The sequence below is a fragment of the Ciconia boyciana genome, chromosome 2 (genome assembly GCF_034638445.1).
Source record: "Ciconia boyciana chromosome 2, ASM3463844v1, whole genome shotgun sequence".
NCBI lineage: Eukaryota > Metazoa > Chordata > Aves > Ciconiiformes > Ciconiidae > Ciconia > Ciconia boyciana.
The window spans coordinates 47,502,733-47,753,051 of record NC_132935.1 but is presented as its reverse complement, the minus strand read 5'-3'; the positions used below and the strand labels follow the sequence as shown (position 1 = coordinate 47,753,051).

The 250,319-nt window shown below is 40.6% G+C and overlaps 1 protein-coding gene across 4 annotated transcripts; it reads right to left on the bottom strand.

Annotated features, from left to right (window-relative positions):
* Nucleotides 1–48,168: 48,168 nt before the first annotated feature.
* NOL4 (nucleolar protein 4) lies at nucleotides 48,169–244,787 on the bottom strand. Of its 4 annotated transcripts, XM_072851279.1 has the most exons (12): nucleotides 244,521–244,787; nucleotides 209,221–209,370; nucleotides 197,944–198,055; nucleotides 197,321–197,433; nucleotides 193,182–193,314; nucleotides 129,446–129,729; nucleotides 95,227–95,406; nucleotides 94,286–94,477; nucleotides 82,093–82,206; nucleotides 58,774–58,954; nucleotides 54,629–54,709; nucleotides 48,169–48,362 (listed from the first exon to the last, which is right to left on the bottom strand). In XM_072851279.1, exons 1-12 carry the CDS (start codon nucleotides 244,785–244,787, stop codon nucleotides 48,169–48,171), a joined length of 2,001 nt encoding a protein of 666 aa, XP_072707380.1. The 4 variants fall into 4 exon arrangements, with proteins under 4 accessions (XP_072707380.1, XP_072707381.1, XP_072707382.1 ...); XM_072851280.1 differs by lacking the exon at nucleotides 54,629–54,709; XM_072851281.1 differs by lacking the exons at nucleotides 54,629–54,709; nucleotides 94,286–94,477.
* Between the last annotated feature and the right edge of the window lie 5,532 nt (nucleotides 244,788–250,319).

Sequence of the window (250,319 nt, the reverse complement as noted above, 5' to 3'; positions counted from 1 at the left end):
TGTCCTTTTCCTTCTTTTTTCTTTTTAAAAACTGTAAAATATTACTGCACATTTTTATTCGATCTTAAATAAATATTTGGCTTTTCTCTGGTGTTTACTAAGAACCTTATTAGTATTAGTAAATTAAGCCTTGTGTTTTCTTTTAAGTCCGTGTGGCCTCCTTAGGTCAGCCCAGACTTACGTATCAGTTCAGCCAGCAGATGGCATCGGGAGAAAACACGCTGCTGTGCTCTCTTGGCACAGAGAAAACCAGCCACGAATACACAGGGTTTCTGGGTTTGCCTTTCTTCAGTGCGGAGCTTTAGTTGCAGTGAAAACAAGCCCTCCTTCCCCCCCAGTCCTGGAACTTGGCTTTCAATAGAACTGATGCCCTGAAGCTCACATCATCCTTTCCTGCACTTGGCACTCCCTGAGTTGTGCAGTCTATGGAAGTGAAGTACTGATGCACCGGAAAAAATTCATCCCCAGGCCAGAGCCAGGGCATTGTTTTTTCCCTGCTGTTTCCTTTGCCACTCGTGGATGAAGAGAGACAGCAACACAGCTCTTTGTATCGAGGCGCTTCACAAATAAATATGAAGGTATTATCACTGCTTGGTGTGCAGAGGGTGTGCTGTTATCAGGCCTGGCCTTTGTCAGATGGCGTGGCTTGCAATTGAAGGACCACCAAATAGCAATACCTTTGTGCACCACCACCTTGGAGACAGCTTTCCATGATAAGGAAGGTAGACGGAGTCACAGGCACTGATACCTGCTGGTACCTGCTTGTGGAGACAGAGTACATTATTAGTACGGCTGTTTTTTATGGAAACTGAGCTAGACATAAGTATAAAGCAGCATTTGTTGAGATGATTCAGACTCCTGGACACTGGTACTCTACAAATACACAACAGACACTGATGAGAGGAGTTTGTTATATCTCAGTTAAAGGACAACCGTTTACTTTTAAGTACTGAAAGTTCATGCTCCCAGCATGGGAGGTGCCTATCGACTCACCAGCAGTGATGAAGTCAACAGTTGTTTCATATATCCATTGGGGAAAAATACCTGGATTGTACTTTTTGGAAGCTGCTGACACCCTGGATAAATGTGAATTTCTGTGTACAGGTTACCCTTCTGAAGCCCTTCTGTTCTGTGTCCTTTGTCTTGGTCTCGTAGAGCTTAGTTCAGCCTTTGGAGTCTTATCTCCATGTCTTTCCAACAAACAGCTGAGAGCTTTCTTCCAATATCTCTGAGCATCCTCATGCATCTACCACCACGGCAGAGGACAATTTGAGGTCCCAGACAGAAAAAGCACATCTGAAAATAAGCTGAATATATTGGATAATTGACTTCTATTAATAGGAAATACTGTTATGTTGAGTAAATAAATGACTGTTGATATTAATATAAAGGAGGAGATACTTTTTTTTTTCCAAATATTGGGCCTTGCTGTAAAGAGTCTCATTTGCTTCTGATTCTATCCCAGCTGCTCAGATCAATCCTGCAAATCCCTTTTTTGTGCCCCCTGATTGTGAACTCTCAGCCCAACATCCATCATGCAGAATCTTTACTACTGATGTGTACATTTCTGGCTTTTAAAGGAGCAAATCTGGGCGATGGTGGAGAGGCTTGTATGCAGTGCCTCATCCTTCACTTATTTACTTATGCATTTTGCAGCATGGTATGGAGTCTTTAGGGAAAAGAATAAAATTATCTTGAAAATACAATAATCCTAACGTGTGTTCCTTGACTTCTTTTAGGTTATTGAGTGGAAAAGTCCAAGCCTCAGATTTTTTAATGTGTGAGCAGGAGCTGACCCATAGCAGCCAGAGTAGACCATAGTCCTGGGTTCCATCCAGAAGTGAGCATTTACAGTTCAACAAGTCCAAATAAATGATCTCAGAGTATTAGGAAAACACAGCCAACACAGATAGTCTGTCACTGAAAAGAAGCATGGGTATGGAGAGAGTCAGCATAAGACTAGTGAAAAAGAAGTTTAGTTATGTTTTAGGAACAAGTGATGCTGACAATTGTTTTAAAATTTCAGTATCTGTATAGAATTGCAAATATTAAGAACATCTTTTGTAGCTCTACATTGGGAGATAAATTTAAATATTTAAGGAAAAACAGATCCACAACTAGTTGATAGTATAAAATTACAAAACTTGATGGCTAGGTTCTTAAAAATGGATGTTTGAAGGTATTTTACAATATTTCTGGTTAGGAAATTTAAAAGTTCCTGTATGCTCAGCATTTTTCAAGTTAAGGGTCTTTGTTTTGGTTTCCTAAAATAGGAATTTCAGAGCCTTACTTTAGTTTCCTGATTCTAAAAGTCTTTGCTTGCATTGCCAGGCAAGTCTGATTTATGTTCTTCGCTGTGTAGGACGGTTCAAAAAGTTATCTAGAAATACATTCAGTGTCACCTATTTCTGTTAAGTATGTCATGCTACCTAGAACAGAATTAATCTGGGTGGGGAAAATCTGCATTTGTCTTTTCGGTTCCTTTAAAATCAAATGAAAGGGCAGTGAAAACAGCCATGCATTTCAAGGGACTTTGTAGAGTATTACTGGACTTGAGGAACAGACCTTCTCCATTCTGCTCCTTTGAAATTTTCAGAGAAATAATATCAAGATCTTTATGAAGTGAGTAGGTGACAGTAAAGAGGAATGATATGTACACCAGTGCCAATGGTACTTGAATATTTAATAAAAAAGGATTTATAGACACTTAGGAAGAAAATGAAATTATGCTTGGGAGGAGTAGAAAGAAATACGTGTGAGGTGTCAGTCACAAGGGGTTCTCTCTGACACCTGATCGCGATATGGTTAAAAAAAAGATTATACTTAAGGACTACCGAAGGAGAGTAAGGCATTAGGAAAGTGGACCATGAAGTATGTTTAAATCAGGATTAAATATTAGGGTATTTCTGGTGCTGCAAAAAGAAGGCTGGTTTTATTCATATAGAATCTGAAAAATAGGATTGCAGAAATCTGAAGGCCAGCTTGTCCCTGCTGTCCCACAGCAAGCTCGGACTGCTGCTGACAGCGGTGTGCCTCACCCACTCTGCAGGGCCTCCGCTCACGGAGACAGTTTGTTTCAGCACTCCGCTGTTCTTACAATTAGAGAGCTTATCCTAACGTTTAACCCAAATCTTCCTTGCTGCTGTTTAAGCCCATTCAGTCTTATCTACGCTTCACAGACTTTGAAAATAACTTTTTCCTTTCCTCTTTCCAGCAGTCTATTAGATAGTTAGGCTGTTAATTTGTCTCTCTTGGTTTTCCATTGTTTAAGCTGAACAATCCTAATATTCAGCCTTTCCTTATAGGTCATGTTTTCCAACCTCTTATCATTTTCATTGATCTTCTGTGGACTCTCTCCAGTTAGTTCAAATCCTTTTTGCTGTTCAGTTCCCGAGAGTGATTGTTACCTCAGCTGAGGCCGAGCAGAGAGGTAGGACTGGTTTGCATGCCTTAGAGGCTAAAATTCTGCTCCTGTGTCCCAGAACAGTGTTTGGTTTGTCCATGGCCTGTTTGACTTGGGCTCGGGCTGGTCCCAGTAACGCCTGCATCCTTCCCAGTAAAACTGCTTCCAGCTGCTTCTTCCCCATTCCGTATTTGAACACTTCCTTATTTCTAAGCGTAGAATATTCTGTTTGTCAGTGCTTAGTGCTATCCTAAGCTTTTAAATCATAACTTGAGGTTATTAAGATCACCTTAAATACCGATCTTATCCACCAACAAGCTAACAGTATTTCCCAGGTAGGTATCATCTGCAAATTCAGAAAAACAGGACCACAGTATCATAGGGTAGTTCCTGTTGGAAGGGCCCTCAGTAGGTCATTGAGCCCAGCCTCCCATTCAGAACTCGCTGCCCCATCACCCAGCTCATCAACTAAAATGATGGAAGGAACTGGAGCTGTGCCAGATCTGACTCTGCTATGGTTGCTGCTACGACTGTGTGAGAACGGTTTTCCACCCACTTTTGACTAACTGAGTAACAGTTTTGTCTAGACCATATTTTTCCAGTTTACTTATGAAAATGTCGTGGAAGTAGTGCTAAAAGCTTTACTGAAACCGAGACGTGACATCTACTGCTCCTCAGTCCATAGTGCCTGTTACTCTGTCATGGAAGGAAGCTAGACTGGTTTTGTTACCTTGCTGTAAAATAACTCCCGAAACACACAGAGTATGTTTAGAGAGGAGACATTGCTTTATTCTGTGCAGGGTGCAAGGTGGAATATTTCCACAAATCGAGCACACCTATTGCAATTCTTTTTCAGTATTTGTACATAAAAGTTAACACACCACGCCTATCTAATACATAATCATCAGACTAACTAATCATCCTCTTCTTCCATTGGTCTGAATTTTCTCCGCTTCGAATTAAAGTCACAGTATGATTTTAATTCACTCCGCATGCCCACAAGGTGGGGGGGGGTAGTCCTTTCGTCCCCCCGTTGGGTCGGTGGTTGCGATCTCCCCCTGCCGCCTTTACCTTTCCCCTAGTTACTGTTATTCCTGTTGTTTTCATGGTTGTTGTGGTGTCCCTTTATCTTCACGGCTCTCCCGGTAAGAGGATGTTCCCGTTATTGGTCTTTGAAGGGTTACAGCTTCGCATTCTTTTAGGACAAACAGGCTTGTTAGTAAAATATGCAGTGCCTGTACCATCTTATCTAACTTAGGCATTATGTATTACCTTGAAGATTCTACAATTCTCACAGTCTCGTATGCTAGTTTCTATTTCTAACTGTCTATGATTCTCACACTCTAGCATGATAATTTCTGTTCTGTGACTCTTCTTAACTACTAATAACTCTTATACTATTTCTATTTTATTCTAAAATAGTCTAAAATACATACTAATATACTAAAATATTCTAAAATGCATACTCATTATACATGATTCAAGGTGACAGTTTGACCCAGCTTCTTCTTGACAAATTCGTGTTGACTGTAGCTGGTTTACTTTTTATCTGTGAGGGTGCTTATAAACCATTAACTTGTGCTAGCATTTTTCCAGACAGTGGAATAAAGCTGATGATACTAATTCCTTCCACTCCTCCTTTTCCCTCTTTTGAAATATAAGCAGTTATGATGTTTATCCTTCCCCAGTCTTCCTTGCATCACCCGTTTTCACGAGTTCTGGGAGATAACTCCTGACGGCCCTGTGACTGAATCAGCTGCCCCTTCAAGTGCCTTCCAATCATGTCCGTTACGCCCAAGTCATTTTAAAACATATAGCTCATACAAGTGCTCTCTAACCTATTCCAGGCTGAGATTGTACCCTTTTGTCTCTGGTACCAGTCGTGTTAATTAGCTGATTATAGTCAACCTTTTTAGGGATGGCTTTCCCTCTCCAGTAAGTAGCTGACCAACTGCCACCTTGGTGTTCCTCTTACTGCTGATGTATTTCAAGAGTGACTTTTTTGTTGTTTTTAATGTCCTTTGCTGGTCGAATCTTATTTTGTGCTTGGCCTTTCTGATTTCACCCTTGCATGCTTGTACTATAGGTTGCCATTTTCTGTGTACTACCTTTCCTGGAGGAAAGAAGTGCTCACGAAGAGAAAGTGTTATTAAAAGTTGTCCTCTGGCTATAGATATCCCGTCTCTGCAGTAAAATTGACTTGCTTCTTCAAAACGTTGGTTGAACTGAAAAAGAAACACAGTCCATAAGGTCATTTTAAACTAAATATTAAAATGCCTATCAACCATTATCAAGAAGTTCTAAAAACTAAAAAATCAAATGGATTTCAAGATCTTCAAGATCAATAATATACAATATACAAGAGCTGAACTATGGTATTAAGATCATAAGGACGTATTATGAAGAAAACTACTTTGACACAGCATGCTTTTGTCAAGCTACAGCTAGAGCTGGAACAAAAAGAGGGCTATGTGCTGAATATCAGAGAATGAGCTGAAAAACTAACTATATTGTAAACCAATGAAGTAATTAATAATGAGCATAATGTCTGTACAGTTTAAAAATGGAGAACCTAATAGATTAAATCCATTTTATACATTTTACAAAATATAAATTTCAGAGGACTACTTCACCTGTCATAAACAGTGAATTAACATTAGCTTCACTTTGTTCACTTGCTACGCATTTTGCAGAATTTAGTATCTTTTCCCTGATTTTCTGTGGCTATACAGCTTGTAGTTATTTGCCCCAGTGTTAGAAAGTGTAAATGGGTGCTGGTTCACAATTATAGTATTTTAGATCAATTTCATGTTTGTTTTATCTGCATAAAGGTCTATGTCACTTATCAAGGAGCAAGAAACTATTTCCTCTAACCTTAATATATGGTTTTGAGCCACCTCGTGCAAAAGCATTACAAGTGCACGAAGTACAAACTCTTATTTGGGACACGCTTGTATTCAAAGCACGTACAGAGAAAAGAAAGAAACCCAGTTGGCATTATTTATGTTTTGATTTTTTTGCTTAGAATAGATTGAGATTTGTTTGGAACTGACATGCATATGCAGAAGGACCCCAAATTTGAACATCTAACCAAAGTGCAGCAAAACCCACACTGCGGCTGCTGCTATCAGCCTGGTGCAGTAATGGCCCCTGTCACTTCGCCAAGAAGTGGCTATTGCAGAAAATAAATAAATTCTCTATCATTCTGCCAAGCAGGACAGGTCTCAGCTTTGGCAGATGCAGGACTGTAGGAGAAATAAATGCTATTCAGACATTTAGAAAAGTAAACACTCCTTGTTTGTGCCTCAGAAATAATCCTTCTGCTGCTTGATACAAAAAGTTATTAAAGAGTATGGGGTTTATACATGTGGATTTTCTTATACTGAAGATCGATGGCATAGAGAAGTAGGTTTATTACTGCTTAAATGATAGGGTTTTATTAATAATATACTTGGGTTTACATAGTAAGCTTTTCTTATATTTTTAAATTATTACTATTTAGTTGTCTGCCTGCTTACACCCTCAAAGTTATTAACATACTTTATATTCATCCCCCTACTGAAAAGTGCATGAATTCACAGTATTCACACTGAAGTAACTGGGAACGCAGCTGCATTACACAGCACAAGCACATGAACCATCCCAAAGTACGTGGGTGCTACTAATCACCATTACTTCTTAATTACATATGCATTTGGGTATGTCATGCATATAAGTTACAGCCTAGTTACAGAGCATATCTGCCAAAGTCCTCTTTTTCTGCTGAGAAGTTTTACCCTAGTAGATAGGAGGACCTTGCCCAAAATTTCTTGCTATCCAGCAGGTCATACTGGCTCTTTCTAAGCTACTGAGTTACCTGTGCCTGGGAATGCTTGTGAGCTCTCAGGCCAATTGGCAGAGCCAGCCTCAGGACTTTACGGGAACTTACGGGTGCTTCTTGGCGCAGGCCAGAACCTCAGCAGAGGATATTCCTATAGTGTATTAGTAGGCATGATCATGTTTAAATGCTGGCAGCGGTCCTGGACACGTCTTAATTTACAATCATAGATGTAGCCAAGGTGTCTGTCAAGATGTATAGGATTTATTTCCTGTACATGAGTTGCATAGGTGATGCAAGTGAAGGCACAAGCATACAAGGAGTTTGAGATGCATCACTTTTACGGGCACACCTCGGTCATCAGTAAATTTGACAGATCCTGGGCATATCAGGCTCGCTGCATCTGCACTACAGACACACTTTTAGCCTGAAAACCTCAGGCAGTAATATGGTAACCCTAAGAGTGGGGCTGAGTCTGTGCAAATAATTTTTTTAGCCTTTTGACCTTAAGGATGTACACTTCCTTCTATCATTTGCTACTGTGCTTTGTTGAAAAGATGTAAGATTAACATAGCTGCAGATTTTAGTCATGATCTCCTTATTGTTGTGTTTCCCAGTAGTTTTTCTTATTCAGCAGCTTAGCATGCTTATGTTCTCAAAAGGGAAATACAGATGTGGCTTGCTTATGCTCTTGGCCTCAGCATTATACATCTATCACTTGAACTTTATTCCAGTATAATTTAGTTCTTTTCTTCTCTTCTCTCTAAACATGCCATGTTAGTCAACTGTACTTCTGAAAGCCAGTATTTACTTCACAGAAGGTAGAAAGAAAAATGGAGAGCTCTAATAGAGAAAAGAATTCCTTTCTCCAGTATTTATGAAACATTTTGAAATTTTCATTGTCTTCTGCAAAATCTCAGTATTGAATTTTTCCCCAGGTAAGAACTTTCATAGTGTAGACACTCTCACTTTTTCATTATCTCTCCTCTGCCTCACAAATGTAACCTTTCTGCAGTTCCTCTTCTAACCCTCTCATTGTATCTCCTTCATATATACTTTCCTTCTCATTTTATTGCTCTTACTTGTTTGGTGGTGCTGTGTCTCCTGCATCTGCTGCCTTTGCTCTAATTCTTTTGGTTCCTCAGAGTTTAATTGCTCAACACTTGTTGGCTGCCAACATTTTAGGGAAGCAGGGGGTGTTTGCTCTTTGAGACAAGTCCTCATTTCCCAATGATGTTCATCTCCAAAGGATAATAGAGACCCAGTTTGATGTGTTTAAGATGAACAGTGATTCTTTTATACATCTACAAGTCCAAGGATCTGCATGGGAGAATCCCATGGGATACAACCTTGGAGAAAAGAAGGGTTCAGGAGAGCTGGCTGATTTTCAAGGATTACTTACTCTGAGCTCAAGAATGGTCCATCCCTACAAATAAGAAATCAAGCAAAGCCAGCAGGAGGTCTGCATGGATGAACAAGGAGCTCCTCTGTGAATAGGAACAGGGTCTAATAATTTTTTTCTAATTCCCTCTTTCTAACATAAGGACTATTCTTTTCTCATATGTTTATTTTGGACTTTTCACTGTATTCTGGTCTCTGAATAGGACTCCTCACTATATGACAGTACATTACATAAAAAACATATACCAGCTTTGTTTGATTTCTGTTTCTGCAATTTTGTGTCCTCAGAGCTGTCAGATAGAAAAATACATAGAAAAATTGGGGAAAAAATTCCTTCTAACACTAAACTAAAACTTTATTATGATAAAAAAAATAGTATTATTCTTTTAGTTTTTAGTTATTATTATTTATAAGTAGTAATAGTACTAATTATTAATTATTATTGTCTTCTTTTCCTTCTGTTTTTCACTATTTAGCTTTTGAATATCCTTCTTCTGCTTACTTCTCAGTTACAAACTGGGAAAAAACCCAAAACTGTTTATGCAGTCTCACAAGTCCTAGCATAATACTTCTTATTCTTGGCTTATGTGAGCTGTGTGAAAGCATGGTCCCACCACTTTCTGCTGAAAGAACATTCAGGGAAGAATGAAAAAGGAAGCTTCCATTGATGAACATCGTGTTCATACCATCTCTGACTTTCCTTGGGACTCTGTTATTCAAGTTATATATGGCAATGGAGTTGCTGTTAACTGATCTATCAATCTTGGTGACCAACATTTACATCTAAATTACTGGTTCCAGTGCTGCTCAACACAAACCCTGTGTACATCCCAATTCCATACTAGAGTCATGCATCAGCCTCACCTGTGATTTTTTCATTGAAAGGAAATCTTGGCTTGCAAAAGAGTGAAAACTACCACTTTGGCCTCGAAAACACCTGATGAGGACATTGATGAGCAGGATTCCAAGGTGTGCTTGGTATGCTTAAGAGCATATGGATAGAGCCCAGGTGACATTTCTGGTAAAAATAATCAGTTTGAACACAGTGTATACTATATCCAAGAGAAGTAAGCCTGAATAATGCTTGTAAAAAATGTGTTTGCATAGGATTTCATTGGTAAAAGCAAAAATCGATCCACAGTTCAGAGATCTGTAAATTCCAATAAAACTTGCTCTAAAGTAACAAAAAGGCAGAGAACTTTAAGACTGTATTAAATTAGCCATGTAGTTGTAATTGCTAATAAATCTAAATCTGCCTTTCCTAAAACACAGTGCTGAATAAGGCAAGAATCCTCAATAATTTCTTCCTCTTTTGGATGCCTTGACATTGCTTTGGGAGAGGTGACTGGACTCAAGGAAGTTATTTAAGTGGAGATGCAGATATATAAAGCAATCTTTTGTTTAGCTAATCACCTGTTTTTCTGTAGTCCATGCTAAGGAATCTAACTTTGGCTTCTCAAGTCTGTTAAGACATTTGGAATCAGGATTTCAGGATAAAAATAACTTGTTGAAATCAGAAGTTATCCTCATGGAGTTCTGGCCTTGTCAAGAAATATCCAAAAGGTGAGAGGTGTTCTATTAGACTATTAGATTTTTATACGTTCTTTTTCATTATATTAATGATCTATACATACTTAAAATAGCTAGTTTAATAGGAAAAAGTGGGCAGGTTATTCTGGGAAGAAAATGCTAATTCGTTACATTTTGTTTGAAATATTTGCCTGGCTACATTTCCCCATTATTTAACTTTAAATGGATATTGCACTTTGATACATAATTAACCCTATTTTTAATTTATCCTTTCTGAGAATCATACTGAACTTTCAAAAATATAACTTGACTTTCAGGAAACTATGGTTTCACCACTGTTTGTGTACCTACACTATGAAAAGTCTATGAAAAGTAATTTATATTTTCTCCATGAAAACTGAGTAACAGCATATCAAATTAACACAGCAAATATTGGTCCAAGGTAAAATTCACAAACACAAAGGCTGAGTTAAAAATGTATTACCCTTCCATGTGTAATCATCAAATTTAATAGACTGAGTTTAACATATTAGTGTGTCTTTTGTTGGCAATAGATAATCCTGTTTAGATTTAAATTGGAATGTAGAGTTTGTATTACGTCTTTCTTTGGCTTTTGTGCATCTGCTACTAAAGCCCACCAATTCAGGTGTCCGTAACTAATGAATAACATTGAAAACTTGGTAAGAAATTGCCAAATAACTGTAGAATGATTTAAAAACTAGAAAATCTGAAGATAAAAGACTCAAAGGTTCATAGTATCTAAATACTGAAGGTAGTTAAAGAAGTGATTTGAATATGGATTATTAATAGCTTACTCTATTTGTTGAAGTTCTAACAAAATCTATAGGTTGGAAGCTAAACTGAGCAATTTAAAATATATGTTTTTAACAATGACAGGAAACTGATAAACAGTAAAGAAGTCCTGAAGCGTCAAGAGTTGTGGTGGATTCTCCATCATCGATTGTAAATTTGTAAGTCAAGCTTAACAGGATATTTCACAAGATCTTTTCTATTTCAACAACTACAACTGAAAAGACACAGGTGTCACAGGCAAAACAGTCTCAAATGGGGGAAATTTTGTTTGATTTGATTTAATGCCAATTAACACCATCTTCTGATTCAGGTATTGGGGAGGGGGGGCATAAATGAGAAAACAAACACTTAAGTAACCCACTTTCCTTCCTCTTTCCCAGGCTCATCTTAATGCAAACATCTCTGCTCTCCTCTTATTAGTGTCATCTTGCCTTGTTTTTGCAGTGGATTACACTCAGTCCCTCTTTATTCATTCCGTGAGCCCACGGGCAGGTCCTGTGCCTAATGGTTTCTTTCTGCTGCTCCTTGCTCATTTTTCCCCTGCTCCAGTGAGGGCCACCCATGGCCAGGGTCCCTCAGGGGTGCCCCTGCCCTGGCATGGGTCACCCCAGGCTGCAATCCCTTGAGGCTGTCCCCACTCTGACATGGGCCACCTCTATGCCCCAAAATGTCTCCTTGCCTGTGGCTCCTCCATGCATCTGCCCAAGAGCATCTCCCTATGTCTCCCCTGCCCTTTGCGGCTGCTGCTTTTTCTGAAATACATTTGAGCAGAGGCACTACGTGCTCTTTCGACGTTGAAGTTTTGGCAGGCAATGGGTTGCTCTCACCAGTTTCAGAGCTGGCTGGATGTAGCTGTTACCTGCTCAGGGCAACTCATGACCTTCTCCCATGCAGCCCCCAGCTACCCAAATGCTGCCAGTTATGCTCAATACAACAGGTATTAGATTACCTTTTATTTTTCATATGTCAGCATAGCTCAGGACCACAGGCTTTGTAAGCAAACGGTTGTCCTGCCTGTCCCTAAAGCGAGGCAGAGCAGATGCTGTTTTCAGGGTTCCCAAACAGCCCGTGTTATGACTTATTCTGCCAAATGCTTCCTGGTACCACAGAATAAAGTCCTGTTCAGAAGCACTATGTCCTTCTGATCTTATGAGAAATATTTTCAGCTACTTTGTCAGCTTGTTCTATAATGACAAGAAAGCACACCCCATTATGTCGGAAGAAAAGGATGTAAAAATGTGTATTTTCTCTGAAACTAAAGGCAACCTTTCCATTTGACTTCAATCATTCCCTATTTGGCCTGATCTCAGTAATTCAGAAACTCTTTGCTCAGTCTTTAAATCTTCACTGTTAAAGTCACCCACTTAAAAAAAGCTCCCATTTCAGCAAGGCAGTTATGGCAGTATATAACTATAAACACATGCATTTAAGTCAATCCTTTTTTATCAGAAAGGCCCTTCTAAAGTAGAAATTAGATTCTCTAAGATTCTCTGAAATAAGCTCTTTTTTGAAACTCAAATGTTGCTACCCCTTTGCAATCAACACTCCTGTTGAGTACCATTAGGTGTCAAGATTTGGCCTTGAAACCTAATCTTTTACTGGATGTTAACAAACAGAACTATGAGAGCACTCTGAATACAGGAGAATAAAACTTACCAGTGACATTTGTTACTGATGATGTGGGGACCTGATAGATGATTTAATTTGAGAGTGTAAATTCAATTCCTGACCCACATGTCACTACGCAGAAGGTTTATGTAATTATCATTAGTGTGTTGTTATTTATCCATGAGTAGATCCTGCTGACTTTTTATTACTCGCTGCTAATGTTGTCATTAAAAATGCATGCCAATTAACATAATTTTAAAAGGAGGCATGAAAAAATATCTGATTTTGCTTTCAATTTCAATTATTTCTTTGATTTATTTTTCTTTCTTTTCAGCATTTGCAAAATAACAGTCTGGATAGACAATGGATAGGAAAATAGTAGCCAAGTCCAGTAATTCTCTTACCTTTATAGGTAAAGGTGGGAAGCTTCTCATTTTGTGCTAGGCAAATCACGTGCTGTCACCACTCTTCAGCCAGTCAGTTCTTTTTATTTAAAAAAAACCCAAACCCTAGCACAGATGGCATATCTTGTTGCAGCATTACAGTTTCAGGCGCTTCATGAATCACTTGAGGAGGTAAAACAGCATCTGTCAATTTTATTATATTGGATTTATTGAAACCAGGGAATTAGTAGCATGTAAGTATGTATTAGTCTCTACTTGGCACTTTATTGCAGTACTCAGTTATCCAAGATGGCAAATTCAAATGTGTTTACTAAAACCTTTGGATATATTTGTTTTTCCTGCTTCACTTGACTGAGGAGCCTTAACGATCACAATTTTACGAGCCTCTGTTTCTTGTGATGGCAAAAGCCCTGACATTTCTTTTTAGATCAGCTTTTCAGAGCCTTATACAGAGCATAGGTTTCGTGTAAGCTTCAAGATGAAAATGGGAAGTGGGGAGTGATCTTAGCAGGGAGCTGACTGCCACTAATTTTAGCACTAGAAAATGCTCACTCTACTCAGGAGAAACCCCTTCCCTGGAACTGCTGCTGTGTCTCCTGTTCTGCCAGGAGGACTCAGTCCCAAGGGGCTCCCAGATGTCGGAGAGAGTTAAGGACCAAATGTCAGAAATGTTGAAATGAACCCGTGGCTGGTGATTGGGTCTCTCAGGCGAGACAGTAGGTTGCTTAAGTCTAAGTTTCTTGCTGAAGGACCGTGTCTATACACAGCTCTTTCAGTAATAATATTCACTTGCACTTAACATATATAGCACCTTTTGTTAATGCTATCTTCTATTTTTTGCCTTCGTTTTTGAGCAGATGGGAAATCAGACCAAGCAAGGTTGCAGGTTTTTTTTTCCAAAACGCACACTCTTGATTCATTAACAAGAATATAAATTAAATTTGAGAGTAAACATTTTGATACTCTTTTCTTTGATTCTTTTGATTATCTGTATACTTACAAACAATCAGTTTGTAGCAAGTTTGTGATTATTGATTTGAACGGAGTAAAACAGCGAACTCTTCTAATGCTGAGACGTGCACCTTGTAAAAGGTACTCTGCCAGATCCAGCAAACAGTGCTCCACCAAAATGTGATCTTTTATCTGGCCAGTTAGATCTTGTAACGGCAATTTCTGATATTGCCATCTGGTGAAGTACAAGTCACGTTACAGCTTTGATTGCTGTTCCATTTCTCTGGTACCACATTGTGTATTGTAAATGAAGAGAGACTTGGAAGTTGGATCTTACATTCATAAACTCTTCAGTCTTTGGTCTTTTATTTCTTCGAAGGGTCCATGCCAGCAGTCCCATCTGAAGAACCTTCCAGCATTTCCATTTTCTTTCCTGGTTTCAATAGTGAAGCTGTCCCAGAACTGAAGCCATAGCAATCTCTGCACTGATGGGGAGCAAGATCCTGAAACGTGACCTCAGCCATGTGGAGCAGAAGTGAAACATGATATTGATGGAGGTCACTTGAGCAATGGGGGAAAGAAAATGCTGCCACGGTGAATATTTTTTGTTTGTTTGTATGCATGCTGAGCTCTTGAATGACTTTATAGGGAAGATTTGTCATGTATTTCAGTGCAAAAAGACATGCAGTGTTGGAAATTGGCTTTTAGAAGTGTCACTGGAAAAGGAACATTCTGCTCATTAAGTGGATTCATAAGAAGTTTCTCCTCTAAATGGAAGCTCCTGTACTGTTCTGTTTTCCTGCTTTGTCCCTTTCTCTCTCTCGTTTTTTTGTCTTTCTTTTATTTTTTTTTAATATGTATTCTGCTGGCAGGACTTAGTAGCAGATCAAATGACGTTTACTAGCACTAGACCCATAATGTTTGCTGAAGCACAGTGACATTAGCCGAAGGTGTATCATGTACTATAGTACACTATCTGATACTAAAAGTTTTAGTTCTTTTGATAGCAGCACACTGAGGGCTTTGAATTGTTATTCTCCTCAGTACAAGGAAGGCTAAGACAAAGGTGGTGATGAGGTGGAAAATGTTCCATTACTGCGGTAGCAGAATACCAAAAGATGGTGGTCTGTGTCTGGCGCGTTCACACTGAGGCGTTCAGGGGAAAAGGAAGTCTGTCTGCCAGCCAGGATTTAAGGGCAGGATGCTGAGAAGTTGAATCAGGAGAGAGACCTGAAATAAGGTGAGGACTGTCAAAGGTTCAATAATTTTTGACATTCCTTTTATGTTATTTCTGATGATGGGGACCAAATGACTTCAAAAAATCATATTGATTATAATTTAATTTGGTATATTTATCTTGGAATGCAAAGCATTTATCAGAAGTGGAACAATGATACATATATTGTGATCAATCAAATGCTAATTATAACTGTGGTAGCTTCCTATTTCAGAGCTCAAAAACTCCGTAGCCTGTATGAAATACATTCACTGATAGAGAAGTCTGGGAGTTTTAGTGGTTCATCTTGTGCTTTGTTTTAATTCACAGCTTTAAATAAAGATCAGATACAGTAGCTTCATAAGAGAGCTCTATGGGAGTAGGTTAATGTGTTAATTTACAAAATTATCCATGAATAATTTAGAACAAACATTAGATTCAGAGAAGTGGAGCTTTATCTTCTAATAATAAAATGAACAAAAAATTAAGAAACAGGTAAGTTTATTTCTTGAACCAGTGAAGCAATTTTCATCTGATGGATTAGTCCTATTTAATCAGAGCAGTGAGCAGCTGGATAAATCCTAGCTAGAAGAATATTAGGTCATTTGTTAGCCCTTCAGCCAATTACAGCTGCAGCTGCTCTATGGTATCTTTTTCTTCTCATCATTGTGCTTCATTTTTTTTCCTTGAAAACACTAGAAGATGAGCCCTCAATAGATAAAAATGTAGGGCACGGAGATCTTACAGCATCAGGGTGCTGGTGGATAAAATATGGTCCCTCTCATCACCAGCAGAGAGTGTCAGTGAAACTTGTTTGTGGAACTGGAGAGCTGCAGGACCAGGGTCTAGTCCTGACTTGACAAGAAGACAGCTGAAGTGCCTTTTTCTCTTCTGCTGAAGGAACTCCTTTTTCTTTTTTTTTTTTTAAAACAAACTACTTAGTTCTTTGACTTTTTAAATTGTTTTCATTCAAGCTGTCATTATAATGGTAATGTTTGTACCGAGCAGTTTGATTTTGGTTTTTTATGGGTTTTTCTTTGTTAAAAAGCAAGCAAACCCAGGTGGGAAAATAGCTGGAAAATCTTGCCAGGGGTTTTGTGGTGGTACCAAAAGGGAGGCAGAAAACTCTAGAGGAGTTTGTGAATATTATCCTGATTTTTTAAATTTTATTTTGTTCCCCAGGACTAGGAAAAAAGCTATTCTTCCTACAGCTCCTAGTGACTGTCCTGTGATTCATAATGTGTTTCATTACCGAATAGGTTTTAGTGACCCCCTGTAGAAAGGATTTAATTTTATCTATTTTATTATCTCTAGAGCTTGAGATTTTTGCCCCCTCCCTCCCCTCCCTGCAGTTAATTGATAGTAGCTTAGTTAAAAGATAATTATGTTGGATCTTTTTACGTATAACTAAACATTGGCTGTTTGTTCTGCCACATCCCTCCTTGGACCACCTTGTGAATATAGAGATTGGGGCTTGCCAAGGCAGCAGAGAAAGGATGAAGTGATGTGAGGGCCATGATAGCCAACTCTAGGCTGCCAGTGTAACAGGCAAGGATATAAACTGGTGGAAAAATATCTTTTGGGTGTTTTGTTCAGCCCTGGTTACTGAGACAAGAACATCAAAGCCTTGCAAAGGGTGAGGCGTGAGTCACTGAACAGCACAGGCACTGAAAGCAGTGCTGTGGATGTTCAGAAATGCATGTGTGTGTTTAAGGAGCATTGGGGTCTACTAGTTAACTCAGCCACATTTTTCCTGTGTATTGGGGAAATCACTACGCCCCGGTTGACCATAAATAAGGAAGGGATCACATACCTCTCTCTTTCTCTCCTTGGGTGGTCAAAGGACAAAGGCACCAGACAGCGGCAGGCGTCCGAGGATGAAAGAGCAAGGGTGGTGGTACAAGTGGTCCTCAGAGTGAGGGCAAGTGGGATCTTCCTGGGTCTTCAGAGCTTGCTTGTTTGAACTGGAACCTGACACTTGCCCAAAGTGAGAAGCACTCTTATGGATAGCGTGCATGAAAACCAGCATGTGCAGCATGAGAAGCCAAATATAACATGAAGTTGTACAAATTTATGATTCAAGACTTGCTGCTCCAGCTGGATGAGCATAAATCTATGGGGCCTGATGGGATTCATCCCAGGGTACTGAAAGAGCTGGCTGATGTCATGGCAGGACCTCTCTCCATTATTTTTCAGCAGTTTTGGGAGTCTGGAGAGGTCCCAGTTGACTGGAAGCTGGCAAATGTTGTCCCAATTTTCAAGAAGGGTAAGAAGGAAGACCCTGGTAATTACAGGCCTGTCAGTCTCTCTTCAGTGCCTGGTAAAATTATGGAGAAGGTTATTCTGGGAGCTCTTGAAAAGCGCTTGAGAGACAACGCAGTCATTGGTCATAGCCAGCACAGGTTCACAAGGGGAAAGTCCTGCTTGACCAACTTACTTTCCTTTTATGATAAGGCCACCCACCTAGTTGACCAAGGGAAGCCAGCAGATGTGGTGGTTTTGGATTTTAGCAAAGCTTTTGATACTGTCTCTCACAGTATCCTTCTGGATAAACTGTCCAGCACACAGCTAGACAAGTCTATAATATGTTGGGTGAGCAATTGGCTGATGGGTTGGGCTCAAAGGGTTATAGTAAATGGGGTTACATCAGGCTGGCAGCCAGTCACCAGTGGGGCTCCCCAGGGCCCAATTTTAGGGGCAGTGGTCTTTAATGTTTTTATAAATGATCTGGACGCAGGAATCCAATGTCCATTAAGTAAGTTTGCTGATGATACTAAACTAGGAGGAGCTGTGGACTCTCTCGAGGGTAGAGAGGCCTTACAGAGAGATCTGGATAGACTCAAGAGCTGGGCAATCACCAACCATATGAAACTTAAAAAGAGCAAGTGCCAGATTCTCTGCCTGGGAAGGGGTAATCCTGGTTATACATACAAACTGGGGGACAAGAGGCTGGAGAACAGCCCCATGGAAAGAGGTCTGGGAGTTTGGGTTGATGGCAAATTGAATATGAGTCAACAGTGTGCCCTGGCAGCCAAAAGGGCCAACCGTGTCCTTGGGTGCACCAAGCACAGCATAGCCAGCCGGTTGAGGGTGGTGATTGTCCCACTCTGCACTGCACTGGTGCAGCCCCACCTCGAGTACTGTGCGCAGTTCTGGGCACCGCAGTATAAGAAGGACATCAGACTATTAGAGTGTGTCCAGAGGAGGGTGACCAAGGTGGTGAAAGGCCTCAAGGGCAAGACTTAGGAGGAGCAGCTGAGGTCACTTGGTTTGTTCAGCCTGGAGAAGAGAAGGCTGAGGGGTGACCTTATCGCAGTCTGCAACTTCCTTAGGGGGGCAGCCGAGGGGGAGGTGCTGATCTCCTCTCCCTGGTGACAAGCGATAGGACACGAGGAAATGGAACGAAGCTGTGTCAGGGGAAGTTCAGATTGGACATTAGGAAAAGGTTCTTCACTGAGAGGGTGGTCTGTCTCTGGAACAGGCTCCCCAGGGAAGTGGTCATGGCACCAAGCCTGTCAGAGTTCAAGGAGCGTCTGGATGACGCTCTTAGTCAGATGGTTCAGTTTTAGGTAGTCCTCTGAGGAACAGGGAGTTGGACTTGATGATCCTTATGGGTCCTTCCAACTTGAGATATTCTATGATTCTATGAGTCTGTGAAATATTTAAACCATGCCGTGTAAGCTAAGTTTTGTTTTCTAATCAGTTGTGCAAGGTAGGTGGGAGTCTGCTTCTTCAGTGTGCTGTAGAGGAAAGAGAGAGGTATTTTGGTACCCAGAGCATCCCTTTGTCCAAGGCACTGTTCTTTCTTGGACTTCTAGCTGCAGCTACAGCTGCTCCTCCCGGGCAGCCCTGGCTTGGTTAGCCATGGTTTGTACCCTCTCGCTGCCCCTCCTGTGGCTTGTGGGGAGCTACTGGTGTTGGCACAAGAATGGACTATAGCTTTGTAGCAGCCAGCAGAAGTTGGAGTTTATGGGATATTTAGGTGGCAAATTATACCTTGCATTTTATTGACTAGTTCTGTCTAGTACACCAGCTTTGTGCTACGGTGCATCCCCCGGGTTACTCCACATGGTAATAATAGTGTATGCTCTATCTTGTACATGTTAATTTTAAATTATGTTTACACAGTGCATGAATGTGAATCAATTGAAGCTTGACATTCCTATTTCAGGGTAGAAATAGCTAGTCAATATGAGCTGATATTATTGATTGGGCTGTTTGCATGTCTGTTATGCAAACCGTACAGGTAGTGAATATCAATATACAAAAGTCTGCTGAAATGTTTTATAGTCAAAAGCATGGAGAGTTCGCTGAACATGGAAGGCAGTCTCCCATGTTGGAAAGCAGCTGCCAATATTTTGGTACAATAGATTCATCTGTAATCTAAAGTATATGTAAAAAATGAAATGTGAAATACTCTGTCTTAAAGGGAAAACAGGAACATATGTTTCGCAGTACACTTCTGACATGTGGTGTCTCACACTCCAAAGCAACTTTTTTTTTTTTTTTTTTTTAAACATCGGATGCAGAGCTGGTGTTACAGCTATGGAGTTTCCCGGCAGAAGCAGAGGCATGGTGGAGTCTCTCTTCTAGCTGTACTCCACTGTCTTGCACTGCTACCTCCTCTGACTTTGGCAGACCTTCTCCTGCCCTGTCCTCAGTGGTCTGAGATCCCAAGCTGTTGCTCTGGTTCTTGCCTTTAAAACTTGTTCTAATCAGGTACGTGTTCCAAGGAGACAATTAGGATTGAATAGCAATTAGGAATGGATAATATGTCATTATTACATCAGGATTACTAAGCATTCACACCACCTTAATTACAATATTTGTAGGAGAAGAGACCAAATCTATGGCTGGTAGGGGAAAATTAAGATTAGTCATAAATCAATTGTTAGCTTTATAACATGGTCCCTGCAGCAGTTGTGGGGTACAGCTGGGCCATCTTGGGAGCAGAGCAGGGATGGAGCTGTGGCTCTGGAAGCTGTCATATGGCTCCATGCTCCCCGAGACATGACGTAGAAGGATTAGTCGGTGCTTCCTTACTAACAGCAGATTGACTGTGCTGACTGGTGCGCCGGGGATGACTGCAGCACAGGCACCAAGTCTATCGTTTGTAACAAATAAACCCCTCTGTTTTGCTTCTCTTATTCCCCCAGTCTGTGAATATGTCTACACATGCCCCGAGCAGACATGAGCTTACGTCACTAATGCTATAGCCTTACTGGAAGCTACATAGCCGTGTTAATGTGTCGCCAACCTACAGCAACAAAAAAATTTTGATTCTCAGAAAGGCTTATTTGCTTGGGCCCAGCTTTACGCAAGCACGGCTGTCTAGCTTTCATTCAAAGCTTGCTTGCTTCTAGCTAACTCCAAGTGTGGGCAGAATGAGATAATGACAGTACAGAAAACGCCATGCAGACATAACCGAGTTCCTCGTGGTTTTTAAAAACATGATGTTCTTTTAACACTTCGATTTGAGAGTGAGTGATTAAGTTAAAAGGAAGCAAACAGATGAATCAACTCTCCCTGTTTAGCATGGGATTCCTCCTAGAAAAGCTGCTTGGTTTATATTTTAGGGTTCCTCATATGAAATCAGTCATCCACGTGCTGTCATTTTTTCTGAATCTGAGATGGCATTTTATGGTCTTGAGATGAACTTCCCATTGCTTGCAAACAGAGAGGCTAATACAGTTCCAGGCACAGGGTACCAGGAGACTGATTTTTTTTGTCTTGATGGCAGTATGGGAAGAATAATAATGAAGTGCTATACACACACTAAGCTACATAGTGGCAGTAGCTCAGTTCACACTGGAAAATAAGAACTACCTGCTTGGGAACAAAAAGCTTTTGCCTCCATCCACAAGGGGATGGAACCTTGCCCCTGTGAAGCATAGCTGGGGATGCTGACGTAAGGGCTACCAGCATTCATTTTTGTCTCTCATTAAATAAATGAAGTTAGAAATGCAGAATTGTGGTTTGAATATCTAAATTCATAGACATGAATACTAATATTGTTCCACGTTGCCTACCTTTGTTATTAATCCTTTCTGGAAGATTAAGGAACAGACATTTTGATTTTTATGCAATGTGCTATGATGAACCTGAAGAATATTGAAGAAATTTTGAATTCTCCCTTGGCACTACTTCACCTAACTGAATCCCAATGATTTTATATTTAAAACCTGAACTCCACTTTCTTTTCTAATTTGAATCTGTCTCATGAATACTATTCGTTTGACCTATGGTATGACTTTCTGGAAAGATAATATTGTAGAATAATTAAATATAAACACCTTTGCTTTATCAGGCTTATCAACATATTGGAGGGGGAGTTTTTTATCTTTCTTGAAGAAAAAGGAATTACTGTTTTTAAAGTTGGATAGTTTTCTCAAGTTTAGGGGTAAGTTTATTGTTTTTAGACTGAGGTGGTATTCCAGTTAGTGGCAGTGGCAGATAGTGATTAGTTACCCTATACCAAATGCATTCCTTTGTTTACCACAGCCAAACTCTTTTTATCTGCATGTAAAAGCAATTTCATCTGAAGTGGCTGCACTTGAAAGGCATTGGCTGCTTCAACAAAATACTTCCTATGGGCTTGATGGTGATGGTCCATATTACCTTCAGGATCAACTCATTAGATAGCCCACAGTAATTACAGTAGTCTGGGGTATTTTCACTTTCCAAGAGGTAGCCCTCTGAATATTTAGGTGACATTTCATTAGAAAATGGTGTTAAGTTTTGAGCCACAACTTTCTCAAAGCACTGAAACAATAAGGAAGTTGCTAGTAACATTTTTCTAACACTTCTCTTTCTTTCTCTTTCTCTTTCTCTTTCTCTTTCTCTTTCTCTTTCTCTTTCTCTTTCTCTTTCTCTTTCTCTTTCTCTTTCCCTTTCCCTTTCCCTTTCCCTTTCCCTTTCCCTTTCCCTTTCTTTCTCTTTCTCTTTCTCTTTCTCTTTCTCTTTCTCTTTCTCTTTCTCCTTCTCCTTCGCTTTCTTTTTGTGACCTGAGTTTGTAGGTGACAATTTGGAAGACTATATTTTTGTGTTTCAAGTCATTCTGCATTTATCATGCAGTGTGGTGTCACCCAAGAATCTAACATTAGACAGAAAAAAGGTGGCCAATGGCCTTTGGTGTAAAAAAAATGGCAATTAGTAGGTTAAATTCAGTCTTGTATGCATCTGTTCCTTCGCTGGACCAACAGGAACATTCTATAAAGTGTTTAACTTACTTGGATGGTAATCTCTTTGGGAAAGTTATTATAATAAGACATGCAGTATTACTACATATAAATTCACAGGAGGAGCCTCTTATTTTTTGTTATTGGATTTAAAAAAAAGAGGTATACGAATGTATATCAATTAATGCTCCTATACTTTGCAGGAGATTCAGAGTTGCTGTTATATAATGATTAGATTAGAGGAGAGGAAAACTGTATTTGCACCAAACCTGCTGCTTGGATATTCAAGGAAGATGAGCTACGTTCTTCAAACTGGCAGTTCCCCAAGAGTCAGTACTCAGAGCTCTGAACAGAAGAAACAGTCTTGGATTTTGCATGGTGTATTCATGTATTTAACTCATCTCTGTCATGTTTATCTCATGCAGATTGCGTTGAAGGCAGTTGCTGCTCACGTATGCGTTGCTTTTTTCCCCCATTATGTATGCAGGGTGTGCATGAGCAGAGTTTTGGAGCACAGGTGGGAATGACACAGCCATGTGTTGCAAGTATATTCACAGATTATGGAGCCAAGAGGGTGGACTGCAACAGTCTAATCTGACTTCTTATATAATGCTGTTCTGTATGTGCATATAATAGTTTGAGGCAAACATCCCATTTTGATTTAAATTTTTTTTTCTGTAGCTATGTTAATCAGTAGTCCTCGATACTGAGGGCCTTGTTTCTTCTGCAATAATAAACAGCTTATTTGTTGAAGCAGGGGGTTGCTGGTGGGGCATTGAATTTTGAAAAATGCCCACTCCGTCAGTGACTGGATTCCTCTCCAGGCCCATGCATCTGTCATTGACCACTTGCTCCTTGTAGTCTGTGCAGTTGAAAGTCTTTCCTTCAAAATTCTTGCCATTTTGTTCCCATTTTCTTCATCTCTCTTGTAACAGGCCTCTTCTTACATTTTACTTACTGTCACACTGTGTTTCACCCTCTGAGCTGACGATCCAGTCTTTGTTCCTCCAATGATTTGGCTTCTGCTTCTAATTTTCATCTGTAATTCTGTTTCCTCTCCCTCTGTTCTTTGTGTCCAACCTCTATTTCCCCCCCAGCCTTAGTTTTGTACATCAAAGGAGGAAAAAATTGTCTTTCATATGTGTGTTTCTTTAAGTAGTGCACAGCTTTGGCCATTTTCATGTGGCTCCCTCTTTCAGTGATGTAGCTTAGTCACTGTTTTCTTGCCATCATTTCTAGTTCCTCTTCTGTAATGACTTTTCTTGCATTTGCAGATAAGTAGTTTAGGATCCAGCCCTGCAGATGATCCTGAAGGTAATATGGACCATCAACATCAAGCCCATAGGAAGTATTTTGTTGAAGCAGCCAATGCCTTTCAAGTGCAGCCGCTCCAGATGACATTGTTTTTACATGCCGATGAAAAGAGCTTTGGTTAGCTGCCTCACTGGTGAATTCTTCCTCTAGCAAATCTGGGAGGGCAGACTGCTCCATCTAGCTTTGTCATCACTCTTTCTCTCCTGCTTTCCATATTCCTGAATCTACTGACTTAAATATTTCCCCAACCTGTTTCTGCTTTTCAGCAGTACCTGGTTTTTCCCCACTTGCTAAGATGGACACCAGCCTGGTTCTCAGAGTCCAGTAGGCAAACCTTGTCCTGGAGCTCTCCTTCAGCTCCAGTTCTCGTGGGTGTTGTGCAATCCGTATTTTGAAAGAAATTACTTCACTTTTCTTGATTTTTAAAATTTTCTTTCTTTCTCTGTGCTAATGCAGGAGAGACAGGCCTATTCAGCACCATGAGTTGATAAACTTCTATTGCTTTGACTTGCTACAGGTTGTGGAGAGCTTAAAACATTCAATATTTCTACTACAAAACACTCAAAACAAGCAGCAATGTGTGTCAAAAAAAGGGGCTTTTCTTGTGACTGTTCTTTCTTGCCTCCTAACCAATACAGAGCATGAATCTTGTCGGACAGTTGTTTCTCCCCTAGAAGGAGTTAAGAAAATATCCTGCACTCTGGATATGTTTGTGGAAGAGTTATCCTGAAACCTTTCTGGTATGAGGGAGCTGGGCCAGCCACTAGAAGGCAACGTGATTCCACGAACAGCCAAAGGTAATATCCCCTTGGAGCTACTTAAGCTGAGATCTGCGCTTCTGCTCAATAAAATCACTTTTGTCACTTGTGTGTGTGATTAGTAGGGGATCTGTTAAAAATACAGCATTTTACTTGGGCAGTGATTCCAGCACCATGGCATTTGAAAGGCAGAGCATAAGAAGAAACAATGGTCACCGCTGGCACGCAGGCATTTCAGTCTTGTGCTTTAACAGCATTTACTGTATTTATCAGCTATGTTTGCAAAGCAGGCTGATGGCAATTTATTGGAAAATAGTTAAATGCAAATAATAGTCTCTTGATAATCATTACTGGTTTCTTAGCTCTGTATGACTGTGTGAAGGGGATTTGCTGTGCCAGCTTGCTTTTGTGGACTGTTAGTAGTAAGTAACTTGTCCCTGTCAGGAAATTAAAGCTGCCAAAGCATAGTTAATATATTCCTATGTCTGGGTGGATATGCAACTACAAAATACATGCAGCAGTCCTGTTTCACCTTTTCCCTTCCATCTCTCTTGTAGCTGAGAGACCCAACAGATGGTCCTTTCTGTGTCTGTGTGTTAAAATGTAGTGTAAAAGCTGCCGCTAAGTATTTTCTGCCTTTTAATTTTCAATAAAACATGTAAATGGAGGAAATCTGCTATACGGATCAAAAGAACAGAGCCCAATTAGCATGGTGCTCTGCTCTCGGAGTGCTGCCCCAAACTAGGTCCCATACAGCTTTTAAATGGACATCTTGGTCTTTTGTCACCTGTTTTTGGGGCGGGTTATTTTGTTGGCTTTTTTTCCTAGCATTACCCTGGAATTCCGCTCTCTTTGCTGTAATCACTTTGTCTTTTACAATGGCTTTTGTCTTACACGTGAATAACAAGGGCTTTTGCATTTATTCCTTTTTACTCATTTGTGCTTCATGTGCAGGCTCTTCAGGCACCTGCCACTGGCTGGAGGCTGGAAGAGATGCCACGGTGTCCCAAGAGCACGTCTTGTTCAACAGCGTGAAGGGGAAGGAAAATAAAAAAACAGAGGGGAAGCATCCTGGCAGCAGGTAAGTAATTCCTCCTCCCCGCCATTCCTCCTGGTTTGGTAAGTTTGTGGATCCAGGCAAGTGTGTTTACTGTAGAATCTAACAAGATGCCAAGATTTAATTCAACCTGATAGAAAGGGGAATGATAAAATAATCATTTATGGCTTTGAGAGTACAACCTCACCTGTTACAAGTCAGGATACATAGTTCTCTTGTCTTTGCTGGCTATACCTAACAAAAATCTGGCTTTTTGCACAGCTTCACTCCCTGCAGAATAAAAGGCCCTGTCCTGTACCAAGCCTTTGGATCCTCAGAAACAACTCAGAATTGTTCTGTACTATATCAGAGCGCTCTACAAGGGACAGGCACTTGGCTATCGTGCCATAGTCATTTTTTCTCATTACCATTTTGCCTGTATGTCTGGGAGGTTGTGTGTGTGTGGAGACGAGAATCATCCATAAAACAGAAATCTAATTAGGGAGATTTTCACGTCTCCCGGCTCAGTAAAATACTCCCAAGGGAAGGGCAGGGCAAACCTCCGCAGCCGAAGGACAAATCAATACTGATAGACTCCCACTAATCCCCGCGGCTGTTGTTTGGGGGGAAGGCAGGGTTACCTGTGTGCCCGCTGGCTGGCTGGGAGCCAGGTCAGGATTTTGCTCAGGCAGGTGCAGAACCTGTTGTTTATTTAACAAGGTTGGCGGCAGCTGCTGCTACCGCTTCGGAGCAATTAAAGAATGTGTTGTTCCGTAGGAGGTTGCCAGGTGCTGGCTGTCCTATATGCTATGACAAGCAGGGCAAAATTTCATGTAAACACCTGCCAGCATCCCAGGCAAACCTGTACTAACGGGCTATTATGTACCTGCCATTAAGCCATTTGTGGGTTTAGCTGACAGCAACATGTGCACGCCAGCTATCGCAGCAAGGGCTTGAAGAGATAAGATATGCCAGTGTTTCCTTACCTCCAACAGATGCAAGGTCAGAATGTTTGAGAAACACCAACAACCGCTTCAGACTTTACCCTCTCAAACACGCAGGGCCCAGTCTGTAAGTGGGGTGAACTGGTGCTGCGCTGCTGATGGCAGGAGAAAGGTATGATGCACGTGGTGGAGCTCTAACATGGACCAGGCCTGCCAACCACAGCCTAATTTTTCAGCACGGGGTTGTTTTTCCCCTGCGAACCTGGGTTTTCAGTGGGCTTTCTTGCCTCCACATACATGGCAGACAGGCTTGTAGGTTAGCCACTTAACTGATTTGCAATTGTAGATGATCTCTGCTCCGTTAACTGAGATTGGTACAATTAGTGTCATTAGTCACAAACTTCCCCCTGAAAAGAACAGATGCTGCGACTGAAAAAATCAGATCCTCGAAATATTTAAAAGCATATCTTAGGATGATTAATGCACTTCTGAGAATGCATATGATGAACAGTGCTTCTGGTACTTCAGTGTATGAGACACCCAGATATTCTGCTGCCATCACCCTCTGAGAGAGTAACTCAGGGAAAGAGGCCAGAAAGAGTTACAGGCTGTTCCTTCTTTGAGGTGACTCAGCCAGAGATCAGTAGTAGTCTCTCAGAGCTCCTCTACACAACGTATGTGGCTAATAGCCCTCAAGGGACCATCAACCCGCCAGAAATGGCTGGATCACAACAGCGATGTGGCCCCTGCCCTCCCACCCTCGGCGCAGGAGAGATGCTGGAGGAGTGGGAGGGAGGCTGGGCGCTGGCAGCACTGGGCGCCGGGTCTGCAGGGAAGCCTCCCGCACTGGGAGGCTTCTCCGGCTGGGAAGAGGGTCCTGCAGCTTACAGAAATACAACAAGTAATACCAATCGTGACATGAGGAGGGGGGACCAATACGTAGGAGGCTTTTCAATTCATTGCCGTACATCAGACCGTAAGAGTTTATTTTTTGTGTGTGCTAAAGCACGTAAATGGGTGTTCTGCTTTGTGACGTTCGAGACGGTCACTGGACTGCTGTTCTGAATTGTGTTCTGTTTTGAAAAGAAAACCAAAAAACTTACTCAGGCTGTGGCAACAGTTGCTTACATCGCTGACCTTACTGAATTAAAGAGTTCAGCAAACGGGACAGTGCTGCAGCGCAACAATCTGCCTTGGTTCCTGCAAACCCCATCCAAGCACTTCTGTTTGTGACTCTGTGTACGCTCTGTGACCGCTTCTCAGGTTTAGGCAGGTGGACTGTGTGCGCATGCCTGTTAGTACGGGTCGTTGTGCATTTTGGATTGTTCAACTGAACAATAGAAATTCACAAACTGAAAAGATAAAGTTAGAGATTCCTTTAGTTTTGCAACAAGAGAATCCCAATACTATTAGCAGATGAGTACCCCAGGAGTAACTTAGCCACATTCCTTCATGGGGAAGGGAATGACTCTTATCCGGACTCATTGTCTGTGTACCGTTTGCAACAGCAATTATTACATATGCATTTTTCTTCCTTATTGAAAGGAAAACCTGCAGTCTCTTGCCCCCTGCAGTTTTTACTGAATACTGTACATAAATGATTTATTTCTTTCTTTCGAAAGGGCTTTGCTCTGCACGGCATCTGTCATCTTGGGATTTCCCCCTCCCCCTCTTGCAGAAATGTAGCTGGGAGCTGTTTGACTCAATCTGAGCACAACTCAAAGTCGGTTGTATTAATTCCATCAAGCTTCGTTTACGCTTTAACATTCTCTTTCATCTGGTGAGGACCTTCATTAATATGCACCATTTGTGATTAAGGTAGCACTTACAGGACCATCACAGGATAATGTGCAGATAACTGCACCTCAGAAATACTGCCCTGTCATTCGTCCATGAAATTCAGCTTTCTAGAGTTTTTCTAAAAAATACTTAATAAAAAAGACTTTTTGAATTACTTTTTTTATTTTTGATCAAGAAAAACCATGCTAACAATCGCCCTCTAACATATGACCTCTTCATTCGCTGTGGCAGGAAGATGGGCAAAGGAACAAGATTTCAACTGAAAGACAAGGAAACAAAAATTAAGATGGATCAAATAAGCTAATCTATAAAAAGTCAGTAAGTCAGTGGGATAGTAAGGTCCATTGCTGGTAGCTCTTCTTAAGGGGAGAGATAACCGTGTTACACTAATTACCACATAGTAGTAACTGTTAGCAAATGCTGTGAATTGTGACTTTTTTATTTTTATTTTTTAAACAAAGCTCAAAGTAGCATTCTGAAATAGAGCCATCAGGTGAACTTCTGTGTAAAGGTCAAGAAAATGCAGTTGCTGGCATGAGATAAAAGACAAAAATAAAATGGGTAACAGGACACAGAAACTTTGGAAGTAGATGATGTATCAAAGCGAAGAACAACAGAGGTCGATAAAGAAGAAGATTAAAGTAGAATAGGAGAAGTAATCAGAGGAGGTCTCAAGTGAAAGCTGTTGGAGGGTAAACTACATATCGCAGAGAAGGAAGTCTTTGAATCATTAAATACATCTAGTGTAGTCATGCCTTTTCTGATGGTCAAAACTGCGCCCGCTGAAGTGAGTACAAAGATTTCAACAGATGCAGAACTGAGGCTACAAAGAGCCCCAGCAGCATCACCACTGGAAATGGCAAGTGTCACCTGCTGGGGCTTTGCTAATCACAAAGAAGAGCTGGCAAACTGTTACCAACACAAAGCACACGCAGCTCAGCCGTGTGTGGCTCACGGGAACCCCCTTTTTCAGGCATGCCATTGCCAGAGGACCCAGAGCCAACCACAGGGTGCTGGGACTCCTGTGGGGAGATGAGGAGGTATGTAGGGCAGTTCATCGCAAGCATGCGAAGTGCTTTGGTGTATGATCATGTCTGGCTGTCTTGCAGAGAGAGACATCAAAAAGAATGGGAAGATAGGAGGCTTATCAGCACTTCAAAGTGGAAGGTGGTGCTAATATGCCTGCACTGAGGTTGAAAGCACGATCACTTGTTTAGTGAGCAGAATACAGAGAACCTAACGTTATTTCGGCCTAAAGTAATATTTATTTCAGTTGTTTAGTGATACAGGAGGCCAGAGCAAAGATCAGGGCTAGGATGTGGGAACACATTGTGAGAACAGAGTTTTCAGGAATGTGGTGGCATCAATTACAGTTGAACCAAGAAACCAAGGAATAAGGAGCTTCATATGCAGAGAAGCACCATTGTATACAGGACTTTTTTTTTCTGCCCACTGTGCCTATAAAAGGATAACTCTGGCTTTACAGAATGGCCCATCCCCTCTGCTGGAGGGTGGATGGCTGCAGGGGTGGAAGGAAGCAGTGGCTCAGGCCTCTCAAGAAAGTTTAGACCTAGACCTTCACCTGTTCAGCAGAGGTGTTAAAACATGTTGAGCAGATAGACAAGTTCCAGGATACTGACCTGGAGGAGAGAGAACAACCCAAAAATGACTAAGAGGATGAGATTATCTGTAAGCAACAGTCAAAAGTGGGGTTCAACTGGGACCTTGCAAGTCCATGCTGAGCTACAGTTTAAATGCCTTCTCCTGCATGTGGACAGGCACGTGGAGCTTGGCCTCTCTCACTGCTGCTGGTGAGAGATGGGCTGATGTGCTTCATGCTGCGTGTGTCCATAATGATGCACTGACCTGGAGACTATTTACAGGGGCACAGCCTTTGTGCCTGAGAGGTTAGGAGAAAGGAGGGAAAGCAAAACAGATATGGCATAAGAAGTAGCAAAGCAAGATGTTGAAAGTTAGGGAAGAACCAAAGGTAAGGTGGGAGCTATGGCTGCAGTTCCTCTTCTCAGACTGTATGGGCCACTTGGAACTGGGAATTACTTTCCTTGCTCTTAACTCCAAATGTCCTTGTTTGTGTAAAGTATCACTTATGGGGCAATTCCACCATTTTTGTAAAGATGGTGTAATTTGCGTATCACATTTGCATTATGTTACTTATTTGCAGACCAATCCCATGTAGTTTCTCCTCCTGCATTTAAAAATTTCAGATATGTTATAGCTGTAAGCAAATATTGAACATTTAGTAACTACTAGCTTTGCTAAAAACACCATTTAATCATGGGACCACATGCTATTTGTTCATGACAGGCATATTAGTAAATGCTTGAAGTATGTGCAGAAATAGTAGACGGCATCAGGAAAAGTTTTCAGAATGAAAACCAGGTACTGGTTTTAGGGTCTTCAAAAAGAGTGTGTTGGCAGGGGATAATGGTTGGTGTTGAGGAAGAGGAGGATCGCTATGATATCATTAGGCCCTCTGCTTCAGAAGCTGCTGGCTGGGGGCAGTGAGGGGGCAGAGAAAGAAGCAGGTTTAAGGAATTTCTTCCCACAGAAAAAGGGAGCTTCAGTCTTGAAGGGGAACCAGGGAGTGGAGTAGGGTAAGGAAGACTTATTTCTGCTTATGAGGATGATGACCAGCCCAAAGAGGGGAAATGAAGATACTGTCACAGATTTCTGTGTGTGGAGGGAGTGTACCGCTAGCTTGAGGGGTGGAAGGGCTTCCAAGGAGCAATAGATAGTAGGTGGGACTTGATCAAGAATTGTATATTCATGGTTGTAGAAGAACTGTATATCCTGAATTTATTAAAATTGTTCTTTGTTTTAATCTTGCAGCACTGCTGAAAGCAGTATCCACTCCTGGGGTTGCTTTCTGCCTCAGAAAAGAGAGCAGGCTGTTGAACAGAAAAGACGTGGTTATCTCAGGTGGGACTGGGAAGCTTCTCCATGAATCACTCCGTTTCCCACGTGGAACTGGGACACATGATAGCAAAGGACGCTCTGCTGAGAAATGTAGAGATATACCTCCTCTCTTCCTATCGACTTCTTCCTCTGTCATCAACCTTCCCCTCCCCTGTCCTCTTTGCCAGTTACTCTATTGCCTGTTTTACTGCCTCTATTGTCGCTGTCTCAGGTCTCACACACGAAGCCTGATCTTCAGTATTGTAAGAAGGGATTGGGGTAACAAGGGGTTTGAAGAAGCAAAATACAAGCCAGAGAAAAAAATACGCAATTGAAGAAGGAGTGCCATATTGGTTGTCTTGTGTAGTGTTCTTGTTCAATGAAATTAACTGTACATTCCCATAATTAATTCCTTTTTCTTGAAGTTACATCAATTAGCATATAACACAGATAAAGCGAAAAGGCAGTGGTTGGTATTTTGCCTTCAGCAGCTGGCACTGCAATATGTTAAGCCATCAAATTGTCTATGTGCTCCAGATCATTTCTCCCTTTGAAAAAAAAGTGCCCACCATTAAGGCACTAGCAAAGAAAAATGAGTTTAAGGCAAAGGGGCAGTGCTTCAAATGTACATTTTATGCTGCTAAAGAGATCCACAGTACTGTGACCAAAATCCCATTAAATGGAACACTTTCTATTTAAATCTTCCCATGGCATGTTTCTGGTATTACTGTACCAGGGAGGCACATAACTGTCAGGCTTAAAGACTGCTCTTCTTTCCTTCCTTGAATGGCTCTGCGGACTCAGGCTGTCACTTCCAGTTCGGGATCTCAGGCTAAGTGCCAAACTTCTGGGCTGAACAACGCCTTACCTCTGACTGCCGCTGAACCCCTTAACTTGCGCACCTTACCCAGCAAGACATTAGCAACTTCGTGCTCAGGTCAGAAAACCCAAGACCTTACAAAGGAAACTGCGATGCCATTGCCCCTTCCCCCTGCCTCCGGGGGCCAGCAGCTTTGCTGCGTCCCTCGTGGGCTGAGCTCCAGCACCGTGTTATTGGCAGATGCATTGCCTGTCCTTCCCTGCTGCCAGAAAGGCCTCTGCAGCGTTCACCTGGCCAACACCGAGTGGCCAGCAATAACTCAAATGAGAAGGTTTTGGTTGCTGCTTTTGCAGTCACCCTTTGGGCATTTGCGACATGCTGTGGCTTCTGACCTGCACAGACAAGAGTTTCTCACCACGCAGGGCAGCAAACACAATTAAAGTCTGCATTCACCCACTACTGGCATCTGACATTATCTGAAATACCACACTTAGCTTTCTTTCAAGGGCTAATCACAGCATCTTGCAGACACTTAACCTGGCTTACATTAAACGCTGCTTGTTAAATGCTTTTAATAATCCCAAGTGCAGCGTACTCAGAGTGGAGTGCAGGAGTTGGTTCAGAGGAGCAGAGAAACACTTGCTTAACTGAATCTTAATAGATTGTCACCCCAAGCTCCCCAATTATTGATGATGTTACAAACAAAGAGAAAGAAGGCATGTAAATGATAAACTAAAGTCTAGGAGTCTTACTTTGTCCACTGAGAGGCTAAAATATTCCTCCTTTTTTAACTTTCTGTATAGGAAGAACAGCTTTTTTGCTCCCAGTTCAAGTGTTTTGACGCAATCATCATTTCTACAATGTGGGCAGATATAGCACTGTTTTCATATTTACTTAGTTTGTAAAGTATGTAGAAAACTCATTAGATTTGGGATTCCTCCTAGAAAAAACTAGCGGTAGCCAGTAGCTCAACCAGAGTTGTTGTTTTAGTTAGGAATATTTTTCATTTCTGCATGTTGGCTTTGGTTTTTTCATGTCTTGTACTTGGATATTGAACTTTAATTTTTGTCATGGCTTGATCAGTTGTCTTAGCCTTGGTTTTGGTTTTCTTGCTTCATCCCAGCACGTTGGCAATACTGCGAAAGGGAATAACTTTCAGGTAACCATTCAGTGTCTATCTAAAGTGATTTTACTCCCTTCTTGCAGTTTACAGTGTACCTCACAGTTACTGGCAACAGTGGTAACCTCCTTGAAGGTCTTGGGAAGGACACAAAAACCTGAATCATCAGGTAAGTACTAGCTCCAAGGGGGCTGATCTCCCCATCAGTCCTTAATCACATCGGGCAATGCAGAAGTCTGACTTAATGTTCTTCTCTTCTGTGGGTGAACAGGACTCTAGCATCCTTCCTAGTGCTTGCTACATGAGAAGTTAAGATCGGCTAAAATCCCCCAACACCCACAATCCCAAATAGGCTAAGAGAAATAATACATTTAAAGGGAAGATCATGTTAAAATATTGTCTCTGTCAGGTAACTGAGCCCATACGTTGTTGCAAATATGTCTTAATAATTTTCCTGGCCAATATTACTATTTATCAAAGCTCTCTTTTGTTTAAGCAAGGGCTTGCTGCCTCACAGCCTGTCTGCTTGGTCCTGCAGTGCAGCCATTATGCTGAATTTATGACACAACAGTAATTACTGTGCCAAACCCAACCAGCTGCTGTTTAAAAAAGAACCCCCCCAAAATCCAAGAAACAAAACCACTGGATTGTGCCTAACAATTCCGAATTAGATGGTAGAGGACAGGGAAGCTTTATTCAAGCACTAATGTTCACCAAACTAGCAGGGACACTGGAAATGAATGGCAGAGTAAGTAGCACGTTGAATAAATGTCTCCTCCAAGTTTGCCTCATTGTAAGAGCCCTTCTCAGTGTACAGTGTTGCCACAGTGTAAGGCGCACAGAGAGCCAAATGCTCACTTAGAGTGAACAAAAGCCTGTCTCCTGCTGTTGCTTAATGCTGTAACTTTTATTAGCAGCAAGTGACAGCAGTTTACCCTCCCTTCCTTTTTCTAGATGATTACATTCTTAAGCCGATTGACTGTGTTGACTAAAGGCAGCTGTTGATCCATACTCTTTCCTCTTACACACACAATGGCACACGAAGAAAAGAAACGCCAGATTTTGTGTGTTCAGGATAAGCTTAAGATTTTGATTGCCTGAACAGAGGTGAAAAATTGGTTGCTGTATCAGGAGGCTGGGATCCCTAAGGGCACAGTTTCCACATGCCTAGCAAAAGCCGGTGGGGCTGCTCTGACTTTGGGAGCCCAGAGCTGAGCCTCCCTCCTAAGGTCCTCTTCCCTTCCCTCTCGCCCCAGACATGGGGGGAAGCATGAGGAAGGGGAGCCCAGTAATAGTAAGTATTTGGTTGGATTTGGGCCACTAAGTCACTAACCTTATAAAGGAGAACCCTACCAAGAAGCGGGAGGATTAGTGAATCAAATATAAATGCAGCCTGTAGTCTTTACACACAGTTAAATGTAGATGTGTAAATGGAATTTGTTTTCTTTTTCTTGTGCATAGTGGCTGTTAACACCTAGATCTGGTTCCACCTCCAAGTCCAGGCAGGTGCTTTGCTCCAGCCTCAGAGGACCCTCAGGACATCCGAAGTGGCAGCTGTCTCTTTTGCTAAGGCTTAGGGATGCAATGCCAGTGCATGGGGATGTGGATGGTGTTGAACGTTCAGTTCACTGACCTTGCAAGCCATCCTTTGAGCTTGTCGATAGCACTACTATAGGGGATGGCATTGGGAAAGGATTCCTCATAACCGCAAAATAGCTGAGAAACTGGTTCTTGGAGAGGTACTCCCTTTTAAGTAACTAACTTGTCTGTTTGAATTGGCACAAAATTTTACCCAGGAGGAAAGATGACAGTGGAAGTGGCATTGCAGCTATAATTACCCAATTAAGCTTTTTTCAAGGAAAAATATGTCTTAGATATCACCTTATCTGGTGTAAATTAATGGGAAAAAAACAGTCTCTTTCTGCAAAGATTTAGGAGACAAATTTCCTGGCTCAGCCTCTGTTGGCTGCAATGCACAGTAAATACATCAGTTAAAGGTCTCAGGAGAGATCTAACAAGAAGGCTCCTGCCACTGTCTTATCTCAGGTGAGAGGCAATTTGCTGTTGAAAGGAACATCCAAGAGCAAGTCCTCATTTGCAAAAAGAAAATACAAGTGAAGAAAGTGTGTGTGGGGGGTTTTTGTTGTGCAAAAACCAACGTGGCTGCAGTAAAAAGGGATCTAACCACAAAATTCAGATCTACACTTTCCTCCCTGACAAAACTGCAGGGTATCTGCTTAGGAGCCTCTCTAGCTAATATGAAAACACACACTGAAAAATTGTTCCAGGTGAAATCCAACTGAATGGAGCCAAAATACAATCACAGCTTTTAAAGGGATTGTCATGTGGGAAAAAATATTTTGACATCTCGGACTGGAGTTTTCAAAAATGGTTAAAGCAAAAGGTACTTTTCCTACTGGGAAACTGTGCCATCTGTTTTACTGCTTTGGAAGCTGCAATAGGAAAAAGTTCCTTTTGTTGTGCTCCCTCTTCCTAGAAGGAAAGACCAAACAACAAATGAGAAATGCTGGCATCCTTACTGTCTTTTGCTCCTCTCTCTCTACATATACCTAAGCTCCCATTCATACTTGTGTGACATAAGATTATTTATGCAGCTGAAGTATTGCCCAGATACACCGCTTGTGAACTGCTGGAAAAGCTGCTTGATTCTGCCTTGTGCAGTGTGAAAATGGATTTATGCACAGTGGAAGAACTTAACAGGGATGACAATTTGATAACTGACATTGTTACGGTAATTTAATAAGAGGAGAAAACCTGGACTAGATCTCAAAAGCTTGAGTAGACATAGATAATAGCTCACTGGTAAACCATATCCTGCGGAAAGAAAGTGCTGCCAGTATGCTGTCAAATAGGGAAATTCTATTCAATAATGAAACAAGACACATTAGGGAAGCAGGTGGCTTTCAAGGTGGTAACAGTAGTGTAGGTGTGGGCCTACTTGGAATCAAATGGTTGAAAGGGTCCGAGTCCAATGGAGGTAGCACTGAGGAATAGGAAGATGCTCTGGTTTTGTGAACATGCCAAAAAGTTGCTTTAGAAACATTTTGGAAAATTCTGCACCATCGATAGAGTGGTATGGTAAAATATGGTATTTTAATTGCAAGCCACCAGTGTCTGATTATAGTTCATACAAATCTGTTTTCTGTATTTGTTCATATGGGTATTTTTGCCCCAACAAAGGATAGATGATATAAGGTGAGAAAGTCTGTAAGTCAAAAAAAAACCAAGAAAAAAACCCAAACCCTGACAATGACAACCATACAAAAGGGCTTAAAGCTCAATTCTACTGCTTCTCTTCACAACACCTTCAATTTATCCCTAGTGTCGTCAGAATAGTCCATCAACTGGTACCTTACCTCAATTAAAAAAAATTCAAGCTTGCCTACAGCAGCCTGTGTAGAATATGTCTGTTAAAGCTGCTTCTCAGTGATGAGCTATTGCTTTCTAAAAACCCAGGCTAAACCAGCAGCTATACTTTTCAGGTAGGGATGGTGTCTTTTACATGATGGCTCTGCTCTCTTAACTGGGACAAACTAGAAATGAATTATAGGTTCAGCTGAAGCTAAAACCCAGAATGAAGTGGCTTGTCTGGACTCCAGAGCACAGGAGCTGAGCATGCAATACTTAGCTGGGCCACGCCAATCTGGGATGCACCTGCCCCTTGCAGACACTGTTGTGTTTAACACTCCACCTCCCTTTCCTCCTCACCCCTTTCCAAGCCGCAGTGATTGTGCTGCCCGTGTGAATGTACATACATCAGTAATCACATCAATGTGAAGCAAAAATCCCAATGTAGACAGAAACATCTGTTTCATCATTCAGAAAGAGCTGCATCTATTTATTTTGGTTATCTCTACCAGTAGGTGTCATGATACAGCAACCTGTGAAAATTCTTGGTGTAGCAGGAGATAAAGTGGTTAAATAAACAGTAATAATTATGGAATTTTACTTAAATTATTGGATGTCAGTGGTTAAAAGGGTGGTTAATTTTGCTAGATGCTACCACCCAGACATTAAACTCCTTGTTTTGGGTGTGCTGCAAAGAAAAACCTCTGTCACTACTCAATTATTTTTTTTTTTTTAATGCCTAATATACCTGTTTCCCTTGTTCCAGGAACAGTACCTGCCCTTCAGTGGGACACACTAATAATGGGGTGGGTAAGTGACTGAGGAGTGACATCCTCTCAAGAAATTCATGATAACCTCTCCTTTGAAGAAAGAGATTCAAAATGAATGCCACACACATTTGCTACATCTAAGAGCAGTCCACTTAGCTGTTTTTGTCACACATCAAAGCACACTCGCAGCCATGTCCATTTTTGTGATTATCCTGATTTCATCCTTCTGGGAAAAAAAAAAAAAAAAAGCTGTCTGGTGTGGGAAATTAAGTAAAAGTAATGGTAATATGTCAGGTGGCTGGGCTAACTCGGATCATCCCCGTTCAGTACTGTTGTTGCGCCCCAATGGAGTTGCAGTTATAAACGTAAAAACTTCACAGCAAAGTATGACTATAACTGCATGTCACACTTTCTCCCTGCTCTTCCCTCCTGCTAGGAGGATGATGAAACATAAAAATACTTTAAACAAACTTGAAAGGATGTCCTACTAACAGCCCCATTCCAGAGTAGAGTAAATGACCAGAGAGCAGGGAAAATGTTTTGGCACAGGCAATCCTGTATTCATGGACATGAGCTGCTGCAAGTTACAGGATGACACATGCTTTCTTTCACCTTCACCGTACCAAGCCTGCAGAGCAGCCTGCACTCTCAGCTCTCACGGACGTCCATGCAAGGCGAGGGTACAAATGCCACATAGGGTGTTTAGTTTTCAAGCCTTTGCCTGTACAGACATGTTGCAATTTAAGAAGAATAAAGCAGCAGTGTTTTTAAGTTTGATCCGACTGCCGGCCTGATGACTTCTCCTGAATATGTCTCATGCTCCCATTGAAAGCACCTGTTAAAATGTTTTGAGTTTGGGTTTTTTATTTTTTCTTTTTATTTTTTTATTTACCTTAGCCCTTAAAGATTGTGGTTGCAAAGAAAAACCCCGCCACGTTACATGAAAGGGCCTGTTACTGTTCAGTGAGGGAAGAAAAACTGGAGCATAACATCTTATTAGAAATGTATAAGCCCTCCTTTGTGTACCCTTGGTTCATGTTCTCAGCAAAGTTCTTGCTCTAAGCTCCAGGGATCATGTAAATCCATTCTAGGTATTTTTCGTTATTTTTGCAACCCATATTTTGGAGCTACTACTGTGTTTTTAAGGCATTTGTATTTACAACTGAATTTCTAGATTCTTAGAGTTAATATGAGAAAATAGATGGAGTCTTATTAAATGGATTCCTCAGGACAGATGGAAGCAAAATTATTTAAGAATATGCATTTCCTCTTAGTGAAAAACCCCAACCCTACGAATTCAGTAAAGGAGCCAAACAAGAGTGAGAACAAATACAACATGAGGTGCAGAAGGCACCATGGAAGTGTACAGGGTTAACCACGAGGAGCCCATGAGTGACCTCTAGTCAGGGAAGACTTGACTGAGCTCTTTTAACTCAAACTCACCAACTACCCCCACAAAAACCCTTCCGCGCCTCTGACTTGGAGGGTCTGATCACCCAAGTCTTACTTGAGTGTTGGATGTAACACAACACTGCAATAAGCGCTGCCGTCTGCAGAACAGAATCAAAACTGCTTAACTGTTAATAAAACTCCTCTAGTTTGACAAGTGTGGGTTTTAGACAGCACACCTCCACCATGTCGTATTGTTATTCTTGAAGGAAATGAGACAAGATCACTACATTATTTTGGTATCTCAAAATACTACCCAAAATGTTACTTTGGGGGGAAGTTCAGTCTCTGTTGAATTCCTACCATAAATACACTTACTTCAAATACACTCTGAGTAAAGAGAAGGCAGTGACACAGGAGCCAGTATTGGAAATACTTACCTTAAATCCTGTTTCCTAATTACCCAAGTGTTTCTCAAACATAGAGAAAAGCAGCTACCCTCTTCTGGGGACCTTTCTGGGGACGATTTTTCAAAACTGCTGCTACTCAGCAGCTTGCAAAAACACAGGTCTGGGTGTTTGGTGCCGGACTGGGACAGTTTTTTACTTATCTCTACTGTGGCCTCAGTTTCAAAGTGCTATTCTCGCATAAACCAAAAGTGAAATATTCACAAGAAGAAGCTACCACAGTGTACCTGCTTGTCACAAATAACAACCACTTCAGCGTGGTTTACCATTTATTAGTGTTCATGCAGAGTCTATTACTTGGGAACTAAATTTTACAAGTGAACATTAGCAAATTAGCTAGCAGGTTTCAGTGGATGAACATAGGGTCTCTGGCACCGAAACCAAATTCTTACCCTTTTTTGAATCAGAGGAGAATCAGTCAGCGATGAAAGAGCTTTCTACCTTCATCTTAGAGCTGTCAGCTTTCTAGAAAGCAACATATAGTTGGAGTATTTGGTATGGGCCTCCCAGCTCAGCTGTGATCACTGGAAGGACTATTATAATGAGAGACGTGTAATCAACTCTGCACTTCATCCAGGTAAATGATGTGATTGTTTTAACTGAATATCTTTCTTACTGTTTTAGTTGCAGTTATGACTGAAATTCCACTTCGTCATAAGGGCATCCTGTTCGTGAGGTTTTCCAAAGCCTGAACTGAGTAAAGCTATGGCTTAGGTGAATGCTTCTAATTTTTGTAAAGGTTTTCTAAGCTCTTAGCCTGAGAGCTGCTCTCGGTTTAACAAGCGCCATCTCTTTTCCCATTCAAGAGAGGCCCCAATAGCTGTTATTCACAGCCTGGGACAGGATCTGCATCGTTTGAACTGTAGGTAAGTCTTTCTAATAGTTCACGAATATAAATTTAGTGAACAAAATGTTGACAAGTAAACTGTGCCCACTCAAAGTGTGTCCAGTTGAGTCTTGACTCAGGTGACTTAAGACAAACAGATCTGGATCTGCAGAGTCCTTTCAGGGCTTGGTGCTCATCAGGGCACCTAATGCCTACTGCTTTCTTTCATTGTATTGTGTCATTCACACTGTATTACCATAACAATGACATCCTCTTATTGGTGGGGAGCAATAGAAGGCTAATAAAAAATCAGTATCCCTGTTAGTATTCTCATTCTCCCTTACAGAAGAAAAGAAGAAAGTTGCCTTTTATAGTGTCTAGGACGGGCAGATGGCCCTTTTTAAGCAAGGAAGATTCATTTTCACTTCTTTACATCATACAAATGTACCATCTAGCATGATGTACAGAGTGACAGCTAATAACCACATTTCTCTCTCAATTTCTTAACAATGGAATTCTCTTTGAAGTTCTAAAATATCAGTATGAAGTTCCAGTGACAGTGATATAGGAAACTGTGCTGCTGGAAGGTTTGCTGAAATACTACTGAAACATCCCCAAAGTGCCCACAGTACCTGAGCTACAGCATTTCATGGAGATTTTCCACAAACTCTTCAGTCCAGAAATACTGGGAATGCAATGACCAGCCAAAAGGTCATCAGGAATGAGAGCTTTTCTATAGCATCATACAGAAATCATAACAGCATACTCCTACACATACTGTAGTAATGGTCAAGACATTGATACCTTCTGGGGTGCCATCCAGAGGGACCTTGACAGGCTGGAGAACTGGGCCAATGTGAACCTCATGAAGTTCACCAAGGCCAAGTGCAAGGTCCTGCACATGGGTCAGGGCAATCCCCAATACCAGTACAGACTGGAGGGTGAATAGATTGAGAGCAGAGAAGGACCTGGGGGGTACTGGTGGATGAAAAATTGGATGTGAGTCGGCAATGTGCACTTGCAGCCCAGAAAGCCAACCCTATCTTTGGCTGCCTAAAAAGAAGCATGGCCAGCAGGTCGAGGGAGGTGATTCTGCCCCTCTACTCTGCTCTCAAGAGACCCCACCTGGAGTACTGCGTCCAGCTCTGGAGTCCCCAGTAAAAGACAGACACGGACCTGTTAGAGTGGGCCCAGAGGTGGGTCACAAAAATGATCAGAGGGCTGGAACACCTCTCCTGTGAAGAAAGGCTGAGAGAGTTGGGGTTGTTCAGCCTGGAGAAGAGAAGGCTCCAGGGAGACCTTATTGTGGCCTTTCAGTATATAAGACAGACAGAAAGAGACTTTTTACCAAGGCCTGTAGTAACAGGACAAGGGGCAATGGTTTTAAACTGAAAGAAGGTAGATTTAGATTGGATATAAGGAAGAAATTTTTTACGATGAGGGTAGTGAGACACTGGAGCCCCAAGAAGTTGTGGATTCCCCATCATTGGAAGTGTTCAGGGCCAGGTTGGATGGGGCTTTGAGCAACCTGATCTAGTGGAAGGTGTCCCTGACCATGGCAGGGCGGCCGGGCTAGATGATCTTTAAAGGTTCCTTCCAATCCAAACCATTCTATGATTCTACCAGGAACTAAATGATTTGGTGTTTAAACCACTAAACTTTAGTCAATAACCACGTGGTAGTTTTTTAATTCAGCATGGTTTCAAGCCCTTCATCAGAAATATTTGTAAGTTAACAGAGTGACAAAGAACTTGGCAGGGAGAATAGACAGGGGTGTGCCGCCTTCTTTGACACTGTAGTCCAAAGAAGAGGGTGGACTTCCACACTAGGGATTTTCCCACACAGCGGAAGAAATCTGGACTCCCTATACTGTAAACAAACACTATTAATAATATTTTTTAAAAAAGAGCAATCATATGATTTTGTACTTTAGCACTGAGACTATTAAAGTTTTCCGAATGTGGACCTCAACTCTATGCTGGATATTAAAGATTTATATTAAATCTATAATTTTCTTTTCTGTTTGTCTTTATAGTTTAATGTTTGTATTGAAAAGAAAAAAACAAGATTGGACAGAGACATTAAAAAACATTAGCCTGTGCCTCTAATTATTAGAGAACAGATCTGCAAGTTAAGCATGCCTTGTAGCTTGTGATTTTCAAATATCAGGGGCAGCAAATGAAGGCCAATAAGGCTGCCTGCTGGCTAGGGCAGTAAGAGCTTTTTTCCGCTAGAAGCTGTTCCTCCACATAGCAAATCCTTCCCTCCCTGCTACAGAATATGAGAGGAAATAAATAGGTCAAGCATGTGCTGCTAAAGCACTCTGAGTCTGCAACCACAAATAGAATTAATTTAAACCAGTTAAATAGAGACATGTTTGAAAAATTAATAATACTTATCCTTTGTATTTTTGCAGGTTTTCCTAGTGCTTTTCCTGCTATGAATGCTTCACCATGTTGTGACTGAATGTAAAATAGAAACCAGCACCAAGAACTGATTAGCAACCCTACAATAACAAAACAGCAGCCTTGCAGGAAAAAGGGAAAAAAATTATCTGATTTAAGTTTCCAGGGGAGCATTAGGAAAAACTTCAATTAAAATTATTTTCTAAAAACCTTGAAAATTCAGCAACCCTGTTTCTTTTTAATTAGATACCATGATCCACCCCCCTGCTAAGTCAACGGTTGCCTAGGCTCTCAGGGAAAACGAGGACAATCCTATCTATGTGCAATTGCTAGACTGGATCCTTCTCCCAACTGTCCTTACACCATAATTTTATAGTTGGCTTACCACAGCAAAGGTGGACTTACAAAACAAATTATATATATACAGTCACAATAATTAGAACTCTTTTCCATTGTGTTTCCAGACATTATTAGAAAAGGGAACAAAAAAATTTGCATAAAATGTCTTTCTCCACGCTCAGAGAAATTAACTGAATTAGATGGCACAACATAAAGTTTCTATTCATAAAGCAGTTATTAATTTTACAGCCTTTCCAGCTCCTTTGTGCTCCTTTTTTCAGCGGTGAAAAAGAGATATAAGCAGGTTATTTGGGTTAGAGTAAAAAAACTATTTCTGCACCCTCTTCCCCAACATTTGATCCAGTCCTGAGGACAGCTTAGCAGAAAAAGAGAATCCAATTTTTGGACTTTACGTACTGCACTTGGCACATCTGGAGTGCACTTTACTGGGACAGGACATTGGAAAGGAGTCAGCAGACCTGGCTCAGGCATTCACAGATTGCATGGCCCCAAGCAACTCATTTTCCTTTTGTGCCTGATATTTTTTTAATTATATACCATACCATAGGACGTCATTCTCAGCAATAAAACATGGGGTGGGCTGGAGTGGGGTGTGTGTCCAAAGTAGCCATTGCTCGGGGACTGGCTGGGCATCAGTCTGCTGGTGGGAGGTGGTGAGTCATTGCCTTTGCATCACTTTTTTTCTTTTTTTTTTCTTCACTTATTAAACTTGACCCACTTTTTTTCCCCGCTTTAGCCCTTCCGATTCTTTCCCTGTCCCGCTGTGGAGAGTGATTGAGTGACAGGGTGGGGGCTTCTCTGCCAGCCACGGACAAGCCACCGCAGCCTCAAACTGTTGTACGCCATGGACGTGCATTTAGAAAGCATTGCTATATGCTTGCTCTATTCTTCTGGTCTGCTATATCAGCTACATGTTTATCTGTTTTATTTATTATCAGAGCCAGGATACAGGGTATGTGAACAATTCGTCTTGCCCGTTACAGCCATTTTCTAGTCTTGCATACTTACTCCAGTAACCATCTGTGTGGCATTGCTCGATTTCTGCCATTATTTCACAATTCATTTTCATGTGCTGGTAACTGTTTCTCAATAGTGGTTGGAGTCAGGGCTAGATCCTGACTCCAGGATCTACTGAGATCAGCTTTTCTTTATAAAGAACAACATATGTCTTCCTTACGAATACCTCACAAGCTGCTCAAAGCCAAATTCAGGCAAGTTTTAACAGATTTATGGGAAGTTTCTAGCACAGTGCTAGGAACTTGAGAGAAATGAAATTGCTTCTTGTTTCAATCCAGTTTTACCAACAAAAATTACCTCCACTTACACTAATCAGCAGGGACTCAGGTCGTTACAGCAAGAATATCCAATCCCTTCAGTATAACTCTTTTCCATTTAGTTTTGTAGCTATGGTCATGTACATGTTCATCTGCTTTTCCTAATTCAGAAAATTCATTCTCCATATGGGATGGGCAGCTTTTGAACTGTCAAATACTTGCTTACCTATGCATTGATTTTCTGTAGCTTTTGATACTCATCATGGCCGATATTGTGGTGTTCTCCTTTGATGACAGGGAGCAAGGTGCCAATCTGGAAGAAAACATTTGACCCCAGATCTCTTTTCATGTATTCTGACTCTGGTTTCCCAGCTAACATTGAAAGCAGTAAACAAATCTGGCTAGTTGTTAAGCTGGCCGGATCATCCACTCCCACAACCTAAGCTTGTATCTAAAGCTGCTACCCACAGTTCCTTGCCCTATCAATGAAAACCATCCTGGAAATCAGGGCGAGAAGAGAGAAGAATGGATAAATGACTTGTCTTCCCAGTGCGGATGTAAGCCTAAAGAGACTTAAGCTGCTGAGACCATGGCCAAGTTTGGTACCTACTCTGGATGGGAATTTAGGGACATTATAGGACATTCTCCCACCATCCCTCCCTTTCCAGCAACCCCCTGAAGACTGAAGGTCATACAGGACTACTCCCAAGGATAGTTGGGAAGATGTGAGGCTGTCTCAAGGAAGACCAGCACCTGCCAGTCTGCACTGATGAGGTTCTGTAGTGAGACATCCGTCAACCAGAAGCACTGGTATAATAAAGATACTGGATATAAGGATAACGCTTTTCTGAAGGCAGCCTTAAGCAGGCATACTCAGGGGACATGCCCACGCTGGAAGGGACTGGCCTTATCCGAACAGCAATATTTAGGCAGAGGTGATCAGGCATTGATTATAGAAGATGTGGATAAGAGAAGTTATTTCTAGATACCTGACTCAGTCTACGGCTGGAGCAAGATCTTCTCCACCTGCACCTTTACTTCCTTAGGAGATTCAAAGCAGGCAGACACTAGGTGGCTCTGAGACTTATAATGGATCCAAGAGCGCAAATTTAATTGTGGTGCATGGATCTAGATTTGCACACACAAAACTGGACTGAGATTTATGGTCTCGCCTTCACAGGATGGGTCTGAATTTCAGTACCCTCTTGGAAGAAGAGGCCATTAAAACTATAGTTGAATCTATGATTGTTCCAAAGAAGAGATGAATAAACCCAATACTTAGAGGTGGAAACAGCTATAGAGTAAAAACCCCATCAGTCTCCTGGAATTTGGCACAGATAAACCACTTGAGGACTGAAAGCTAAGTATCTGTATGAGCCTTTAGAGAAGGACATCAATTGCTCCTATAATTTAAGACGGCCCTAAAGCTTTCAGAGAAGGCAGCCAGAAGACAAGGATGTGTGTGCTGTAGAAGACATACTTGGAGAACGACCAAAGTAGGCTGGGGGTGGAGCAGGCAAAAGGGGAGACTAGCCGTAGGCCTTGAAGGTCTTATGGTGACCCCCAACTTTCCTACTTCTCCCTCAAGAAAAGGAGTAACTGGGGGAGAGCAAAGAGGAGTCAGAGGGTAGAACACTGAAGTAAATCTCTTACCTCCTCATCCTCTAGCCTCTTGTCCTTATCTGGATTTAGCAAGACAGCTTGAAAAGCAGTGAGGCTTCCCAGCTGAGAAGCATTCCTGGCTGGCAAACAGCCTCTTAGACAAACTGCTGGTTGCTGCTTAGTTGGCAGTTTGAGGCACACTGCCCTGCAAAATGGCACTAAGGAAACTTTGAAAGCTAGGCATAGTTGTCACTCTTCTTCTCTGTGGAAAATGTATGCCAGAGCTTTTCTTTGGATGAGGACAAGGTAGTAACCTGGCACAAGGTACCTGCTTCATCCCCTCCTGGCATGCAAGAGAAAGAAGAAGCTGTAGACATTTGAAAGTGGAAGAGAAGAAAGAGGCACTTGGTTCCTAAATAGACTTTTGGATGTCTGGTGAGACAAAAGCTGGGGGAACCACACAGCTATGGTACAGACAAGCTATAGGTTTTCACAGGCATGGTGAGAAGATGTTAGGAGCAAATGCATCTCTCAAGTGATGGGTAGCAACTAGTAAGAATTTGCAACAATATTCTCATATCCAAGAATAAGTGCCTTTAAAAAGATACCCAATACTTTTTTAAGAATAAATGTAGAGTGGCAAAATGGTGTTGCCTCCAGCCAACTTAAAATTATGAAATGCTAGCGACTCGTATTTCATGATTTATGGCCCACCCGCTTCTACTCTTATTGATGAAATTATTCATTAAAACAAAGCTCCAGCTAGATCAGCCTACTGGATTTACTCAATAATTTTGAGAAATGAGGTTTGGGTGTCTGCAGGAATTGGACTGGATGTCCCTTGTTCCTGTTTAAAGAGAATAATATTTATAGCTTTAAATGCTATGTCAATTTAAATGTTATAATGTTTCACAATCATGTATTTAAACACAGAAATCTGTTTATTTACCCAAACAAAACAGAGGAAATGATTCCAGCCCTCAGGTTTTGAATTCTCGTTTAAATACGTGAACATCAGTCCACAACTTAGAGATGTTTGTGTATCTATGTACCTCCAAAATACTCATATTTCATAGGCTTTTTCACATTAATATTCACCAACAGTATCACAAAAGTTCTTTTTCTTTTACATAACTGTAAGCAACAGTAATTCTAGAAACACTAGAGAAAAAAAAGCATAGCAATGTCCACAGTTACAAGAAAAAGTGCACATTACCTGGTCACAATCACAGTCATTACTTGGAAAACTATATGTAACAAGTAGATATAAAATATCACTGATGCCTTAAACTCATTGTCAAAAATGGAATTACATAAAATTTTGTACATGAAATAAGGCAAATTTAGGAATGCACAAGAAACTTGTTATTCAACAAAAGCTAAACAACAGAACAGATAGTACAGTAAGCATAAACTAAAGTACTTTCTTCTATATACTTAAAAATAAGCCTGCCATAGTGCACAAAGAAAACACCATTAATGTGTAATCAATATTATAAAATAAGAAATAGAGGGGTTGGGAAGAGTGGGGGAGGGGAGACAAGAGTTTTATTATAGTTGCAGCTGCATCCATTTACAGTTTTGTACAGGTTTTAGCTAGGCCTGGGAATTATACAAATCATACCAGAAGTGTCAATGACCTTCCTCCGTAAGAATTTTGTTTAAATTAAGGAAAACAAAATAAATACACACAAGAGTGCAAATTTTCAGATTGTCACTTGCAACCTCTTAACATTCATCATCTACATCCAATCACAACTAGAGGGACTTGTATAGGACAGCAGCAGTGATCATGGAGTTAGATGAGCTCACCGTAAGAAATCAATTAATCTTTTTTTTTTTTTCTCGATGATATGTCTTTTTTAAAAAACCCTCAACTCTTTATTAATTGCTAATAAAGCTGCAATATATTACAGAATGGAGTTGAGAATGGCATGAATGCAGGAAATGCATGCTTCCTTTGGAAGGTGTTCCATAGATGACAATTTACAGTACACGGGGGAAGAATTATCCAGCATCAAGAGTTACTCGTTGTAGAAAGACTATGAAGTTGGGGAGAAGGGCAGAGTCAGGGGTTCAAGAAAGGAAGGGGGGACTTACAATAGCTCCTCAAAACATTTTCAGGACCAGTGAAAAAGTTTACCAAAGTAAAAATGAAAAATCTTGAATGAAAACAAAAATCTTTTGTTTTGTTTTTTATAAAAATTACATTTTTTTAAAATACAAGATCCTTTTAATTGCAATGGTGCCCTGTAGCAACAGGACATTTGGCAACGTTTTGCCATATACTGCAGCTTTAAGTCCAATGAGTCAGTATCACATTCCACTAATATTGCACTTGGATCTTGAACCATTTTTTTTTTAAACCATCACAGCATCTTCTGTTTCCTCCACTTGTTAGAACGAGTTAATTTCTAGCCACTTTTTCGATATTTATGCTGACACACTAAAACAAAAGCAATAGGCTGGACACAGTAAAGTACCTCGGAAATACCAGAGGTCGAAGTTCACTTGAAGCACCTTAACACATCACTTTATGGATCAAGAACAGTGTGGCATTATGGTAATTAACTCTCCTAAAAGACTGTGCAGTAACTGAAGTGTGTGCTCTGGGAAATCAAAATGTCATTAGTGGAAATTCTGAGATAAGACCAGGCCAGTGTGAAGGTCACATGACTCAGTTCTGCTGCAAAATAAGGTTTTCCAGTTCGTCTGCAGAACGTAATAAAAATGCAGCTGATTCTCGATACCCTGCCACAAGCTGCCTCACTGCATTTATTTCAGTTGGACTCAGCTGGGGTCTAGAGCTTGAACTACTGGAGGATCCAGAGCTGGTTGCTAACTGCCTCTTCATACTGAGATCTGTTGGACCTGCAGATAACAAAGGAAAAGAAAAGAAGCTTCAGATCCGCTGCCAGAGACATTTCACAGGTTTGTAGCTACAAATGCAGAGTAGCAAAATCTGCTCTCAGCTGAGTGCCAGGGAGAAGTAGCAGAAACAAGCAATAACTGTTCAGTTACCAGTTGCCTTGACAGGAACCACAGCGATTTATATTTAGAGATGACAGACACCCTTTAAGTTCTACCTACGTAACACGAGGGGCAAGTCCACTGCCAGCAGAAAATTAGCCTCTGGGGGGTATCCCAACAGTGTAAGCCACTTGCACCCCAACACACTGCCCTGGGATCTGACGCTGGTGAGCAGGCAGAAGGTTCATCTCCTGTGCCTCCCCCAGCTCCAGCTGCCACCATAGCCTTCATGGCAATCTGCACACTTGCAGTTTTTATCACAAAATATCAAACTTATGTCCTCTAGATATCTATTTTCATGTTTTATGCTTCAATGAGCATGTGGCCAGATTGGGAATCCCTTACAGACGTAGATAAATGGTCATTCACTTGACTAGCCCTGACGCCATGTGATCACTTATATAAATAGCTGGTCATGAATGAGATTAGGCTGGTGACAATCTGGCTGCTACAGTGAGGAGTACACTATCCTCTGTGGGGGCTGCATACAGCTGGCAATATATCGCAAGGATCTTGTAAGGCCTGAACACTGACAAGAGAATCTGCAGCAATCACCATGTTGCATTGGCAGCTTATACCAATATGCTTAGCACTTTTGATGAAAGAATATGCTCAAGACCACATATGCTGCATGCAGAAGACAGCACTCCTGAGGGCAGTCTCCAGGTTACCATGATCGGCAAAACCATCTGCCAGCATGAAGTTCGGCTTTGTGTGGAATTTCCCTGGTCGTTTGACCATAATTATTAAACAGCTAAGATGTATGGTGCTTTGATGAGACGTTTGTGTTTTCCACTTAACACAATACATCTTTTTCTTCCTGGAGTGTAAATTTGGACAGATAGAATTGGACTGAGGACTTTTTAAACATAGAAGGATACAGATGGCAAGTATACCTATCAAGCAGTTTATTATGTGCAAATCTGGAAAAATACTGCTGATTCATTTTGACAGTGTAGCAAATCTAAACTTCTAGCAGGCAGAAGATCAGACTAGCTTGATCTCAATAGTCTCCTGGAAATTGGGATCAAGTTATTCAAAGCAATGTATCTTGCTTTCCTATGAGAAAAATGTCACTGTTCAATTTCATCTGGACAATGTATGTCAATGCCAAGGCTTTCTCAGCATTGGCTCCCTGGATGGACCTTGCTTCCTAAAAAGACTGGAATAATTTTAAAATTTAGCATATCGAACTGTAGAATACAGAACACACCAATTCATACTCTGCAGGTTGTCCTAAATAATCCCACCAGAATCACAAGATTCAAGAACAGACTTGCTATCTTAACCACTACTGGAAAGAGATGTACTGATTTCCAGAAGCTGAAGATCTGGTCATAAACCTTACTTATTTTTCTTTCTTTTATGTTTATGCAGAGATATGGCTGAGACCACAAAGAATGTGGAGATTGCCATGTCCCCGCACTCACTGAAGTTAATGAAAATCTCCCCTTGAGTGAATGAAAGCAGAGCTGGGACTATGAAAAGAAACTGCTCAAACAGAAAGGGTCCTATTAGATCTTATTTCCTACTACGCAACTACTTAGCCTTACAACTGTATTATCCAGTTTTACACCAGCATAAATGAACTGACTTTTAAATGACTTCTAGTGTACAAAGGATAAATAAAAGGACAATTAGCTCAGTGAATTTGTTTCAGTGTGACCGCACGCTGCAGGGAAACGATCACAGTGTGAAGAAGCTCAGAGGATATTTCTAAGTAAAATCTTAACCCAGCACAGAGAAGAAGGGTATACAAATCATAAAGCCAGCTGGACTGAATGGTTGTAAGAAGCCATTAAAGACTTCTATATTTATTGAGGCAGTAGTGAAAGAGCTACCACTGACATATTGAGGGCATTGTGCTCCATATGAACCTACTTTAACTTTTATGTTCTTTCCTTGACTCTTATTCATGTCACAGCCAAAAGCACACACACAATATATGGCAGAACAGAGCTTCTGCAGCAGAGCACGTCTTTTTCGGAAACAAAACTGAAGGGCTTTTCTCATTGGCAATCCAGATTTTTAAGTGACTGAATAGGGTATTAAGTTTATTTCACTCATAAGTAGAAAATACATAGAAATGTGCTTGCTTACATCTCTGAGGTTTTCCTTACAAAAATTGATGACACAAAGTAAAAGCACTGCTCTGAAAGGAAAACTAGGAGAAGACCAGATGTCCAGCATGCATAAATCAGTGTAACTCCTCACAAGTCTATAGGGTCACAGTGATTTACACAAACTGAAGATCTGGCCCTGTATTCCTACATGTCCGGATTAACTATCATGAGGAAAGTTTTTTAACTCTTCAGAATACCTATCTTTGAGTCCCTGAAGGTCCTGGAAATAAAGCTTTGTGCAAGTGCAAATCTGCAGTCTGCATCAGGAACCATCAGGACCCAGAACTCCTCTTGGTCTGGGAGTCTTCTGTTGTATACAGAGTTCTTGTATACAAAGAAAATAAGAAATCTCAGATTTTAACTTACCCCAGCTACTTCAAACTACTTGATTTTTTTTATTTCTATATACCAGGAAAATAGGATTTTACTTCACTCCCCAACTCCTGCCTTGTACTTAACAAGTCACAGTGCTGTCCTCCTTTCCCTTAAAGAAAAGCCCCCTAAGCAAAAAAGCAAAGAAATCCACACAGACAGAAAAGTGTTCATGGCTATGGTTTCAGGACAGTGAGTATACCCGTGCCTTTTCAGGAAGGGAAGCTGCATGTGCTGGCAGAGAGCTGAACAGAAAGAGAACAAGCCACGCTTGATGTGGGGATAAGGATTTTATTTCTTTTAATTATATGACCCCTACACCTCACCTCCAAAGCTTGCCTGTGACAGCCCAAGCTTTATATCTGGGAGAATGCCTCACTCAGAGACTAGCCCCAGGATGTATTATACTGGTCTCAGCTTTTAATAGCTATGATAGACAGTCACTGGCAGTATTACTGATTCTTAAAGGTTGTCCAGGCTGCTATATGCTAAAAATGCTATAACTTATCTGTAGCTTCATCAGTCATACCTGGTTGTTCAGAAAATAAGGAATAAATGCATCTTATTCTTATAGCGTAGATTTTTCCTGTGTAATTTTATGCAAATCAGCTATTGAAACACGGGAACCTAAATCTTACTCGCAAATATCCACCACATTTCTTTAACCAGGAAAATAAATCACAGATATTCTGAAGGCTTAAAATAGCTGGTGAAGGTGGACACTTCATGTACCTCTATCTCCAGAAGCCATCACTACAGATGACTAAATCTGGAGAAAGCTGAACAGCTTCACCACCATTTCTTTTAATAACTATCCTTACTTTAAATAGAACTATTTCCCTAGTAGACTTAACATTACTTATTAAGCTGCCAGTCTTCACAGGAACAAGGAAGTGTATCCTTATACGGAGGGAAATCTGAATATTTTTGCAATGAATTTTTGCAGTGTCAGATTCCTCCAAGGTGTTACTGCACATTTTAGCATACTGCTTCCTATCCTGGAGTACTTCAAGACAATTAAAAATCTTGATTGCAAGCATTATCAGGTTCCACAATATCTGTGTGTGCAAGCAAAGATTAAGCATATATTGCAGAGATGAAGACAGGATACTTATTTTTATTTATTGATTTCTCTTAGTGCCTACTATTATAACTCACAATTGTCACCTCCCATGTTTTTATAACAGCACAACATTCTCTTAAGCAGTGGGTTAAACAAATTGCTGAGACAGATCCTTTCTTTTCTACTGTTTCAGAAGACTGAAGCATTGTTCCTCTGTCTCTTGCCAAGGCCACCTGATTGACACTTTAACACAGGAATATTTTTGATTTACCACCTCAGTCCAGTTACAGAGACCTAACTTCCCCTGTGACGTGAAATTGTTCTTGTTGGAACCACATCAAGCTGAATATGAGGACTCTGAAAACCCACTCTTCATGTGCTAGACAATCATTTATCAAATTAGCTGCTAGGAATATCTGCCATTAAATACACTATGGGACAAATGGCTTTTCTGTAAATTGCAAGACTTAAATGGAACTAGTTATTGCCTCATGCACTACTCATTAGCAAGATGATTTATATCAAATTCCACAATATGGGTCAGATGTAGATGTGCTGTTATTGATTGCTTAGACACTATCAACTGTCTCAGCAAAAATCCCTTAAGAATTGTATGCTGTCACTGGGTAGCTACCAATCTTATAATTAACAGCTACTGAAAGAATAATAAATGTGTCAATGACTCTCAAAATGGTTATCACTATTGCAGATAATAATTTAGAATAACAAAAATAATTTTAAAAAGCTCTATGTGCTTATGCATCTATGCCTCTACATTTTCACTAGTAGTTAAGCAACCTTTTTCATCCATGAAGATGTAAAAAGCAGTGGCACTTACTTATAGAAAAATACATTTGCCCATGCTTTGAAATCTCTCTTGTGTATCTTTTCTATTGCACCTATTCTCCTCTCCGTTTTTTTCCCCACGAGTGGCTTTAGAAGTATGTACTAGATTCTCATATACTCCAATAAAACTACATAGAAACAACTATCAAAGTATGCTACTTTTTCCAAATCAGATGTATTTATTATTGCAAGAATGTTTTATTGTGATATTATGCATCTGTCAATGTTTCTTTTCCTCCTGCCTTCAAACAGAGAGCAGATGTGCCTAAAACTATTGTTTCAAGTACCAGGAGATCTCAGATCAAGAAAACAGGGACTAATGAATTGGACCTTTTAAGCTTCTTTCTCCCTTCTACACCTTTCCCTCTGGAAAACATACCTTCAGCTAGTTTAGACAGCAGAAAAAACTGCTGTGTTGCCTGAGGAAAGAGATGTGAAAATGCGTATAGCCACTGAATGTCATGCATTTTTGACAATCAGCAAACACACTGGTTTGTGATGAAATGATTATGTGAGGTCCTCCAGTAACGTTTCTTATCTGCCATAGGAGATTAATTACGTGGCATACACCTGTCTTGCCTTAATGGCTGTCTCCTGAGCTTTGTGGAAAGGTAGAGAAGTAGGATACTGCCCAATATATCCACAGACATTCCATCTCCATTCCTATGGTGGGAGCAGACTAACACTTGCATATGCCATGTATCCAATAATTTGAAGAGGAGGAGGAAGGGGGAAGAGGAATGCGGGGAGGATCCTAATATAGAATTCAGACAGCATTTCCCAGCAAGAAGTTCCCACCTTTGCCACAACATAGGTCAAACCATTTAACTTCTTCCAACCCCACATTTTGCGTTTTTTAAATGGGACTAACCACACTCTCCCAGGTTCCTAACTATTACTCTTGTTCTGTGTCTCTTCATGCCCCAGGCTCCAGCTGTGTTAGAGACAAGCTGTTTTGTCTTTCCTCTCTCTCCCCACTTCGATGTCATCAGGGTAGCACTGAGAACACAGGAGACTGTGCAAGAGTAGAGGTATAAAGAAGAGCTGGAGAGAGCAACCACAGCAAAAATCCCATTCAACCCCTACATCATGGCCAGCCATGCTGTGGGTAACCCAGTCAGCACTTTAAGAATTAGCTACATACTGCATATTCTCAGCTGGACTTTTTTTTTCCTAGTTTATTGTCAAGAAGCCTCTACTGATCATGCAAATGCCAAGATTTTACAGAAGGTTACAACTTCACCAAATTTGAAGGTGCGGAAATGAGGCATCCTCCCTATTGTCACATGCAAAAGTGGACAAGAGTGCTCAGCCCTCCTCTCCCTGCCCGAGGGCAGCACGGCCATGCTGATTGCTGGGGCTCAGCAGCATCCGCTCTGGGAGCTTCCCCCAGCTACTCCATCATCTTCAGCAGGGCTGCACTGCCTGAAGGACCAGGAGGCAGAAGGCTGATTTGCATGTGGGTAAGAGGCCTGGCTAAAGTGGGGAACAGCTGGGAGAGCACAGCCCTTCTGGGCCTCTGGAAGGGAGCAGCAGGGAGAGGTGAGCGGTGTGGTGGGAGTTCGGCAGCTACCGGCTGGACCATGGGGCCGTTGGTCATGGTCTGCAGGCCCGCCTGTGGGAGAGGAGGCTGAAACAGAAGCCTGCCAAGGTTCAGGGTTTGCTTGCAGTGTGAACATATTCAGACTCGGCGGGAGACTCACCTGAGCTGGAAGGGGACTGGACGTTTGTGGTGCCTGGGATGCAGTGCTGAGTTGTGGCTGTGGTGGAGGTAGGCTGCAGATCTGTGTAGAGAAACAGAGACACAACAGCTGCTTTGTCTTACCATGACACGAGGGCATGTTCTGCATGGCCAGTCTGCCATCGAGTCTGAAACACCCTCTCTTTTTACACATACAAAGGGAAATGACTGACATTTCTGCCTAGAAAACCAGGCAACTATGCAGAAGAAACAGCCCCAAATCACCTCCAGGAAACCCAGCAATGGCAGCAGAAACACTCTCTACATCTCCTAAGGAGAATGGACTTCAGGAAAGGAAGTGGCTGTGGAGAGCAAGGCTCCGACAAGCCCGTCCTGGCTTCAGAGAGTGCTGACAGCTGACAGTCATCGGCAGAGGGCGGACGGTGACCCACTGGACAGAAACACGTGGGGAGACGGGGCGATCCCACTCTGTCAGGAGAGGCTCAGGCAGCATGCAGGGACTTCAACAGCTTCTGGCGGCAGCAAGAGATTTTGCTCCCAACAGAGCAGCCTGTTTCCTGTCCTCACCCTCCTGCCCTCAAGCTGGGCATCCCTCCAAGCTCAGTCCAGGTGTGATGGAGCAGGGCCAGCTGAAGCCTTTGTGGCTGGCTGGGAGCTGGCAAGCAAATTTCGTTTACTCCCACTGGACTACCCCACCTTGGAGATTCTCCATTCAGTTCTGTAGCAGGAAGTGCATTAGCCTTAAAAAAGAGAGCCGTGGAAATCCACCCTTCTCAAAGAGCAGTTTAACATCTACAACAATCAAGGACAACGTGCCCAAAGGCTTCTCCCCAGCCCATGTGCAGGCTGACAGAGGCTCTGTCAACCCACAGATTGCTTGGTGATGGGGTGAAGCTTTCCAGCCGAGCTGGCTTGACCTAAAAGGTTTAAAAGCAGGAGAAAAAGAGACCTTGGTGCTGTAAGCCCAAGTCTTTTCCTGCTGTGCTTTTTTCCTGCCCACTATAAAGCAGGGTCACTGTACAAGCTGTTGCGTTCTGCTTGCTCATATGGAGCAGTTGCATGAAGGCTCACCCCATACAGTTGTGTAAGGAGCTAATTATGGTTCTGTAATTAGCCATGTGGAAGGACAGGCTGGGGAGGGAAGCACTGCAACAGCAGCCACAGAGAGGTCCCTGAGCCAGAGCCACCAAACAGTTGGGTGAGCAGATAGCTAAGTCTGTAAGATGGGATCAGAGTAGGGATGAACTTTATAGGGGAGGAAATAACCAAATTAAATGAGTCACAGCATACAAAACACATGCATCAGTTGGACTACTAGACAGGAGAGCTAATTGGACATAGTCATGATATTACTGTGGGGGAAGGTCCAGAAATAAGTGTTCAAGCAGTGAGTTCAAGCAAGTAGCTTTTGCAACTTCTCCTTTTTTCTGTTTTAGCAGATACACAAAAACAGACCGTATCTGTTTCTACATATATCCTGACTGAGGTTTATATTTATTTTTACACTAGGAGAACATCTGTAAATGTGACAAGAACATTTGATGGGTTACTTAATTGAAAATGAAATGCATTCTTAAATTACTTCTTAGGTCCTGAGAACAATTTGCAAGCAAATATCCTGTTCTCCTGAGGGGGAACTCATTAACCATCATAACAGCCTTGCATACGTTTGGAACAAGAGTCCTTGAAACAGAATAATGACTGCAAACAACTGTCCTGTGAGGTCTGTCAGGAGGGCAATGGTTACCCCTCTCAACTGCAACTCCTTCCATTCCTCTTAGTCTACAAATGAAAAAGCAAATATCCATGGACATTTCAGAGAGGACTGACAGATCCCAAAGAACTTGCCTCCAAGTCCTCCCATTTCTCCTGTAGGGAAACCAGCTAATGGAGCCAGAGCACTTTACCCTCAACAGCCAAGAGATAATTAGGCTACTGATTCCTTTTGTGTCAATGAAACTAAGAAATTGATGGAGTTGCCTTTCCACAACTTTCCTAATGATCTTCCTGAAATGGCAGGGTCACAAATCAGCAGCCAGTGAGATTGTTAGCATCAACAACTGGTTTCCAAGTGCTGGCACACAGACTTTTGGTTCATGGAGCTTACGTGCTTTGGATCCAGTAGGATCCCTGTGGAGAAGATGGACACCTTTGCACAACGCTCCAACTATGCACAACCATCTGGGAGAGGTACAATGGTCTTCCAAAGTAAGATGACATACAGACAAAATTTTCCTGTGCAAGTAAGGAAAGGCAAGGAAGAAGAAATATTTGAGCCTATGTCAGTATGCAAACTGTAAGCATTCACTGGTCCCTTCACCCCAGCGATGCTACACAGGGAAATGCAGTGCACTGCACAGTTCCCTAGCTGCATGAGCTGTGTAGCATCTGGTAGTTCCTGAATAACCACTGTTTGTCCTGCAAAACCCATCTTGAGCTTTAATCGTGAAAAAACACTGGAGTCCTCTACGTTAAAGGTACAAAGAAAATGTTGCTTCGAATCAGAAAGCAACACTAATTTATGATGTTGAATTTGTACCTCATTTTTTAAAATTGCATGCTGAAGTGACATAGAATACTTTTGCCTAAATCCCACAATTCACTGAAAAATTAGAGTTATGAAAATGTATCCTATTACAAGAGGTTTGAAGGGAAGAACAAGTACAGAAAACAGTTGTGATTCCTCACAGTTTAAGATTATGTAAAATAGGACAATTCTGATGGCTTCTGCTGACAAATAACACATGGGGAGTTTAATCCTACTCTTAGTTGGGTGAAAGAGCAAATGCCAACTGTTTTCAGTGGGAACTGGCTCAGATTTTCTCTGGCCACAATGTAAAAGACAATTTTAAAGTTCTTGTGCATTTTCCCAAGAAACCAGATTTCCACAGCCTGTCTTAATCTTATGAAAATATTTGATCAGAGACCATATTCAGTACCTCAGATGTGTTTTTCATGCATATGGAAACAATTGTAATCATCATTCACTCCTTAAGTCAAAGACTTTTGACAACTAAAATATTATCTTTTTAAAGCCTTTTGAAAACTTAATGCAAATCATTCACAGACCTTTGCGGATTTTGGGGGTGGGGAGTGAGGAAGCAGACATGACTGAGGGTCACCAGGACACCACATACCAATAACTCCTTGCAGGCTGCAGCCCTGATAGCGTTTTGAAAATTGCTTAGCATGTTGAATATAGAGGCTGTAGCTGAACAATTACCATCTCGCCTAAGTCAGCCCATGTACCTGAAGCAGCACTCTCCTCAGCCAGAGAGGGATCAGCCAGGACAAAACCCAGGGATTTCTCTGTCTTCTGAGACATTTTTTAAATACCGTTCTTGGAGGCAAAAGACCCTCAGGCTTCCAGAGTAATCACTTTTCTCTGGCAGACAGACAATACCCTTGTTATCAGAATGGGCTAACCTTTTCCTTTGCTCTGAATTTGTACGAAATCAATATGGGGGACTATTTCAAACAAATAATACCATTCGCTTACATTTGTTTGTTACAAAAGCTTGCTAATGTAAGAAGAAAGGAATGCTGTCTAAAAAAATGACACCACTGTTTTTTTCAGAGGGGCATACAACCTCATGGTGACACATAATTACATGCATCATTTTTAGTTTAGAGTATAGATGGATATGCTGATTTCTCACTTAACACTTGGTATGTCAGATCCTTATCTGCAGTAAATTAAAGTAGCTAGAGAGACCATGTGAGAAATGTAGGTCAATTAATTTGTGTTATAAAATACGGAGTTCAGTGTTTTCAAACTCCAGCCACAAAGATACTAATGGCCTCATTTTGTGATCAGTATGAGAGAGGACAATAATGACAGGGTAGGTCCTCAAAAAGTCATGCAAATCAACTGAAGATCTAACCTGCCATTTTTTTACTCAGCTTTGTTACAGACTTCAGGTTCAGTCTCGCCCTGTTGTGAATTAGTCCCTTGAAACTGAAAGGAGACTAGCATGCAGTGAGCAGATATTTTGCCCAGCAGTAGCTGTTTGCAGGACTGTTTTCCTGCTCATTATCTGATAATAGCCTACGGATATTGAACCCCTTGGACTAGCTTTCTGTACAGGATGGGAAACGTACACATGAGCACATATACACAGAGGCACATTTTGTAAGGAAACTCACCACTGCTAGAAGCATCGTTGAGATTTAGCAGCCCACCTCCGAGCCCTCTGTAACTATGGTAACTGTAGGTCCCATTGCCATTGATGTACAACACCTCCTGTGTGCTGGAAACAGCTGATGTTGAGTAAGTGACCTGGGCTGGCTCCTGCTTGTACTGCTTGTCAGCTGGAGCAGCCTCGTCCTGCAAAAACACGGAAAGGTTTTGAATTATTGTTACACTTTACCTTGCGCGAGAGGGTCTCTTCCATTGTTAAGACTCCACATCTATTGCTTTCAGAAAAGTATAATGCATGTTAAACAAGCACAGATGTGTTTCTGATTGACCAAATATCAGCTGGAAAGAAACAATGGAAATAAGCAAGAATACAGGTTTCCTACAAATCTGAGAATATTAATTTATCTGTGCTCCACAAGCCAACCATACTGTTTCTCAAAGGAGAAGATGCATCCTCTCACCCTGAAGAGCTCACAGTCTCCTGCAAAACCCAGCTCTGTCCAGAAATAGCATGGGAAAGGACAGAAAAAAAGCCGTTACTTTCTGACCACAGGAGTGACTCTTCTGAGCCAGAGAATCATATCTTTCTCGATAAGACAAACCAATACAGAATGCACCAACGACTTCTTTTGATGTATCAGCCTCAGAAATGACAGAAGGAATAGAGGAATGGAGTAAAACAGCATTTCCCATGTTTGCAGAGGGCTGAGTGAGTGTCCATCCACACAAGGGCCAAGTGGTTAAAGATGCCTCTACAAACGTGACTTGAAAGCATTTGTTATCTGTGTATGAGCAGTGACTGTTTGCACACCATGAGTTCCCCTCAATGTTCCCTGTTTGCCTCTTAGATGCTTGCATAATATTTAACAGGATTTAGCACAATGGCCCTCCAATTTTCCCCTAAAGGAGATCATGTTTCAGGTGAAAGTGTATTTTTCCCCATCTGCACTTACCGTAGCTACTGCTTAGAGCACCTCACTTCCACTCATGATCACAGAATGTCCCTGTGGCAACTTTAGTAATGACACAGGTGAAAAAAGAAAAGCATTAAGAGAAGATTTAATGTGTTTTAGTAGTTGGAAACAAGGAAAACTATCAGTGTGTGACTGCTCAGCCCACCACAGGGACCTGAGTGCCAGAGTTTCTGATTTAGTCTGCAAATGTCTTTGAACTTTTTCTTTGTTTCTTTTAAGTTGTAGACTTTTTTTTATGGGCCTGATTTTACACTCTTATCTAATGAAAATATATTTCAGTGATTTCAAATAAAATGGATCTATGGAAGATCACTACTTAAAGAAACAGAGGTGAGAATGTTTGCAGACCTTTCCAGAGTAGTTAATTGAAAAATGATCTGTTAGAATGATCTCCTCTGTGTGTAAGATTTTGTCCGTTTTATGCCTCTCTCTTCTGCAGAACCCTTTTATGGTTGCTAAATATACCAAACTTATTAAGAATGCCATAAAATATCTCAAACCTTTTTTACAGTGTTTACTTAAAAATAAGAATGTATATACCAGCACAGAGAGATCAACTAGTTCAAATAGTGTCCAGTCTCTGTGTTGAAGCAAAAAGGGTTCTAAAGCAGCTTTCCCGTTTGCATTAGGAGCAGTCGTCGGTTCCACCTCTCAAATAAGACACTACCAACTTTTCTGAGATGAAGATATCCCTGTCTTGTAGATATTTATTGATGAATGAGACTTGGGCACAACTGAGATGACTCAGGAGAAGGTATATATATTATTAACAGAAATTTTAATATTTAATACAGAACACTGAATGATCAGATAATTAATTCCATAAACAATCACAATGGGGCCTTCTTGGGCACTAATATGAGCTGAGGCAAAGCTCTGGATTTTTAAGAGAGTTGGCCAAACTGGTCTCCTATGCATTTTCTTAAGTAATAATAGGCTTAAACAAAGGGCCAAAATTGCAATGTATTTTTGCCTTGAATCCAACTTTAATATCATTTACCTTCTATCTCCAAAGGTCATCGCTGTCTCTTATAAGAGAAAATGTATTATTTTCTCTGAGAAAATATTCATAAGCTATACAGTAAAGTTCTATCTTGGCAACAAAGCTTAACGCATCGTCCAAATCTTTAACGCTCTCAAGGCTGAGATGTTCTGTATCCTTATGTCTAAAACTGGATGATACTTCCTGCCATAGACTCACTCAGAGCCTCACTTTATTCTCATGAAGATCAGTAAGGGATCCTCTGCAAATTTATCAAGGACTGGACTGTTTTCAAGGGGTGCAGTGCAAAGGGGACTAACTCCTATAGCTGAGCAGAGTACCTCAGGGCCTGTCTCCTTATGCTGACTGTCTGGAACCCACAAATTTGTTGTCCCTGAATTTACACATCCTCCAGAGCCCCACTAGTCAGTGCACTGAAAACCTAACAGTGAGTTGCTTGCAGAGATGATGCACTGAGCTTCTAGCAGAGCACAGCGAGCAGAGCCTGGCCGGAGGGCACAGCAAGGGCGCTCGGTGCACCTTGATGCATACCAGCCCACGTGTTAGAGCACATGGCCAAGAAGTGGGAGACCCGAGTTCTGGCTCCTTGTTGCAATACACGGTGAAGAGGCGGAAAATTTGGGATGCGAGGCCTTTGCTAGCTGTGGTGAGGAGGCGACCTGAACTCAGAGCTGCCATCTCCTAGCAACCAGGCTCAAAGCAAAACTGCAGTGGGAGTCCTAGCTGGAGCTGTGCCACTGTGTGGAAAGAAATGCACAATTCATAGGGCTACAAAGATAGCAAACAAAAAGGGAGCATGACTCAGTTCCGTTTCAGAGAAGTGCTGCCCTGGGAGGCTTCCAGCCCTGCTCCCTTCCAGCTACGCCCTAACACAAAACTCACAAGCTGCTCTGAGGTTGGGACTCCAAGGCTGGGGCTGCAATGACAAAGGGGGATCTTTGTATCGGACTGATCGCAGCCCTGTGCAACACCGTGGCATGCCACGGGCTGGGGCTTGAGGTGGAGCCCAGGCGTGTCCTGGTGGGGAACGCACTCCTCGGAGGGGTGAAAGGGGTTGAGGAGGATGCTGAGCCCAGGACTTCTGGTTCTGTGTACGAGCTCTAATCTCTCGGCCACTATACAAAAGGTGGCTTCCTCTAAATATTACATATAGTTTTAAGGAGCAGATCAATCAGCTGTACCTAAATGATGAATAAGTTGCCATACATTTCAGGTCTGAAATCTGGGCCTCATCTACGTGCTTAGCGCAGTGCTTCAGGACGACTAAATGCAGCAGCAGGGCAGGATTTTTGGCGAGCATTTTCTGAGCAGGCTCAGGTGTCAGCCCTACTGGTACGATTATGGACCATTAGCCTGGTCCCAGGGGGTTAGGTGTTACCTCTCATACACTCCCCTGGGATTTAAGCATTTTTCAGAAATGTTTTGTACTTCAAAAGGCAAAACTGTGTCCTTTTTCCTTGCAGCCACACCCAGGATAAAGAAGCCAGACTCTCTTTTTCTTGGGGAGAGAGAACATGAATATCATATTCACTTTCGTAAACCTGAGATTTATTCTGCACAGATTCATTCTCTTCTTTCTTTTCATCTTAACTGCCTTTGCTTTTAAACTAATGTAGAAATTAAACAAACATAGTGTTGTTCCAGAACTGAGATTTTTTTACTCTGTGTTAGTCATTCAGCACTTCTTGTTTTCCCCATGTTTACAGTGGAAAGGCTTAATAATTTATTTAAAATGTTATTTTTAAAAGTTTTTTGATTTAATAATAATCAGTAACAATTAACTAACCATTTATTAATATGTTTGACCTAACTACCTGAAACACACAGTGTTGTAATTCATAACAAATTTATAAAACCTGTGAAGTACTAACTAACCATTTTAAAACTGTTTATAATTTACCTTTAATAAGCAGTATGAACAAGATGTGGATAAAACATCTGTCCATCCAGAATTTGACTTATACCATCTTCATTTTGTATATGGCAATGGAAATAAGTCATTCTTCTAACAATATTTCTCTTCTGAATTTATTTTGGAGGAGAAGTAATTCAAGCATATCATAATTTGAACATATCATCTGGAAAATGATGGAAATCACAGAAATGGCAAAATACCTTTTAGGTACAAAAGCATGCTAAAATAAGAAGTTATCTGTTCACTTGAAAAAGTGGAAGCATGAAGTACATACTGTGATCCTCAACTTGGTATATATCAGAGATATCTATGTCTCAGTTTTATGTCCAGGTCTGTACTAGGAGAACACAATTTTTTCCTTAAAAGAGCAGATAGATGCAATTTATTTTATTTTCTTTTTAATCATGGAAGCAATTAAGTAACCCTGTAAGGACAGTACATACTAAGAAAAGATTTCATGAACTATTGCATAACATGTATATTGAAGAAACCCTGCTCTGCTCTGACTCATATTCTGAGCGGCTAATGAATAGTTTAAAAGGAAATACCATTCACAGCAACACAGATGCTAGTGCAGAATGTCACGACTGTGGTGCAAAGAGTGAGGCTCACCAGCAGTGTCCCAGCCTCCTGTTCCCCATGCCAGCAGAGGCACAGCATACACATTTCTTTCCAAAAAGTCTGTCCTTCATGGAAGCAACTCTAACAATGCCATTGCTCCTTTCTGTTCCCCATCTCCTTCATGGCCACCAAAATAATACAAAAAAGTCATAGCCTGTTAAAATAAAAAGGCCTGGCAAATCTGTGCTACATTGAGTTTTGATCCCATATATACACAAGTGTCAGAAATTCTGTGTATTCCCATTAAGAGAGAGGAGTACTACTGCCTTGGCTCCACTGTTAGCAATAGGCATTGCTACCATGTAAATGTAAATCCCAAAAGGGAGTGTGTATGCAGAACAACTCACATGGACAATGCTAGCTGACCATAAAGCTAACAAAACTTCTGCAACATAAATATAAATGGTAATGTTCCATAAATGGCAAAGATGGCGACATGCATTTAACTATTGCTTTCATGAAATGTAGTGTGTACCAGACTGACAAATTAATAACGCTGAGAATGCCAGCTTTTAACTGCCCCTATGTCAAGGTGATTTTTTCCCACTCAGTTAGAAAAGAGACAAAAAGGCAAACACATTTTTGCCTCATGATTCTTGAGACTTTCTTTTTTAATATGTTAAACTGAAAAATGTAGATTGCTTGTTGTTCTTGTTAATAAACACTTCTCTTACAATACCACTTTGAGGTTAGGAAAACTCAAATGCAGATTAGCCTTCAAACAGATAGGCAAGCCAGGGACCCAATATTTGCATATGGTCTTCCATTTTTTCAGCAAAGGAAAAAAAATTCATTCACATGAAAAAACAGAACATGCTTTCATGTGCTTTCAATTTTTTTCTAGCCTCAATAGCTTGTAGTATGGCGTTAGAAGAAAGGAGATAATGCTTCATATATTTTTCCCATTTGGAACCCACCAATTTATTTCTATGATTTTTGAATTAAAAGTAAAATAAATAGAAACACATGATAAAACCATGTAGCACTTTTCAAAGCATACCCAATTAATCCTCACAATACTCCTGTTAGATAGGACTTTTATCACTGCTTTTCAGATGGTGAGATTCTGGCAACAAAGGCAACCTTAAGGTAGCATTACCTAATATGTAAAGTGCTTGAGTTCTGCAACCGTAACAACATAACAGGCTTCTCTTTGTCTAACTTAATTTTTAAAATAATGGGAAGAAACTCAGAAGTTCCATCATGGGGCACCCTGTTGAATCTGCAGAGGGCTGCGGGGCCGGGATCTCTCTGCCCATCTCAGCTCTTGCACAGAGAAGAGGCTGCCGGGGTAAGTGACCATCACTGTCTGCATGGAGCAAGGTGTTTAAAGGAGGATGAGCCACAGGATTCCTGGATCCCATTGCAGGGCCCAGAAGATGGCCCTTCTTAGACACCTAGAGATCACTGCCTTTTCCCTGCCCGTGACCTCATCATGTATACCTTGTGCTCCGTCTCTTCAAACTTATTTCACAGTTTCTTCGAAATTCCTGACTCTTCAGCCCATCTTCCTTGCTTCTCCAGTTTCATCTTCTACCCTCCATCTCAGTTGAGTCTTCTTGCCTAGCAATTCCTAGTCTCTCCTTTCCAAACAAGTCTCTTGATGCCCGATACCTGAGCAGCTTCAGCAACTCAAGCCCTTTTGTTTCCTAATTTGTATTTAATCAGTGTCACATTCACTGATGGTCCCATCTGAGATTTTCTCTCCCTTCTCAGACTCCTGTCTCCTAATCCCCAAAATCCTGTCCCACAGGGAGCAAAGCCAGGTTCCACAATTAGCCAGGGCAGCTCCTGTTTTAAATCCACATTACTTTTGCTAGTAATATCTGATCCTCTTTCACCACTAGTTCTTTAATTCATCCTGACCAGTTTCCTTCACATCGCCAGCCTCAGCTACTCACTTCCTCATCCAGTCCCATCTCATAATCTCACTTTCCCTTCATCCTTTGTTATCTTTGCTCCTGCCATGGTTCGCAGCCCCAACATTCTTCCCCTCCTTTCTGCATTGAGATCAGGTTCCTAGTCACACCCACTGAAATTTGAATAATGTGGGAATTTAGCAACTAAAATGTTTTGACTGTGTAAGCATGTGCATCCAGTGTCACATCCTTGGCAAAAATGACACCACTATATTGTCAAGACCAAACACAGAGCCTTTTTTTTTTTAAGGAATGGTCAATACATTTAAGGATCAAAATACCCTTAAAGGACAAAATTTTCCTCATTCTTGAAAACGGCTGAAGTTTTCTCTGAAAGACTTCAACAGTTGGAAGACATACAGAACAGTAAATGTAATGCTTGAGGGCTGAAGGTCATGAAGTTATCACCAAACTGCATACCTAGTATTATAATGGGAAGTGTCAGGTAATCTTGATAAGTGATGATACTACCAACTGCTTGGATGACACACATTGTTCTGACAGAACACTGGATCTTTTATTAGCTTTAATTACATTAAATTAATTCTCTAGTGTTTGACCCAGCTTTTAATTTTATGACCAATATCCTGGAAGCCTAGACAGCTAAACATTATTTTGGCACATCACAGTAGGCTAAATTTTCCTTTAACACTGCAATAAGGCTGTTGACTCAGTGTGCTTAGCAATGGTGGAACGGTATTTCTGCAAATGATGGATGTGAGTTTTCACTTCAGTTTTGGTTTCCATTGCACATTCTTTCTCCCCTTTCCAGTTGCTAAGGTTTGTGTTGGAATTACTACTCACTAAATAAAACCTGTTCAAGACTAGGGAGGCCTGAACAAAATGAAATAGGTCTGCATAATTCACTGAGTTTGAAATCCAAATGAAGCTTCAAAGTAGTCCTTTGCATTGGCTGACCTTCATATTGAAAGTACTGAATATTTATAGTCCTTTAAAAGGACAACATCTTTCATTATTGTAGGAAGTGCACTTACAGCTGTGATCTAAGCATGGAGGCAAGGTAAGGTTTGTAGAAAAAGGTAATACCTTTTCCTAGACCAGGAGAAGAACTTAGGTGCCCAAAAGCTGATCTAATAAAAGATACTACATTCCCCAGAAAGCCTTATTTCTCTTACAACGCAATGAGCAAAAGCCAGCTTTTCAGCTGAAGTCAGCAGAGTTTCAGTACTCACAATGAGAAAAGCCAAGCATTTGCTACATGTTCCCTGATGCATTTGTGCACAGAGAAGTTAATTCGTTTGACCTGTTTGCCATGCTGCATTGTGCTTTCATACCTCAAAACTATTTTGAATAAAGTTCTACAAAATTCCCAGTCCCTATATTGAGGGATAATTAATCCAAAATTAACATCTACCTGAGATTTCAACTCATCACACCAGGCTCATAGCTGAAACCTGAAAATTGAATTCCTAGAATCTGTATCATCTGTTTAGGAAAATATTTAAAACATACCACAGATATATTTTATTTGAGGGGCAAAGTTATTCTCTGATAACTTTCCAAGACAGATATCTATATTTTATATATATATATATATATACTTGGGTATTTCTCTGCCTCTCAGGCTAGTCACAGTATTCTTTAAAATGATGCATCCATTGACAGTCCCATAACCTGTTGTCCAAAATCATCAGGACAGATAGATTTAAAGAATAATTGCATCTCTGGACAGATTCCTTCCCCTTTAAGTTTAGCTGTCCTTCATAAACAGCATTCCAGGTCTTCATCAGAGGATAAGGCACTAGAATTATGGATGAGGTCTACGCACCACCAGCAGAAAGACCCCTGAGGTTTTCCCCAGAACTACTAATTTGAGCAAACTGGCTAAAATAAAACATGAAGTCAAGTTCAAATAATCAGAGAACTCATGACCAATATTCTTTAGATTGGGAAGTGTTTTGATAATTCAAGGGTGGACTTAGCAGTGAAATCAAGAGGGCCATAATTACTGTCCTCGGGCATGCACACTATTTCTCCTCTTGTAAGGAACAGCTGGGGGACTGCACAGCTTTCTATTTCCCACCCTCTGTAACCAGATCTAGACCATGTTTTTCTCTATCACTGTCACTGCATTATTTTATTTACTTTTACTTACTTAAATATGTAAAAAAATGAGAAAGCCTGTTCTTGTGTGACATACTACTCAATCTGCAGCTCAGTTGGAGCTGGGTATTCCAGCTAAGCTGAACATTCATGCTTTAGCTGTGAGTCTATCACCCCATCACTACATGGAGATACATCAATTTCAGCTTAGAGTTTTCCAGCTCCTGAGCAGAGGCAGCTGCCCGGGTAAGCAGCCATCACCATCTGCACAGAGCAGGGCGTTTAAAGGAAGATGAGCCATGGGATTCTTGGTTCCCATTGCAGGGTCTGAACAGTGTCCCCTTCTTTAACACCCAGAGATTGCTGCCTTTCCCTTGTCTGTGACCCAGTAGTGCATACCCTGTATCCCACCCTCCTTGCTTCTGTCTATTATCTCACCATTACATGGAGAGCACATCTGTCTCAGCATAGAATTTTCTGGCATAGATGTAACATTATATGAAAAAGTGCTCCTAGCATGCAGATGCAACTGTATTGAACATGTTACTGCCAGAATCATGATTTTGCTATGAAGTCCAGTATCAAAATGGTTTTCATATTTTAGATAAAAATGATAAATACAATTTTTTAGATGGTGAGGAAATATTGATGTAGTCTAATTGAGCTAAATCAGGTGTAATACAGAATCCAGTTAGGCATCTAAACTCCCTGTAAGGCCAATGCTGATGTGGGAACTTGAAGAGTGTAGTGTCTATCAAAATGTTAAGTTAGCTGCCAAAAGTTCGAGGACCTCCAGACTGTCCTCCTGACACAGGGTATAGAGCCAAGAAAAGAAAGCACCATGCTTCAGATTAGAAGGGCAGTAAGTTCCTTTTGCTTTCAGGTTATTAACACTGAAATGAACTGCCAGCATCAGTGCTGTCACCAGGCATCAAAAATGACACGAGCCAGTGTTCAACAAGGAATGAAAGCACAAGACTGACACAGAAAAAGAAGATCAAAGGTGCTATTGTGTAGAAGAGAGAAAAATGAACCTCAGAATTCTGCATTTCTGATAGAATGACACATTATTTATAGACTGGAATGGGTATGTTAACCTTAAATAAAAGGTTAGTGTTTTCACATTGCAGTGTTTGAGCCTTGCTTTTTCACTACTGCCACTTCACCTGCAGAACAGAAACTTTTTTGGAAGAGGTACTCAGATGGCTGTTGCAAGGAGTTGTCAGAGAATCACTTTTGTTGGAGCAATAGCAAAGCAGAGGGATCATTTTTCATAGCGTGTCAGCTTTAGCCAGTTCATTATCCACTGTGATAGCAGAAGAGCAACATGAGGTCACCAGTGCTGCTGGCTGAGCATGGATGAGCTATTCCTACAGTTTAGATAACTGTGATGCAAAGTCACTGGGGAAAGAGAAACTGGGTTCTTCTAAAGGACCATGTCTCTCTGTCCAAATGGAAAAGGATAGCATTTATCTTTTTCTGTGGTGTTTGAGATAAACTTACTGTTCTTTAGTGAAGTTCTAGATAGCTGATTTTTGAATGTACTTTCCCTGGTGTGCTTTTACCCATCAGGGACAAAGGAATGTTAAAAAGTGCAACTCAATGTAGCAATCACATTTGAGGTGGACTAATGAAGGAAAGTGTCCTGCAAGTTAACTTCATAGCTCCTGCTGTTCTTGTCTTAGGTTGCAGTTTTCACCCTTCATAAGCTATTTCATAAGTTATATTGGACATGGTCATGCTCTTTATTTTTCTAGAGAATTTTAATGTATGAAAAAATTTAGTTAGCTAATGGTTTCACCACTATTAATTGGAAGTTGTCTCAACGTACAAGACAGGTGCATAGTGCAAGACTGTATAGTGCACTGCAGTGTATGCACAGCAACGAATTCCTCAGTGCAATTTTAAATAATGTGTCCAACGATGGCCAGCACCAGATTACAAACAGCTACAGGCAGGTAAGAGGCAGAACTGGACCTGGTTTGAATACATGAACTGTGCTAATGCCTTTGAGTTTTGGCAAAACTCCTATGTGCTCACGGCATATTTCACAAAATACATGTGACATTTCCCACAGAGACAGTGGTCCAAATTCAGACAAAGGGACAAAGGTGCCATGCAAAGAGCAGAAGAATCTTCAGGGCCACCATTTTCTGCTTTGCAGAGGAACACCAGAGGAGAGGGGGCAGGTGGAACTTTTGCTCCTCCCCGTTGTACCAGCAGAGAGGAGATCTGTTAGGGCCCAGGCCTCATACAGAATTTCTTCCTCTCAGGGTAGGCAGAAAACAAAGGCAGATTTTAACTCTGACCTAAAGAACAGCACAGCATGGCCCTTGTCTTGGGCCTTATGATGAGTTACTGATTTAGGCCTTGTTTCAGTAGCCAACCTTGAGAATCCCCACCCCCTCTATTTGCACCTCCCCAGCCACTCTCAGCCAACGTTTTCCTTCAAAGGAAAGCAAGTTTCCCTTGGGAGACTGCATCACTGACTCCTTCACCCTGACACAGAGGATGGGACCAGAGAGAATATGAAAGGATCCTTTCCTTCCCTCCATAGATCTCTCAGCCTAAGATAGGCGCAAGACCATGGGAGCAGGGTGGCTAAGCCTGCTCCTAAAGAGCTCATTTTGTTCGTGCCTGATCCCAGAAGTGAAGCACTGCATGATGAACTCCAGGGCCTGGGATGCCCCTGCTGAAATTAGATTAGCTGAAAATCTGAAGAAAATAAAGGTAAAACTTCAGTGGAAATGAAGTACAGGTTATGTTATGTTTATTCTTATGTTGCTGCATATGCCCTCTAGTGCTTTCAAAGCCAATTTCTTTGCAGTGGCCAGCACCTTGCAGAAGAACATGGCTACTGATCATTTTTGTTGCTTCCTCATTGACAGGCAGTACAAATGGAGGAGTCTGAGTATCTGACCTTTCTTCCAAACAGAAACAACATAAACAGCAAGAAAACAATGTTATCTTTTCCCATCCCAAGAGCAGTTTTGCCTGCAGGTAATGGTGCTGAATTAATCAATGTATTGCTGAACCTGATGCATGATGACAAAGGCGTAGCAGTACTTACTGCTGAACCACAAGGATGCAAAGCGAGAGAAATTCCTCCTTCGCGGTGTATTCCTCTCATCCAGAAGAAGCCTCACTATGCCTCAGGCAGCTCCACTTTTATGACCACAATCAAGCATATTTCTCTGCATTTTTCATACTTATGTGTACTGTCCTCAAGAAATTATCTCAGTGAGGCACTCCTATAGGGAGAGACGTTTCTGTTCCCCCTTGCCAACATGCCGTTTTTTAGTGACTACAATGGGCTAGATCAGCACTACTCCATTCAGTTCAGGAGGACTGTGGCACCAGAGCACCAACAGAGAAAATTTTTAAACTCATGAATCAAATGTTTAGGGAGCATGCAGGGGAAGGTGTGTGGGAGTACTGGAGCAATGCTTGTGCCAGCTTTGCAGTTTTATTACTACAATATCATCACGGTCAACATAATTAAACCTCCCACTATAGGTCTCTTCGTCTACTGCATTACAACTGATATCACTCCCACCACTGACAGCATATTTTCTTGACACAAAACAGCTTTCCATACACCTGCTAGCTCTGGGGTATGGAGATGCAACTACTCAAAAAGACTTTATTGGAAAATTATGGGGTATAATTTGGACTTCTGAGTTCTTTTTCCTATTTTTCTTCTGCCCCACATTTTCTTTTAATACTACATATACTGGACTCTGTGGCAGGTGGAATGGACCAAAGCACTTTATATTAGATTCTAAATGAAATTCTTCTTCATTCAGAAACAGAAGATGATAGCCTAGACGTGAAGCATTTGAGGTCAATGTTGAATTAACTTCCTCAGTTTCAAATAATTAAAAATGTCATGTGTTCTGCTTTGAAAAGGAAAAAAATAAGTGCGCTGGAGATTCCAGCGTATTGCCATATTTACAGTACGGTGTCTCTTCCACAGGTAAATTCTAGTGGGAGTTATAGATAGCTGCCTTTAAAAAAAAAAACAGTTTTCTTGTCTGTTAGAGAGTGAGCAATTACTTTTGTGCATGCACTTAATGACTGGTTCATGTTTTCAACAGTAGGTCCAGATATTTTAAAGATATTTTACCCCGTGTTTGATATATTTGATTGCTAATAATTTTATTTTAAATCTGCTTTAAAACTTGAACTGCACGTTTGTGAAAACCAAAATTCTTTGTATGAATTCAATGCAGGGTGTCTGTTTTTGAACACTGCCTCAGGTACAACTTGACTTTTACAGTTTAAGAAAAAAAAGAAAAAAATATTTTAAAAATAAAAGGTATTTTAAAAAAACCCTGACCTCCCCACCCTGTCTCAAACTATTTAGTAGGAAGAAAATCTTTTGCTACTGAAGAAGACCTGCTCTAAATTTTTGACAGAACTTGGTGCACATCCTTTAACTTTGGTACTGTGAGGGTTCTGTATTTTAAAAGATTCAGTAGATAAGAAGTGATGCTTTGGGTTATGGCCTTTTGATTCCACAATCATCAAACCACAGTTGCATAAGCCGTTGGAAGAAACAAAGAAATGAACTTTGACTGGCCTTTGGAGGATGCACTTTCTGATTTGCTTCATTAATGGAGACAGTAAAACTGAAGCTTAATATGAAATACCATGAGTAATAAGCATGCAATTTGTGCACTGCAGTACAAATCTGTTCCCCAAATATTCTCATTTCAGGGGAGGATTCTTCTGGCACAATACCTGGGCTGCTGGCCACAGCCTGCTTGGCTGCCTTGCCCTGTGCCCAGCTCTTTAGCAGCTGGTGCTGCTCCCAGGCAATTCACTCAGCTCCTGCTCCCACAGCTTATTATATTTTTTTTTCTTAGAAAAATATGTTTCTAAATTTAGTTTAGGGACATCAGGCCAGTTGTTGAATCACAAACATGTTCCTGCTACCAAACATAAGCAGTCTGTGAATACATTTCTACATATATTTTCTGCATGGAGAATTGCACTGTTCTGACCGAGGAATACAACTGAATCCACTGTGCAACTGATGATTTGAATTTAGGAGTCATTTATGATTGTTTAAAGTCTTCTAAATCTACTAATTCATTAACCAAAACCAAAATACACCAGTCTTGAAAAACAAGAGTTTGCACATGCACACTGGGTTTGGATTGATTTCATTAAACTGGCCCAAGCTCTGCATAACAGGGCTTTACTCACCAGAAACATTATTCCCTGTCTGTGCTGTAGGCAGAAGGGTGTGTGTAATGAAGTCATTAGCTAAACACAGGAAAGGAAAGACAAAATCATGCTTTTAACATACTTATCTCTATGCTAGAAACATCTGACAGGCAAGAAAATTTAATATCTTCTTGCCATATGAAGGGGAGGGATAAGTAAAAAGCTCTCTGTTCTGGCTTTCAACACAGGATCAGGAAGAACAAAAGCCCTGGCTCCAAAACCTCCATCTTTGGGCCTGACGAGAGAACTTTTACATCTACATTTCCACCAGCCTTTCCTCTTCTGCCTCCTTGACAGGAGATGGATATTAAAGACACAGGGAAGAAGGCTGTTCTGGTCCCTGTTCATTTTCATTCCACCTATGGTAGGAAGGGGGATAAGGTTGATTAAAAGTTTGTGTCCAAGGAACAACCCGACACTCCATTTCTGAGCCTTCAGTCTTGTCAAACTCCAGAACAGAAAACTTACATTGGCATCGATTTTACTTCACATTCAAGATCTTATTGCAGCTCGGGGTGTTTAAAGTGTTCTCTGAAATCAGCAGCTTGAAATTCAACCATATATGCTCAGCACAAAGAGCCTGGAAAAATAAAGCATTTTCTAATTTAATGATCTCTGTGTTGAGGTGAAAAATTAGCTGCTCACCTTAGGGCCTCACTGTAAATCCAAGGCATGAAATTATTTGCAACTGCATGCCTTGCACATTATTTCTTTCCAATACATGTAGCAAATTTAATGTAGGCTGGGCTGGAGCGTGGAGGGAGGGGGGTTGCCCTGTGATACTTGGCAGTCCCTTCCAGCTGCATCTGCTAATAACAGAACCCTATCCAGCACTGCTGAAATCAGGAATTTTGCCACTGACTTGAAAGGCAGCAGGATTTAAAATTACAATGCATACCGCTTATTTTCTTCCCCTTGACAATATGGCCAGTGCATTCTGGGTAGGAAGCTAAGTTTCCCAATACTAGTACATAATTTGATCTCTTGACAATAATCCACACGCAGCTAAACGGTGCCTGCATAACATTTTGTGCCTCAGTGGTTAAAGCATATCATTTGGAACCACAAAAGCAAAGCCAAAGTCCAACTCAGAAGTAAAATAATCATTAGGTGGGGAAATGATGGAAGTGAACAAGGCCTGAAATGCAAACTAGCATGTGGGTATCCAAGGACGTTACAGTCGTCTTAGTGATCATTTTGAACACAGATAAAAAAGGATAAAGCACTGAAGTACAGAAATCACTCTGATCCCTATTAAATACAAAATCACAAAGAGATGTCTGAATACAAAAAGCCATTATTAATAAAGCTTCTGTAGTGTAAGAGGTATTGAACACTTCGCAAGTTAAAGTGACCTTTGCCTCTTGTGTTTTTTGGGATTCCAATTTCTATTTGTTTGCTTTATGTTAAGTGAACTATCTGCTTCCCTTTGCTCTTTTCTATTATCTAAGACTCCACAGCCTCCCATTCTGAAGCAAAAATCACTCTGAGCTGGAATTTTTCAGGTCTTATGTAAATATACAGCAGAGAGGGGACATGGCCCCATCCCTCCGCACTGCTGCCACTTGTGGTCAGCATGGATGAAGTGCCTTTTCTTTCCCATCCTCTACAGCAAATTAGGCTCTGTGAAACCCAAGAGGAAGGGAACTCCTGATGCTTTCTCCTCCACCTCTAACAAGGATGTATAGTTGATGTGCTCTTCCTGCATACTGAATAGCTGTGGCAAGGACTCCATCTCCCTGAAACAAAACCGCTTCTTCATGCTCCCTCTGAATTCACAGCTTTCTGCCACAGAAGCACTGCCTCAGCAAGACATTCTCCAGTGTCCACTGGGGGATAGTTTTGCATAACTCCCTTTTCTGTAACCAATATTGTCCAAATCTGCCCTTGATAGAAAAACACATAATATAAACAACAGAATAAAGAAAGCATTTAAGAACCCTACAATTTGTTTCTTCCTTCCTCCTGGGACCTGCAGTATGCATTCATCAGGAAAGAGAGCAACAACATACACACGGAGAGACAAATATATATCCTTCTTCCTTCTTTCCTGCTGTATGAAGGCTAATAAAGGAAATAACTGCCCAGTGTGTCAAGATTTAGAAGCTGTGCATTAGTGGCAAGCTGAAACACAAATTCTCTGTCCTCAAATACAAAGGTTTAAAGGTCTCTTCCCCCTCACTCCTGAAAGCCAGATACAGTGATCCTGAAATGGAGGTCCATGCCCTCACTGCAATTTAGATTTTTAATTCGTTTCTTCCAAAACAGTTTTACAATTACCTGTAATTTGTCCACCAGTAATTTCCTTCCTTCTTAACAGAGACACAAACTGCTCCTGGTCTGCAACAGCCAGACATTTTTTTTTTTAATAAAACTGTGCTTGAAGAGTCTTTCTTTAGGTCAACCCCCTTGTTACATGCAGAGAAACGGCACCAGAAATTGTATGGAGGCAGATCATTAACATCTTACAAATCTCAATTTCTTTAAAAACGAACATTTAGGAATTAGATATAAATGGAAAGAAACACAGTAGTGGTGATTTCCAAGTGGCAGTACATGTGCACTTTTATTAATATTCAGATGTATTGCATTAGCACAGAACCTGTATCCAGTCTGCAACCGGCACTTGTATCAAGCTGCTCTATTCAGGTTGCTGCTATGACAACTATCCAGAGGCAAATGTCAGGTCAGCTCCCAGCATATGTGTCTAGGCCATAATTGCTTTGTCAGAAACCTAATAGTCACCTACTCCTACTCCTCTAACAGCTAAAAGCAATATTGCCAAAATTACTAAATGTTGCAATATTCTTAACACCCTATTCATATGCTACTAAAGCACTGAAAACTTTAGATTTGCCTTCCTTTTATCCCCCAAACTACAATGGGGGTGAAGAATGTGTTTAAAATGCCTATTTGCAAATTTATGTTCCTTCATATGTCAGTGTAAAACTGGGATCATTAAACTTTCTCTTCCTTGGGGGTTAGATATTATCCTTCACTCCACCATGATGATTATTGATATTTAATTTGCCTGGTTACAAATCACAGCATGGAAAAAAATTATAGCTGTCATCCTGATGAGAGGTTTCTTAAAAAATGCATGCAGTGTTTATCATAAAGAACTGCTTCATAGCATCATAGTGCATGATAGTCTGTGCAAAGTGGATAGACTTGCTCTTATCAACTTGAAAAGCTCAAATAATCAAAGATTTTTTCTATTGAGTTTAGCTTTTATAATTAAAGAAACTGGGAGCTTCCAGAAGACTCAGAAATATAACCTGCACATTTATCCTAATCTTATTTATCCTAATCTTACATCATATCTTTTAATCTTATGATTAAAAAAAAAAGTCATTTAACATTTATACTGAGGGAACTTTTTTGAGATGCCTAGCAGAGACTGAAATAATTGAAACAGAGATAGAGGTGAAGTAAGTAATACTCTTGCAACTGCAAAGTTGTCTTGCAGTCATCTCCAAATATGATCTCATGTGAAGAATTAAAGTTAGTCTGCATATAGCTGGTTTGTTCAGTGGAAGGGAACTTGTCTCCCATGCACACATGGAGACATCACATATCCTAATAGTGTCATTGTATTACCTCCCATTTGCCTTGTAGATAGTGATAAAGAACAGTTGAATTAAACTAAACTAAAGAAATTACGAATTTTACAAGAAAAGTATTATTCTCATGTCTGTGCAGTGAAGGTATGAGGACAACACCTTTGTCAGGCTATACAGTTGTCTGACTGTTGTTATTTTCAGCTAGTCTCTGGAATGAAAAGAAACTGTACCCTTTAAATTCACATTTAAAAAAAATGAAAATGCAGAAAGCCTTTTTCTTATCATGTATATTCTACTAGATATTGACTGACAAACACTCTGTGAAGAGCCTACTAATTTAAAAAGCACCAGCTCTGGCTGAAAAATGCCTTTGTTAGAATGGGAGATATGTAAGATAACTTTCATTTTCCTCTGAGCTTAAGCTCTCTTTGGGCTCAACTTGTCATTTGCTATGTAACTACAAAAGAATCATACATTGCATGTCTGATTACTTGGGGCATAAGGATGACAGAAGTGTACATCGCTCACTTCTTTGGCTACCCAAAAACCTGCATGCTGTGGTAGCCCTTCAATGACACTACTCACTGAAATGGAGGTCAAATTGCTAAAATAACATGGACTGAGTCCAGGAGAGAATCCGGTCCAGTGCCTTTGCAGTCATATGTGACCACTACTCTCCTATCTACAAATATAATAATGAATTCTCAAAGGTCCAGATTCCTAACTAGTACAAAACAACATGGTGCCAATGAAGTTACATCAATTTTCTAAATGATCTGGCTAGCTATACATGACATGTCCATAAAAAGGTTCATACACTTCTACAGACACAGTATTCTATGATTAATTTCTTTTCCTGCTTTCCCATATTCATCCTCCCTCCTCGCTCCCAGGTGCTCACATTTTGTCTTGATCACCAAAAACTTCTTATTTCATTAGAAGAAAAATGCTCATTCATAAATTTTGCAACATGACAGCATGCAAAAAGAATCAATTCTAAACAACAAAAAAATGAAAAAAAAGGCAGCTGTTGTAAAAACCACTTGTGTCCAAGTAAGAGTGAAGGCAATTTTTTCCTAGTATCGTTCTTATTTGCTCTTCCAAAGGAAGATTTCACTTCTTCATCTTCCTTAGTAAAAATAAAGGGGCAGGTCCTCTCACATACTAATGTATATAAACTACTATTTCCTCTTAGATATTCCCTTGAAGAATTTTCAATGGTCTTTTTGATTTCAGACAGGACAGTAACAAGACTAATCCACCTCCACTTTCCACAGAGTACCATAGGCCAACACTGCTCCAGGCTGTTTTATGTGAGGTGTTATAAAAACTACACCATGCACACACCTGTTTGGAAGAAGCAGAGACTGATAACAGTTAAGCTCTTAAAACAAAACTTCCATTTCTGTGACTGACAACAAGCAGAGTCACAGAGCCAAGGCCTCTGCAGCAGCAGTCCACAAAACAGGCATCCCAAGCTCTCTTCACTGCCCAGGACAGTAATAACCAGATGACTTTTTCCAGATTTTTCTACTTATTTAACCATTCTTCATTTGCCCAACCAAGACACAATTTGTTTTGTAAACTGAAGGACACCACAAGTCAAGTCATCCTGTTCACCATATGTAATGAATGCATGTAAAAATGACTGTATTTTAGCTCTACTTAATTTGTTTCATGACTCCCTTGTTGATAGTAGTCCAGAACCTCCACTTCAGCGCAACTGCTTCACACTGAATATTGCTAGAGATGTAATAAAGATCTTGAAAGATTATCCTAGAAGAGCATCCCAAGATATTACTCAGAAGCACAGGAAATCTTAAGGATTCAGATAATGCCTCTTCTATCTATCTCTGACTGAAGCAAGTCATAGAAGTTCAATTTGATTATTGTTTCTACATTTTTTATCAACTGTGATGAAAAAAGTCCTCAAAATTCAAGACTGGAGTTGCCCTTTTTCAGTATCCAGACTCAGCAGAGATGATTTGGAGAGCAACACAAAAGCTGTGCATTGCCTCTGTACCCACTGCCTGATCTGGACTGTGGAAAGATCAACCAAATCCAGCCCAGTGTCATGAGCATTTCACTGTTTGGCAGTAGTATCAGTAAACCTATACAATTTCAATACTTAAATCTATAAAATTTGTGCAAGGGAATAAATTATTTTTAATATCAGGCAGAATAGAAAAGTGGAAGCGACAGAATTCTTCAGTCAGGTAATAGGTACCAAATATGTAACTTCTCGGCACTTAAGCTACTGGCCAACCAACGGAGCTTGATCTCAAGATAATGAAAATGCACTGAAGCTAAAGAGAGCACTTGAGTAACATCTGACATGGCCAGACAGTCAAAGCATTATAGCCCAAGCTACCATGACCTAGTAAACACATTTATATTCCTTACCGAGAAGTCTCAGAAACTGACAATGCTTTTATTGTTGCAGTTTCAAAAACTATGGGAAGTTATTAGTTTCCTGACAGACAAGATCACATTGAGTCTCCCATTATGAAATAAATTATTGCCATGAAAAAAACTAATTTTGAAAATAAGTAATTGATGCCAGCAAGACCAGTTATCATTAACTTACTTTTAAAATCGGATTTTTGCAAGCAGAATTTTTCAGCCTTGAGTTAGGAAATACAAAGATCACGTGAGTGGAATTTAAGGCATACAGGTAGAAGGATGGCTTTGTCCTGCTTCAGACTTAACTTTAGCAGACTTAGTATCACTAGATCAGGGCTATATTAAGCACTGCAGCTATCAGAAATAATTCTAGGAAGTCATTCATAAGATGCAGTATTTGTGTGTGTGCACACACACACAATTGGAGAGGTTTCTTCTGAAGAGATAACAAATCTGTGCACAGGATTATAAGTATACAAAGCCAACTCTTCACATTTAATACTTGTGAAAGAAACAGCTAATAGTTATAAGCATGGTCAATACTCTATCTGTTCAAAAGAAAAATTGAGCTCTTAGAAGTTTCCACAGTTTTGACTTTCAAGCTGGTTCTTTTTGCTGAGCAATAATTGAGATGGTTTTTCATCAAACCACTGTTAAAATGAACACTGTAGGCAAAAACATATTTAGTTTGGAAATTCATATTATTTTACCGAAGTACAGACTTCCATTAGCGACATACATGCAGTGTGCTCAGAACTTCCTGCTCAGGGACTGTGTTGTGCCAAGGAGAGGAAGAGAAATGGAGAAGAGGAGGAAAGAGCATAAACAAGACAAGAAAATGAATTCAGGAAGCTGCTGAAGTTTTGTCTTAGCTTCAGGATTGGGCATAACACTCACTGTGTTCCGAATACACTCACATTTTCTGGGTAATATTCTGAAAAAGGTAGTGGTGGGGATGCAAATTACCCCTCACTTTGAGGCAGATCACCCCTCTGGAGAATAAAAGGCAGACCTTGACTGTGCTGCATGCAGGAATAAAGCAGCTCTAATGCAACACTTCCATTCAGCTCTGAGGGGAAGTGCTGAATGAGTGCTCTTACCAGATCCTCTTAACAATCTACTTTCCAGGACTGTCTAATGATTTTCCTCCATTAGAAGATCTCTTGATATAATTTATGAAGTGGTAATTTTCATTATCCAAATCTTATTTCCCCTTTCCTCCTCCCAAATTTCCACTGAAGGGTCCTTAAAGCCTGAGTCCACCCATTGGTATAATGCCCAATTTCGGAAATTTACATTTAAAAAGGAAAAAGTAGAGCCACATTAACAAGAAAACAAGGCGGCTTTTTTTTTTTTTTAGAGCTATGGAACAGTAAAAACAACATGCTGAACTGAACTTTTTCAACCTTTCTCTGTTTAAGAAAAAAATCCAATGAAAATATTTCATTTTTGATATACATAAGAAAAGTGAAGGAAATTTAAAAGTAAGTAAAAGGACAAAATAGGAAGATGAGAAGGATAGAGCCCTTTTACCTATAAGGCACTCTCCCTGGATGTGAGGACAGAGGTCCACTTCCCATCTCGGCATAAGAACCGAGCACAGTAGTGTGTGTTAAATAACCCGCTCAGAACTATTCTGGAATGCTTTGCTCTCAATCTACTTTGTTAATGTCACATACTTGGAATAAAAAATTAAATTTCAATGGAAGTGGGACTAGAATCAAGGTTTTCTACTTCTCTAATAACTTAACTATTCTGCCCTGCAGGGTCAATTTCTCACTATAAGTTTTATGAAGCTACCTAACACACATTCCCATAATTTTTTCCAGCCAAAACTATTAAGCAAATCTATCCTGAATTCACAAATAGTTTTGCAAGTACCAAAGCTACATCAACCCAGCTAATTTACTGCTTGCTGAATCAAATGGCTGGTGCTATTTGCAACTGTCTGCACAGTGTTCCCAGAACTCACTGCCAAAAAGAGGAGGGAGCTGAAGGAAGCAGAACCCAACACCTGTTCTTCGTAGGCAATTTTGCTACTTCAACATCACAACTGTAATTAAGATGGTCAGTTTGGAGCCATTCTGCCTACAGATTTTGAGTTCTGTAAGGAAAAGTAAAGACATACCTCTCCCCTCAACAATAACTACTACCAAATCCTTCCGTGACAGTAACACCACAACTAAAAGAAAGAAAAATCCTATTAATAAGCTTTTTTACTTCTGTCTACAGTTTTAAAATTGTTTTTCTTTCAACAGCTCTCTGGCTCCCTGGAGAGTATTATGGGATACTCATCCAAATCACTCTAAAACTCTGCCTCACCCTGGCTGGACCAAGGAACTGAGCCACAATTTTTGTGATTGCTGAGGACAGGTTAGTCTCCAGCCAGTGCAATGAAAGCAACTGATGTTTGTACAAGTCTCTTCTAGTTCTCCTTGCGGTAAGCACATCGACTTTGTAGCTTTTTTCTTTTTTTTTTTTTTGTTACTGAAAAATCAGAGAACAAATGAGAGAATATAAAACCTGCACAATCCATACGAGCACCACTTCTAAACTAAGCCATACGTAACGTTACAGTACTTTGACATCCCATGTGATTTGTAAATCTTAAGGCAAATGTACCACAACTATGACAATACTATCAAAAAATATAACAGCAGAAAGAAATAGCAATATCCACTCTCAGCTCCTAAGCTATCAATGTTCTAAGGATAGTTGTAGGAGTCTTCATTCAGTCAGGGCAGGACCTGAAAGAACTCAATGGACTATGTATAAAAGAAAAATGTTCTTTCAAAAAATGTTCTTTTCCACAAAAAAAGTTCATCTACCATGACTGAGGCATATTTTGGAACAAGTGAGATATTTGACTTTATGAAAATCATGAAGAGAAATAAAGCATAATCATCTTTGCAATAAGAATGTTAGAGATTCATTGTATCCATGAAGCAACTAATAATCAAAGCCTAGAACAAGCTACCAGTTTGATTTTAAAAAATTGAAAGAAAACATGCAATTCTCAGCAAATTAAAAATAATGAAACCCTAACATGCACTAGAATAGGTGAATAATCACATAAGAAAAAATAAAATAAATATTGATATGAGCTTTAAAAACTCACTAATAAAGTAATTGACAGCATTTTGCTATATATCACAATAACTTTTCTGTTTCAGGCAAATAGGTAGTTTCAGAAACACACTATTTCACCTCACATTTACAAATGCATACACATTTTGAAACAGAATATGTGCACAGATAAACACACTGACTCATGTATACATGCATCATTTCTGTTATTTAAATTATATATACTGTATGTTCTGTTCCTTTAAACTCTCGTATGCAGATTACACAATCTGCCCTCAAAATCTACAACCGTTAAAAAGCAAATATATAGCTTTATCCAGCTGGACATTATAAATGTACTAGGCACTCTCATACACCTTATGTAAATATAGACAAAGACATGCTTGTGTATTCATTTAAAGAACTACAGCTTTTGTATTTTAATTATTCTTGCTAGCAAGAAATGTATAAGGGATTGCACCACCCTTCTGCATGGCATCCTACGTAAATGAGTCCAGTGCATTTATAAATATGGATGTGGTAGACCCCCAAACAACACAGTACCTGCTGTCTATCCAACCGCATCCTTTTTGCAGCATTTCTGCTTTCACTCTCACAGGCGGAAGCCAGGATACTCTCTGCAACTGCTGAAGTAAGGTGTGAGGGAATAGGTCGTGACTATGAGAGAAAAAAGAAACACAGAAATTATTTCTAGCATAATCCACAATATCCTTTTTCAAAGCACACAATACCGTCACCTAGGCAGGAAAGTCCGCTCATTGAAATGTAGTTTATACCAACAAAACAGGGAAATGGAACTTGTAAAGATGAAAAATGAAACTAGTTAGATGTCAAAGCTGCAGCTGATCCATAGATCCATGAGAAGCCCTTTCCCCCCACAGCTCTATTGTCCAGTGTGTTTAGTCTGGCTCATTAAGCTGTACTTTGAACAGACAGTGGCATATTCTCTGCGTTCCAGCAGCACCCTGGCCGTCTGATTCTTGTTAAAAAAACTGAAAGGCTTTTTATCCTGTACAGCATGTGACAGAGATGAGTAGCGTTTTTTTATAGTCATAAAAAAACAAAACAAAAAACCCCAAGTGATAGGGTTGAAACATCACTCAAAACATAACAGATTGTCAGAACATTTCAGAGCAGTCTCAATCTGTAGTATATGAATATTTGCATTCCTTGCTGCAACATGACTGATGTGATTAAAATGACTTAAAAAAAAATCTGTTTGTCTTTTGATAATGCCAGCCTTCCAACAATGAAGATACTTTGTGGTTCAACTAGATATGGTTCATTTTTTCTGATTCAAAACCTCTCATTACTAATTTCATAGCACTTACATGTTTTAGGTTAAAGGTGCAATGAATGCCCAAAAAACAAGGGAATGCTAAAATCCATTGTTGGTTATGAACTCCAATATAGTCTTCCCTACCAGTTCATTAAGAAGAATATATACACATCTTTTTTCATAATTGCATGCAAAACAATCTTTCTGAAAGATGAAGCTCACAATAAAACTAATCTTCATTAATATACAAAGATATATTTGAACTACCAAGAAAATAAAGAAAATGGGGATAATAACACAGATATTGATATACATATAAGCCCATTCCAGAGACTGGAATTTATTGAACTGGTCCTGAACTTCCATAAATTTTCAAAGCTTCATTGAACTCAAAAGTACTATGTAAATTTATACCTGCTGAGGAACTGGCTGTATGTGTGGGGTTTTTGGGGTGTGTTTTTGTTTTTGTTGTTGTTTGGTTTTGGGGGTTTTTTTGAAGAGTTATACCTTCTTACGCCTAAAAGCATAAATATGAACCTGCTATGAAATGCCACTGACTTTTGGAAGCAAGTTTTGAAGTATTCCCATTCAGTTCTTAGACAACCTTAGAACAGATTCATTATACTGGCTCAACTGATTTCATGGTTTTCATAACATTCCAGAAACTGAGGAGCCAACCATTACTAATATTACATTTTTACCTTTAAAACTGTAATATTTAAATTTATTTTATTGACTTCGGATGTGCTCTGCAGAATGCCAGTTTTTTATCTGACACTGTACTTTCTCTAATGCGTGGGACCACAGTCTGCCTGGGGCCAGAGGCTAAACTAGCTTTTAGAAATAGGCAGGGATTTATGGGTCTCCTTCACTAGTGCAATAGACTTATTTCTCCCCACTCATCCAAGAGCAAGCTCCTTGGCATCAGTGTAACAGCTGTGTAAGAAAGACAATCAGAGGCTGCAATACTACAATAAAATACACTTGGATTGATTTGACAGAACAAACTATTGAACTTATTTCCAGTTTGCACAACAATGCATTCCCATGCACTTTTGAAAATAAATCAGTCTAAGAGATGAGGGATGCTGATGTTAAACCCTGGTGTCATTATAGAATTTAATAGTACAGTACAAGCAGACACCTTCCTCAGAGCTCCAGAGGAGGGAGTAAGTCTTTGCAGAAGGTTTTCACTGACAAAGCATTATATTTATTATTCTTCCTCCCTAGAATGGTGATGTTACTCTGAATACGTTATTGCATCACTTAGCCACACTAGATCCCTCCCTGTAGTTGGTGGCCAAGTGTCACTGTACATGCCACTTTTTAATGTATGTTCAAGGTACACTGACTACATTGGCTGAATGGAAGTCTCCTTGTGGTCCTCTAGCAGTGGCCACGCAATGACGTTCTTGAAAAACGGTAAGTAAACACCCAGATAATTCCTCCAGCTCAGGTCTGTAATTAGAGCTATAACCATACCTATACATCAATGGATTTTTAGAGGGTGACTTATGAGCCAAAATATTAATGTTCTGAACAAAAAGTAAAATGAACCCAAGTTCCTCCAGCTTCTTTGTTTATGGGAGAGAACAGGTTTATTGAAGAGTTTTATAAAATAAAAGATAAATAGTTACCATAAAAATCAAGCAGTCACGTGCTTTTCTCTGAAAAGGAGCGCAGTGGTTATGTGTTCGCTGTTGAAATATTGAACTCAAAATTAGAACTTGCAAAAATGAGGAAATCTCCAGGTAATGGAATATCATCCTCTGTGTTAACCCATAGTTTCTCTCACTCATCACTGCAGCTGGCTGTTGATATGTTCATGTCAAGAACTATCTAGAGTGAACCTTAGGGAGAATGTAATGAATGCACAGTTAAGTCACCTGGGGAGCAAAATACTATAACAAAGCACAGGAGAAAAATCATCTGATTAAGGTTCAGGTTCTATCAGCTTAATTCAGGCAGAGCACTAGTTTGGCATTGACTGAGAAGACAAACACAGTCCTCTCTCACTAGCAGCAGAGCTGTTAAAAAGAAGATTTTCTGTTCCATGAAATGCCGTATCTGTGAAATGTCAAAAAGATCAATTTTGAAAAGCCTTGCCTAAGAGGAAAAAAATGCTTTGAAATAACCACTTTTTAAAAGATGTTTTAAAATAAACTGAATTAATAGCCCCATCTTCTAAGCTCAGAGGCCCCTTCTGGCTTAGCTTAACTTCTTCATCTTCTATACTTCCGATTATTCACGATCTCTGCCATGACTACCAGCCATAAAACCATGTCTGTAAGAAGCTCAAGCACCCCAGTCCTTGTGGAGTTCTGAACATGTCTCAACTCCCTGTCCAAGGGTGAGACTCAAAGGCCTTGGGAAACATGACAAAAGCAACATCATTCAATTCTGCAGAAGGGAGCCTGCAGACCTCAGCCAAACCAACGTTTTCTAGGTTCCCAGGATCCCTTCTGCAGAGCTGAGAGCTGAGTGCTGGTTCCTGCATGTTTGAGACTACAGCAGGAAATATGGGAGCCAAGGAGACCTTATTTCCAAGGGCTCCCAGGATCCCTTCACAATCCCTGGATCCACAACCTGCCCACTGGACTAGCAGGAAACCAGGTTTCATTTTACTGGAGTATGTCAAAAGAGAAAACCGTTGACAAACTAACATTTCTTAAAGGAAAAAAAAAAAAAGCATTATCAAAAAATTCCTGACCAGCTTTAACTGGTAGAATGCACCTAGTGTTGTTTGATACAGAACATTCACAGCCCCAGTCTGGTATTTCTTTCACTTCACAGTGATGTAAAGCAGGAAATAACTATATTGGAACTACCCATGTGTAAAACAACAGAAAAGAAGCAAGGCTCTGAACTTCAGTCTCCCAAAACAAGCGATTCACATGGCAAAATTAGAAGGCAGGATAACATTTTTGTCGTTTTGAAAAAATGACATAGAAAAGAAGCATGTGAAAATTTTATAGTAACTTTCAGGTGAAGAGATGAATAAAACTTAGAGGGAATCTGATAAACAGCTTAATACAGACCTTCTGAGAAGACTATATGCCTCTGTCCATCACACAGCAGCAGTATACAGAATTCCTTTGTATTTACTTGGAAACACAATACTGCTTGTGACTGCATTAAAATAGCAGCCATGTTTTGAACACACATTGTTCTTTGTTTTTGTGCATCTCTTCAGCTGACACACAACTAACGTTCAGCCTCTAACACGATGTAGGCGAAGAGCACTTTGACAAAAGATGTAAGGGAAACCTGCTAGATTTCATGTACATGCGGATGCCTCTGTTTTTAACATCTTTTGAAGCAACTGACATTCAGGAAGTGGTTGAAATTCCCTCAGTAGCCTAAGGGAGATGACCAACCACCTCCAGTCCTCTCATACTGAAACTGCATTTCAAGGCAATTTAAATCTGATTCTTGAGACCACCACAGAGCCTGTCGATGACAATGATGACGAAGCAACAAGCACACTTAAGCACCATATTGGACACGAACATTTGCATGGTTTTAAGATACATCATTTTTGTGCAAATTGATATGAAGACTTTATACACTCATCCCCTTATCTCTTTCTGAAGAGTGTACAAATTATTTACAGATATACTTTTGCAGATTTCTTAATGAAAAATCAAATTAGCTGATACTTCTTTGTAGTCAAATAACTGTTGGTCTGCTTTAAAGAATGCTAAAACTAATGAAGATCCTTCCATGGCTTTGGTGGTCTTTAGATCTGGCTCTCAACAATCCAAGCATCTTACAACAAGCCTTTCTGGAGTTATGGAGTAGTCCTGCAAGGTTGCTGATTTTTTAGTAGTTGAAATCAGAAATCCTTGGCCAGGATTCTCTAGAAATTATCTCTATTAGTATAATCTCTGATTCCTTAACATAAAAGAGACTAGCACTTTCCATATGCTGTAAAATACCCATTTGCAGTACACCAACTGTATACAGTATCATCAAGTCTTCTGTTTAAAGTGAGGTACCTTTGCAGTATCTTCATGGGAAACATAAAATACCCTTTTTGGCATATTCACACAATTCCTATATTTCTATACAGAATCTAAAAACCTGCTATGTTCTAATTTCAAATGTACATTTTTGGTATAAATCTACTGATTATTGATATAGTAGATGGATTATATTTCAGTCTAAACCACTGGGAGCAGTATATTCACCCAAAAGAAGTTGGCAATCTGCTGTACGTGCTGTCCTCCTGTGGTTAAAGATCTGTTGTCTCTAAAGTTACTACCTTGGCATTTTTTGTGATATCCAGTATTTACTTATAAATAAAAGCCAAAGTTGTCATACAGAAGCTCGGTCTAGATACTCTTACACATGTTACACCAGTCTGACTCAGTACTGAAAAAATACAGCTATCTATTATGTCAGATAATAGGCACACATGCACACCTGCTAAAATGCCAAACTTTATAACCTGACATTTGCGCATAGATACTACCTTCCAGTTTAGGCCAAGTAACAGTAAAAAGGAGATCTTTCAGTATAAAACAGTTGCAAGCACGTAAATATACAAGTGACTTCATTTTGTAAACAGAGACCCTAATATAAATGTATGAACTCTAATATAAATGTGTTAATGAGAAAATATTTTAACTATTACTCAAACTTGAAAAAAAAATAGTTCCAAATTTTCCAAAGTGATTGGGCATCTGAAGGTGAAGATGACTGCCTAAGATGCCTCACTGACAGTAACTGAGCTTTTCCAGAGGTACCACTAAGCACTTCTTTGCAATGTTGGGCTCCTAACATGATACTCCCTAGTGTTCTCCTGCATGTCAGCTTTTTCCTCAGGTATCGTAAGACCAGTTCATTTCCAAAATGAAATATTGCAAATATGCCACAACTCTTTCATAATAACTTATTAAGTTCTAACACAATGTGTTAAAATCCCCAACATATTTATAACAGTATGCAATACCTAAATAGCATTTTTTCATAGAAAACATCCAAAATAATTTACAAGACAGGGTACATATTATCTCCAAATGAGATCTTTTACTCAGTGTAATGCAGTGAAATGTATGACACAGAACTGCCCTACACTGCACAGTTACAAAGGATTCGGAAACCTTTCCACAGAGTGTTTTTAAATTTACAGACTGAAGTACAGTACTGCACTCTATTGGATGTACTTTTATAATTATTAGTTAGTACAGAATAGTGAAATATGAACAACCGGACTGGCATTTTAATGCTTGTAGCACTGCGTTTCAGACTGGGTTTTGATATATTTTGCTCAGTCTTGCAGTCTTGTGATAAATACTCAGTTGTAACACCTACTAAGGAATTCAAATAAGTCACTAGAAATATTTTCTTAAATGGCAGAAGAGGCTTTTTAAAATGTTCAGTGATGTTCACATTACTTTTTTAAGTTTTCAGCTTTAAAGTACATTTAATTGAAACATTGCATGTTGCACCTTGATTATGACAGCACCTAAATATATCCATATATATCTTAACATATACATATTCCTGTCTAAATGTTAAGCAAGTGACACATTCCAATCAACCACCGTTCTGCTGCTGCTGCTGCTGCTGCTGTGCCTACATACAGGGCTAAGTCCGAGAGCAGTTTCAGTGGGGCTAGTGGAAATTTTAAATTGTTTATGTGAACAACAGAAAGAAGATCCATCTGACTTTATCCACCTAAAACTCAAGTATTTTGTCTGAACTAGTCATCTAGGCTTCTTTTTTGTTTCATTCAGAGAGGTATCTCCGGAAGTTGACTCATGAGACAGCTGGGAATGAATCTCTCTGGATTGGTTCATCTAAATGCTTCATTGATTGCTGAGGGAGCCCAAGTCTCTATTTTCTAATTTTTCTAGCAAACTTAGGTAAGATTACCTCTATCCCAAATTCATCTGGTATTTCAGAGTGACAGAGAACCCCAGGAATCGTCATGCTGAAGTAATTCCTTCTGAGTTAGGTGGGGATTGGATTGGACACTCCAACAGCAAACAGTTTACTAGCAAAACTCCAGAGGACTAGGAAAAACTGAGTCTGATTTAACATTATTTCCTGTTTCCCCTAAGCAAATACACTGAACTGGCTCCCTACGCTTAAGCTACCGACACAAACCAGCTAATCAAGTAACATGGCAGCAGACATCTCAATCTAAGTCAGGATCACAGCACAGGAACAACTGACGTATTTACTACTTTTTTTCTGACCTCAAACTTACAAGTAATAAGGGTGAACGTTCTTTCACCCCAGGTTTTTGGTTTTTTTTTTTTCATTAAAAAGGGTTTTTTTCTATATTAGAACTTACTGCCATTTTGGAGGGGATTGTTTTTCTTCTGAATTCAATTAAAAAGTGAAACAAATGTCAAAATTGCATTCCTATCTTTTCCTCTCTCACAGAATGTAAAAGACTAATTACTATCAGGTTGCTAGGTATTTTTAATTTTTTAGTTTTCATTCTTTTTCCCAATATCATGCCTTTTTCAAAGCTAACTTCTTCACATTTTCCAAGGTTACTGGAAAAAGTGTAACTTCTTCTGCCACTCACTTTTCCAAAATTGCCTATACATGCAAAAGTTATTGAAAAGCAAAAGGTATCATCTGAGACAGATTTAAAAGGCAGTTCTGAAAAATCACATCAGTATTCACTTAACTGTTCTGTGGGGGGAAAAAATATTTAAGAGCCTTAGGGAAACTGTTTCTAGAATTTCTTTTTAAGGATATGTGAGACCCAATGCAAAAAGGCAAAGTTTGTCTGAGAGTAGCTTTGCCCTTTTTCAACCAGGTTGCCCATCAGACTTACATAAGCTAACCACTGCCTAACAAGGGTGAGATGCTTAGAAAGGAAAGTGAACAGTCAACAGAGTCTGGGGTATAGTACAAAGCAACAGCTCTATTATTATGTGTAGATCTTCATATAACTGTTCTTGTGATAATTTTCTTAATGCTTCCCAGTTTATTAATCAAGATTAGGTATGCATCCCTGGACTAACAGACCCTCATCTTCCTGAAAATGCTTATGACCTTTCCAGCCATAAAAGGCCTGGAGGACTGAAAAGCCACGTGACTGCGAGGGCAGCTGGACTATTCAGCACTAAATTCAGTAAATAATGAAAGCTTCCTCTCTCTAAAGCTAAAACTTAAAAACAGAGGCTAGGTATCTATCCTGAGAAATCTTAGCGAGGCCAATTTCAGAAAACATACCCCCTTCTGAAAACTGGTCCCCACAGAAGTTGCCCAGTTGCAATATAGAAGCACTCCAAGCCACTAGACACATTCAAAACACCCCGATCAACATGTGCACAGTTGCAAATCATTAAAACACCTCTTACAGCCAACTGGCACAACCAAATGACAGAAGCAGTGAAAGATATAGAACTTGGTTATTTGTTATTGAGGCTGGTGATAGGACAGAAGGAGCTGGGATGAACAACACTGGGATCTAACTGAGCAACTGTCTTCAGGCATAGTGTGACTCTTCTCTGACACATCCAAACTTGTCTTCAGACAATGAAAAGCATTTATGACTAGCCTTTTCTGTCCAATGCATAAGAATACTTTGCTCTTCGATACTATTGCTTTGTATTACAGTAGTGCCTGGGAAGGAAGGTTTCCTTTTGCTTAAATGAAAGGAAGAATCTCTTTGTGAATCAGAGTTTAAGGCCTTGCTCTTGCATTGGGATGCACATAGAAAAAATGGCGTAACTGTGAAAAAGATACTGTAAGATGCAGTTTAAAACTGAAGGCAGTGAGACTCATGATAGGAGATCATGAAGATGGGAGGAAGCAGATAGTAGTAAGAAAATGTAATTATTAAGTCAATTCAACCTCATTTGTTTATTTCTAGCATCTAAAATTGTTCTGGACTGTAACTAAATAAATACATACCACATATCCTCAGCAGCTGTCTACTATCTTTTTTTAATTGGCAGTTTTCTATAGATACAGAGGCTGGGAGAAGTCTAAAGGATGAATTTTAAAAACATTAGTGAAACAGGTCATTTGACCATTTCAGGGAGGAAATTCCTCTTGTATAGCATATATAGGTCACAAAACACTTAATGTGTATAAAGGCATTCTCATTAAAATCAGTCCTTGAGAAAGAGGCAGTAATATATTTTTTGCTTATGGGCTAATGAAGAGAAAAAGAAAGAATTTCTTTAAGAACATCAAGAACTTTAAGAAGTTCACAAACTGCTACAGCATAGTGCAGGTGGAAGCACAACCTAGAGATCCCATCCAAAAACCAGTGATTTCAGGACTTGACAAACTTCCCTCCCAATGAAAAATTCTGAGCAAGATCATAGAATTTAGTAAGAGAACATTCTCAACAGTCCATAAGCAAGAGACAATGGGAGGAGAAAAACAATCTTACAATTCACAAGAAAAACTTTGACAGTGCCTTGTTGAGGGATATGCTTGTGTCAGAATGAAAATGGCACAATTGCAAGCTAAACAGTCAAATGGGGAAAGCTTTTCCAATGTAGAAAGGGAACTCCTCAAAGGAATATTTGTAACAAGAAGCTATGCAAGGTGCCTTGAGGTCCACAGACAAATCTCTCTCATAAGTAGAAGCAGAATAACTATAAGCAATCTCTTAAAAATATTAATACTAAGAAACAGGTTAATTAACAATATGAACAGTCATGAGACTGAGCCTTTCCCATTGCCTCAGAGCTAGAACTGGCCTGTTATGCAGCAAGAACTGTCGTTTGGATTACAGATGGCAAATGACTGACAGAAGCAGGCTTCAGGCATGCTTTTTCATCTTTACCATGCAGTCTTACACTAATTTAACTTAGTGTTTACATTTTCTCTTCACTTTACAATATGACACTATAGATAGCTGCACTGTTCCACACAGTCTGAATTGTCATATGCCATATATGAGATTTTTCTCTTTTTCTCCTGCAACTAGATGCTCAAAATGTACCATTCTGAACCTGAACAAAATGAAAAACTTGTGTTTAATATGTCTATAGCAAAAGACATCTCCTGTGGAGATTATTATCTGACATCCTATTTAATATAACAAAGGTAGCACTATTGCTCCTGAGGAGATCATTATCCTGTTTTGCTATATTTGAAGGTAGCACTTTATTCAAATCAACACCAACATGTGCCTTTGTGATTGTTTTGAACCAATGTTATTATGCAGACAAAGTGATTCTTTTCCACTGTCAAAATGGTAAGTACATTTAAAATAATCATACAGTCAAGTGCCTCTGTCCATGGTAGCATTTTTAAAAACTGCTTATAATTAGGAGATGCTGATACAGTAGTTTAGAAATGAGAAAATAATTAAGAACAACAAATGGATACGTATCACATTTCAGAATTATTCAAGACATAAACATAAAACACCACTTATTCTCTTAGGAAGTTAATGGGAGCTCCTCCAAAGACTTTGAATAGTCTTTGGCTTGTGTTCCTACCTGTGAACGGGGAAGCAGGACAGATTTCCCTTCAGGCCCAAGAGGGCTGAAATCTTTCGCATGAGCTCCAGTGCCTTGTCACTTCCATTCATGGGCAGCAAAGTCAATATTTAGAGGGTAACTTGTTTGTTTAAAAAGAAATAAAGCCCATCATAAACTGTAGTGGAACATTATAAAAATAGGGAATATTTCTGAACTATAAAGATTGCCTATTTGGATCATGTTCCTGGTAATCTCTGCTCCTTTTCCCTTCTCAGGAGTAAATTTGATCCTGCAGCCTTTATTCATACGAAAGTAACATTTGCAAATGTGCACTGAAGTCAAGCCAACCTAGCTCTGATGGGTCAGACTGTAAGCCCCTTATTCATATTGCAAAACAGTTGCGCGAGTTTTTCAGATGACAAAAAATGAGGCAGTTTACATAACTGCTCATCAGTGTGAATAATGACAGTAATGAGGCCATAAATTGGAACAGTGAGGAGACTTGTTAGCATCGGCTAATTTTGTAAGTATTTTCAATTGAAAGTACAGCAAAATAAAAATATTTGGCATCATGAAAGCTCAACTTGATGTTGCTGAATTATTTTCAGCCAGAGTGAGTAGATGCAATTTGATGCTACTTAGTGTATTGTAGAAAATATTTACTTTCTGTTTTTCCTTCTTTTATTTTGGAAGGCTATACAACCTGACATGTACACCACCAGACAATCTTTGGCACTTTTATCTGTACAGATGTCCTTTATTCTACCTGTCTCTCTTCATCTGCGTTTCCATTTTTCAGAAACAGTGTTATCCCAATGTTTCAAATAATAAAACCATGCAGTTGATTAGAATCACAAACACATACAAAAATTTAGTTTCTGTCTTTGTTTTTTGTGTTATCCAGTAGTGGTCTTACCCTACAAATAAACCTGGTATTTTGTTCTTAAAACTGTCAGCTAACATCTTAAACAACATATGGAAATCATAAGTATTCTGCAAAGACTGCAGGAAAGAGAAAGACAGAGAGAAAGAGAGAAACAGTAAAATTCAATCATCTCCAGTAATTTTTTAATGTAATCAATGGGTTTGCAGATGATTCATTAAAAAAAAATAATGGCATGTTTAATCACTAAATGATATCTATTTGTAATGATGAGGTGATTTTATTGTCATCTAAAGTCCAGAGAGATAGCTAAGACACATCAAACATAAGGTGTGTAGCTACCTAGTTTCTTCCGATTTTCCTGGGTTTTGGAAAGACAAAATTTTTTTAGAGATAATGAAGCTGCCAATTGGTGAGAAGACATTATTTATCCATTCTTGCGCTACTGAGTAATATTAATGTCTGGAAACACTGACAGTTGTATACCATCATAATTTTCATGGGTTTTGGTTCAATTACAATTACTAAACCATTGGGATGCTCAAATGGTAAGCTTGATGTCTGTGTTTTAAAACCACTTAATGTGTTTTGCACACCTATATATAAACTGAAAGATTTCAAAGGAGTAACTTTTACTGATAAGTAATAGGCTAAAATGTACAAGAAAAAAACCCAAAGCCAAAACCATTGCCAGTGTGATGTTACTACACTGGGCATTTTCTTGAGTATAGCATTTCTCTAGCAGGATCTAATTTTTACAGAGCTCACAGAAATCCAGTTAGCAGAGGCATTTTAAAGAAAAATCCATCTTACTGCAAGACTTTTTCAGGCAAAAATCTCTAACTGTAACCTAAAGTAGGAAATAAGTCACTATATATGCCATCATTTGGTTTCCCTCCTTATGCCTTGCTTTGTTCTTCTTTTCCTATACATCCATACTAGTTCATCTTGTGAACTCTAGTGTCTCAAAGCATTTTTAAACCAGTGAACAAAGGGAATAAATTCAGGAAGAATGAAGGAGGGAAAAAGAAACCTCTGACCTGGTATTATCAAAAAATAAACAAACAAAAAAAAGACACTAAGATGAAAACAAAATAGTGCCATGGATTTACATATGGGGTTTTGATGGAAACTAGGGCTGGGTTTTAAATCAAAACTCACCATCTCAAAACCACTTCTTTTCATCCGCCTGCAGGACTTGAGGTAAGTACGTATGCGTTTTCTGGCACGCTCTTGATACTCAGGGAATTGTCGCCTGCATGAGTCAATGATAGCCTGGATCTTTTCTTTGGGCTGCTTAGAGATTGGGACCATTCGGTCCAAGTTTTCATCTACAAACAGCCTGACAAACATCTGTTGGCAAGAGGGAGACAGAGGAGATGGGTTTGGAGGGTAGCTCTCTTCTCTTCCTAGCTTCCTGTCTTGATTACTGATAGGAAGACATTTTTTGTATCCACTGAAGAGCTTTGTAATGGGAAGCCAGAAATATTAAGCAAACAGTTCTTTAAAGGGTTATTTTGGGGGGCTGATTAAAAAAAAAAGACAAGAAAAGAATAGTCTATAGGATACAGATCTTGTGAGATAAACCAGAACAGATTGTGAAAATAGGCACTATTTAAGTTCCATTATTAACAATAAGCTGTGATTGCTAATCATTTTATTGAACTGACTCTCACTTTTTCTTTGTTTGAACAATTGCTAGTGTTTTCATGCATAATTACATACATTGGGAAAGCAATAGAGAACAGCTGACCACCAGAATGGTCTTCTGATAAATTAGCTACAGCCCCTTTCCATTCAATGGGTGAACATGCACATACACACATCCACATCCACATCCACACACACGGGCGCACACGCACACATACAGAACAAAGCTTTGTTTTCCTCACTGGTAAAGATGGCACTCTGCCTTAAAATTCTAAATAAAACACAGTAAATCTGTCGTCTGTTGGCAAGAGTTTAATGTGCATTAAAATAATAATTGAAATAAATCCTGCAAATTAAATTAATGTGCCTTTAATATTGTCAAACTTACCCATAAATAACAATGTAAAAGGAATAGTAGAAGCAAACAAGACAATGAGTGCAAGAGGACTTACGTTAAAAGCTTTCAGCCGCTCAGCTTCTACCCCATCTGATTCATTAACCTTCTCAGGATCTTCCTGCTCATCATGGTCATCCTCATCCTCATCTCCTCGATTCAGAGACAGATCTTCAGCACCTCTGCCTACACTCTCATTCTTGCCAGAATCATAGCTTGAATAGCTATGTGCAGGGGACTGAAAATAGACAAAAATAATATGTTTGTAAAAATTCACCACGGAAATAAGGTCTACTCATCAAAAATGCTTTATAAATATTTAAAGAATTCCATGATTTCTTTTTATCCTTTGTTCAACATAAAGCGCTCATAATCCTTGTAAGAGCAAACAGTTCACAACAATATTCATTTCAGTACTTTAAAAAAATGTGACCAGCTGCAAATTCAGTAAATCAATTAACAAATCAATAACGTATGATAATTACAATTAACACGAGATCTTTGCCATACAGCCTTAAGTACTACATACAGAAGTTTCTTACAAATACCAACTTCTTTGTATTAGCCAGGATGTAAATAAGGGACAGTTGATTTGCACAAAACTCTAAAGGGTTAAAAATTACACATTTTAAGGCAAAGAGGATTTAAGTAGGAAACATTGATATTCATCCAATCAATATGAAATATTATCAAGAGCTGCAATAAGTTATTCAAAACATGGAGACAATTATGTTCTAGTTTCACTTGCAAAACCCCAGAATGAATGAGAGATGTGTAGGCTTGTTAACATTTTGAACGCTCTTCTGCGAATCATATAGTAAAACCATTTTCTCTTTGCATATCAGCATTCAGAACTTTCCCCTGAGCAGAAATTCAGCTTGCTGGATAAAACAGATGACCATCTCATTAAAGTGTATCCACTTGTAAGACCAAAAAGTTTTAAATTACCAAAAGTCAATACTGTGCATATCAAGACTTCAGTTACCTGTTACCTCTGCATACACTTCAAACTGCAGACCACGAAAAGACATCAGTAATAAAAAGTCTTCTACAACTTAATACTTTAAGATCAAAGGTTTCCCCCAGTCGCACAGAAGTATCGGAGAGTATCTTCACCAGAGCCATCAGATTCACATTTAGGTAACTCAGAGCACAATTTTACTTCTATAATATTTTAATCCTGTAATATTTCAATATTGTCCTCTCTTGCTTCAAAGCACACTGTAGTCTATTAACTTCAGAGAGTCCTGAATCAGGTGCTACCCGATGCACTTCACATACACGCTTTTTTTAGGTGCCTCCTGCCTAACTGTCACAAGTCAGGAGCATAATGCCTCAATCAGAAATACATTTCAAATACTTAAAATCACGTGCCTTGATCTACATTCTGAGCTTCCTAAAATTGTCTTTATTTCAGGGTGTTTTCACCAATCACAGAATGTAGCTGGGCAGTGAGATAGGAGGGAAAGGCCAACAAAACCATTCATCTTTAAGGTATACTTCTTGCTTTATATTCTTACTCCAACTTCTCTTTTTCTTTCTCTATTTTCATTTCCAGTTCACCATCAGTTTTGGAGTCACACCCACACATTTCCTTGCCTTGCCTTAACAGCACTCATACTCCAAGCCTTCCTTTTTTATCTGTCCTCCCCAGACTATATTCTCACAGTACAAATCCCCTGGAGTTTCACTTTTTAATCCCTAATGCTCCTAACATCAGATCTTGCAGCCTCTCTCATCCCCTTCCTTGAGTTTCTTCACTCTCTAGACCACTCTCCATTCCCTAGACTTTTATAGCAGACATAGGGAGAATGACAAAACATCAAAAGAAAGCAGAAGAGCCAGCCTCTGGATACAAACAACTTCAACAAGTAGCAAGCTTAGCATCACTTCTTCTCTTCCTACAGCCTATGACTGCACAGTTACGAGGCAAGAAATTAGCCAGGGTTCAGGATGGCAGACGTGAGATGGCATGGGAAGATAACACTTGGGATAGCAGCAAAAAAATCTCTTCCTTGTCTTGACACACTGATATTTTGTCCTGGGAAGATGATTAATATCTGCATTGCTGCCCATTCAGATAACTCTTCCTTGCAGGAGGTGTTGAATCCATTGAATTATCAGCCTCCAGAACAATATGGTTCCATCTTGATAGGAGATGATGGCTATAACTTATCAGAGTGTCTAGCATATATAAGCAACACTACTTAACCTGGCCAATGGCTACCAGAAGGCCAACAGCTGCAGCCTGGTAACCTGTTATGAAGGAATAAGAAGAGTGATTTTCCTTGATCCTGAAGAGGTTCCCAGAATAAAATTTTTTAAAAAGAAAGTTACAATTAATTAATTGTTACAATTATTGTAATTGTGTCCAAGTGCTATGCAGTAGAAGATCTGATCTAGACTCCAAGACTTGTTCTTTTATACTACTTCATTTCACCTCATACTACAGCTATACAGCATGAAGAGGGCTTCTAGATAATCAAAAAGACATTTCACATGCTAGGTACCATATAAAGCTGTAGAAGGTACTGCCCTGAAGAACCCTACTGTCTGAAACCCTTGTTCTGCAAACACTTGATTTTGCATGAGTCATTTCATCAGACTAAATCATATTAGACTACTCATGTGCATAAAGTTAAACAGATGCAAAACTGATTTCAGTATGCACATATGTTTGGGCTGGATGCCAAGAACATAAACTATGCACCAGGATTGAGATTTGCTTTTGTGAAGGAAAGAAATTCAGGCCAAAATGGATTAGCTATGTCTCTCAAAAATGCAATGGTAATTTTTTTTTAAATAAAGCATTGCACAGAAACCCTTGTCCAATGTCTTTTCCAAAGTATTTATTTCAAGAACAACTTTAGCATCTTAAACGAACTGTGGAGAATAACATACTGGAGAATCTGAGAAAGTTGCATGGCAGGAATCCATATTTATTCATCGTGGATTTGAATACTGTGTACAGTACCAGGAAAAAAAGGTGTTTTTTTTCCTAGCTGTTACGTTGGCAAACTGAGGGAAGAGGTTACAAAAACTCAGTTAGGAATAAAATTTCTACCTTTTTGTATTTCTACACAGATGAATACTGAGTCAGAGAAGGAACAGACTGTTCTCTCACTTGTGTTGACTCTGCAGTTGTGCAAAAGCTGATAAGCATTTTCTTTTGGTACTCTATTAAGCAGCTGCAGTGCTAAATAAACATGGAGTAGGATAGCAGAGGACAACTTTTCCTTAGTACACGTTCCCCAGTTTTAGGTCTTGCACTGTCTTTTCAAAAGGCTGCTCCCACCTTTGCCAGACAGGAACCTGCTCATTCAGATTCCTGTACATCCCTTGACACATACCTTTTTATAGTCCTGCAGTGAACTAGGCTGAAGAAATGATCCTGGTTAAATGTTTTGGGTTTGCTTTTTTTTTTCCTTTGCCAGTCTATTTAAGACCAGGATCAGTTCTTGGCTCCAGTTCACCACCTGAAAGCACAAACCTTTGTGCCGACAGGAGAATGTGAGCATGGAAGGGATAGAGGAAGCATACACGTCTCTGTGACAGCAATGCAAGATTAAAGCAATCACGGAGTGGAAGCATTAGTAGACACAAGATGTTTCACAGGTGAAACCTTTGTGCTTAACAAATGCGAGTTGGAAAAGAAAGTGACAGCAATGTAAAATGAGAAATTATTCAAGGAGAACAAATGAGGCCAAGGCTAAGGCCAAGAGTATTGCCTCCCCCAAACATTTAGATGATTATAAAGTTGTCTTCAAAATACTGAGATTTTGATAGGTATATTCTGGACACTTTGTCCTTGCCCTTTTCTGAAGGTTCTGAGTTCATTATTTTAATCTCTTCTTTGCAATAATAAGTATTAGACACTTCTGCTGTATAAAAATGAAAGTAAAGGTTCTTGCCTAACAACCTGCTTTCAGGAGCTTGTGACATTAAATATCAACATCTTTTCAATACACTACAAGTCAGCGACAAAAGTCACCTGAAATAAGATAAGTGTCAAATCGTACAATAAAAGACCTGGAAGGACATCACAGTGTCATCTAGTTCATCTTGCTGCCACAGAACAAGGTCAGAAGGTTGTTCCTGACCACTGTTTGCCTCGTTGTTATCTTAAGACTTCCAGTGACAGAGATGCCATGCATCCCCCAGACAATCTGCATCAGTGTTTCACTGTCTTCAGAATTATTAAAATATTCTTAATACCCACCTCTGACTTTCATAAACAGTACTAAGCGTATTTCATTTTCATCTATCTACCACATATCGCAATGGAGGACAGGTGTATCTGGAGAAGAGAGCATTCTCTTCCCTCTTTACAAGAATCTTTCAGACATTTGAAGACTGTTATCATGTCCCTTCCCCTCAATCTTCTCCTCCCAATAAATTCATTGATGCTACAAAACTCATGTTTTCCAGATTCATAGTCATTCGTACTGGTCTGCTCTAGATGTTCTTTATTTGGTCTGAAATTTTCTCAAAGAGCAACTCCCAAAACTCCAAAGCGTATTCCATTTGAGGCCTTTCTATGGAAAATATATTCATTTATTGCTTGACTGATTTCTAATATGCTTACAGCAGAAAAAGCTTATCAAGCTTTATTTGCAAGATAAAAGAATACCCCATACATGCAAAAGACAGTAATGCAGAAACCCCACAGCTGCCAACAGAAGTCATGCTGTTATTTTGTGAGAAATAAAACAGAAATAATCCAGAACATTAGTAAGTATAAAGTCTACCATAGTGCCCCAGTGTCTGGTAGGCTCAGACACTGCTGTATGGCCATCAGACATGGTTTGGAGGACGATGCCACATGAAGTCATTGCAGAAGGCTTCTCCCAGCAACTGACAGCAAGAGACTCTTGGCTATCCCAGTGAGTGTACAAAGGCAGCTGTTGATTACTGGACCAAAAGTTATTCAATGACAGAAAGTTAATTACTGAGGCTGCTTATTTGTAATGACCAAAAATTGGAAAAATCATGGCTTTGTCATTTTTTAAAAATGCCAAAATGGAACAAAAGACCCCACCTTTTCAGGGAAAAAAGCCTCTGAAGGAAGCTTAGCAGGTTTTTTTTTTAAAAAATGAAGCTTCATTTTTTACATTTACATTACATTTTACATTTACATTGAGTTGGATAGTTTTACATTCCATTGGACAGTGTGTAATTCTTTCAGTTGTTACATTAGACACTCATAAACCACACTACTCCTGTGAGCTGAAGAGATTTGGAGATCTGAAGAGCTGGCAAGACAGTAGCACAGGTTTTCATACTGCATGGAAAGGAAAGGAGCTGTGAGGTAGGCAGAGATGAAAACACTCTACTGGCTATACATGATTCTCTTCTAGAAATCTGCCTCCACATCTATAAGAGTTACTAAATACATTTTTTTTAATGAGTAAATAAACCCATAATCTAAAGCTGCCAGAGTTCTGCTCGTCCACTCAGTTGTACCTCCAACCATTTTTTCCTCCTCTTTCTACATCTCAGTCTTTCCCCCTGTACCACTGAATACACAAAAGTCTACAAATTCAGCAATTACTCTTGCAAATGAGGTGTGCTTTTCCACATATTTTCCCATGTGCTATTGTGTATATATACTTTTATAGAAACCATTCCTATGATACAGAAAGTGATTAGAATATTCTGATGACACCAGGTTTGATGGCTTTGAAGAATTTTTTTTTCCAGAATTGTCAATTAAATTAGAACTTGATTTTAATTTTTATTTCAAATGTACATTTTTAACTGATTGTACATATGACAAGGTTTTTGAAAAAAGTGTAACATACTGGTTTTCGGTGAACTGACTGCGAGTAAAAAGCATCCATTTTATTTGACATATAAACAAAATTAAAAGGTTAAGCCTGTAAGGTTAAGGGAAAATTTATGTCCTATATCTTCCCCTTAAAATTATATTTGAAATTAATATTGGAACTTAGAGTTCCACTTTCTTTCCTGCATAAACTGTGAGTTTTCCATATTGCACAGAACTTGCCTACAGGAGGTAGTGGGGTTTTTTTTACATTAAATCTAAAACATATGTAATATAAATAAAACATTATAAAACATAAAATACATTTGGCACATATGTGCCCTTTTGGTATTAAAAGAGATCATACTATGAATTCAGACATTCCTATTTTTTTCTCCTCAATTCAAACAGTAAAGCAGGAGGCATAACTGAAAAACCAAGGTTCAGCTATTATCCTAAGCAATCCGCTTTCCGTTTTTATAGATAGAAGTCCAGCTCTCTATTATTTTTCATTAATAAGCCATTTTTTCCACAATCCCTCTTAAAACCTATGCCTTTCTCTCTTCCAGACTTTACTGTTATTATCCATTTTACACGGCCCCTTTAAACCTTCATACTGTCATGTGTGTGGAACTTTACTGCCCATCATTTTTTTCTCATTACAGAAAAGACTGTGAAGTCTCAAATACAATTTCAGCATCTCACCATTTATTTCAAGATCCAATTAACCTCATTTTTATAAACTTGTCACACATTTCCTCATCTTACTCATATTTTTGCATCTGACTATGACCAGTTTGCTCCCCTTGTTACACCACAATTGGCGTTTCCAGCTCCTTCATAAAATTTCACCCTTGATAATGGGAAGGCATCATTGTGTATAAGTCTGCTATTTGGGTTTTTACTATAATTTTGTTATTTGCATTTTTACTGGAAGAATGGAGAGCTGAAATCTAGGGTTTCATAGGTTTGACTCTATAAAACTGTTATCTAATATGTAAAGTGTTGTGGAGTAGATTGTATAAGACGTTTTTACACGAAACTTGTATTACACTGAAATATTAAAAGATCTTTTCTGTTTGCTCTGTGTTAACATGTGAGCTCCAGAAAGACAACTGTTCAGTTATTTACAATAGGGACTAAGAAATAAAAAGATTTTTCTCCTGAATTATCTTTGACATGGTCTTTTCTCCAGAGTCATTGTTTTTACAGTAGTCACTGAGAGAACAGTGACTGTTCCTAAGACTACCTACTCATTCTTTCTCAGTAATTAGCCAGTCTATATCATATTATCTGTTTGCTTATAATATTCCTTTCAACAGAAACACATTCATTAGCAATAAGTAGAGTAAACTGTAAATTACCCAGACACTTTCATTCCAGCAGGATTTATCTGGATAGATAGACGTTTGGATAATTGAAAGATAAGAAATAATTTAAAGACCCCCTGAAACACAGATCTTCCTGTGGTACATTTTCTCCTTTTAGCTAAAATATAGTCTACCCTAGGTCTATCCCCACTGGTATTGACCAACATTATTGAAATAGATCACTTTGCCCTAATAGAAATAACCTCAGAAATTAAGTAAAGAGTAAAACCAGAGGCAACTGAGAATTCTCAGTCAAATAGAAGAACGAAGTATATTTACAGGCGGTAGTTTAATGAGCTTCTTTCTAATTCGTCCACAACCAATCTCTTATTACCTGATTCAGCACCTTCAGGAAGGCTCCTGCTCCTTCCCCAGCCATTCTGGAGGAGGACAAGTCTTGGAGGATCAGAATAAGCGTGTCCAAACCTCCCTAGACCACCAGTGTCAAGAGTACCAGGGCAGAGCCGATTTAACAGAGCAGGAGACTTGCCTGCTTCTCACAGCTTTTATTTTACAAAGTTGTTTTATTAACGAATTCTAGAACTCCTGTCACTGATGTAAGAAGACAGGTATTTTCAACCAAATACTAAAAAACCTTAGTTATATAACCCTCAATAACTGGTCATATTGTAAAATGTGGCTGCTGTGTTTTTGGCAAAAATACAATGTCCTTTGTGGGAGTTGAAAAGTCAAAGCTAAATGATGACAGACTCAAATAAAAGCCTAAATTATTTTTGGCATCATACATCGCTATTCTGAAGCTTTAAAAGGATCTGACAGAGTTTTTGTGAATTGGAGAAACAGAGGCTGCCACACAGGAAAGCTCCATCACAAACTTCTGGATTTCTGCAAACTGTGAGCCAATAGAGGATTTAAACATTCCCTATAGTACACCCAAAATCAAACCAGAAGATCTGAATGAAGATGTTATACTCTTGTAAGAGCCTACCTTACAAAAAATAAGAAAACCTACCTTATTATCAAATGTAAGGAAACTTCATGAGTGATCTCCTAAGGACAGCATTAGCATACTTTGCAGATACTACCATAACTCTGTGAAGCCAAGAGCCTGGGAGTGCCCCATGTAGTTCTTGTGCTTTTGTCAAAACGCATCAATCAAAAACTTCTATTGGAAAACTACCATTTCTAATTTTTGGTGAAATTTTGACCTTTTGCCAAGAACTTCTACAATTCCCACCCAGATTCCGCAGCCTTCCATTTGTCAGGGTTTTTTCTTCTTTGTTTTCTTTTTTAAATGCAATAGCGACAGTTTATATGGGGATTAGGGAACATTTTTCTTGTGAAATACACTTCAGTGACTACTGAGGTTCACATTACAGGCAGGTAGTGAGCATTTTTGACCACCAATTCAATTGTTAGACAACTGGATGGTAAGAGCTACAAACTATTTTGCAAAAACACTGGGCTATTAATTTCTTCTCGTTCTATTTAAATTGAGAATGAAACCTCTAATGTAGGCAACACATTTAGGAAGTAACTAAGATGGAGAAGACCTATATAAACCTGAATATCACAATGACAATCACAATGCAAGCCTCAAGACTCTCACTCCTCTCTTTGCAGCCTGTCCTCATCTAAGTGACAGAAGAGTAAGACATAGCTGAGCATGTCAGCAGGGGTTCAACAAACAGTCGTTTCACAGGAACTCTCCTGCAAGAAAACAGCAGAATCCCTGACAAAACTCAATCTATCCTTCAAAGAGCCCACTTACTGGCCAACAGTGATACCCCTATTGTTAGAAAATATCCCAAACTTCTGCTAGCTTTCAAAACAAAAGTAGTTGCTGAATACTACAACTGCAATCATGGCCTCTGAAGTCTGACTTACTTAGGTATGAAGTTATTGTCAGCAAAAGCAGGAATTGAGATACAGGAGTGAAGTTATTTCTTAAGTAGTAGTTTAAATGTCCTAAGCTTACTGTTTTATTTCTAGGATTTTAATTTCTTAGGGGTATCTGTATGCGGGGAAATAATGTTATCGTAAATACAGGAGAGCAGGGTTTCTTGTCAACATGGCATCCTTGGATGCTGTATTTTAATCTTGAGCATATTGCTTCTGGAAAACTTAAGTAGAAGAATCCCCTTCCTCACTTTAGCAGTGAGGAATACAAACCACATGCAATTCACTGGTTTAGTCATGGGCCCCTTGTCAAGCACCTGCAATGAACTAGAAAACTGCCACAATTTTTGTTCTTTTTTTTCCTCCTTTGCTATTCCTTCTGTTCATGCCCCTTGGTTCAGTTTAAACCATTTTATTCCAAGCTGCTTTCTCCTAAAATCTTTCATTCTTTTCTTTCTCTTTGAACTCATTATGCCTTTAGTTCTTATTGCTTCATTCTCCTCTTGCATTGTTCTCTTGACTCTCATACTATTTCCTTCACATCTTCGTCCCTAAATCTCTCTCTGCTCCCTCTTGCCATAAATTTAAGCTGTGACACCAAAAGGGTTCAATAACCTGTTTTCTTCTTCAATTATAAACATGAAACATAAGGCTATTTTCTCAAGTCCCAAAGCATGAATCTACAATGGGAAATTATGTGTTTATTTGTGAACAACATCCCTTGAATCTACAACTGTCAGCTACAGGTGAAGCCCTTGCTAAGAGAACTACAACCACAGAGAATCTAAAGACTTTGCACCTGCCCCTTTACTCCACCGCCTGTTTCTTCCTCTCACACTTTACTATGACAGTTTTCTACTCCTCCATAGCAGCTCAGGTATATCCAAGCTTTTTCTATCTGCAGAGCAATGTTCCCAAGGAGCAAACATGTTTGCAGGCAAAAGAGTTCAAGTTATATCAGGAAGTCAGGAGATAAGATTTTTTTTTTTTTTTGACACTTACTTTCACCGTGCTGCCCTGTCTCTGTGTAACCCAGGAAAGCTGGAGATGGAAGCTACGCAAGAGGCTTCCAGGTTGTACAAAGTTTCAAAAGAAACTTCCAGAGAGTAACAGCAGTGACAGATGTAGGGATAATAATACATGACCACTGCAGGGTTTGTGTGTCGCAAGAGCAGCAGCAGCAGCAAAGGAGACGAGCATTTGTTTTCACTAGGTAAAGAGAAAGAAAGCAACAAAGATGAAGGATGCTTCTGTCCCATTCTTGCTGGGACTTTGGCAAAAGAGTGCTATTTGAGGTCCAGGAACTCAGCAGCTCCCTATAAAGTCTGCCTAAGGCTACAGCAGCTAGACTTATTAAACACATAGTTATATGCTGAGCTGTGGACCTTTATTTTCTAATAAGGAAGGAGGAGCAGCATATTTTGTCGTAACTCATATGAGTAAGAAGAACACAGTGAACAGAACAAAACTGGGAAATAATGAGAAACTAAAAATGATTATCGGGACGAGAGAGGAAAATGGTTTAACAATGGACCTTTCTTGGTGTGCTCTTTCTGAATTTATCATAAGTTCTTCCCTGTGCTGACTTCCTCTTCCTACTTCATTCCTACACAATGGCATTTCAGAGATTCTCCCACCTTTCTCCTTTCCAGTCTGAGCATGGCAGAAGTGCAAACGTTTGGGAAGGAGATTAAAAATCAGTTGGTGGAAGCAGTGGAGGAGGGAACTCCAACTCACCTGTCTCCATTGTTTGAGACAAATTTAGGCTCTCCCTCCTTCAGTTTGTCTTGCTCAGTCACTAGAGTCATATGCCAGAATAGGTGAGAGGAGACAGTCCTGTCACTCCTTCTCTTCTGATCATGAGAGTCTGACCGATCATTTACATCTTCAGAAGTACAGATTAGAGGAAAAAAGACAGTAATAGTAACATATTGAGAGACAGACTCATGCAAAAAAACAAAGCCAATTGATTAATGACATGCATGTAACTCAAAATAATCTGTTCAGTACTGAACAGCCATTTACAACTGATCCCGGTAATAAGATAACATATTAAAAATTGATTTATTTGAGGGAAAGCTAAGAATGCAACAGGGGTACAACACAAATTTGTTGCACATGCAAGACAGGAGCATATCGCTTTCAGAGAAGTATAGGGCACAACTAGAGAATGAAGGACTAGCTCATTCTTGCTTTTCCTTTCTGCATTCTGCCTCTATCTGCTTATAGTAGCAACCTTTTTTTTTCTTTGCTGAGCTTTATAAAATGTCTCTGGAGGTAAATCAGCTGGATTGTGTTAGTAACTACCCCTGGAAGACAGAGGCTAATTGCCTTAATTATTGCTTAAGGGCCAGGTGGGGAGATTTAGAACTTGAGACCAATCAAGAGGGGACAGATCAAGACAGGGCTCCTGAACTCGCGGGGGCTGTTCCTAGTTTGCAATAGGCTGAGTGACAGGGGAGTAGTTGAGATGTCTGTAGCTGAGCTGATGGAATAGATTACTGATCAGTTCCCTACTTATCTACCACAAATAAATCTTTAGACTGATTTGTAAGAAATGCATGTAGTTTGACCCTCCTTGTTTAGAGAAGGAGAAATAAAGCATTTATCATATGAGTAAGCCATATGTATTGCTTGAGGTTAGCAAATGACAGCAACCATAAGAATATTGCAGGAGAATTCCTCATAAAGGCAATATCTAGCCATCAGTCCTCCAGACCAATGCATCCTTAGGACTGATACAAAAAGAGCACCAAGAAACAGAAACAACAAAAGAACCTTTCAGTCCTAAAGCCATGCTGGCTGTGCTCCTGCTAAAGACACAGTCTGACATTTTGGGGGTGGGGAATGGAGGACAATATTATAAAAAGCATTAAACATGACTCCCAAAAGAAAAGACAATTCCTGATCACACTATTCAGGGAACCAATTCTAACAATACAGTTGTGTTGAAGAGCAAATGCTCTTCCCCAGAAGAATCAGAGAGATCACAGTAGCCTCCTAAATCCCTACCAATATCATTAAGTATCTCTATTGGATCATAGCTTTCATGGTACCATCCTGAAGAAACCAGAAACTCTCATTGTAATCCATAAGTTTACCTGCTCGAGATGGTACAACACTTTCTAACTTGTACAAGCATTAGTATATATTTGATACAAAAGTGAGCTAGAACTTTTGGGTAGCCTGGTTATAAATAAGCCCTGGCATTTTATATGCAGCCCGATAAACTCTCAGGCTTGTGAGAAGAGAATCATCCTGCTTCCTTCAGGATAGCATGGCATAGTGTAAACTCCCAGTAGAGCTCCTGTTTGGAAAGGAATTGCACTTCCAAACTTGACGCCATGCTCCAGCACTCTCTGTGATTTCTTGTAGTTGCATAATCTATGTTTACCGCAAAATGTTTCTGTCACATTGGTACTTAGAGCTCAGTTCAAGGGAACCAAGCAGCCATCAAGCAGCACAGAAGTTTCCAAGATGATCTAATAGACCTGGTCTGTAAAAGCTCAGAGTCATTTACAACAAACAATATTTTTAGCTTCTTTAGGAGAGATATTTTGAGTTGTAAATTCTAGGGACCACTTTGTTACATGCGTTCACTTTAGCTTACTAAATCAGTGCACAAGGCTCAGCTCTTGCATCCAGCAATGGAGAATTCCCCTAGCAGAGTAGAAAATCCTATTTGGCAAAACTTGACTTCCTCCAAAAAATACCTTCAATCCACATTGTTGTAGAGGAAGAGTTCTGGGAGGAATACTAGCTAGAAGTATACTGGAAAAATTGAATAAATCAGAGCAGGCAGTGCATTTTCTCATATTGATATCATAACTCAATGCCTGACTATGGAGCAGTGAACTGCTCTAAAAACTGCTTTGTATCTTGCTCCAACCAAAATGATTTAGTCTCCCCCCACTGGCCTCAAATTCAGGGAAAAGGGATTTGATCCTATATTTAGTCAGCTTATCGCATTAAAAGAACTAGCTGAAAAGTTCAGATCCAGATCTGAACTGGCCTAAAGCTTTAAAAGTTTGTGTCCACTTCTATTTGCTTTCTTATGTTATATGACTACTACTTTATCCTTAGCTTCCATAGGTGAAATTGAAAGAACAAAGAGGAAAACAAAATAGAATATATTTTTAAAAATAAAAATAAGTCATCCATATGTCTGTTTTGAGAAAGTGTCCCCCCTCTCATGCTGCAGCTCCCTACAACTGTGTGCTCACCCGTTCCCCTCTTTCACAGGGCTCTACCTGAGTTCAAGACATGTAGTGCTGTGATCTACAGGCTGATATCCTTCAGGAGTATGAATGGGGAACGTAACTCTCATCTGTTGCATTTTACTAAACCCAAATACAAGATGCATGGAATGTGAGGGACAGAAGAGTTTTCTGTGAACACCCCCCATCATTGTCACTGGAAGTGGCATTGACTCTGCTCTGTTGTGCAGCCACGCCACAGATCAGGAAACCAGTAAGCAGGAATTAATTTTAAACACTGAAAGGCAAGGATAACTTTAGTAAAGTTCCCATTGCCTAGTGAGTAACCAGATTTAATGAACCTAAGTAGAATGATCTCTTTTGCACATGCATTATCTGTGCAGCCTTTCCCTTAGTGTGCCAGACCTGCTGCATGCATCCAGCATCATCAGCTGGTGCTGGCATCCCTGCAGTTCTCTGAACCTTCCTGCATTAAACTTGCTTTCTGCCTAGTGAGCTGCATCAGGGACAGCTCAGAGCTGATTACATAGAGCAGAAGGTCATGTGGGGTCGAAAAAGCACTCATATACCTGAAGCTGGTTTAGCTGCGAGGATTTGCACTGTGATCTACATACCAAGAAAACATCAAGAGTTTTTATCCCAAGATCTTTACTGGTTCCTTATCATCGATTAAGTCAACAGTGTGTGTGCTAAGGGTTAGGGTACAGTCTATATTCTGTGGATTTAAAGATAGTTGCACAAAACAGAAGACAAACTCATCTGCTTTTCTTGTCTTACTGATTTTTGCACACAAGAGTTTTTGAGATCCCCTGATGTGCATCTAGAAAGCATCTCAGCTGGTTATCTAGATATGCACTGGATATTAGGTGCCATGAGTCTCTAAATGTAAGATTTCTCAATGAAACTGTGATTCAGCTCACCAGAAGGAACTTGAAGGGGGTCTGAAAAGGCTACAGTGTACTTATTTTGTAGCTAAGGGATTACAGGCAGATTTTCTAAAATCCAAATGAAAACTTCATGACTCAGAAAATGGTCACTAGATAGAAGGTTTCCTGAAACACGTAAGTACTGGTGCAATTTTTAAAGGTATATACACCATCAAGCTTTGCAATGCCAGAATTTGTAAACCAGCAATGTTTACTTGTCTGTAAGGCAACATCTGTAATATTACTTTGTATATTTTGCTTTCCATTACAAATTGCTAAACTACCTGTCGATCTTCTAGTCAACAAAGTAAATACAACAGGGTTTCCTTTTGTAGACCTTGGGCCTACAACCCCCATAGTAGGGCTCTATTTGAACACACGGATCTGTTCACGCATGGCATAGAACACTAATAGCTTTGTTTTCCATTATTAAAAAGTAACACCACGCAGGCAATGAAAGTATACAGAAACTGGTTTTCTCTGGTAAATATGACCTCTTCAGTGTTGTCAAGAAATTTTGCAACTCCAGTACTACTGTTTTTAAATGACTGCGATGATATGGGTTCAAGCTATTTAATTTTTCTATGCAGCAAATGCTTTCAACAGTGCCATAAGCAACAAACAAAATACAGGGATGTGACTCACTCTGGCAGTCATAGCTCATCTCCACAAGTCCTGTAAAGGAGTACCATTAATATCTGCTCAGTGATTCCTATACAGAAATATCCTGTATATTATACTTAAACAGGTTTATCTTCAAAAAGTAGAACTGAAGAAACCTGACATCCTATTGACTTATGTCCTAGATCCCCAAGTCCTCACCGGCATGCCTTCTCCACTTCACTCCACATCTCTCCCACTTCTTACAGGGCAAGAGTTTGTGGCTTGTTGAGGGCTGGGAGAGTACTCATTGCCCTAGCAGTTTCTGCCTCTCAAAATGAAAAGCCCTCATGAAGGCAGTAACCTGGGCCTTTCTACTTGAGTCAAATGCAGATTTTCACAGAACATGTAGCAACTCAGCATTGTCAAGATTCTTATCTTATCAAATTAGATTGAAATTGGTCAATAGTTTCAAAGGTTAGGCAGGGACAGACAAACTGACAGAGCATAAAACACTTCCTTAGGAAACAAAATCAAGACAATGATCAGCACCACAACAAACATCTTTTCACACTGATAGAATAAACTGCACCATATGGATAGCAAACCAGTATTTTTTCTGGATAAAACTTTCCTCGTAACCAAGATTTTACAAAACATTTCTTACCTGGGACATGAGTAAAACAGGAACAGTCTGGCATAAAATCTCTAAATAACACTTTGCATCTCAACGTATTTTTATGGAAAGTCATACTTTGAAAAGATCTAACAAGTACCTTGCAAATTCTTGCTCTAGGTAGAAGGAATTTCAAAGTGGTGTGTGGGAGGTACCCATACAGAGAAGTATCCCATATTTATTAGCCATTTCCATAGCACTTTGAGCATGTACTATTATTTTTCTGGATATATGTACAAGTATGAATATGTTCTGTGGCATTATTATGTAGTTCACAATACTGAATAAGGCTGGGAGATAATTTTTTTTTGTTTATTTAATATAATTTAACCTCACAGCTTGACTGAAGGCAAGAAATATAAGGTGATGGTTATACAAAATCTGTTGAAGGCATGAAATAACTTTCATGAAAATGATTTGATAAGGTGATGTTCTTAAAAAGATTCAACTTTCCAAGTAGCTATTTTTATTTAACAAACCTATGAGAGGTTAACTAATGTATGAAGCCATATGTCTGTGCACAGCCACATTCCTTTTACTGCACTGCCTTCCAAGGCCCTGCTTTTAAGACATTATGTGTGACAAATGGACCATCCAGTAGTTTTTAATTGCTAATAAATTCTGCATTATATGCATAATCAAAGTTCCACATGAGTTTTAGGACAACCCTAGCTTTCTTTAAAACCACAAAAACTCAAGTTTATAAGCTGAAAGCAAAAATTTCTACCAGTTACCATTCAGCTTTTCAAAAGTCAGGGAAAAAGATACACAAACTACTCTCCTTAATAGCGTTATCAGTGTGAGAAAACTACAGAAGAGCTTACAACCTTTTTTGCTAGACCACTCCCTTTTTACTACCTCAGACTTCTTGATTTGCAAAAGAATTCCCTGCAAGCCATCCCTCAGACAAACTCCAGAGGGAGGATGAAGAAAGCTATTTTTTCTTCAACCTTCCTCTTCATGATGCTTTGCCAAAAGTGGGATTACAAAAAGTATCACTGGAGTCTGGCAGGTCTACGCTCACCTTGCAAAGAAGATGGCACAAAATCATCCAGTTGCAAGACTTTAAAGACCCGGAGAAGCTTCTGTTTTGATCCCTCACTACTCCTCGCTAAAGGCTTCTCCTTGAAAACTAACCACAAGGAATTATTTTCCCTACCACCACTCCCAAAACATTTTCTAGTATGTTAATGCTAATACCTTAAATAAGCAAATAATCCTTATTTATTATCTTGTTAAAATTAAGAAGCAAGTATAGTGTAATTGTACACACACCACGAAAGGTGTTGAAGTGTTGGAAACTCTCTTGTCAAGAGGAAACACTACGTCACTTGGATTTGCTTTGTGGAGTACACTCACTGTTTCCAAGGTCAGTATTTCAGTAGCTGTTTTATAAAAAGCCTTGAAATAAACCTGAAGCCTATTTATCTTCTCTTTTTTCCTGTTCTTTGTGTGCAAATAAATCAGCCTCCAACCTGACACTTCTTGAGTAATGTTTCTACAATGTCTTTTTGTATTTTTTAATGATTTTTTGGTCCTAAAAAAAAGCAGCACTGTTGAGTCCTAATGACCACAGGCAAATCCATGGTTTGGCACATCTCTGAAGATCTACAGCTGACAGGAGGACCATGAGACCAAACTTAAGGCTTTGCTGCCTTATGTTTTGCAGAGCTCATGTTTCACAGGCTTTAAATAACTGGAGCTATGGAAACACTCTTTATGCCTTAACTTTGCGCACCAAAAATCATTTACCTTGGTTAGTGCTTCACTTGATCTGATCACTGAAAACTGCACTGCCCTCAATTAACTAATTCAAAGTAAGAACATGTGTTTTTCTGGAAGGATGAAAGGCTTTAGGGTGGGATTAGTGAGGCCCATTAATTTTTGAAATTAAATGCCGTCCTTTTGCTTTCCCATACCTTGGATTCTGCATTTCCACCAAAGACAGAAGTAAACACCTCTATTGGTAAGCACAGCCCATGGAAATTTGTGCTTGCAGAGTTAATACAAGTCCTCCCATGTGAGATAGGAATGGGCTCTGAAGCTAACATTTCATTTTTTACCACTGCCACTTGAAACCCTCTTACATTTTCTGTCATTAATCCATACCCTCGTCAGGACCTTGAGCACACCATCAGGCCTTATGTTTTTCTGGCCACCTCTCCCGGGACCTGCACCTCTGTGCCCCTTCCCAGGAGCCCCACTGAAGCTGAGCTATGCCGTGGGCAAGTGGGGGCCAGCGGTGTCCCAGGCTGCTCCTGGCGTGCTGCCTGCCCTTCCTGCCCTGAGCTGGGACCTGCCTACCCCCTCCTGCTTGTCTGCTGGTCACTGGGCTGTCAGTGGGACCTGCTACTGCCAGCAGTCCTGCCCTGCAGGCTGCAGGGTGCTGTGGGGCTATGTCTGCATCAGAGGGCACTGCCCTTGGGTCATGGCCACCCTCAGCTCCCTGATTGCCTTCCCTCACGGAGGAGCCTCGCTCTTGCTGCTGTCCAACAATGCTTATGATCAAATCTGCTCTAAGTACTGACATGACATTTGCAGAAATAGTTCCCTTCAGTGCTCTGCTGCTGGTCTTGCTTTTGAACTGCTACACACAGGATCATTTCCTTCCTCGCTCTCTACTTAGGAAAACTTTTGGAATAGCTTCTTCAAAAGTAATGTATAAAAGTATTATTGCATCCAATCTAGTCCCACATTCAACAAAATCTACAGCAAAACTGCTCTGTGAAAAAACTAGTCATTTCATTTTGAATGCTGTTTGCTAAATTAAAGTTTCCATACCGTTATAGTGGTTTCTCCACAGTTTCAGAATTTTTCCTCCTTTTGATATTTTATCAAAGGTAAAGCAATGACCTGAAATGCATGCTCCCAAGATCAGATAGGGAATGTCTTCTATTCTTGCCAATCTCACCCCTTGTTCTAATCAATAAATTGTCTTTATGAGCCTTTTTTGCTGAAATGAACAATGACAAGAAAAGGTCACTGAACTAAGGCAGTGGTAATGTAAAACTCAGACTGTGAACTGGGTTTTGAATGGGCAGCTTTTCTGACTCCTCTATTGGCTTTTGCCTTCATAAATTGTAGCAGAGGCAACAGGAGAAACTTCTGCTTCTGGCACAAGTGTAAGAAGAGTTATTGAAAATCATGAGATCATGTGTTGGGATAATCCTGTATGAAGAGAAGATCACCACACAGCATGGATCCGCTTTTCGAGCTGAACTCTCTCAATAAGTAATTATGTAGCAGATCACAACCCAGTTGACTTGGATCAACTTGTAAGGCTGATTGAGGAAGAGTTTCCAACAACACAGGAGACAGGAGGTAATAATATAAAAAGTATTTTATGCCAATTAGGATGAACAGGCAGATGAAGTGAGGGCCTAAAATGGCTGCATGGCAGTGAAAATTTCATGTCCTGGTGACAGAGCCATTTCAAAGAAGGAAGGAAGAGGGAGGCTACTGCACACCCTTTTTTGTTTTCTATGTTACATGTTTCAGTTAGCACTTGCCCAAAAAACAGTGAATTGCAAACATAGTGCCCAGCTGCTGTAACACCAATAAGTGGTACGTGTAAGCTACTGCGGGATCTGTTGGTGTCAACATTATATGGCTTTGGTGGCTGAAGCGTATAAGTTTTAGAAAATGGGCTGCTGGAAAAAGAATCTGTAATTTAAAGGTGTGTATAAAGGCACACTGTCAAAAGCACTTACCAGAAACACATGGAAAGTACATAGGCCTATTAAGAAAGACATAAATTTAGCAATTGGGAGAGCACTCAGCCAAGCACACTATATGTACCAGCATTGTGAAACAAGGATTGTATGGTAAGAAGTAATATTTAAGGAGGAAGTCAAACAACTTGCTTGATACAGGTACACAGATGCACACGCACACTTGTATTTTGTACGTAAATTGAAAACCTAGATTTAAAGTCCAATGCTTCAGTGACTTGAACTACTCGTTTAATTTTTACTTTTTTCATAATTAAGCAGAAGAAATCACACTGCTATATAGCTTCAGACAATTATTCCGACACTTCTCCAGTCTCATCATCCTGCAGTTCTCTCAGTTTTGGCTACATACTCATTACTTAGTTCAATCAGTGATCCAATCAGCAAATTAATGGCTGTATCCATTCCAACTCTGCAAGGCCAGGGCCACGTTCTGAGACACACTGAAAGAAGTTCAGAGGCCAAATGTTGGTCTCCTATCCTCAGGAATATAAGAAAGACTACAGCATCAATGTAAGTGGAATTAACTGCAGTTTGTACCAAAGTACTCTGAACTTACTCAACTGTCAAGAGAGGAGCCTATACGGATGTGCAAGACAGTCTGAAAGGGAACCGGATGACTAGGTGAAAGGCAACTGAGCCCCATTGCTATTTTAGGATGGACGAGGAGCACTGTACAGTGCTGGCAAATATGACACGAAGCCAGTGTGAGAGACACATCCTTCCAGAGAGGTGTATGCTGGGCACAGATCACCCTAGGGTTCCTACAAGGGTACCAAATGCCCATCTCCATGCAACTGAATCCCATTCTGCTATCTAAAACCAGGATGAACTGCCACAGCTGCTAACTTCTGTATTATGTAAATACACTATACAGGGAAGCTATACGACTAAATTTAAGGAAAGCATCTCACTTTAAGGCAACTAAGGTTTATTCACTGAAGTATTAACAATGTAGTCCATAGGATCTCTTGTGTATACATATATATGTTTTCATGATGAGGACTGGATAGATTTATCAAGACAATCAGTGAAATTGTTATCCTCATGGTTCCAGCAAAGCACAAATTAAAACAAACATTTTTTAAAACTGCTTTGAATTTTAGCTACGCTAATAAAACCAGAGGAAACTTTCCAATGGCTATTCAATTGAAGTTGACTCTGCCTCTTTACCCTAACTAAACAGTAATGTCTGGAGATAAGCATTAGTACTGTGATTAATGTTCAGGTATAGCATGCAGGAAATAAATGACTTCTCCAGCTTTCCTACAGATTGTTTGGCTCTGGGAAAGTCAATGAATTATGTCATGCCTGCATTTACTAATCAATAGACAGTGATGGAATATGCTTGCCTCACGGGACCGATCCAATATTAAGCTGATTTATTTTTATTGACGTTTTCAGAATCCCAAACATGCTATGTAAATCCAAAGAATTAAGATATAGGAACCCCTGGCAATTAACATATTGGTGAAGGTATAAATAACTCATTCATGTTGTATAAAGTTATTATGCACCGAATTACCTTATTAGAAACAGTATATCCTAAAACTTAAATTAACTGTATGAATGAAGATGTTAAATGACAAACATAAAAAGTAACATTGCAGCATCATATACAGTTAAAGGACATAAGTCTTGACTAGGAAAAGATAATAAAGGTGGAGTAAAAGTTTTGAGATCCTGCCACCACTGACACTGCCTACCTCACACGGGCAGAAGAGGTCAAGTAGAGATAACTGAGTGTCTCACAGTTGAGCAGTAGATTCACACAGCCTAAATTCATTCTTTTTAATTTGCTATTTGGCGTATATAGCCCTAGATATAAGTTCTTGGTACTGTAAACATCATTATAAAGTGAGCATTAAATATGAAAAAAAAATTAAAATCTAAACATAGAAATGGAGAAACAGAGTAAAAGCAAAGCAGCATACTCCCTGCCAATTTCCTATTTTAAAAAAGGAGAAATAAGGAAGATAAAAAGTGATCTCAACAGAGTTTAGAGATAGTCTTAAAAACTACTTACTTACCTCTTATACTAATGAGAATGATCTTGAATTGGCATAGGGAGTGCAGTAAAAATAAATATCCTGTCCTGGGTTTTATACCCCAAACCAGATGTATGCAGGGCTAAGTACTAAAGACTATGAAATATAGACATCTAGGCCAGCTTTTTTAAAAGCTTATGCCAGGGAACTGGCAGTCTGAGAGGCTAAAAGCCTTTTTGGCTCTTCAAGCATTCAAAACACTTCTACGGATTCATAGTTGTTAAGCTCAGAAGAGAATGCCTGCACTGTAGAACGTCACCTGGCAACTCTTGAACAGGAGGGAATAGTTGTCATCATTTTCCTAAATAACACAATCATGCCAAATAATTTGCAGGTTAATTAAAACAAATATTTATAAAAAGAACAACTACCTCACATAGACATTTTTGTGTAATGATCAACTACTTTCATATGAATGGTTGGTTACAATCATTGTAAAAATGTTTTATCTCAATTCCAACCTAACTTAAAAAAAATGTTTCATCTGCTGAGTCTTTTAATAACTTTGTCTTCTAAAACACAATCTAGTAATTGGTAAGAACCAGTGAGATCTGTGATTAAGTCGCCACTGCTTTATCCCTATCAAGGTCATTCCCTCTTTGTGTAGCAAGTTTTTCAGCTCCTCGGCGCTTTTTCACTTACTCAAATCCACTATGGCTTCCAATATCTTTTTTCAATATTACATAAACCTGTCTATTATGTGTTTCCTGAAGGCAGGGTGGACACTTAATTGCATGATTATGTATCGAGGTGGATTTTAAAAAGCATCTAATGAACCACACAGAAGCATCAACCTTGTGAGACAGTCATCTTTAAGGCGCAACTGACACAACAAGCATATGCCAAAAGATGCCTGTATCTCATTCCTCCATCCCTCCAGCTCCCAGCTGAGCCAAGAGGGTATGAGGTGGTACACATGCCCCAGGGTCATCTGACTTCTTTCCCACTAAACACAGCTATTCCCTCTAAGCAACACACTGGCAGAAACAGGAATTTTAAAAATCTTTATTTTAGTAATTTAATACAGTTTTTGATATAGGTCCAGTCCCACGGGGTTCCATCTGCAAAAGATTTTTTAAGAGCATATGACTAACTGTACAAAATCAGACAAAGATACATGCATTCAGAGGGGGTCAAAAATAAATGTATATATCACTAATTCAGTACAAAAGGCCTAAAGAATACCCATGTGTCTTTTTGAGAGCTCATACACAGCTCAAAGTATAATGTTGAGGACTGAGGACAGGCCATACTGGGGCCATTTGTGGTAACCCCTAAGGAAATCAACTCACCTTTCCCTGTTTTTCATGCAGATTCTTTTATCCATCCTGAGACCGCACAGCCCAGGAGCTCAATGGCAGAAGGTACAGGGCAGAAATTCTGAATAGTTCTGCAAGGGATCTTCCTGATGGAGTCAGACAATTCCCAAATGCCATGGGAAACACAAGACGAGGAAACACATTACTTCATGACCTCTACCCAAATATAAAATGGAGTCAGAAGCAACATACAAGATATCCTGATTTTAATTAAAACGCACATGAAAGACAATCGCACACTCTCGTCTACTGGAGCACCTGAACACAAAGGTTAGGTGTGTGTCATTGCAGGTGCCTCAACCACAAGAAATATGAGCTCTTAGTAAAGCAGCTTAGTAAAAACTCTACAGATGCATATGGAATTCATCCAGTATTAAAATGTTTCATGATATGCCACACTTACATGGGTGGAATGAGAACTCACACCAGTTACAGACCCCTACCTTTGGCTGCATATTTTCATACTTGCTCATGTTTCCATACTCTTTCATCAGTGCCCAGTGAAAAGCAAATGTTGACTGCTTACACAGTTCTCCAATACCAGTTTCCAGGATCTTTTGCTGACTGCGCAAGAATACTGTTCTGTAATATTTGTAACAGTCAGTGGCTTATTCGTTACCACGCATTTTGCAAAATTATTTGATCGCTGTCTTTTGACTGTGTTTAATAAACAGCACGTATTTTACAGCTTTCAATACTTACCTACATCACCATCCCCTCCCTGTCTCAATAACTAATGTAGATGCTGCTTTTTTAATTGTTTATTTGAAGTATTCAAAATCAGTCACTGTTAGAGACAAAATATAAGGCAGGATGTTTTGATGAAACATATGGCAGATAAAACCTCAAGCAGACTGATAGGGATTATTGGAGGTTGTTCTTTTTTACTTCCTATTCTGTGGGGAATAAGATACTGCTAGAGACCATCTGGGAAATCCACCTAGCAAATCCCTTGTTGTTGCAGGGATCTAGGATATCAACGATGATTCCAATAGCTCACTTTTTTCCTGTGGGATATTACAGCTGCACCATTGTTGTTTTCTATCAGGCTGAAGGTTATTAATCAGAACGTCATGGACATTGTGACGTTTAGTGAGCTGAATTGTTGCAGATCCTCTTGGAGTAAATGTCTATTACCTAGGTTGCCATTTCCAGAGGACTGGTCTCAGTAATTCAGGTGATTCCTTACAGTCCTCTTTTTTGATAATTGATATGATTATCTACATCTACTATTTTGTTCCTAAAAACAAACTTTCAGATAGGTCTTCCTGGGAGTCTTTGGAAGCAAATGGAGGAGAACAGAGGAGAATTAACAGAAAAAGCTGAAGCAGCAAAAGGAAGGTTAAAAGACTAGCAACAAAAAGAAAGATGAAAGAGAGCAAAATAGTTAAATAGTTTTAAAGTTGAATTCTACTTCTCCTTCTTTCCTCTATTAAAAAATTGACCTATTCACTTCTCTCACATCACCTTGCAAATCCAGTTATGTGAACAAGTGAGTATCTGAAAAAAGCATTCAGTGTTCTAGTGTACCTAGTTATTCCCAGCAATTGCTATAGAGGGAAAATGGAGAGCACACAAAAGCACAGTTTGAAGGTGTATCAAGTACTTAGCAAGACATTTGACTACTGGCATTCGTTCAACAAAAAACAAGATTAGAAAGTGAGATGTCTGTAAGACAACTAATAAAAATTATATTTATTTTAGAACCTCAGCAATATGTTGTCATAAAAGTCATTAAAGAAAAAAAATATCTTTGACTTCTTTCCTCCCTTTCTTCAGCAGCTGACTTCGTATATAGAAAATAATTCAATACCAGAAGAAAAAATTAGGGGTAACATTTCAGGATTATCAACTTCTTGAATAACAATATAGTTTTGGAGGAGTATAACGTGCAGAAAGTGGCCAATTATAAGCCATTCATCGCAGATTAGTTTTGAGGATCAGCTCTTCAACCTCTGCATCTGAAAAATAAAAAAATGACAGTTCATTAGCTGTAAATAATATTAAGACTAAACACAATTGCAGTAGGTAGCAATTATTGCTGCCCCATTATATCTTGCTCAATTTACCATCAAATAGTATTTAATCTTCCAAGAGCAAGATTTGCTCTCAGTCTTTTTCTGGTTGGTAGAGGAGCTGCATATGTGATAAGAGAAGGAGAAGAAAAAGCTGCAGTGAACCATTTGACTTGGTGAGACTTTGACACAAATTCAGTTTCCTTCCTAAGGAAAAAAAAATACAAACACAAAAGCAAGAGTTAGGAATTGAAGATATTCACTGTAACAAGGCCCAGCCTTGAATGTATCTGTCAGGAACAAACCCTGGTTGAAGTCAACAGGAATTTGCCTGAAAGGTACAGACTTGGATTCCCAGGCTGTTGAGTTATAAAAAGTTCTTGGCTGTAAACAGGGAGGGAAGTAGTAATTTCATACACCTTACCTCACTGATTGCAGATGCACTTGATAGCTTTCTCTCTTGTCTGAACAGATGTCCAGCCACTAAAACCAAGTTGGACAAAGTCCTGCATCCCCTCCAGGTACAACTGCTTCTGTTTCAGTATGAGGGACCAATGACTCCAAAGGTGAGTGTGAATGAGGATAGACAGCTGGATCTGTGAGTAATACACATGCAATCTGGAACCAACAGCACCACTGTCTGATACTTGACCAATATGCACTTGTTCCTTTAAAAAAAAACTTCTGAGAAAATTTATAAAAGGTCACATTAAAAGTTATTCTCTTTCATGCCCGTTTTACATTAGCTGGGATTCATACACACACGGAGCCAGATTGTATTCTCCATTACAGATATGTAAATCTGGAGTAGCATCATCAACTTCAGTTTAATTGATCTGGATTTACATCATTGTAATGAATGCCCTGCAGGAAACCAATTTCATTTTCAAGAGCTTTCACTGAACATGAAAACCTGCTACTAAATGTACTGCCAATGGGGGGAATTAGACATAGAACTGATGTTATCATAGACAAAGGACTTTGATGAATGTGACTGTTAGAGAACACTAGAGTATTCATATTTTCTGACAAACACTGCACTGATTTTTTCATGCACCTGTAGTTGTCTCTCTTCATAACAACGTTCTATTTAGCCATTTATTATGGGTAACCCCAAAATCAGAAGATTCAAGTCTGGAAAAAACAGTGCTTTATAAATTCAACTTATTTTTCAAGGAAAGGCTTATTAAACCATTAAACTAACATCAGGTTTTTGGTAGCAAAAAGCTTCTCAGTGGTCTATAACAATTCCCCTATCAAAGAGAGGCAAAAAAGAAGAAAGACCTTTTTTCTTCATAGAACTATACTGCTTTCTCCAAACAACCAATAAACTGACTTTTGGAGCTAGAAAATTGTGATTTTCTCAGCTTTCTCATTTTCTAAAAGTAGAGGAAAGTAAAGCCAAGGTGTTTGATAAAATGATAAAGCAAAATATAAAGGACTCACTCTTTACAATGAGACCAACCTATAAAACTCTATGTATGAAGTAGGAATTAATAGCGTAAGCAAAAACAGGCTAGTTTGTCTCACTCTTGTGTAGGTGAGTGGGTAGGAAAAAATGAGGAGATCTCAAAACTCCTTGCTTTGTTCTCCTTTCATTAATGTTCTCCATGCATAGGAGAAGGGGCCTACCTCCTTCCACTGTAGTGTATCTATCTCCCAAGGAGCTATGAAAAACTCTAGCATGCCTGCTACCTTTGCACAAACCTGAGTATAGCAGAGAAAGAAAAAGATGCATACTTCAACAGAACATTTGAGCCTGCCTTCACACACTAAAGATGTGAGATGCAAGCCAAAAGATGTTGTAGCCTTGTATCACCTACACATGATGACGGCAGGGGTGGATTTCACCTTCAGTTCACTTCTTTTATCATCTTTACTTTTGAATCTCAGTACAAACTATTTCCAAGCATTTAGTGAAAAGCAGCATTGATGGAATCCATCGGATCACAATTAAGGCACAGCTGGAAGAAGTCACCATCCTCTCCTTGGTGCTGTGGTTGGAACGGCGGAAGCAGGTTGGACCCTTGTGGAGCTGCAGGCTCCGTCTGTGCTGATGTCTTGCTGCTCCACAGGGTGCATATCATGCTGGCTTTGCATTCTGCCCCACTCTTATGTTGTCGTTTGCTCAAAATCTAGTATACCACTAACTATTGTAACATGTCCTGCCTATACCTTTCACCAGACTTTGCTTCCCTCCTCACAGATTATTCATTACAGTAGCAAACAGAATTTCATGCTAAGACTCTTTCTAGTCTTAAAAATTAAGCCATAAAATAAGGCTGTCAAACACCTGGACTGCAGACTCTTAAGATATTTGCATTAACAAAACAGCAGTCAGTAAAATATGGCATTGCTTTAACACTTTCTATCTAACTATGGAAATGAAATAAAATATAACAATTAAAACAAAAAAAAAATCTAGTTTCCTCTTATGCCATACCTAGGTAGTGAGATCCAAGTTCAAGCAAGAGAGATGAGTGAGAAGTTCTGTGGAGAGGGTGAGTAGGAGTCAAAAACTCCTTTCTGAAAGGCGTTTTTTTCTTACGCCTTAAGATAATGAATCTTAAGGCGTAAGATTATCTGTAACTTGGGCACTTGGCAGCATAAACTAGAAGGGCAAAAGGGTATTTTCTTTGTACCAAAAAAGCCAACATGCAGAGTTTATGGTATCCTCAAAAGAGGAGGAGACACTTCTATCTTATCCTTTGCAGCTTTCCTTTCTGCTTAGAGCTGAGGTAACCATATCATATAAGCACCATACGACAATGCTCCAATTCAGCGGAAACCTATCTATGCCACTCAAATATAAATAATGAATGATGATGAAAGAAAAAAAGAAATGAGAAACGTTTTAGTTATGAAGTAAAAAAAGAAAAAAAAACAAAAAAAGAACTAATGTCTCCAACACTGTTCAACGTGCCAAATTCCCACAGTCTGCATTTTACCTCTTGCTTCAAGTAGATGCACACCTTTTTCACATTTCATTAAGAAATTTTTTTAATAAATTGCTTCCTAAGTGACTCAATAAATTACTATCGGTCTATGTAAAAGCCCACTGTAACTCCTGAGGACTCCACTTGCTTTGGAAAAAGCTATATGCGCCCTTATATTCTGCGCATTTCCCCAAGCAAACCTGCAGACAAAAATACAGGCAGAGGGGAACTAGACAGACAGTGACTTCACATGCCTCAGAGACACAATGTCAGATGTGATGATGTTCACTGGATATTAGGAATGACTTTTCATATTTTCCTAAACTACAATCATATCTTTAAAAAGGAGAGTGAGAAAGAAACACATTGAAACTCTACCATACTCCTCAGAGATGGTGTCTATCTGTGGCTAAATTCGTGTGCACTTTTGGAAACCAGCTGGATTAATGATGCACCATCAGATTACAACAGGCTTATCTGTATATTTGCTTATTCAGGTCAGGCTGCTTGGACGGTTGTGCCCGGTTTCCTTCAGTAATGATGAGCTCCACCAAAGCAGATGTTACAAGATTCTACTGCTGGACTAACCACCAAAGATGACTAAAGTTTTAACTAGAGCAGCATGCAGGAACTTCAAATGACTCTTCACCCAGGATCTCACATATACTCTGGCTTTCAGATCCCATGCAAGGTTACAGTCTTTAAATATCTCCTTAGAGCAGGACCCGTCTTAAAAGTGGACAGCCTGCCAGGCCTACCTGCCATAGTGCAAATGCATCGATTACAACACCAGTGTGAAGTTGCAATAGTTGGGAGCAAACAGCCCCTGGCAGGGGCCCATGGCAATAAGACTGCTCTCTACATCAGGCTGAAGAAAAAAGCTTGAGAAACACTTCAAAAGCCCAGCATTAAAGCAGTGACAGAAAGTAAGATCTTCCTTTTAGAAACTACATGAAAGCTCTGCCTTGCTGTGAACCACTGTAACTGTAATGACATGCACGTTAGAATGCAGTATTATAATTAAAGGTCACTGTATGCAGCAATCATTATTTACTGCTCTCTCCTTTAAAACTGCTTTTCTCTTCCAATTTAGAGAAAAATTACTTATCTTGTGCACTTCTCCATGCAGCCAATTACACACTCGAGCTAAACATAATGCATATTAACTTAGCCTACCATACATCCAGAGGGCCTGGAGGTGTCCAATTTTTCTATCAGAAATTTTGTCTGGTAGAAAGAAAGAAGACATTAACCAACTGTCCACAATTAGTAGCTATCTGGACAAAATGGAGACGTGGTGTGTGTCCTCCTTGTTACCTCACTTTAATGCATCGCCTAGGCATTCATGATCAGTAGTACATGTTTCTATCTGGGAAATCCCAAAGAGAAGTTTTGCATATTAGGAATGTCCTTTGCAATACAGACATAATGAACTATTTATTAATCCAGGTAAAATACATGGCACAATAGAAGTATGGCTGGCTAGCTCAAAAACCTGTTTTCCTATACTGTAACCTTGTTATCACAACAAGGTTGTTATCACAATAACCTTGTTATCCAAATCCAGAAGAGACAAAATAATTTAAAAGGAGTGGGTTTGCTATATCTCATGAAATAGATGACGTGGAAGAGATAAAGCTATATAGAGAGTTTTCAGAATAAAATATGTGGTCTAGGAAAAAGCAATAACACAAGAATCAGAAATCAAAAATCTCGGTGCTACAGACTTCACCATGGTCGTACAGAAACCCAGCAGTCTCACATGTAAGTATATGATGATCTAAAATAATTTGTATATGGACTGAACTATTTGAATACATAGAACTGCATTTGCAGAGCATTTACAGTTGAGTACTTCATAAGTCTTTTGCAGTACAAAGACCCAGCCCTGTTAAGGTAAATTCATGTATACATTTTTGCAAATATATACAAAAGTTCACTGACTTCAGTTTAGCCCTAAATTGTTGTAGGAAGTTCTACTGCTGTGAATATCTGAGTCTTACTGGAGGATCAGTTCCCTAATATCACTTTAATAAAAGCATATACATAAGGTATGTATATACACATATACATACATACTTATATATATATTTAAGACTATTAAAACCCATTTCTTCCTTGCATAACATTTTTTCAGTGAATGGTAAAACACTTTGGACCACATTTTAAGGTTATGTTACAATTTGGCAACTCCCTCCACTGCACTCAGCATGTGGTCTTTTTACACAAAGAAGAGGTTACCACACATACTCACTGCCTGAAACTGAGGATTCAAAGAGTAAAGTTACACTGTCCACTGAAACGTGATTCTTGTTTAAAGAGTGTGTCCTGGTTTCACCTGGGATAGAGTTAATTTTCTTTCTAGTAGCTGGTATAGTGCTATGTTTTGGATTTAGCATAAGAATAATGTGGTAACACACTGATGTTTTAGTTGTTGCTAAGCAGTGCTTATACTAAGTCAAAGACTTTTCAGCTTCCCATACTCTGCCAGTGAGGAGGTGCACAAGAAGCTGGGAGGGAGCACAGCCAGGACAGCTGACCCAAACTGGCCAAAGGGCTATTCCATACCATATGACGTCATGCTCAGTATAGAAACTGGGGGGAGTTGGCCAGGGGGCAGTGATCACTGCTTGGGGACTGGCTGGGGGTCGGTTGGTGGGTGGTGAGTAGTTGCATCACTTGTTTTTCCTGAGTTTTATTTCCCTCTCTTTTTGTTGTTGTTGTTGTTATTACTATTACTATTATTATTATTGTATTTCAATTATTGAACTGTTCTTATCTCAACCCATAAGTGTTCTCACTTTCACTCTTCTGATTCTCTCCCCCATCCCACTGGCAGGGGGGTAGTGAGCGAGCGGCTGTGTGGTGCTTAGTTGCCAGCTGGGGTTAAACTACAACAGTGTTATCAACATCAGTTTTAAAAGTAATTTTGTGAAGTGACTGAACAGAGCGTTCTTTAAATAATATACCCCAGTAGTTTGAAAAGTTGAACTAAAATTTATTCACAGGGTTATCTAATCTCCATGTATTCATCAGAGTCTTTTCAGACAAGAAAAATTGATTTATTATTCCCAAAAAACTACATTTCTTACAAATCACTAATGTGTACATTAGAAAGGCCTGATTTTAGGAAAATATTAAGTATCCCTGTTTTGACATCCAAGACTCTCCCAGAAGGAGGCCACTATCTAGCAAACTTTCCATATAGAATAAGCATATAACTGCTTCAAATAGGTATTGACAAGATGAATACTCTAAAAATTGAACTTCCACAAAGAAGTAACCATTTTCAAAAAACATCTACCTACTAGCTGTCAGATTTACAAAGAAAATATGATGGAAAACCTACCATTTTTATTCCAGCTGCTTCTTCTGATCATATTTCTGCAGCATGCACAAAATTATCAATCAATCAGAACTGTATTGTCAAATGGTGGAGCCGACCACTACACATGTGAAGGAAGTATCGTTCTTGTAAACAGTGTTGTACAGGCAAATACCTATTATATAGTTTAACAAAACTGCTTGTTTCCAGAAAAAATAAAGTCCCTTAAAATATCTGTGATTTGGTGGAGGAGGTATAATGTCTTGATAATTTTCAACCAAAAAAAGTAATCTTTTGGCTTTTTGTGACTAGATTCAGCTCTGATGTGTTATCTTTAAACATAGTGACAGGTCGGAATGGATGCAAGTTGACCAGAGAAACTGTGTCTTCAAATTTAATAAAACATATATGATGCAGCATCCAAAAAGGACACTCGGACAGAGCAGGTAGAGAACATGTCAGCCAACAGATCTTCCCAGCTCCAGCCCTTGACTGTGTGTTTCACAGAGTCCTGGCCATTTCAAGCAAGTAACATCTTCTGCAGGCTGAATGGGCGATTGTAGAAGCTGGAGGAAGCATAATTTATTACTTCCTGCAATGCTAGCCCAATAATTAAAATATATTTCCCTTCACTTAGAAACCAGATATTTTCTTCACTAACTTCTCACATAACTTTTCTGAATTCTTTGCCACGTAAAGATACCGTAAGAATACTACATTATAAGAAGTGGCATATCAGTTTGATATTTGGTGAACACTGCAGATGATTTGTCTCATGAAAACATGATTAGAGGTTACACTAAACACATTTGCTTACCCATCAGTCCCAATGATGCCATTATTCAGGTCTAATCATGTCTGATAACTGTATAACTGTGAATGGCTGGAGGTTAGATGCTGCAAGAGCACTGGGAGAATTCCTAGATGACTTCAAAAGACAACGCACAGACTTGGTGTATGCTGGGTAAAAAGGATATGTGGCTCCTAGTAAACTATAGTACTTTGTTAACCTTACTTGTTCTTTGTTTCCTTTTTGGCAGAGAATTAGAGTTCTGGCTAGTTCCTTGTGATACCCTTGCCCAAGTGTATCCAGTGGGTACTGCACACAGCTAGGAGTTTGATCTTCTGCATTGTTCAAAATTAATCAGCTCAGTAATGGCCAGAACACTCTTCTAGAGGGGCCCAGTAACCTGCAACACCAGGGGAAGGCAGAGGACCTCAGGTCTAGGGCTTGTAAAACATTCTGACTCTTTAGCATGTAAGGTATCCCTTAAGGTAAAACAGTAGTAATGATTTATATGAGTGTGTATGTATGCATATGAAACACCAAGATGCTGTACAGTCCCATTCTATTCTAATACATTGATGGTTTTTGTTCCTTTTAAAAATATTCTATAACTTTTTTTAAATCTAAAAAGTAAGAGTAGAATTCATCTGTAAAATATTAAATTGGCCACAAAAACATTCTTTTACTCTACGCTCAGCTTACAAATCTCTGACAAATTTTTGTTTATCCCAGGAGTGTGTTCTTCCTGAAGTCTTCACTCCATATTTAATAATCTTTACTGTATACCTAATAAATCATATACTTAAATGAACTGTAAACATCAACATGAGTTTCACTAGGACAAAAAGGGGGGACAAATCTGCATATTGTTGTCAGTATAGAGTGGGTAGGATGACAGTGAGTGATGAAAGAATATATCGATGTGGGGGATGATTCAGGCCTCTTAAAATTTGTAGAATAACAAAGAATGAGATGGCTTTGATTGTCATCTTGATTCATAGAAACAGATTTTTAACACTTTTTGATACATTTTTTTTTTGCATCTGAGTTGGAACTGATTAAAATTGGAAATGTAACATTAGGCTATGTTCTTGTCTTAGCTACAAATGAGTTCCACATTAAGACTCCTCCCTTTCTTCACCAAGCTTATTTGTGCATTTACAAGAGTAATGGCAGAAGCAGCAATGGACCTCGGGCAAAAGAGCCTGTGTGTCTATCAATATTTGGGTGACTGGCTTATAAAAGGTTCATTGAAACAATGTGCCCTGGAGCAAATGAAGATACCGCTCATATTAGCCTATTTGGGACTCACTGTGCAACAATGAAAGTACTGCGTAAATCCAGCACTGGAGTGTATACACACTCTGAGACTAGAGCTATTCAGAACATTTTCAATAAAACAAAAATTTGTGGAAACAAAAATATTCCAGGCAGATAAACAGGCTTTCATAAAGATTTTATGGAGAAGGTTTTAGGACACATGATTTGCTAAACTGGAACGGCCAAGAAAGAGAAAGACTAACAATCTCCCACTTGGTCTCCCTTTCTTCTACCCACCAAAACCAGACACTTGAGTTAAAAAAGCATTTCAAGTTTTTATTTTTACTCTGCAGGCAATGAAGACAGGAATTAACATTTTAGCATAAATAAATGTTTTTCTCTAGACATCAGTCATGTACAAATCCCTTTCTGGATATACCTAGAAAAAGTGATTTTCCGTACCACTCCTATTTCAAAGCCCTGCAAAAAATGTGGCCATTCAATCTATGTTGTCAGGTTATTTTGTACTGAGCTACTGAAACCTAGTGACTAGCATTAATAGTATTTGGATCCAGTATTAACATCCTATTATTGCTGCTGTAAAAGTGGTAATCCAGTTGGGAGTTATCAGATAAAAAACAGGAACTTGTCACCAGTAAGATCAGTGGATAAATTCTATGATACAGGCCATTTCTTCACCCTCCCTGCAGTATGCCTTCATGACAAACACCTTCCTAGAAAGCTAGCTATCTAATCTATAGGATCTGTCAATATAACCAGCCTCGCTTCTCCTTACTCCCATAATGGAAACTACAGAGAAAAGCCCTCAGGGGATTACAGCTTCTTAAAGCAAACTTGTCAGTTTTAATTCAGGTTAGGTGCCTGCATAACACAAACAATCAGGAAGGAACCAAACCAGTTCCTTTCAGATGTTAAGAATTCACGTGTAGTAATTTGCTTAGGCATCCACACTTAACATTCACACAGATTCATTCTACAGGTACATAATACATGTAATGAGATGGTCATCTATAAATATACATAGATATATGTATCCCAGTATATATACATATATCTGTGTATTACATTATATACATATTTTTATATATATGTATTTCAAATGGGTAATGTTCTCAATAAATGGACGGATAAAATTCATGCCTGACGGAGAACTGCACTGGTCTTTGTCAGTGTGTCAGCACAATATATATGCCTATATATATGTATTCACCCATGTACATCCACGTACAATTAATGTACATATGCATCATATATGTGTAACAGAGCATACAAATCTATGTATAGCGTTTGAGTAATGATGTGACAAACATTAGACACATTGTATTAAGTGCTTAGCTGGGAATAACCTTTGGTTTGGCCTCACAAATCTTTTCCTTTTCTAAGCTACACACTTCATATCTGGAGCATGTGGAAGCATCTTACCTTGCTTCCATTTTCTCTTGCCTCCCGTTCCATCTTGAGATCAGAAATCAGGAGAGTCTTGTATTTGTTCTTTCCATTACTGCTGTGATCATCTAGTCTGTATTCTGAAGTCAGCTGAGCAGAGAGGGGACTGTCACTCAGGTTCAGAGGCTGCTCATCCTGCTCCAGATTTGTTTTGCCATTACTGTTGGTTTCTGCCATCTCCCTGCAGTGTGTTCCCCCTGAAGCATTGGAACTGTGTCCCACGGTCTCATTGCCATTAAAACTCTCTGCGGCTGAATCATCTATTAAAAAATATATATTTTCAGTCACATGCCACACATCATCATCTCTGTCCAGTTCAAACATAATTTATACCTTCACAATGTTTTTAAAAATAGAATGAAAATGGTTTATATTACTAGCACCAGTACATTTCTGCAAAATGTACACATACACTCCTCCATGTTTTCAAGTAAAAACTTTATATAGATCCATAAAATATTACTAAGTTAAGGGAAATGACCTGGGCTGACACCTTAGTGTCACTGTGTACACAAAAGATAAGTATCACAAAGGATTTTTAGGGACAAAGTGACAAAGTCTGCCTTAATCCATCTGTCTGTCCATATGTCTATGAATCGATTTAGATTCTTATACCATGCTCATTACGGCAGTATTGCATATTTCTGAAATTAACAGAGATGCACGTGGCACTGAGAGAGAATCTAGTTCTCAGGTTTTAAGGGTGCAGAGCAGAATATGTCATATCCATAAACATCCTCTTGGACAGATACGATGTAAATACATCTGATGTATTCACTGCTGGCAGTAGAGATTATACTGGAAAAACTGACTCCAGAAACAAAGATCCTCTCTTCATTTTGTTCAGGTGCTCATTCACTTTGCTCATTCATTGTGTGTCATAATATATTTAAAAATACTGCTCAATAAAGGATTAAATTATGAACCTGAAAGTTACATCTGAAAACTCTGGATGTGGTGTTGTTACCCCTAAGACTTTACAGCTGAAATGCATGATTAACATGTGTCTTCACATGCTTATGGGTTTGTGTATCCCGTGTTTGTCAGCAACGGAATTTGCCACCTATGCTACTACTCAGCCCTTCTTTACTTCTAAACAATCTTTTGGCCAACAGGCTATCTAGTAAAACAATTCATCCTTCAATGGATTAAATGGCAGCAGAATTCAGCCCTCAATTTGCTTACTTCTTGTTCTCTAAAGCACCTCTTTTTTGGTGACCTATATGGTTTTAGTAAAGGTGCAAACACCTGCCCAGGGCTCTACAAGCCTATGCTTATCACAGACAGTGACGCTGGAAACAAAACTGGGGGGTTAGCAGCCAGAAATGTGTAAATATTGAAACTGGAGATATGGGATGAGATGGACCTTAATATATTAGTACCTTAATATACCATCTGCTTTCAGGCCCTTCTAAACAAATTCCATAGAAAAGAAACAAACACATTTCTATACATGCGGAATTTAAAAAACCATCAGGACACATTCTTTAAAGGATGTGCTCAGAAATACCCATGCTTGGAACTACATGATTAATCAAATTGTTGACTCTCCATCATTAATACAGTAAAACCCAACTATTCACCGCCCTCAGATCAGAATTTTAAAAGTGAAGAAAATACCGTATAAATGGGTAATGATCTAATTCAATTAAGTACTTAGCCATAGACAAGCCATCATACATCAGTGGCTTGCTTGCTGTACTCATCCAACACTTTTATGTCATAAAGTATATAGGATTGGGCACACATTCTGAACATATTTTTTTTAATTGCTTTGTTTTGTAAACCTGTTAAAAAAAATCTAGTTTCATGAAAATACGTAATAAAAATCATAATTTAAATGCTTTTATTTAAGGAACATTTTTCTGGCTTACAAAATGCTTTATAATTAAAGGCTGCAATAAAAAATAAAGCTATGTTTTGGTGTGTACCACTTTTACATTACCTCTTACAAATACAAATGTATATACAATGAAAGACATAACATTCCTAGAATAAGACTTTTAAAGGTGTACACCAACCCAACTTGCAACAGAGCAATGGAAATGTTCTGATTTACAAACCTGGGGCTACTTGAGGATTTCAGCTACATAAATTAATAAGGTGAGCAGGATTTATCCTTAATAAACTTTCTATCATGCCCTGAGACTTATGTCTTACAGGACATAACACATTAAAAAGGTTAAAATTCTAAACACAGTTTCAGAAATAAATATGCAGTTTTATTATTCTGAACTAGAATACAGGATTCTAATATAGAGTCTTTAATTTTTTAAAGAAAATAGCCATATTTACAACTCATTTTAAAAGCTCTGATATATCAGAAAGAAATCCAGATTTCTTAATTTAAGAGAGAAACACTTTGGTTACCACTGATTCGTATTTAGGACTGTTAACAGATACTTGGCTTCTTGATTATCAGTTTAACAAGTGACAGTTTCAAATTAATTAAATCAATTACTGAATCGGTCACTGAGTGAAGGATGCTCCTCCCTTTGGAGGGCTTAGAAAATTCCATGCTGTTGGGAGCAAAGAGAGAAACAAGTGAGTATCCAGAGGATGCAAAGAGCCACCTAAAAGCTGGGGGCACTGCCTACTCTGCAGCATACAAGTCTGATCCCTAGCGAACTTCTGTGTGCCAGCACCCGAGTGTCCTGGGTTGCGCAGTGCAGAGGAGCCACTACCAGGACATAGATGGCTAAATGGGAATGATGGAGTAGGAAGAGAGCTGTGCCTAGAGCCACATCCAGGAACAACCAAGTCCAAAGCAAGGCTGTTAGTTTTGTCTTGTAATCATAAGCAATAACGCTTTTATTTCTTTTTTTTTCCTGTACAATGAATGGTTGACAACTAAAACTTACATTTGTGTGAGAATGTTACAATGCAAAAGAAAAAAAAATAAATAGATCTTTTCTACTTGTTCTAAAACACAACCATTGAAAAAATTCCTATGCTGAGTAAATGTGATCAAGCAACATAATACTTTGAAACAATAATATAGTATTTACACGATTTCGGCTTTGCTTAGCAAATGCTTAGTTACTTGATGGTAAATCTCCGTTTGTACTATAAAGCCAAATACCTGCTTTTACAGTCATTTAACCTTGCTTGATAGAAATAGGAACTATTGCCTGTCAGGATAATGTTCAGGAGAATGGCTACAATGGCTATAAATCACACTTTTGCCAAGTAAACATAAATATGTATTGCTATAAAAGAGATCAAGAAAAAAATAGTGGGTTTGCGCTGGTAGTTCCTTACAGATGTTACCAAGGTAACTAAATTACAAGGTTTAGTACATTTCTCATCCCTGAGCAGCTGGTCTATTTTTGCCAAGAATAAGGCTACTCTAAAGCAAGAGTTTCTGAGGCATCAGAAACACAGACCACATCAGGAATAACTGGGTTTGGGGTAAAAGGCAGGAGGGTCTGGCCCAGAAGAGGAAAGGCACGTTCACCCTCGCATATGGGCAGCCACAGCCCCAGCACCTCCCGGCCCCGCTCACAGCCGCTGGGCCGAGCCGCCCTGCTCCTGGGACTGCAAGCACGCACAACTGTCACACGGCTGCCAAGGGGCAAGGCCAGTTTCATGGAGACCTGTCCCTTGGACCACCCTCTCCAGTGGCAACCACCTCTCCAGGGGGCAGGAGGTGAGATCTCACCTCCTCACTATGCCCAGCGTGGCCGGCAAGCGGGGACTGCACCTAAGCCAGGGCCTGGGTAGGGACTGGCAGTTTGCTTGCAGAGTTTTCTCACCTTTATTTATCACAACACCTCAACAACAATAAACTGCTAATGCTGAAAGCCTGTTCTCTTACCAAATATATTTTTCTTCCATCCCGCAGACACAGAGGCGTGGTGGCTTGGGGAGAGCTGTGCGCAGGCCCAGGGGAGCCGAGGCTTTGCGCAGCTATGGCCACCAGCGAGTGTTTCTCTGGGGCAGCTTGCCAACAGCTCCTCTTTCAGGACAAGGGCAACACTAATGGCAGGCACCGAGGGGGAGAGGCCAGGGGCCCATCCCTGAGGCAGTGGAGAAGGCTGCAGGAGCGCAGTTAGGGAACATGGTGGCACCCCTGGGACCCGCTGACATCATGGTGGCAGTTGGGGGCTGCCTGGGCCCGGCCGGCCCCTGCCCCTTGCTGGGGACCCTATGAAGGCCAGGCCCACCCCGGCCTGGCACACATGGGGCAGCAGCCATTAACCTGCTGCCCTCCCGCGGGAGGCTGAGCAAATCGCAGAGGCCCTCCCTGGGTTCACTTCGGCACTGCCGCCAGCTGGCAGTCACTCCAGGCTCCCTTCCCACAGCTGGCTGATGAGAGGGGAGATAAAACTCCACCGCGATCAGCCTACATCTGGGTACTTGGTACCGATGGCACCACTGATGCAAGGACAGCGTGTTTTCAAAACATGCCTCTTGTCTGAACTGCCACCGCAGGGTGGGTTTTATGGGAAGACCTCCAAGGAAGCATGCCACAGGTGCTGGGAGCTGAGAGGGGAGGGAGCAGAGGGCTTTCTTCCCTGCCCTGCCTTGGGTGTTGGAGCAGTCATGAAAGAGGCTGTGGGACGAGCTCACATCTTCATCACCTCCCAGGGCCGCTGCTATCCACAGGCATCAGCCATGACAGCAAATGATGGCCTCATCAAACGCTGCTGCTTGCTCAGGGCACACCACATGCACAGGAACTGTGGATCTTTCAAACCCTTACCCCACACGCTGGAAGACTGGAAGCACATCTACAACTGTTTTTGTTACTTAAGCCTGGAAAGGGAGAGTCTGACTGCAAAACATGTATGTGTTTCACTTCTCAAAAACAGCCAGCTGGTGCCTCACCTACGCAGAGATCCTCCTCCAGGGATTAAAGAGTGCCACCCCACAGAGAAAGACTCCAGGAGCAGAGGGAAGGTACCTGTGGATTGGGCAGCAGCCGCCTTCTTGCTGAAGCAAGGAGCACTGTCCAGGCTTAGGCATGGACTTCTCACTCTTGGACCAGTATTACTTAAAGCTCCTTATGCCAAGACCTCCTTCTCCTGCCTTGCACAGCTGATCCTCTGCTCTGACCAACACCCTTTCAGCACCTTCAGTCCAAGTACTCTCCACGTTAGGGGTAATTCTCAAAACAAGAACTGCAGTAACCTTACTACTTCAAGATAGTTTCATATTATTCATCACATTGCATTAGAGCTTCCGCCTCATCCTTCTAGATCACCTTGAGGCCAACTAGACACAAAGTGACACCAGCTTTGTTTTTTGCACACTTGAGAAGTCCAGGTTCCTGCCTGAGAACTTTCCAGGCTCATTACAGTCACCACTGTGTTAGCTTCTCCCCCTGCTTTTGAAGGAAACTTGGAAATGGTGGAAGAAAAGCCAAGGCCAAAGAAAGCCCAAGCAAACAGATGCTCTGAATACGAGTTTTGATTCTCAGAACTGTTGCATCCTTCACTTCAATTATCTGCCACAGACATTTGCATTATCATGGCCTAAACTTCTGCCAAAACCCAGTTTCTCTGTATTTAACACCTTGGATTCTGCAAGATGATTTCCGTGACAGTTGATAGTTTAAGGGCACTCTGATTTAGAGCAGGAAACCAGGTCTTAATTTATAGGATTATGTTCTCCTACCAAACAATGTCTAGGTTTATGAATGGACAGACAACATATATTGCTAGAATCAGAGATTCTTCTGTTACAGGTTAAAATACAGTTCTTCTACCCAGACAGAACTGTCTTCAGACCAGATATGTCAAATGCTCAACACTGTTCTCAGTAAGAGTGCTTTCTTAAAGGAAAGCAAGTTGAAGTGTGCACCAAATCTGGCTGGAATAACAAGTCCCTCAAACACCAGTTTTCTGAGAGCACAAATTTAAGATCTGAACTCTGATATAAGCGTCATCGAATCTCAAACCAAGGTACATATATACAACTCTCACTTGTCTCCTTGAGAGAACAATCTCCAGATGTTTTAAAGGATCTCTTGCATTACTCTTAGCAATCAATTTCATACTATAAATCACCCAGACTTTTCATATTCCTTGCAGGTAAGTCAGGAAGGAGTCAACAAGCCATTCTAAAGACAGATCCCTGAACAAATCCTTTCCCTCTCTCAAATTAATTCTCAGGCTAGAATTCAATTAACATTTAGAGTATGCTTAAATAGTTTATACAGCTGAGATTTCAGCTACCTGAAACTTACTGCATATTTAACTAGTAAGTAATCCATAGTGTTGGCCTTCAGCTCTAACATCAGTAGTGTGGCACAGTCCTACAACCATACAGCCACATGGAAGCTCAGATCTGCTGAAAGGACAGACATGGTGATGGTTCAGGGAGCTAAGAACCCTCTCATTAACACTAAGAATGAAGCGAGACCCCCATGATACCAAAGCAGCTCTAACACAGCTCCCTTTTTTGCCATGAAGCAAGGCAGATAGCCTCCTTAGGAAGTAGACAAAAACCAAGGGAACGGCAATTAACCTTACACACCTTTGGCTCTTTTGAGACATTCTGACTACATGAGGGCATCCCACAAGCCAAAACCATTCCTGGTGATAATGAGTCTGATTAATCACACCAAATGAACAAGGCAATTGTTGGGGCCACTTTGTTCATCGTGCTCTAAGAAGCTGAGATGGGAGAGGGGCACATATGCAGCCCAAACAGAAATTGATGCCTGCAGACTCCAAGGTAGCATGCACACAAGTTAAACGAACACTTTGAGTGGGTTGCCTGTCGACAGAGCATCTCTGAGAGCCACAGTTACTGTAAGATGGGTAACTGTTCTTTCTAAAAGGAAGAGGCTGGATGTGAATGAGTTGAGTGGGACGAGTGAGACCGAAGCTGCTGGCTGTGCAAGTGCAGACTGCCATAAAACCCACTCTTAAAGATTGTCTACCAAAGTCCTGTATGATGAAGGTTGCTTTAATCTCTTTGGGCTGGATACCACCACCCCAGGTCTTGCTCAACACCACCTTACACCCTTAGCGATCTGATTGATCTGAACAGGATCACCTGCAAAAGACAGTATTGCAGACCAAAGAGTGACAGTATTGCAAACCAAAGAGTAACTCCAGACCAGTTTCGAGTTACTATGCTGTTCTCTTTAACCTTTTGGCTTCAGTATTGCACGTGCTTTATTTTTCCTATGTTAAAATACAACTTTAATGAAAATAATATGCTACATAAGTAAACATTTAAAACTAAATTAGTTACATTCTTTATGTAATTCCACAAACCCAAGGCATGCTAGCAAACCTTCCTAACAGGAGCTATTGAAAAAAATGCTCTACTGGTGGCAACTGACACCAGGCAGTTTTGGGAGAGGAACACCATGAATCAGACAAAAGGTGGTGTAGACTGCTGACTCACGGAAACTTCTGTAGTATGAAATAATTATAGACACTTTTCTAAAAGAACTAATAAAAAGGCGAGGTCACATTTCACTCCCACCACTTTTCACAATGACCGTTTAATACCAATTTGTCACAGCTATGTATTCGGTTATGCTTCATTTACATTACAAGTCATGTTTCAAGCACAAGTTCAATACATAACTTAAAAGCCAGTCAAAATCAACTATATCTATTCATCTTCTCCATTCCCTTTCATATTATGATAAAGAACAGTGGTTGAATTAATGGAGGTACAAAGGTGATTTCAGACCCTCTATTATTCCCTGTTTCATAAAGCATAAGAATGGCCATAGCTGGTCAGATCAAAAATCCATTTAGTCCAATATCCTATCTCCAGCAGCAGCTATGAGGGGATGTCTACAGAAGAGAATAAGGCAAGCATATACAATTCTTCCTCCTATGGCTTGCTGAGCCCTTAATAATTTTCAACTTAAAGTCTTTCTGAGCTGGATGTGGTTTCTAGCAACATACTGACACTCAACAGATTTCTCTTCCATGCAAATATCCAGTCTCTCTTTGAACTTTCATAAACCCCAAGCACCCTTCTCTGCTCCTCCAAAAAGTTACTGCCACTATTTCTGTTTCCACTAAAATATCAGTACTGTGTCAAGGAAACAAGGAACAGGAATTAAGAGGTGGGCAAGAGCCTTTCCAGAGGACAGGAGTGGGGCGATGTGCACAGAGGTCAGTCCATTCGCAGTGAGACTGCATTTGCTCCATTACAAGAATATGTACTAATTGTCCTCTTCAGCTAACCTCACTAATGTTAACAATTTTTCTTCTCCTTGTGATACGTGTAGCTTTCCTGGTGTGGTTGGCTTCTGTGGATTCAGCTATGGAACTCACTGCACTGAAATTTGAATGTGGAATGTCTGTAAGTTTCAGCGCGATGCTAATCAATGATTGTTTTCAGTGGTGGAGCTACTTCAGGTCAGGTCAGGAGCTACTTCTGATCACTCACATATGATCAATGACTGCATGTGTTTATGAAAAGAAAAAGGAACAAAGCAACCTACAAAACTAATCCTTAGCATTGTCAACAAGAGTACAGTAAATTTTATAGGTTTGATATACACATGCACATACACAGTGGAATCTGCATTAGCCAGGCTGTATTTCATTATTAAACCCCCCCCCCCAGTAATTCACAATTTTTCCATGGATAAATGTCTCTTCTTGTTGGAGGCACAAAACAGGCAGATATTTTATTCAATTATAACATTAAATAACAGAACAGTGAACAATGGCCACTCCATGACATCACCAACTATCAGAAAAATAATACTGCCCTGTCAGTCACAGTGTTATAGAAGGGCTCATTTATAAAGCTTCTTGAGTGATGGCATGCTTACTTTGCCTGCAGAGCTACTGTCCCTGCATATATACAACAAGGAGATGAAGCAGAACGCCTATTAGGAGGGCATTGCACATGTAAATGACCAATTGAATAGCTCACTGGGTGCACAGTAGTCTTATTATCACTATGCATCGAGTTTGTACTTGTGCTTTGGCATTTCCACTTCAAAACACATAGCCCTCACTGTCTCTGGGAAGAAAAATCTCAGGTTTTCTCTTTACTCTGGAGAAACTTCTAGGGCACTTTTTGTGGCAAAGGCTCTATCAAGCAGTTCTTCATACAGAAAACCTCCAATTCTTCTAAAAGTTTTTATGTTGCGTATGGGATCATATTTGAATGTCTCAATGTCATGTGGCATTGAGAATTGTGGCTTAGAACTCCATCTCTGGACAAGCGTTGCAGGCACAAGTTCTTAGCCCGATAACATATGAGTGATGCCAGAGATATTGCCTTACACTCATCCTAAACAGGACTCCAGACTTCAGAGCTGTTTATTGATATGAAACTAGGAACTAAGGAAGGCTGGGAGACAGGCAGGCAAGCAGGGCTCAGGACAGACTAACTCTGACTTTTGAGAATCACTGAAATTCCAACCATGTACAGAACACATCAGCAACAAAGACGTTTGAGATGACAACGTGTTAAGAAAAGAAGGAGAAATGTGAAGCCTTTTCCTTAAAGTAAAAAGAGGTAACCTAAGAGATCTTACACTCTCCTCTTTCTTGCCCAGCCTGGAAGAGGCTTATGCTGCTCTAGCTAAAGGCTGCTGGGGGCAGCAGCAGCTGCTGCCGTTCCTGGCAGCAAGAAGAATCTGGTGCTGTGCCAGCAATAGACAAAAGAGTACACGAGGTTCATGTTTGGTGCCTAAACGTCAACCGAAATGGGGCTGAAAGGAATTATGTTCAACTTATCTGCCACTTGGACCTAGTGCATGTGTGTGATGTCATATTTTACTTCATCAGGATCTGCCAGAAGACATAAGAAAAGAGGAAAGATCAAGTTGGAGACAGTAGAGGAAATTCTCTGCAGACCGGACACCCCAAATACTGGCATTTTTAATAAAGCCCTTTAAAGTCTAAAATTTAGCCTACCAGCTTTGGTGTGTCGAGTGGGTTCACACAGTGATATCAGTCTGTACTTCCTTCTGGAAGGGTGAAGCCCTGGGCACAACCAAGACAAATGATCACTTAACAGCTCTGCACCCCGTCAGCAAACTGCTGCCTATTCTTCTATACAGGCAACAAAGCTATAGAGGAGGACTACCCCAGGCTCATTATACCCTCTCCATCAGTAAAACTGGGAGAGAAAGAGGGGAGAAGCCTTAAGAGCAAACAGAAATGGCTGCTTGCAGCCTCATACATCCTTAGCAACATTTAACCCAAACTCCTACTTTGGCCTCCCCAGCACGAGTTGCTGGATTTGCCTGTCTGCTATATTCCTAGCAGAAAACTGAGCAGAAGTTTCCTCTTGAAATATGAAAAAGTCATACGGCTGTTAATATTGTGCCTATCGCTAGAAGACTACAATGAAGTAGATATAAGAAAAAATCTTACATACCCAACAAAAAAAGAAGATAATTGGGAAAAGATATCTCTACATGCCCAAATGTAGGAAAACCAAGAGCTCTGCTGAAGTTCAACAGATGCTATTATTGTATTTTAAGTTTTATTTTAGAACCATTCTGAAGAAGACTTGCAAACATTCTTTGCTTTATATTTGTAATGTATACACAGACTCAGTGGCTATAAAGTAGCTATTTAGGTGCATAAAACAAAGAATAACTCTAAGTTCAAAATTCCTCTATATTGGGTACCTCTATAATAATGAAAATAGTTTAACTGAGTTGACAGCATAACTCTCGGTAACAATATTTCTACAAATAGTTCAGACTCATTAGACCCTTCATCATCAGGTTTGTAGCTCTATAGTTCAGGATTTCAAAATGACAATCTAATTTTTTCTGAATTTTTTTTACACAGAAAAATATAATTTAAAGACTTGTATAAGTAAATTAAAGCCATTTTATTGTTATTCACAACTGTATACTAAAAGCTAGGACATGAAAAATGCTTCATAACTAGAAATTAAAACACTTCCTACCATTTTCATCTTTTTTTTTCTAGTTTTCATTTGATAATGTTGGTAAAATCAGCTGTTTTTTGTAAAAGATTTGATTTGCACTTTAGAACAATTCTGTCACATCCTTTCCAGTCAGTTCTCTCCACTCATAGTAACATATAGGCTTCCACTCATATTAACATATAGGCTTTCAGGAAAATTTCCTAACTCAGCAGAGAGTAAAATAAGTGCCTCTAATATTCACATACTGAAATTCAGTTTAAAAATAGGTAATAAACATGCAATTAGGAAGAACTAGAAGAAAAGTATGTGGAATATGAAGTAGGAACTTACAGCCTTTGTACTTCATCGCAGTTCTAGCATTATCAACTGTGAACTAAAGCTTCCTTGATACATCAGGAAAGTGGATGTTAAGTGAATCTGAGAACTCAGAACACTAAATATCCAAGTTTAGGACTCTATTAGGATTGCTGTTTCCTTATTTAACGACTGTGATGTAATTAATGTTTTTGCCGAGACAGAGTCTCAGTGAGTAAAGTGTAGGATTCTATTACAGATAGAATGTAAGTTTAGAAATTCAATGAAGAATTCCAGAGCTTAGAAAGCTGCTATTACAAACTTGAGTAAACAAGCATGTTTGAGGAATAGAAATTATATGTCCCTTTTCAATTCAGTTTGCTTTTTATTCTGTCACTTTAAAATATTTAAGGGTGTCCATGGCAGCATGTACATTACTGTTTCCTGATTTGAACCTGCCTTGGGTAACTACAGTAAGTGGTCTCCTCACTGCTTGAGTGAAAACAGTATTCTGGCAACACTTGATAACAATCTCGATAGCCTTTCTCCACCTGCCAAGCAATCATTTTTGAATGTTAGATCCATTATGCTTTCCTAATTTTATTTTTCATTGTAACAAGTGAAAGTTAAAAATATTCAGCATCTACAAAGACTAAGCACCAGTCCAAACACCAGCAAAAAAATGCAAAAGGTGACAACAGTCATCAGTGCTAAGGAAGATTTACCTGAACACAAAAATATTGCCACTGAGGTAAAGGGCATAAGCATATCAGGAGTCTCCCTAGCATGTTGATTACAATTATAAGCATAAAACAAAAGGAAGAAAAATAAACAGTGCTGATGATTGGCCTCCCTTTGATCAGTCTGAAAAATCTCTCTCACATAGTGAACGTCAAAACTGCCATGAGAGATGTACAGGTGTTATCATATGCAAGGCATTAGAATCAGTTTGGAAGTTTAAAACAGTTAATATTTTTTCCTACTAAAAAAAACCGCATGGCCCAAGAAAGAAGAATCCTGAATCCTGTAATATAACTTGGGCTGAAAAACAACAGATTTGAAAACTCTGTCCTCAAACACCCATGATTTGAGGTCTTTGCCACCAATTGGGTGATATCAGGCAGAAGATAGCAGACTTCCCATGAGCTATTAATACTACAGCAAGGTCTCTTCTGCCTTCATTCAACTCACCACTTTTAAATCCCAACTGCCTCATAATACTACAGATAGACATGATGACTTCCAATCTGACTTGCAAAACTAAAACATGCTCTTTCCTTTTCAGAAATTATTTTCAGCAAAAATAAAACATGCTCTTTCATTATCAGAAATTATTTTCGGCACAGATATCTAAGTCAATAAATTTTTTACAGTTCCCAAAATATAGCTGTTGTGATTTAGCCCCAGTCGGCAACCAAGCCCCACACAGCTGCTCACTCACCCTTCCCCCCCAGTGGGATGGGGGAGAGAATCAGAAGAGCATAAGTAAGAAAACTCATGGGTTGAGATAACAACAGTTTAACAACTGAAATGAAATAAAATAATAACAATAATGAATTGTAATGAAAAGGAATATAACAAGAGAGGGAGAGAGAGAAGAACAAAATCCAAGAAAAAAAACAAGTGATGCAACTGCTCACCACCCGCCGACTGATGCCCAGCCAGTCCCCAAGCAGCAATCGCTGTCCCCTGGCCAACTCCCCTAGCTTTATATACTGAGCATGACACCATATGGTATGGAATAGCCCTTTGGCCAGTCTGGATCAACTATCTCGGCTGCGCCCCATCCCAGCTTCTTGTGCACCTGGCAGAGCATGGGAAGCTGAAAAGTCCTTGACTGGTGTAAACATTACTTAGCAACAACTAAAACATCAGTGTGTTATCAACATTATTCTCATACTAAATCCAAAACACAGCACCATACCAGCTACTAGGAAGAAAATTAACTCTATCCCAGCCGAAACCGGGACGATAGCTAAACATTTGGTCACATACCGTCTAAAAATGGACTTGAGTAAGAGGCATCTGAAGACAAAAAAGAATGATTTTGCTAGATGGTCTGTCAGCACAGTATCTCTGGCAAACCAAGTAACTATGATTCAATGCACAGAAACTTCATAAAGCCCAAAGTGTGTGACAGATAGTTCTGGCATATCTACTGCTATTCTTCACCAGAGCTGTGGACTTGAAATTTTCACTGTCAAGCCACGTGACTGAGCAATGCATCTCATTTCGAACTTTCCCTCCCACTGCAATGCAGTGGACTGCACTTGGGTGGGGAACAGAGCAAGTATGAGAGGGTGCAATGAACAAAAGTGTAAATGAAAGACAGGAAAACTTGAAAACTATTTGAGCTTGAAAACTTTTGCATGAAGACTACCATTTTACAGTTCCTTTCTGAAAAGCTAATGCCAACAGAAACACGATAAGTTCTTGGACATAATAGTATTTTAGTAACTTTCAAAACTTTTCTTCTCATTAAAGTCAGCCAGCTTGCCCTTGTTGAAACATCACTGAGAGCTAGTCTCAACACCAGATTACTCAAAAGGGCCAGAAAGTAGAGCAAACAGAATACCATCCTTCAATGAGAATCCATGAACTGTTTTGCAGTTCTTTGCAGACTGGAGAGATTTCTTAAGAAATAAAATAACTGGTCCATGTTTCTAATTCACTTATAGGCTTCTGGTAGCCCAGCAGGATTCAGCAATGGCACAGTCCACACATAGAGTATTTGCAGCACGTGCTTTTCCCGTGCTTTACAGTATTGATGAGGTACCATTACCAATGAAATTTAAGAATGTTTTAATCACAGTGAATCAGTCCTATTCTCAATAAAATTCCAACTGTTTATGTACAGACTGCTGTTAAAGGTCAGAGCACCAGAAAGGGAAAGAATAAAACCATACCAAAGAGTCCAACTGTAATACCTACTTGGCCTCCTTATAATATGGGATTGGCTAAGAATGAAGTGCAACATAAAATTGTGAGAAATGACCATTTGCTGAGCTGGCCCAGTGGATCTGTGTGTGGAAACCAGGAGGCTGCTCCGAGTAAACTGTGCTGATTTTGGCCGGGGTAGCGTTAATTTTCTTCATAGTAGCCAGTATGGGGCTGTGTTTTGGATTTGTGCTGGAAACACTGTTGATAACACAGGGATGTTTTCGTTACTGCTGAGCAGTGCTTACACAGAGTCAAGGCCTTTTCTGCTTCTCACCCCACCCCACCAGCGAGTAGGCTGGGGGTGCACAAGAAGCTGGGAGGGGACACGGCTGGGACAGCTGACCCCAAGTGACCAAAGGGCTATTCCGTACCATATGATGTCATGCTCAGCATATAAAGCTGGGGGAACAAGAAGGAAGGGGGGGACATTCAGAGTGATGGCGTTTGTCTTCCCAAGTAACTGTTACGCGTGATGGAGCCCTGCTTTCCTGGAGATGGCTGAACACCTGCCTGCCCATGGGAAGGAGTGAATGAATTCCTTGTTTGGCTTTGCTTGCCTGCACAGCTTTTGCTTTCCCTATTATACTGTCTTTATCTCAACCCACGAGTTGTCTCACTTTTACCCTTCCCCATCCCAGCAGGGGGGAGTGAGCGAGCGGCTGTGTGGGGCTTAGTTGCTGGCTGGGGTTAAATCATGACATAAACAAAGCATCCTGCACACAGATGATGTTCTCTGTTGCAAAGCTAGCTAGGGGAGGAAGGGGGAGCCTAGGGCAAGAGCACTCACAGAAATGCTTGGTGTTCTTTTAAATAACAAAGTAAAGGACAATGATATTGCAAAATCTGCTATATAATTTGTTTTCCCCTTAAAATCTTTAAATAAGATTATTTGGCCCACGATACACTCTGTATTTTGAAGGGATCATCATTGTATAGCTACGTTAATCTAATTGAAATGCACATTAGAAACAGAAACAGCTGTATGACACACAGCTGTATGGCAAACCTTTTCTCAAGCTTCCAGAGAAGTTAGAAGATATAGTGTTTGCAAAAAGCAATGCAGACAATAAGCAGCACTTGCTAGTAGTCTTTCTCCTGTTTAAATAAACTGTAAATGCCCATCAAAACAACAGAATCCTGGGAAGTTCTTTCAAATCTCAGGTCATTGCTTTGTAATTCTTATCATCACCTTCATAAACTGATCACCTTCCCTCCTAAATAACAATTATGTACCAATTCTGAAGGAAGTGTGTTTTCCAGCAGCTTAGTTTAAAATTTTTAGAAGCAGAACACGGATCTGAAGCTGGGTTTGAGAATAGAATAAGCTTATTACTTCTGGGTGGAAAGTTGCTACCATTGGATCAAGCGGAAAAGTTATGCATGCTGCAAAGTGAAACACATGGTATCAATCCTGATCGTGAATAGAATGTTATTTACAATAACCATTACAATCTTGGTGGGCTGTTATCTTTTATATAAAATGCAAAAGCAAACAATAATACTGATACTCAACAGCATGAAATGCCTAGTGTGCCCTCTTTCACAGAAGAGCAGCAGATTTTTCCTTTTCTGCATTGCAAATAACTGCCATCAGAAGAAATAATACAACCAATGCAACAACAAAAAAACCCACCCTAAGAGAAAGCTGGCAATGTTACATGCACTCCGAGCAAATCTATTAATTGCACTTCAACACAAAGTTGGGTGGGAAAGCTTGTTGCTTTCCTAGAGGTGGAGGTATGACAGCTTCTGCGACTGTTCCTTATTCTGCATACAGGAATCAACAGAAAACTTCAGAGCTAGGTATTGAATTGGTCAAAAAATTACAAAACAATCTGGGGAAAGCATAATTTTATTACCCCTTATTAAGTGAGTATGACAGACTCCAACATACAGAAAAATGTTGACACAAAATGACCAATCATACTATATATGTCAGTTCAGGTACTTAAAAAAGTTTCAGCTGTCTAAGCAAATAAATGGTTACCATCTTTGATTCTCCACCACATGAACAAAAACATTTTGGAGAACTCGAAGGACAGCCTTTCTAAAAGAAAAACCCTCTTTTTATTACCCTGTGTCAACTATAGCAGCTCCAATAGAAAAGCATTTATAAGGCAGTCTAAGGATATAATCCTCCTCTTTAGAAAAGTTTGTAATACTTCAAAGATATTCTTGGCATCCCCCTTTATGCAAACAGATAAATACAGGTTTTCAAGTTCCTGATCCTGTCTCCCTAATGTTAGTTGAAGTCCCATAACAGTGGGATGCAGAGTCAGTGCTTCTCTCCTGTACAGTGAATAACCTGTTGTATACACATTATCAACAGAGCAAAGAAGATGGAGACAGAGCAGTTACCGATGATGCAGAAAATACCTAAATTCAAGTCGCTGCACTACTTGATTCAGATCAAAGGTTTGAACCTGCATCTCTCAACCCTAGGAAAAATGTTCTACGAAGCTTTTGGACTTCTGCTCCAAAATCTTTCAGGCTGAACTTGAGAAGCCTTTGAAGATTAAAATTTTGTCAGAGCTGCTTTAATTTCAATGTTATCTTCTACCTGTTGAAGAACACTTGAGACAGCTCTAATTTGAAATATCTCTAACGAATGGCAAAACCTACTCGACAAGTGTGGTGAGAATCACTGGTGTGGAGTCCTTTTTACGTAGATGTCATCACCTGATTCTCAAGCAGTCTGTTTTCCCAAAATGCATTTCTTTTTAACTTCAGCACTGAAATCTGCAGTTCCTGGGGTTTCCTACAGTATGACTACCTGCAAAACTCACACCACAGCTGCTGCAGCAGGAAATTAAGATAAAATATAGGGAGTAGAGGCTGAGCTTTTGTATCAGAAGTGGACTGACACTGACAGCACATTTGCAGACAGTAAAAGGACTGGTACTGTTAATGCTATTTCTACATCATGCAGTAACCACAATATGAGCCATTAAAAACAATCTTCAGTAGTAACAAAGAGCAGACTGGAAGGACGTTAGTGAATATCATGGCACTCTTGCACTTGGACTTGAATATCCAAAACATAGTTTTGATCAGATCCCATTTGGTTTGCTGCTGGCTGAAAGCGTTCACAAATCACAGATGCAATCAGGATTGCTGCTGTTGTTGCCATCAACCCACACATACAGTAGTCTTCTCCTCAGCATGTTTCAGAAAACAATTTCAACCATAATGACTAGAGAAATTACAAACTCAAAATGACTGATTAGCCACCTAAAGACAGACCATTAAAGGGGTCCACACCAGGATACAATAACTAATCGATTGTCAAGGATAAATTTGCAATGAGAAATTAAAATGCACTACATGTGAAAAGATTGATCACTCAAATCTTGAGCTCACATTCATTCTCCTATCCCCTGCAAAACTCCACATGGGCTCTTCTGCCAACAGAACGACAGAAACGCTAGATTCCCATGGTATAACTTCCTACTACAATTGCAATTCTGATATTATTGATATTTATGTTAACATTTGATATTTTGGTATTTGGTATCTAGAATAAACCTCAGCGTTGCCCTAGAGGGTGCATGTATGCCCCTCATGGTCCTTGTAGCCACCTGCTATCATGGCCTCACAAATGATCTCTGGAGAAGACTAAAAAGTTCCATTTGCTATGGCTGGAAGCATGCAAAACTAGAATAATGGAGCTACAACAAGAACAATTCCACTCCTTTTAGTATCAGGGATGTCAGCCAGACAGTATGTAGTATCTCAGTTACCACTAGAAACAGAGAACTTGCCCAGGAAATCTTTGTTTCTCTCCCTTTGTATTTGGCCCTGCTGAAAATTAACATTGCTGTTTTGCTTAGCTCTTCAGCTAATATAAAGAACTTATTACACGGAAAGCCACAAAGCCAGCAGCACAGCACTGAGAAAGTACTTTTTAATTAACTGCTACAAAGCTGGCCAGAAGAACACTATACACAGGGCTGAAATCTATCTTTGGATGCATACAATCTTAATCTCACTAGAGTCAACAGGAGCCAGTGTGTGCAGCCTGGGAAATAATTTAGTCTATTAAATTCATGCAATTTACATACAATTAGTGGCTTCAGAGTTTTAATTTTGAGGAGAAAAGGAAGATAAAGGAGGTTTAAAATAATCAAAATATTCCCATGTGGCTGGCTATTACTGTTTCAAATCAGGGCAAACTGTCAAATCAAAAGGTATTTTTTAAATCCTTGCAGATTTGTTTAAATAAAACAAAATACAAATATTAATCAAAATATTGGAACTTATGTTTAAAGACAAACAAAATCTCAATAGATTTAAACTTCCTGTTTCAACTGAAGATACACTTCTTTCATTGAGGGCCACTTCTGCTACCTTCAAATTGGCCATTTATAGTCGCTTTGGAAACGTGACATATATATGTACATTTCAAAGGAATTAAAGAGGCAGAGATGCCTCAGGAAACAAAATGCCTTGCAACCAAGAAAAAATACCATCACTATTACTGTTTTCTTACTAAAATGTGAAGGATAAATCTCTGATATGGAGAGACACATACATTGTGTGTAAAGTTTGTATATAGTATAAATTAATGGTTTCTGTTATTGATGTAATGAGAATACCAAGCAAGATCCTTGCTGGGACAGAACAAAGTTCGTGATTTTGTCATATTTGTGGATGTTAACAGACGGCCAGGTTCTGCGAGGTGCAGTGTGCCACCCGGGAAGTGCTGAACATCTTACCTATTTTTCCCTGAATGAGTATCTGAATAAAAGAGAGACAAACGGTTACCCATGAATTCCAAATGGAGGAAGATCTCAGGTTGTGGGCAGAAGCTGTGCTGTACAAGTTGGGGGGGGGGGGGGCGGTTTACAACAGTGAGAAATATTTCAAGGAAAGAGAGTGATACATTATTAACAATATTTTTCTGATTGGTGTCATAATTCAAATGCTTGACCTGGTGAACCAGTGTATACATTAAATCATACTGGTTAATTTTGTGCATGGAAAAGACACATCAGAGAGCATTATGTTAGCCAGTTCAACATCTAGCCAGCAGACAGCCCTAACACTGGGACACAGTAGCACAGGGAGAAGGCAGTTCAGGAAGAGGGCAATACCTGTAGGGAGCAGGAACTCTGGGCAAAAATTGAATGAAGAGAAAAGGCTGGGCAGAGGAGTAACCCACTGCTGTGGGGAAGGCAACAGTTCTCACAACAGGAGAGTGCTGCAGAGGAGCGCTGCCAAAACAGGCTATATCTATTATTTTTTGGTGTTTAGGAACTCTGGCTTTTTTTTATACAGTAGAGTCACCTCTGCTTTTTAGTTTCTGGTAACTCAAGGAAATGAATTTTCTTTAATTGAAACACAGAGTTTATACAGGAATTCCCTCAAGTCTGGAGGCCTGGACTCCTGAGTGTGAGCAGTCTCTATCAATTGTACCTACCCTGGTGTAATACAGTCCCACTGCTATAAGGAGTGTTCACATCCTTTTCTCGGAAGAGAACGCAACACAGGTTATGGGCTTGGGTGCACACTTTGAACCTCACTGCACTTCCTCACATGCAGTTAGTCCTGTTTACAGTTGGTGCTTATAGTTGTCTAGAAATGTGGATAAGGAATTCCCTTTGGGAATTCCCTTTGGGAAAACTCAGTCCGAATAAAACTTGGACCAGCTTCCTAAAATCACACATTTTGCAGAAGACAGAAAAAGCTGAGACAATGTTTGACCAGCCAACATTATTCCACACACAAGTTAAATGCTGGAGAAAAAAAAGGGAAACAAATCATGACCTTGAGATAAAAAAATCCAACATCTTGCTTAATTTAATTTAATAAAAGGACACACAAGGTAGAAACTTTGTGCAGTTAACCATCTAAAATTTTTTAAAGGTGTAAAAAGCTATGTTAAAAGGTGTCACTCTAAAACACAGCCTCATGGAGGTGGTGAAAATATACAATGAACTCTCTGATAAATGTTTCCTTGTGTTATTTTATTACAGAAGGGACTTTTTAATCAGTAATTTAATTTGACAGATAACAAACAATAATTTCTTAGGGCTCTTTCTAATGAAAAACATTTATTTGATGAATTTTCTCTTACTGCGATTCCTGCTTTGCTTGGCACTTGTGTGGATTCCCTGTCACCCATATGTCTACCACAGATTCAAGGGCCAGCCTGAATAACGGCTTAAAGCTTCCATACCTTTTGTGTTTATTTCTATAGTCCTCCATATAACAGATGTACACTGGCTACTGAGTTTTTTACAAAGACGACAGATGTTGTCTTTGATTATCAGTGCTCTTACTATTTGGTAAACCAACCAAAAAAAAGAAGTTTTCAGGAAAGACTGCTCTTATACTAACGAATCTGGAGCTTATGTGTGACTCCTTCTGAGCTGCCCTGGGAGGGAGGAGAAAAAACAAATGTCCCTTCACTACCTGTTCCATGGACCCAGGTCTCTGGAAAGGCAACACAGGGCTCTTTTCATCATATCAATCAAGATGTTTTCCCATTTTACTCTATAGACACACACAGAAATACAACATATGCTGTTTCTTTAACACTGAGTGTGTTTATTAGGTTTTTGCAACAATAAACATTTTAGATACCTATCCTTCAAGGTGAAAACAGGTCTTTTTCTTCCTCGGTGTTATATTATCATGAATCACTAACGGGCCTCATTAAAACAAAGACCCCATTTGTCTGCATATGTATATGCATGTATGTATTGCAGAAACACACATGCATGCATACATTTTATACATGTAAAGCACATATATGCATAAATAGATCTAAGTTAGAGAATACTGCTATATATTAAATAACCATTAAATAATGATAAAGTTATTTTCTGATTAAAAACTCAACAGAAAAAGCATGCATACTAAAAATGTAAAATTACATAGGCTGAACATATAAACTCTGCTGAAAAAAGAAAGTTTAGGAAAAGCTGACAGTAATAAAAAGCAGACAGTTAAAATCTTACTGCAAACAGTCTAGTTTAAAGCTGGGAGTCTTGAGCATCTATTAAAGTGAAATAGAGGACCATATGAAAGAAAGCCAGAGCATTAAAATAACCAGAAATGGAATAGCTAGAATACCCTCTGTTTAACTCTACCAGCAAGAAAACAAACACACATTTCACATGCTGCATCATGTCACATACCACCTTAATTTAGCTACATTTAAATGAGTTCTCCTCAAAGAAAAGCTTGTATTATGACTATACCTTTAAATAGCTCATGTTTTCTCTGTTTGGGTTTTAATATGAAGAAAAAACAAGGTTGAATCAGGAGTTGTAAATTTTCATGCTTAATTTGATAGTTCAGCACTTTTGCAGTTGAGTTTGCAGCACACACAGATCGGTTTCCTCACGCTTTCCCGCTTATTTTTCAGCACACAGGAATTCTTAAGCACGCTGCACAGTGCATACACAATTTGTAAGGCATGCTCATCGTCACTTGTTCAGCTTTATGCACCAAATGAGACATGCTTCAGGTTTCTAGGTGCACATCTCACTATGATGTTTTAAAATTTTATCACCTAGTTTCCAGGGACCTGAGGCTTTGAATCTATATTTGAAATACCACCTGAACGGGTGAAACATATTGGTATTCCACACACAGCCTCCTGCTGTCATTCCACTGTTGGCATGGGACAGTCTTCACCAAGACTTAGAAAACCTCATTCAATATTCCTCTCTGGAGGATCTGACACTTACTGTGAATTCTGCTCTTCAACTTAAATACCAGTGTCTGTGGCAGGCCAATTCTATCATTGCAGATACAGCATCCCTCAGGCGAGGTCCAACCTTTCTCTCGCAGTGCACCCAGGGATTAGCTTGACTTCCCCTAAATTCTCTCCAGTGCACAGTACGAGCTAATCTTTCCTGTAGGAAGCAGGAGATGGGGTTGCCATGACAACAGAGCACATTCTAGCAGTGGGACCACTGAGATGAGCTGAAAAGACGACAGTGAAACATGCACTCAGCCTTCCTCCGGGGCTACGGGCTTCTTCCTCCAGGATTTAATTCCCCTGCAAGTTTACTGACAGGCTAGGAGGTTGATTAGCTATGTATTTTGCTACGGGGAGATTACTAGTTAAGAATATGGTTGAGAGATCATAGCAGCATTTAATGAAACTGCCATTCCTGCTTATGTTCAATGCTGATTTAATAAGCAGCGTGGCTGTTTTTAAACCACTACTTGTTCATACACATTAGTCCTACACCTAGTCCACGCTAACGTCTCACTGTAATAAAGAAAAAGAAATAAAGTCACAAGCCAAGTCCTGCACTTCAGCTTTGGTTTTCCAGCATATTAGCCACGCAGTCTTTCTTTAATGGTTTTACACTCATACACATGCATGCACACAAAGAGCACAGTATAACATCTGTGTTTGAAGCTCAAAGGTTTCTGCTGATGGGGGAGGGGATACCGAGAAAAGCAAATCACAGCGGCCACGTGTCTTATATAAACAACAAAACAGCCACAATAAGCTTTGGGAGCTCTGTTCATCAGGCAAAAGAAAATTGAGTAATCCATGTTGTAAATATCAGCTATTTACTGCCCCAGAATAATGTCTGGATCCTAGGCTTTAAATATTTTTCTCAATGAGAATAATAGAAAGCTTTTATAGCCTCTGCAATTATTTACACATTTTAAATTGTTCAATCAAATTTTAATGCAAAGGGGTTTTCTTTGTGTTTTAATTTCTCTTACAAAACCACACAACATATTATTGTGGTAAATTCCTGGAGGCTGGAGCGTGACTGTGTCTTCTCCTGTTATTTCAGACACATGCGTGTCTCAGTGATCTTTCACATTAAAGAAGCAGCAGCTGAGAATGTAAGGCCAGTCTCTAATCACGTTTTTAACCATCCGTTTGCACAGAACAGACTCCTTCCTCCTTTGTGCTTTTGCTCTCGAGCATGTAACGTGTGGCTACACACACGACGCTCCATCAGCAGATAAGGTGCATCAGTCCCCCCAGTACCTGTAATGGCATGCCCTATCTGACTACTAAAAGAGCCATAGATGAGTCAAATCTACACCACTTCTCTCTCTCTGGAAATTTTAAAAGAAAAGAACCTCCATGATGGTGTCTGATACATGAAAGAGAAAAAGCCCAGAGGCTGCATTTAGCCAGAACTCCTGGGGGGCGGCGGGGGAGGCAAAACAGTGGGCAGATACATAACAGCTTTCCCTGTACAGCAAGTTACACAGGACAGCTGGCAGGTTAGTCCCAACTAACTTAGTCTCAGCAAACCACATAAGGCTGGGAATAAGGTTTTTGTTGAAGAGGGAAGGTGCCTTCTCAGGGAGGCACCTCGCTGCCTGGAATGGGTAAGGAAATTGTTGGGAAGTCTGGGGGGATGGGGGCATGGGGAAGCCCAGGTCAGGATCTCCAAATTATCATAAAATCACTGTTTTTTTCCTAGTGCAACACTAATTGCATTTACAGTGAGAAGCCCCCAACCAAACAAAAAGCATACAATTTATTTTCCATGGCTAGGCAATATTGCACTTCTGTAACCTTGAAAAGTATCTCAGTGTTACACAACCCTTTCAGTTTTACATTAATTTGGATCTTAGCATGTGTCAGGAATATACATGCACAAAACAGTATCCCTCCGAATCTGCTGGCTCTGACTCATCCCACAGCTTGCTATGAAGATTAATTACACCACACAGTATAGCACCTGTATTTATTATCATCTAATTAGTGTTAGGTTTTTCTTTTTTTTCCCACTTTTCCACTCATGTTCTATGCAACTGGAGAAATGCCAAATCATGTAAGCGACATATGGTTTTGCTTTTGAAATCAACCAGACAGAATTCCCAAATACTGAAAAATCTTTGGCTAAATAATTTTCAGCTTGAGACAATATTTTACACCTTCAATTCCACCGGGAAACACTGATATTTGTAGGCATGCAAATTGGTTTTGAGGAAAAAGGGCATATAATCAGATGTTGAATGATGTTACAGATTTTTCCTGTCATATGCTGTCTCCTCACAATGTGAAAAGAACAGTTAACAGCAAGATGAATGCTGTGAAAATAGCTAAACTACTATTATGGTTAATGAAAGCAAAGTTCTGTTTCTTTTTTGTTTCACAAACTATGACTGTACAAATCAGTAAATATTGCCCTTAGAATGCAAACATTCATTTCTTAACGCTCATGTGCAGAACTTCCATTTAATAATACTGAATCTTGTGTTCCTGGAAATTCAGTCTTTCAACCACATACAAAACAGAAATACTATGTTCCTTTAGTCCTTAGACAGGGAATAGATTCCCCAGCCAGCACCCTAAACAAGTAGCACCCAGTTACTAAAATGGGTCCAAATTAACCCTGACCATCTTCTTCCCATTTCTGGCTGAAATTTATTAGGTTTTGTTTCAGATGAATGCCCAAATCATTCCCTCAGTGGAAACACACCCTCTCACACACACGTGGATAAACAGAAGCACTTTAAATGTGCAAAGTTCAGAGATCTCCTGAACATTCAAGAGCTCACAGGTAACTGTACTGCATACGTATATCCCTAGGTATATCCAGGGAAAGGTAACTGTTTTAGTGAACCCAGGTGGAGCTTGTTAGAACAAGGAATAAGATAAAATGAGAAGTGATGACATGTATTTAAGCAATCTACTCTAACTAAGGAACAACACATACCTGTAAAGTACTAGGAGCAGAGAAGAATGCTTCTACGGCTCAAGGAGAGTAACCAGCTTTAGGTCCTTAGCAGTACCAAGCAGCTCTCACTGCTCTCATATGCCTGCTCTACCTTTTTTGAAGGTAGAATCTACCTTTATCAAGGGTGGAGTCTGAATTTTGCCTTCTGTCTACCCTCTTGTTTGGGAGGGGGATGAGAGGTGAATACACAACAGCCACTTTTCCTCTCAACAGGACACCCACAGTTTAAAGACAAGACGTGGGAGCTCCGAAGACACATCCTGTCCTACGTTTCTGCATGAATTCACAGCTTTGGCCACAAATGAGGAGTCTGAGGATTTCATGTTGAAAATAAACAGGAGAGAAGACAGGAACATAAAACTATATATAGGTCCAACTTGAAAAGTTGACACGAGAAAGTGAAGGTTTCTGTTTTGACTTCCTGTCTCTTTCTTTACTATGCTTAACTGTGAAATCACCATTGAATTCTCATTTTTATTATATCGTTTCTGTACATAGCTGTTCATAGAGTCCTTTGAAATCTGTGGATGAAAGGAAATACCAATCTTCTTTTTAAGAACTATTCATTTGACATTAAACAGTGCTAAATGCTGAGCCCTGAACAAAAGGTTTAAGCACGTTTAAGTCTTGCTGAAACAGAGCAACAGTGCCCAGTACTTTACAGGATCAAACCTGTGATTTGGGGTTTTAAAACCCCTAATTCCCTATCCTTTCCTTTCTCTCTTTAAAAATATCTTGGTAACTCAGATCCTGCTTTTGTCAGATGAATTCCTGATATGAAACACCGAGTGACCTTCAGTCCTAGTGCAGTGATAAATCAAGAACAAGAAGCCTACACCAGTGCAAGCTGTACCACCAGCTTCTGACAGCAAATACTCAGTTTTCATATTCTAAGCACAGAACTAATGGTGCAGAGCTAATAAAAATACATCTAAATATGAAAAATAAAAAGAAAATTTTTGCTTTTGCACTTCAAGAGTGTAACAAAACTGTTCTTAAACACAATCTTCTTTTATTTTTTTGAAATATAACATATAATTAAGCATTTTCCTCCTGTAATTTTATCCACTGGATCATATAGACATAGATCATATAGACAGGCTATGTCTGTCTCATCGTTTGGTTACTTCGGAGTTACCATGCATTTGAGCCAGGTTAAGTGTTATGCAGTGTAGACAAAGCTAGTCCTGCCCTGAGCAGCATGGACACAAGTCAGCCTGCTCTAGCTGGTCCAAAGGCGAGAACCTACTCCCTAGAGTGGTCCACAAAGCTGAAAATGTAGCCAAGATATATAAGGTCAGGTTTAGGAAATGTCTGACCTAAAGGTAGCTGGATGGTGGGAGGGTATGCCAGTGAAACATGCTCTGCTCTCGGTCATGCCTCTAGGTGTTGCCTGGTGTATTATTGCCTTTTGTATTATGAGAGACAACAAATAATTTGTCCTTATTCATCTTCTCCATGCCATTCATGACTTTACAAATATTAGTCATGTCCTCTTAATTTATCCTTTTTCCAGGTTAAAGAGTCATAGTCAATGTAGTTCCTTCTCTCATGGAGACAGTTTCGTATGTTTGATCTTCCTTATCACCTTTCCCCATACCTTTCCTTCTATATACTTTTTGGAAAAGGGAGGGCAGAATGGCACTGTAGGTACATAAATTTACAGAGGGATGTAACAGGGATGTAAGAATTGCTATGCTGGGTCAGAGAAAGTCCACTTAGCTTAATATCCTGTGTTTGATGGTGGTGAAAAAAGAGATGCTGCTGTTCACTATTTTGCTGTCTAATTCTTTCCTAGTGGATCCAATTGTTGTTCATCTATATTAAGCTCTGAAGTGTCCTTCTGTCCACAACCTCATCAAGGTTTGTGTGCCAAAAGGTTTGTCTACTTTTTCCCACTGCACTAGCTGATTTAACATCTACCTACAAATCCCATTTAACCCATATCTTTAGCACTACTTCTACCAATTCATAACACTATTTTTTCCATGATTTTGTCCTAGCTGGTCTAACATCTGTCTGCAAATCCTGTTTAACCTGTATTTTCAGTGCTACTTCAAACAATTCTTAACAGTCCATCTGTTTGTCAACCATTACTGAGCACTGAGCTAATGTTTTCCAGGATCTATTTACTATAACGCCAAGATTTTATTCCAAGGTGGTAACAGCCATTCATAGCCCCTGTAAACTTACATAAATTGAAGACTGCATTTCTTCATTACTTTACGTTCACCACAGATGAATTTGTTATGTCATTTCATCACCCAGTACCATGAGATTCTTCTGTATCTCTTTACAATCAGGATTTGTTTTATGATCCTGAGTAACTTAGTCTTGTCAACAACGTGTCACCTTGCTCTCCAGACTTTCTCCAACTATTTATGAATATTTTGAACAGTAAGAGCCCTACTGCAAATCCATTTAGACTCCACTGGTGACCTCTCTCCACTGAGAAAACTAAACATTTATTCATATTCTCCATTTCAGATTTTTCAACCACTTAGATACTACAGAGCCTTCAGGTGGGGCCTTGTTAAAAGCCTTTAGGAAACCCAGATGGATTACGTTTTCATCCCTGTTGCTGAAGGCTACCCTCCTTTACAACAGATTTGCACTGGAGCAAGCAAGCTGAAATGGCCCAGCACAGACCTTGGAGAGAGCTAACAATTAGACTGAGTGGATGTTCAGGCATTCCAGTGCTCAAGGTTGCAGACCCTGACCCTTTTCTGAACAGCACATAGATGTACCCTACACCAGCCACAAGCTCAGTGACTCGGTCACACGCTAATAGTTTTGACTCTTAACAGGTTTGAGCTCCTGACTCTTCCTCAGTACATTGTATTTCTACATTGTGTTATTACGCTCCTGCATAGAAACCCTGTTCTTCAGGGCAGTTTCTACCGATGTGACCAGTGAAGACCTCTGATTTTTTCATTTGCAGTTCCCTAGATACCAGCTGCAACACTGCAAGATTCACATTTGCTATCTTCCATTTCAATGTAAGATGCTTTGAAGGTCAGATCATTTTTATCTACCTAAATATAAGTGTAAGCATTAAACTATACATTCAAAAATAGGAAATTCAAGGCACAGGCACTTAAAATATTTAAATTAAATATGATCTGGGTACTATCACAAAAAGGTTGCATTTAGCACCATGTACATTTGGACAAATGAAAATGTTCAGTAATGTAAAACCTATTCACACTCTGAGATAACAGAGCTCATTTCCAAATCTGTATTTTCCAAGCTCAGTGCTATTCCTGTTATACAGTGTTAAAGTACACTTTCTGAATTTATTTCCTTTCTGTATCTGTTACTTCTAATATTTACATTTAACGCTATTAAAGAAGCTAATTGGTTTCTGTTTATTCCTGTGAATTTTGCTCTACAACCTTGTGTCTTTGTGCATAATCTATCCAAATGGGGCAGGCTAGCATCAGATTGGGCTTGTCAGACCAAAAAAAATGTATTTATTGCTTTCTCCTTTTAGCATTCATAATTTCAGTCAGAAAGCAGCATCTCTATGCCACACTATTCAGTCTAGCTTTTTCAGCTAATTTTAAAAGTCCAGGAAATCCAAGTGTTTATTGTTCAAGTATTGAAGAAATTAAAATATTACCTTTAGTTAAGAAAAGAAAACCTATCTAAATTAGCTTTATAGAATTAATTTCTGCTTCATTGCTGATATTTATGATATTATGGGATATTGATTAATTTTAAGGATTACCAGTAAATACACTAGGGCTTACTTCTCCTGTCTCACTCTTCTGTGCTTATTTCCCACCTGTTTATTTCCTATCCAGGAGCAGAAATAGCTTTACTGGAACATGTCTTCTAAATGCATAAATTCTCTTCCATTACCTCAAAAAAAAAAAAAAATCCCACAGCATAATGCAATTGCAATAGATATTATCAGTATGATAAATGCTTTTTATAGTGCTCATGGTTTCAAATGAAATTAATTTTAGAAGCTGCATCAAATTTCCTTCCTATTACTCCAAATCATGTCACTACAGTACTTTGGATTACCTACTGTGCATTTCTGTGTTTGAATGTCTTTAGGTCTGTTTTCAGTGTAACATGAAGTCTGATTTTCCCTGATATAATAGTTGGTCTTTTTAGAATTTTACAGCTTCTTCTCCCGTATATCAATTTAAGTTACTTTTGAGGAGAAAGATACTGATATTAAAAAAAGCTGGAAATAGGACGCAACAACACATAGTGAGATGACTGAAAGGTCTGTAAACAAACAGCTTTGAAAGACCAAAAATGCCTATTTCCCAATCATGCCAGGCAGGAAGTTCTATTTAATGCTCCCTGAATAGCTTTATGAATTCAGAGCAGGAGAAAATATTTTAAGTAATTTCTATCTTAAAGATCACAGAAAATGACAAAGTTTACACAAACCATATTGGCTGATGATGTTTCTCCAGGAGCTGTCATTTATGGCAGACACACAGAGAAATCAAGATGAGGGAACAAGAAAAGTGACACCATGTTAATGGCCCAGCAAAGTGACAAAAAAGCATCCCAGCTGTTTATCTCTTATAATCTATGGATGAGTATTTGGTAAAAAGACCAAGAGTACCAAAATCAAAAGCAAAGCCATTTATGTTCTTTTTCTTTCATAACTATAAAAAGAGGCAAGAATGATATGCTAGCCAGCTCTGGCTTGACAAAGCATCATAATCAAGGAACATACAGTATAGGAAAAGAGCTGAATGCTCAAATTTTAATTCTGGTTCAGTATATGTCAGTATATTTGTAAGAAATTTACCCATATTATCCCATGGCTGCTAGAATGAAAAATGGGGAAGATAATAAGTTGGAGCTAAAGAATGTGCAAGCTGTAAAACAGATGCTTTTCAAACACCCAGTTAGACAGGTAGATTTAAGACATTTTAAGCATAGCTGATCTGTGCTGGAACACCTGCATCAGTTCTTTGCTTTGCTACAAGGTGCATCTCCAGAAGACTTCTATGAGATGCTGAAGCAATAGCATGTTAAGAGGACATGAGGAAGACTATGAAGAAAACTTTGCTTCCTCTCACTGTTTCTACCAAGTTCCAAAGCTCTGTTAAGTTTCATCAGCAGGTATATAAAGAATAATTATTTGGCCCTGGTAGGAGCATGTCCTGGTTTCGGCTGGGATAGAGTTAATTTTCTTCCTAGTAGCTGGTATAGTGCGGTGCTTTGGATTTTAGTATGAGAATAATATTGATAACACGCTGATGTTTTGGCTGTCGCTAAGCGGTATTTACATTGGTCAAGGACTTTTTTTTTCTTCAGCTCCCCATGTTCTGCCAGGTGCCCAAGAAGTGGGAGGGGGCACAGCCAGGATAGTTGATCCAAACTGACCAAAGGGCTATTCCATACCATATGATGTCATGCCCAGTATAGAAACTGGGGGAGTTGGCCGGGGGGTAGCAATTGCTGCTCGGGGACTGGCTGGGCGTCAGTCAGTGGGTGGTGAGCGGTTGTATAATTTTTTTTTTTTCCCTTTTTTCCCCTCCCTTGGGTTTTGTTCCTCTCTCTCTCTCTCGTTGTTTTCCTTCTCATTATAATTCATTATTATTATTATTATTATTATTTTGTTCCAATTATTAAACTGTTCTTATCTCAACCCACGAGTTTTCTTACTTTTGCTCTTCCGATTCTCTCCCCCATCCCACCGTGGGGGGGAAGTGAGCGAGCAGCTGCGTGGTGCTTAGCTGCCGGCTGGGGCTAAACCACAGCAGTCCTACAGCTAAACTCAGCTTCCAGAGGGGAATTATGAAACTGTCATTTAAATTTTCACCAGAAGAGACAGCAGTTGACTGATTCAATATCTCAGCTGGCATTAGACTCAAAGAATTATATGAAAAAAATATTCCAAGGACACCTACCCTGCAGTAAATCATTTATGTATTGCAGATAAGAAAAACAAATAAACAAAGGCTGAGACATGAGAGCATTACCTGGATCACAACCTTGGCTACTTACTTCATCTGCTAGCTAATTCTCACAGACAGACATTAAAGTTGAGGAACATCTAATAGGGACAGAACGGAGATGGCACCATAAAACTGATCTAAGAGCATTCACTGTAGAGGAGGAAAGTGGGGGAAAAGGGATATCACATCCACAGGGTATTCTAACGCTCAAAGCAAAGCATCCTCCATGTGGATAGTAAGGTAGCAGAAAAAATCTACCATGTCAAGACAGTGATTGATATCTTCTTCCCTCTCCTGCTTTGAGAAAAACAAATATTTAATCAGTGAATTTGTGAAAAACAAACTCCAAGACGTTGCACAAATGGGAGGAACAGCACTACCTGAATGAACTTCTATGGACTGTCTACCCTAAGATATCAAATAAAAAAATTAAGTAGTCTTTAAGTCTCAGCTGAAGTGAAAACTTCCCCTATTGCTTCTTCCCAATGATGGTGCACAATCAGTCTGCAGTACACTACCAGATAAAGCACTACTTTTATAATAAGGAAAAGCCCTACAGCAAAGTCCATTAAAATCTGTGGGAATTACTGCAGTGATTTCAGCAATCTTGGGATATGGTACATCTTGCAACATCAATGCTCTAACTCGTAACAGTTTGCTCACTGTGAAAAAGGCAAAGAGATGCTTCTAATTGTAGTCTCTAGTCACAACCGCATAAATAAATTCTGTGTATGTGACCTCTGAATACCCTGATTAACCTTGCTTACTGAAGATCTAGTCCACTGATGTCATGAAGGTTTGCAACAGGGTCCAAGCGCTTCAGATACAGAGGGGGAGGATGATTTGACATTCACTATAAAGAATAGTTACAAGCAGTGACAAAGCAATGTGGGGGTCCCATGGTGCAAAACCTGATTTCAGTGAGAAGTGCATGGCCAGGACTAGGGGGTGGAATCCCAGTCATGCTCAGCAGCTCATGTAGGTCCTGCATAAGTTATCTGTCTCCAGTGGGTGACTGTAATGGTACTGCGACCTTCTAATTTAAGAAATTAAAAATATGCAAAGTTACACTAAATGCATGGGGTGGATGGGTAGCCAAATCTTAAGGAATTCAAGTGCCACTTCCTTCCCCCAGTCCTCCAGCCCACGGCTGGTGCCTCTTAAACAGAAATGCTAACAGGTCTAATGTCCTCCTATGTGAGTCAAAATTGGTGAGGCTAACACTGATGACTAGTCTTGGTACCAGCCTAGCCCCAACCATGCAGCGCAGCAGTGAGATGAGTAGGGTATTATTGTTAGTTCCCACCTACACATCAGTTCTGAAACTCCCACTGGTAAACACAATTCAGGAAGACTGTTCCCCACCAACGCTCAGATTACATAAAGGCTTTGATTACATCAAAATAAGAATGGAAACATTTTTTCCCTATATCTCAGGCTTAAAGATTTTCACTGAAAGAAACCTTTTATTTTATCTTTTAATTCTTGTTCACATTTCCTGACACCAAATCACTAAAGGTCATGGATGCAGGGAACCACTTTCTAAAGCCAGCCTCTAAAGGATGGATGTGTGCTTCTGGTTTGTTTTTGCAAAGCTGGTACACTGGTTTGACGTTGCCAGTAGGCATGTCTTGCAGGGCTGCCTGTAACACCTGCGTCTCCACTGAGCTCTGCCCCCAAGGCATGTACAAGTGTGTCACTCTTTGCACAGAAGAGGGAGATGAAGGTGGCACAAGCAGCCAAGCTGGTGGGTCCAGCTGCAGCACAGAGCAACCGTTAAGGAGCACGCCTAAGCACTGTGTCCAAGTGCATGTTTGGAGGAGGCAGGCACATGCAGTTCAGGCAGTGATTCCCTCACAGTTTACTTTTTTCTTTTGAAGAACACCATCAAACAGAGTCAGGTTTTGTTTTAGAGAGATTCTTCTTGCCATCTGAGAAAGGTGAAGGAAAAGAAAGTGAGAGAGTGTCAGCGGAGTACAAGAGGGGAAGTAGAGAGAAAAAAAAAAGGGCAGAAGTGAAGCACCAAGGACTTGCCTATTCTTTGTCCTCAAGTAGTTTTTCTTTCGGTTGGTTGGTTAGTTTGGTTTTTTAAGTATTTCTGCTTAATGTACGTACACATGTAAGTGCATTAGCACTTACATGCCCTGACTTGTATCAGGTCACCATTATGCCAGGCATTGTACCCATACATAGTAATAAACTCCCTAGCCTAAAAGCTTACCATTTAAGCAAGCAAGATAGAAAACAAATGGATTTAAAGCAGTATTACCACCTCCACTCTCCAGACAGGAAACAAGACAAAGAGAAATCAAGCAACTTGACCAGGGTAGAGGTAATGAGGAAAGAAATGCAAACCCACTGAATCCCAGTTCTGCATCCCCTCCTCTCATGACCAGAGCAGGGCTTCCACACTGGTTGCTTCCATAGTGGTATTTTTGCTGCCTAGCCATTTTCTTCCACCACCCCAAAAAGATTAATTTTTTCAGAGGTACTTCATTTTTGTCTGACCTATTTGTTTATTTGTGTAACCACTGGTGCATCTAATAACATATTCTCCTTAAAAAAAAAAGTAGCAAATTGTCAGCAGTAACAAACTCTCAGGATGCTTGAACTGAGCGTGTTTCTACAAAACACTCAGATACTTTTCAGCGAAGAATTCTACTTCACCTGATGGCAAAAAGTATATTAGACAACTGGGGGACGTAAGACAGAGATTCAAGTAACACTCAGCCTTTATGTTGATTCATGATGATAATTAGCACCATGTAGACCCAAAATCAAACAGCAGGCTTGCAATGCAGCATGCAGCTAAACACTGCCTTTTCTTCCTGTTTTGCTGCAGATTGTCTCTCTGATGCCCTGCTAGGGGAAGGGAATCCCCTCACTGCCTTTATCTGCGGGACTTTGCTTGCTTGCTTGCTTGCTATTATGAAGTGTATACTATCAAGTGTTTGACATATAGAGGTGATGCCTGGAAATCTAAAACAAGAACAAATAATCACACTGGGTCAAGCAAAGATTCATCTTTCCAAGTATCCCAATTCTAAGCAGATGTTGTGTAAAAGACCATATAAACAGTAAAATATGATGATACTTCTCCTAGTACGTTCTTGCAGCTTCCAGCAATTAATACTTTATGATCTTCTCTGAGTAAAGATTTTTAAAACTGTACTGAATAGCCATCAGTTGATCTATGCAGTTGATCTATGTTCGGTCCACTTCTGAACTGTTCGTTTTTTCGGCTTCTGCAACATTCTGTGACAATAATACCACAACTTAATGATGTCCTGTGTGCAAAAATGTCTTTTTGATTCTTATGATCTCACTGCCCCATCATTTTATTAAGTGTCCCAATTTTCTACAGTATGAGAAACAGTGCAGAATAATACCATGTTTACTGCTATATACACCACTTACCACTGTATAGATCCCTGTCACACAGGCATCATCCCTCAGACATCTTTTTTTTTCCAAACTGAAGAGTCCAAGAGTTTATTTAATGCCGCTTCATTCCACACTACCTTCTATTCTAAGTCTTCCTTCATTGTCTTCTCTAAATCTAGATCATCTTGTGCTAGTATTTGTTTTATAACATCAGTTTTCAAGGTGCGATAATGCAATAAAGTCGAAGGAAGCACAAAGAACATATGATAATGAATTCTTATTCTGTATGAAATTTTTTTGTAGTGTTTAAAGAGAGTTTGAAGAAGCAGCAAAGATTTTTAGCCAACATTTCTTCATAAGTGTACAAAGATGAGATCAATTTACGTTTAAATGAGATTTAGGAGGTGTAGATTGGGAAGATCAAATCTGCTACTCTTCCATATAAAGCTATCAAACACAAAGGGCTTCTATGAAGATTCTTCTGCAGAAGAACATACAAGCTGTTTGTAAAGCCCACAGCTGTGGGTCTGATGGGCTAGACTCACAGTACAGACTTTTATGATACACATATATTCTTCCAGCTAAGAAATCCCACACAGGAATACAGCAGTATGCCTTAAACTATTCCCTCCCCTCTTTAGCACGTACCTCTAAGAAATATCAGAGAACACATCACAGATCACCCCAGCTTTTGTATGGTAAATAAAGAGAACAAAAGTCCCTAAGGAAACTTAATCCCAAACAGTATTAAGCGTATACAACTGAAGTTACACATAGAAACAGGTAGGAAGCCAATTCTGTTCAGTCAGTAAATGAAAAAGCATCAAAAAGGGGCTGCATCTTAACTGTGCCTCTGTATTATAGATGCTATAGCTCAGGTTTTTAGATTTTCACAGTATGAAAAGATACTGGCAGTCATACAGTGGTTACTATTCTAGAAGATCCCCAGGAGACAGTATTTATTTAGGCAGAAAACTGTTTCTGAGGATAGCCTCATGGGAGATTCAATACATGTCTTCCTGAGCTTCCCAAGGGGACAGCAGTCAGACAACCTCACTTCAGCATCCTTCAGTACAACACAAACAACATAATGCAGGACATTCACTCAGGACAAGCAGACAGCCACTGTCAGTGTCTCATTAGGCTGTCACGGGAAGTAAAGGCTTCACATGCGGGGATATTAGTATTCCAGCCACTGAATCTATGGTATTTATAAAAGCGATCTTTTCCCTGCACATATTTATATGTATATTACTCAATACCAGAGGGAAACACTTTCCAAAGCTTTCTTTCACCCAACTTGCAGCACACAAACCCAGGTCCTGTCTCCAAGCCACAGGCCTGAGGCCATTCTATTTATAGACACCTTAACCTTAAGTAAAATACACAGCATGTTGATTCAGTTAATAAAACCAGCACCATAGATGGCTTTCTCCAGTATATTATCCATATCCAGTTCACTGAGTCTCTGGTATTTAATTAATGCATTTAATATGAACAGAGTATCTAAATACTTTAAGTTGCCGAGGTTTCTGATCTTACACATACAGTGAAAAGAACTCCAGAAACTTTAGTTATTTATCCATAAGTTTCACTTTCATGATATCAAGTGCCCCAAACTACAAGCCCAAAATTCTCAAAATCATTAGAGAAATCATACATATATTCGTAGGTATAGATATATCCTGAAATCTGTATTTTGTTTAGCAAAATTGATTTTTGCATTTCATTTAGGTGTTTCTTGGGGTCTTGCTTGAATAAGCATTTCTGCTTACAGCTCTCCTAAAATCAACCACATTTTCTGGAGAACTGACACAAAAAATGAAACAAAAAAAGCTTTTATGGTCCTAAGGATGCTTTCATTGTGAATTCAGGCAAATCTGTTGGCTATATCTGCAAGCTCAAGAAAGCGTTGGGAATCTTGCAGTGAACAATATTCCTCTCATTTACTCCTAATGCCTGAATCGTGTTTCTGGCTGAGGTCCCAGCCTAAGACAGTGGTGAGCATAGCTAGTGCTAATAAACTGTCATTTCACTTCTTATCCTCTCCTCGCAGGGAAAGGAAGGCCGAGGATGGAAATTTGCCACATTCTGCTCAACAGAAGAAGAAATAAGGTGCCTTTTCCTAGTCCAGATACTTCTTTTCCCCTCAAACCTACTACTTGCAGAAACAAAAAAGAAGCTGTGAAGGTGTTCACGTACTGCTGACACAGATACAGAGAATAAAGCTTTGAAGAGGTGAATCGCCAATTCTGGGGGAAGGATAACTAGGAATTCAAACATCTGGAAAAAGTGCCATGCTGGATCCACCCCTTCTGCCATATAATTCCATTTAAACACTATATTTTAGAGCTAAAAAGAAAAATGTTTTCATTAGTTTTGCTACATTGAGAGTCTGTAAATAATGCGCCATTAGCCTCACATAGCTTACATCTGCTTTTACTTAAATATGAAAAACACAATAGCTCATGCCCATGATATAACTTGTATCTTTGCTGTCCCTCACACTAATAATTTTCAGCATTCATTCCTCTCAAGTATGGGATGTTCAGGAGGAAAGCCAGACAGTATTTTGCCTTTTGCCCAGCACTCTAAGCACAACTCAGGGCTGTACAGAAGCTACAGTCATCACAACGTCTGGGAGGACCTAGAACCAGAACAATTTCTGGGGACTATGATGAGAGAGAGTATGATGATGATGGTGATCATAACAACAACAAAACCAATAATAAATAATAATTACAATAATAATAATAATAGTAGTAGTAGTAATAATAATAATAATAATAATAATAATAATAATAATAATCCATAGCTTTTTTCAACCATGTCTCTCAACAATAGATGAAGATAGATCAAATCATTTTTCATTCATGAGCTGAGATATGAGGTGCTGAATGAACGACAATAAATAGGATAGACAAATGGTTGGAGAATGCACCGTTTGTCCTCACATTTCCCAGCTACTCTGGCTATATCTGTTTTTCTCTATCCAGCTTCACTGGCAAGACTTCTTTGGAGCCCTGACAGCAACTTAAAATTACCCTTCCCCCAAAACCCCAGGGAGGGCAGAGCAGCTCCACCACCTGCTCTCCCTGGAGGGGAATCCCTGTTGGGATGCTGAATCCAGACCGGCGCAGGGAGACGTGATTACAGCTCCCAGCACCACCTTGAATGAATCTGCTCTTTGGCTTTTGCACAAAGGATCCGAGTGATTCTCTGACTTCAATGAAGAAAGCAAGGATATTCTTAAAAGAACTAATTTCACAGGTCTTTCTTAAGGAGAGCATTGCCCTCTTCATGTGGCGTTTCCTCTTTAAAGTGAAGAAGGAGAAAAATGAAGTATTTCCATAAAGGGCAATAAATGAGAACTATCTTGGGCATGACTTATGTTCACAGTGGCCGTTTATACACGGGTTTACCAAATCCCTTAGTATAGTGATTTACCCTGAGTTGTTCTGCTATCACACTAATGACTTCCCCTCTTATTAAAGATGTATACTCACACCAAGCACTCTGACCAGTAAGAGGCATGTCTGGATACCTTCATAAATATTAAGGTTGACAGATGTCACCATCAGAATTTTTTCCGTTATCATAAACAGTCCAAAAAAAGACAGAATTTCTAGATTTTCCTTTTCTTTAGCTGCCAGCCATCAGCTACTGACTTCACACACACAACTAATTGAAGTCACCACGCTATCATAGCTCTCCTCCTTCAGTGAGTGAAGAAAACTATGCACAAGGTAACAGCTAGTGCTGGGCTAATAACCGGGTGAGCACAGCGGTCACAATACAGTCAGTACACAGACAATATTTCATTATGAGACCTAATACAGTACACAACACACAATCAGCATTTCCACTGAGATTCATCCCAGTTCAGCAAAGCACACAATTCAGCTAAGTGCACATCAGGAAAGTTTTGCAAGTGTGCTGAACTGGGCTTCATTTGTATCCTTAGTACAGCAGCTGATTTCAGCAACACTACCTGTGACACCACCTTCTTTCAAAACAGGCAAAAAAAAGTATCCCCACTTGTCAGATACCAAATAGGAAGCCCCATCAGATGAAATCTGAGGCATCTGACACTTCTTATGAGACCCACAGGCTACTGTTTCATGACTTGTTAGGCCACAACAAAGAGGATGTGAAAACAGTTTGCTGAGCAGGAACAGATAAAGTCATGTTTAACTCTACCCATCAGCCAGGTCTCAAACGGATCTTCTCATGTCCCAGCCTGATTCCCTACAAACTCTAGGTAAGGAGCTCATGAATAACAGGGCAACTGTGACTTACCCATTTTGTTTGGTTGGTTTGTTTTGTGTTTGTTTTGACCAAGAACCAGTATTTGTCACCTGACTGCAGAGAAGTCTCTGGAAAAAAGTCATTAATGTAACATGTCCCCCCTTTTGTCCCAACGAATACATTCCTGTTCTTCTGATGAATAACTAGGCCTACAGGAAATACAGTAATCTAATTCCCACTTGTGGTTAGAATTTTAAAAAGCATCATACTAAGGTCATTTAAAAGAGGGTTTGAAGATTGTTTTATTTTTTGAGAAATAAAAATAATCCTCAAAGGCAGATGGAATTCAAAAATGCCATAAGAAGCCATTAATTGTAGAACAATTTCATTAAAACATTGTTTGCTGCAAGGTTAACCACTAAGAAATATATTCTATCTAGTGAATTACATTATAATATACTTACTTGGTGGATATAGTTGGCAATCTTTTAAGTCACTTTTCTTTTCATTTGTGAGCTTTACATTGCAACTCTTCCCTACTTCAGTTAAATACTACTGAATTAAAAACAACACTAAGAGGTTAAAAATTCAGAGAATTAAAATTATACACCTCACAAAGCAAAGAATTAATGGTTAATAAGAAGCACTTTCTTTTGGATGAAACGTTTTTAATACTTGCAGAAATAATTGATGTTGGCAGAATTTTGATATCAGTAGACCTCTAGTGGCTATTACTGTAATTGATGATTACATTACTTTTTTTTTTTTTAAATATTGTCTTCAGAAAACAAAACAGGAAAAAAACATAGGAGCAAAACTGCAGCAAAATGTTATTAGAGTACAAAAACTATAACAAATGTCTTCTTTCACAACTGTTATCCAACAAGTGTTTAGAGGCCCTGTTCTCATTGGTTTTAATAAAATTACACAGCTAAATACCTTTAAAAATCTAGTCACCAAAACCCAAATCTGAGTCAGCGGTGGATGTTTTAAAATTAGCTAAGGTTAATTCAAAAATATTTGCCAAAGACTCTGAGGGAGGTATTTACAGGCTGAGTAAGGGACAGGAAAGCCCTTCCTCACTCCCCAGCCGGGGCATGTGCCCTCACCATGCCCATGCACCATCCCTCTCACTCTGCTGCCGCCGGGAAGGACCTCAGACCTGCAAGTCGGAAGCGGTCTGCAGAGGGCTCAGGACAGCGCCCAGTCTGGACTGGGAGCTGTGGGACAGGAGAACATTGTCACATGGTGTAGCTAGCCATGACTCTAAGCTAGCCATAGCTAGAGTGAGCCACTGTCGGTATTTGGTAAAATACCCGTTTTAATGATTCTTCATTCACTTCGGCTAAACTGTCATACTTCAGTGTCCATCAGCAGGTACAAAACAGACAGGATTCCCTGCAATGATTTAGTAAATGAACCAGTAAAGGGCGGGCCTTGATGACCTTTGAAAAATCAGGCTGCATTAGCTTAATGTAATATCAAAGCCATGGATCTGATGCCTCAATGTGGGACACTCAAGCCTAAAAGTTTAAGCCTTTGCTCATTTAGTTTGCTAATTTAGAGTCATGACACGACATCTCCCTACATTATCTGAACAAGTGGTTCATGGGCCTGGGCACACATTTAAAATTTTTACCTTTCCCACACTTCTCAAAATGAAAGGGTCAGACTTTCAACAAAATGCAGAAAGGCAAACAGAATAAGAAGATAATCTATATGAACATATCTGAATGTTGGTCATCTTACTCTTGCCATGTGACTAGTTAAAAGGCTTTGGTGATATTTAGGCCTAACAAACACTTAATGGCTTTTTTGTATATTATTAACTACCTTTTTCTCTTAGAGAGTCCAAGGGGAATTGAGGGGTTTTGTCTCCTAAGTAGATACACTTGGAATCTTACGGTATGAGTTAGAAAGCAGTAAGAAAATTGAATTTTCATTGCCTGAGGGCCTCCCATTTGCCCATTTAAGAGGCTCTATTTTAGTTGGTTTGCACATACTACATCTTTCAGATATATTTTAAATTCAGAGTAGCTATCATTTTCTCTTCCTCACATAGTGTTGCATTTTCACAAAACTACTAAATCAAAAGAACTCTGCTAGGTCAAAATTGTTCACGAGATTTTTGGTGTGACCTCCTTCACGTGCTGGTGAAAAAATGATTAATCATATGTACAATCAGAAAAGTCGATTCTTATTTAAAAGACAATCATGCACCTATGCATGAAATTACTGCCTTCTGATGGACCTTTGTGCCAAGGTGACTTTCACAACCTCAAATGGTCACAGAAATGTAATTCTGCACTACCTATTTAGGCTTAGAACGTAAGTCTAGAAAATATCTTCTATATCTAGAAATAGCTAGAAAATATCTTCTATACATAACCTTACACTTATTTGTGTACACAAAGACAGAAAACACAACGCTCTCAAAAGGCTGAACCTTTACCGTGCCACAGGATTTTAAAAAAGAATGGAAGGCCTACATAATCAAAGACAGATCATTTGAATGAAAGAAACACAGTGGAAATGAGTCCAAAGAGATCTGAGCACACACAGGGAAGTGCAGTGATGTAAAACGTGTGTGCCGGAGCAAAAATCTCTCCCTCGAGGAAGACCTTCCAGTACACACTCATTGAAGCTATTCTTGACTGATTATTGTAGGCTGAGCAGTTCAAAAAGAGAGAGTTTAAAACATTTGCAGCCAGGCATTCATACTTTCAAAGAGTGCAGCAAGATGATCTCTTGGCAGTCTATGTCCAATAGGTGTCTATTCAGAGAGGATGATGGCTGTTCATTATCAAATCATCTCGTTGCCTAAGGGTGTTGCCAAACTTGTTAATGATAAGTTTGGCTGAGCAACCTGGATAACACTGGAAGCAATATTACTCTGCAGAAACTTTGTGCTGTGTGCCAGCAGAGATAACCTGCCATTGCAAAGTTGGTTGAGCAATACAAAGAAAAGTTATACGTATTTTTTTAAACAACAAAAAAAGCCCCAGGTGATTTGGTTAATTTATTTACAAGGATTCTTTGCATTGCTGAGCAAACAGCTACAAATTGGAAACTAAAAAGTGTGTTAGTTCCCAGGATCTGAACATACCGTGGAAGTGCACTGTTTATTATTCTTTAATCTCTATTAAAATAGTATTTTGCTTTCTCAGTATATCAGCCAGATCCTCGAAAGCCAGGAAGTATACTGTGTGTAAATGAGATGAGCTTACAGCTCAGATGATTGTTGACACATCTGACAAGACAAACATTCATCCAAACAGTTAAAATTCCTGTTCCTTGCCCCGCTCCTCCGAAGCTGCCTCAGAGCCAGAAGCTGGGAAGAGCCAGCCTTTCTGGACAACCTTCAGCCCTTCCTGTATGCTCCTGGTTACATTCTCTTTGGAAACAGAGCAGTGGGAAGCTGCACAATAGGGAACAGCTTCATTTAACTGAGCTTCTCTCATTGCAACTAAGCACACAAGTGCCTCTACCTTCATGTGAAGTCAATATGGAGTGGCAAACTCAATGGAAATGGAGTAATTTTGAACCCCCTTCTGTGCGTCTTTGAATTTGTCCTGAAATGGAGCAAGAAGGGTCAGAGTGTCAGCAGCTAATAATGAAGAGCTGCGAGTTCAAGGCATTTTCTGGGCTCAGCTGACCCTGAGGGGACTCCAGCCCAAGGCAGACCCTGCAGCAGACTGAAGATCTGGAATCAGAGTAATCAGTGAAACTATCCACTATTGATTCTGCTACTAAAATCCTCTGTGTGTTGCAGGGTTCTTTGGTACTTTTCATCTCTATAGAACTCGTTTGGGCTAAAGATGTGGATGTGTAATCCATGAGATTCCAACACTAGCTAATAAAGACTTGGAAGCTGGGTTCAAACTTAAACATCACAGACATTTATTTTTGTAAACAAGGACTTTAAAAGGGTTCATTGATGACCATGTTTAAAGCAAAGAACAAAGGAACTCACTGGCTTTTTGTGTTTTTGCCAAAGCTTGCCTGCACAGGATCTATATAGGTGTAAGGGGAAATATGTCATGATCCAAAATCCAAAAGCAAGGCCTCAGCCCTACCTTGAAAACCTTAGCATCTCACAGCTTCCCTACAGCCTTTTATGTAATCATGTCATGCAGCCAGCAGAGCTCTTACCAGAGAGAAAGCTTCTGGCCTATCTTCACAGCTATCCTCTCCTTTCCTGCGTGAACGTGTCACTAAAAGTGCCTGTCACACTCCAGGCTGAGCTGAGCTGAGCTGTAGCACGCAGAAAGAAAAGGCTCCTACTTCAGATACCTTTGGCCAATCCATATGTTCTACCCATTCTCATATCTGGCATGTTTAGGGAATCTAATTTAGAGTAGTAAAGACTATCTCACAAGATGTAGGTGGATCTTAAAATACCCCCAGATCTCTGGTTTAGTGTAAAAGCTGTTCCTCTTTAATATCAAAGGAGTGGATTTGTTGAAAGAAAAAAAATTTCTATATATAGTCAGTGCTGAATCAGTGTGAACATCCAGGAAAAAAACAAATACAAATCATTTTCAGTGTTCAGGGCCAAAAAACATCCTTTCCTTCCAAAAGCTGGTCACATTTCATTAAAGAGTAGCGCAGATTCAACTTAAGATGGAATTTTTTCCAGTAACTCTACAGCTCCCTCCCATTAGAGCTTGTAGTTGCCAAAAACCCTCCATCACCTCTGTTCACTCTCATGGGAGGAATATGACAGTAATGTCCTCCCTCTTCTTTACCTATTCACCAGAGTTCCTGGACACATCACTTAGAGCTGTCAATAAATTCCAGCATCACCAAATTGGTAACTCAATTTATTAAACCGTATCTTTTGGACTATTTTGTTTTCTTTATTTCACAGTCTGAAAGCTATGTTCTGGCCTTCAGTCATATTGCTGGCGATTTCTGATACCTCCAGCTTCTAAATAATATATATTGCTGTAACTCAAGGCAACAGACTTTCTTCTTCTGTCACAGACCAGTCCTTGCCTCATTTCCCCAGCTCCATTGGCCTTCTGATTTAACTACGGAGATGAGAGAGTAACCTTTCTGAGCTTTGCTATCCCTGCTAATAGCTCTAAACATTCTGGATTAATGATGCTCTGAGTCATTGGAAATGGCTGTCACTCTTGTTTTATGGATGGGTACATTTAACAAAGATGGTAATATTCCCCCAAATGCTCACAACTGAAAATGCTTCCTTTAGTATTACTACTTAGAACAATAAAACTACTGAATCAGGCCTTCAATTTAAATACACAGGCAAACACCCTCAGATTTGAAAAGATACTCCACATGCAGAGGGTGGGTGGAAGAGGTGACAGCATCTCTTCTGGAACACAGACAACATAATATGGCACGCCACTTATGCCATGCTACTGACTCGCTGGTATTCCAGAACAGATTTTGTTGTACTAAAATCAGGCAGGCATTTACCACAAACATCTATGTGGTTACTTCACTATTTGAAGATGAGAATGGATAGCAGGTGGACATCAGCAGGTTTTCTTTATTACCACTGCACTTTGGACTTATAAATTGTGCCCAATAATTAATGAAATTAAGATTATATTTTTCGTATTTACAGAGATGCACTGACAACTATCAACTATCACAGAAATCAATATTGCAGACAGAAAATAATAGCTGTTTTTAAACAAGGTCAGAACCTCATTTGCTATAAACCAGTGTAGGCCCACGGAGAATATGATGCAAGACATCTAAATGTGCCTGCACTGACATTTTCCTTTCATACTTGCCAAAAGAGTATGGCAAGTAATACTCTTTTAAACAGCTTCTTTGTAGAGTGACTAGAACAGAACTTGCAAACCTTCACCAAGAGCAGCACTTTCAAAGGCACAAATGGCAGAAGAGTGCTCTCTCTCCTGCTACCTCTCTGCAGGAGTTAGAGGTCTACCTACCACTTATGCCTCTGCCAAGCCCCTCACTATGGCCTCTCTTCCTGTCTGCCAGACAGCTCTTTGGAAAACTGTTTTTCCTTGCTGCTAAAATGACTTTCTCTTCTCATACTCAGAATCCAAGACAGAAATCAGCATGAAGATAGCTTACCTTTTTATTTGCTCTACGTTTATTTGCTGTCCGTTCCCATGGAAGTACATGCCTTTCAACTACCAGCACCTCTTCCTTTACTACCATTCTCCTCTGATATGACATAGATTCAGCTGGCAAATAACCAAATATGAAGTATTGAGGAGAAATAGTTCAGACTTCCTTAGACTGAGAACTAAGGATTATTATGAAAACTTTCTCTCCTGCCAAAACCCACACCTTAGAGATAAAAAAAACCTCAGTGTTCTTCCCCAATAACTACATGAAACTGTATGAAAAAAAACCTGTTTATCACTTTAACACCAATGCACAAAGCTTTTCACTCCACAATCCATCTCTTTCTCCAGCTGTCTTGATGTTTAGATGATAGCAGAAAAAAAAAGCCTTTTAACAATGAAGGCGGACAAATGAAAGGTGGTAGGAGGAAGGAAGTGCCTCCTGATCATCTTCCAGTAACAAGAACACCCAGCTTTAAATTATTCAGCCCACTCTTCAGTTTTGGAACCTTTCAAGATTCTATGTTATTGGCTGCCCAAACAGCCATGGCAGCAAAAATAATCTTCCACCTGTAGTGACCCAGAAATCTCCTTTCTTTTTTTGACACAGGCCTTATAAGCTGGAGTGTATGAGTTCTCACCTTGATTACTGCAATCACAGAATCATAGGGTGGTTTGGGTTGGAAGGGACCTTCAAACATCATCTAGTTCCAACCCCCCTGCAATGAGAAGGAACATCTTCAACTAGATCAGGTTGCTCAAAGCCCTGTCCAACCTTACCTTGAACACTTCCAGTGATGAGGCATCCACAACTTCTTGGGGCAACCTGTTCCAGTGTCTCACTACCCTCATCGTAAAAAATTTCTTCCTTATGTCCAGTCTAAAACCTACCCTCTTTCAGTTTAAAACTACTGCCCCTTGTCCTGTCACTACAGGCCTTGGTAAAAAGTCTCTCTCCATCTTTCCTATAAGTCCTGTTTATATATTGAAAGGCTGCATTAAGATCTCCCCAGAGCCTTCTCTTCTCCAGACTGAACAACCCCAACTCTCTCAGCCCTTCGTCATAGCAGAGGTGTTCCAGCCATCTGGCCATTTTCATGGCCCTCCTCTGGACCTGCTTTAACAGGTCCATGTCTTTCTTGTAGTGGGGACCCCAGAGGTGAACACGGTACTCCAGGTGGGTTGTCACAGAGCAGAGTAGAGGGAGAATCATCTCCCTCCACCTGCTGGCCATGCTTCTTTTTACACAGCCCAGGACACAATTGGCTTTCTGGGCTGCAAGCACACATTCGAGCACACATTGCCAGCTCATGCCCAATTTTTCATCAACCAGTATCCCAAAGTCCTTCTCCACTTTCAATTCATTCATCCCTCAGTCTGTATTGATCTTGGGAATTGTCCTGACCCATGTGCAGGACCTTGCACTTGACCTTGTTGAACTTCATGACGCTTGTACAGGCCCACTTCTCAAGCCTGTCAAGGTCCCTCTGGATGGCATCCCTTCCCTCTAGTGAATCAACTGCACCACTCAGCTTGATGTCATCTGCAAACTTGCTCAGGGTGCACCCAATCCCACTATGTCATTGATGAAGATATTAAATAGTATTTGTCCCAGTATGGACCCTTGAGGGACACCACTTGTCACCACTTGGACATTGAGCCATTGACTGTAACTCATTGTACTTAGGAATGAAAACACCTAAAGAAGAGCCCTCAGGAGACCATTTACTCAACAACACCAATTGTCAAGTCCACACCAGTCTTATGTTCTTCACTCAATCTCTGACCTGCCCTGCAAAGCACCACTGTAAATGGCTCTGAGAGGAAGCCCCTAAAATGGGCACTGTCCTGTATCAGGAAAACACTTTGAAGGATGGAAAGAGCTTCAGTATAGGTTTCATATATATATATATATATATATATATATGGAACCTGCTTCTACAAGACACTGCCATCCAAATTTATTTTTTATGTTGCTTCCTTGGAAGAAGAATGTGCTGCTAAGCTGCTGTAGCTACTGCTGCCCCTCAGATATAACCTGTAATATTCTGATAGGAGCTACAGACACTGAGATCCACTGTTTCTTGCTGTTGCTCCTACTGAACAGGAAAACACAAGCTGGCTCAGATGGCACACACCTTGTGATTTGTTTGAAACACATTCAAACAAAACCTTTTCCACCCACACCAAAAAAAAAAAAAAAAAAAAGGAAGAGATGCAAACTCTTTTTTGCCTTGGAGCTTCAAGAGGTATATATTGGAATATATACCTCTGAGAAAGAGAGAGACTGGTGGAACCATGCTGTGCCCTCCCTGAGACAGAAACAGAAACATCCACCAGAGAAAACACAAGATCAAGGGAACCTGTATCCTCCCCCCACCAGGCAGAAGGCAGTAGCTTAAAGGAAAGGAGTGAATGGAGGCAAGTCTATGCTCGAGGTGGCAGGCAAACTGTCTCATTGCCTACCTTGCCTTCGCAGGTGCCTCTAAACAACAAGTATGAGGCTCTGGATGTGGAAGGTCAGTCAATGGATGATGTGGATGATGGTCCATCTACACCAGAGGTGTTGCCAGAAAGGTCTATCCCCCGTATCATGACCACCTCCACAAGGAAGAAGACAGGTTACAGTTGTGGATAACTCCCTTCTGAGGGGAACGGAGGCTCCAATATGCCAGACAGACCCTCCTCTTAGGGAAGTCTGCTGCCTCCCTGGGGCCTGGATTAAGGACATAACTAGGAAACTTCCTAGCCTGGTACAGCCCTCAGACTATTACCCATTACTGCTCTTCCACGTGCATGGCAATGAAGCTGCAACGTGTAGTCCAAGGGCCATCAAAAGAGACTTTGGGGCCTTGGGATGGTTGGTAGGGGAATCTGGAGCACAGGTAATTTTTTCCTCTATCCTTCCAGTTGCAGGCAGCGATATTGGAAGAAACAGATGCACCCAGTCAATTAATACATGGCTCCATGGCTGGTGTCACCGCCACAATTTTGGGGCTTTCAATAATGGGATGGTCTACACAGCACCAGACCTGCTGGCATTGGATGGGATTCATCCTTCTCAAAGGGGGAAGAGGGTCTTTGCTCACGAGCTAGCGGGGCTCATTGACAGAGCTTTAAACTAGATTTGAAGGGGGAAGGGGATAATATCAGGCTCACCCGTGACAAGCTACGGGACAACACGCCAAGGTTAGAGGGATGGGATGCTAGCAAGGGCCCTCAGCCTGTTGCTCTGAGACTTGCTGGGTACACTGGAGAACACTTGTAGTCTTATGGAGATGAGCCAGGGGCTCCTGAGTTAATAGAAGCCAACAGGGAAACACCGGTGAAATACCTCAAAGGAATTCAGGTGTTTTCCTCTAAGGTGACACAGCCAACAGCCCAGCTGAAGTGCCTCTACACCAATGCATGCCGCATGGGCAACAGACAGGAGGAGTTGGAAGCCACCATGCTGCTAGAAAGCTATGACATAGTTGCCATTACGGAAACTTAGTGGGACAAACCCTATGACTGGAGTGCGGCTATCAATGGCTACAGGCTGTTCAGAAGGGACAGGCAAGGAAGGAGGGGTGGAGGGGTTGCCCTCTATGTCAAGAAATGGATAGACTGTGAAGAGCTGTCTCTGAAGAATAGCCATGAGCAAGTTGAAAGCTTATGGGTAGGAATTAGAGACTGAGGCAACAAAGGGAACTTTGTGGTTGGTGTCCTCTACAGGCCGCCTGATCAAGAGGAGCCTATTGATGAAGCCTTCTTAATCCAGCTACAGGAGGCATCATGCTCACAGGTTCTCATCCTGCTGGGGGACTTCAACCACCCCGACATCTGCTGGAAAAGTAGCACAGCGAGCCGTAGGCAGTCCAGGAGACTCCTGGAATGCGTTGAGGATAACTTCTTAAGCCAGGTAATAGACAGCCCTATCAGAGGGGAGGCGTTACTGGACCTGTGGTCACCAATGCAAGTGAGCTAGTTGGAGACATCAGGATTGGAGGCAGCCTGGGCTGCAGTGATCATGCACTGGTAGAGTTCACAGTCCTGAGGGATATGGGTCAGGCGAAGAGTAAAGTCAGGACCCTGAATTTTGGGAAAGTAAACTTCCCAAGGAGTTCAAGGAGTCAGTCAATAGGACCCCCTGGGAAACTGCCCTCAGGGACAAGGGAGCGGAACAGAGCTGGCAGATCTTTAAAGACGCTTTCCATAGAGCACAAGAGTTCTTGATCCCCAGGTTTAAGAAATGAGGAAAGGAAGGCAAGAAACTGACATAGATAAGTCAAGACTTGCTGGTCAAACTAAAGGACAAGAAGGAAATGCACAGGCAGTGGAAGCAGGGACAGGTATCCCTGGAAGAGTACAGGGACGCTACCCAGGATGGGGTCAGGATGGCCAAGGAGCAGCTGGAGCTGAACTTGGCAAGAGATGCAAAGAATAATAAGAAGGGCTTCTATAGGTATGTCAGCCAGAAAAGGAAGGTCAAAGAAAGCGTACCCCTCCCAATGACCATGACTGGCAAACTGGTAACAATGGACAAGGGGAAGACTGAGGTACCCAACAACTTCTTTGCCTTAGTCTTCACTGGCAATCTCTCTTCCACACCTCTCAAGTGGATAGAACACAAAACAGGGAGTCGGGGAGCAAAGTCCTCCCATTGTAAGAGAAGATCAGGTTTGTGACCACCTGAGGAACCTGAACATACATAAGTCTATGGGACCTGATGAGGTGCATCCTGGAGTCCTGGGGGAACTGGATGATGTAGTTGCCAAGCCACTCTCCATGATATCTGAAAAGTCATGGCAGTCAGGTGAAGTCCCCAGAGACTGGAAGAAGGGAAACATCGCACCCATTTTTAAAAAGGGTAGAAAGGAGGACCCTGGGAACTACCTACCTGTCAGCCTCACCTCTGTGCCTGGGAAGATCATGGAACAGATCCTCCTAGAAGCTATGCTAAGGCACATGGAGGACAGGGAGGTGATTCAAGACAGCCAGCATGGCTTCACCAAGGGAAAGTCCTGCCTCACCAACCTAATGGCCTTCTGTGATGGAGTGACTACATCAGTGGACAAGGGAAAAGCTACAGATGTTGTCTGTCTGGACTTCTGTAAGGGCTTTGACACGGTCCCCTACAACATCCTTCTCTCTAAATTGGGGAGATATGGATTTGATGGATGGACTATTTGGTTGATGAGGAATTGGCTGGATGGTCGCATCCAGAAGGTAGTGGTCAATGGCTCAATGTCCAGATGGAGATCAGTGACAAGTGATGTCCCTCAGGGTCCGTACTGGGACCAGTACTGTTTAATATCTTCATCAATGACATAGACAGTGGGATCGACTGCACCCTCAGCAAGTCTGCAGATGACACCAAGCTGAGTGGTGCGGTTGACATGCCTTGAGTGATAGGATGCCATCCAGAGGGACATGGACAAGCTCAAGAAGTGGGCCGATGTGAACCTTATGAGGTTCAACAAGGCCAAGTGCAAGGTCCTGCACATGGGTCAGGGCAATCCCCGGTATCAATACAGGCTGGGGGATGAAGGGATTGAGAGCAGCCCTGAGGGGAAGGACTTGGGTGAAGTGGAGAAGTGGATGAAAACCTGGACATGAGCCTGCAATGTGCGCTCACAGCCCAGAAAGCCAATCGTATCCTGGGCTGCATAAAAAGAAGCATGGCCACCAGGTCGAGGGAGGTGATTCTGTCCCTCTGCTTTGCTCTGGTGATACCCCACCTGGAGTACTGTGTCCAGCTCTGGAGTCCTCAGCCCAGGAAAGACATGGACCTGTTGGAGCGGGTCCAGAGGAGGGCCACGAAGATGATCAGAGGGCTGGAACACCTCTCCTATGAAGAAAGGCTGAGAGAGTTGGGGTTGTTTAGCCTGGAGAAGAGAAGGCTCCAGGCAGACCTTATTGCAGCCTTTCAATACTTAAAGGGGGCTGATAAAAAAGATGGGGACAGACTTTTTAATAGGGCCTGTAGCGAAAGGACAAGGGGCAATGTTTTTAAACTAAAAGAGGGTAGATTCAGACTAGATATAAGGAAGAAATTTTTTACAATGAGGGTGGTGAAACACTCGAACAGGTTGCCCAGAGAGGGGGTAGATGCCCCATCCCTGGAAACATTAAAGGTCAGGCTGGATGGGGGCTCTGAGCAACCTGATCTATTTGAAGATGTCCCTGCTCACTGCAGGTGGGTTGGACTAGGTGACCTTTAAAGGTCCCTTCCAACCCAAACCATTCTATGATTCTATACTGCTCTGGTTGGATTTAGCCTTCACAGAATTGCCTCTTCTAGAAATTCAGACCCATAGTATTTCTGAACTCTCTGAGATGGTCTCTAATTAGAGCACAGGAAAATGTATCATCTGCTTAATAACAGATTCCCATGCCATAAAGCTCTGCCTCTCTTCAGTGACCATTTCAGTTTACTCAGAAATAGATAACTACAGAAAGAGAGATATATGTGGTAAGAGAAATATAGATTTATAAATATGGTTATGAAACATATAAATAGAAAATCTATTCTTAGTAATAGATATTTCTGTGTACACTTGAATTAGCTTTGTGCTTGTTCCATATTGTGTAATGAAAAATACAACAGGGCCAACATACAACTCAATGCTAACTTTATTTTTAATAAATGCTGCTTGAAAAATAACCTTGTCAAGCTGGCAAGCTCAATTTCTGCTACTCCCTAAGCAGCCTTCCTAACCCTGTAGTCTCTGGACTTTTCCTCAGAACTTATTTCTGTTCACATCTGTGTGTACAGCCAGGGAGAAACAAGTAGTAAGACATCCACCAGATACTCACATAGGAAAGCAGAGTAAGTAAAATTTTCCTGCCTTGAAGGGTGCTGAAGGTGGACAGTTTTCACTCTCAGCAGAAATAATGGAGCAGTCAGGAGAGTGGTTTTCTCCTCATTTTTTCATTCAGGTTCAAAGTGTAGCTAATTGCAGTATTCCCAAGAGGTAGTCAGACAGTATGGGAGACTAGATTTCTTCCTGACCCACAAGACAGGAATATCTTTAAAGAAACTCATTATTATTCAGAGAAATTTACTCTGCAGGGCAGGAACAGTTTAAAAACTAAATAGTTATTTCCCTTCTATCTGTATACAAAGAAAAAAACCCAGATATTGGTACTGCTAACACCTGGTCTCTCCATCATACATGTGTACTTGATGGTTGGTTAGGTTTGGGGTCTTACTAGCCAGCCTGTTCACACCCAGGTGTTAGCCAGCTCACCTGTTACACAAGGTCCTTGTGTAACTTCAGCTAAGAAGCAATGGGCTTTTGTTCTATTACAGTATGCTAGTTTAGTGGGCCACACGCCTGATTTGGGATACCCCAGCTGTCCTCCCCCCTGAAGCCACATGGCAGCATCCTCTTCTACTCACAGAGGCTCATACCAAGCATCTACAAAAACAGCAGATGCCCTAGAAGGCATCAAAGCCATCCTAAAAATAAAGCCATAGACAGAACAGAACTGCCCCACAGACTACCAACTGGACTACTCAAAACCAGGCGGTACACTGGAAGGGGGTCCAAGAAACAGAAAAGACTAATCGGCTACCACTACCCATCCAAATCAGTTATCTGTTCAGTAGAAGCTCTTCTGAAAGGAACCTGTTCTTCTGCATGGTTATGGCGGTGTTGGAGCTGCCTGTAAAAGGCTAGAAGGCTAGGAGTGTACACAGTTTCCTATGTGGTGAAGAATTGTTTCTGACAAAAAATAAATGTTTTACCTTGTCCACCCTCTCCTTGGCAAAGCTGCATTTAAGTAAGCTTCTACTGAAATCAGCACTTTGCAATGCCAACAGAGATAATTAAGTTCAAGAATCGCCACAGAACCCTCTTTCTTAAATCACTGTAGAGAACTTGGCCAGGCTGTCATCTTACTCTTCAAAATCCACCCATACCACATGCCTTTCAATGCTGTCACCACCATTTCCCCCCACCTGTTGCGTAAGCAATCATTTTAGGCCCTTTTTTCCCAGGGACTGAATGGAAGCATGCTGCTGAGTACCTGATTCAGAGAACAGGAAAATATTTGCCCTTTCTAACAGGCTTTACAACATCCATGCCTTTAATTAAAATAGGGCATATTTGCAGGAGAGGTAACAATATGGGCAACTGCAAGTCTGTGACTACAGATGTACAGAAATAACGAGGGATTATAGTCTGATCCAGGAATCTAAAATGCACAGTTCCTAGAGAGCACACATAACTAGTACAGAATAGCAGAAATGTAGCAGAAAGAAAAAAGGAAGATACAGGAACACAGACAGAGCTTGGTTAACTCACTGAATTAAAGCTTATCATCTCTGCGTAAACTGCACTGATGGTTTAATTAAAGAACCAGCAACAATTTCAGCACCCACATTAACTACTTTAGGATGAGTTCAACTGCCCAGAATCTATTACGAAAACACGAAGGATGAAACTTTGTCTCCACTGGAGTTTGTAGAAATTCTTATCATTGATTTTAGTAAGGTTTTAATTGCACCCGTATATTTTGGACATGATCATGCTGGATACAATTTCCAAAAGCCAAGTAACTAAATCTCAAAGTTCTTTGAAACTTTTCATAAAAATATGGTCCTTGGATAATTAACTAAGAGGGATATTTTTAAAAAGTTACCAATTGCTTTTAGACAGACAGAAATCCTAGCTTTCTTTGGTAAAGAAAATGTATAGAGACCTGTAAACTATTCAAAGATCATTTATCGATTCTTCATATATATACAAGGAGTTCTCTTAAAAGAGATTTGACAGCACTGGTTGCTTCCATTTACTTTCTGCCTCTCTAGACCACCTGGCTGCTCTCACTATTTGTACCACCTCCTCTTGAAGAGGATCTATTTCTCCCATTGCAGGTAATTCACATTAAAAGTTCTCAAGTCTTGTAGTTCTGTCTCTTCATCCTCTCTTTGACAGGCTACAGCATCAGCTCCCTTCAGAATAACCATCCAAGAGACACTTAAACAGTGTGACATAACAAACCCACTGCATGTCTTTGCCAATTAAGTCATTAAAATTTTAGTACACTTCATATTTGGGTTCTTCTTGGAACAGCAACTTTGTGTAACTGAAATGCCATCTCTCTTATTTTGTTTTCTTTCCAGAGGAAAAAAAAAACCAAACAACTATTCCCTGTCTGTATCTCCTAATTTCTTTTTCCATCAAAGCAGTAATAACAATTATAGCTCCTAAGAATTTGGACTAGTCTGTTGATATCATGTTTTTTTCACAGTGTTTCTCAAAGCACAAAATAAAATTTTCTAATCAATTATTGCTCCAAAGTACCTATTACTGTTGCCTTATTTAAAAGCTGCTAGTGAGCCACATGCTTTATTCTGGTTTATGATCTCATTTAAATCTCCATGCCAATGTCTATGCTTATGTGAAATCCAAGTTTCAGGGTATGAAAAGCTAAACACAGAGGTTTGAACTCCACCTTCCAGTCAGAAGTAACTACTCCTTTTATGCAAGTTTACCAGTTTGTTTATAGCAGGGATCCAGGACAGTTATTAACAAGGATCACTCTACTTTCTGCTTAGGGAACAACTCTACCCAGTAAAGCACACGGGACATCAGGACTGCTAGAAGTTTGGTAGAAGCAGTCACTAGTTCTCTCAGAGATGCATTAAGCTGACTCCTTGATTCATTTCACAAGAAAGCAGGCTTGTAAAAACTCTGAAATGAAACTAAAGCACTGAGGAAGGACTTAAGATACAAAGATGCAGCTATCCCCATAACAAGGAACTTCTGCAGTAGAGACTGATCTCAGGGCAATATTTCCACTGGAAAACCACATTCCAGCTGCAAGACTAGCACACTCATGAGTTGTTATCTGATGGAAATGGAGAAAGTCTTGGAGCTGACCTAAGGCATCAATTTCTCTTCATTTCTGTGCACCTAAGTCTGAAAATTGTATATTATATAAATTTGGATTTTTCCTTTATGTTAGCTTTTATCTGAATTTATTCTAAATGCCAGCCCTTACAATTGAAGTTCTGGACTGGTTTCTCAGCATCACACACAGTACAGCCCACAAAGGCAACTCAATAGGGTGTGCTCCTTCACATCTTTTCCCACAGTGGGTTTGAGTAGCTACTAAAGTCTGTCTGTCTGGAAGGGTGCTCCTTCAGCAACCAGCACTGGTCAGTGCCTATCTGGAATGCAGCAGTGGAGAAACTGCTTGAGCTTCACACGTCTCCCAGCAAGCTGTTAACCAGTCACGAAGTGCTAAATAAACTTGTAAAAGAGCCTGGCTTTATTTTAATCTGTGTTGATACTAAATGTAATTGTTGTATTTTTCTGTCTCCAGTCAACCTGCAAACCATCACTTCCATCTTTCTCACAACAACCAGGCTATCACCATTCACAAATACTTGGAGGACACCACTGAAGTTCAGCCTATCCTGAACCTTTCAGAATGATTATCTCGTTTCTTCCATCCTGTTACTAAGAAGTGCCAGAGGAGTGTCCCTCTGCCTCAGAATAACAAATATGGCTACTATTTGGCAACATTAAATCAACTATTTGAAAACACCACTTCACATACCTCAGGAAAATATATATATAACCACTTCCTATGTGTTAAATATTACAAAACTCTATAGTGCTGAAAAAGTACTACTCTCTTTTTCTAAACAAAGTATTTGCATTTGGTTAAAAAATTATTCCTAATTTTAAACATTCAGTATTACAAATATTTTATCAAACAAGAAACACTTTAAAGAAATTTCCATTAAAAAAATATATATATTTCACAAGACAGCCCAGTCTCTCCAGGGAATTTCCTGTTCCGAAAAGAAAAATTAATAGCTTCCTTAATTAAAATATAACACAGTGAAGAATTAATGGCTAAATTTAATTTTCTTTAAAGCACATTGTTTTACATTCCTTTTAGTGAAATAAAAATGCTCTATTATATTATTCTATATTAAACATAATAATAGGAAAAAAAGTGGAGTCAATGCCTAGCATACATTTTAACAGTAGTTATGAAACATCTCTACCTATACTGTAAGGAAGTAGCTCAAATTAAATCAAGCAATCTGTGCACATAGCCCCTGCTAAAGTCAACTGGTACATATGAAAGGATAAACCGGGTAAAGTGTCTATACTGGAAAGCAAAACTAAATCCCTACACCAGAATGCTCCTCCTTAATTTTGATGTTACAGAGAAATGGGAGGGAAAAGCCTGAAAGATGCTAAGATAAGGGAAAAGAACAAAGAAAATCAACCAAAACCAAACCAATGCTTTCAGAAATCCTGCTAAGCTTAGTTACAAGGGCTTGCATACTGAAATCAAAAGCAAATTGGCTCCCTTCAGTACCTGTGTAAGGAAAAGATAGCTTCCTTGGTTAGTATTATTGCCAAAGTGAAATATCTATTGATAGAGGACCTGTACAACACCAGTGCAACCCACAGACCTGTTTTGAAGGTGCAAAAGGATACAGGTCTGCAGCTAGCCTTTTACACAGGGGTAGGCTTCACTTACCACTAGATTGCTGATGTAAAAAAGAATGGCTGTGAATAGAGTGAATGGTCTGCAAGCATTTTAGCATTACTTGTGAAAAGATAATTCTAATTTCTCAGCTATTATTGGCTGCAAGTATTCCCTGATGTAATTATGGAGTAATAGCTGAGAACTTGATTGTAACCAACAGTTAGTAGTTTGTTGCTAACAAGGCAAACATGACAAACAATTTTGAGGCAATTATTGTCATTACAAGCCACACTCAATTGTTCAAGGCAAGCGTAATAGAAAGTGACAGTTGTGCAGCTGGGAGGGTGGTGCGGGAAACGGGATTGTTCTCTGATTGCAACAGACCAGTCAGACTCTAGCAGAGAGTCTGCTCAATGCATAATTCATGTTTAATAATATTTTAGTCTCTAAAGCAAATTACAGTATAAGACAAAAAACAAACAAAGACATGTCAAAAAAAAGAATACAAGTTATTAAAAGATGAGAGAAGACACACAGAAGTAAAATGGAGCAGGGGGGAGACATTCAGCACAGCCAACTCACAAGATGATTGCAACTAGCAAAGGAAGATACAGTAACTCTACATATTAAAAGAGTCAGTTGTAAAAGTAATCCGTTTGCTACACTTCCGTGAGAGGGGTGCTCATGTCCAAATCCTGGTTTGAGACCCTTGTCTGATTAGGCAGGTCCACTGAGTTAGTGAGGTTCTGGAAGTTCCTTCCATTAATCTGGAGGAAGGAAGGAGTGCTCTCCATGGAGAGACACTGATGCTTAATTCTTACCAAATTTCAGTTGTATAGAGAGTCAAAGGAAGATTTTAATCTACCGTACAATAGAAGTGCCTCATATATCAGCTCAGTATTCTGATGACAATGCACATACCAGCTGCCTCGTCAGCAGCTGGTACATTAAAATACTTGATTTGCTGAAAATTCCACCCAGCTCTCTTTAATGATGTTAAGGACTGAAAGTTTCTAATGCAGCTGCACCAACATTTCAAGCTCTTGCCCAGGCTCAGTACAATACGTTATCTCTGACATCGTAACACTGCTCAAGTGTCATTACGGTGTCACTCGTAGTGCCTTTTGCACTGACAGGGTATCATCTCTAAAGAAGCCATTAAGCTGCCATTGAAACTACATTTCCACAACTCTCTGGCTTTCCGTTCTTGTTTCACCATTTTCTTCCTCTTTCTTAAATGTATTGGTTTATGCAAATAATATTACATCAAAGCACATCTGATGGGCCAAATCACCCCAGGTGCAGCTCCACTGAAGCAAAATAATACTAGTACTATAAGCCAGGTTCTCAGGTCCACTTTAACTCTGCTTAACTCTGATACAAATTTTCTCAGATAGAGCAATACATTATAACTAACCCCCTGTCTAAAGTAACCTTTGTGATTTTGATATGTGTAAGATAACACACTAGTGCAGCCCATAGACTTACTCAGAAACATGCACATGTGACTGTGCTGTCTTTTGCTTTATTCAGTAACGAAGCCGACGCTTGCAAAAGGTGGCAGATCGACAGCTGCAGAGACACAAGACCTTTGCTTATCCTCAGAACAGATTGCTGGGCAGCCGAAGCAGATACCTTCCTCATTCTCTCTTGACAGCTTGTCTCAGCCCTCATCTTCAGGACATGGTTGTTGCCCTCATTCAGACTGTCCTGCCTCTGCTCTGTCTCCCAGAATAGGGGAAAGGTAAAACCTGTTCATACAGGTGGGCTTTCCCCTTCAGGGAAATTACAGCAAGACCACAAAAGACTGTGCATAAGGTGCTGTATTGCTAGCATTGCCTGGATGTTACTGTACTCCTCTCTTCTTTTCCACTGCCATGAGACAGACAGGTATTTTGGATCTCTTTCAGAAGACTAGTATTTATTGTTTCATCCTTAGTCATAAGAAGTGAGATTATTGCCCAAAATGTTGCAAGTTTCACTGGCTCGAGCAAGACTGGAAAGTCTGAATATATCACAAAATTCAGTCAGCTCTCCTGGACCCAGCTCGAATGTAATTTTAAATGGCCTGCCATTTCACCAAAAAAAAGAGTAAAGTAGCAATTGTTTTTTTATACTCTTTATAAGCTAACAGTGCTACCTCCTTCATTCTTAATCAGCCCAAACCCTTGCTATTAAGCAAAAATTACCTTTTGCTTTAGAGCAAAATGCTTATTAACTTAGCATGTCCAGTGTCTTGTATAATGTATAAGCATAATAAGCAACTTCATAGCATTATAGCTGTGTTAGTAGGGATCGACAAATTGCAAATAAAACTAGTCAAGCCACAGAAAATCCCCAAAACGAAAAGGATTTCTAAAAGTATATGAGGTTGCATGTAGGAAAACTGGCAGGCTGCTTTTTATTTTATTTTTAATATTGTTATTAAAGCTTTATGACTTCATGTGGTAATTTCACTCCATCCCATATACCACAGAAACATCAGGTGTTTGTTTTGAAGCCTAAAGAAGTTAAGCTTTTAAGTAAAAGACACCCAAACTCTGCAAACATTTCAGCTAATCTTTAGTGGGCCTTTACTGAAGTCAAGTGGACTTAGGCCTCATACAAAACAAGCATATTTGTAAAATCTTTCAGTGCTTGAACAGAAATTAAAAGCACAATACCCATTAATGCAAATTAATTTTGTAAATTAATGTAAAATAACATTTCCACTGAAAATTCTTAATTAGCAGCAAAAAGGTTGCCATGGGTTTGGTGCTGGGAATCATCTGCTCTCCTGTGGGCTTTGTTACCACTCGCTTTACTCAACATCAAGAGCAGGGCCAAAACACAGGCAACAGCATAGACAATTTACTCCAATACGCTCCTTCACCAATCTGTCTTTACTTTGGCCTGCAGTTGGTGTTCAAACCCATACATCTCACTTAAATTACTTTGTGGGAAAAGAAAAGTCAATGTTTTAAGACAGGGAGTCCAGGTTTTAGTGGAATAAAGACAAAAGCAGAAAAAACTACGGCAGTACAACCGGTTGAGAATGGAAGATGGATTAAACACTTGGCTTGGACTCAGTTCAGAGTGAACAAACCAACAGCAAGCACGGGTACAGCAAACTCTGTGCCCTTGCACAGACACACGGTTTTGACAACTTAATCAGCTGATGTTACTTGTTTCAGGTGAAGCTATTGAGCAAAGATTATAGCTTCAATGCAGAAAACAGGTATTTAGACGACTGACTCCAATACTTGTATCTACCACAAACACCAAAAGAGTGAAGGGAATAGTTAATATGAACAACCACATCTCCTACATCTATATTGTGGAAAGCCTGGCAACATGAACATGCCAGGGAAAGAGAACTGGCACTATCCAAATGACCACAAACTACTTGGAAGGCATAGTCCTCCATTGCATTACAGTACTATTGCTCAATTTTCTATAAATTGTTAAAAATACAACCAGGAAAAGCTTATTAGTAATCTCCACATCTAAGATTATAGCACAACCCCTGTCAAAGGCTGAATCATGACATATTTTGTCATAGCTAGCTGCTATAAGCACAGTCTCCATACAGTGCCTGTGAGGGGGAGTTCTATATAAATATGTATAAACACTTAACTATCGTTTTCTAAAAACTAGATTGAAGAGGACATAGTCCCTCCACCCAAATCCAGACAAAGCATTGATACATTTTGGTGTACCTCAGTACAGTGAGAAATACTGAAAATAAATGAATTCTGCATCTTGCACTGAGTTACAGTCAAATAGTCTCATCCCTGATTTTTATTTCATAGCTCACATAGTGAAAACCAAAAAAATTCAACATAAAATTTATACCTAACTCTTGTTACTTCTAGAGTTGTGTATGTTCTTAATTTCCTCTAATCGGAGCATCCCCCTACACCTCTCTCGTGTCTTGCTAACTAATGAACCACCACAGGGAGGGAACAAACACACTTAGCTGTTCTGCACAGGGCTCCAGCTAACAGGCAAGGGCAACAAGAGTCCCATTTTCCCTCAGGGTAGAAGCTCTTGTTGCCCCTCTGACAGACCTACCTAGAGGTCAGTTTTCACTACAAAAACAATTTTTGTACAGGTTGAAGTACTAATTAAAAAAAACCAAGCTCCTTTATTTCCAACTCAGTTTGCAAACCTTGCCTGCTGTCTGTGGTCTGAGATAAGGGCAAAAGGGTTTGATCCAGCAACATCAGAGTCCCTAGAGCATTATTAGGAGAAAGGAGAATTAAAGACAGCTCTCGAGTGGGAGCTTTGCCTGAAGATGAGCGGTAGGCGGGGCTTGCTCCAAAAAACCAGCTTAGGACAAGGGAGCTGTAGCATGTATAGGGAAGCAAGAAAATAGGGGCAAGCAAGGGGAGAAGGTGCAAAGGAGAAAGGAACACACCAGCAATTTACAGCCCTATTATCCAGCTGGCTGCTAAGGAAAGCAGCTCTGAGGCACTGGTAACCAGATAGCCCTACCTCATTCCCAGCTGGGGAATGAACCGATTGCAAATTAGAGCTGCTTTCCCTTTCTAACTCCCCAGGGAAGAGCAGCAGCTCTTTTCCAACTCCTCCCCCATAGTTGCAGCAGCCCTGCAGGTGCTCAGGATGCTATTTTCAGCCATTCACCAGCAGGTGTGACTCAAGGCCCTGTTATTTAAAAGCATACAAAGGCTAATTTAAAGTGGAAACTGTCCTTCATAGTATTGAGGCAACTTCAGTACTATGGATACAATTCACCAACTCTCCTCACTTTTAATTTCTTCCTCAATTCCCTGTTCCCTTTCAACCTAATATGCTTTATACAAGGAATCTTATGAAACCCCAGTACATTTGCAGAGCCCAGGACTTTTGTGCAGTACCAGCACCCATCTACTGCAAGCAAACACACACCTTCCCTCTCTGTGTTCTCCTTCTCAGCATTTTTCCTACCTACCATGACATTTCTGGGTGAAGAAGTCTATTGCTTTCAGCTGGTACTGTGGGTTGCTCTCATATTTGCCTTTATTCTATTTAGGTTCAAACAACCTAACCATGAGAAACAGAAAACACAGAGTACTACACTGGAAGACATTGAGAAACCTCAGGTCAAATTTTCTAGTATGAGCTCTGCAATGGAGTCCCAAAGCCAAATGCCTATCTAAATATGATGCAGATACAGTCCCAAAGGAAGAGGGTATGAAAGCATCTTAGTAATTTTATGTAGATAGTGTCAGCATTCCCCTGTGCTCTGATAAACTGAACTGGAAGAGGAGCCTCCACCTATCCCTCAGTGGTGTGGCCCAGCTCACTATTACATTCCTCTAGGGTACACAGACTCTGTTCATATCCTAGTACCAAATCAGCTGAAATCCATGGAAAAAAAACAATAGATGTCCAAAAACATTCTCATGCCACCTCACATGGAAAGCCAGGTAAGCAAACTGATAGAACACATCACCTTTAGGTACACTGGAGCTGTCACTAATCCACCCCAGGCAGCAGTTTTCCTAATGATTTCCATTAGCAAATCATTCTCCCAATGAAGGCATGCTTGGGGCAGCAGAAGACCTGTGCTGTCCCCTTCCACCACAGACACCATTCCCAACCGTGTGTGCACAGGCAACCTTACGCAGCAGTAAGTTTTCACCTGCCAGAATGCAGCAAAGACATTTCAGATGAGCCAAATGCCAAGTGTCTTTATCTGTAGACTGAATGTGGTAGCTGACACAAACGCTCATGGACATATAGTATGTTTGAGGGAAGGGGGCAGGAATCACTTTAGACACACAAATTCATGCTTTGGTGATGATTTTGATGTGCATGCGCTATAACTAAGTATTAAATTTGTAAAATTTTACACTGAAGGATGTGATGCCAAAAGGGATTGTACTGCTAAGTTCATGTAAGTTCCCTTCTGTCTTCCCTCCTTCCTGTTCCCACTTCCATCCCTCTATCTCTGTGTACATTACTTTCTTCCAATCTTTTTTCCTGCCCTCTCCTATCATTCTTCTTTCCTCCCCCTTCTCTAATGCCTTTCAGTTCCTCCTTCAGGCTCTTCTCCCATATCTGAAAAAGCAGTGTTGCTATAACTAGCCACACTCAGGTTTGCTACCTGACAACAGCTAGTACAGGAAAACCATGAAGCAGGAAGAGCTGCTATTTCAAATCTCTCTATCAGCAGATGCTTTAGCCAGAAGATGCAGCAAAAAATAGGATTGCCTTAGGAAGGTGAGCAAGTACCATCTGGGAGGAAGGGAAGGAAAGCTGAGAGATTTAAAGCAATTCTGTAAGATCACACTACCTGCAGTTCAAAGACCACAGTGCATTTATTTTCCATACTTTTTAAACAGCAAGTGACAGATTTGCAACATTTTATCATTCATACTTATGTTCTAATATGATTAGATGTGGCACATGAATCTGGTTGTGGCAGGTATTAAGACATGTATGACAGGTATTTCTTCATAGGTTACTGTACTGAGCTATAATTTTTATTTCAGATATATACGTGCACACAATTACTATTAAGAAACACTCTATATATGTGAAACAGATTGAGTATACAGGTAAGCAAAAACCTCTAAAGCACAGTTTTGCACTGAAAGACAGATACATAAAAATGGCACCTTCCAAAGTATCCCTGAAAACTCTAACTTAGCAGTATTATTATAATATACTAGCCCTGAAAAGTCAAACTTCAACAGGAAAATGAACTGGCTTTCCCTACGTCTTATGCATCAGAACTGCTCCTTTAGTGAACATACGTAGATAAAAATTAAGTCAAAAGTTGCACACATTTTGTGATAGCTTGAGGACACTCAGACAAAAGGCAGCTGTGGTTAGAATCTGGCCTACCAAATTATTATAGACGTCCTCATCCTTTATTTGTCTGGAGAGCAACACAGCAGAAGGTCCTACCCATCCCAGATCCTATCAGCCACTATGCAGCACACCCATTCTCACCTAAATAGCTTACCAGCTAGCAATTGACCATGATGCATAAAGTGGAAAGAATCCAGCTTAACTGTCAAATCCCATATATTTAGCATTTAGGAGAAATATAAGAAGCACTTCTGAATTGGCAGACATGATCAGGAAATCACAGAGTAACAAGTACAGAATACCAATATGTTGTTTCTAATAGTGATAGAATAGACTGCACTTTGGGTGTTGCGCATTCACGTGCCACTCATGAGCCACTGTCACAGTCTGTAGTGGACAGGCTCTTTGTGAGGTCTATAGCCAAAGAGAAAGTTCATTCTAAACCAGGCCTGTCTAACTTGTTGTATAACAAGGGCTGAAATCAAAGGGTAAACATCTACACATCTTCTATGCGAAGTAGAACTTCCATCTCTTTCACCAACAAATTAGCTTTGTGTTGTAACTAACCTAGAAATAATTAACATTCAAATTTACAATGCTGCTTGTTCTGTTTTCTCTTCTTTTACCTCTATTTCCCTATCGGAGTTTGTCTTTTTCATCACATCCCAATTCCTAGCCCTCCAATAACCATGCTTCTGTCACACCCCTCTCCCTCATTTCAACTAGTAAAAACAATTTTCTCAGCCTTCTGGGTGGCCTCAGAAAGGTTTGAGTTTCATTTCCTTTTATGCCTGTGTATGGTCACACTACATATATAAAAATCATAAAATAATAATACTTAACATACAGTGGTCTAAGCACTCACCTGTTGCCTAAGCAACAAATAAATTAACCTGTAAAAAAACCCAACTTCATCCTCTTCATGCTGAGACATAGGGAACATACATTTCAAATTACCTAATGAAACACGCTATGAAGAAAAGGACACAGCAGGTACTAAATGAAGGCACAGAATGGGAAAAAGACAAGGCAATACCGCATTTTCTGTATGAAACGAGAGCCTTACCATCCTGCTGGCCCTGGAGGTTCTGAGGACTTTGCATTCTCTCTTCCAGATTTGAGCTGAGGTCGGAGTTCACAGCTGACATCCTAGTCGAGTCACTCATATCAAACTCATCACTTTCTATAGAGCTTTCATCCTGCAAATGGAAAGTTTCAGAGACGTGTCAGAAAACATCATACGCTGTTCACATTATATGTGCAGTTCACTCGTTCCCGTTTGTTTCACTCACATCTGGTGTGGAGTGTAATCATGCTAAATCTTTGTGTATATAAGCAAACAAGCAGAGCACATAAAGAAGAGCAAGGAAAACACAGCGTTTATGTGAAATGATAATCTGACAAATGCGATTCGTTCAACTATGAGGATACTCCATTACCGCACTCTCGTAACTGTTTCCATAGTATTTTGCAAAAGAGAGCTAGTGACTAGAGACCCCATACCAAGTCCTTGTTATTCAAATTTGGTTGAGGAGAACTCTCCACGTTCCCTGCCTGAATCCTCTACCTTTCCCAAGTGAGGTCAGTAACCCCCTGATGACCACTCACAGTAAGATATTTCTGAATGGCAACTTGACCTAATAAGAATCCACGACCAAATTCCCTTGACATGATGTCACCCTTACACTGCTACTGTGTTTAAAGAAGCAGCTATGAAAACAATAAAGCTTATAAAAGTTCTGAGCATGTTCAAATGACAGTCAAAGGCAAACCAAAGTAATATAATCACATAAGAATAACTTCAAATTTATTCTACCTTATACATCTTTAATATGATTTATCCATCAAGTCTAATTACAGAGCATCTACTAGGGGTGATAGCAGAGGGTAAAAAGTAAAAGTCCCATCAAATATTTTGTCCCCGTTTATAAAACCAAAACAGTTTTGGACCTAGTCCAGCAAATGTTCACATTCATGTTTAACATCACTTGTTTCAGTCCCCCTGAAGTTCATGTGCCCACTTAAAAATTAAGCATCCACAATGCTTACAGAGTCTTACTCTGTATGCTGCTGAGGCAATGTACATACCTAAGGTGATATATTTTCAGTAACAACTTTTCTCAGATAACTAGTCCTGTTACGAAGAAAAGCATTTTAAAGAAAATAGATAAAAATATGGCAAATAATTTTGTATCCCTTGAAGTTTAAAATACTTTTCCAATCAATATATTTTTTTTTTAACAAAACCAGAACTGACAGGATTCTGACTATTTTTCTGGGTTGCTCACCAGAATTGACCTAGAAAAATAGTAATCTTTAGAATACAATTTACTGTGTACTTGTTGTGAACTGTTTTCCACAGATACTAATATAGCTGCTTGCTTCTTTCTGAGTGCTTGGCCCTTAAATCAACTCCTCTCTTGGGTCTCAGTGATGTGTCCAGCTTGCATGGGCGTTTCTCTCATTTTTGAAAGGCAAGTTCCCTGCAGTCATGGCTCTTGTTAAACTGGGATGAAGTACTGCCAAATGCCATGCAGGAGTGAGAGTGGGACAACACACAAGGCAATGCTGTTCTGTGTCACACCAGGACAATGACAAATAATGCAACAAACATACCTTGTTCTCAAAGTTTTGTAAAAAACTAAATGGAAGAGTGAGGGCTTCTCTAGAGGGCGCCTGTCTGCCTTGCCCAGATAAGGCAGGAGCACCCCAGTTACAGCAGCAGCAAATACCCAGACACTGCCCTCACACAAGAACTGTGGTGCCCACTAGCCTCCTGCCCCAGACAGACGGGGCCGAGGCACATGCCGAGCTGGTTCTGAGGTTAGGGAAAACGCACACTGCTTGTTCAAAGAGCAAGATCAGAACACAAACTCCCCCAGACCTTCTGGAAGGCTGTGCCTCTGTTAAGACACAGTGGTATTTCTCATTGAATCCTGCAGGAACCAGCAAGCAGCAGCTTACATTTTCCAATTCTGAGGTTAGGCAATCTGTATGGGCTCCCAGAAAGGAAGCTCTGGCTATCCAGTACTTGCATAGGTATAAAACAACACACATGGGCAGCCTGTGTTTGCCTACAGCACTCTGGGGAATATCTCCACCTCACTCCCCAAACTGTCTAAACATTTATCTGAATGTGCATAGGCACAATGTGCATAGGAGCTGAGAGCCACTGGCATCTTTGTACCGATTGCAGCACAGGTGTAAATTCCCACACAGTGACGAGTTTTCCTGTTAGAGGAAGCCTGTTTCCCTTTCATCGATGGCCTCAGCTTAAAAATGATGAATTGAGGATGAGAGAATTAGAAGGCTTTCAGTCACTGTGCTAGCTAGTTGTGGGATCCAAGTTTACTCCTGTCTCAATTCCACCCCCTCCACAAGAATACAAATATGATTGATGAAACCGTGGAAACAGAGCCTTCCTACAAACCCAGGCACGTTTTTTAAGCTCATTAAATAGTTTGAATGTATGCACCAAAAATCTTCCTGCTTTGTATTATACCATCTTCATTGCCATTTTGTTCTCAGTGCAACAAATGTACAGCCTGAAGGAAAAAGAAATTCTTAGCAAAACTCTGCCTTGAGAAAAGATGTAAAGATTATCTTGAGAACTTTCCCTGTGCCCACTCTGCCCTGGCAAAGACGTTATTACTAAAACATATAAAAAATTACTTTTCATAAATCCAGTGCTACAAACACTTCATACACAGTAACATTAGAGCTGCAAAACCGAGCTGGGCAGGGAGATACCAAGCAATGGTGCTTCCTGCTGCCACCATATCATCTCCACTGGTTCATCTAGATGAAAAACTGGTTTAATGCAAATTTCAGTCATCAGAGCAGAAAGACTACACCTAAACATTCAAGCTGTAGAAGCACTGTGGCAGGTGGCCGTGATCCAGAATGAGCCCTTGACCCTGTTGTGGGAGGAGTAATTCTCAAAGGGAGGAAGTGGAAAAACCAAAGAGTCCTTTAACTCCTAAGGCTACTGCAGGGAGAAAGCCTCTTCTCTCCTGCTGCTTGGAACCCTGCTGCCAGATTCCTGAAAAGGGGCAGCACGCAGAGGAAAGACTCAATAGGAGGGAAAGACAACCAGGCTGTATCTGTGCATGAAGAACTCAAAGACTAGGGGATCTTTCCCCACACCCTCAACAACTAAAAAAAAAGGCACAAGCGAAACAAGGATCCTGATATTTCTAGAAGAGTGATGAAATCCCTGTTCTATGGGGTGTTGAATAATTCATAAATCTTCACCAATAGCCCATATCTATGTATTATGAAACCAAATCTGACTGACTCCACAGAAGTCAAGAGTCAGTCAGGGTCTTTGACATAAACCAGCTGCTAAGGTTGTTTTTGAAGGTTTTCTTTATTAAAAAAAATCTTGTAGTCAGGCAGAAGGACACAGCATGCAGGACTGCTTTTCGGCTGGCACATAGCCGGGCTTCTAACTATTTGGCAGCTCAAATGGTAAATGAACACATTTCTAGCAAAATGAGTCTATTACAAATAATTTGGTAGGTACTATCCAATTGATGAAGCATTTCTTAAGATCTGGAAAAACTTTGAATAAATCACAGAAAGAAAATAATTTTTGAGAAGAAATATATGCAATTCAACTCCAATTCTCTCTGAAGAAGCTTGATTCTCAGCCTACTTCTCATCCTTTTTGATTCTGTCTTTTTATTCAAAGTTTCAAAAGCAACCCCTACTCTTATTTATCAAGCTTTTTGCCTTAAAGATTTCAGCTGACGTTGCCAGAGCTTCCATCTATCTCACTATAATGTGTTGCATCCTGGCTGCTAACCTTGAGAACACCATGCCATTCATTTCAGCTGTTGATGGTATTGCTTTCTAGAAGTAGACAATGAAAGTCACTGCTGAGCACAGCACTAAGTCTCGGGTGAACACGCTGCCCCCCTTAACCTTTCTGCTGGTTCAGACAGTAAAAGGGCACCTTCAGGTAATTTGAAGCAGTACAGCATATTACCCCCAACCATGGAAGGGTGGTATGTCATGACATTTTCTCTCAACCTGATTACTTGCAAACAGCCTTGGCTTGGTTTCAGACTCACTGTTTTAGCAACAAAATTATAAAGATGGGATCAACAATCATCTTCAGTTCAGTTTCCTGGCTACTGCAAAGACGAGCACCAAAAAACACAGGAGAAGGGAAAAACAAATTTAAAAGATTTCCAGTTTTACCTCATCTTGCTGTGAATTTAGTAGCTGCAGCTTCATGTGTTTCATATAAGCCATAGTAATTGGCATGTTGTAATCAATCATACTGGTCACCAAAGTTGGAGGTTTTCCATTATCTGCAATAAAAATATTTATTATGCATTATATGTTAATTGTGGAGGCTACTTGAGCCTACTCTGCAGTCAAAGTCAGACAGTTATGTCATTGAGTTCTAACTCTGGCATTTTCAATTGCTTGTAGGCTGTACAGATGGAAGTCTCCCGAAGAAAAATGAAAATCAAGTCAAACCCTGAAAAGTGATGAGTTCTTCTACTCTAAATGACTACAGCACACGCACCCTATCTATTCCTTATGTTTAAGCCCCCATATAAACATTTCCATAGCAAAATAAATTATTTCCTCCAGATAAAATCATCTTTCTATTGAGGGTGCATATGGTATTACAGTCCATCCTTGAGCAAAAGCAGAAGATTCACTACCTTCCAGCTTAAGTTAATAAGATGATCTGACTTACTGAACTGTTCCAGTCTACCAAATTTTTATGAACCCTCACTTAAGTTAGGAAAATATAAATGGGTATTAGGAATAAAATGACTTTACATCCCACTATTTGACACTAAAACTACCTTTATGATCCGCTCCATCTGGGTTTAAATGCATTCTTTTCTGGCACTCTGAGCAGCTCATTAGAAATCGTGTCACTGCTTCTCTCGGTAGGAAGGCATAGGTCTCTGAAATCTGAAATGAATAACAAAATATAGGTGTTATTATATAAGCTGATTGAACATGATTTAACAGAACTGATCATTATATTTCCAAATAAGGCATATTATCTTATAATGCCAGGAAGCACAATGAAAGCATGTTCTGCATACCATGTAGGATTTCAAGAAACATCTATCCAATCTGCCTACTTATCATCTAATGGCTAATAATAGTCGACACAGAACAAAATTTCACTTATAGCAAAAGGGGTTTCCTTTTCTGTTTACCATTTTTTTTTCAATTTCCTTTCAGCAAAAAGATTCATACATAACAGGCATCCTACTGAGGGATGTTTTTAGAAGAAGTTGAAAAGCGACCTTTTTCTTATAACCAATACCAAAAAAAGAAAGTGTTTGGCTTATGTGCTCTATTTATTTTTATTCTAACAATACCTAGACAGATACAGGACTCAGTGCATTAGCAGTGATGACAGTCTCCTTGCTATTTTAACTTTGTATTTGAATGTTTTGTGAAAATATTCTTGGAAAGCTTGTGATTTAGTATTGTAGGGTAAATAAGTTATTTTTTACTAACAGTTACAGAATTTAGGAGTTGCTTGATTTTAGAGACTCTGCTTTACCTGGAGATACCTTGAAGCAACAGATTTTGGTTGTTTCCTCCTTTCAACATTATCATTCTTCCCAACCACATACTCGCAAGGAAGCGTCATAGGGATTTTTTTTATTTTTTGAAAGAGGAGAGGAGGAAGCAGTTATTGCTGGTTTTAAAGACTGCATTCCCCCTCCCCTCCCCAAGGATGCATCTATCTTTATAGACATTTTTGCCTTGCTGAAAAGGACCTGGAGGTGATGGCTGGTGCCAAGCTGAAAATGAGCCAACAGCATACTCTCTGATCACAGATAAAGCAAATCTCATACTGGCTACATTAAGTGTATGGCCAGCAGATCAAGAAAAGTTATTACCCTCTCTACTCAGTGCTGGTAAGACAGCAGCTGGAAGAATGTGCCTGGCTTTCCCCTCCACAGTTCAAGAAGGCTGCTGAGAGGCAGGAGAGGGCTCTGTGGCAGACCACCATGGCAGCTGGAGCCTAAAGCAGGTGATCTGAAGAAGCGGTTAAGGGAGCTGGATTTGTTTCATGTGACAAAGAGTAGGTTACGAGGCAGGGAGAGATCTAATTGCAGCCCACCACTGCCTGAAGGGGAGTTACAAAAACTGTGGAGAGAAACTCTTCAGAGGGTATAACCAGGGACAACAGCCACCAACTGCGGGTTGGGACGTTCAAACTGGACATCAGGAAAAACTTCTCTAGGAGGCCAGTGCCTCCTAGCAGGTTTAGCTAGGAGCAGGTTTACCAGATGGGTGGAAGAATCTCCAGACTTGGATGTTGTCAAGACATTACCAGGCAAAGACATGGCTTTTCTGTGATTCATTATGTAAGTTTATGTATATTCACTGAACGGTGCAAGTGTTGTAAGGAATCTCTAGCCCTTCTTTTCCCAACCAAGGTGCTTGTCTGCAGTGGAGACAATCCCCAAAGAAAAAGTCCCGGCAAAAGAGACTAAAAGAAAAGTCAACTGATATCTGCTTGTATTCCCCTGTTGTAAAACCTACAACAGGATTTGATTTCCTATCAAGCGTTGATGCAAGTCTCTGTAGGAAGTGCAGAAAGATGGAGGTGGAGTGTATGACAGTGTGGACAGAGAAAGGACAAGATACCTTTCTTTAACTGGATGTAAATGGGATTAAATACTGTGCAAATCACTCGTGCTCCTCGCAAGGATGCTAGGAGGAGGAGGAATGGCCTGTTATAACTCTCTTACACTCTTCTCTTTGGCTTGTCACCTACCTACCCTGTGTTGAAACTTACGTTTCCTAAAACTCCATGGACCAAATTTGTTAGTGGCAGTTTTTTGGAAAACAGGTGGAGTTTAAGTTAGTGTTTGTAGATGTGACATGAGTCATGGAAATACACAGGAAATTATGCATTGTAAAATAACAACGCAAAGTATATCATCCTATTTATGGTATTGTTGTTTAGGCTGTTTATTGTTGTTGTTTTCTTATATAACAGAAATCTTATTTTAGGGGGGAGAAGGGGACTAGTATAAAAGCAAAGTTTGTTCTGTGATGAAAATTGGCAAAGGTTTTCTCTGGGCCTGAAACAATTTATCTGAAAATGAAGGCACTAAATGAAGCCACTTTTAAATGGGAGACCCTATCAAAAAATATTTTCAGATTATTTTTCTTGGTTTTTATACTGCAGAACAGATGCTTATTTACCTTTCTAAATATGAAAACATCAGTTATACTCATGCTTTATGGAATCTAAAAAAATAACTTAAAATCAGCTAGAATTTAGCATTAAGAAAATTGGTAAGTGCACATGCGCAGCAACCTCTCTCTCATAACATATAACACATTTAGCACTGTATTGAAATTAATGGAGCTTACCCATGGATTCATTAGTTTCCTGCATTTGATAGGAATGCTCCATTTATTCTAATCAAGCATCTCTGTCAAAATCCCAGTTCTGCTCAAACAAGATGAAAATCCTCCATGGAAAGCAAGTGAGCTAGGTCCCAGATTTGATAGGTATGCTCCACTGACTACAGGGGAACCGGGTTTTATAACTAAATTTGTCCACGTAGCAGATGCTTGTGTCTCCAGCCTCCCACTGCAACACAGTTTTAAGGATGCCCTTCCCTAAATAACACCCGTTTCCACCAACTTCCTCCCCTGTTTACTTTGTAATTTGAATCAATCAGTTAGAGTCCAAGACTTCAGCCTGTATAAATTGGCATAACACAATAGGTGTCATGTTAAAAGACATATGCAGAGGACATAACCCACAGCTTTCCTTATTCTTGCTCCTTGAATATACACAAAAAGCTCTTTCCAATTTTCAGTCCCAGAAAGCTAACAAAAAAAACCCCAAACCTCACGCCCTCAACAGTGCAGTCTCCTGTTTGCCTTTCTCATTAAAGAGGGGCATATCTACTTTATAAGATGCAGATAGCCGCTTGCTCATTTTGGCCATGCTCTGAACCCACTGGCTTAGCACCAGCTGTAGCCAGGAAGCATTCTAACCAAATTAGCACAAGGCTGAACACAATATCCTATATTTCACCCCTCAGCAGAGCTTACCAGCTTGTGCACAAGGTTGGATTGATATAGTACATGGAGCTGGCTTGCATGTGAGTATTTCAGAGCACAACATGGAGGCCTATGACACTTTCTCAGTAACTATACAGAAATACCTTAGACAGGAAAATTTGTTTCTGTTCCCTGTTCTATCTGAAAGAAAGCAATAATGACTCAGTCCTCACTGATGGTGTATATTCTCACTGCCTTCAGTGGCCCCGCTCCTAGCCCTCTTCTCAAGGCTGTGAGCTAACAAAAAATATAGCCAGGCCATCTCATTCAGTGATGTGCTGCAATAAAAGAATATTGTTTTATTGTAGTTCCACACAAAAAACCCAAACCCACACACTTCTACATTTTAAGAAAAAATAAAGCCAGAAAAGTGAATTGAAGTGGGGGATATTGCATTATTTACATCCACACACTGACAATGCAGACCAGCATATTTTTGGCATGACTTACAAGAAACTCCTCATGCACGTGCCTACACCAATCAAAGAACAATCACTGCTGATTTACCATATTGATAAAATTACTTGGATTGCTTTAAAAAAATTTTAAGTATAGTTCTTTCAAATATGCTGCTTCAGAAGTATCCTTATGTGATTCCTTATTCTTACTAGTGGTTTTATTGCACATGAGTATATCTTCTGTTGCTTGTAGAAATGTGTTATCTTGTACCTGGGTGTATTCTGTATCATGGACAAATCACAAAATAACCAGATTCTAGCAGATTGGTGTTAGGTATTGTGTACTAGGTATAGCTCTTACAGCTGAATGCTTTTTACATTGTAAAGGGAAAAAAATTATATGAAGAAACTAGACATCTGGAGCATTAAGCAAAGAGTGCCAAAATCATACAGGGTTTGTTTTAGCCCCAGAAGTCACAGAATAAGAAGCAGAACATTTTCTAACGATACAGTCCATGTGCACCTACACATGTTTCATTTAAACTCTGAACTCAGAGGAAAATAAAAACAGAGTTGACTTCAGCATTTCAGAGACAAAACTTTTATGATCTTATTTCACCATTCACAAAAAGTCTACAATATAATAGAATTTGACATACATCAACCCATCCAAAACATCGCCCAACAACAAAGGCCTTCTAGATCTATAAGTAACCTATATGCTGTTTACTGGATCCCATGAAGAGCAGGACTACTACAAGGCAAGTAATCCAGTACCTGAGTATGTAATCTGATTTACATTGGAGCTAAGTGATGCGTGCCCTAATTGTCTATGAGAAGCGTATTACATTCCTATTGCATCACTGCAGGCAGAGAAAACGGGCAAAGTCTCCTTTACACTCTCCAATATTCAGATTATTTAAGTGCAGGATGTTATGATGATGTAGCTTTCAGAGCTACATTTTTATTTGGAAAATGAACAAGCTCTAAACTGAAAGGCAGATTTTAGGACACATATGGCAGAGCAGGAAAGACAAGTGTGAGGAGAGGGAGTGAAATTTTGCAAGTGAACCTATTAACCCCTAAAGCATTAACATGGAGGATGTATGTGTAGTCTGGAAGATACGATGTGTCAGAACAGAGATTTTTTTTTTGTTGTGTGTGTATATTTTTTTAATTAAGGAGAGTGAGGGGGGGAAGATGATCCAAAGAAGACTTCCAAGAGAAAAGAGAGAGACAGGGAGAGAGAGTGAAGATGGTAATCTGTCCTGGGCCCACAGCCATCAAACCAGGTGGCAGAAATTGCTTTCTTGATGACAGGAGGGCAAACCAGCCAAGGAAAGTCCTCTCCTTTCCTCAGCAAGAGGTCAGAATAGACGGCTGACATAGGAAAGCAGATATATTACTGCTGGGAGTTTTATCAAGAGCTCTCTACCCTGCTATACTGGGGAAAATGTTGTTGCCCCTTGTGCTAAACTTGCGCTTCACAGCTCCTTTTCCTTGCCTTCCCTCCCGCATAGCAGAAGCCGCTTTCTGTGAGGGAAGCAATGGGGAGCACCTGCTAGCGGGACCACTGCCAGGACACTCGACGTTTCCCCTTTGCAAAGAAGCAAGAACAAGTCCGTAGAGTAAAAGTGCACGGGACTTGGCTGTTTCGCCATGCACACAGGAACAGCGTGGATGTAAGGATTTAAGCGTGTTAAGGCCCTGCACAAACCTCGTATTCTTCTGCTTCCACGAGGACGAGGTCTGCCCTGAACAGAAACCAGCCCCAAACCTGCTTTAAGCCTGTTTGATCAGGGAAGTTGTACTGGAAGGAGACAATGCTATTGCACAGTGCAACCTGTCAAAAAATTCTTCCCCAAGGAAAACACGTTCATTGTGATGCTCAGAAGCGACTCACAAGCACATTCATGTTTTGTGAGGGGAAAAACGTCACGCCATGTTCCACAGTCTGAGGAAGGTTTCTCTTAGGGTGACGGGACAGAGGGAGGCGATTCAACAGCCTGACCCCAAACCAAGAAACATTTATTACTGCAACAGGTGGATGAAGCACGGGACCCCAGATACTGCCCCACACCTAAGAGACTCCTCTTATGCCTCAGTGTCGTGGTTCAACCCAAGTCAGCAACTAAGCACCACACAGCCGCTTGTTCCCCCTCAACCCCACTGTGGGATGGGGGAGAGAATCAGGAAAAAAAAGCCTCATGGGTTGAGATAAAGACAGTTTAATAGAACAGCAGAGGAAGAGATAACAACAACAACAATAATAATAATAATAATGATAAAACAGTGTACAAAACAAGTGATGCACAATGCAATTGCTCACCACCCGCTGACCAATGCCCAGCCAGTCCCCGAGCAGCAATCGTCGCTCCCCAGCCAACTCCCCCAGTTTCTATACTGAGCATGACATCACATGGTATGGACTGGTATGGTATGGCTGACCCCAACTTTGGCCAGTTGGGGTCAGCTGTCCTGGCTGTGCCCCCTCCCAGCTTCTTGTGCACCTGGCAGAGCATGGGAAGCTGAAAAGTCCTTGACTGGTGTAAACATGGCTTAGCAACACCTAAAACGTCAGTGTGTTATCACATTATTCTCATACTAAATCCAAAACACGGCACCATACCAGCTACTAGGAAGAAAATTAACTCTATCCCAGCTGAAACCAGGACACTCAGATGTTATATATTTATGTACTACCTATCTGATCAGAGTCTTGCCTCAAGCTATTTTCCCTTGACACATCAATATCTCCCCCATGTTTCAGAAGCCTGCTTCTCTTCCAGCTCATCAGCCCAGTGTTCTTCTTTCATTCATGAGTTGGGAATTTTATTAACTGACCCATTTCTCCTGCTCAGACATCGCAACCCTCACTCACAATTCAAGTTCACTGCTGTAACGTTCCAAGGCTTTGCACGGCAGCTACGCAGGCTCAACAGGCAGATATTAGATCAACCTTCACAGGTAAAAATATTCAAGTAGAAGATGCATATAGAATTTAAGGTGTTTAAGGTGGCCACAAGACTTACATAAACAGTTCTCAGACAGATGATTCACTTAGTTATGGGCAGCTTTGTCCAGATGTAACAAACAAAGGTGAAGCACTTACTCTTCATAGCTTATTGTTTAAATTAATGAAAATCTAACATCTTTTTTAAGAATATTAAAGGAAAATAAAATCTACTCAGAAATATAGGGCTTGATCACTAAATCTGGCCTACCTGTACCCATAGCTGGGCCTGAGAGGAAGCCACCTGAGTTTCTTGAAAAATGTAATAAGGCTATTTTTTTTCCTGGTTTGCACTGAATCACAAAGAGTTGTCCTAACAGCTTTAGCCCGTTGCATTATGCTGCTACTGGAGCCACAACTTTTCCCAGTTACTCCCACCTCTGATATACACCTCAGCACTTGAATTTAAATTTTAGACACAGCTGAACAGTCTAGATCAAGAAATGCAGCTCTGCAAAGGCACAGAAAGCCAGCTATGCACTTGTTGAACACCTTTCCCAATACACCAGATGAATTCTTCTCCTGAACACTTCTCTCCTCTGCATCCCCATCTCCACTTTGACACTGCAGTTCTCCTTTCAGGGTGGGATGCTTATACAAAAATAAGTCCCTTAGGACAGAGAGTGAAAAGTACTATCCCAAAGCAACATAGTTCCTCTAGGACACTGAGCTGTAGCAGCGAGTGCTAGCGGAATCAGCCCTACAAGGATCCTCGGTACTTTCTCCCGACCGCTTAACCAATTCCTTGCATCAGCCCGTTTCATCCCACCTCCTATGGAGCCTGGCAGAGGACCTGGGGGGAATGCAGGACAAGCAGGGACCTGTTTAGGCACCGCTGCTTTCCTTGGCACCAAGGAACATGCTCTTTTCACCTTCCACACCGTCCTAGTCACCTGTGCCCCTGCTGAGCAACCGACTCGGCCAGGCCTTGTGTCACATATCCTGCCTTTGTGAGGGAATTCTCTCCCAGATCAAGGCCCTCGACGTCTTCCCTGTTTGTAAACTTCCCTGGGAACCAGGGAACTAGCTAAGATTATAAACATTGTATTAAGTATCCCTTCAGTCTGGTGAACTCTGGATATGATTTAAAGTTCTTGGTTTCATTTTACATATATAAACCAGGTCTTTTTTTTGCTGGTTTAGATCTACCTACAGTTATGCTGGCAAGGAACACAGCTCATCAGTCTTATATTGTATACAAGTCAGGGCCTTGAAATGAGCACAAAACCTGCCAGTTAAATGGGAAGCTCACTCTTTTTTGCGTATCTTCAAGGTTACCCACCTACATTATCTACATACACTTTGTACAATTCCCTTCTCATTTGTTAGTGTGCAGAGAAGAAGAAAATGGGACCTTATTTTAAACTTAAATATTGAAGCACAGATGCTTTCCTAATTAATCTATAGGGTTTGTGCCAAGAAATCATAAAGTTTGAATTTGGTACATTGCTGCCCCAATTAAAATATAAAGGCTCCCTTCCAATACGCTGCTCTTTTAGAGGTACCAAGCGCCACATGCTATTTATCTTCCTGTGCAGCACCGCTGTAGGAAGTCCCACAGAAACCAGCTGTAAAAATGCCATTCGTTTCCACACAGTTAACATAAAGAAGTCAGTGCAGATTACAGATTCACTAATTGAGTTTGTAAGCTGTTCTGAACACGCTTTCAGAGAGACAAACTGATGTATTTTAGCACTCCAGCATCTGGGGTGACTCTATCAAAAATTAAAAAGACCCTAGCTATACCAAGTTTTTTACTGCATATAAATGCAAACAGTAGCTAATTAAGTCACCTTTGACAATTTCATTACCCTTCTAATCACGCTTGAGTGCTATTCAAAATTTTGAGTGGAGCAGGTTCACTATTGAAAACAGAGACCCACACATACATAAGCAAATTAATTACTTGAAATCAATATGTTGCAATTCTTAGGGCTGTGCCATTAATTTTTTAGAAATACTCAGGTACTGAATATCCATGCCAATATTTATGAACTTCAGAAGTTCAGTAATTTTGTACCAAAAATGTGTGGATTTCTCCACATCATTTTTCTGTTAAAATGTTTCAGTTATCCAGTCAGAGAGCAGAAGCAATGTGATCATCACATGCCAGGAATTATGAATAACAAATAGCAGTTGTAGCATGGTTTGTGAACCATCCTTCCTGTAAAAATTGTTCACTCAAACTATTTGGTGAATACTTATGCATGATAAATACATTCACAGATCTCAAGGATGATTCACTTCTGACATGTGAATAAAGAAACTAGACTAAATTAATCTTGTTCCCAATTCACTTAATAAAATTAAACCCCGCCAAAGTACTTCAGTTTGATTTATAAAGCTCTTAGGGTATAATGTTTTGTGAGACAGTTACCCAACACACTACCTCTTTCGTCCTGCAGCACCACAGGAGGAGATATTGCGTGGCTTGCTCGAACAGACCAACACTACAGCTCATCATTTTTAGTGAAAGCACTTTCATGGACAGGTCCAGTAAAGGAGCATGCATTTCCCCAGTTAGTCTGGTAGAGTCTGAGGCCTGTTTATTTAACCTAATTCTCATGTTGGGATAGAAAGCAAGAGCTGATATTAGTTGGTTCTGATATTAGTTTGTTTCCTTTCAATTTATGGAAATCTTTAAAAACTACATATGTGAATCCTGTCCTTGGCAAATATGACTCAATGCCCTTAATAAATGAAATGAATGCACAAATAATGCAGACTCTCGTAATGACACAAACTTACATTTGGGCATCTTTATCCTCTGCTCATAACGACATAATAAGCTCAGGTCTCAATTACAGTAAAATTTAACATCAAATGAAACTACTGTGTAGGCTATTGAATCTGCCCAAATAGTTCCTCTCACAGAAGAGACACTAGTTGTCTTTCATGCTGCTCAAAACAAACAAATTTATTATCTGAACTGGAATCACAGGATTCTTACAGTAGTAAATATTATACTTGGCATGTATTTGTAGGATGATGACTTGAAGTATTGTATTTATAGTTGGCAGCATTCCTGATACTTGTACATTATTCTACAAAGTTTGTGACCTATAACTTTGAACAGCTTACTCAAGTAAAACAAAATAGAAAGAGAAAGGTCAATGAAAATATTACTTTTCTCATACTTTCTAAAAGAGAAGACCAAGTATCAAAATGGCCGAGGTGACAGATTAGAATTAATTTAGACAGTTTATGTTTGTTCACCCTGAAATATCACTCCAAGACTTACAAAGCACACCCAGATGACTGGTGTCTTCCTTCATATCTCTATCTTAAGGTCAATACCACCAGGAACAAATTATAAGAAATCTTGCCAAGAGCTTATCCCACAACGAACTGTCTGAAATAGCCTATAAATAAAATATCTGTGAAGGGATTCATGGATACATAGTAAAGATTGTTATATACCTGAAAAAAACAGTAATGGAAAAATAGCTATTTCTTACAACTAAAATTGATGATGTGGGTATCAGAAACCTGGAGTTCCCACACATTTTGGTGACCTCTGACAAAAAATGGCTGACACGACTGCAGGTTGTTTGTTTTTAAGGTGAAGAACACTGTGTTCAGGGTGACAGGTCACCTCAGAGCCCTGTGCGCAGCCCCTTACTGGCCCCGTCCCGCTGGGGCCATGGGGAGAGGTGCCCCGGATGCCCTGTGCCCTTGCTAGGGCAGTAGGACGGGCCCTGGCTGGGAGCCCCTGCCCTGCCACCCCTTGGGGAGCCCCCAGTGCTTCAGCAGCTGGAAACAGCTGGGCAGGTGGATCAGGATCAACTGCTGAGCATGCCTGGAACTATCACAGCCCTGCGCATGGAAGTTTGGCCATCCAAATCCAGGCAAGCACCTACATTTTAAGCACCTTGGGAAAGTGTAGTAGATGTTTCATTAGTTCTCCGTAAGAAAATAAAGTGTTATATTTGTGCCACTAACCACAAAAGCTATTTATAGCTATTTCAAGGCAGTGGCTGAACTGGCTAAGTCAAGAACAACATGCAATTAAAAATCTTAGAAATAATAATTTCTCTCTACTCAGCTGGTTTATGCAGGCGTGAGGTCTGCCCTCTCTCAGTACTTCCCTCATAGTACCTCGTAGCTTTCCGGCCTTTTGAATTTAGGATATTTACAAGTTTTCATACCATTAAACCATTAAGTATACTTAGTCTGCAGCAATAAATTATAAGGCAAGTTCATTCATATGCTGAAGTACAGCGCCTCATTTAGCAAAGTTGTGGCTTTCTAAGTCTAAGTCTGTGACCTTCTAAGTCTTCTTTAAGACTTCATCCATTTAATAACAATTAATTAATACAGAGTTATTAGAGAAACTGTCAAACCATTATAGAAAGAATAAATTCTATGCTTGTACCAATGAGAGAATCTCTACTGAAGTCAATGAATCTGATCCTTATCACACAGAAAATGTGATTTCTAAACTGTATGCTTTCATGCATTACTGAAAGATCTCTGAAATACATTTGAGGGTGAGGGTTGCAGTACTAATCCAGCTGGAAAAAACACAAATTGCGTGCCATGTGACTAAGCCCAAATAATTCACGCTTTTAGAGACTGACATTCACTTTTCATTGGTTGGTTTTTTTACTTACTGCTTTATACGTTCTCTTTTGTCCAGCATGTTTTCTGATTTGTTCTCCATTAGGCCCAGTTTCAACATGCATGGAATAGATAATGTCAAAGAAATCTTCTACCACGGCTACCCGCCGTAAAGACAGCTTCTCATCTACACCTACTCCATCCTGAAAAGAAAAAGAGAGAAAAGAAAAAGTAAGGAGGATGGGATAAATAGATGAATGATGATAATCATGGGACGCGTTCTCCTTTTTTAGCAGGGAGTTAAAGACCCTTCCATTGAGATCTGAAGGTTACCCACCCTGTGAATGACAGAAACAGTATTGTAGGAAAGCAGTAGGATCAGATGGATCATATGGACACTTGCAAGCAGTCCATTTTGTCAAGCCAGGGCATTTGGTCTCTTGATAGAAAGTGATCTTTCACTCCAGTATTTAAAAAACGAAACAAAAAGTATCTGTGCTTCTTTCTCCAAATGCACAAACAAGATTCAAAAGCAGAGGCAGTCCCAAGCATGTGGCACAGAAATGCATTATGCAGCTGTTAATAAGAATGCAACAGCTCTTTTATCCTCTCATTCCCCTCCCAGTAAATCTGTACCTAGCATTTCATAAAGGTGTTTAATAAAAGGTTTTAATTCACAGGTGACAGAGCTGACTGTAATTATGAATACAAAGGAAGTTGTTACAAACAATTTACCCCTGCAAAACCTGCTTGAAAATATACTACATGAAGACATATGACAAGATGAGGAAAAGAAAGGGATATTTTTAAAATCGGTGATTTTTGTACACAGATGTCCGATGGGAACAAGTGACAGAAAAGTGAGGACACCTACCATCTGATTTTCAAAAGCAATAGTGCCATGGTAGCTAAAGACTTCTAAAAGAGAAACAGTCCCCAGTGTCTCTGAAATTAATCAGTGCAGCTCCATTCCCGCCTTTTAAATAGGACCATCTATATGAGGGGTTTTTTTGTTTTACAGCTGTCTATGGATTCAGTCCTAATGAAGGGGCAGGAACTGGGACTCTTTTTTCCAGAGCAGGCATCTATCAAGCAGGCTGTTTTGTAATACAACATAAGTATATGAAGAATAAAAAGAGAATGGCCAATTCACTTTTACTCCAACACAGCATTTGAATTTAGACCTCTGAAGGCAACAGTGTCACCTAACCTTCAAAGAGTATTTTAAGCAATAAATGCATTCAAAACTTAACATGTTTGATAATACCATTACTGCTGCTGTAATTTATGCTGCAACAAAACTGATTTACACTGACCCTTTTGTGACAAAACACGTGCAATTATTGCTTCAGTGATCAAATAAAGATCAAAGATGAGAAATGAAAAGGCAATAGTTATGTATGACTCCCAGTCACTGCCCCCCTGCTGATGACTTCTTGCTAACCCATTCCAGTAAGTTTGCTGGATGTGAACAAACATGATTTATTTTTCTCACTGCCCCTATTTTTATTCCAGCCCACTTACTTTTATTTTTCATAGGGTCCATGGAAAGAACCCAAATAATCCCAATGGCTCCAAAGAAGCCCCCAGGGTGACACAGAGGAGCTCTGATACATTCCCAGTAGTGACGGAGAAAATGTCAGTGCCTCTATAGCATAACTTCCTAAATGTGCATGACTCCAAATGTTATCGAGTTAGGAGGTGTTGATATGCCACCAGCCATACAAGTTTTGTCCTGTCCTGCTCCACTATGCCCCTGCCTCTCCCCAACCTTCATCACAGAGGTCCCTGCCCAAAGCTACATTGTCCTTTCCATCTGCACAGCAGGTTGCACTCTTTATCCCCAGGAGACAGCTGGACCAGAGCAGAACTCCCTCACAGGTGTGACGAGAGGATTGCCATAGTCCTGACGGAAGTGACTGTGTTGAGGATTCGGGGTGGAGGAAGATGAGAAATTTGCAGTGCGGTCTCCAGCACAGGTTAAAGCCTCAGAGAGATAAGCTGGAAACAGTTGCTCTGAGAAGGCGGCAAGGCTCCCATCCCATGAATAGTCCCTAAAATTTCACTAACCACCAGCTCAAAAATTTTGTGGCATCGTGACAGGTTCTGGTTCAGGATCATTAAGAGTTTGCTTGGTATTGCTCATCACTCTTGCCCACTATTAAAAGAAAAAATGCTTTAGAGATGAGGCCAACATAAAATCCAGATCTTTGCAGGTTTAATCTTTAGGGGAATTCACACGTGAGCTCTGTAGGGGGGCCCATCTTCAATCATTATTTTCTCACCACCCAAACAGCCCGGTGGGATCCGCAATGATTTCAAACACTCTTATTATGACGACAGTGTTATCTCACGCCGCTCTCTGAACACTCAGAAGTTTATAGTGTTGATTAACTGATAAAGATTTAATCTGTTTATTACTAATGAGTTTTGTTTTAGGAAATTTCCTACGGGGGAGCTCTCTTTTTTAATTAAAGAGAAATGCATTACAACAATATTAATTTGAAACCTGAGATGCCACCTCAGCAGACCTGCCACATGCAAACATTAGGAATACATTCAAAGAAGAAATTCAAAAACAAAACTCATTTTGCTGCTTTTGGTGGCCATAGTGTGCCGTGCTCTTTTTTGATGGTCCTCCTACCCCCCTCCCGGGACACTGATACCCAAAGGTAGGTAGGCATGATGTGGGTGTGCTCTTGAAGTTGCATTTCTCCATCCAGCTGAATAAAACAGTAAGTAAGTATTGCTACTACTTCTAAAAATACAAGGAAGTAAAATCTGCACAAGCTCTCTGTCATGCCTCCTAATTGAAGTGCCAGAAAATGAATACAAACTTTCCAAATCTTGTCAGTCAAAAAGGGTAGGAAAAAAGTGGTTTACACTGAGTGGAAACTGCTCCAGGGGAAGACAGTACTATTCCTTAACATCTATACTTGTAACTTCATCATAACTTTGTCTGTGGGCCTGGACATGACAAGGTCGGGCTTCGTTCTGCTTGGTGTTGTGTAAGGCAGTAAGGTAGACCTTGTTTCAGAAAGCCTGCAGTGCTGCAGAAGTTGCTGAGTTGCTGTAAGCTGTTCAGTCCATCCGGCAATATGCAGTGCTGTGCAGAGAGATGTAAGCCTTAGCTGCAGAAGCAATACACCAGATGAGTAACTTGAATGAGAATAAGGTAGCTACTTACTGAGACTTTTGATATCCCAATACTGACATCCCAGCACGTAAAAAGCTGAGCAAGTGATACAACCCCAAATCTCCATTTAAATCATAAAGTCTCTGAAGTGGACACGGTTGTATCAGGCTTTCCTGCTATATGTCATTACACGGCACTTTTATCCTGAAACTGCTATTTGATACAGGCATTAACAAAGCAGCTCTACTTTATAAGCTGGCTTTAGGTAGGTGTGCTCCTGCACATGGGTTGGGGCAATCCCAAGCACAAATACAGGCTGGGTGCAGAATGGATTGAGAGCAGCCCTGAGGAGAAGGACTTGGGGTGTTGGTTGATGAGAAGCTCAACATGACCCAACAATGTGCGCTTTCAGCCCAGAAAGCCAACCGTATCCTGGGCTGCATCAAAAGAAGCGTGACCAGCAGGTCGAGGGAGGTGATTCTGCCCCTCTACTCCGCTCTAGTGAGACCCCACCTTCAGTACTGAGCCCAGCTCTGGGGCCCCTAACATAAGAAGGACATGGACCTGTTGGAGCAAGTCCAGAGGAGGGCCACAAAGATGATCAGAGGGCAGGAGCACCTCTCCTATGAAGACAAGCTGAGAGAGTTGGGGTTGTTCAGCCTGGAGAAGAGAAGGCTCCAAGGAGACCTTCTAGCAGCCTCCCAGTACCTGAAGGGGGCCTACAAGAAAGCTGGAGAGGGACTTTTTACAAGGGCATGAAGTAATAGGACAAGGGGTAATGGCTTTAAACTGAAAGAGGGTAGATTTAGATTAGATATAAGGAAGAAATTCTTCACGATGAGGGTGGTGAGGCACTGGAACAGGTTGCCCAGAGAAGCTGTGGATGCCCCATCCCTGGAAGTGTTCAAGGCCAGGCTGGACAGGGCTTTGAGCAACCTGGTCTAGTGGAAGGTGTCCCTGACCATGGCAGGGGGGTTGGAACTAGACGATCTTTAAGGTCCCTTCCAACCCAAACCATTCTAAGATTCTATGAAAAATTTTCACGGTGCCTAAGGGGACATTTTTTTAGCCTCAGCTAAGGCTAAAAAGAGACAAATGAGGGAATATGTGATAATGCTATTCTGATGTCTGAAAGGCTATGAAATATCCACAAGGGACAGGACAAATAATCGGCTTAAACCACAGCACGGGAGATTTACATTAGACATCAGGAAAAACTTACTATTGATGTGGATAGTCAAGTACGGTAATAGTTTGCCTGGGGAGGCTGTGGCGTCTCTGTCACAGGAGGATTTTGAGACCAAGGGATACTGAGTTCCTTATTGATAACTCTATGACTGAGAAGCTTAAATGCCACTTTCAAAGTGACTTGGGTACTAAAAACTCTGGAATAGCAAGGAGGATATTTATAAATCACTGAGGTATTTTTAGGACTTTCATTTGTCATGGCAAGAGTCCAAGCCCCACTTTCTAAAATGACTTAGGAATGGAAGCCTCACTGAATGTTTCTCTTCAAGAATTAGACTTAGACTCTTAAGTCTTTTGGGCTGAGTTTCATCCCACTTCTTCCAGCCATCACAGAGGTATGCCCCTACTCTAAACCAGTTGTCTCAGATTCCTCTCTGGCCAACAGCATGACAGGCACTGCCAAAATACAATTCATCCTTATAGCTGCTGGAATGGTTTCAATCTCTACGAGTGAGAAGCTACTTAATTTTACTCTTTGCATTGCAGGGTTTCCTGTTTATTCTTGTTTTTATGTTTATTCAGTGATCTTCCTATGTTCTTAGGATACAAATAAATAGATGTTTCTTTTCATTTTCAGCCCTACAAATTCCATTTGCACTCTGAGATTAAAGTTGTTTGTTTGCTTTTAGATACCTGCACAAAGAATAAATTTCTGGACAGAAGTGACATTTAGAGAGAGTTGTGCATCTCTCAGAAAGTGCTAAGGATCCCTTTGAACAAGGATGCTTGAGGAGAGAGTCAATCTCTTTTATTGAGGTGGAACCTACAGGGCTAGTGGGAGCAAAGAAGGGAAAAAAGGTTGCCAGTGAAGCAAACAGATAGTCAAGACAGAAAAAAGATCTATTAAATGAAAGGCTGTCATTTTTATAGTTACTTTGCAGAGGAGAAAAAAATTTAATACAAGCCTTTAACATTAAAGGCACTGAAACAAAAGTCCTTACAACTCCACCATCTCATGTTTAAATTTCTTGGGGGAAACAGGTCTCATAAAACACCCTCTTGATTCGTGAATGAATGTAACTATCAGCATCTTTACAGTGTTTGAAAAATATTCCCATAAACACATGACAGACTGAAATAGAAAATAGAAGTAAAGGCTTGGTTGGTGGTTTTATAGAAAATGTTCAGGTCTATAAAAACCTCTGTTGTAAAAGCGTCAAAGCCAGAAGCATCTACAAAACATTAGTAGTAGATGGAAATAACAATCAACCTAAATATTTAATTACATAACATAAATCACATACAAATGTAAGACTGCTTTGAATGCAGAAATACGATGTGTACCATTTTTCTGATCTACACCAGTTCAGACAACAGCAGAGTTAAAGCACATTCTTGTCACCACACCTCTGCTGACTAGTATCACTTTTTGCAGTCTTGAAGATGCATTTCCACTGGATGGCAAGCAAAGTCTTTTGCTGACTGAAAAATTGTGCTCTGAATTAACTATATCCTTACAAAAAGTTTTGCACATAAACCCCGCCTTGTTAGCTTCCGTGTAATGAGCTCCTGACATGATTGTATGTAGGTGTTTTACTCCTTTTGTATTGTAACTGTTAGGAGGAACCAGTGGTAGTTTATGTGTAACATGAGCCTTATATACCTGTCTGCAGAAATAAGATAAAATAAATTATCAGATTGAAAATCCTGTTATACATTATTTCCTTTATCTGCTTGCTCAGTAACTGTAAAAATATAAATATTTTAAAAGAGAGATGGCCATTTTAGAATGTATCTTACTCCCACAGAAATGAACAAATCTAGTTTCATCAGCACACTGATTTGAATTTCCAGGTTATTAGTACATCCATTTGAATATCTAGCTCATTTGTGTCAGTGCAGTAAAAATCCACAACAGATCAAAAGTTACTAGTATTTGATAGCTATTATTAAGAGGCCTAAAAATAAATAAATTGAGCATTTCTATCCAGTTCCTAATGGAAAGTGTCTATAACAGTGAAAGGGTTATTTATTATTTGAAATTTATAGTTTCTGTTACTTATTATATGATCTGTTTGAACAGCAAATCTCATCTTTTACCAGCAGATGGAGACAGGAAAAAACAGAGTTAAATTAAGGCAGATACACACCAGAACCACTTCCAGCTGTCAAGTCCTCTCTCTGGAACCTTTAGAGCAATAAACCCTACAAAGACTAAACCACTAAGCTGGGATATGGCAGCAATGAATCAAACTAATTGGGGAAATAGATCATGAAAATAAAGATAATAAAGTAAAATGGCAAATTAATATGCCATTTGAGATGAGAGACTAAAATTAAAAAAACAGACACAAAGTTTGAGGATTTTATGAAAGCTGTAGGTAAGAAAAAGTCCTCTGACTGTCCTGATGAGGGAGTTCAAGAGACCCAGTAAAGATAAGAGAGACCAAATCAATACTGAGCAGAAGTCCCTTTCTCCTTTATCTCTTGGACCAGTTCAGATGATGGGAAAGCACCAAAGCAAAATATCTGTCCACAAACAATAAGGGGTGAATGCTGACTGCCCTATAAGTCTAAAAGATCCCACCTAAAGGACTATCCTACTGAGTCATTCCACGTGAGGCCATCATCTGGTGTGAACCACTAGCTCTATTAAATTAAGCTCCGGCAATTAGAGATAATGGGTTGTGAAACCCAACTTGCGAAACTGCAAAAGGAAGGTCTGTCACCTTTCTTTCCTTGAAGTGTAGTAAAATGGACCTGGAAATTGTTTCATGATAGACAAGGTACCTTCAGAGACCCCTTTGACATGAACAGGATAATATCCTGGCCAGTGGTCTCTGAGATAAATATTTAAAGCTCTTTCTATATTGGAGAAGGGCAGAAACTTTTCTTTTTGATCTTTCTTCAGAAGTGTGGATGGATAGGCAGACCTATCATCATCAGTATTAGTGCAGGAGAAGAACTTAGAAATTAAATGTGGAACGTGTCTATGGACTCTTGTGTCTCCTACTGAAAATAAGCATAGATATGGGAGGCAAGAGGCAATTTCAAAAAGTCACCTCAAGATCAAATGCACTCAGAGCCCTGAAGGAATGGCAAGAGAAGACCCTAGTGAGAAGTACAGGACAGGCAGAGCCCAGGCTGCAGTTTATTCTTCATAGTTAAAGAATTATTTCTTAACTGAGATCTGAATACTGTTTTCCCTCAGTGCACTAACACCTGATTTTTTTTTCCTTAGGTGTTTAAACATTTACACAACCATTCTGAACAAAAATGGGTCACAAGACAGGCCACATTTTACTATTTGTGAAGTCTGTTGCTGCAGGCTAACCAAACACCATGAGCTGTATCTATGTCAGCAAGTGGGGCAGCACAGGAGCAGCAGATCTGTAGAGCAAAGCAGTTGATCTGTAGAGCAAAGCAGTCGATACCAAGGAGCTGATTCCACATCGTATGTATTTCAGGCTAGTTCTAACCTGGCCCCCTGCACTGGACACCCACTTCTGGTTGCAACCCAATAGAACTGGAACAAATGCCAGTTTTCTTTTACTGAGAGGAATCCAGTCCCTGCACTGAAAAAAAACACTGCAGTGTGAAACAAGCACAGTGAACATGGTTAGGAGCTTTGTTTCAAAGGCACATTCCTTTTCCAAGCTAAAATGCCAGTAGAAAAATGCAGACATAGCTTCCTTAGTAAGACAATGAATAAGATGGGATTTTTCACATGTGCACATTGTGGTGAACACTACCTAAACCGATGAGGAAGATACTTAAATATCTAGCTCAGGGACGCACATGGCCCTGGTGTGACTGGGGAGAGCAGAAAGAAGCTGAACAAACACCTATTCTGACATGAAAACCGTATTTGCCACATTACTCCCTCTACCTGCCTCCGTCTCCAGCAAATTCTTGCCTACTTAGCCTGTTAAAACGACAGATGATGCTTCCATCATTAGACACACAGTATTATTGCAGCTGGCCTTTTTGCTTTTCTTTGTTTTTGTCAGATAAAGCAAATTAATGTTGTATTCTGTCTACAAAAGTATGTTGAGTTGGTATATTTAATATAGGAACAATTAACCCAGGCATTAAATGCATCATATTTAGTGAAAAGTATGGGACAATTCCAATTAAACCAAAGCTAGAGTTGGACAGAGAGGGAGGAAGAGCACATATAAAACCTGCGGGGAGACGGCAGTTTGCACTTCAAAAGTTAACAATTTTGGTTAATTTCTAACACAAAAAAAACCAAATTAATTCAGCAAATTGCAAAATTTTGTGATTAATTTGAACTTAACTATAATTTACCAATGAATTCCTCATTTTAAAAAATCATCTAGAAAATAATTTCTGATCATAGGCCATTTCTGAATAGTTTGTTCAGAAGTCTATATTTTAAATGATAAAGCACTATAATTATTTCTTTTTTTTTTATAACCAGACTGTATTATTTCCTGTTCCCTGAAGGATGCTGTCTCTTTTCTAGTGGGTTAGTTTTCTATTGGAAATAATTAAGTTTTGACTTCGAAGTCTGTTTTTTTGAAAATATTCACTACAGTTCTGGAAATATCCAGCACACTTCAACTGCCCACTTCAAACTCACTGTTTGGTAAGCAGCCGACAGCCAATAAACCTAGGTAGGACATTAAGGATAACTGAACAGAGGAGGAGTGTAACATAGCCAAATTTAACTGAAGTTTTTGTTTGAGCTCACATTCATGATCAAAGTTGTAATGCGTTTATTCCTTTTCCATGATGCATTAGAGGATTCGTCTAGGTATGAGGAACTTCTACCAGAATTTTCTGTAATTGTGTGAATTCTAAGAAATTGCAGTTTTTAAGCTTAAAAAACTGCCAAGACTTCAGTTCTACCATGAAACAGGATGAAAGTGTGTGAAAATTCATCCCATTAAAGTAACGTTATTCTTTTACCGAAAGTAAAACTGAACATAGAGGTAAGTATTAGGATAGCTATAAAATAAGATTCCCCCTAACTAAGAGACACCAAAAAAAGTTCAAAGAAGCAATTCTGAGGCTGGTGATAATCTTTCTGTGTACAGATTTCTTCAGTTGTTCAAAAAATTGTAAATACACCATAAGGCTAAGCCAAAAAATAGAAGGATAACAACTCAGTGAAGCACAAGTGACCACTAAGTGCACACATACTGAAATTACATTCCCTTTAAACACTTTTTCATGTCTTTCTACTCTTCATACATTTTATCTGATAATTATATCTGCCAAGCTGTAAACAGTTACTCCAAGACTCTTCCAGAGAAGATTGCAATGCCAAGCTAAACGCTTAGCAGGGGAACTGCCTTTTCAGTCTCACAGGTAATCTGGAAGGGTCAGCTACTCCTGGTGAGTATTTTGAAGGGAAGGGACTTCAGCTCCCCACTCTGACAGCTCAGCACACTATACATTAATTTCCATGAAACTTTGTTTCTAAAAGTTACTAGCAATGACAATACATGCAAAACTTAGTTTTACTTTAATCTCAAAATAGACATTTCTTTGTATCGATATAGTACTTTGGTGAGCATGAAAAGATTTGCTTTTCTCAAATAAGGTTACCAGGATAGAGCAACTAATTCTCCTCAAATATTTTTGACTGTAGGGGATTTTAAAATGAATGGGTGTGAATGCTAGAGTGGACCTGTTTGGTATGTTTTGGGTTTCTTTCTAAATTATAATATCTGGTATTGTCATCAGTTCAGCAAAAAGAAACGGGCAAGCTACTAACTAAATGTTAACTCTTAACATTCCTGTCATGTTCCAAAAATGAACAATTACACAATTATATTTTAAAGTGTGCTACACTTTACAGGTATTCAGGCACTAGGGGAATGCAATGTAGATCTATAATGCCACCTTTTTTCAGACTGATGAAATGCAACTACTGTACGCCAAAAGTAACCTAACACTAAAGTGAAGCTTAAATAATGAGAACTCATTACCCCAAACTGCTGCCTGTGAAATTAAATGTATTTTTTTAAATTATATTCCAAATACTCATAAGCCTCTGATGCAAGGGTGTTTGCAGAGGGAGCTTTTTTAATAAATAACGTGATATGCAAGTGCCAAGAGTTACACACTGCAATCAGGTGCCAGGAAGATACCACACCACAGATCAACACAGCTCAGTGACAAAACTTCTAAAAAAATAATAAATTGCTTCAACATCCTAGTTAATTGGTAAAATACTTCAAAAAGTTAGGGGAACAGGACGGATCAGAAGACTGCTAATGGGATACAGTGGTTTGGTGTCTAGATCTCTGGGTCCAACCCTAGCAAGGGCTTTTGTCCCTTAAAGTGGCTTCCACCTTCCACCTGCTGCATGCTGCAAGGAATAGCCCTGGGGTGGCAGGGAGATGAAGTGTGTGACCTAATCTCTCCCATCGATGTTTCTGCAACAGCTGTTCACTTGCTTATACAAAATGAGTTCACGGTCTCTGCACAGTTCCCAGAGGACAGCTGTCTCCATCACCAAAACCCCTGCTACAACAGACCATTAGGTGCCATTAATTGGTAACCTCATTAGCAACATCAGTAAAGACACTGGGGATCAGATTTTAAGCTGCACTAGTGCTGTACAGGCAGCTTATGGTAGGGACAGATGAGAAAACATTAGTGGCTTTGCATCACCCGTACAAAACCTTGGTGCTGATATAACCCAGGTGGTGTTTCAGCAACCTTCCTTGCAAGGCAAAGCACAGAATAATGACAACTGTCCCCAGCTCCAGTGCCAAAGGGGACAGGAGTCTCCAGGGCACCCCGTGCTCCACACGTGGCCTGGTTCTCTGACAACACTACCAATATACTTCCCATGCTGAAAGAAAGCTGTTTGTTGCAGGGAGCAAAGAGGTACTTCCAAGACTAAATATTCCTGGAGAATAAACTACCAGCCTCTAAGGGAGGTCCCTCTAGCCTTCTGCAAGGACAAATGGGCAGGGATTACGCTGTAATTGCACCGGTAATGTTACCTGACCAGGGATACAGGCCACTGGGGACTCAGCGGTCAGATTAGTACAAAACTGAATGCATGGGTCTGTGCTTGGCACACTGACTTCTGCCTGCAGGCAGTCTTAGCAGTAGTGGTGTTACAGCCCTGATATCTACAAACATAAGCAAAGTAGGAACTTTAGGGAGAATTAGCGTCTGTTCTCAGATGAAGCAACACAGTACCTAGAAAAATGAAGCAAAACATTGGATACAGAATCTCTCCAACAGGTCTGAAACAGAAACAGCAGATGTCATGTCAGGTATTGGCAGTAAGTCTTTGGTGTAGCCAGCAAATGCCATGAACCAAATATCTAACCGTGTTCTTCAGGAAAATTCATTATGAAGGATGCAAAAGTTACCCTTCCAAAAATCTCAGACCCAAGGGAGGGCTTGTGCACTCAGAAATACCATCAAACTACATTAGTTGGTAAATAAGGAACATTGCTTTCTTGTATTAGTTTTGTGTGTGTGCACAGATCAGATTTTACAAAATGAAATTACCTCAGCAGACTTATATGACTCTTTAACAACTTATTTGTAGGCATTTTCTTTAATTAAATTACATTTCCCTAATTCTAATCTTTTTTCACTCCTACAACAGCACTCTTCTCTCTTGGGTAACCTAGGCAGAACAAGTGCCAGATGCGAAAACCTGTGTTTCTGTGAGGAAGCACTGTTGCAGATAGTCAGATCATTTACACCAATTTTTTTCTCCTTTTCTTCTTCCTCCCTTCCCCAATCATAAACAAAGTCCACAGCATGAAGAGGCCAACCCTTGCCAGCAGAACCAAGTTTTGAAAAACACTGCTTAACCATATGTTCAGTCCTGACCAGAGTAATAGTTAGGAGGCTGACATCTGCAGATGGAGAGTTCATATCACCACTCAGCACAAACATGCTGCTACTGTACACTGAAGTCAGTATTAGCCAGACTTTGCCTAGGAGAAATTTCCAACACTGGTCTACAGTTTCACCTTACCAATTAATGTTTGCTACAGTGACATAAATGAAATATATATCTAAAATGAATCTAAGAGAAAAATGGTGGTGGTGACTGAAAAAAGGAGCCTTTACAAACCCTTTTGGTAACCTCCTTTGGAAGGAAAATAATTCTGTATCAAATATCATACTGAAGCTGTTTGTGTGATAGAAAACACTTGGTAATGTTACACATGATGAACCTTCATGAAAGCCCACCAAACTCTATTTGGCCTGTAGGGTTACGCACTAAGAGAATACAACCATCTAAAACAGCCTCCTGAATTCCTCTGAAGACCCAGGAGACTCAGTTTTTATCTAAATAAACTCTATCAACCTTTCTTTCAATAAGCACTACAAGAACATAAGTCTTCCTTGCCTTACTTAATGCCCTTCCAAAAGGAGAGAGAATACTCTACTTAAATGTTTGTGGGAGTGATATTGGTTCTTCTTATAGAAGCAGTAAGATAAAATGCATTTTCCCCACTACTTCTTACTTTTTCTCCCCCTTGCTCCTCTCTCAGTCTATCTTCAGCTCCTCGTGCAGTCCAGACACTTTTTTCAGAGCTTAAACAGATTTATGGTTAGCAATTTCCACAGGGACTGTGTGCATGTTCTCTCAGGCATGCTCAGACACCACCACTCATCTGAGGGCTGGGAATCAAAATCTGTGTCTGTTCTGCCACTGGTGATGAAATTCAGTGGGTTCACGCTTGTTACGTCCTTCATTCAGACCTTTACTCCATAGCGATCACCTTCTTCGAAATATATACTATACTTAAAAGATATGCCTTAAAAGATATATACTATACTTAAAAGATATGCCTCTCTACGAATTGTCTTTTAAATGTTTTGCAGCCTTATCTAACATGCACATGTATCACTGATTATAAAACAGGAGAGTGAATGAAAGTATCTTCCTTTATTATGCTGCTTTGAAGCTGAAACAGACATAGATGTCTGAACCGTGAATTCCTAGTAGAAAGGGGTTAGCTCCTCAGTTACACAAATTTTACTCAGAACATTCCCTGCATCAAATCTGGAGCATGCCCTAAACAGCAAACAGTTCAAAACAGTGGTAATTACAAATTACAACATTGACTTTGCAAATGCTGTTTTATTGGGTAAATTCGGCTTTTTAATTTTTATAAATATCAGCTGCTTAATTTTTTAGTGAAGGTAAGAGGTACACCCCAGTTCTGATCACTAACGCACCATCTCTTTTCTTTAACAGAATTTTAAAAACCCAGTCAAATAATGAAGGAAAATATATACTGTTTCCTCAACAGTACTGCAAAACTGGATGTTTTGAATAAGCAGGTAACCAGATTTACCCAACATCTAATGCATGATAGAAGAGAGGAAATCAGAGTATTTGCAAGTTAGACTCCCTATTAATCAGATGTTTGCAAGTCTCTGCCTTAATCTAGGCATGCCCATGAATTTACTACCATACAGTATTGCTTTGCATACTAATATTAGTATACGTAAAGCACGGTTGATGAAAGAAAAGGAAAGATGCAGATGAAATAGTCTGCTCTGTATAATTAAAGTTCATGATTATTCTTTCATATCTACAACAGTTAATATGCAAACTATAAGAAACTTCATAATTATTAGTACAATTCTGTGCTCAAAACACAAACCAAGCACTACATTAACATTTTTTTCTTTGAGTATGTATCCTTAGTTGCACTTTCTCCCTTTATATAAAACTAATAAAGTTTTAAATTTCTCAGCTGTTTACCAGAACAAAAAGAAAAGTTGAAACATAGCATTAGAATTCAATTATGTATTAAACACAGTAAAATGACTACATTATTTATCGGGTTCACCAGAATTTGCTGCTCTGTCTCCTAATATCTTAGTTTAAACTAGTGTGTTCGAACTGTAGCAAAACCATAATTCGCCAGTATTAAGTGACTTGCCCATTTTCTCGCTCCTCTGTGTATACTGGCTGTATTAAGATAATGGGACACAGCAGTCAGATGCCTTCAGCAGTAATAATGACAATAATGTTTCTCTTCCTCTCATTACGTACACACACTGTGTACAGTTTGACTGATGGATACGGCCATCCAACCCAGAGCCGGTTTTAATTCACATTTTAGCTTGCAATGTGCCATGGGATCCCTCGAGATGAATAGTACTATACAAAATCAGGGACATTACAGATGAAAGAAAAACCAAATGGTCACTTAGCCCATCCCCTGACAGAAAAGGGACTGTCTTCTGTTGCTCATGATGTACTTTCTTCTGTCTTGTCTTAAATTACTCTTCTGAGGTAGCTTGCACCACTGCCTCTGAGAGACTATTTTACAGACTAGTAGAGGTAAATACAGAATCTTCAGCTGAGCCCATGCCAACCGCCTGCTACAAAAGGTTTGCAGACTGCTGTGCTGTTGTTCCTTAGTTATGTTCACTTGGAAGACAGACACGATACTAACACTCTCTAGGACTCATTTGGGAAATAGAGTTTCTCTGCCATACTAGATCCTATCTGCTGAGAAAGAGTTAGCAAGGGCCTCTCAGTGGCCGTGAGAGAGAAATAGGTGATCACCTCCCTAAGGCTTTGCCAGATCACTGCCTTGTTTTCAGCGTAGGTCCCAATTCCTGCTCTGCTCCTGCCAAAACCAGCTTCCCTTGCAAAGGGTCCAGCAAATTCTTTCTTCACGAATAATAACATAATTAAAAATCCCATTGAAGACTCTCATTGATTTTAATAAACAACCTCCCAGATTGTCCTATTCTCTCTAAAATGATGCTCTGCCTGCAACAGACTAGGGACACACCATCATCAGTTTTAGTTCCTCAGCAAAGCTGATACAGATACAGAGATCACAGTTTCACATACACGTTAGAGATGGCTAAGGGTATAAAGCTCCGAAGCTATGTTACAAGGAGAGCCAACATCTATTTGCATCTTGCTGACAACATGAACGACAACATTTTTATTCTGCTGAACAAAACATTAACAAGGACTGAATTTGCAAATGCAGTATTTTGTTTCTTTCTGCATCAATTCAACATGAAACTGCATCTTCTGAGACGCTGCTGTGCCTACCGGAAGCTGCAATTTGCTTTTCTCAAACCGTCACTTTTTCCTTACATCAGGCTTGATTCTTCCTGGACTACATTTCCCAAGACACACTGCAGAAGGAGATCATGTGTATCGTGAAACATTTAGTAAAATCAAGGATGCCAGTGTAGTAGGAATTCTTGTATCACATCTCTCTCTTTGTAAATACATTGCACCCACTCATTTGCTTGCACTTTATAGCAACCACTATCTCCAAATAACCTAAAAGGCTTTGCAGCACTTGCACCAACAGATGGAGTCAGCTATGTGGACTGAATATGTACTTTATCTACATCATTTAAGCCCTGTCTGCTCTAAGAGAAACATGCTATTACTTTATGATGAATCACACCTGCTACCCAAGCCACATATAAGGCCAGTTCTCCCTCACTAGGAAAACTCTAAATTCAAAGTCCTACGTCTACAACTGTCAAATCAGCATGGATCACCAAGAAGATGTTAAAAAGACCACGCAGACAAGCCCTGTTCTGTTCTGTGCAAATAGCCTATTACAGTACTATATTTTGAGTGCTACAGTCTTTAAAAGGAAATGACACAGTAATTTCCCATCAAATCAAATCATTTGTAGCATAACTTTTCATTGGGGGTATTCTGCATATATCCTGGAATTTGCTTTCTGGGGAGACATCAGGCACAGCTGCATGTCTGGTAATATGTGTGTTTGTTTTTTACATATGGGTGTGTGTGAAATTAAATTCAATTTCATTCAATAATACTTTACTAGCATGGCAAGCTGGCTAAACATTGCCTAAGAAAAATGAACAGACCATTGAGGTAGCTGTCACCAGCTGGTACAATGCATTTAGGATGGGGTTTCATTCTGTATCTGGGGTTTTATCCCATCTATCTATTCACCACTACAGCCCATTTCCCATCTTGCTCAGTCATTTTTAACAGTAACCTGCCATCTGAGGGTACTTCACAACACAATGCCATCATTGCACTCTCCTTCTCCAGGGGTCAGGAATACTTTTTCCTTAGGCTTTTTGACAAACACATTTTATGATTTCTGATGATACCCAAAAAAATCCTTCTGAAACTCCCTCAGGTTTTGGATGCTGAAGCAAAAAGGGTTGCTCCATTTCATTTTCTCCTATTTGATTTTCTGCTCAACTGCTCCTTTTTTTGTTTGTTCGTTGGGTTTTTTTGTCCCCGTGTTTCCACTTGTAGCCTATAGAAATTCCTTCTCCATTCAGTGTATCTGTTCCAGCTCTGCATATTCACTGAAACAGAGAAATCTACTAAGAAGACAGCATCCCGTCCAGCATCCTGTTGTTTGCATTCATCCTTCCCAGACCTCAGTTATATTGGGTATCATGGGTTACAGAGAGACAATCTCAGAATCATAGAACCATAGAATGGTTTGGGTTGGAGAGGACTTTTAAAGATCATCTAGTCCAACCCCATGCCTTGGGAAGGGACATCCTTCACTAGATCACGTTGCTCAAAGCCCCGTCCAACCTGGCCTTGAACACTTACAATGATGGGGCATCCACAACTTCTCTGGGCAACCTGTGCCAGTGTTGCACGACCGTCATGTCTTCCTTATGTCCAATCTAAACCTACCCTCTTTCAGTTTAAAAACATTGCCCCTTGTCCTGTCCCTACAGGCCTTGGTAAAAAGTCACTTTCCATCATTCTTATAAGCCCCCTTTATATACTGAAAGGCCACAATAAGATCTCCCTGCAGCCTTCTCTTCTCCAGGCTGAACAACCCCAACTCTCTCAGCCTTTCTTCATAGGAGAGGTGTTCCAGCCCTCTGGTCATTTTTGTGGCCCTCCTCTGGACCCGCTCTAACAGGTCCGTCTCTTTCTTGTACTGGGGACCCCAGAGCTGAACGTAGTACTCCAGGTGGGGTCTCACCAGAGCAGAGGGCAGAATCACCTCCCTTGACCTTCTGGCCACGCTTCTTTTTATGCTGGTGATGACTACAATGGTTTAGAAGGAACCATTATGATCAACTCAACGGATGCTATGTATAATTCAAGCCATATAAATTCTCTGAATTAATTATTGCAAGTTACTGATGCTGTAGGTATTGTAGCAATTTATGTTGCATTTTTGGTCCCACAGAAGCCAACCTGTTAGAATCATGGGGCCAAGAAATAATGGCACTGATGTTGCTTTCACATTTGATCCTCCTGTGCTCCTGTGTACCAGCAGAAGGAATGCCTCCTGGCTGTGGTGAGATGGCACCTGGAAAATACAGTCTTCAGCAAGCCCATTACTAGAATGCTCTTTCTCCAGAGCTTGCTTTGTGGTGCAGTATACTCATGCAATTTTTTTCATATTAAGCTTTTACAATCTGATTTGTAAACTTCAGAAACCGAAGCTTCTAGACTCCCTTATTATGAAGCTGAGCTTTATATAATTTAAGATGTATTCAGTGTTCCTATCTCTGTAATTAAATTTTAGTCTGTTTTTGTTATTTTGAGCACCTTCTGAAATTTTTTTTCAAAGAGCTTACTAGGCCTTATGTTGAAAGGATTCTGCGGAAATTTTATCCTTCATTTTCTCTTCTTTCATATTTATAGCCTTTGTTTTAAGAATAATCATTTAACTGATATTTGAATTAATGAAATAAAGTATGGAAAAATCATTAAATTGGTCTGAAAAATCTTATGATTTAGGAAAAAACACACTTGTTCTGTTTCCTGGTTTCCAAGTCTATACAGGGTCCACCTGGGACATTTGCAGAGTTTAAACTGGAAGTTCTCAAAACAGCAGCCTACAAGACCATTCGTGGTTTATAAATCAACAGTATCGGTCTCTAGAACCGCACTAATCACTAACATTTTATACACTCATTAGTCAAAAGGCTGATAATGAAATACCCATGGTCCTTGAGAGATTTTGAGAATTGACAGGGAGTTGTTGCTAAGACTGACAATCTCTTCTATACAGCTATGGGAATTACTAAATGATTTTTGTCTGATTTTTTTAACACAAAACTAGAATTTTCACAAGCATTTGACTGGAGATGGGATTTTTCAAGAAAAAATGACAAACACCATGGGACTCACAATGAAATTGTAACAGTTGATAACACTCCATTTTTAAGCTATTTTTACATCTATAAAGAAAGAGAAAGCTTCCTGCTCTTTTTTACATTAACATCTTTAGGATACAGATGTGGTTTTGTGGTTAGTTTTTCACAAAGGAATTCAATTTTTATTTTCATGGGTGGTGTTATTATTGGTCAGGTGTTTTACTATCTTTTTAGGTCTCAGCTGTGTTCTACTAAAGACAATGGGAGTCCTCCAGCTGTATTCCATGATACACAATCCAGCATTTAGTGAAGCTGATAAAAAATAGCTTCCTCATATTATGGCTAAAAAAGAAACCTCTTCTAGTACATGGGGCTAAGGACATTCCTCCTATCCACCCCCTCTCCCCAATTCCTGGGCTGCCCCATTCATCTACATGGAGGAAGGGACTCACAAGTCATCTTCAGAGCGACAGACCTAGCTTCAAAATATGTTGAGATTAATATTTGCACGTCAGGGACCCAAGACTACATTTTTACATCATAACTATATGCAAACATTTTTATTGCCTGTAATAGCCACTTTAGCACCTTGAGGGCCAAAAGTTAAGCAACACTACTTTTCAGTGATAGCTATAACTACATGCTGTGCTACATACCATATAGCTACATACACACGGTAAGAGAGTGCCAGGGCTGGTAAGCAAGAGGTGTCTCAAGTGCTGGGTTCTGGCAAAAGCAGAAAGCGAGGGTGAACACCAGCAGTGACAGTGGCATGTTTTATTTCCATTCTCTGCACCTCAAGTCATGCCAACCATGACACGTCGCTATTTACAGCAAGTATTTGTAGCTGCCGTGCCGTTGGGCAGCCCTACATCTGCCAGCAGGGTCTCATGTGGCATCATGTCACGGTATGGTGAGTTGACTTAAGAGACTTGGGGCTTCTTTCCAAAGACAAGGGCTTCCCTGAGTCAAACCGCTAGTTCCCAGAGGCCTGTGATGTCCGCGGGCTAGATGGCCATAGTGCAAGCGTGCTGCAGGCATCCAGGACTGCCCTGATGAAATAGGCACCACCTGTATTGCTGCGTACACACACCAGCACCCATCCTCTGCCAGGAACAGGGCAGGCTAGCATTCTATGTTATTATTCTAGCAACCTACCCACGGCTGCCCACACAACTGCTCCGGACAGAGGAGGGTATCGTTGACCTCTGTCCAGTGCTAGCATTATTCTGGGTGCTACCACTGCCAGCAGTAACCACCACGCTGGGCAGGCACGGGGCATTGGATGCACTGAAAATACACCGGAGCCCCTATTTTACCTCACTTTATTATCTGCACGCACGCTGAACTGCTCGGGGGCTGGCTAACGGCTGCGCGGGGCCGGCGGTGCCCGCCGCGGGGGCACAGGCCGAGGCCCAGCGGCCTGTGGGATGGCGGCTGCGGACCAGGTCGATCTCCCTCCGCCCCTACCGACCGCAGCCCTTTCTCTGGGGAGCTGGCACAGCCTGGCAGCCGGCCCCCGCGGCAGCCAGGCCGCGCTGCGGCGGGGAGCGGGGGGGAGGCGGCAGGCGAGGGGCCGATGGCCGGGCGGGAGCCGCTCCGCGCCGCCTCAGCGCCGGCGGCCGCACAGGTGCTGCCGCAGCCCGTCGCCATGGGAACCGTGCGGCCCGGCGGGGGGAGCGGTGCCGAGGGCGCGGTGGCCGTGCCCGGCCGGGCCCCCCCTCCGCGAGTGGGAGTGAGGAGCGGGTGTGCGTGTGCGTGCGTGTGTGTCCCGGAGGTATTTCACTGTTACCATAGGAACAGGCGGGGGAGGCGATGGCAGCACAGCCGCACCCTCTCCCCGCTCCCCCCTCGCCCGTGCCCTCCATGCCAGCCCAGGCCCTGAATCAATTAATGGAGCCGCAGCGGCGGCAGAGCCGGCACCGGGCAGGGGCGGGGGGGGAAGCGGCGGCGCGGCCCTGGCCCCGGCCCCCTCCTCGCCCCTCAGGGCAGTCCCCGCACCCAGCTGGCGTCGCGGCCCGGGCTGCCTGCCGCGGGGCGGCCCCGGACCCCGGGCCGCGGAGGGGCGGCCCCGGCAGATGGCCCCTCCGCAGCCGGCGCCGCTCCTTGCGCCCGCCGCCCCCCCCGTCCCCGCCAAGGTGTGTCCGGGGAGAGGCGCTCCGGAGCACCGGCCGGCACCGCCGGGAGACCCCCGCGGGCTGTGCAGCGCGGGGAGAAGGGGGGAACAACACCACCACCACCCCAACCCCGCACGCCGCGGCGGTTGTTTACGGCACCATATGGCTGCAGGGGGAGGGGTGAAGGAAATGTCTGCCGGCTGCCGAGCCGCTGCGCTCATTATGTCCGATGGAGTCACGGTCACCGCGCCTCCCGCCAGCGCCCAGCCCGCCGCCTCCCCGCACCGCAGCCCCGCGGGCGGGGGACACACACGGCTTCTCACCGCTTCAGCTCCCATCGCACACAGATTTTTGGGGTACGGCGTGCCCCGGAGCGGAGGGACCCAGAAAACCCTCTGTATTGCAAGGGATGGTTTGAGCGCCAGGGAATAAAAATAGAGTGGTCTGTCTGCCCTTGTGTTGCCGGTGAGGAAAAACTCAGCCCCTTCCCCGAAGTCTGTCTCTGTTTCTGTTAAAATCTATGTATATCCTTTGTGTAAAGACGAATGTATGGGATATAGCTCTGTTTTTAATCCCAACACCGCAACGCTTGAAACATAGAGGAAAATGCAAAATAAATGTCACCAGTACTTTCTGTGGTGTGGTTTGAGATGAAAACCCGACCCATTTCGGGGCATTTCAGTTTATCGTTGACATGTATTAAGAGTTGGAATTGAAGTTGTGGGCATCAAACGCTACAGTGAGATCCACAGCGATTAATGCTATTTTTTTTCGAGGAGGCAGTCATTCATTTCAGAGTAATCCTTGCTGCGCGGCGCTGATGGAGGCACGCTCGGCGCAGCGCATCCTGCCTCTGGAGAGCTTTCTCGGCTAGGGGCAGAGGAAATGCTTTGAAACGGCTTATGTCTTTCCTCTCAATGATTCATAAGATAGGTGCTGAACCTCGGTATTATTAGAGAGATAAAATCCCCAGACTATGGGGTTTGATAATGGGCAACTATACTGCTATCCATATTACCTTGTAAAATTGAAGTATTGATTTTTTTAAAGCATGGTTTGCTACTTAGCAGACCAATCCCACTACTATTGTAGTCAGTGGGATTTTGCTATTGACTTTAGTGGGAACAGTTTTTTGCCTTTAAAATGGTCTATTTCACGTTATTATGGTAATGTCATTCAGCAATTCTTAAGATCGGCCTTCTTGGCCTTAGACATTTTAAAAGATTAATGTACAAATTATTTCAGCTCAACTTATTCACCTCATTTCTGCTCATGTCATGTCCAAAGTTTTGTTTAGATAAATAAGATAGATAACTTATTGCTCCAGATGGTTGTGGGTGGATTGGACCTAATAGATTCTCCAGTTTCATGTTTGTAAGTTTTTTTCGTTTGTGGTTTTGTTTTTTTTTTTAATTTTACAGAAGCCTACATTTAGAAACCCATTTGTAGATGTCCTCTTGTGTGCAGCTTAGACTGCATTTGGTTGCTCACCAAAATAGCATGCCTTCCAAAGAAAGATTAAAAATATTAAAATGCAGCCAGCACAGTGAGTGGTTCAGTTCAACTGATGTTACACAAACGGGCTGATCCTACTGCCCATAGATAATATACATTTGAATCTTGGCACCTGCCGTTGGATTGGAATTCAAAATGAGAAACAGCAGGCCTCGAGGTCTGGAAATAAAGGCAACACAAGGAAAAAAACGGTTCTCTGCCTATTAGTAAATAATAATCTGCAGCAGCAAAGACAAATGACAAGGATCGAAGAAAATGCGTAGCGCTGCGGACATCAAATAGACATTGGGGCTATGACACAATGGCGAACACATTCAAATTCAAATTGCAAGGTGTATCTATATTAATTATTTGCCTATTTGTATAACGACAGCTTTTTAGTGTCTAGCAACATTCTGCTTAGCTACTTTCTGCTATATCATGCTGTGATACTCATTAAATTCAGTCTTGACTAATAAACTCCCATTTTAAATAAATGCTGGGGAATAGACACAGAATTTGTTCAAAATTTTGCTGAAATCAAATTTCCATTAAAAATGCCCCCTAAAAAATCACGTTTCATCTTCCTTACATTTTCCAGGCAGTTTTAATTGTTAGATAGCTAATATCTTAAGGTTGTGCTGTGCTTATAGGTGGCCAAAAGGTACGCTTAGCTGCATTTAAGAAGTGGTTTTGAAGATCAATAGTCGTTTTATTCCAAATTAACAGGAAGTCTTCTTTTACCTGGTTTACTTCATTAGCTTTATTATTATTGTGAAGTGTGTGATATGTGTTTTCTGGGCTTATTTTACTTTCCCCAGCCTCCACCTCTCCCAAAGCTGACTTGCTTGCTTTAGGATGAGCTCATAGGGAGCTATTAGGCCAAAGTTTGTTTATACTTGATTGGCTTTAACACTTTACTCCATTTGTTATCTCATCTCACTTTTCTTCCACCCTTATTACAAGCAGGATTTCCCTGATGCAAATACAGTTCAAAGGGACAGGGAAAAGGGAAAGAGATCTGAATTCTCCCCATAGCAGATGTCCTAACACAATATCCATAGAAAAGAGAGAATACTTAAAAACAAGCAAACAAATGACCTCAACAGTGTAACTGAGGATAAGCGTATGTGTTGTGTGTGTTTCGTTGGGAAGGGGAAAGGATGAGAGATGCACTTCTAATCAACTTAAATATATGGAGAGTTGAAAGGACTAAAATCAAGTTTGTTCTCCAGTTTGGTTTTTCCCTCCCTAAACAATCAGAATATGGGGATTTCTACAACAGAGAGCTATCTGTACAGTGCATTGCGATGAGTGCAACTCTGGCATCGCAGAAGATTATAACCAAAGAGGTAGGAGCAGGGTGCTCTTAGTATTATTTTACAGCCGAATTTGGCCTTGCTGTAATTAAACCTTTCTAGATATTCTTACACATTTTATAAACATGCCTATGCACTTAGTAAGCACCGGTCTAGTACACTGGAATATACTGTGGCAAAACCAGATAGCAGTTACAGGTAAATTACTCTTTACAAACAGAAGAACTTTATCTGAACGTATCCTACTGAGGTCATTGCCACCCAGTCAACCGGTACGAACTGATACCAACTGATCGGGGTATTGAGTGCACAGGACGGATGCTTTGTGGGTGGACTCCTCCCCTGGGCACTGCCATTATCAAGCCTAAGCATCACCCAAGGACTTGCATTATGTCTTCAAAACAGGGGCACAATCTTTGTGCCAAAAAAATGATTCACAGACCTTCTGCTGGTCCTATCCCAGGAGGGGATTTCATCCAGCGCAAATTAGGATGACAGAACTGGTGCTTCAAAGCCTCACAGATTTCACCGGCTTGACTCCTTCCAACTTCCTACAGCTACAGATTTTCAGCTCTTTTGTAGGTCTGTTAGTTCACTCTTTGGATCCATTAGGCAAATTAACAATTCACTTTAAAATACTTTCACAGAACCATCTATGTTGTACTTTATTTGCTTGCTTTCAAATTACAGCAAGAATGATAACGCAAATTTGTTAAATTTTTTGAAGTTTGTACATGTGAAAATTTTCCTGACTTTACATTTATTAAGAATTAAATTTAAAAAAAAATCTGGTAATTACCTATAAATTCATTAAAGCTCAATGATCAGTAGCAGAAAAGACATAGTTCATTAGAATTCTATTAATTAAATTGTTCTACTTATTATTATTAATAAAATTTGACCCACTTTCACCTATTTAAGAATGCTTTTTCCTACTCAGTTTTTTTAAAACAGTCCTTTTGGTTCAAGTTGAAAATTTAGGGGTTCAAGTAGGAATACAGGTAAAACAATCTTTTCAGTTCCACAGTTTCCTCAAAGTCTAATATATCTTGCCAAAATTGGGCTGATTTGAAGAGAATAATATTGGAATTTGCTATGCAGAAGGGCAGTTAAAAAGGAAGAAAGTAGTTTTATTTTAACCAGCTTTATTCAGCTCTAGACCAAGCTTTATTTATATTGCTCTATCATTTGCTTCAGTGCAAATTTAACTCCTTGGAAACTCACCATATGCCCAATTCAGCTCTCAGTTACACCAAAACAATGATAACCAGGCCTTGTGCACTGGTAAAACAAAGCTGAGGATTTGTGTAGGTTTTCTAAAAAAGCAGGGCCAAAGGCCAATGAGTTTACAATATACATCTTTTTGAGAAGTTCTCGTTTCTGCTGCTGCATCCGTACAGAACTTATTATTCCATCTCCTTGTTGGATAAGCCCAAACTGAGACAAAAAGGGGTAAATAGATGTGGTCTGTCAGAACTGCAGGTTTTAGACGGATACCTGGAATTAAAGCACTCATTAAAAGAAAGCTGAGCTGTTTGCCGGCTACGAATGAAATACTTTGGTATTATGGCAACCATGGCCATGGGGCTTTGCTGAACTCTCAGAATATAAAAAGATAAAGCTTATCAAAAGATGTCATAAAAAAAAATATGACTATGTCTAGATTGAGGGAGAAAATAATGAGTTACATTCTTTATTGTTTTCCACTGCTGTTTCTTGAGAAATGCAATGGGACAAGTCATCTAATTAGATATATGCCACACTTTCTGGTCAGACTGGTCAAAAACAAAGTCTTCCAGAAACTGTCATCATTTGAATGAGCTAATTTCCTCTCATATTTGCAATTAATTCTCTAATAATTCTGCTTTTTTTTTTTTCTTTTCTTCCCACCATAGTAATAGTTTGGTAATAATTGCAACAAGCACCAAAAAAAAAATTATAGCACACATAGGCAAAAATATGGAGGTGAAAACAGCACATTACTTCTCATCACAAGTGGAGTAAATTGGAAAATGGAGGTGGTTCATCACAAACTTTCTGTGTAAATCACTAATTTCATGCACTGGTCCACATAGGATAGTGCTGGAGCTCAGAAACTTGATGGTCTCCTTCCTTCCTCCAGACTAGTAATATCCCTACAGCAACGAGCCATAGAAACTGCTACAGTCAAACAGACCAACGAACCATCTAGTCCTGGTCTCCAAGGGAGTCTGCAAAACATGTTTCAGAGCTCAGTAATTAGTAAATAAAGAAATAAATCTTTAAACAAAATATGGTGCATCCAGGTGCATTGTGCAATAATGACCGAATTATTTTCCTCTGCTAGCTTCAGCCAACCAAATAACACATACCTAAAACTTAATAATCTATTCATGAAACAAGAACATGAAGGCTGGCACCATGAGCAGTACTAAAATTCAGTACAAAGGGGAAGGAAAGATGCTAGGATTTCACCACGCTCCACAAGTCTTTCCTTGCATTGACTGTATGGGCTGGAACGTGACCAACCCTGAGAGATGCTCTACGGGAAAACACCTGGGGAGATGCTGCAAGACACCAGGTAACAGCAAGGCAGCAGGTAAGTGCCATCACCAATGCCCGCGCTCCCAGGGGAACAGAGAAGGAAGGGCAGGAATGTGACCTTGTCCTCACTTCTGCTCCAGCCAGCAAAGCTGAACTGACGTAAAGAGCATACTACATCCTTACGGGAGCCACGGAGCTATCATTCTCTTGTAAAATCCTTGGAAGAAATTTTGGCTGAATCAATCAGAGTTTCTCTAGGGGCTGCAATGCAGACTGTCCATTCCCAACACTACGAGTTATAAAACAATGGCCTAGCTTTGAATTTACTTTTTGAGATGGTTGTCAAAAGAGTCGTAGAAAATGGAATAGGATTAAAAATGGTGGCTGCTGATTCTTCTCTCTGCTGTTCATCATTATTTACACCACACCATTTCTCTCAGCTTCTTTCTACTTCTTTACATGGTCTGTTTTCTACTGTGCATTTTCTCTTAATGTTCATCTTTCTGGGTGATATAACCATTAAAATCTATTTCTCTTATAAGTACCCCTTTTCTTTAATTAGCTCAGTTACCTTCCCTGGATCTTTCATGTCATGACCTTTTAGAGATAAGGTAAATACACTAAGCATGTTATTAAAGGCAAGGACATACCATTTAATTAACAAGAAGAATAAGTTTTCAATATTATTCTCTATACTTATTCCTAATGCCAATTTTTGTTATCCCTGCTATGCTTATTGAAGATATGCTTATTGATTTGATTGAAATTATTCCTAAATATTTCCCTTGAGATGTTATACTAATTCTATACATTTTAAATGTGATTGAAAAGCTTGAATTCTTCATTTCCTCTCAAAAAGCTAATGTCACAATGGCATAAAATGTAAATTATCTGGCAATGGTCTGTATGAATTCTGCCTGCCATCATTTCTCCTTTTTCCCTGTTATGATATTTCTATTTTCCCTCCCAATTCTTCCTTGACTTGCTTAACCTAATTAATTTGCATTTGCATCCAGTGTTGAAACCCCTTCATTTGCCTGAGTTTTATGTGTATATATGTATACATATATGCTTATGTGTGTGTATATACACACATTGGACTGCATTTGTATCACTCTTGAATGCTTCCTATGGCTTCCCAACTCTTCACCAGCTTTAATTTGTTATCATAGCCAAAGTTTCAACCGTGCTTTAGTGAAGTCAGTATCAGATTGGTTTCATTTCAGAAGGAAGCCAGAACCAAATTTTCACCTGAAAATTATTTAAAAGATTTCTGAACACAACAGGTTAGAGGAACATAATTAACCCTTACAAAATCCAAACCAGTTGCATCAACCAGGTATAGTTCATATAGACACTTAACAACTCTGTTTTTAATGATTTTCTTCTTGATTTTTTTTTTCTCGTGCTGAAATATGGTTCACTGGTCTGTCATTTCTATGAACTATCTTTACCACCTTTTTTTTTTTCCTCTTTCTAGTACATTTTTGGCCATCCTCCAGTATCATTGCTGTATATAGTGGCAAATGATATATTTTAATAATATTTTAGTTACTTCTTTAGTGTTCTTGGATTTGTATTAGTCCCAGCGATGCACTGCAATTTAATATCTTGACTTGCCATCACCTCTTTTTTAATTCCTCTATTTCTGACCATTCTTCAGTTTCATCACCTGAAAAATGCAAGCCCAGGACACGTATTTCCTCATCACCCACACCAGAGAAGATACAAGATGAAAAATGAAGTTCTGTGAAACCTTTTTATACTCCGTGTCTTTCCTGTCTGCCGAAACCTCTGGCCATACCTCAGCTGTTCTGCTCTTACTGTATCTAAATACTTGTATAACTGCTTGCTTGTTACTCATCTTCTATCATCTCAGGGTAGTGAGCATTAGTCCATTCACAAGTTTGATTTCCCACGTGCCAACACAATGCTGCTTTACCCTACAGATATGTCATGATTTAGTAGCAGCTACTTCAGCTCTGGATCTGCCTTGAACAGAAGTTTTCTACAAACTCCACCTGGCAGTATTGGTAGTGGTATGCATAAGTCCAGAGGCAACAAAGAGAGCAATCACAAGACGTACACATTTAAAAATTGTACAGTGAGTTAGAGTTACAAGTCATTTAAGTGCAAGTGATCTCACCTCCCAAATTTTCTCAAGTACCGTCAAAATGTTATCGCATCCATTTCTTGTTGTATTAAAAACTTTGGAGTAACAAAATTTACAAAAATTCCAGACACACGGATCTTACTGACAATATAATATATATAACCCCTCATTTCCCTGAGGAGCTTAATTACAGGCTCTCAAGTGAAAAAGGTTGAATGAGTTTCATCCTAGGCTCAAGTAGGTCATTTAATAAAAATTGTCCTTCCAAGTCTATACAGAATATTTATTTCTGAAAAAAAGTCTTTACTTGAGGTTAACTCTAACATAGATCAGATTTATTAACTAAAATGTTCACTACAGATAGCCCCTTAAGTTGAAGAGTATCCACATACACAACTAAATGGTTCAAACCCTACAATTCAATTTCAACAACTAGCTTTAATCCCTGCAGATGCACATAGCAACTGTCAGTTTTTGCAGCTTGCAGAGTTATTGAATAAGCAGTTAGAAGCCTGTACAACTATCTGTGATAAAGTTGATCATCACTTAGAAAATCCATTTGCATCCAGAAGAATGCTCAACATCATCACCTGTAGCAAGTCCTTCCTGGATATTGGCAATGCCTACCTGGATATTTTATGTTTATAAACCATTAAAAAATACCTTGCTAGTGGAAATGCAAGGTTTTGAGGCTTATCTATTTAAATAGAACAAAAAGGTAATTTAAGAAAGCTACAGGATCACTTTCACTGCTGCTGTAGGACAATGCAAACAACTCTCATGCACCAGCTAGTATCTCCTGAGTTTTCTAAAGTCAGAGAGGCTTCTGGCAGGTTTAAAGTGACATATACAAGATCAAAACATCTTTTATGTCCTGGAAAGCTCGACTCATTTTGGAGGCTGTGTTGATCAGGGTCAACCTACTCAACAAGGAACAAAAGATTCCTGTGATGCTCTGTGGTGCATGGGTGGCTGCAGAATCTGGTAGAATACTCCTGGAGAGGGTTTCCTGCCACGCTGTCTCATGATCTTTCTCCACATCTACCTCTCATTTATCTCTTTCATCAACATTTGCCCTGCTTGTTTTGTTCCTCTTTTACCAGCAAACTCTCGACAGGTGTATCCTGAGTATGGGGAAAGATGAGGACCCAAATAGCTTCCTTCAGACCAAACAGCTGCTGGTTGCCTCCTTTCAACAGCAGACCAAAACTCACGGTTCAACTTCAGCCAATTTTAATTTATTTCTGCAGTGTAAAATGAAATTTGAATCATTAACTCCCACATTCGTCCAGCACTAGCACTAGCCTTCTTCACACAGGGGCCTGTGTTCACGATAAGCCCTCTCTACACAGTCTTCCTGTGTATGTATGTGTGTAGTCTCTCTGGATTGTGTCTCCTTTCTGTCTAGAGCATTGAACAAGAACAGTGGTGATCACCCCAAAAGTTAGTGAAAGAAACAAACTGTCTCCATAAAAAAGGTCAGAAAAAGTCCCATTATGCCGTACTGATGCCTATCAGCCCATTTTAGCACCAACCTGCTAGCAAATGCCTGCTTATTTCTCACTGATCACGTAGCTATGTAGTCACAGAAACAACACGCGGTACCTCCGAAGAAAATCAGGGCTGAAGTGCCTGAGCTGGAGTCCCTTCCGTGCTGCATCATGTCAGTGAAGCTGCGCTGGATTCAGTCAAGAGGCTGAGGGTAAGACACTGAAGAACCAAGTTCACTGTCACCTCAGTCTTCTTGGCAAAGGTTCACAGCAGCATGAAAATTAAACTGGGAGGTTTTATTTTGGATTACTGGAAAGATTTGGGCTTTCAAGCTACGAGCCTGGCCTTTACCAGGGGATAGCACTGAATCTGTCATCCTGTCTCATTATATGCATGGGATGGATATATCAGTACTAGGTTTTGTTATGGTATTGCTACACCCTACTTAATGTTTCTAAAGTAATGTTAACAGTAACTAGAACTAAACAGCTCTATTTTTACAGCAGAAGCACTTTAAAATGCTCCCTCTTTAAAAATTTGCTCTCTTTGGCTCATGTTTCTGTGGAAAATTCTAGCTCAACATTGTTACCAGGAAATCTCAGATCCTCGTCTCCTTTTGCCTCTCTCTCACACACACGCATGTGGAGATGGCGTCTTACATATGGCCGCTTTAGCATTTTTAAATTTCAGGACAGAGTTATTCTCTTTATTCATGAACACTTCACTGAATGCCTGCATTAAGAGTTGCCAACTAAACGGGTTTTGTTCCATCTGCTATGACCATTTTCCAGCACTGCCTGTCTGATTCACCAGCATCCCTCCTCACTGAGTCCATCGGGAGGTCTGCAAACAGCAGGGCAGAGGCTGCGGGTAACAGGAGGAGACGAAGCGCTGCAGACCTGAACAGGGGTTAAGGAAAATGTGGTGGGCAGTTAAAACAGGGCAGATATGGCAGGGCTTGAACACCACTTCTGAGCCTAGAAGGTGCATTTAACAGGACTGTAAACTACCACAGAATTGTACCTTGGGATAAATTATAGCTCACCCTCAGCATCACCTTTTTGTGGTACTTACTGCCATTATGTGTCGGCAGTTCAGTAGGCTACAGAGCTACCAATATATATTTGACAAACTCTTTTATTCATTTTTGATATTGATGGCTACAAAAATGGGGAGAAATGCAATGAAGCAAAGCTGCATATTTTCAGATTGCTGTAAAATGCCCTAAAATAATGAACAATTTAAAACATAAGATAATTTAAAGCACCATATTTTGACATATAAGCTATTTGTACTGTGATCTGTTTCTTCTATTGTTCATAAACAAAGTACTTTATATAAAATCAAACGAACCATAAACTCATAGGTCCATCTACTATTCTTCATCACTAACAGAACAAGAGGTGGGCCGCGATACAGCCTGTTCCAGAGAACTGACTGGCCTGTAATTTTAAGCCCTAAATCCTGTAATCAGATTCAGTAGTACAGTCCTGCACCTGCAGAGAGCCTCACTGGTCTGCTAGCAGCAATACAAGAGGTACCAGATCCTCCTGGAGGACATAAAGATTTAACTAAACTGAACAAAATTTGGCTTCTGAATGAAAGTCCGTTCTATGCTTATAATTGGAAAATACAAAAGAAGACATGGGAAAATTCATACATTAGGCTTGTGACTTCATTAAAGTCAGTGGAGTCATTCCAAATTCATAATGACATAAAAGCAATCCGAACTTGGCCTTTAAGGTTATATCCTATTAGTTTGCTAATACCGTGTAAATTCTATACTTGAAACATATCCTGCAGTCATCTTGGCCCTTCTTTTTTAAAGGAAAGTTCTGCTTAGAATCCACTGATACAGCTTGGGCCATTATTTTGTAACTTAATTTTTAAATCAAGACTGATTTTAGGAGCCATATTTGTGTCTACGGACATCAAGCAAGAGAAAGAAAAGTGGTGAAGAGAAATTTGTTTTCAAGTTGCCAATCGATAAATAGTTCCAGTTAAAGAACTATGCAGAAAATACACACAAAAAAATCCACCATAAAAATCATGTGTACGGTTGGAAAACATATTATACTAGAAATATTAGCTCCACACATCCTTATGGATTGCGAGTACCAACCATTAGAAGTCGATACTGTCAGCCATTTGGCATATTTGTTGGCCTAACGTGTTCATACAGTGCATCTAGGCTAGGCATAATTTCACTACTTTCATAAAGCACAGCTTGGGCTTAATGACAAAAAACCTAGGACGATAACAGTAGCAATCAGAAAAGTTGCAGAAGTGAGATACTCACTGGGTTGCAGATAGGAATACCTTACTGTGTGCTGTCCCACTCTGGACCTAAAATGGCTGTTCTGCAGGGGATGTTGTTGCCTGGTGACCAAAAGTGCATCTCCTAGGTCACAGAGGGATGCGAACATTCAGAAATTGATTTGTTCCTGTTGCTCTTGAAGAGACCATACCCGTAAAATAGATTAAGCCAGCACATAATCATCTATACATTCTCCTTGCTGGCATGCTTAAACTTGATATTGAAGATAGGCCTGTGATTTTGAGCTACTTACCAACCAGGCAAGGGAAAAACAGGATAATACCTCGTGCGCTACTGCCCACAGAATATGGAAGTAGACCGAGCCTCAGCTACTGTGAGACTGCAAGACACCCCTGCTTCAATTAAGTCTGTGTTGTACATCTAGCCTGTTCCGGTGCAACCTCCCAGTTGCTATCAGGCTCTCTTTCTTTCATTAGAATCAAGTAGTTAATTAGCCCCAGCCTGTCCTCTCTCCTTCTCTCTTTCCCTTTAACGCAGCAGTAATGATGTCTAATTACCAGCAGCAGTGGATTACAGCACCATCAGGAGCAAATCTCTCTGGCTGACAGCAAAGCTGAGCAGCAAATCTTAAAGCTTCAAGGAGAGAATAATTCCTAACGAAGTATTTGAATATTTGCTTATTTTTGACCAGCTTGTGACTGTAGAGCCCAACTTGTAATTTCGTCCCTCCTGTTACTGCAGAGGGAGCGCTCATGCTGCCAGCAGTGATTAATTTTAAATTGAAATTACTTTTACCTACGGTGAGATCAAGTGATGGACAAGAAGAGGGAGAGGATGAGGGAGAGATTCACAGTTTGGGGATCTGTTAGTTTGTGGCTCTCTCTGCAGACTGGACGAGCTCAAATGGGATAACAACAAGAGAGGGAAGAAAAACAGTGGGGATGTTTCTAAATGGTCATAAATTAATAAAAACACTTAAATAATTAGTAAGAGTTAAAGAAATGAGAGAGCGGGCTTTTAGGGCTTACCAACAATTACTGTCTGATGAAAATCCATTATTTCCCCCTGTAACTTATCATTGCCGGCTGGGTAAAATCCTAGGCCTCTTGAAGTCAACAGGAGCTTTGCCACTGGCTTTCTCCAGGCCAGGGGCTGCATCCCTGTTCTGTCAAACGGGTTGTTTCAGAGCCTTCAGGGCCTGCACTGGCAATAGCTCATACAAACCATTGCCACCCCACGGGTCGACTTAAATACTCCTCTGCCTTTTGTGATGGGACAGTGACACCAGATTCATGGGTTTCGGAGGGGGCCGGCATTTGTTTCTCAGAGCTGGCTGTCGTATAAGGGTGCTGAGTATCAACTGCTCTCGTTTATGTTGGACAACAGATTGATGTTGGCCAGCAGGAGGAAATTTTACCTACATGCAAGACCTTTTCCATAAGGGTTTCTATGTCATTGTTCAAGTAACGTACAGATATTCCGGAATTGCTTACAGATAGGTCATGTTTACTTTCCTTTCTTGATTTTATTAGCAGGCGTTCTTACTTTATTAGGATGCCTGTTCGGTTGCTTAAGCTATCTAAACACAGTTACTTCTATATGAATATAAATACGTATATAGGGACATGCAGAGACATTCGCAGTTGAGGGTATGATTCCCCCAAATGAACAAAGGTAAGACCAGCAAGGCGCTCAACCTCTGACTGAAATATCTGAAGGGAAAAAAAATGAGAAAAATTTTGATTATTTGATCTGAAAATAAAATAGAAGAGGGGATGCAAGGTGGGACTCCAGGCTCTCATGGCCTAGCAAAGGTGAGAGAAAACAGACAAGCTGATCATCACTGAGTCTTGTGTTTCAGAGGCCCAGAACAGCACTTAATTTTTAAATTCCATCTTGTAAAATTAAGGTTAGCCTTTTTATTTAGTAGCATAGTCAATGCAATTTTAAAAAATACTGAATTTGCTTACAGTTTTGAACTTGCAGTGAAAAGGATAGTCTTAGGAATAAAAGATCGTGCCTACTGGCTCTCCAAAATTATTATTCCAGTAAGCAGAAGAGATATTAAAAAATACCGACCTAATTGGAGACTTCTGCTTTAGACAACGTTTTCGTTGTAAATTGTATCTACAGTACCCTCTGGGGTCAGAGATTAGCAATCAGTCGTCTAGCGGTAGAACAGAAATCTGCCAAATAACCTGAATCTATAGGCAGAGCTGGAACGCTTTGGTGAATAAAAACCACAGAGGGAACAAACTCTGTCCAGAGCTTCCCTTTCACTTTCAATCTTCGTATTTGTGAACTCCTTAAAATTAATTTCCCACCTCTGCCTCCTCGCAGCCATGACGGCAGTGATGACAAGGGGGCAAATGTAAGCCGGCCCCCGGGAATGCCCAGGTTTATGACTTCAGCGAGGCAGAGAGAGGCAGATTTCCCCGGCAGCCTACGTCACAACCCAACCCAGAATACTTTCCAAGAAGCCCCCTTTGCTGCGCCACCCAGCAACCTTCCCGTTAGCTAGAATGAGCTGCCACTCCAAAAAAAAAAAAAAAAAAACCAAAAAAAAAAAGGGGGGGAGAATATTGCTCATCCAAGCCAAATGCCCAGGCAGGAATATTTTTAATTGCCGGCTTTCCTTTCTCGGCTCCCCCTCCCCGCCTGCCCCACGCACAGACAAAAGAAGCTTAGCTGCCGTGACCCGGAGCGTAAGAAGTAAGAATAATGATACATTAAGAGAGTTCGATAGGCAAAACCTACTTGCAGCCAACAGTCCCCATCTTCTTAGATAGGAAAATCTGTCGCTCCTGCCACCACCAAGCATAATAGCTCTCCCGCTGTCAGACCTGCGCCTTGCTCCGCAGCCCCAGCGCCCGCCGGGGGATGCCACGCTACCCCAGCACAGCGAATTGAGTTTTAAGCCCTATGGCTGCGCGACTCGTGCAGCCCCAGAACGAGGAACAAAACAGACACCCTTCCTTCGCTCATGCGGAACCCTCGCTCCCTTTGTGGAGCATCCTCTCTCCCCGCCGCCGTTACTATCGCAGCCGGCGCTCCGCAGCCAGCCCAGGCACATTCGTGCCGCCCGGCGGCTGAAGGGCTGCGGGCTAACAATAAAAAAAGAACACCACAAAAAAATAAAAGCAAAGGGAAAAACCCCAACTGATATCCCGGGGAACACCCCCCCCCCCCAAGCCACCGGCCGGCGCCACGCTTGGCTTTGTGCCAGCCAGGCTCCCCCCTCCGCTATCGATCGGCCCCGCCGGCGGCGGGGGGCCGCTGCCCGGGGCGGCGGGGCCCGGCACAATGGCCGGAGCGGCGGCGGCGGGACAATAGCCCACCCCAAACCCGCCGCGGCGGCCCGGGGGGACGGGGGACGCCGCCGCCGAGGAGGAGAAGGACACGGACCCGGCAGGGTGTGTTGTGCGCACGATCGCTTTAAATAAAAGGACCCACAAAGACCTCGGCGGTGCATAATGTGACAGGCAAACGCAACATGGTGATGATGACTTGGGGGAAGAGGGAGGAAGGAGCCAACTGTGGCTGCGGCTCCCCCTGTGCCTCTCGCTCCCGGAGCGGGCTGCAGCGGCCGACATAGAACAAGGAAGACAATTCTCTACTAACCGTGGTTTTGACTGGCACGTACAGCACTTGCTTCCCTCCTCCAGCACCACCACTGACCTCGTCCGAGTTGCCGAGCTGGAAGCCTTTAGATTTGACCCAGAATTTGAATTTGGCATTATCCGTGGAGCTCGACTCGGAGCCGTTCAGGAGCTGGACGATCCGGTCGTATTTTTTACGGGTCACCGTCTTGGTTTTTCCTGAGTCCCCGTAAGTCCTGAGACACCAGTCTTGAAACTGGCGGTACATGTCCCGGTCGCTGCTCTCCATAATCTCCTAGTACACACACGCACACATGCACACGCCGGGGCGCACACACACGCACCCCCGCAGACACACGCACACCCACAGACAGACACACGCACACCCGCAGACACACGCACACGCCGCCCCGAAGCGGGCCGGGGTGCGGGGCCGGGCCGCCCCGCCGCACTTTGCACCTGTTCACCCAGCGCTCATGAAAAATGCATCCACCTCCGAGCCGGAGCGAAGGAGGTCCCGGTGCAGGCAGATCCCAGCGGGTTTTTTTTGTTGTGGTGGTGGTGGTGGTTCGGGAGAGTGGGGGGGCCGGGAGGGGGATGGGTGAGGGGGGGCAGCAATCAATTCAGTAGTGTGGCAATGTTCTCCTTCATTTTTTTTTTTTTTTCACAGGAGGCAAAACGGGTCTGGTGGAGGCTCCTCTTATCCTTCCACTGTACGTGATCAGTCCCTTTAATAATTGTGCGAGGCAGGACTATCCCACTGGCTCCAGCAGCGTCTTGCCCGGAGAGGGTTCGGGTGGATAAATAATTAAAATCCTATCCCTCGGCTTAGCGAAGAGAAAAGAAAATATTGACTCGGATCCTTCTTCTTCTCCATACATCAGCTGCACCCGGATTCACTCTGGATAGTGCAGGTGAAGGGGAGGGGAAAAAAAAAAAAGAGAAAGAAGAAAAAAAAGCCCACCGTCCTCCGCCCCGGCAGCCCTCGGCTGCCTTCTCGAAAGGCTTTCTGTCTCTGTCCTGGCGGGCTGTGCCTCTCCCCAAAGCAGCCTCGCCGCGCAGGATGGAGGAAGCACTGAAGGGCAAACTGGTCTCTTCGCTCCCCCTTTATTCCACGGCTGGGCGGCTTTGCTTTAGATATCCCCGCTCCGGGCATGAAGGTACTGGAAAGAAAGAAAGTTCTTACCTGCTATTTTCTAAGCCTAATACATCCGATCCGCGTTTTAAGTACGTATTTTTTAATTTAAAAAAAAAATAATAATGGTCTGTGAGCATTTCACTTCCTTATATTCAGTCCCACTGAATTTTCAGATGCCCTTTTAGGAATTTTCCTCTATTTATTTACTTAGCAATCCCAGCAGATGGAGAGGAAAAAAACCAAAAAACCAACAAACCAAACCAGATATATACGAGATAGGCTCGGATGTTGGACCAGAGGAGAGAGCGATCAGTCCCAGGAGGATGTTGGTACAGGAAAGGAGGCGGCTCTCGGTTGCTCTGCCAGTGTCATGACGGTGCTCACACATGTAGGACTCCTCGGGCGCGGGGTATCCTTTGGTCTCTGGGCTAAACTGGCTACGAGGCATTCAAGTAAGTTTGCGTGCGGATGCTGAGCAAAACCCCTTTTTTTAAAGGGGGAAGAAGAAGCAAAAAAAAGCAATCTTGATTTTTTTCCCCCTCCCTTTGCCACAGTTTCAGCTCACGCAGGAGATTTCCGCGCTCTCCCCGGTCTCCCCCGCCGCGCCAAGCAGGACACCCCCTCCGCGGGGGGAAGGCGCCGCGGCGGCGCTTCCTCTCGTCGCCTCTCCGCGGCCGCGCCCGCCCGCGCCTCCGCCATCCAGCGCGCGGCTCCGCGCCCCCGCCCGCAGCCGGCACCTCCGCGGCTGGGGCACGCGTCCGACCCGGGCCCGGCCGCGGGTTGCGCGCCGGCGGCTGCGCGCCGCCGTGCCGCTCCGCTGCCCTGCGCCGCTCCCCGCGCTGCGCTGCGCTGCGCTCCGCGGCGGGCTGGCGGCGGCGGCGGCGGCGGCGCACCGGGCCGGGCCCAGCGCCGCTCCGCGCCCCCCCCGCGCCCTGATTGGCCGCCGGGACAAAAGTTTCTGTGGCGACGGCGGCGCGGCGCGGTGACGGGCAGCGCTGTCCCATGTCGGGATGGCGCGCGCGGCGCCCCCGCCTCCGCGGGCGCGGCGGGGCGCGGGGGCCGGCGCGGAGCCGGCCGCGGGCCGCCGGGGGGGCGGGGGGGGGGGAGAGGCGAGGGCAGCGTTTCCATGGCGATGCCTGCGGGGGCTGCCCCCCTCCCCGCGCGCAGACGGAGCGAGCGGATCAGCTGACACATCATTAGCTTAGGACCTAATTATTGCTTATTGGAGCAAGAAACGCGCGCAGGGCCGCGGCGGGGGCTGGCGGCCTCCGCGCCCCCGGCAGACACCCCACCCCCCGCCCTTCGCCGCCGGCCCGCGCTCGCCACAGCCGCCGGCGGAGCGAGGAGGAGCGGCGGCACCGCGCACTTTGCGCCGCACCGGGCGGCCGGGGTGCGGTGCGCCCGGCGAGGGGCCCTGCGGGGACACGTGGCCGCCGCCGGGCCGGGCTTTCCCTCGGAAACGGAGAGCCAAGCCCCTCCGCGGCGGCCGCCTCCCCCGCGGCCCGGCCCCCGCCGCGGGGCAGCCCCCTCCCGCGCTCTCCGCATCTCCTGTCGCCTCCGGGAGCCTCCGCGCAACCCGGCGCCGCGCCGGCTCCGGGGGGCGCGGCCGCGCGTTGGGGCCCCGCGGGCGGGCGGGGCTCGGCCGGCCGGAGCGGCGGCATCGCACCCGGGCTGCGCCGGGGCACCGCGCCGCGCTTGCTCGCAGCGGGCGGCCGCCCCACGGTTCCGCGTTGGTCGTGCGGCTGTTGGGTGGAAGGGGAGGCCGAGGTGACATGAAAGCCGGGCACGGGCCCTTTTCTCTTCAGTTGCGCTGAGATGGAGGGGGCCGGGGGGGTCCCAAGCTTTAACTCGCTGTCCCCTGCAGAAATCTTGCCTGTGCCTGGGTTTGCAGCCACTCGGGGCCTGGAAGGACCCGGTGCAAAGGCAGCCGTGGATTATTCCTGCCCGGGCTTGGGCAGTGACGGGCACCCTCCGCTTTCACCACCTTGCACCTCGCAGGAGAAGGCTGTCATGGGCTGCGGTGCCAGCAAAACTGTTTACGCCGAGCCTGGATTTCTCGGGCAAGAAGGGAAGGCGCTAAGAGAGCCGGGAGAAGCCCTTCCTTGCGCGCCCCAGCCAGACCACGCTGGTCGGACAGGCCAGCCCAGCGGTGGGCACCTAAGCCTGGCCCTCATTCCATGCCTGACCCGACTCGCATGCACCACCACGCTGCTCCTCTCCTCTCCTCTCCTCTCCTCTCCTCTCCTCTCCTCTCCTCTCCTCTCCTCTCCTCTCCTCTCCTCTCCTCTCCTCTCCTCTCCTCTCCTCTCCTCTCCTCTCCTCTCCTCTCCTCTCCTCTCCTCTCCTCTCCTCCCTTCTCCCTTCTCCCTTCTCCCTTCTCCCTTCTCCCTTCTCCCTTCTCCCTTCTCCCTTCTCCCTTCTCCCTTCTCCCTTCTCCCTTCTCCCTTCTCCCTTCTCCTCTTCTCCTCTTCTCCCTTCTCCCCTTCTCCCTTCTCCTCTTCTCCCTTCTCCCTTCTCCCTTCTCCCTTCTCCCTTCTCCCTTCTCCCTTCTCCCCCGGTCCTGTGTTTACTCTCTGCTTTTCTGCTTTCTGTCTAAAAACACCACCGCAGACACAGGTGAAACCGGGAGAAGACTGTTGTTTAAAAGCAGCGCGCTGAAGGATGTTTCTGTTGCCAAAACCTTTCCTGGCATCTGTAAAACCTGAGAGGACAAGCTGGCATGATGGGCGGAGAAAAGTGGGACTTAGAGGTAACCCAAGGAGGCCCAAGACTTTTTGTTGGCCACAGGGCCCATAAATTATCTTGGCAGCGCCGTTTCAGTGTTCGAAGAGCGCGGGACTCCTGTCCATCACAGGATCTGGAGGAGAGGCAGTAACAAAGGACCTGCTGTGCAGAAGGGAAATGAGGGGAACCTCGCTGAACCCTCACCCAGCAGGCTTTATGAGATGTAACATTACTTTAATGTGCCATTATATCTACATTTAGAAAAAGGGTCATAACATAGATTGGGCTGCACTGCTAAACAATTCTGTCAGATAATTGTCCTCAAACCAACCTCCTGCTGAGGGTCTCTCAGTAACTTCCATATCACACTGATACTGCGCTGTGCCTGGATCCAAAGTAAGCTCACAAGGCAAGGGGGGAAGGAAGATGCGACGCAGCCAGGAGTGGTGATCCAGACAGTTATAGCATGGGTGAGTGAAATGCTTGAAATAAGCAGGAGTGCTTTAGTGTATCAGAAAATAATTCCGTATCCAGGAGTACCGCTTTGGATCATGTAAAGGGCCATATGCCTTCTCAGCAGAGACAAATTCCTAAATTCAGTTGAGTTTGGACCATGCCTTAAAAAAAACAGAAATATTCATTATTTTTTCAAACTGTTTAATAACAGAAGAGAGAACAAACAAAAGCGGATGAAAAATAACTGTGGTGTGGAGAGGGGATGGAGAGTAGAAACTAGCATAATATTTAACTCAGCTGGGTTTATTTCTTTGTTTTACAGTTAGGATTTTTGATGTGCACTGGTGAAAGGTACGGATGTTTTATTACTGCTTCCATTAATCACTTGTCCAGAAGTCCTCGGAGCATCCTGGAACCCCACCATGCCAGGCAACAGATCAGCACAGGACGCACAAATGATGAAATGATGCTTACCATAAAGAACTGGTGATCTAAATAAGGTCAATTGCATGGTACATGACTTCACTTTTATGTAAATATACATTGTAGAATATATTTGCACAACCTGTGCTCATTGCATATGTCCATATATATATGTCTATAGTAATTTCAGCAGAATTCATGTGGTGAGTTTAGCATGCAGATTTTTAACCTCCAATTTTTAAATCATCTGAGACTCTGAAATTAGTACTATAAGATTATATGTAAATAAGGAAAATTACATGAGGTTAGGTTCACCATTCTGGTTTTTTGCTATCAGAATTAACAGGGTTTAATAACACAGACCGGAATTTCCTTGCAATGAAAAGGGCTTGCACAGACCCTCCTTCTGTCAAGACTTCGAGTGACACCCCATTACTCAGGTGAACTTGAAGGAACGCCCTTGGCATCCTTGGGGAGAGGGGCTGTGTCGGTCCTTCGATGCCATGGACTGAGGTGAGGCCCTTCTGTGTTCTGCATTCTGCAGAACTCACTTGTCTTTGTCAGAAAAGGAAAGTTTCCATCTTCTGGTTTGGAGACAGCCTTCCTATGGCAAATCTGTGCCTTGCTGGATTGTTTGCTCTGCAGCCAGCCCGAAACAATACAGCACCAACAGATGTGTGAACTTTTCCATTCAGTGTAATGAAGTGTTAGTTGCAAAACAGAGTTTTGGCAATTTAAATTGCCTCATGTGCATCAGGCTGTGAAAGAGGTTTAAAATAAATCATGAATAAGTTATAAATATTGTATTTTTTGAATTATCAGCTCTAACAAGTCTACTGGCAATAGAAAGTGAAGACTTAGGCAGAATGGGGCCTGATGTCTCTCATTAAAGTTACCAATGTTTCTAGATGAAATGCCAGTGTTGTGGTGACATAGCACTGAGTCCATAGAAAAAGCTGAGAAGACATGTTCAATTTTTTAAAACTTGCTGAAAAAAAGAGAAGGCTTTTGGCTGAAATTTATCATCCAACTTCTGCCAAAGAGGAGTGTTTAGAAAACGTGCACCATTATTTCAGCACA

Coding starts and splice junctions, on each gene's coding strand:
- NOL4 (XM_072851279.1), bottom strand. CDS start 244,787: ATGGAGAGCAGCGACCGGGACATGTACCGCCAGTTTCAAGACTGGTGT. Junction 95,407..129,445: donor CAAGAGAAAATGGAAGCAAG/GTAAGATGCTTC, acceptor GTCTATTTTCAG/TCCCCTGCACATAGCTATTC. Junction 82,207..94,285: donor AAAGAAGTGGTTTTGAGATG/GTGAGTTTTGAT, acceptor TTTCTCTCATAG/TCACGACCTATTCCCTCACA.